The 213,623-nt window shown below is 37.3% G+C and overlaps 5 protein-coding genes across 6 annotated transcripts; 3 read left to right on the plus strand and 2 right to left on the minus strand.

The window, feature by feature from the left end:
- Window positions 1–2,593: 2,593 nt before the first annotated feature.
- LOC139134956 (apoptosis regulator BAX-like) lies at window positions 2,594–16,196 on the minus strand. Its single transcript, XM_070702074.1, has 6 exons — window positions 16,057–16,196; window positions 15,164–15,212; window positions 11,364–11,607; window positions 10,544–10,679; window positions 7,794–7,910; window positions 2,594–7,343 (listed from the first exon to the last, which is right to left on the minus strand). Exons 2-6 carry the CDS (start codon window positions 15,207–15,209, stop codon window positions 7,236–7,238), a joined length of 651 nt encoding a protein of 216 aa, XP_070558175.1. The 5' UTR covers window positions 15,210–15,212; window positions 16,057–16,196; the 3' UTR covers window positions 2,594–7,235.
- Window positions 16,197–20,616: 4,420 nt separating this feature from the next.
- LOC139134964 (uncharacterized) lies at window positions 20,617–28,166 on the minus strand. Its single transcript, XM_070702086.1, has 2 exons — window positions 27,576–28,166; window positions 20,617–22,346 (listed from the first exon to the last, which is right to left on the minus strand). Exons 1-2 carry the CDS (start codon window positions 27,884–27,886, stop codon window positions 22,115–22,117), a joined length of 543 nt encoding a protein of 180 aa, XP_070558187.1. The 5' UTR covers window positions 27,887–28,166; the 3' UTR covers window positions 20,617–22,114.
- A 12,369-nt stretch (window positions 28,167–40,535) lies between these two features.
- On the plus strand, window positions 40,536–86,574 carry LOC139134974 (polyamine-modulated factor 1-binding protein 1-like). The gene is made up of 9 exons (XM_070702097.1): window positions 40,536–40,676; window positions 42,110–43,823; window positions 54,927–55,391; window positions 55,780–55,886; window positions 56,067–56,115; window positions 58,339–58,920; window positions 60,012–60,689; window positions 66,326–66,430; window positions 82,461–86,574. Exons 1-7 carry the CDS (start codon window positions 40,674–40,676, stop codon window positions 60,317–60,319), a joined length of 3,228 nt encoding a protein of 1,075 aa, XP_070558198.1. The 5' UTR covers window positions 40,536–40,673; the 3' UTR covers window positions 60,320–60,689; window positions 66,326–66,430; window positions 82,461–86,574.
- Window positions 82,442–83,290, plus strand: LOC139143919 (tripartite motif-containing protein 2-like). The gene has a single exon (XM_070714532.1). The coding sequence runs from the start codon at window positions 82,442–82,444 to the stop codon at window positions 83,288–83,290; it is 849 nt and encodes a 282-aa protein (XP_070570633.1).
- An 8,613-nt stretch (window positions 86,575–95,187) lies between the features above and the next one.
- Window positions 95,188–207,273, plus strand: LOC139134987 (probable nuclear hormone receptor HR3). 2 transcript variants are annotated; one of them, XM_070702146.1, is made up of 10 exons: window positions 95,188–95,613; window positions 188,636–188,715; window positions 190,255–190,396; window positions 191,649–192,166; window positions 193,047–193,152; window positions 197,332–197,474; window positions 198,746–198,824; window positions 199,643–199,833; window positions 201,617–201,905; window positions 204,857–207,273. In XM_070702146.1, the coding sequence occupies exons 1-9, from the start codon at window positions 95,562–95,564 to the stop codon at window positions 201,890–201,892; spliced, it is 1,587 nt and encodes a 528-aa protein (XP_070558247.1). In that variant the 5' UTR covers window positions 95,188–95,561; the 3' UTR covers window positions 201,893–201,905; window positions 204,857–207,273. The 2 variants fall into 2 exon arrangements, with proteins under 2 accessions (XP_070558247.1, XP_070558239.1); XM_070702138.1 differs by lacking the exon at window positions 204,857–207,273 and having other exon boundaries at window positions 201,617–204,175.
- The last annotated feature ends 6,350 nt before the right edge of the window (window positions 207,274–213,623 follow it).

Raw genomic sequence — 213,623 nt, forward strand, 5'->3', positions numbered from 1 at the left:
AGAGTTCGTGAAGCACTCACGCACGCATGCTCACTATCACACATCGCACATACAAATTTATCAAGGCGAAGAAACGAATTTCATCGCTTTAACTGGGCGAACGATAGCTTACCCCATACCCCAAAGTTTACATTGAAAATTGCAGTCATAGCTAAAACCAAATTCTATTCTGTGTATTTATGTACTCTCGATTATTAATATTAATGTACTTGGTTAGACTAGGGTGGTAAGAAATTGATGTGTTCGCCAAAAAATCGGATTTTGGAATTTTACCAAAATGTAGATTCACTGTACATTGGAGTCTATGAGAAAACTATGAATAATTTTTTTACAGTGCCAGACTAAATTAATATGAGCTGTTAAAGGTGTTTGGTAATTGATACAAATATACTTGATTCAAATAGGGTATTTGAAAGTTCAGATGTTGTCAACAATTATGATATTGGAATTTCACCTAAAAGTACCGGTATAATGTCACTTGTCATGGTACTTGTAGTAGACAAAACTTGCTATATCTCTAATATGTAAGTAATAGGAATTATTCATTGCCCTCAGTGAGCTTGATTTACAATAAGACAATTAAGCCTCAGAGTTGCCAAGTCAAGATGTTCATGTGACAGATAATTATACTTTTGTTCAGATTTACAGTTGAATCAGAGAATGAAATCATGCAACGCATCATTTTTATCTCTCAGAATATTTCTGAACACTGTAACTGCTTTTTGACGGGACAGATACTTATGAAAATTGAGTGACCCCCCCCCCTGAGCTTTTTGAAAAATACATGACCCCCCCTCCCCCTTGCAGTTTTCAACTTTGAGGTGACCCCCCCCCCCCTTGATTTTGCTGGCCCAGCCTGGCCATAATAACTGAACGCTCCCTAAGCTTATTTCTCAATAGGGAAGTAGATATTCTGAGTGTTTCAACACAATTGAACACTTCTACAACTTTCATATTGAACTCGCTGCATACTGACAACTCAGATCGAACTTTAACATCGACGCAACCATGTGTTTTTTCATTGTCATAAATTTTTATACTTTCAATGCAATTTTCATTCAGTCACACGCAATGCCCATCACCTGCTGTCACGAACTAACTGCTGGCCATCACGTCGAATGCTTGCAATCAAATTAATAGTCATGGTGTACCTTGACAAAACGAAGAAATTTCAGCCAAAAACTGACCCAATTTGTGTCCGATTTGCAAAATTCAGACGTCGCATAAATGTGTTGACAGAGCTTGGAGCAGACATGTCGCAGTCTCATTCAGAAATCCCACATGCCCGCGATAACCCGACGAAGTGTAGGGCGACGCCAGCGGGGGTACTAAAGTATTTGGAATGCAGAAACATGAATTTGCTGGAATAAAAAAAAACAAAAACGGGCAAAATAGAAGCGGCGATTCCCATAAACATTTTACTTTTTTCTTTCTGGCCTTATCACCATTTCAATGTATAACCGAAGTAAATAAATTTTGTATATGCTGATCAGTGGGGACTTTGACAATGCAGTAAAATGGTAGTTTTAACTTTGACTGATATCAATTCTTAAATTATCTACTTGTTGCCTCATGCTTCGACCAAAGGGACCTCAGTCTCCGATGATAATGATGATTAAATATTTAAAAATGAAGAAACGGCGTAAACGTGTTCACAAATAACGTAACAGCATGATGGGATATATGTTTGGGACAAGAGTACATTTTTCAGATGATGACAATTTTGATGCTAAACTCATGCTGGATATACATTATTTTAATACAAAATGCAGCATATACTCAGAATAAAAAAACTCTTCAATTGAAATTTTTGTGGTTCAGATAATTGTCTATTTATGATTGCCGTAGTCAGCCAAATATCTTAAATTTAATAGAATGCGCCTCAGGGACAGACATTTGGACTCTCAAACTTTTTCAATTCTTTTCAAATCTACCACTTGTGGGGGTTCATTTCAAAGTCTTTGTAGATGAATTCTTTTCACCATCTTAGTTTTTGAGAATAAAATTTTATTTTTCTCCTCAGAGTTAACACGGAGATGGCGGCCATTTTGAATTTTAAATGTCTGTAAATCTTAGGTAATTTGTTTCTCTACTACCAAAATTTGCATATTGATCCCCAATTTTTTTCTTGATTTCGAAAATGGTTTAAATATTCTTTGGGGAAAGTTTGAGCAAATGTTAAGTCTTTCACTTTTTAGGAACATACTATCTTAAGAGTAAAATGGCAATGACTTTCAATGACATCTCATTGAATGTCAACAGATCATATTTGACCTTGATATTGTCTGGAGATCATATTTGACCTTGATATTGTCTGGAGACTGCACTAATTGAATGATATGGGACAGTGTGAGGCATGACCCTGGAAACACGATATTTCACAAGTGTTTCCTACTTTTGTTGGTGTACTTCAAGCATGTGCTATCACTCTTACTAATATGTTCCTAGGGAGTTCAAGTGCCACTACCGGTACACTACGCTATGCTGCACTCATTCAAGTTTGTAATCACATCCAAACTCCCTCACGAGACTGGCAATTACTAACACTCAATTGTTAGAACTTACCATTCAGTGAGTCGGGGAAATGCAAATGTCTTGAAAAAAAAACTTGATCTTTTATTGATTTTGTGACATCAATGCAAAACTGCAAATATTGACTGTTGGTATTAGAAGGGTAAGTTTAAAAGACTTTAAAAGAAAAAGTACGACTTTAAAGCCCTTGTAACTGTGACCCTGTATATGTGTTAAATGCAGTGACATATTTGACACTGAATTCCCTTTCAACTGACTTTTAAAGGGCCAGTAATGCTAACTTTTAATGAGTTTTTCATTATTTTCAATTTACATGTCAATTGCAAGTTCTCACTCTACTCGCAAAAGAATGATAAAATACCATTATTTAGCTGGTCAACATAGCATCTATGTGTGTAAAATGCACTGTTATTGTTTACAATTGAATTCTAGTCCAGACCAGAATTCAATTGTCGAGCATAACAACACAGTTTACACATGTACAGGCTGAGTTGACAAGCTGAATACTGTATATATCAACATACTTTGGGGAGTAGAACAAGAAATTATAGTTGACATTAAAATCAAAAATAGTGAAAAATCATAAAAAGTTAGCATTACTGGCCCTTTAACGGACAAGGTAAACGTATCTAACACATATACGCATGGAGCTGATGAGAAAAATACCAAGTATTTTCACCATTCTTTTCACCAAGATAATAGATACCAAACAGACATACAGTAAAAAATTATTCCAATTCACAGTTACTGGGGCTTGAGTGATACACGCAACAAATTCCACATAGAATTGTATCCCTTTGGATGACAAATCACCACAATTGCAAAGACATGTAAATAAACATAAACAAAACACAGATACACCGCTGTAAATTCACATTGATTTCAGTTGTATGACTGCAATATTTGCAACATGATGAAGAAACCAGATATGAACTGAAAATGCTCACGTGTTTCATTATATATTGCATTTATGTGCAAGTTTGAACCTTTGCTACATGCTTTGCTACATTTAAGTGTTATGATCAACACAATGAATTTCACCACAGATCAATTCTAAAGGTCATTAAGTATTCAAATATGTAATTAGCTGAAATAAAAATAATTAATTTCTTTGAGTACTGTCATTGTATCACAATATAGCATGTGTAATTACCTTTGGTCAAGTCCTTCAAGCTCTATATGCCAAACCGTGAAAGCTTGTTAGCTATTTATGCAAATTATGAATTAGCTGACATGAAAATGCAAAATGACTTTCAATACTGTTATAACCTGGTATAATGATCAATGTACACAGCATGTTTCGCCAAATTTTATCAAGTAAATGCCAGTATATATCCCTAATTTGGAAGGTTCATTAAATATGCGTATTGGGAATTGGCTGAAAAAAATGTCAAATGACTTTCAATAATCTTGTATCATAGTATCTTTAATGTACATAGCAAGTTTTGCCAACTTTGGTCAAGTCAAAACAGATAAATATCGCTAATAAATGCGGGATATCGGACCGCAGGCGGGCGAAGATTGCATTATAAGCGCGCCAACCCAAACTCACTGCATGGACATCACATTTACGAAATCGAAGTCCAAAGTCAACTACGTCATTGTTAGAATAAGAGAGGTTTTCCATAACACGGGAGCATACCACCACAAATTTTGCACAGATGGCGTTGCACTGGCATTGAAAAAGGGTGCATGGGAGCATGGGAACGCGGGCAGTTTCCCTCGCTATGGGTAGGAAATGCATTGAGCAAGACACACTTCCGGGTTCGCAAAAAAACGAGGATCCCATTTACGGGGCGCTCAAATATAACTATTTGCTGTGATACATAGCAGAGGCGTATATGTTTGTGATGCTGAGAATAACATCAGTAAATAATTGACGGGTTTTAAAAGTTGACGTTTTTTGCGATGAAACAGACTTCTGAAGGTAGCTCGCTTGGGGAACACGTCATCCCGGCCGCTGTCCGCTTTGACCCCAGTAATTCACACTGGTTTTGGTCGGCCCCAGGTACCCAGTCACTTCGACCCGTCACACTTTTGCCTACATGTCCACGGAGACGATTCAACATGTTCCACAACAAAGCCAAGACAAAAATTGAAAATATCAATAAAATGGCTTCACAAAGGCTGAAATACACGATACTCGATGAAGTATGAAGTTTATGAAATGAAATCAAAATTGACAACACAAGTGTTTGTCTCGGGTAATACCACTTGAAGTTGAACTATTCTACAGACTGTATTCCATACAGTGCAGTATTTGTCAGTGACAAATTAATCTTTGCAATACATTTTTTTGCGATGAGCTGGAAATTGATTAATATCGAGTTAATGTACATATATATTCCGTTATTTACTGGGACACGTTTATTTTCTCGATCCGCTATCTGCGGACTACGTGCTGAAGTACATTGACTGTTCATGTCAACGATCGTTTCTCCCTCTGCAGAGTTTCTGTATCCCGTTCAACAACGCTAGTACCTCGATCACACGATAGTGACGCTATGTAGCTGTGCAGTATTGAAACTTATCATAAAATGGCCACCTCGTCTAACAGTAACACGTATTGTCGGGATTATCGTACGGAAAAAAAGACTGCAAAAGTAAGACTTATGAATCATCATCAGAATTGAACACATCATGATTGTACACGAGTATCAACCGTGAATGCACGTTGAGCTCGGCAGTTACACAAGCATGGTACGCTACATGCATAGCCCTACGAGTATGGCGACAGTGTCCGGCTTTGGCTACGCCGGGGGCTACGCCGCCTACCGGAGGTGGGAGGCGGCGTAGCCAAAGCCGGACACTCTCGCCATACTCGTAGGGCTAGCTACATGCACTGCCGCGATGCCGATCGTATGCATTCCAAGGCCTATCCCGGAATTTGTTTCACAAACAACCTCAAAGGAGAGCAAACATACTTCTATGGACAATGACGAATACGTTTCTTGGCGAAGCAAAATCAAAACAGTGCAGAAGTACATGAAGTAGGTCATGGCCTTGGACTCTGTGCACGAACCTGATTGGACACTTCAATACCTTTGACCCAAAGTTATTATTCATCAGCACTTCCATGCCATGAGGCTAGGTAGAGAACGTATTAGCCCTGCGTACGATGCTGTGTGTTCCGCTACAGCTAACACACAGCATCGTACGCAGGGCTAAGAATGTATGTACTCATTTCTGGCGATCGAGCAGCGAGGGAAACAATCAATTACCAAGGATAAAGCTAATTTGCTAAACGATATTTTATCTTGAATAGTGAGTTGAATGAGTAATAAAATATCATATTTTTAATGTTCAATACGAGGTTGAAACACGGAGGGACCGTGGTTGAAACCAGAGCTATCCGCTGTAGCCAACCTGGACAAGCACTTTTCACAGCGCCCTCAAACAGTCGATTGTTTTCACTTGTCATACGCGGCGTAACAGAAAAATTAAAACTTTCATAACTTCATTAATATCCAAGCCACGCCCACCAAAACCTTTTCAGTTCTAGCCATTTGAATTCTGAAGATGTCTACCAAATTTGACTGAAATACGTTCAGCCGTTTTTGAGAAAATGGACCCACAGACAGACAGACACACAGACAGACAGACAGACATCGCTGCGACATATGCTCACGTGTTCACACGTGAGCAAAAAAAGACATAGTCAAAAGCAACCTCTTGGTAAAGATATAGCTCCTTAAAATGAACAGGATTGGAACTAATTTTGGACAATTGGATGGTGAAGTAATGTCTGTTTGATCTGCAAATGTAAGCTCATCTGCTTTTCTTTTTAAGTTGTACACTTGCTTTTATGAGTAATTTGTAATATTGCAACATTCAGCTATAGAGCACCTAATACTTTTGAGAAATTCGAAAAATATGAAGATCCAATTATCCCCAATCTATTCAAATCATGTTAATGAATTACACATGCATACACCCTGATAAGTATTCATCATATTTCCCCGGAAAAGCAATCAGAAATGACTGGTCGGCACACTCATGCATTATTCTTTTGTGGTCATTCCCACATTGGGCTACATGATGTTTTCCGTGCCTTTTCCTCGGTGAAAGATTGAAACTGCGACCTTGATCCAGACACTCACTTGTTCGTTTTCAAGGCACAAATCTATCTCTCAAAATAGCATTATTTAATTGTGTATTCAACATTAAAGAAACAAACGAAGTACATTACTTGACATGACCATTTGATAACATCGCTCTGAAGTAAAAAATTCAGTATTTTTAAATAAGCACAACAATAACTGTGTGAAAATAAACATCCGAAAAAAGTTATACCTGAACAGACATAATTCTGACAGAGCAAAAGTACTTAACCACTACAAAATGATCATGTAGCAAATTGCACTATTTCACATATTCTGCTCTAATGTTATGAAGGGTATGCTTACTGTATGCCATTTTACAAATTAGGATTGTCCACTCTACCACACACATTAATTATTTAAAAGTTTTCAAAAAGGGTAATATTAAAAATGGATGCACGATTTGGTCACTATGTTGAATAGTAAGCCCTGCTGTGATTGGTTCATTGTTCTTTGGCATGATTCATTGCTTGATAAGGTATCACTAGGTGCGTGTTGAATCAGAGCATCCCTGTTCTGAAAATGGACTCAACCACACCTTGCCATACTCTTGGTCCAAACCATTGAAGTGTAGGTGGATAGATGCACCTACGTAAGGGTGTGTTATTGCCACTTCATCCTAAACATTGCAGCGATGAGACACGAGACAGAAAGAGCACACAAGCCATAAAACTGCCATGTTGGTGACCCAAGGTATTCAATGATGGCCCCCTGTAGTAAGAAATACAAAACAATTAGCAAGGGTGAAAACCAGCAAATTGCTGAGGATATCAAATTCCTATCTCAATCAACTTTCATCTTTTAGGTAGATGATCTGGTTCGCTTCTTCAACTCTAACAATGACCACATGTGTATGTCCCTGGATGGCCTTGTCTCCATTCAGCAGAGGGCGCCCTCTCTGTTGATTATAACAATTTCTCTTGTTTTTTTATGATACATGGCTGCTCTGATTCCTTGCAAATATGGGGCTCATCTCTCTGCTTGTGATGGGTAAAGGCCAATGAATTCTCTTGCAAATGCTAGGTTATTTGGTGAATGATGTACATAACATACAGCAGCGATTACGAAAAAACAGATGAAAAGAAATCAGTATATTAATTATGGTCAAAACAAATCCTCTTTTTCATTCTTGCTCAGTGACATGTATCCTTCAACACTTACCCATCCCCCTCTGCTGATGATCCAGGCCGCGAACACCTCAACTAGGAACTTTACGATCTCCTTAATGAGTCGACGCACCCAATCAGGCAGGTACTCAGCCATTACATTGTCAACGGCCTGGAAGAGAACCACATTATGTTAATAAAAGTCATCGTTGATGACACAGTCCCCACTTGTTAATGGGTACTTTGATTACAGGTCCTCAGAGAGGATAGAGTCCTCTTCATTAGGTCTGTGATAAAATACTTTTGAATAAATTCGCTTGATACATGTCTGAGCTGTAGTTCAGGAGATGAAAAAATCGTAATAAATGGCCACATGGCGGCCTTATTGGATAGTATCACAGAACAAATCTATGTGCATATGTATGACAGACATCCAGCTCTATGGCTTTGCTCAGAATTAGATATACGCATAATTAATGAGGTACAGTATGAAGCATCATAAGGTGTCCCATCATATCATATATGAAGGGTGTACAACTTATGGTTACTGAGTAACGGACAAATATGTATATTTGAGGTCAAAGGTCATCGAGGTCACGTGACATTTTGTCAAAATAATTGTATTGCTAAGTTATCCCAATTTACCAAAAATCAGACCTCTAGCTCTATTGACTCGCTCAAAATTAGATATGCACATAATTAATGAGGTACAATATGTGGCGTCATAAGGTGTCCCATCATACCATATATGAAGGGTGTAGCACTTGTGGTCACTGAGTTATGGACAAATATGTATATTTGAGGTCAAAGGTCACCGAGGTCACATGACATTTTGTCAAAAAAATTGTATTGCTAAGTTATCCCTATATACCAAAAATCAGACCTCTAGCTCTATTGGCTCGCTCAAAATTAGATATGCGCATAATTGATAAGGTACAATATGTGGCATCATAAGCTGTCCCATCATACTATAAATGAAGGGTGTAGCACTTGTGGTTACTGAGTTATGGACAAATATGTATATTTGAGGTCAAAGGTCATCGAGGTCACATGACATTTGTAAAAAAAAAATTGTATAGCTAAGTTATCCCTATATACCAAAAATCAGACCTCTAGCTCTATTGGATCGCTCAAATTAGATATGTACATAATTAATAAGGTACAATATGTGGCGTCATAGAGTGTCCCATCATACCATACATGAAGGATGTAGCACTTAAGTTTACTGAGTTATGGACAAATATGTATATTTGAGGTCAAAGGTCACCAAGGTCACATGACATTTTGTAAAAAAAATTGAAGTGCTAAGTTATCCCTATATACCAAAAATCAGACCTCTAGCTCTATTGGCTCGCTCAAAATTAGATATGCGCATAATTAATGAGGTACAATATGTGGCATCATAAAGTGTCCCACCATACCATACATGAAGGGTTTAGCACTTGTGGTTACTGAGTTATGGACAAATATGTATATTTGAGGTCAAAGGTCACCGAGGTCACGTGACATTTTGAAAAAAAAATTGTATAGCTAATTTATCCCTATATACCAAAAATCAGACCTCTAGCTCTATTGGCTCCCTCAAAATTAGATATGCACATAATTAATGAGGTACAATATGTGGCATCATAAGCTGTCCCATCATACCATATATGAAGGGTGTAGCACTTGTGGTTACTGAGTTATGGACATATATATATATTTGAGGTCAAAGGTCACCAAGGTCACGCGACATTTTGTCAAAATATCTGAGATATCTGCGTGAACGGATGGACTCATGGATGGACTCATGGACGGACATGACCCCATCTATAAGCCCCTGGACTTCGTCCGTAGGGACTAAAACTGTGTCACTGCATCCTTTTTGCAATATGAATACGATGAGAAACTAAATTTTTATTTTTCTTGGCCTTATACATGGGAGTCTATGGACTGCCATATACATGGGAGTCTATGGACTGCCTTATACATGGGAGTCTATGGACTGCCTTATACATGGGAGTCTATGGAGGTGAAAACTAAAAAGTCCTCTAACACGGCCAAATTTGATCGCATTGTGAAACAAATCGACGTACATCTGTATGGGGTAGGGTACTATCCTTGTGCAAAGTTTGAAAGAAATTGACCTGAGCATGTCTGAGATATCTGCGTGAACGGACGGACGCACGCACGGACGGACGCACGCACGCACGCACGGACGCACGCACGGACATGACCAAACCTATAAGTCCCCGGACGGTGTCCGTGGGGACTAAAAAATATCTCATCATCCGTCTTGTACACGCATACACATAACAAAAAGTAGTCTCTTGTGCTCACTAACCCTTTGAATTCGGTATGTCATAGGTCCATGGGGTCAAAGTTCAAAGGGCTAAGGGGCCTTAGGAATTTGTTTCACTTCACAAAGTGTCTTTTTTTCATGAAGGTTTCTTGTATCAAAAATAGACCCTCAGAGAATTGCTTTTATTTGCCAATAATTGTTTGGTTCGATGATCTTTTTTCATTTGTTTTGTTTCGTAAGTAACAGCTTGTTCTTGTTCTTCTCTACAAAGCAAACCCTCTATGTAGCTTGTCAACACAGCTTCTATACATGTTAAGTGCAGTGTTAACTGATTGCTTACATGTGAATTCTAGAATTTACTCGTCAACCATAGCAATGTATTCTATACCTGTACAGAGTCAATTGACACGCTCAGTACTGTATATCTCAACAGACTGAAGCTGACACACAATACAAGAAGGGTGAATATAAAATCACTGAAAGTTTCGACTACTAGCCCTTTAATTGGATGAGACATGGCTTACCCTAGCTGCCATTCTGTACGCGAAATAGAAGAGGGCAACGATGCGTCCCCAGTTGATGATGCCGTCATCAAATATCACCCTGGCAACGGCGATGACGGAGTCAACTGAACTGTTTGTAGGCACTCTATCGATCATTCTGTGGAAAAAAGAGGAAAAGCAAATAATTGGACCAAATCGACATCACTTTTTATTGGCTATAATTTTTGATCAAAATTTTGGGGAAAATCTGAAAAAAATTGACTGGGCTATATTTTATAAAAGTGGCAAAAATTTACTTTGGCACTCAGAGGGTTAATGTGGAAGGCGACATTCCATTTGTTAGCTATGCTCTCATACAGTTTTGGTACTCCATCAGTTTAACACATTTTATAGTTTTAGTAAAATTTTACTGTGTAGTCCATTTGTTTGTCTATTATCGGGGAAGGGGGTAGGCTTATACACAACATAAACTGAAGGCCTAATATTATAAGATTAAATATACCATACAAGTATATTGATGGTGCAAATACAGCAATCTGATTGGTCAAGACGAGAAAAGAACCATGGTATATTCGTGATATACCATGGCTGGCACTCACGTGAGCTCTCGGCAAGAGTAAAATTAATTTTTGACGTTCCATGCCAGAATTTCGATATACTGTCATGATATAATAGCGATAAAGCACCCACAGCGACAGTATACCACTCGATTTTGACAAGTTCACTTCATATATGCACTGGCTATCGCTCGTGCATATATGTCATGAACTGGTCAAAATCTTGTGGTATACCATTGCTAGGTGTGCTTTATTGCTTAAATACATTCTAAAATTTCTTCTACCTCTGTAATTCATAATCTTGGTCCATCTCATCAGCGATGACTCGTAGAGTTGCGCCAACTTGCTGCCAATTTTCGATCATTGGTGGTTCGATACCATCGACTTCCTCCAGTTCCTCACGAGGCGGGGCATTTCCAATGCCGTCCCTGTTGAATCGTTCCACGATAAAATCCACCAACAGACGTCTGGCCTGGGCTCCAATATCATCCTCTGTACTCCGCTGCCTACCAACTCCTCCGTAAGCACCTAGATGTTTTCAAAAAAACATCACAAGCAGAAATCATGATTGATTTTGTTAATGATTTCCTTATTTATATCAAACAAAATGATTTTGGTATGTGGACAGTATTTTTGTTGAAATTAACAAACAGAAAAATGTCTTGCTGTGGGCATAATTTTGGAAGCGTGTCACTCATTGGCTGGCATTATATCTTTGATGTTAATGAATCATTTCAAAACAGCCAATCAGCTGTTCAAAGCCTTAATTTCAGACTCCTTAAGTTGCTGTGAATAATTACAATCTACAAATTGGCTACAACCCTCTGAGCCAATGCACATCAGCCTGTAAATATTTTCAAAAATTAATTAATGGTTATTCCACACCTACTGTAAAGTGGTCTTAGATTGTATCTGCGCTTGAAGGTGCCACATTTTCGTGAAATAGCATGGTTTACATGTGTCTCAATCTAATTCACAATTTGCATATCTTTGTTTTGTATAGCATTAAACATCCATTGAGTAACTGTGACTTTTGATGCATTTTTGACCATTTTTGTTTCCGCGTCCACCAAAGTTTCTCATTCTAGTCACCAAAGCATGTTGAGATACACACAGTATTCAGCTTGTCAACTCAGCCTGCACATGAGAGAACTGTATTGTTATCGTTGACAAGTGAATTCTGGTCTGGACCAGAATGCAAATGGAAACAATAATCATGCTTTTTACTCATATAGACATCATGGTGACAGTGCTTAAAGGCATGGTTCTGGCGTCAGATTGTCTTGCCAGAAAATATACTTCCTAGATTACAATTTCAATGGAAAACAAAAGACTATGACACCTTCATAATCTTCTTACAGACTAGAACAAACTCGATCCCTGGGATCGACTCCTCTACCTTTAATAGTAGGTGTTTTCAATATGCGTGGGAGAGAAGAACAAGAACTTGCGATTGACATACAAAACAAAATAAGTGGAAAAATCATCAGAGCTTACAGCTACTGGCACTTCGATATTTCTCCCTTAAAAAGTGTAGAAATAAATATTTGAGCAGATATATCTGCTCAAATAGCACATACTATGTGGCCTTTCATTTCTATTATTGTAATTTTTTTGCAGGATTTGTGTCCCAGATGAAGTTATAGTGTTTCAATAAATCTGTAAAACTTTAAAACAGTGAAGCATTTCATCATAGATTTATAACACGCCACATGCTCATTCCGTGTCGCGATTCGCCAGAATACATAACGTGACGAGAAAATAGATACGTCTAGTCCCCACCAAATCGACAAAAGTGACGTCAGAGGGTATTTTTTGAAAAGCTATTTCCCTAGGGAAATAGTTCTGACCAAATTGGAAAAGTGTTCGGTCACGTGACCGTAGTGTCGTCTGCAGCTTTGCAACAATGGCGGGTGACTAGAACGTGATGTGCGTCCGGGGATAGGTGACGACACATTCTCTAAAAAAGATTTTCCAACATTTTCAAACATTCTAACAGCTTAGGAACTTGAATAGTTCATTGACGGAAAAGATTAAGGTGCAACTAAGGATGTCGCTAGGTATGCTTAGAATATTTTTTGAAAGAAAGTGGTACCATGTACAACTGAAAGCGCTGTGCCACATCGCCCAGTATAAAACTTGTCACAATGGATTGTTGCAGTGCAAAATATCAAAACACATTAAAAACTATATAACAATACAACATGAGCGTGTGGTGTGTTATAAAACACCTATAGCCTGGTCTTTATTCGGGCTATAGCGCTCGTCTATTACCCCTCGTGGCCGTGTGTTACCAGAAACACATCGCTATACCCCTCGGCCTATGGCCTCGGGGAATAGCGATGTGTTTCTGGTAACACACGGCCCCTCGGGGTAAATAGACGGGCGCTATAGCCCTCATGACCAGGCAATAGGTGTTTAATATTCCACTCTAAACAGAAAGCCAAACCCCTATCATGTGACCCTTTCACCACCATGGTTTAGCCCACTACCCATTGTTGTCAATGGTCATTGTGGAACTTTTCACTGAGAATAGGGGTGAACTGGGTAAGCTTAGTTTTGGCTTTCCTATTATGGATCTTTCTTCCCCTCTGCTGAAATAGGAATGATGAGATGACTGTAGGAATTCTGGTAGGATTGTAAACGCATAACCTAGGTGCTAGGTTCCTTACAACTCAGCCATGTCCCGTCCCTCTGTTAAACTTAACTATGCCAAGCAAACACATCCATGAATACATTTATTCATGTGTTAAAGTGAATGACTGAATTACATCCATTCACACACAAATGGGGCGCACTACACTTCTGTCAGTATTGACCTTGAAATGAACACATTTACATTTGGTTTGATTGTTGTTTTGTTTTTAGTTCACCAGGGTCAAGATGACGTTGTGATTTCATACAACACAAGATGATTTGGTGATGAAGTTACACAGACTGACATTTAATTTCTCATTCCTCTTTTCCAAATTTCAAAGCCAAGGTACAGGCCCTTACATGAGTGCACCCTAACATTTGGATAAGTGCTAAAATAGGTTTCCTAGGGGGCTTTGGATATGGCTAGTCGATACAAATCATGGAGAACTGTTCATGTTGATAAATGAATTAACTTCAAGACAGAATTTCAATTTCAACAATAGCAATGAATCTGATAGATAGATATATAGGTCACCTTGACAAACTGCTTCAGTAGAACGTGCCACAAGGTATAAACCAGAAGTGTTGTTAGCCCTCTGAGTGTGCTTACCATAATTTTTCCCTTCAAAATTTCAGTTCAACATTTTGTAAATTGTTATGCATTTTTCTGTACATTTTTGTAGTTTTTGACTGAAATGACATGATATCCTATTGGCTTCAATATTCAATGATTCAATGATTCAATTTTATATCATAGTTCATGAAAAAAATGTGAAAAAAATTGTTTGGGCTTTATTTTACAATACAAAGGTGACAAAAATTGACTTAGGCACTCAAAGGATTAATATACGGAACAAAAGTATAGAAAACACTTTGTGAGAGTTACAATTGCTGTGGCTGTTAGCAAGCTACAGTTTCTATCATATCATAGACGGCACATAATTGATATGGTTGTCACCACAAATTTTACACAGATGAAGAATGTAGCTGTATAGAATCAGGAAGCCATGATCTTTATCGATAAAATGTTTTCCAGATGAGAGTGTACCACAACGTTTGTTGGCAGTTATGAACGCACTGCTGATAAACAGGAGCTTCAAGGTCAAGATCAGCGACACTTTCCAAAACTCAAGAAGTCCATGCGAAAATGAAAGCTAGCTGGAGAAAAAATGCCACCACTTTGTCCAATTTTGATGATACTATATAAAATACACTTCTTTTTATTGGAATTTCACAGATGTCATCACAGGACTGTTTGAAATACGTACCGTACTTCCCCCTGTGGTGATATTTTATAATTGGGCTTCCTTCTTTGGCTTCACCCTACAGTTCATTGATTTCTACATACTACATTCTCATCAGCCGTCTTCAAAAGTATGGCAGAATTGATCTACAAAAGGGGATATAGTTGATGAAGGGGTAAAAAGTTTGTGAATTCACACCGTACCTTGTTCCTCATGAGGAGGGTCATCTTGTGGCCCACCTTCTGCCATTATCTGTAAGAGGATAACAGAAAGTCAATGTAAGATGTTGATAATGTATTAATTGTACATGATTGGTGAAATAAACAGAAAGGTTTGGACAAAATTAGAGTAAATCTCTCTCTCTCTCTCTCTCTCTCTCTCTCTCTCTCTCTCTCTCTCCTCACACACACACACACACATACATATAAACACATACACTGTCACACACATTCACATCACCTTCCTACAAGCTAAGTTGAATGATCATCTGACTATGTTGGCAGTAGCAACACACAGCACTGCAGAGCTACACGCTTGCTATGGATGGAGGTTATCCCCATGCTGTAGTACAGTAACTTGAGGGTTTTGCTGGTGGTTGTGGGTTGGAAACCATGGCAAAACTTCGAACTACTGTACTGCTGGTTTTGCCGTCCGAACCACATACCCAGGCAAAAAAACCTCGAGTTACAGCACTGCGGGCTACATGCGCGGCTGTGAGACTGACAATACGCGGGTCAAGCGCAGAAAGAATGAGTTTCTCTATTCATGGATGTAATTTGTAAAAAATAGACTACTCCATCGCGCCTGTGAGTCAGGCAACAATCGATTCTCCATATGGTCTACAGGCAAAGACAAGTTCCTGGTCACTGGAGTGTAGTACAGGTAGACTGAGAAGCGGATTTTAATATCAAAATTATGGCTATCTATGAAAAAACCGGCACTGCGAATGGAATATCAAGATAATCGTTTTCCTCACGACGGAGTCACGGTAGTGAAAGTGCTGAATTGGGTGTCGTACAAAGAAACTGCACTTCGAATAAATTGTGATTCGATCGTCGCTTTATCTCGGCCGTTCTTCAGGTTAGTCAGTACTTACCAGTAACCCAAGATACGTTTGCTTACGACAGCCGACATTAACAATGTCATAAATTCATGAAATTTCGCGGAATCGGGCGGTGGAGTCCGGAGATGCAGTCGGCTTGGTTTTCCGGTACGGTTGACTAACCCAGTTCAAAGGTCATACACAGCGCCCTCTTGCATTGTGTTGAGTACTTTTGAATCGCTTCTTCCTCGATACCTCCGATCCACAGTCCCCTGTGCTCTAAAATTCCGCCCTGTGCCTATGCGCCCAATAGGCCTAAAAGGGGCACAGGTAGTGAAGTAAACCCATAGGGAACGCAGAAATCTGGTTGTTGTTGTTGTTGTTGTTGTCTGTATTGTTATTAGTGTCGTGTTGTTGTTGTTGTTGTGTTGTTGTTGTTGTTATTGTTGTTGACCAATAAAATTCAACGAAGATAACTTTTGTGTTGTGGTTCGTGTTTCAAACGTAATGTAGATGTCATAAGAAACGCTACAAGGACACTATCATTCTATATGACCCGATGTTACTCTATGCCAACGTACACTCTCTTCATGAAAAGAGTTTACGTTGGCATTGAAGTTATGATGGTGACTATATATTTCCCTTTCGTAGCGACATTTTTAACCAAAGATCCTTTCACAAAGTTACAAATTAAAGCCCCGTTACAGCTGTATCTTTTACCAACCAAAACATTCCATCCAATCTTAGATGTTGTGGATTTCCGTTATCAAGCCACAACGAGTCTCTGGAAATATCATTGTTTCAATTCTTGGTGACGGGTTTGTTCGATTATTTAAATTCAGACGCTCATATTTGAGTCACAACTCGAAACGTATATAATTGTTGTATCCTAAGCTGTGCGTTTATCGCCAATGTGTGAAAAACGCTCTGTGGTTTTTTCTGTGGTTCTGACTTCGGTTAGCATGTTTAAATCAATGTTTAAATTAATTGCATTTTATTTCAAACCATCTTATCGGAAAACAAAATCAAGAAAGACACAACTTATGGGGCTTTAAACTTTGAAGGATATCTTGCATTCAATAAAGCATGCGCCTCAGAAGTGTAAGAGTTGAATGTTAGCTCAAACTCCTAAATAAAACTTGTAACCATTCTATTACCAAATCAAAAATAAAAACAAAAACAAAACAAGTGGTCGCCGTGCAAAGATTGTACTAAAAAGTTTGAAATTCAAAATGGCCGCCATCCCTGTGTTAGTTCTATGGAAAAAATAAAATTTGTCGATAAACTAAGACACTAAAAATATTTCTTTCCCCAAGAGTTTAAAATGAGCTCCAACAAGTCGTAGATCGAGTAAAAATTAAAGTTTTAAAAATTGAGAGTCCGATGTGAATTTGTTTTAAAAAGTACTCCTTTAAAATTGCTTTACTGTAAATGAAGCGAACTTCTTTCATTGGCTTGTGTTGCAGGACATCGACTTCGAGTGTTTGTCGGCGATTTCCAGACTCGAAAAGACAAACTCTTCTGTCTGACACGAGATTTCACTTTTAAAAACAATTTGCTTATGGCCAAGAAACAAAACGCGAGCTGTAAAAAATAAGAGTATAACCATAGGGGGTTGCAGGAATGTCGGTCTCCAGTGTAGGGGTATCTTGGTTTCAGCCCAGGTCTCTCTTGCTTTGGTTTATTTTATGTGTTTTACTATGACATATATTGCTAATAAAGATTTAAACTACCAACCCTTGGTTTCTCGGTCTCATCTTAGCACTGGTTTTGTTATGAATTCTTTTTCTGCTTCGGCTGCCTAGTGTAGCTGTCATTTGACAATCTTAAGCGAAGTTTTATCACTCTGTAGTGTCTATTATCTAATGCGTTTGATTGACAAATGCGTCAAAGTAAGCAAGGGTAAGTTACTAATCTGTGGACGCTGTCACCAGATTATCGCCGTATTATAAGATTTTTTACGTCTATGGCAGTCGAACGCATCAGATAATGAAGTCAACATAGTGATAAAACCACAGACAGTAGCAGCGAAACTGTCTATGATAAAACAGCGTAATTAAGATTATCATAGGACTAATACATGATACAGTAAAGGAGAAAAAGTCGTTTTACGAAACAAGTGGTAAGATAACCCAAGACACCCAAGGTAGTATAGATCTGCATTTGGAATATCATCATCAAACGTATTGAAATAAACAATGGCAACAAGAAAACCGTACTGGGACGGACATTTTCGCTAGCCCCTGTGATCTGAGATAGTGGTTTAAGTGATGTTTACTTTGTTGCCTGTTTGAAACGCAGTACACTTTGTTTTATTGTAAGTAGTGTGTAATACTGCGATTAAAAACTTTACTATCTTGTCACCAATTTTCCCCATAGAGGGCACAGTAACACTACTTCTGAGCACTGGCAACTTTCATAATAATAACAGACTTGCCCCGGCAAAGTCTGTGGGCATAAAAATATCAAAACAGGATATAAATTGAAGGAATAAACTTCAGCAGACTGTCACGCTACGTGGTAGGCTCTTGCGTACATTGTGGGATGAATCACAGGCGTTTGTGGACCGGGTAGTTTGTAAAAGTGTAGTTTATGCTGTGAGTTTAGTGCTACGTTCCGACGTAGCCTAATGCTACATATCAGTACGTCGGAACATAGCATAAACTACACTTTTACAAACTACCTAGATCACATAACGCCTGTGAGATGAATGCCTTGGCTTGGACAGCCCGTGACTATGGTGCCACGATAAGCCTGGCGACTGGGGGCCAGTCTATGAGAACTTTGAAATATGGTTGTTGTTGTCCTTGTTTATGTTGCTATTTGCTAATATAATAAAAGTACGCTGATGTTTTGATGTCATTGTTTCAATCATATTCACAGAGTTGCAATATGACACCATTATAATGGGGCTGCAATGGCTAAAAGTAGCAGGCAATTATTGAGCACAGTGCCAAACGCTACTCTCAGTTTCTTCAGGTATTATATAAAGGAATATAACGGTCGGCATTCAATATCTGCCAGGTATAATCAACCTCCTCCTACCCAGCTATAGTCACAAGCACGTGTGATAAATATATCTACCATACATATGGGTATTCATAAAACATTGGCCACACGTCATGTCCATAGGCAACATCATCATTATTGTCACCATCGTCACCATCATCGCCACCTTCCCATCCTTCTCCATCTCATCATCATAGCGATGCATCAAACTTACAACCCTCGTGACCACCGCCACCAAAGCAATTACCAATCAACCTAATTAATTCGACATTTCTGCAAATGTTGAAGAGTTTTGGTACTTCAACTTTATATTCATTTTGATAAAAGTCCACACTGTTGTTCATGTCACGATTGCATTTTTAAAACTTTGTGACAGGACGGAGCTCACCGATTTTTAGTGCAATTTAAGGTAGAACGCGCCTCGGGGAAACATATTCGCACTCTCAAACTTACAATACTTTTATGATATACCACTAGTGGGGGTTCATTTTAAAGCTCTTGGTGTAAGAAAACTTTTTACCGGCGTAGTTTTTCGAATTCGAAAATTTTATTTTTCTCCATTGAGTTAACACAGGGATGGCGGCCATTTTGAATTTTAAATAAAATCTCAGGTTATTGGTTTTTCTCCAGTACCAAAATTTGCACGGTGATCCCTGATTTTTATTCTTAATTTTGAAAGAGAATGATTGAAAGATTACTCAAGGAAAGTTTGAGCAAAAGTTTAAGTCTTTCACTTTCCAGGCGCATACTACATTAAGTCAAACCACAGTCACGTGTGATCTATTCCGCTCTCGGACTATGCGCCCATAGACGTGTGTACATATGCCTGGGTTTTTCTCAGGCATATGTACACACGTCTATGGGCGCACAGTCCGAGAGCGGAATAGATCACACGTGACTGTGGTCAAACTGGGGCCGAGGACTCGGATCAACACGTCACTTACGTGCAAACATCATAGATAGAGAATTAGTTCCTCCCAAATGTTGGCATTGCCGTTACTTTTTATGAAAAGAGCAACCTTTTGCCAGTCACTTTAATTACGTATACAGTACACAGAGAGACACATTTCCTGTTTTCAATCTTATTTCGTGATACGTACGCCTGTTACCTTTCGACCACTACACACGATACCACGGTCACTCCACGTGACCGAGACGATACCTTTCACTACAGACCCCAGAAAACTCTAGAGTCTATGCTTTCACCTAGTGACCAAGAGGTCAAAAACTCACAAACAAAACCGTAAAATGATGATGATATTGACGTTGCAGTGAGCATGTGAGAGGGTGTGTTTACAAATGTTGTCCTAGGGTGTAAGGGATGATACAATGTTTAAATTTTAATTACACACGATTAATCCACTGGACGCTTCCAAATTTCATATAATGAGTCTTCACGAACATAAGCAAACAGGGCAGAGCACAGGAAACCTAGAAATCTGGTTGTTGTTGTTGTTTGTATTGTTTTATATGTTTATATTAGTCGAGTTGTTGTTCACCAATAAAATTCCGCCAACATACTGCAGTGTTGTTTTGTTCGAACATGTACATGTAGATGTCATAAGAAATACTACACGCACACGCACACACACAAATAAATACATATTTTTTATAAACGTATAGACATTTATTGATACAAAAACTTTATATAAACTAAAGCTACATTGTTAAATGTCACTATGTTACAATGTAAAAGTGTCCTTTATTCTACATGGAATGTCTAACATTCGTTCTAGAAGTTATCATAATCTTAAAAACGCTGACACTACAGTGTATGTCAAACATTTGTTTGGAAACTTTTTGTTTTCTCTACAAATTCTCGTAAAACTTACACCCAAAGCTGGTCCAAAATTACGTTGAACTATTCAATTTGCAGCTGGTATTTTCTCACTACCTAGCATTTATAAACTATTTTTCTTCTTCCTTTTTGAGCTCCTAAATACATTGAGGTCGAACGCACCCCAGGGGCAGAAATGCAGACTTTCAAACTTTTACAATATTCTTTTGGCCTATACTTTTCCCTCGTAAAGATAACACAGTGATGGAGGACAGTATGAATCTAAAATATCAGTAAATACTGGATATTATATCATACCACTATTGAATACAATCTGATTGGTCGAGACGCGAAAAGAACCGTGGTATATTGGCGATATACCACGGCTGGCATGTGCGCGAGCTCTCAGTTTGAGCAAAAATCAATTTATGACGTTCCACACCAGATTTTCAATATACTGCTATGATATAATAGCAATAAATCACACCCAGCGACGGTATACCAGGAGATTTTGACCAGTTCACTTCATGTATGCACTCGCTATCGCTCGTGCATATATGTCGTGAACTGGTCAAAATCTCTTGGTATACCATCGCTGGGTGTGCATTAATGCTTAACTATGTTTCTCTAGTAACAAAATTTACACAGTGACTATGGCCCCTAATTTCTATTTTTGATTTTGAAACACTGATAGAAAGTTTGCTTGAGAAAACTTTGAGCCAAAATCTTTCGTTTTAGTACTTCACTATAAACTGGAAATCAAGCAGCTATAATATTGTTAATAACCTACTGGTGGCAAGTCAGACTTAACTTTTATAAGTTATTACACATTCTTTTAACATAATTCACAGCATATCTACTGGAAATCAGAAAATTTGCACCACACTACTATTTCAGTAGCATTTTGTTACAAGCCTACAAAGTGTTGGTGCAAACAATATTATATAGACAACTACCACAGATGAATGCAAAGTAAAAAACTTTCAGGGTTGGCATGCAAACCAAAATGAAGGACAGACTAACCAGACCAATAATTCTTCATGCCTTCAACTGCCATATGTATGCGGCATGCATGATAGCTAGATATTAATATATCAAAAGTATTCATCAATGAATGTACATGAAGGATAAGAAACAATATCATTAGATTAATTTTTCCTCTTAATGAATATATGAGGTATAATTGCTTGAATCTATGGTCTTTCTTTAGCTTGTTCTCGGCAGAAAATCATTTTTTAAAAAGTCAACTTCATTGACAAAGGTATGGAAATAGCCCAATGACTAGTCTATCACAATTTCACATTATGGTATCCACATGTAAAAAGTCTAGTTCTCTCCTTCCCGATCAACAGCTGTGTCGTAACTGGGAGGAGGGGGGTCAGACTTCTCCGATTCCACAACAACTGATGATGGGGAATCGTCATCTTGTGGATTGGATTCTTGCGTAGACAACAATGGTGTCTCTGTAGGGTTTGAAGTATCCTCTGCGGTTGAGGGCGCTGCAGGGACCACATCATTGTACTTCGGCGCTGGTTCCTGAGCTGCAGTTTCTTGTTCCCTGTAACATGAAGACACAGAGTTTAACAAATAATGGTATGTTGATTAACCCTTTTGCCACCTCGGTCTGGTCTCAACCCATTTTATCAAAGGCGAGAGTGGTCCCTTTATGGGGACTTTGGGCTGGGCAGTTTAGAGGGTGCATATACCAATAATCCGTTCTCAAAAATTTTTTTCTTCATAAACGTTTTGTGACTTCTGATCAGAGTTGGCGGTAAGTCAATCTGATTTTTTGATTGATATCTGATTTTAAAGGTCCAATAGCTGTAATTTTTGATGATTTTTTCCTTTTTAGTTAGTTTTTCTGAACTCTACAACATGTGGAGGGTTCACAGTCAGAAAATGTAACAACTTAGCCCAGTTATTGAATCACTCTTTTTTGAGAGTGGGGATTTGGCCGAGCGGTTCTGTCTGTTGCTTCTCCGCTGGCTGATCGGATATGGTATATTGTGAGTTCAAACCCAAGTGAAAACACCGTATGTAGTATATCAGTCACAAAGCATTAACAATTTAGCTTGTCAACAGTGTGTGTATGTTAAATGCACAGTTACTGTTAACATTTGAATTCTAGTACAGACTAGAATTCATCTGTCAACAATATCGATGCGATTTACAAAATGTACAGGCTGAGTTGACAAACTGAGTTATGTCATATCAAAATGCTTTGGGGAGTGGAACAAGGATCTGTGGTTGACACTAAAAACATTAAAGTTACTGGCCTTTTAATCAGATTACATATCAGTAGTAATCTTAGGGAACTTGATGTCCCTGTGTACTGCCGAGAGCTTGATAATCAACTCTTTTGGCAGATGACTTAAGACAGAACAGCATTCAAAGAATTACATAAGGACTATTGAAACTGATATTCTGATGGTTTTAATTAAAAATATGAAAAAACCCAAGGAATATTTAACATGAATTTATGATAGTTTTGAAAATGAATAAAACTGGCTGAAAACTGTACAAATGCAAATGAAAGTGTAATTTTTGCATACTGTATTAAAACAAGGTTATCCATTGAGACCTACCCCAGGGCTAAAAGCTATTGGACAAGCGATTTCTGAGATGTTATGATACAAAAGTGCAAAAATTAGAGTAATACATTATGTACACACACTTCATTACTATTTGGTTATTTGGAAATATCTGTAAAGGATCACTGAACGGCATCTATCTACACATCAGCAGTTGTATGTGAGGTTCAAGTTTAGTACTTGCTTTGGCCAACAGTGTGGGAGAAAATCCTAAAAATACAAATGTGCATATCATAATCGTTTGACCACAAGTAAAAAAGTCACTCCTGGAAACCTGTAAATAGACTGCCAAAGCTCATGGAGACCTTGGTACACAGATACATGTAAGGTCTCAATGAAAAATATGCATATGCAAATATTATGCAAATTCAAACAAATCTTGAGGTGTTCCTTCAAGTATGAGTACTAATCATCAAGCAGAATAATGGGACTAGTAAGTTACTATAAATTTTGATTTATTAATTTTTTGCATGTCAACTGCAAGTTCTTTTTCTGCTCCAAAAAGCACACGAAAAATCCACCATTGAGCTTGGCAAGATATTGTGTAGATCTAGATGTGTAAAATGCATTCTAATTGCTTACATTTTAATTTGAGTGAATAGTCTGGATGAGAATTCACAAGTCAACAATTACAGTCAGGGCATATACATGTATAGCCAAAGTTGACAAGGCAAAAACTGTGTATCTCAAAATGCTTTGGGGAGTAGAATAAGAAATTTAAGCTTGCATCAAAATATCAAAATTAGTGAAAAAATCATCATAAATTCAGAGTTACTGCCTCTTTAATATTACATAATAGCAATTCTGTAATATTAACAGCCCATAAGCTTGCGCAGCTGTGTAATGGTGTATATTGAAGATAATTTCAATTGAAAGTGGCAGTTCAGGATACAAAGGGTAAATGGTCTAACAAAGGTCAAGTTACGAAGTACATGATAGACAGAGAGATATTGCAATGCAAAATCACGGTCACTCTGTAGAGTAACTGTGGTAAAATGTACAGAAGTGATTACTAGGAAATACTGTCCAAAATGATGCATTGGCAGTGGCTGCTCACAATCGTGGTATATGATATATCCAGGAGGCTGGCCATCAGTAATGCCCAAAAGCCCGTGTTCTCTCTAGGTTATCTCACAAGGAGGGGGTGTCACTAGACTTGGTTCAAGTCTGTTATTTGTGAATGTCTGAGTGGGGTGAATGCGATCATTTGTGTTGTTTTCATGTGACACGCATGAGTGGGGTTGTCGCGATAAGTCGGGTGAACGCTATACAGAGGAGTTTCTCCTGGAATCCGGCAGAAACTAACTCACTACTGCGCAGACTTAAAAGGTAATGCATTCAATCTCTACAAAAACCTGCCAAATTCCAAATAGGTTTGCATGAAATAGGTTCCACAAGAGAAACTAGTACAAATGATTGTATTTTTTAGAAATTCACAGACTTGAACCAAGTCTAGGGTGTCACCTCTCCTTGAAAAAGTAGGGAGGGGGGTATTTGGCTCTGATTAAGGGGGGCAAAATAAATAATGCAAATTAATTTAAATAATGCAAAATAAGGTTTATCAAGGTAACACATTGAAGTTCAATAGTGTACTAGGTCCAGTGTTCTCCACGGCGCCTTTTAAGTGGGCGGTGCGCCACTTTAATTTCACGGCCGCCCAGATAAAATCTACGCCGCCCAGTTTAATTTTCGGCCGCCCATGCTCTTGAAACCCACCGTCAGCCTTTGTTCTGGGGTGGCGGGTTTGGTTCACGGCAATGTTTTTATGCCGTGCTTTTGTTTGTTTCTGTATTTAATTTCAATACGGTGTTAATTTAAATCAATAAGGCACATTTTGCTGTTGTTGTATGTGTGAATTTGTCATTTTAATACCTCGTCAAGATATGTCACGACGACCATAGCGGAAGAAAGACCGCGAGAGAAGCTCGACCGACTTGTCAACCATTCACACAATCACCGTCCCGCCACCCGGACGGTGACACAATAAACTGTGCGGTCGCATCAAGATCTAAGTGTTGTCTCGATTGATTCTGCCGAATTTCCCCCCAAGAAAGTACACATTCTTTTAACACCCTCAAATTCAGGGTTCTCCCAGCCCAAAACAGCGTCGCGGCCCGCGACGCTATTGTTCAACCTTGACTCCACAACAACCCATCCAAAGAAATTGTAAAGGACAGAAAAATTGATATAAAACCATAGTCAAAAGACAGCAAAAGTCAGCGACGATTTCTGCTCTTACTTGACGAAAAATTTGAAATCAAACTGATTACACAATGCCTAGATACAGAAGTGGCAATTTGGTGAAATTCCTGTTTGACTCACATCTTGAAAAAAAGTAAACGTGGAACGAAGACATGTATGCTGCCGATCAACAGCGTAGCATAGCTTACGGAACTGTCTGTCACTGCACCGGCATGCGTTGGCTGCACGTAAAAGCAACTCAACTTTCCAAGATCGAACGGTCAGCATCTTGTGAAAACAGCAACATAGCAATGAAAATTGTTATAGTCAGCGGTAAAAACTCTTAACAGATGGAGCGTTACTTGCTTTAAACAAATGAAAATGCATGTGAAGAGAATAAAATCCCAGATCGCGTTCGTGAATGAAAATATGCCGAAAACAATGGCGGATATGACATCAGAGAGGGACTCTTCTATTTTGGTACAGGGGGTGCGCATTGTCAGAGAACCCTGATAAACATACTGAAAAACGTAGTATTTTCCTAGCGATGCTGTCACGGGAACTTCGATATCTCATTGTTTTACATCTTTTAATAGTTTCTTTGATCTGAGCAGTTTTACCAACTTTAACGGTATATTTTACTCTCCTAACCTTTCTTTATTTGAGTAAACAAGGGTAGGAGCTTATGCAACTTAGTGAGGATGTACTGAATTTTGAAAAAATCAGTGGAGGGGCTCTGCTCCATGAGTACACTGTTTTGTAATTTTTGGTGAACACAAATATATGTAAATATTATGCAAATGATTATGTTAATATTATGCAAATGATTATGCAAATTAGCCACCCACTTAATTTTTTTATTTGTGGAGAACACTGAGGTCAAATGTTAAATTAAAAACAGACTCCCCCCTTTTTTCTTGTTGTCTGTGTGGTGTTTTCACCATTATATACAAATATTAAAGGTATAACTAATCATACTTTATTTGCTGAAGTTCAGACACAGTTATGTAATCTTGAGGTACAGTCTGTGATATGTTACATCATGGGCAGTAATTGTGGTGTGGAATGTTTTACTATCAACACTGACATGTATATCAATGTCTGAAAATCTCATATTTGTGCTTTTTGATTATTCTGAGTGGGGTTTACAAATTATTAGATGAGGCGGAATCACTCCTATGTGGTGTTCAGGAGAAAACACTGAAACGCTGGGGCTATTTGTATCATGGAGGTAGAGATCTTTCTACCTCCATGTTTGTATGTAGGAGTTGGAAACTTCCATACTGTGCTACACAACTGTGGACTTTGTTCCCTGCATTCTCAGGATTGTGATTTCATTTCCGAATACTGTGATAGGGGGTCCAAACGCCAGGCCTGACCCCTAGAGATGTTTGGATTTTGAAATAGGTTATTTTGATAAATCTGTTAAGTATTCATAGTTTGCAATTCATTAAAAGAAAAAAAATACTCGGGGTCAATATGATACAATGATATTACCACACTGAAAGGCATTGTGGGATTGCAATGGAGGCGACGTTGTCTGTGGCCGTGAAGTAATTAAATTCTTATTCTTGTCTAACATGCATGCAGCATAGACGTACGTGTCTACTGAAGAATGTCCATGGCACATACTTGTTCATCATATTCTTGATTTAGTTTAGGGTTAGGACTGAGATTGAGAGTGAAGAGTTAGCGGTACACAATCCTGGAATTAACTACACCGTTAACAAAGCCTGCCAAGGCCCCAAATCAAAAGAATGGGCCAGTGACATATGATCCTGTGACATTCTTCAGTTGACACAATAGTCATGTTTTGAAATATGCGTGTCAGTGTGACCCAGTGACGCAAGGCAGTCTCCCTCTAAATAAAAGAAAGGAGTGACGTAGAGTAACGCCGACACTGACTCATAAGCTTATCCGGTAACTGACCATCTTAACTTACCTCCATCTGAGGGGGTCTTTTCGCCTCTATGTGCTATACATGTTCTATCATGGACATAAAATATAAAGCATACCTGCTCACTTGATCAGTGTTTTGCGTCTGATCCTCAACCACTTCTTCTCTATTACGCTCACGTCTACTCTTGTGAGCTGACAGCTGTCTGAGCCGAACGATGAAGTTACCGAGAGCGCCGATGAACATAAACACTGCCCCAATAATCAATAGAATAAAGTCTGGAATCACGACAGCGAGAACTACTCCAATGACTAATAAAACAAGGCCAATGATGACAAATATGCCAGGATATCGGAGGAGATAACGAATCGGGCCACCCGAGCAGTCCGTTCCAAGGCGAAGGCTAAAAAACGTAGTCGGAGTCGGCATGGTGGTGGCGAGTCAACTTTTTCGAGTAGAGAGAAGTGTGCGAAACAGTTCACGCAGAATCTTCGTACGCATAAAACAGACCCACCCACGGTCGCACCACGGGTAAATTTTAGCTGCGCGTTAGCGCTGGCGATTCTCCGGTTACGTGTATCATGTACACGACATTGCCTTTGACTCTATCCACGCTAGTTATGCCAATAGATACTACATTGCTCGTAAGAACCTCATCCTGATTGGTTAAATGGTTGACGGTGCATGAACCCAGGCCATGAACCCAGACGCTGTACAAATAATGCGCGTTAGTTCTTGGACATCGGTTCGTCCACTACAAAAATAGGGGTGGTCCTTTTTGAGCAAACAGATCCTGGTTGCCTACTAAATTAATGACATTCAAAAAAAGGAGAGTAGTCAAGTTGATAAAATTAAATAAGGTATTGTTCAAAAGCTGGTCTAATGATTCTTTTCAAACTTATTCTTTGAAGATATTTGGTACTCGGACTCCCGAATTGAATTTAGGCCTACTTGTGTCCCGCCACTGTATGGCATCAGTCTGTTCTAGCTTTAGTCTGTTCCCCCTATGGGTTTGGCTTTTCGGGGTTGCTGCTCTGAAATTTGAGTTGCTAGTCTGTGATTCAGGCCAGCAAGATTCGAGGCTGTGGTTGTTCAGTCATTTTTTTATACTCTCGTGTTGACGTGTGTAGGTCATTCCTTAGTTTTGTTTTCCGTTTGTGCTGTTGAGCAAAATATTCCACATATGTAATATTTGTACGTTTCGTCGCGAGGAATTTACTCAATGTGTGCGCCGGCGGCCGAGTAAGATTCCAGGGTCTAACGCCGTCTTTTTTTTAGCTATTAAAAAGCGTGCGCGCACGTTGAAATCACAGTTGTGCCCGAGGATGGTGACCGTTTGCCCGATGTCTAGTCTAGGATCTCGCCGTCCGTCTTTCGGCCTTCGCCCAGTGTGGACCAATAGGCGAAGGCTGCCCGACGTCGTGAGGGCAAATGGTCATCAACATTTAAGTTAAATTTACCCACAGGGTATGGCAAGCAATATTCTTATAGAATTTATAAATATGATCAATAAATGTCATGCATTAACTTTTGTTGTTCATTATACAAGCCTTATCTGTGTTTAGTGTGTGCCTTTTACTTTATGAATATGATCAATAAATGTCATGCATTAACTTTTGTTGTCTGTGTCTAGTGTGTGCCTTTTACTTTTGATTTCTATGTGTGCCTTTTACTTTACCCTAGATATATCTGTATAGTATTAAAAAAACAAAAACAAAAAAAACCAGTCCATATCTGTTAATTGCCCTCCCTAATTCCTTTCATTAATTAGTTCTGCCAATCACCCACATGGGGCTTATGAGATTTTGTCCACAGTGAAAACAACAATCCTTTCAACGTTAGCAGATCATAAGGTAGTAGATGAACTGCTAGGGAGTTATTTGGTCAGGGCGAAGAGCTATTTTGTTCAAATAAAAGCTCCTGAATAAATCTATTATTGATCTTGCTTGAGGTAGAAAGCGCCTCGGGGACAGATAGTCGGATTCTCAATTTCTACAAATCTTTTGATCTACCACTTGTAGGGGCTCATTCAAAGATCTTGGTGAAATAAAATTTTCACAGTCGTAGTTTTTCAAACATCTTAAATTCAATTTTCCCACATGGCAGCCATTTAATTTTAAACATCGCAAAATGTTGGGTTATTTGTTTCGCTAGTTCCAAATTTGCACGGTGACCCCAGATTTTTGTTGTTGATTTGGTAAGAGAATGGTTTAAAGTTTCATTTAGGAAAATTTGAAAAAAAGTTTAAGTCTTTCACTTTCAAGCCGCATACTACCTTAAATACTGATCTGATGGACAGACTACATTACTACATAATGCAACGAATTAAAATAAAAACCTAGTACGTATTAAGATTTACAAGTTTAAAACTACCTCAGAGTATGACTGAAGTCAGTTGTTTTTCATTATCTGCATTCGCCAATTCATTTGTGATGCCAGAACTGGTTGTATTCTCTATATTATATGTAACTGATCTATGTGTTTGATTCTCGTGGTGGCTCCATTGCAGTGTACTCACTCAAAATGTTGTGACAATTTTTGTAAGGTCAAAGGAACAAACAACTAAGGCAGTAACAGTACATTTCCTGACATTGTTTTAGTATTGGGCTTTTTCCATTAAAAGTTGACAATTGGAAATTTTTATTGCTTGCTTCAAGTCTCATCCAAAGATGTTTGAAACAAACACAGTAAATATATGTTGCTTTTCTATGTTGTCACTGATATTGTTTTAGTGTAACATCGATGATATTTACACTTTTCCACCGTTCCAATCATCTTCAGTCATAACAAAGCAAGACATGACATTTTGCCAAACTTGTCACTTTATTGGAAAATTAAAAAACAAATATTACATGAGTCTCCATCAAATCTGGTCAAAGAGGATGCACAAGAATTAAACTTACTGAACAAAACAACTTTTACACTTCTTAAAAGCTAATACAGCCCAATTGAAGATCATGACTTTTCAATCAATCTCTGCCCGAATAAGAAAATATGGAAGCTATAGAAAATAGAATGCTGATAGTCACCATTTTCCAATCATATTGATAATTAATTACAAAGTTCTTAATGGTAGCGTTCTTCAATCATGATAAAAATTTCCTATTTATATAATTTTATATTCTATGCCAACTCATTTTCGGTTTATGCTGAAAAATTTGTCTCCATATCTTAGTGTCATACCTTAAAGTGCATCAGAAACTCAAGCCCTGGAGTTGATATGACTCGATGTGTGAACGAAAGCATTTGTAAGAATTGAACATTGAGGGCGCTGTACACAAAATCCAGAAGCATATATAAACCGTAAATGTACCGTTCACCATCACATTTCGCCCTTCGAACGCGAATGGATACGTAAAACATGTTGTCGCTTCGTTTCTGCCACCGAAGACGATGAGGAAATCTTTACTGCACTTTAATACAACGCTGTAAGATTGAAGGAAAAAAATTGTCTGCATCACCTTAATGTTTGGACACCGGATGATTTCAATTCTCCCAGCATAAAATTCAACAGATAGCAAATGCCCTGTCAACGTCTTATTGAACGATCGGGGTATTATGAGATTTTGGTTATTGTTTGTTCGTGATTGTTACCCATGTAGGGGGTTTTCTACATATTTTTATTTGATTTAGAACTGCTGTGTGCCCACAGGGGACAGGAGTCATTCCCCTGGGGGGGGGAGGGGTGGGGTTCTTTGTGCACAGGCTTATTTTATTAATTTTGACTGTGATATTTCAAGTAAAGATTTCGACTACAAATCGTCTGACTGCTTTCTCTTTTACTACAGGTAATTTTATTAATTTTGAATGTGATATTTCAAATAAAGATTTTGACTTCAAACCGTCTGACTGCTTCTTTATTACCTACATGTCCTTATCGTTTCTCCATCCTGTGTACATACCACTTTAATTGTTCCGCAAATGTTGCCAACCTGCTCATTAATCTGCTGTCCGTATCAGCAGATTAATTGATTAATTGATTAAATCAACACCAAAGCCGTCCCGCACGCAGTGGGACGGCTGTGGTGTCCCACATGCAGTGGGACGGCAGTGGTGTTGAATAATTTTTGAATAATGAATAATTTTTTTTTCAATACAAAGGTATCTAAATCTGTGTATTTATAGACATTTGATAATTCATTTTAGAGTACTTAGATAGACTCGGATGGTTAAAGGTTGATATGTGAGCAAGAAATTGGATTTTGGAATCTCACCGAAATGCTGATTCATTCTGTGAGCCCTCGTTATGTATTTTTCACCACAATTTCACATGTCAGGGTTCAGGCTCGACTAGCTACCAGCTATATCCTGTTTCCCCTTTGCCCAGATCATTTTGACTTATTCAAACTTGTTGCTGTCTTTGATATTGTATGTAACTTTTTTTTTTCTGGGTAATAAATATTATTATTATTATTATTATTATTATTATTATTATTATTATTACTATACATCGGAGTTTATGAGAAAACTGAATATTTTTTTTTTATAATGCCAAACTAAATTAAGTTGTGCTGTTATGGGTGTTCGATAATTGATACAAATGTACTTGAGTATTATTTAATTTTTCATGGTACTAGTAGTCTACAGGTAACTGTTAAATAATTTCCGTGACAAAACTTGCTATATCTCTAATATGTAAGTAATAGGAATTGTTCATTGCCAAGGCAAGATGTTCATGTGACAGATAATTATACTTTTGTTCAAAAGGCAGTTAAATGACTTCAGAGAACGAAATCATGCAGCAAATCATTTATCTCCCAGAAAATTTCTCAACACTGAAACTGCTTTTTGACCAGATGGATACTTTTGAATATTAAGTGACCCCCCCTTTGGCTGTTTGAAAAATATATAAACCCCCTTTGAAGTTTTCAAATTTAAGGTAACCCCCTGCATTTTGCCGACCACCCACAGCCATAATAACTGAACGATCCGTAATCTACATAGGCCTCATCACAGCTGCATGTAGCTGTGCCATAGCCCTCTGCGCGGAGCTCTGTCAAAGTTCATCGCGATGGCATCAGGTCAACATCGTTTTCGCATGTACGTTAGATATAATACTACATCATGTTGGCGTAATTTTGCTTCATCGATTTGAAAACTTGAAACCATACATGACAAGAGATAACAGAGGATATGCAGGTAATTTTTTTAACATAATTTTGCACAAACAACTGTTGATTCGCCATTCTCTGCGAGTTGGGATATGACGGGATTGGTTCTGTAATCAGTAAGCTTGCATTGCAGAACACACCTCTTGACAAAATGACTCAAATATTTCAGTACAAATTCTCCAAAACAACTCACTTTTGGATATTATATCAAAGAAATGAAGTGACGGCTATGTTGAATATTCAGTTCAAAAATCTGTTAGGAAATGCAGAAATAACCCCCATATTGATTTGTTGACATGATTCATGTGTTGTAATGTTGACAAATTACCATCGATTGTCATACATTTCTTGTCAAAGTTCCTCAATTTCTTTATTGAAAGTGTTTGTGAAATTATTAAATTTCATTACATTAAACTCTAGAGAAGTAGCGACAACATCTTTGAATATTTTGTCACAGAATATCAGTTTTGATTGGAGAAATAACCGATTATTAGTTTGGTAGGTGATGTAAACAGTGCAGTCCGATTGTTTTGTCACGCTTGAGTGACGATTAAAGGGGAAGTTAATCAATGATGATTTTTACATATGTGCTAGCTTGGTGGCCACTTGCCCCAGAAAAAGCTATTTTCGCAATTTACAACTCACACAATTTTTACTTTTACTTCGGATGGGTATGGCCTTGCATTGTCCACTCACAGCAACACAGTAGTAAACAGCAACACAAAATCTGACAGCGTAAAGTTTATTATAGTGATTCATCATTTATGCAAGGATACTCAGTATAAACAAAAGTTATGTTAATACGCAGAGCCTGGTTTGAGCATGGTGAGTGCATAATACCATACCCATGGGAAGATGGTCCCTTCCTTATCACATGATGCAAGCTCCAAGCCTGGAGCTATTTTCCCATGATTCAAATTGCATGGACAACTTCTTGTACTATTTTTATTGGTTTTGTAAAAAAATTGAATAAATTTTAATATTTTGATGAAATTTAGACATTACGCATCATCTTGGTGTTTCTGTCTACTTTGAGAATACTATGATTTCATCACAGAACTCATACCATCCACTAACAACAGCAATATGCTATCACCGTCAGCGGTCACTGCCATGTACGAGGGGTAGATCCCTTCACGTTGGAAGAGATGATGTCTCCACGTTCCATCTCTACGCCGAACTGAAATCATATCATTGCGTGGATCACAAACATAAACATTGTCAGCGCCATCAACAACAATAGACAAAACACTTGATGCAGTGATTGCCATAGTCATACACCATGATGACATCTCTACTGTTGACAGCGACAAGCAGGGGTAGTGGAATTGTGTATGGTCATCTCTTTGGTGACCAAACTTTGCAATATACATTGCATCCTGGCTGTACTTCAGGACACAGTGACCTTTGACCTTTGTAACAATAATAAACCCGTTCACAAGAGCTAGACAATGGGAATCTGAGTCTGTAGGTAGGGTAATTATTCTGATAACTTTAATATTTTGATCACAAAACAACTATTTGCACATTACTCTTATCGAGGATGAAGTAGAGGTTAATATGTCCTGAGAGACAACTATGGGCTCTGGCCTGAATGGCCTGCAAACTGACCACTGAAACTACCAAACTCCTTTTCACATGTGTAATCTTGATTCAATGTGTACAATATTGTTTTCGCTGTCACACACCAAAAGTTTATCATTGTGGAATGCCAGACCTCTACATCTTTGAACTTGTGTCCTTGATGACCCTTCAGAGTTCTTCTTAACCATCGTCCTGAAAGGTCAAAGGTCAAAGCAAGATTTGAAATAGAAATACATTGACAATACTGTAGTGTAGACTCTACAGGAGCTTATATATCTTCAAAGTGAAACAGATATGCGTACAAATGAAAATGCATTACAACGTCAAATATTCAGCTAAACGTTTGGCCCATACATCATCATCATGTCTGAAATTTTCATACCTTATAACCATGACAACACGAGTGCTTGTTTTGTCAGAAATGGTCATTTCCAAATGTTATTTACCAACATCTCAGCTTCTTTGTGTGTTTTTTGGATCAAATTTGATTTTACCTCACTGGTGCAGTAAAGGGAATTTGTCCAATGTAGCTGATTGAGGGAAAGTCATGTTGCCATGGCAACATTTTGTAGATTTTGGTTCAAAAATTTATTTTGGTATATCTTCTGAGTTCTTTTGTTGAAATGAAAATTCTTCACAAAACCTTTTTTGGATTACAATAAGCATGTTGAAGTATCAGTAAGTTATGAACTCAAGAATCGTATTTAATGACAAAATGTAATTTTTTGGTAAAAAATGATATTTCTGGAATTTTGCTGGATGAAAACCATTTTAAAAGTTAGATATTAAATTTCTACCTTTTAAAATAAATTCTATCATTGAAAAATATAAATAATATCAGTGCATCTGTAAGTGTTGCACTCATTTTTGAATGATTGTTGTTGTGCAACATATTATTTGATAGATTTATGAATGGTTATGTCATCATAGCGATACTTGTGAACCAAATATCAAAATTTATAACTCAGTTATAATGTCTTTATTAGTTTTGTTGATTTAAAATTTTCTAACAATACATCTACAAACACTATAAAGTCCACTGTGTAACTACTTTTTAATAAGAGGGTCAATCCTCTTTTTACATAAATTCTTTATCCATTAAATGACAATTTTAATATTTTAAAGCATAAACTATTTCCCTTTCAATAAATGTCTTTTTGAAGAATGAACGCTGTGTTATCGAAACCCAGTACCACATATTACCCGAAAGTCTCTGTGATTTGTTCCAGTGGTCTTCAATCCTGTAAGTTCTCGTTTAGCCTAAAACTTATAATTAATTACATAATTATAATCAATTTATAAAAAATATGGCTGTTCTCAAAAACCTATGATATAAAAATCTTAATAACAAAGTTAGATATATCAAGACCTACAGACACTGTAAAATATTGTACTGTGTGTCAACTTGGAAGGACCAACCAAGTTGGTCATCAAATTCTAAATTCCCTTTGTTACATCCATTCGAAACATGACCACTCTTTGTGTTGGTCATAAAGGTGAAAGTGACGTCTCCATTTTCACGTATCTTTATCATAAAAATGTCTACAAGAAAATTTTAATCTGTCTGGCTATTGCTAACTCCTCCGCAAAAAGTGATCATTAATTTCCCTGTCATTCAAATTAAACAATGAGAATAAATCAGGGCTAAAAAGTTAATCCTCTGCAAATTGTTTCTGAATTTCTGTATGCCTGATTGCCAGAGTTTTTGATGTCATTATACACATCATGTTGAATTACTGAGAGTAATTTCAGAGGATACTTTGCAGACAACTTGATGTCTGTTGGTAGAAATGTTCTCTTTCCTCTATTGGCTATGTCAATTTACATGCAATGGAGTCATCATGCGTGTACAGTATTAGTGTGGGCTTTCTGGAACCTAGCAGTAGATTTCAATTTCAATTGTATTCTTTCAACATGAAAAATAGTATCATTACATCACTAGAAAAGTTTTTGCCCATTGTTAGTGTTATATGTAAAGCAGTTTGTGTATCAAAATGAAAGACTTAAACTTTTGCTCAAGCAAACTCTCAACCATTCTCTTTCAAAATCAAGAATAAATCGAGAGCCACTGTGCAAGTTTTGGTACTAAGTAAACCTATTGCCAAATACTAACCAAGAAATGAAATTCAAAATGGATACCATCTTATGTTATTTGTATGGCAAAAAAATAAAATTTTTCTCAAAGAAAGCCAGCAAAACCTCTACTCACTAAGAGCAACAATATAACAACCCCCCCCCCCACAATTGGTAGACTAAAAAAGAGTAGTGAAATTCTGAGAGTCAAAATATTTGTCACTAGAAGGCGCATTCTCCTTTAAAATTGAACTTACTTTCAAAATTGTATTTTAAGTGTTAATAATTGGTATATAATGGCTAGATTACACATCCAAGGAAATTATACTGCCGAATATCAAGTTGACGCACACACTTTGAAGTAATGCGGGCCAGTGACCAGAAACAAATCTTTTTTTAGTCTAAAACAGAACAAAATATCTTACCTTTCACATCTACATTGTCCTTGGAATGTTGGTATCCAAATTTTGTATCTTCCATTGTTTGTAGTTGCAATTCAGACTGCATCACTTCCAGATCTGACAGTCTTGCCTCTAGATCACTGATTATTTTTTCCTTTGCTGCCAGTTCAGATGCAAATTTCTCCCTCATAGAATGTGTTTGGCTCATAAATGATTTCTCATTACTGCCTAATTTCTGTGTTAATTTTTTAACTTGTTCTGCCAAAGTGGCTTTTTCCTGTCTAGCTTCATCTAGTTGATGAGTTAGAACTGAGCTTTGAAGATCTTTTTTAGAATCTGTCTCACTTACTGTTGCTGATAGCTCAAGTATGTACTCTGTGATTTGGACCTGGCTAATTTGACATGGAAGTAAACTTTTAGCAAGTAGACTGACATTTTCATCTTGTACTGGTGGAGTTAGAACTTTCATGCCATCTCTGGCGAGTTTTACCTCCATTTCTGTGATGAAGGAAAAGAACACATTTTTCCAGTGACAAACTAATTAGCATTATATGACTGAAGTCTGGATTTTATCAATCATTGACAGCGTGCTTTTCTTCAAATATCCCAATAATAAATTTTCCTGATACAGTGCTAAAAGGCATGTTTCACTTTTTTCTAAAATATACAATTGAAGTAATGGCTTTAAGCAAGCAACCATTTTAAACCTTGAATATGAAATAGCTTCTCTACACATAGCCACTGTTGCTATTTTCCTGTTAACGCTGTTCATCCATATGCAGATATACCAGGGTAATTTGAACACCAACAGCTTAATAATCATACTCAGCAAACTTTATAGTAGTATGTTAAAATCATGAAATGGCATTTCAATATAAATGTTATTAGTTAGTTGTGACAAACATGTAACACAAATTCTCGGCATTGATAATTAAACAAGTCATTGACAATGACATAGTCCCCACTTCTAATAGGAGTATTAGTCTTGATGGGGCAGGGAAATGTGGTCATTAAGAAGTATCACTGGAGTGTATATGTTGAGATCTATAGGCACATAGGTCTATGTCGTTGTTCCCAATTTGAAACATATGAGGCATGTCTAGGTATAGTTCTAAATCGGGAAAAAAGATCAGACCTCTAGCTGTATTGGCCAGCCAAGAAATACATATGTGCATAATAAATGAGGTACAAGATGTGACATCTTAAGGTCTAATATCCTATCAAAATTGGAGAGTATAGAACTTGTGGTTACTGAGTTATGCATATATATGTATAATCAAGGTCAAAGGTCATCGAGGTCACGTGACATTTTGAAAAAAATTGTATTGCTAATTAATCCCTATATGCCAAAAATCAGACCTCTAGCTCTATTCGCTTGCCCAGAATTAGATATGTGCATAATTAATGAGGTAAAGCGTGTGTTGTCATAAGGTCTCCCATCCTACTAAATATTAAGGACATGGCACTTGTGGTTAATTATTAGATAGGCGCATAATTAATGAGGAACAATATGTGGCATCATAAGGTGTCCCATCATACCATATATGAAGGGTGTAGCACTTGTGGTTACTGAGTTGTGGACAAATATGTATAATATGTATAAAATTGGGAACAACGACATAGACCTATTTGCCCATACATCTCAACATATATACTCCAGTGATACTTCTTAATGACCACATTTCCCTGGGCCATCAAGACTAATACTCCCCTATTACAAGTGGGGACTATGTCATTGTCAATGACTTGTTATTTAAAATTTGTCTTCAAAGTTTGAAAAAATCAAGTATAGAATTGTTTGCATGTAAACACAAACAATTAATTTGCATACATAGAGACAACAAGGTTCCATTGTAAAACCTTGGAGGGGTAACTACCGGTATATTGTACAACAAATGCACACAACTATAGGCATATATTCAACTGACTCTGTATATTTTGAACCACCATTATGTTTAGAATGAAGAGTTGAAGACAAAAACACATTTCTCTAACCTTTTCATCGATTAATTTTGGTGTTTGGACCAACTGACATTAGTTTGATTCACATACGTACAACATACGCTTTCAATAACTCTCCCTGGCTTATCGAGTCACGGACTCGTACTACCATTACTACATGTTGTCAATCCGTTCGCCAAGTTTGATGACGTATTTTGACAAGCAAGCGACGTAAAATCCGCAATAAAATGGAAGCAAACCACCAAGTATTGAGAAAAAAGTTTCACACCTAGTTTATTTCATTTAAAAAATGCTTAACATGCGGGAAATTATCAATATCTAACAAGGTCAACATGTTACGGGTACAAATGACATTGCCGTCTCGCTTCAGGACCGGTCGAGTCAAATATCACAGTTTAAAGGGGCTTTTGGCAGTCAAACGCTTGAAAATTCACAAAATACGCTTCAATTTAACCAAATCCTTACAATTTCTCAATCTGCATGATTTGGGTTTAGAAAACCTCAACCTCGGGCTCCATGTCGAGAGTTCGGCATCATACAATGACGCCATCTTGGCCGCCGATACGTACAAAGTTCACTATCACGATCGATTTGGTCAGCTGCAGCACATTGCATCATTTTTCCGTAAATTATTTTTAAAAAACTGTAAAACCTGCCATTTCTATCACTCAGAGGGCAGTAGCTTGGCATAATATAGTTGTCTTCCGTGTCTACGGCATGGTAAAGCTTTCAAAACGTACGTACGTGTTTCGTTCAATGCACTGTGGCCGTATCCGCGTAAATTACTAGAAATTTCGATTGTTAGGCTGCATGTCATTATTTCAGTCCTTATAGGTACTAAACTGGGTTCAAAGGGTCAGGAATACGCCTTCTTTTAGATGAGTTCAGCAGTGCATAGCTAAGTCGGGCATATCGCATAGAACACAACCACTGTTGGTTTACCGGTATATATCGCCGTGGCGCTCAGAGAGTGAGAATGCCATGTCATTTTATAAACAAGCGCGATGCGTCAAGGGTTAAATATGCAAATATGCAATTAATTGACATGATGCGACTTGTCTTTGCATGCTACTACAACACTTTGAGATCAACATCTGTACCAAGTTTCATAAACTTTGAGCTGAAATTTCTGGCCGTAGCATAGTAATTAGGAAAGTTCATTAAATGTGCAAATTAGCAATTAATTGACAAGATACTGCTAAATATCTTTGTTTGCTATTACAACACTTTGATATAAAAATCGGTACCAAGTTTCATCCAATTTGAGTCAGCATTTCTTGGCACAGCACCCTAATTACAAAAATTCATCAAAAAGGCAAATTAGCTATTAATTGACGTGATCCTGCTAAATGTCTTATATTCACAGTTACAATTCTGGTATAAAAACATCTGTAATAAGTTTCATCAAACTGAGTTAGTATTTCTTGACAGATTACCGGAATTATGAAAATTCATCAAATATGCAAAGTGGCAATTAATTGACACCGTAAAGACAAATGTCCTTGTGTGCTATTAGAGCTCTGTGTCATCAACATTGTACAAGGTTTCATAAAAAATTCGCTTCAGTTGAAAACCATAGCTTATTTTAAAATCACTATTAATGCAAATTAGCACTAATTATGCATGCAGCCACATCCAAAAGAGTGGACTTGCATATCTATGCCATAGTGTCTTCTCCTTATACCAAGTTTCAAAGGAATTTGGTCAGGCATGCCTGAGATATCTGCGTGGATGGACAGACGGATGGACGCACAGCGATGCATGGACGGACGGAGCCTAAAACAGTAGCCTGAGCTTTGCCCAGGGGACTTATAACTTTACAAGGTGCATTCTCAATATATGTAAACAAGTAGACAATACAATAAAAATGGACTCTGACCACATCACTTTGCTTCCGCCTGATAAGTGGGTTGGTTTGGTTCCAAATCACATGATGCACATTGCTGTGTTGCTATATGATAACCAAAAACTCTGGGAGTGGTGCTTCTTCTTCTAGTGAATTACTGGGCATTTTCAGCTCACAATACACCATTTTGGGACATCTGGATATATAGAGGTGTGAAGTAACCAGTGGTTAACAGAGCCATGGTATGTTTGAACTCTTATCCCAATTCATTACTTTTAGTAACATCAGTTCCTGTTAATCTAGCTATGCCATTTGCTTGGAGTAAGAATATTCTGTTTTTCACGACTGGGGTTCATATGACACGTCCATTACTCAATTGTAGGTTTTCCTTCGACTTCGGCACCTTCATTCAATACACAGATGTTACTTGACATTTACCAGAGACTTGTAAACTTTTAGACCAACAATACAGATGACCTCATGGGACCTTTTAAACTGGAATGACCTCTGTAACAGAAAGGGACAGAGAAAGACTGTTGATTTATAGAACTTCAGTGCAGTATTTCGACCATTCATATTCATCATGTTGTAAATGGCAATATATTATATGCAACAATCAAAAGATATATAAAAAATATCACTGAAGCATTCCACAGCATGCAGTTACAGTTGTTATGAATATAATGCCATTACATGTCTCACTACAGAAAACCATGACAGAAATCATGTACTGCAAAACAAAACCTATGAGAAACATGTTCATGCATACCCTGTGTAATTGGCATCTCTTCTCTAATTTTCTAATTCTCATGTTGCATATGGTGAAATCTGGTAGGATTACACAATATAAATAGCAGACAATTTTAGCAAGACTTCATACTAGGAACCTAAGGAATGATTCCAGTTATCTGCTAACAAGATTGAACAATATTTTTTTTTTCAGAAATATGAGGAAAAGTTATAAAAAAATATCAAAATTGCTTATTTTACATGTGTATTTGACATTCCTTAGCAAGCGCTATATACTATCAAAGTCATTGGATGGCCATATATTCATATCTGTAGAGGCATGTACATGTACCGTATCAGTACTGATTCTGTACTGTACAGTACAGTACTCTGATTGATCCCAATACAATGTACCGGTAATTTCTCATATTTTACACGGTATGTATAAGCGTGTAAGAAATAAAGATTAAAAATGTTCTAATATTTACATATGTAAGCATTTGTTTGTAAATACATGTAAGGAATAAAAATTTGGGTATTTCTGTTTATTACCTGATCATCAAATGGGGTAGGTACATGTATTTTCATTTGGCTGTGATGGTAAAATCTGGTACAACCATACATGACTTTTGAAAAGGAGAAAACAAATTTAGGGTCTGGAAGGGTTTAAAATTGGATTGATCAGGTTACTGGAAACAAAACTTTTTAATATGGCCTAGGGCAAAATCTGAAATGGGGTATTTCTAGTAATCAAATTGTAATTCATATATTAAAGCTATTGAACAAGTATGATGTATGATTTTTGAAATGTCCAAAATAATGACAAATGTTGCAGGCATACACACAACAACTGGACTGGACAGTCATCCTACTTGTACTGTTGACAGCTAATTTCATGTCACTACAATAGGTGCTGAAAACCGTGATATTTATATGTTTGTTCTAGGCTGCAAGCATGAACTCTCATGAGGGGGTGCTGTGTATCTCAACAACATGGGATAAAACAACTGGGACTTTGATTGGTGATTTCTGTGAGAAGACACTGAATAAGACGCCTAACACCATTCCTGCAGGTTACTGCACTGTCCTTGATGTTGAAGTGAGTGAAGAAACACAGAATGAAGCAGCAAGCTATGGAGTTACCTTGATTCCTGCTTCAAGAAACAAGTTGATAGATCCTCATGAAGACCCACCAGTAGTGAATTGGCTTATCAATCACAATAACTACTACCCAGAACTAAAGAGGTTAAAAACCATAATAGGGCATGTGGTTGGGCTGTCAGAAAAGACAAAGAATGCTGCAAGTGTAATACACCAAAGTCTTTTCCCTGGAGCCAAATTTCACCAAATGCCTTCCAAACCTGCAGCATTGTTTGTTGCACATGCCTGGAATAACGATGAGTTGGGTCTTACAGGATTTCACAGAAATCTTGTTCAAGATTTCTGCGCAAGGAAGGCCGAGGCAGGAGAAGATCTCAAAACCTACTCTACTGTACTTGATGTCAAAATCAGTGATGACCAGAGGAAAGATGCAGAGAGCTGTGGCGTTACCTTGATTCCAGCACAACCAATCTTTCGGGGTATCGAAGCAAAACATGAAGCCCCAAGACCTGACTGGTTGTTGAGCCAAGAAATTTACTACCCAAAACTTGACAAGATAGAAAATGTCCAATATGTGGTTGGGTATGCTCCAAAGACAGGATTTGCAGCAGCTCATATTCGAAGAAAACTTTTTCCAGGTGCAAAGTTAGTTCTCATCAACCATGCTTGCCCTGAAAAAAACTGCCTTCAAGCTGAAGAATATGGATTGGTTGAATTTGAAGAGAAGATGTTACACATGGCCAGTGAGGCAGACCTTGTGTTTTCCATAGGACCAACGATCCACCAGTATTTCCAGAATGCATATCGGGCAGAGTTGAATGGTAAACAGTTGTCAGAAATACCACATGAGGAGATTCTCCCAAGACCAAAAAGCTGTTCTTTAGGGAAAGTACCTGAAAAAGAGGAGATAGGACAACACCATATACTGACATGCGGTCAGATGGATACACAGGAGGCCATACAAAGATGTGATGTCCTAGCAGTTTCGATTGGTAATGCAGCCAATAGTTTGAAGGAAAGTCATAGCCCTATCAACTCTCCTGTCTGGAAGATACAGGGTGTGTCTCAACAAGCAGACAAGACTGTAGTGAAGTTCCTATCTGATATGATGCAGTGTCCTCATATTCAGCCCAAACTTCATCCAGGGCATTCAGCAAAATCCCTGCTGAGATCTCTACAACAGTCTCACCTGTGTCTTCCTGCACCATGGTACACTGATTACAGCTTTTATGGTATGGAAGCAATGGTATCTGGTTTACCAACTGCTGTTGAGGAATACTATCACCTAGCTCACTTCATTACAAAACACTTTGAACAACATGCCATGAACTGTATTGCATCTTCACAAATCAATGACAATAATCTGTCTAACAGAATAGTAAAGCATCTACAGAAGACCTCCTTAGATTTCAAGATGGCCAAGGCCCTGAAAAAAGACCTGAAAGGGAGTGAAGTCATTACAACAAGTTATGCCAGGTTTACAACCCTGTTAACTTCTGCCACCAAGCAACAAACTGATGATGAAAATAGACAACATGAAGTTGAGAGAGATATGGAAGGTATCCTTGTATCCTTTTAAGATTTTGTCTTCCTTTAAATTTATATAAATATATATATATATATATATATATATATATATATATATATATATATATATATATATATATATATACTGGTATATATAATGCTTTTTTTTTGCTGGATAAATGATTTTACAACAACACCTCTACAATGTTGGTTCGTGAGCTGCAAGACTCACTACTCAGGAGACTAAACCACAGAGTCCAGCAGTCAGTCCCCTGGGGTGGGGGAGGGATGGGGAGGGATGGCTTTTTGTGCAATGGTTTACTTTATTTGATTTTGTCCCCCAGACGAAGTCCAAAGGGACTTATGGTATGGGTTCTGTCCGTCTGTCCGTCCATGCAGATATCTCGGACATGTCTGAGCCAATTCCTTTCAAACTTGGTACAAGGTTAATACACTATGGCACACATATGCACCTCCATTGTTTTGGGTGTGGCACGCATAATTAGTGCTAATATGTATAATTGGTGATTTTTGAAAAAGAGCACGCAAAGACATTGATCATATCATGTCACTTATTAATTATGTTTTTGCATATTTAATGAATTTCAATAATTAGGCTGATACATCAAGAAATACTTCTTCAGATTTGTTGAAACTTGGTATAGATGTTGAGCTCATCTTGCTTTAACTGTGTAGGACATTTATCAGTATCATGTTAATTAATTGCTAATTTGCATATTTAATGAACTTTCCCAATTAGTGTGCTATGATTAAAATCAAATTGCACCAAATTTGATGAAACTGGGTACAGAAGTTGATCTCAAAGTGTTGTAGTAGCATGCAAAGACATTAATCATATCATGTCAATTAATTACACATTTGCATATTTAATGGATTTTCATAAAGGCTGATACATCCAGAAGCACTTCTTCAGCTATGATTTTTATAGATGTTGAGCTCATCGTGCTTTGTGTATAAGGACATTTATCAGTATCATGTTAATTAATTTCTAATTTGTATATTTAATGACTTTTCCTTGTTAGTGTGATACGTCCAGAAATCCTGCATCAAATTTTATGAAACATGGATCAGATATTGATCTTCCAGTAGTGTAAAACTGAACAGTGATACCTGTTGATAAATTATTTATTGACTTAATTTATGACCTTTTGTGATTAGGGAGGCACCTAGATTGGCTGAATAGGGAAACAATGTTTGTAATGAGAGATCTATATCCTGAATGACTGCACTAAATCTGATGACACTTGTTGCAGATGTTGATCATACAAAGATTTACCAGTTAAGAAAGATGTTTAATTTTAGCAGTATCAATAGCTATTTATAGGAAGTCTCTTCTTTACTGAACATGAGGACTTTTTTAGGTTCACATCTGGCTTTCTGACTTTTTTATGTGGATATATCAAGAGCCATTACTCAGACTTGCCCGGACCAGTTTCTTGCATATAATTTGAATTTTGACATTTAAAAAGCCAGGGCATGACATACCTAATTCTGTCAAACTTGGTAGAAGGACATAACCTTATGCCACTACTTATTTACAATCCAATCCAATAAGCACATCAGTCACAGACAGGGCTTTGGTACCGACATTCCTTGTTTCATGCGCATCATATCAACTTCAATTTTTAGTCACTTCCAGTGACAAAGTCCCAATTACAAGTGGGGACTATGTCATTGTCAATGACTTGTTTTATTAATTTTGACTGTGATATTTCAAATAAAGATTTCAACTCCAAACCGGCTGACTGCTTTCTTTATTACTATAAGTAATTTTTAAATTTGACTGTAAGAGTTTGACGCAACACCATCTGACTGCTTTCTTTATTACCAGCAAGTCCACTTGTCAGCTAACAGTGAGTTTGAGAATATAACCAAAACTACAGAACTGTAAATCCTGCATATTAAGAGCTTGAAGGGTGCAGTATCACGTTTCCTGCCTCTGCATACCCGTAGAAAACTGAACGACTTATCAAGTAGTTACTGTGTAGTGATTAGGTCTGTACCGACCCAAAACGACCTATTTTTGGGAAAATAAGTGGTTGGAACTTCATACATACTTATTTTGTGATCGTACATACCTAATTGTTTTACGTCCGGAGAGCATAACAACTTATTTTGTTATCTACTTGGTCAAAATAAACAATTACGTTTAATTTCCTACAGACTTATGTTGTTTTGGGCCGGTGTCGCGTATTTTAAGTCTGCACAATAAATACGCTGCATATTCGGAAATGTGTGATAGTTGATTTTGATTTTGAAGTTCAACAAATTGTGTGAAAAAAAACTACCATTTGACTTTGATCGGTACAGAAAATCAATCACTGACTTTTTATGTACGTTTTGCGAATGATCAGTTCTCATTGAAAGCGTAACTGTTTCTACAGAAACAAGACAAAAAACGATCAGACAGTTCGTGTCCGTGTCGGCTACATGGACGATCTGCCAAAAAACGCTTTGCGAAAAATGAACGTTGAGCTCGACGTAAAATATGGTTGAACTTATTTCACGTGCATATCCATGTCGCATATCTCCCTTTAAAAGCCTAGTCTTTCAAAGAACTGCAACTCAAAAATAACGTATACCTGGTTCTTTTGTGTTTTCTTACCGGGCCCTTTCAAACATGAACTACGACTCCGAGTCCGATCACAGAGTAGATTGAAAGCTTACGACTACGTATGATGCCAGGCAGCTATCCCAGCGTAATAAGCATAGTTTTAACATCGACTCACACCGGACGTGCGCGATGAAAGTCATCATCGAGCCAAGTTTGTAAGTCACGAGACTTGAACACTTCTATGTCGGAGACGTTTTTGCAGAGCGTTGTGATGATCTGGTAAAGGTTTACATGTAATGGATTTTCTGTCGTTTTAGCTTTTCAAACGCGAGCTCGCATACAGCTGTGTTCGATCACGTTGCTAGCTGGCTGAGTGCGTGGGTCACATAGGTCATCAGACTTTGAACCCAGGACTTTAGAATCACGCCTGATGATGTCATAGATCATGTGAAGACTTCTTTATGATTGGTCAGATTATTGTAGATCATGTGAAGATTTCTTTATGATTGGTCAAGTTGCCAAAAGGTCACGGGTCAAATCGTAAGCGGCAAATTAAATCTGATATGCACTGGTGGGACGTTAGGACGTTTTGAGTGAGAGAGAAAATCATCACCTCTTTCCGCTCTGATTTTGACTCAGTTTTGCGTAAAATTACCGTAGGACATAATCATTCAGGGTATGTATAGGTTAGCTATGAATTTAAAACCAACAAACAGCGTTTACGATGCGTTGATGGCCCTTGGATGACCGATTCTGAGATCGACCGCGAGGGTTCTAGTCAATTGGACCCTATGCCGATTGGACCCAAGTCAATTGGACCCCGTGATTGATCGCGAAGTTTTACCAAATCATTATCATGAACTCATACAATCTATTCGAGCATCGCTTTGATTTAGCATACATGGTTTTATGTTTGGAGTTCGCTAGCAATTCACGACCGTGAACCGGCCTTGGCTCCCAAAGCTCGCCACGCAAATGTACCGTACATAAGCACTGTACTTCACTGTTTAGCGCTGCGGGCGGGCTGGGTTGCCGTCTCCGAGTACAAGTGCTGTCGAAGTGAATTTCGTTGCACAATTATATAAAGACCTGAGATTGGAATAACAAACTACGCAATATAAGTCTTAGTCACAGTGTTTTTAATGCCGATCAGGGATACCGGACATTAGCTGACCAACAAAATGTGAAATGATTAAATAATCTCTATCTCTACCATTGGGTCTAATTGACTTGGGTCCACTCGGCGTGGGTCCAATTGACCAGTTCCCGACCGCGATATCGTCCCGTAGAACACAAACACAACCCATATGCATAGTTCGATCGAAGCACTGAGGCCGGAGTGACCGAAGAGATTGTTTAAAAATTCGGTAAGTAATTTCCAATACGCCTTATCCACGAGTTGTCTCTGTAATTTTCGCAGTTTTCACTTCTTTAGTCACGCTATATTGATGTCATTCTTGGCGAACCCTGTTCAAGTATACGAAACGAACGGACGGTGTTGGCAAAAATTAAACCATGATGGAGGTTGGTACCTCAATATAGACAGTGAAGTGTTACTCCACACTGTCACTGTCTATCTCTGTGCGTTAATTACAAGGAGAGTTGTAGTAACGAATAGAGCCAGGCCATTATCTGTTATTTTTACTCATTGATTCAAAATTTTGACCGTATTGATGATATACAACAGATACTCATATATTTTTATTATTTAAACTTTGACCTGGTTTTATAAAGGGATACTTTTTGATTTACATTTCTTCTGTTTGAGATGTGCTGAACCCCAATCACCACTGGTCAGTAGTTGTAGTTTAAAATGGCATGTCACTAATCAATGGGGAAAATGAGGCTGAAAAGCAAAGATTTGGTAATCACAACAAACAGAATTTATAGATATGTCATGAGTGTTTTTATCAGAAGGTAAATTATTTTATATCAATTATTATAATTTCATTTAAGCACGTGAATGCTCTTTCCATGAATTTTATATTAAGGATAGTCGACGAAGTACAAGCAATTTCACTCTCCACATGATGTAATGACATCCTTGTCTGTTATTTATCATTTTTATTCTCAGTGTATCTATGGGCAAAGGCCAAGAAGCTGAACAGACCAATGTGAAGTTTCAGAACAAGATCGGAAAGTATAAGGATGGCATCAAGAACAATCAAATGCAGACTTTAAGACGTGTTCTGTTGGGTTTTTCACATGAATCTCCCCTTCCACTATGAAATAAAGAGCTTGCAAACTTGACATCAGAGAACTGCTTCTTGTGTTGTCTTGTTGCTTCTTGTGCTGTCTTGTTCCCTATGTTGAGGTAAGACTAATTTTTAGTTTCTTACATGGCAAGTCTATCCACTACAGTTCATTACAAAATGATTCTGAACCGAGTAAATTTGTAATGGATGGAAGTATTGGGAAGGCTACTATGTACACTGTCCCATGAACTCTGCTGGAAGCTGCCCTCTGTCTTGGGTATCACTGTCCATTTTTCAGTTGTTGACCTGGTATATCATCAAGTTTAGAAGCATGATAATTATGATCATACATAAAATGTTGGATGTGGCTGCATCACTGTTGTCAATTCCTGGTTTTGCAATTTTTTCATGCATCGAGACTTGAATATATAGGCATCGTGTATGCTAATTTTTAAGAACATACATACTTATTGTCAAGAAGTATGTATATATGCTAATATATGTAAATTTTACATACCAATTTTACCTGCTTATATATGCTAATTAATATATGTAAATTTTACATACCAATTTTACCTGCTTATATTTACGCGCTTTAAGTATGTATTGTTAAGTGGTTATGCTAATTTTTAGGTCTGTATGGCCGATGCCTACCTAGCTAATTTACATTTTTCGGCCTATACACATACTTAGTAGTATGTACAGACCTAACTTTGGCCATAGACAAAAGGAACAAGTCTGTAACGAAACAAGTAGGTATCTGCCACAAAAACAACTTATATACAGACTTATTTACAGACTTATGGATAACTTAAATAAGTATGTGAGTTTTATAAGGGTATACACAAACCCCCGTGGTCAATCAAGGTGATAGCTTCTTCAGCCATAGACAAGGAGAATTAATTTTTTTCCTTGTAGCGAGACTGGAACACCATCAACCAATCAAACACCGCAGCAGGCAGCTTGATTATAGATTGATGTCATCGTGACTATCCGTACCGATGAATAGTTCTCACTTGGGAATACCGGTGACCAGTATTCCCAAAGAACCTCCACCATTTGTACCTCGTATTCCACAAACATCTTGAATGGACACGACTTAGAATTCCTAGTACTACCAGGCCTACGAATTTGATGATGTTTTCTTGCCTGTTCTCATTTTAAAATATTAGTGTGACTTAATTTTCCTTCCGCGTCCGCATGTCTAACATCATCACCCAAAGACAGAAATCCTCGTTTCAGTTTCTGAGATGAACAAAATCATCAACTTCGATTCATTTTTTTGTTCAAGGATATATTTGTTAAGGATATATTTGTCATTTGACATGGATATATTTGTCTAACACATTCATGAAAAAAAGGACCAGGCCTTCAGGGCTGTCATTTATAGCCGGTCACCGGCGGCAAATCGCTGTCTGACACAGGTCTTGCCGCCGCCTGTTTTCCCTATTCAAGGCCTGCAATAATGATCTTTACACACGTTATGAATTCTTTCCTGTCCCAATTCTACCGTTGGCTGCGCTGTGCTACAGAGGCGCTGTCCCTAAGGCTCGTTGGTAGCCGATTTCTGATTGGTTTCAATCGGTACTGTCAAAATGCTTTGCGTGTTGTGATTGGTTTTCGGACGTACACGATCGATATGGCTACGAAAAGAATGACAGCCACGTTGGATGTATGGGTCCAACAGACCCCGAGAGGCTTACACTAGCTTTGGAGATAAAAGTAATGTCAATATTTGTAAATCATTTTATTTTCCTGAGGAATTTCAGTGATCGGGGGTTCAATCCATCAATGGTATAGCATGCAATGCAGATTTCAGCCGCGTCTGAGCAAAATGCCATAGCATTACGTGTATTTAGCGACTGGAATTTTTGATTTGTTTCCCGTTTGCAGATCGTGAACACTCTTTACAATGAGTAAGAATCGTTTACTCAGCGCAAAAAAAAAACTTTGAGGGGATTGACTCAATTTTTAGTGAGTTTTGACTACCACTGAATTTGTTTGCACCAAGCCGCCGTTCTATGAAATGTATTCTTATGGTAGTACATGCTGTGTACTGTGGTTGTTTCGAAGGCCCGAGTATTGAAGTTTGATAAATATTTTCCGACATCCGAAATCTTTCCTCAAAAGCAAACTCCAAGCAAATATCATATTCCGATCCGTCAAAATCATTTACCAAGACCAACATTTTTTTAATGTTTAGGGCAATCAAAAATTTAGCTAGGCTTGACTATATACTTTCGCGGTATCTTGCACGTACGCATACGGCGGTAACCATGTTTTGAATATGGATATATCATGCATGTAGTGAGCCTACCCACTTGGCCGGCGTGGGTTTCGACAAAACTCTGACTACTGTGAGGGATATCAGAATAGATAGTCATCAGGAGAAAAGATTTGATCGTTAACTTTCACGCGCAAGGATTTACTACGTAACTAATCAACATATTGTCAATCTTGTCGATTGAGAGGCTGACGGACAACGATGCCACGCAATTTCATTAGCAGATGTAAACTTTCGTATGTAATTGTTTGTATGACGTAGCGTCTACTCAAATTGTCTCTGGTACTGGTCTTGTATTTACCCCGTTACATTTGTAAATTTTCACACTGGAAATTCATAGCCGGTAACTCTGTGGAGAGGTCTTGAAACAGACAAAATAAAATTACAGCAGTATCAACCAGACGCAGATCGGAATTTTTTGTCGTGACGTTAATATGGTCACATCAGTTTTGCAGAGGGGACAATAGATTTTGTTTAATTCTAATACGATTAGTACGATTAGCTGTTATTGAATGGGAACGTATTACAATTATTGAATTACTTTCTGCAGATGTTGTTTCTCAAGAAATAGTTTCTGCAGGTGTAGTTTCTAAAGCTACATCTGAAGGAATAGTTTTTGCAGATGTAGTTTCTGAAGCTACTGTTTCATCAGCCTGAGAATCACACAATATTGATCGAGGTATTGTCAGCTGGTACTGCCATACAAGCCTTGGGCTTAGATGAGTACTCCAGTGATTCTGATTATGGTTCAGATTATGATCTTTATAAGCAGGTTGTAATTCAACAGAATTTGTATGCAAATAATAATAACCTGGTGTAAAACTCTGTAATACCTCTGTTTGTCTTTCATAATTTATTTCACAAGATTCAATTTCATGTTACTTTTGATACTTCAGTTATAATAAACTTGACAGTAAATTGCCCTCAAAATGCCACCACAGGCCACCAATTGAAGATGAATAATTAGAAAAGCTTCAGCTTCAGGAGGGGGGACACCCCTCTCCTGAAGATTGCAATATTTGTTGCCTATGATTGCAATATTTAAAATAATAATTTGAATATGACATGTACAAGGCAGTTATGAAAACAAAAAAAGTCTACATAAACGTTTTCGCTCAACAAGTTTCAACGAACACGGGTCTACAATTACAGATTAGCTAACTTGCTTCTTCCGACCCCTGAATTCTGATTTAGCCCGGGGTCACTGGCCTCCAACATGGATTAGTTATATTCCCTCGCCATAAATATTACGAACGATGGTAAAATACGGACTGTCGATAGCCAGCATTTACATGATCGTCGCGGTCTTGATCATTCGATCGCGCGCGGGTGTGTTTATCTCTATGAGGGAACGTTCACGTGATGACATAACAAGTGGAATCATTGCGCACCCTGTCTTCGACAGATGACGTTCTGATTCTGAGATCGAAGTTTTTAAGTTCAAGATTCAAGATAGAAATAAAATAATTTCTAAAGCCTTTTCAAATCTAAATTATATTTTATTTATCAGTATATTACATCAAACTTTGAAAATTGTGAAATTTTAATTATGAATCTGCTTCTGAAGTTATAGGATCTGAGGTCTGAGATCTGAGGATCTGAATCTGAGGATCTGAGGATCTGAATCTGAGGATCTGAAAAGTCAACTCTGCCGATTTCATGGTACTTGCTACATACAGGTGTATTTTGTCTGTAAAAATGTCAGCGGCTGTATTTAGGTTGTTGCGCAGCACAACAGAGTGTCCACACTGATTTTTATATATTTTCGCTGTATGATTGTTATACACTTTCCACCGTTGTCATTCTTCAAACACGCAACTCAACAACAGCAGCACATAACATGATTGAGCTAAAAGCCTTGACTTAGCTTTTTAAAGTCCTTGGTTGTGAAAAATGAAGTCAGAAACTCAATCTATGTGCTGTTCTCCTACAGTCCATTCACATTTACTTTAATTTTTTCTCAGCTTTCTCTCCTCATGCAATGCCTGTTGTTGGTGACGTTTTGAGTTTAATTTTTCAACATTTTCTTTCCGAACAGATGGTAGCCTAGTTGATTTCATCACACACGAGGCTGCAATTTCTCTCCACGACCACTCTGTGGTCGTAGATTTCAAGTTTTCGATTTTTTCCCAGTATTTTTTCTCCACAACCAGTCACATGGTCGTGGCTTTAAAGTGTTGACATTTTCCCGACATTTTTCTCAACGACCGTGACTTTCAGGTATTCGACTTTATTTTCTCTCCACAACCGATCATGAGGTTGTGGCCATAAAGTGTTGAATTTTTCTACCCGACTGGTCGTGAGGTCATGGCTTTCAGGTTATAGACTTTTTTCAGTAAATTCTCTCAATGACCGGTCACCAGCGAGCCAATTTCCAGTGTATTTATGAATAATAAGTTGTGTACCTTCCTGTTTACTTAAAAATTCATGAATATTTTAAGCGTCCACTAGTTTTACGGACAACATCGTGGCACAGTGTCTGTGATCTTCACCCCTTCCCCTATTTTACTATGTGTGTGCCGGCTGTGGTGTTGACTTTATAATCAATTAATCCCCTGATTCGGACAGCTGATTAGCAAGTTGGCAATGTTTGCGGAGCAATTAGAGTGGTATGTACATAGGTTGGAGAGGAGATGAGGACTTGTTGGTAATAAAGAAACCAGTCAGACAATTTGGAGTGGAAATCTGACAGTCAAATTGATAAAATTACTTGTAGTAATAAAGATTAGCAGTCAGCCGGTTTGGAGTTGAAATCTTTGTATGAAATATCACAGTCAAAATTAACAAAATCAAATAAAGTTGACCGTTGCACAAAAACCCATCCCTAATCCCAACCCTCCCCACCCCAGGGGAGTGACTACTCGACCCTGTGACTAAACTGGTGTGAATATACATCTACATTGGGTACACATCGCTGATTACGCAGATGGTGGAATGTTTGTTGAGATTGACAGTTGTTGCATAACAATATATTGCTACTGTGATGAATATTCATTTCCAAGGATAGGAGTGATAAACACACAGTGAGATGTATTTGGAAGTTAGTTATTGCATTATGCAACATTCCACCATCTGCGTAATCAGCGATGTGTACCCCATGTAGATGTACATTCACACCAGTTTAGTCTCCCGAGGAGCGAGTCAGGTCATAGGGAATTCAGGCTCCGATGATGATGATCAGATGGTGATGATGATGATGATTAAACATTAAAAATGAAGAAAAATAAAAATATATTTGGACTCAGTAAAGTTGTTATTGTTGTTGTTATTGTTGTAGTTGATAGTATTTGCAGAAAAGAACAAATTATGCACTGCAAAATTCAATACAGCCTTACTGTAGACATGGAGGTAAGCTACCTCCATGCTATTCACATGCGCTGCAAAATTCAATACAGCCTTAGGCTGTATTGAATTTTGCAGCGCATGTGTATAGTATACTATAAAGGCTGTATTGAATTTTGCAGTGCATGTGTATAGTTTGGCTGTATTGAATTTGCAACCCATACTTTGTTCTTTTCTACAAATACTATCAACAACAACAATAACAACAACAACAACTTTACTGAGTCCGATTATATTTTTATTTTCCTTCATTTTTAATGTTTAATCATCATCATCGTCACCATCTGATCATCATCATCGGAGCCTGAATTCCCTATGGTCAGGTGAGTGAGTGGCTCATAAGAACAACATTGTAGAGATAAATCGTAAAATCATTTCTCTCTCTCTCTCTCTCTCTCTCTCTCTCTCTCTCTCTCTATGATGAGCGCTTTCAGAGATTTTTTTGACCAAAAAAGGGCAAAAAATTGCCCAAAAAATACAACCATCAAAATTTCACCACAATTTGAATAACCTAACTAAATCCACCATAAAGAACCTGTACATCAAGTTTCAACCAAATCTGGCTTGTGGTTACAGAGTTTTAGCAATTTCGCTGGATTTCCCTTGTTTTGCTCATTTGCATATATTTGGCACTGACATGTTATTTTGCTATTGGGTCTTTGACAATAAACTCACACATTGCAAAGATTTTGACAAGGACAACAAATTCAATTTCTTTTCAAAATTTCTATTTCCTCAGACTCTCTGACAGTACAAATAGGATTAGATGACACTATTTTTCAACAACATCTCAGAGACCTAGAAAAAAGACCTCCTCAAGCCCTTCCAGCACAAATGAGCTGGGAACAGGTGAAGGAAGTGGAAACTAAAGTGAAGGCTGCTCTGAAACGTCAAGTGGAAGAAAAGGTTGCTGATGAAGACAAGTTGCAAGTAATGAAGAAAGTCTGCATGAAGATACTTGGTTACGTGGTTCCAAAAAGTTGGACAGCAGAGTCCTTGGCAATCTTGCTGAGGTTTCTAACACTTTATAATCTCTACAGGTTAAAGCAGACTTGCCTATCTGGAAATCTGGCCAAAGCATTTGAACCATTGCTGATAACAGATGAAATGAGAAAGATGGCTTCACAAGTTGGAGTACAACTTAAGTTGAAGGCAACATACAATGAAAAAAAGTTTAAGGGCGTTGAACTTTTCTTCATGAACCGTAAGTAGCCATTATTAACTGATTGAATATATGAAATTTTAATTGCAGTGTTTTGTTCCAGTAGTAAATGCAGTCAAAAATCAAACTTCTGCTAAGTCATAAGGTTACGTAGTGTGCGTTGTATGAGACAATAAAGTATGAAGCCTCAATCTCATGATCAATTCATCATTGACAAGAATACCAGAAAGTAAATCAGGGAATGGTCTTAATTTGCATTAATTTGTACTAGCTGGCTGTTATACGACACAGGTGAACATCATTACTGTAATTATGTTGTTTACTTGTGAAGAGTAAAAACTTTGCCTGTCTGTTAGAGGCTTTCACTGCAATTATTTGGAATGATTAAACAGCTTTCTAGTCTCTAATCATTTAGACTGTTTATTTAAAGGGGATGGTGGAGGAATTCAACCAGTGGAAATCTATGATGATGTCGGCAAAGAAGAGAATAAAGATTGCATCGATGAAGCTGGCAGTGTTGTTTCAGAAGACACAAAGGTAAAATTCAATCTAAACATGAGCGTAAATTGTGTACAATGAGAATAAAAATGCTTTTGAATTTACCATGTGACAGCTGCTACACACTGATTAATAGTGAAATTAAGAACTGTTTGGAAAAATATTAAATATTGTATTTATCAGTAAGTGCAAGTAACACTTTCAACGTTTTACTTTAAGGTTATTGAAACTGGTCCGAGAGACATTCATCAAAGGGACTATGGGCAAAGTAAGTAATCAACTATCTGAAGTTAACAAGTTGACTTCACTTGACACAGACCTATTTATTTAGCTTAATCCTACTGTACTTAAGTCTTGGGCATCCCAGTATAGCATGTTGGTTGCAGTTGACATTTCCTGGGTAGTAACAAGATGTTAACTATCTGATATCACCTTTTCCTTAATGTCTCATATCTGTATCCTTGTTAATTATGCTGCATCACAAACTCACATTGACTTACAGTCGACACAGCAAAAAAACTTATTTTCACTAAGAGTTCATCAACTGGCAATGTTTCCACAATTTAACATTATACCACAGCATACATCTGACAGGATTGTAGGAGACACCGTGGTGGTGTGTTTAGGGTACAGGACTCACTGTCTGAGGATGGTGAGTTCAAGGCCTGGTAAGTTCAGCATGATGACACTTCTGTCAGAAAGACATTGAGTGTAAGACCGTGTAGCACAGTGTTGTACGCTTGAACAATGTACCTTACTCCTCCTTGCCTTATTGGGTAATGGGACGTGGGTTACCTCATCTTGTTATGCACTGTTCACCTGTTTGATGATGGATTTTTAAAATGGACAGTGAAAGTACCTTTGTTAGCATGATACCCATCATCAGTTAGAACATTAAGAAAATACATTGTTAAGGTGTATAATAGGGCAATTAAAACCAGAAAAACAACAAGAAATACAACCAGAATTTCGAAAAAACAACAAGAAATATTTAAACCAGAAAATTAAGAATGACAAAAGTAAATAAGGTCTGAAACTTTAGGTACTGAAGGTCAACTTTAGCAACATGCATAGCAGGAGAATCTTTCTACCATGGATGTACAAAAATAGACATCCATATGGTTTCAGCAGATCTGTTAATATGTCACAGTTCATAAACAATGACAGGAAATGACAAATTAGCTGTTTCAGTTACTGCTATCACTCCCAAACATAATAGGTACCCTGCATACAAATACGTTAAAGGTCAAAATCCTCTTATTCAGATGTGTGGGCTGATTCAGTTCACTGCCACCACTCCTGCACACTTGCAGTATTTCCCTTTTTCTTACCTCATTTGCACATTTTTCACACTGATGTGTTAATTTGAACAAATTCACATCTCAACCCCTACGTCTACCTGTACACCAAATACTGAGATGGTAGCTTTGGCGGTATGGGAGCCTTTGTGTGTGACGGACATACATCCGCACATACCCACAAATATACAGACACAGACGCCACTCAGACTCATCATATAAGCTCTTTTTGGTATTTATATAAAACCAAATATGAGCTAAAAACTTAGAATTGTTAGTACCATCAGTAAATAATTTTAAGTGAAAGAAGTCTACCATATTGTTATAATACCATTCATAAAATGATAAAAGTCAAACCATTCTGACCTTTCAATTTGTCGTTGCTAAAATGTTTCATCTTTGTTAACAACTGAAAGTTCCTGTTGTCAGCCAATGAAACCAGTGTAATTGATTCCCCCTTACACCATAATAAAAATTATATATAGCAGGATATTATAATCAATCAGATCAGATGCAATTTTAAGTTGAACAAAAATATTAGTAATGATGCGGCCTTCATGTGTTTCATCCATCTAATGACACATGCAATTGTTCCCTAAAGTTTTCTTTGCAGTGATAAATATATTAGAATAGAAACTTTTCTTGAATGTGAAATGTTTCAGCATTTTCTGTAAATGTTATGATGATTGATATAAATAATCCCTGTAGCTTATTTCTCTTCTGGTACATTATAGGGGCTTCAGCTTTAACGTTTGATAATTTTTTCAACAATTTTGCTTTTAAATGTAAACTACAGATTCTTGTTTTATTCTGAGACTGAAAGCAATTTGGCATACATGTATACAGTCTTGAGCTTCTCAACTCAGCCTGTACATGATCACACTGCATTGTTATTGTTGACAAGTGAATTCTCAGCCAGACTAGAATTCAGACATATAACAAAAGCAGTGGAATGTATGGCTACAGTGTTGACAAGCTAACACTGCAGTTGGTTTTTGACCATGCATTGCCTGGTAGAATAAGAAATTGAAGTTCTATGGTATGCGTTGCCTTGGTCCACACAGTTAAATCAACTTAATAAGAATCAATAAGGTACAAGTCATGTAATATGGCAAACTCTTAGACCACCAATACAGATTAGCTTGCTTTTCAGAGACATCAGTTGTCATACCAGTACTTGATTTTTGTTACAGAATTGGAGGAACCACTCACACAACACAATGAACCATCTCAGCCAATCACACCAGTCCATGAGACACTAAGTTTACAGGCTAGAAGTTTACTTCTACACAAACCCAGTGAAAACCAACTAACAGATTCTGAAATCAGATACTTGGAATTGGCACAGTCTAAAGTTCATTCTTCACAAAGTCAGCTTGACAAAGCAAAGTCCAAACTTCAGTCTTTACAAAGTCAACTTGACAAAGCTTTCACAGAAAAGCAAATTCTTGAAACCCAAGTGGCTGAAGCATCACATGCAAAAGCTCAACAGGAAAAGCAGTGTCAGGAGTACATACAGCGCTGTCATAGTGCTGAAAAGATGGTTGCTGCACAGCTAAGTGATATTCATAAACATGAAGATATCATGAAAAGGTTAGATCCCCAAAATGTTGAAAATTTACAAACTAAGCTAAAAGAAAAAGACAAATTAATAACTGAACTGAGGACAAGGCTATCGCAGTTATCTGATGAACAGTCTGATATTGAACTGCAGAAAAAAAAAGCAGAAAGTCTTCAACTTGGTGGAAATGTCAGCACTGAAATGGAAGACAAAGGTGAGTTAATATACCGGTATATCGTATTCATGTGTGTAAGCGCTCATGCTTTGGCAGCTCCTGTCAACAACATTCAAGGTTCTGAGCAAGGTAATGTTCTGGCAAGTGCCTATATATCCCAATTTTTTCAGTTTTTTGTTGTTTGGGTTTTTTTTGTCAATTTTGGGGAGGATTGTGAAAAGAAATTAGATAGAAATCATTGTGTTTTGAGTCTCATTCAATTAACAATTTTGTTTGTAGCATGCATATATATTTTGATGGCCCGGCCTAAAAAATAATCCTTTATTATGTGTTTGACATTAAGCAAATTTGACAACATATTTTGAACATTGTAGAATATATCGCACTTTTTTTGCACTTTTTTCGTTGACAATGAAACAGGTAGTATTTGAACATGTTGGGTCAAGTCTCAGTATTAGTGCCCTTGCCCAGTTTCTAAAGAAAATTACATGCTCCGTATCATAAATATGGTATTTGTAATAAATGCAAGCAAACATATATTAAACTACAGTGACAATTCTGATGGATTATCATTGTGTGCAAATGAATACAGCAACAGCTATAATAGTACTATGATGAGTACATTTTCAGACTGATGTAATCTCTATGTCAATTTAGGATTTTTTTGAAATTTTCATGAGTCTTTAGTAGTATATAGAACTCTAAGGTGACCAACTTTAGAAACCCCTTTGTCTATGCATACATATTATACTATTATGGCTGTACTGAGACATCAACGTAGGGTAAAGTTGACTATCCTAGGGTGCCTAATATTGCTTAGACTGGTCCCAGGTATGTCAAATGATGATATAAACACATTGTCAAGTAGATAGATAATCCAAAGGCATAAATACACACACTAACACAAAATATTTGCTCTGTTTTGTATTAAAAAAATAAAAACATTCTAAAACTATGCTTGAAAAAAGACAAGACAAGAATAAAATTTGCTAATTTTAGGAACTTTCTGTTTGATAAATTCTTGTTTCATTTTGCCTGTTTAGTTATGAATATGAGTACCTAAATATATGGTAAATCATATCATAATATTCTTTCTTTAATTGATTTGTTATTCATAATACTATTTATAGGAGTGCCTGATACTACAGTGGATAATGTACATGCCAAGACAGAAATGATGCAGACTGAGAAAGAGAAACCACGAAAACCTGAGATGACTGTAAAACATGGAAGTGAGATTGAGACACCCACATCAACACATCAACATGAGAAGACTACCAGGGATGGAAATGAGATGGAGACAGCCACACCAACACAGCCTGAGATGACTGGCAGGGATGGAAGTGAGATAGAGACAGCCACACCAACACAACCTGAGACAACTGGAAGGGAGGGATTAAGTGAGATGGAGACAACCACACCAACAAACCTGAGATGACAGGAAGGGGTGGAAGTGAGATGGAGACGCAGCCACACCAACACAACCTGAGATGAGTGTCGGGGAGGGAGGTGAGATGGCGACAGCCACAAAAACACAACCTGAGGTGACTGGCAGGGATGAAAGTGAGATGGAGACAGCCATACCAACACAACCTGAGATGACTGTCAGGGAGGAAGTGAGATGGAGACAGCCACACCAACACAACCTGAGATGAGTGTCAGGGAGGGAAGTGAGATGGAGACAGCCACACCAACACAACCTGAGATGACTGTCAGGGAGGGAAGTGAGATGGAGACAGCCACACCAACACAACCTGAGATGACTGCCGTAGATGTACGTAAGATGGAGGCACAAGAGCATCAGAAAGGTCATAGCTTTACTGTTCTTTTCAGATGATATACCATACATTAAGCAGTAAATTACCAATGATAAATGATATATATTATTAGTTTGAGATAGATTTTTACTTTTCATACTTTGTTTGCATAAAAGTATGCAGTAGTTGTCAAGAAATGCAACAACTGTAAAATTCTAGAGTGCAGGGATGTAGAAAGTAGCCAGCAGAAGGCAAAAACAACTGGCTGTCAGCTAAAATTTGCCTGCTGTGAAAATGTTGGTTTAGTAAAAAATGTGGACATTTGCACAAATTTTATGTGCACATACACTACTTATAACCACCTGTACTTTTATTTTTGACATCTGCAACCAAAATTTTCTACATCCCTGGCTCAATGTCCAGCTTTTCAGCACCAAGTCCATTTCTGTCATAAGTTTTTATGTTGTTTTGCAAACTAAATCCTCTTTCACAGTCAGCAGAATTAACTGGCAAAGTCAGTGCTATGGCAGCTATCTCAATCAGATTTGGAATCATATCCCTATGTGTCTAAACAATGGACCACAATTTTGACGTGAATTTCGGTTTCGCCAGCCAAAGCTACAAAGTTTGCTGATTGATCAAAGCGATCGAGTAACACTTCCTTCCTGGTTGAAACCAACACAATCTGGAAGCAATGCCCATCAGAGGGCGTACTGACCACTGTGTCACTTGTGGTTCCATACATGATGGCCGCTTTGTGGTATGCATTATGTATACCACATAGCAGCCGTCGTGTAATCACAAGTGACTGTAGTACTGACACATTGGATGTGTTCTTGTTGCACCATTTCCATGGAGGCTGGGGCGTCATGCGCACGATCAATATTTTCATAGACTACGACAACAATAATCTGAACTACAAAAACACAAGAATGTAACGCACGTATAAGGAATATTACATGAATAATTTTCAAAAACAACGAAATTGAAGTTGGTCACATTATACAGTGGCAAGTTTGGGTTCTGTAATAAGCATTGCAACCAGGGTATGGTTGGGCACGATGTTACAGTGTTTGCACCGTTGAGAAATAATCACGCAAGTAGGTTAAGGCATGCCCAGGCATCAAACAACACTGCCCACACATGAGATAACAACAGAAAATCTCTAAAATCACATCGCAAACAAAGTTTTTAACTGGAACATCATCATGTCAACGAAGTGACAAAGGACACACTAGTGTTCACAACAAAATATAGCCCAAAAGCACTGTGTGGAACTTTGAACACATAGAAAAGGCCAAGCATCGCATACAAACGAAATCCATATATCAGCCATACTGAGGTCAAAGTCCACAGCATGAAGAAGGAGGTGACAATGTTAATGAACAGAGTTGGACACAAACATAAGTATTCTTGCTTCCCTGCAAGAAGAATGCAGGGATCAACAACATAGATAAAATATAAAATTAAGGAAGAGATGTACTTCGTCATAGAGGTACATTAGGTACCTCCATGTTTATACCGGTATAAGCCACTGAAGAACAAACTGGTAGGAAACGTGAGGTCAAAAGGTCACGGAAGTCCGAGACATACTTCCACGTCTCACCATGGCTTTAACAACCGATTTGTTAATTTTCTCAATAACAACCTTGCGCGATAAAGACAGGATACACATTAAAACACATGCAAGACAAGAGGGATTATGTGTGCAGCCACTTTCAATTTTAAATTACAAATCGTTTCAGTATCAGGCGACGGGGCCATGATAGTTTGCGAGACGGCCCGAGCACGCGCACAAAGCGACCAGATTTCTTTCGAAAATTCCAACATGTAGATCACATTTTTCCCCTGAAATTTTGCTATCCCCAAACTTAGGGTTAAAATATCTTTACAACAATACCTTAAACATGTATGATTTGGTAAAGTTTCTATAAAAAATAGCGTCAATGACACTGTAGCTCCCATCCTGGACTATTTAGTGTTTGTTCTCTGGTCAGATATTTGAACATGTGTGAAAGGGATAAAGTGCATGAAGTGAAAATACTTAAATGAAATGTACTGGAGACAGTGAAATATGTTTAATGTAATTATTCAGAATATAAAATGGAAAAAAACAGAATTAGATATATCGAATACTGTGATACAACCATTAACTCAACAAGTCATTCACAATGACATAGTCCCCACTTGTAATAGGAGTATTAGTCTTGATGGGGCAGGAAAATGTGGTCATTAAGAAGTATCACTGGAGTGTATATGTTGAGATCTATGGGCACATAGGTCTATGTCGTTGTTCCCAATTTGAAACACATGAGGCATGTCTAAGTTATGGTTCTAAATCGGGAAAAAAGATCAGACCTCTAGCAGTATTGGCCAGCCAAGAAATACATATGCGCATTATAAATGAGGTACAAGATGTGACATCTTAAGGTCTAATATCCTATCAAAATTGGAGGGTATAGAACTTGTGGTTACTGAAATATGCATATATATGTATAATCAAGGTCAAAGGTCATCGAGGTCACATGACATTTTGAAAAAAAAAATTATATTGCTAATTAATCCCTATATGCCAAAAAATCAGATCTCTAGCTCTATTCGCTTGCCCAGAATTAGATGTGTACAAAATTAATGAGGTAAAGCGTGTGTTGTCATAAGGTCTCCCATCCTACTAAATACAAAGGACATAGCACTTGTGGTTATATTTATTGACATAAACATATATTTTAGGTAAAAGGTCATCGAGGTCACATGACATTTGGTCAAAAAATTTCTCTCCTATAGTTATCCCTATATACCAAAAATCACACATCCAGCTCTATTGGCTCGCTCAGAATGAGATATGCGCATAATTATTGAGGTACAGTATGTGGCGTCATAAGGTGTCCAATCATACCAAACATGAAGGGTGTAGCACTTGTGGTTACCGAGTTATGGAAAAATATGTATATTTGAGGTCAAAGGTCACCGAGGTCACGTGACATTTTGTCAAAAAAATTGTTTGCTAAGTTATCCCTATATACCAAAAATCAGACCTCTAGCTCTATTGGCTCTCTCAAAATTAGATATGTGCATAATTAATGAGGTACAATATGTGGCGTCATAAGCTGTCCCATCATACCATACATGAAGGCTGTAGCACTTGTGGTTACTGAGTTATGGACAAATATGTATATTTGAGGTCAAAGGTCACCGAGGTCACGTGACATTTTGTCAAAAAAATTGTATTGCTAAGTTATCCCTATATACCAAAAATCAGACCTCTAGCTCTATTGGCTCGCTCAAAATTAGATATGCGCATAATTAATGAGGTACAATATGTGGCGTCATAAGGTGTCCCATCATACCATACATGAAGGCTGTAGCACTTGTGGTTACTGAGTTATGGACAAATATGTATATTTGAGGTCAAAGGTCACCGAGGTCACGTGACATTTGTCAAAAAAATTGTATTGCTAAGTTATCCCTATATACCAAAAATCAGACCTCTAGCTCTATTGGCTCGCTCAAAATAGATATGTGCATAATTAATGAGGTACAATATGTGGCGTCATAAGGTGTCCCATCATACCATACATGAAGGGTGTAGCACTTGTGGTTACTGAGTTATGGACAAATATGTATATTTGAGGTCAAAGGTCACCGAGGTCACGTGACATTTTGTCAAAAAAATTGTATTGCTAAGTTATCCCTATTTACCAAAAATCAGACCTCTAGCTCTATTGGCTCGCTCAAAATTAGATATGTGCATAATTAATGAGGTACAAATCTGAGATATATGCGTGAACGGATGGACTCACGGATGGACGAACAGACGGACATGACCCAATCTATAAGCTCACTGGACTTCATCCGTAGGGACTAAAAATTATGTCACTGCATCCTTTTTGCAATATGAATATGATGAGAAACTAAATTTTTATTTTTCGTGGCCTTATACATGGGAGTCTATGGAGATCTGCCTTATACATGGGAGTCTATGGACGTGTAAACTAAAAATATGCAAATTTCACCACGATTTGCCCAAATTTGGGAAAGGTCACTCCTATGCACTTCCATACCAAGTTTCAAATCAATCGGACTTGTGGTTTCAGAGCAGGAGATTTTTTGACCAAAAATGGGAGAAAATTACAAAAAAATTCATGAAAAATAGCAAGTCCAAGATACTGACCCAAGATGTGCACAATCATTTCATGTCAGCCCAAAGTACTTACATGCTAATTTTTCATGTAATCTGCTCAGTGGTTATTGAGTTTTTCAATTTTGACTGTTTTTACATTTTTTCACTTAATTTGCATATTTTTGGCAATGACAACTTCATTTGAACAAATCTCATCTACAGCCCATCATCCATGTACACACCAAATATCAAGATGAAATGTACAGCGGTTTTGGAGTTTTTGATGTTGACGGACAGACATACAGACATACAGACATACAGACATACATACATACAGACATTTCCCTAGCCTATAAGAATAGCTTCCATTGCCATATATACATATGGCTATGGGAGCTAAAAATCAACGAAATTCAAACAAGAATTGACTTTCCTACAAATCGTAGGTATTTGGTGCAAATGTGAGGCAATTAACTCAGGAATTTCTCTTTGTAAGGATGTTGATCGATTGTACTGAATCCATTCTATTATCATATGCCAAAAAAATAACTGTAGTTTAAATGTGGTTTACAAGTTGGAATATGCCAAAAAATAATGTATGCGATTTTGGCGCCAAAATGCCGATATAAAAATCATGTGACACCTTTTATGCAAATTTAAATGACATAAACTGAAAGAGTTATCAAAATTACAAATGTGTACCAAATTTCATCAAAATATGACCAGTAATTTATGAGAAATGAAATTCAGCTCAAAATTCGGTCTGGACCCCTGCCTTAACTCACTTGCGCAATTTTTGTTCTTGAGAAATAACGCATTTTGTGTGAGATAAATTTCGAGGTCTCTGCTATGTTTGACAGTGTGTATGATTTTGCAGAAGGTACATGTCGTGTGAGGTCATCACACATTTGCTCCGTACACAAACACAAGCACCTTGTTCCAGCTCACGCTACCGATGACTAGAAATGATTGACAACTTGCCCATGGCACATCGATATTAATTCACAAGTAGTTCAGAAGTTTAAATGCAGAATTGTTGAGGAATACTACTCTTATTTGGGCAAAACATACTTAATTCTTTGCTTGTGCATGTGATAAGTATCAGGCTAGACATGGTCATTACATCACTCGTAATTTCCTTTAATATCTAATCATCATGTATATGAGAACTATACCAGCTGTATACAGCCGGTCAGCCGTGTGGCTAGCTCCACCAAAGTGTATATTAATTTCAAATGTCCACCACTATCGGAGTATTAGCGCACACAGCCCAGAAATCTGCGACAAAACAGAAATATACACAAGAATGTACGTCATGTTCTGAAGAGAACACTATATGATATTTGGAAAATTATCGGTAGATTGTTCCACTATCATGGTAAAAGTAGGGACAAGGATCTTTTATGATGATCTTAAGATTTCTGAAACTGTCTGAAAAATTTCTTGAGCCTGCAATATTCATCAATCTTATGAGAGCCAATGCAATGCGTCAGTTAGTTGTTGTGTGTAACGATCAAATCAAAGAAAGGTAACTTACTGTTGACAAAGACTTTCTTACCTATCACAGGGAAAAATGATTCCAGCGATATTCTCAGCAAGTTCCTCCAACGGCTTACTGGACGTAAAAAGACAAATGACGGTACAACAACAACTCTAAGTTCAAGGCTTTCTGGTCAGTATATTAACAGTAAATCACACTTAAGCAAAATGCTATCTCAGACTGGTTACAGTAGGCTGTCTTAATTTGACAATATAATATTCAGTATGGGAGAAACTTTCATGATCAACTCATGTAAAATATCGATGAAAGAACACAAAAAGGGAATAAGATTGCTGTTTCTTATAGCTAGTGTGTACTGAAAAAATTATTACTTTCTTGTGAAGAAAATGTTATGAATCAGATGTTTCTTTGAAGCCAACTTGTTTTGATTTAATACTGTAAGGAAAAAAGTGTTCTGATTCAGTAGTCTACCTAAAGAAGTTAATACCAACGCCAAAAATTGAATGATATTGCACGCATGCATGCACTGCCAATGTTTGCTAATTGGAGGATTATAGAGAGCCATTGTTAAGATTCTTTGGATAGAACATGATTATGATATTGGCAGCCATAGAATCAGAATGGGAGTTGCATTCAACATTTAGTAAAGCAACCATATGTAAACTTGCAGCCCCTCCTCAGATGCCGTGCCATGAAACTTTAAAACTTATAACAATGTAACTAATTAATCATTACTTCACCAAAAATTATTCAAAGTTGAAATTCATCTTTCATTCATTGGAATCCATATAAAAAACAGGGGCGTTAGAAAATAGAAATTACTGTAGAAATTAGCAGCAGACACTGTGATTTGAGAAATGAAATCGGGAAATCAGTCACTCTCCTTTCACAGTTGTAACATACATCAATCATGCACCTTCCACCAATTTTACAAAGCAGGGCTGCTTTCATTTTTATCCTGACAAATATGAAACGACATTCATTTACTCAGCCATGTATTAGACAAAAAGTGTATACAATGATTCCTCAATCACTTCCTTCACTTAGAGGATACTCACATACTCAAGTTGCTGGCATGCTGTCATATATGTTATTCCAAGATGCTGGTCAGATATGCTTCAAAAGAAACTGAACAAGTCATCGTTGATGACACAGTCCCCACTTGTTAATGGGTACTTTGATTACAGGTCCTCAGAGAGGATAGAGTCCTCTTCATTAGGTCTGTGATAAAAATACTTTTTGAATAAATTCGCTTGATACATGTCTGAGCTGTAGTTCAGGAGATGAAAAAATCGTAATAAAATGGCCACATGGCAGCCTTATTGGATCATATCACAGAACAAATCTATGTGCATATGTATGACAGACATCCAGCTCTATGGGTTTGCTCAGAATTAGATATATGCATAATTAATGAGGTACAGTATGAAGCATCATAAGGTCTCCCATCATACCATATATGAAGGGTGTACAACTTGTGGTTACTGAGTTATGGACAAATATGTATATTTGAGGTCAAAGGTCACCAAGGTCACATGACATTTTGTCAAAAAAATTGTATTGCTAAGTTATCCCTATATACCAAAAATCAGACATCTAGCTCTATTGGCTCGCTCAAAATTAGATATGCGCATAATTAATGAGGTACAATACGTTGCATCATAAGCTGTCCCATCGTACTATATATGAAGGGTGTAGCACTTGTGGTTACTGAGTTATGGACAAATATGTATATTTGAGGTCAAAGGTCACCGAGGTCACATGACATTTTGTCAAAAAAAAATTGTATTGCTAAGTTATCCCTATTTACCAAAAATCAGACCTCTAGCTCTATTGACTCTCTAAAAATTAGATATGCACATAATTAATGAGGTACAATATGTGGCGTCATACCATACATGAAGGATGTAGCACTTGTGGTTACTGAGTTATGGACAAATATGTATATTTGAGGTCAAAGGTCAACAGGTCACATGACATTTTGTCAAAAAAATTGTAGTGCTAAGTTATCCCTATATACCAATAATCAGACCTCTAGCTCTATTGGCTCGCTCAAAATTAGATATGCACATAATTAATGAGGTACAATATGTGGCATCATAAAGTGTCCCATCATACCATACATGAAGGTTGTAGCACTTGTGGTTTCTGAGTTATGGACAAATATGTATATTTGAGGTCAAAGGTCACCGAGGTCACGTGACATTTTGTAAAAAAAATTGTATTGCTAAGTTATCCCTATATACCAAAAATCAGACCTCTAGCTCTATTGGCTTGCTCAAAATTAGATATGTGCATAATTAATGAGGTACAATATGTGGCGTCATAAGCTGTCCCATCATACCATATATGAAGGGTGTAGCACTTGTGGTTACCGAGTTATGGACATATATATATATTTGAGGTCAAAGGTCACCAAGGTCACACGACATTTTGTCAAAATATCTGAGATATCTGCGTGAACGGATGGACTCACGGATGGACTCATGGACGGACATGACCCCATCTATAAGCCCCCTGGACTTCGTCCATGGGGACTAAAAACTCTGTCACTGCATCCTTTTTGCAATATGAATACGATGAGAAACTAAATTTTTATTTTTCTTGGCCTTATACATGGGAGTCTATGGACTGCCTTATACATGGGAGTCTATGGACTGCCTTATACATGGGAGTCTATGGAGACTGCCTTATACATGGGAGTCTATGAAGGTGAAAACTAAAAAGTCCTCTAACACGGCCAAATTTGATCGCATTGTGAACAATTGACGTGCATCTGTATGGGGTAGGGTACTATCCTTGTGCAAAGTTTGAAAGAAATTGACCTGGGCATCTCTGAGATATCTGCGTGAACGGACGCACGCACGCACGCACGCACACACGGACGGACGCACGCACGCACGCACGGACGCACGCACGGACATGACCAAACCTATAAGTCCCCCCGGACGGTGTCCGTGGGGACTAAAAACCTACTGGTAAGTTTGTTGATTGTTGTACAGTATTTTGATGTAGATATACAATAGGTATCTCAAGAGAAAAAAATATCACAATAAAGGCTGCTTATAATTGATACTACATGGTCAATCATACAGAAAAACAGAAAAAACTTTTTTAATTTTTTGAATTGCACAAAAATTGACCAAGATATGTAAATTTTATTAATTTTTATTTTTTTCGATATCGGTAAAATTGGGATTTTTTCAAAATAAGCCATATTCACATTGAAATAAATAAAAATGAAACCATCACTTGGCACTGATATTGCTTTTCACTATTCACATTTTACTTCTCTTTGACCAAATAAACTTTTCAGGGTTATTTATGCCACCAATTTTCAGAAATATTAAGTCAAAATTTGAAAAACTTCGATTTTGGTTGATTTTGGCAGTAGAAATTCGCGAATTTAGCCAAAATTCGATTTTTGTGATCCTTTAATTCTGTGAATACATAACTGAGAGACCCAAAATTCTTTCTACCACCTCAGAAGTGATTGTTTTATTGACTTAATTTTTTGCAGGTCACCTTCTGTACAAAACACAGAGTAAATGAGCTCTGAAAATCATAAAAACATCAATTTTGTCATGTGTCCGAAAACTCCAAAAAAGTGCCAAAAATGCGAAAAATGCAAAAATTGAAACGATTGTATCTTTTTAAATAATAGAGCTATCACTATGAAATTTTGAACATCAATAGATCATAAGTATGCAATTACACAGATCAAAACTCACAGTCACAAAATAATCAGTGTTCATTTTTTTATTTCTTGAAAATTCAGAATTTTTTTACATTTCTCAAAAGACGAGATTGACCTTGTGTGACCGGCAATACAGGAAGTGTAATGTGTTTCATTTCAAATTCCAGGTCTGACATTGTTTGCATAATGTAACCTTTATCAGGTCATGAAGATAAAATTAAGCTATCTTCCCATAACTTCAGGCTACATGTAGGTTGAATATTGCATGTAGGTTTATCTATACATCAGACAATAATTATACTTAACACTGCATGATGGGTGAGACTGGACAGACGGTGGGATGGGTGGATCAACAGAAACAAAAATAGGATCGGACTGTTTTTTCTGTCTGACTGTTTGTGTCTGTCTGTCTTTGTCTGTTCTGTATAACCCTGGCAGTACTTTTGACCTTCAGATCTGTAATTAACTTACATGTATAACAAGCAGAGCCGACCATGCCGGGATACTATAACAATGCCAGAGGTTTACAGATCTGAAGGATAAAAGTACTGCCAGGGTTATACAGAACAGACCAAGACAGACAGACACAGACAGTCAGACAGAAAAACAGTCAGATCCTATTTTTGTTTCTGTTGATCCACCCTTCCCATCGTCTGTGTAGACTCAACCTATCATGCATTCTGCACAGAAGAAAAAATAAAACATTTCTATGCTAAACAAGCGACCTAGAGGCCAATAGAGCTCCGCCATGTTATTTACAAACTGTATAAGGCAGCTATTTAGAATAATCATATACAGCAAATGTCAAATGCGCTGAGAAAGGTAACCCCTAGGGATCTGCATATCAAATTTGAAAATTCACAAACTTGAGGTTTTCTTTTTTTCCTAACTGTTAACAATAAACAACTTTGAAACTACTCACTGTCAAAATATTTCTTTTTGTATATAGTGTAAAGTTCTTCAATTTTCTGCAGTTTAGGAATACTAGTTTTTCTGCCTTGTACCTGTACCTCAAAATCAGCCACAAATACAAACTTACTCTCAATCTCATCGATATCTATGACTAAAGGCCACTTAAATGAGCCATTGTAACCCTTTCTCATGAACTGTACTACAGCACAAGATTCACTTTTAACATCAACAACTTGCCCTATGAAATAATCATTTTCATAGGCAACCCCGACCCAAGTACCCTGAGCTGTAAAATCAAAGGTTTCCAATTCTATTTCAAGTTTGCTTTTTTTCCTTATTTGTGTTTGTACTTCATTTTGAGAACAGCTGGTATTATCACAATTGATATCCTCATCATTAATTCTCTTTCTCTTTCTATTTTCAGATGTTACACAGATGCCACTGCTATTACTACTGTTTGACATTAATGTATTAGTAATTACAACATTTTCAGGATTTGATACTTTGGTCATATCCAAAGTGCTTAATACAGATATCAAGTCAGACTTAAGTGTATCATAGTCTTTCTTACCAAGAACTAACCTCTTAGAATTGTCTTTTAGTTTTACTCCAAGAACAACAGTAAGATACCTTATTTCATCCTTTAAAATACTGATTTTATCAGATTTTCTATTAACTTTGTTTACAACTGCTTCAACATCAGCAGGAGAGAGGCAAGGACCACCATGTTTCTGTACATTTGTCATTATTTTCATTTTGGCAGCAAGTCTACCAGCTTCCCTTTCTTGTTTTTTTCTAAAATTTTCTTCCAGTTTCTGTTGAGTTTCCATCATTACAATTTTTTCAGCTTTAACATGTTTCTCTCTCAACTGTTTACTTTTTGAACCTGCCAGCTTTAGAAGATCATTTTGATCTTCAATTGGTTTTGATGATAACCAAAGGGAAATGGTTTTGTTTCTTTTGATCATTTGTAACCCAGAATGATAATGTAGGGAAGCATTTCTCCTCTTATACATTCCAAAATCCAAGTCACCAAACTCATTTTCACTGAGCAGATTTGTTAATTTACAATGTTTCATTTTTTCTCTAATTCAGGTGTTGGTTCTTGACCATATTTGCCATTAGGAAGGAAGTCATCAAGCTGCCTTTCAGTTACTACAATAAAACATTCAACTAATTTCTCAAGGGCTTTCTTCGTGATGTCGTCATGATAATTATCAAATAAACTATTATATACATCCCCCTTAGCAAGACTGAACTCTCTGAACACCCCATCATGCTCTTTCGAGAGTAACTCTGTGGCATCAGTCGACCAAATTTTGAACTGTGCCAACATATGTTGAACAAACTTGTACTGATCCACGTACTGTGTATCCCCATTCAACATTTGCCAAAATGGACCAGTTATCTTATAGTAAACTATACCAAGAGCTTTCACTAATGCTTGCAAATCAGGTGACTTGCAATCTTCATACACACTTTGCAGTTTTAAGTTGGCATTTTCCTTGTAATCATGTAAAAATTTCAAAATATCATCTTTGTGATAATAAAGAGTTGCTGCTCCTTGAAAAAAATTATTGAAACGATTCATGCGAAAACTTGTTACATTTGATTTCTTATTAAGCCCCTCCACGCAAAAAGCCTCCCATTGGGCTCGGCATCCATTTTTCTCATCCCCCCTTGGCCCCAACACATCACAAGCTGTTCGGACATACCTTGTAGTGGCTGAAACAGACGAACTTCTAAACCTACTGAATTTATCAAAATTGTCCCGACCCAACCCATGACCAAGATTTTTTATAAGATCTGATTCAATTATTTTCAACTGCTTTTCACCTTCATTAGCTAAGCCCAAAAGGAAATGTGCATTGCAATATAGGAAGTGTAGATCAACATCAGTCCCAAGGACATCTTTTCTGTGTTCGGCAATTCGTTCATTGTACAATTTGTTAACACTTGCCCTGTCTGACATTGTTGCAAACATCTTGTTTAGTAGTTCTTTGTATGTTTGTTCTTTTTCTTTGGGATTGTAAATATCACATAACTCCTGCATCATAGCAATAGCATTATCAAGCAATGTAGCACTGTCTTCCACAGCTACAGGCACAAAACCAGCTGACATTGTATTGCCAGATGCCAAAGTTACTTGCTGGCCCAAGATTTTTTTACCATCTCTGCTAGTTCCATCGCCATGCAGATCAAATGCCTCAGATGCTAAAATTGTTTCTGCAACCTGAAATTTACTTAACACTTGGGCTTTATCCATGATGTTGACAACAGTATTTGGACATGGTAGGTCAGATTGGGGAATAGTTTTGCTGTATAACCACCTTGAGACAGCTTGTATCACCTTTGAACAATTTTTACTGGACACTTCACACTCCCCAACTAATTCCATAACACACTTTTGCATTTCAGGGGTGTATTGTTGACCCTCCCTTGTTTTACAGGTAGAACTATTAATATCATTAATTTCAGCATCGAGGAATTCACATGCTCTTTTTAAATTATTAATTTCACGCTTAAGTCTACGTTTTTCTGACAGATGCAATTTTGTTAGACGTCTTTGATTGCTGAGAGCTGTTTGATATCCATTAATTCTATTTTTAAGTTGTCGTATCAGGATTTTTTCACTACATACAGGTTGTGACACCTTTACATGTTTACTGTGTTTATGTGTACACTGTTTCGTTTTAAGATATTTTATTTTCCTGGTTAACCTTTTGTACAAAGCACCACTTTTAATTCATGGTATTTTTCTCACTATTATGTAAGCTAACAGCGCGTTTTTCAACTTCCAGTTTCAGAACACAAACTTTTCTCTCTAGATTTTCTATAATGGTTTGACTTTTGGTTAGAGCTGTTTCAAGTTTCTTAACCATACCATTTTTTTCTCTACAAAGGTCCTGAAGGGTTGACAATTTTGTTTCATTCACCAGTTTACTTTGTTCAGATGTTGATGTGAATTTCACTTTTTTACTAGTCTCATTACCTTTGATATTAGCCTGTTGAAGTGGCACTCTAGATTCACTGATGTCATCAGTGTTTCTTTCTGTATGGATGGAGTTGCTTATATCATCAAACGGGACAGGTTCTCTTTTCACTGGGTCACTAATAAGATCACATGTTTCTTTCAGGTATGAAAATGAAGCTCCACTATCTAACCTCTTATTCTTGTTGATCCTGTCTACCTCTGTTTTACAGTTTTTACATAATTTCTCAACCTCATCTTATTTGTAGTGAGGTGCGGAGATAGTGTTGATACTAGTAGCTGTAGATAGTCTGTAGTCATAGCCTCTTTCATACAAAAGTTATGCAATTCTAGTAGGAAGACCATTAGTCATAACCACAGATTTAGTCATAACAAATTCGGAAAGTTCCGTGATATCCAACAGAATGGACCTGGTCAAGTTGTTATCTTTGCAATGAGGGCCAACATATTCCAAATCAATCTCTTCATTATAGAATGCTTCACTATCTATTCCATCATTTGATGATTTAAGTCGGGAAATATTCCTCACAGTACTTTCTATCAAAGGTCACATTTTTTGGTAGGGTATTTCGGGTATAGCTGAGACATCCACCTCGACACACAATTCCAAGACCTCCCATGTCGGACTTTCAGGCAGTAAAGTTGAAGTAGAAGTTTGTTTGTGCACATAGTACTTTTCAAGTCAGGCCGCCGACCTCGTCCACCTCGCAAAAATGCGGTCTCAAGTTTTGTTAGCTGATCATCATCTGAAGTTGAAGAGAAACATGTCATCTTTTATATGTTATGAATAAACACTGCTTTGGACATGAGATAATCTCAAGATAAAACAATGTTCATAAAAGATATTTCCATGTGACAAAATGTAACACCCATGTACTTAAATAGACAAGTATCATTTACAAAATTTACTCTTTTGGCTTTTTTTGGAAATTGTAGTTGTCTTGATTCTGTACTTTTAATCAATATGACCTTTTCAATTCTGTTTATCAATTACATAAGTATAGACTTATACCTTTGGAAGAAAGAGGTTATGTTAAATGACTGTCAACAATATCCTACTTTTCACATTGATTTGATTGCAGGATAGTATCAACCGAAAATTTGAAAATATCTGTGAGAACAATATGAGATAAAAAATTTTAATCGGGTTCACAAAATACACATTTCGCTATTGACCAATCAAAATATACAATGAGTGAATGAATTTAGTTTTAATTTCTGAAACTATGTTTTTGTAAAGTTGATGTGACAAATAGATTGGGATAAAGAGAAGAATCATTAAACACGGTCCTCAAAGTCAAGCAAAGTTTTACTCCATTTTAAAGCTGAAAATTTTCATAACGGTACGAGAACGATTTTTACTCTAACGGCTTGTCAAATTTGCGTACGCACAGTAAATAGTGACGACCAGTATGTTTGACAGCTGATGGTGATGACGTCTCACAATTCCATGAAAATATTGTACTGACAGAAACATAGTTTTCACAGTATATTGATGATTTTTTAGGACCTCAATTCGACGAAATAATATATCAGTTTTCAGCACAGTTCTGTACTCTAACTCTGATCATGAGTACGCGTACGGTGACGGAAACCACAAACGTTCGATGCGTACACTGTGAGCGATGAACACTTCTATTGTTTTTTAAACGCCAACAAACTGTCAAAGTACTTTTTACTGTCCATTTTTGATGAAATTCCAATGAAATCATAAAGTTACAGCATTGATCAATTTGATTACGTACCTATTTCAGTGAAAATATCGTCGAGGGCGACATCCGGTTGATCAGCGTCATGACGCTCAACATTCTCACGATCACGTTCTGTTACCGCCGCCATTTTAGAATCTAGTAATCTTGATCATGACGTCGCACATCGGCTGAGGTCGTTGTAAAGTTTATATCGTCGGAAATTCGCCGTTTCGTGAAGTTTCATTTTCAAGTAATTAATTTTTAATAGAGAAAAAATCCTTCTTTTTGGTATCAAAATCGTTTTTTTCCGTGAAAGAAAAGATTCAATGCCAACTCTCGGAACTTTTCAAACGAGATTTACGATATCCTAATTTGGAAATTCCCTCACGTGTCATATACTATTTTGAAGGTCATGTCATGAACTCTCTAAATCTGCATATGAAAAGACTATATAACCAATGGCGTAGGACCGCCAGGCCTTCGATTAAGCTATACGTAAAACTAACGTCGCCGGCGGCAGGAACAAACGCGCCAAACTGCAGCCGAATGACCCTTTCCGTACAACTATTTGATGTATTTCACAACATAAAATCCTAATATGACCTATATCGATAGAAAGAGCGAAAATTCTTCTTTATTTCCCATTTTATTTCATATCATTTTGTTCAACCATCGTTAAGTTACAGCTAATTGAAAATTCCCGTTTTTTTCTGTTTCACTGTGGTCCGTACTGTTGCAACTTCACACTGAGATACCTATATACAATGAAAACAGTGGAAACACTAAGGTCATCCCTACTGGATTTACCGTATCAACTGACAGTGACGATGAAAGGATATATCATGAGAAAATGAATCAAAGTAAAACTTAACAAATACAAAATTTATACAAGTACAGTGGTGTCTAATAACCTTTTCTTGAAAGGTTCAAGGCTGAACAAAACAGTGCTGACAACATTAGAAATATTTAGTGGGTTCATTGGAGATTTCAATTTTTTGAGAAGATCCCCTCTGATTCCTCTGACACCCCCAGGCCATAAATAATGATGGCTCCCTTATTACAATATACATATAGATATGAGAGAAAATTGAATATCAGTTTGATATTTTTATATTTCTATAATTTTGACCTTAAATAATATGAGTATTATCAAAGTTTTTGTTGCAAAAGAGAAATAACACACCACTCTTGAAATGCTTGTACTGTAAAACATGATCTGCTAATAGAGCACACAGGCTTTACAGTTAAAAAGCAGCATTCAGTGGTCAGGTAGAATATGTCTCTGGAACAGCTACTATCTAAGACACTGAATCTGTATAATATTTTTAGCTACCCCTTGTTGGGGCTCATTTTAAAGCTCCTGCAGTAAGAAAAGTGTTCCTAGTCATAGATTTTTGAAAACTGAAAATATTATTTCCCAATAAAGTTAACACACAGATGGCTGCCATTTTTAATTTAAAATATCAGTAAATGTCAAGTAATTTGTTTCAAGCTTTGCATTGTGACACCTGGTTTTGTTCTTGTAATGCTTAAAAGTTTTCATTGAGGGAATTTTGAACAAAAGATTAACTCTTTCACTTTCAAGGCGAATACCATAGGCGCACGACGAATTTTAAAATCACTTGTCTGTAATTGAATGGTGAAACTTGCATTTTATTAACAACTGTGCAAACAGAAATCATGCGGACAGCTTTTGAGACATACTGTGAGCAGCGCCCAGAACACGGCTGTGGCCGCTCGGCTATCTTGTACACATTACTCTAAAGGTACGAAACTATTGGGAAAATAATTTAAATAAATCCGTAAAATAAAACGTTGTTGGCAACCCTGGGGATTCAAACTTCTCTGTGTTGTCGCATGCGTGGTACTAAATCGATCGACTGGGTTCTTGAAACACAAAAACTGCACCGGGCCATGTAATTGCTGGTAAGTCGCTAAATTTTACCTCCGGACAACTCCCGTGACACCGCCATTTTGAAGGCTCCCATATCAGTACGAATAACAATGACGTATTGGTTTAAAAGGAAAGTATGCGCATGCGTCAACTTCAAGCTGCACACTTTGAAAATGGCGCTGGCATGGGACTTGTCCGTAAAAAACATTGCGCTAATTATCAGCCGTAGATAGGGCCGATGTTGACTTTACAAGTTAGGAAGCCGATCGATCGATTTGTGTAAGTATTCCCTTGATTAAATTGAAGTTTGAATCTCGAGGATGGCCAATAACCGTTAATTTTGTCTAATTTAAAAATTATTTTCCAAATACTTTCGTACCTTTAGAGTAATGTGTACAAGACAGCCGAGCGGCCACAGCCGTGTTCTGGGCGCTGCTCACTGTATGTCTCAAAAGCTGCTTGCATGATTTCCGTTCGTACAGTTATCAATAAAATGCATGTTTCAACATTAAAATTGTAGACAAGTGATTTTAAAATTAGCCGTTCCCATAAAGTTAGTAACGTTAACACGGGCGTTAACAGTAGAGCTGAGCGGCCACAGCCGTGCACGGGGCACTGTTCACTGTATGTCTAATAGCTGCCCGCGCAATTTCCGTTTGCACAGATTTTAATAAAATGCATGTTTCAACATTAAAATTACAGACAAGTGATTTCAAAAGACGTCGTGCGCCTGTGGCGAATACTACCTTAGGAAGCAGTCATTATTTACAGCCTGGGGGGAGGGGGTCAGAGGAATGTGAGGGAGAGTCACTCGAAACACTGAAAGCTACAAGGGAGGGTTGCTCAAAATGTGGAGAGAAAGAATAGGAGGGTACTCAATTTTGGTGCAAAATAATTTATAAATTGAAACACCTCTCAGACTGCACCATTGCACAAATCAATTTCTCGGCATTTTCACAGGATTGAGGTGAAAACTGAACTGTTGTTAATTCATTCTTTATAATAAAAAAACATACATTTTAATTGACTTCAGTTCAATAACCATTTTGACATTTAACCATACCTTATTCAGGTTTTTCATTACAAGCTGGCAGCTGGAGAAATTACACGGCTTGTAAGGTTGCAAACAAATAATGGATGGGTTTAAAAAACTCACTCTGACTGTTGGTCCTCTAATATCATTCACAAAATTGTAGATTTTGCAAATACAAGAAAGTCGCAGATTTTCCATTCCTGCATATTCTTTGGTCTTCAATCTCTGGCAAAATGAGAACTGTTTTTTACAAAATGTATTGTCATTGCTTGGTTTTTGAGTATTGTGACTTTAACACTGATCATGCAAAAAATGTAATAAAATATGTGTGTCCAATGTCATTTTCAAACAGTTTTACAAAGTGCAAAATAAATTGAAATACCTCTCAGATTGCACCTTTACACACATCAATTTCTAAAAATTACCGTGCTTCTCCAACTTGGGGTGTTCTAACAGTTTTACTTAGTCAAAAAACAAATCAAAAACACATCTCAGATTGCACAAGACTGCACCATTGCACACATCATTTTCTCAAAATTTCCCATGTAAGATAGGGGACACTCCCCTCTGACGCTTTACCCTCAGCCTCTTGCGTGTTCTCCCCTGTACTTTCAAATTCTGCCCAGTCAGATATCCTAGTGAAAACCCTGTCATGATACCCATGCAAAGTAAACAATAATATACAGTTGGATACTGGTTATCGCGTGAGCTTTCATTTCGTCGGCTTTATCTTTTTCAACCATCATGAGATAACCAATGATAATCTCGCAGACTGGTACACCAAGATTTTAAAGGCCTTTACTATTGCTGTATTTTTGTAAATTTTACAAATAACTCTATTGATATTTAACTTTTCTAAGTAGGGGAAGGTTACTCAAATTCATCAAGGTTGGCAGGGGGTGTCTTACTTGACTCGAAATTTCAGAGTTTCAGATGAAATTCATGTGACCCCCAGGCCGTAAATAATGACAGCTCCCTTAAGAAGAACAATTTTACTAAGATTGTTTCTTTACGTAGTTGCTGAAAAACACATTTGTACCCTATCCCAAAAAACAGATAATATAATACAAGATGTGACACTTGCACATTAAAGATTTGCTTTCATAATGGTAAAAATATTTGCGTTTGGACCAGTTTCCTCAAGCTGCCCTCAATATGAAGTAGTCACCCTCAGTGTAAGCCACATTAGCAGGTGCATACATTGTCACTAAGTTGATGGAAGCAGCTGATCACACAAAAGTGGGCTAAGACTGATTCTAATAGCTTCCTAGTACCTACTGTACTGTTGTACTTCAGATGTAAAGAATAAAAGTAACAGTTATGTGCCATATAACAATTTAACAGATACTGATTATGGGTGCAATAGATGGTATTTTCTTTTCCGTATATCTAGATTCAATTTTTATACCATTCATACCGGTAATCTGTTTACTATAAAATTTGAATAACTTACTTCGTACAATTCTGCTTTCTGCAAATCCACAATACAACTCTCACGCCGCAGATGATTCCATGATATCAGTATATAAAGTTACCAGTCTGAGAAAAAGGGAACAGTTGAATGAAAAATTATTGATAGTCGTGACAGAAGCTGACTACACATGTGCAGGTTTAATATATTACTAAGCGAGTACTGCCATGTGTGCCGCCATTTTTTTGAGTTATTGTAAAGGAACTAATACCAAAACTGCATAGTATGATTTTTTCACTCGCCATCAATAAAACATATCGTTGCCATTACCCGGTAAATATTATAGTCCACCTTGTCATTGATACAAGATATCGTTACCATTCTGATTAAAAATAGAAAAGGAGAAGTCTCTCCTGCATATGAACGAGGGCTCAAGCTAAGAGTGCCGGGAAAAGCGCCCTCTGTGTCAATAACTAGATGCAAATTGCCAGTTTTCAGACAGAATGGTTTTCAGCTTGCAAAACTGGACGTTGGGCAGTACAGTTATAATATTTTGAAAAGATAATGATGGCATGAGTCCCTTGTTGAACACAATGGATTGTTATCATTATAAATGCAAAATGTTATGTGCAAAAATTGCCATTAATTTACAACTTTTTGACAAATTAAACAGAAAATCTATACCTGCCATGGTCTGACAAAGCGAACTGTGCACATCATTTGTCCTACATCAGCGAGTGACCAAGTAAATTTGTGGTTGAATTTATTGTTTACGTAATGAGTGGTGGTCTTAAGAATGTGTAAAGCAAGTACCCATAATTCTAATTTATTCTATAATGAATCATACTATTATTTACCGTGTAAGCACTGACTGTGCATCGTCTGACGGAAATTACATTTCTAATCTTAAAACCCTTGGCGCGACACCAAGGACTGAGCCCTGTATAATATTTCCTGTACAGAGAGCTAAAATTATCCTCTAAAATTAATCATTTCATTTCATCATGACATGGTAATGGTAATAGTTACCAATCCTGTTATCATTCAACTGGGTATATACACTCAATCAAAGAGAAGTAGCAAATATGGTAAAGAAATCTGAATTTGTCATTCAGTAATAACAGAATCCGAAATAATTTCGGAATTCCGAAGTCCAAAAAATAATACCACTCTTACTTGAATCCATATAATGTCATGAGTGTATGTTGGTAGGAGGTTTACAAATATGACCCTAGATTTAAATTTGTAATCCTAGAATTTGTGCCACACCGTTCCAAAAGTATGTGAATAGTGTAAAATTCAGCTGAACTTTCTGGGGATCACATTAATCTGTCAAAAAATCAGCTGTTTATTTCAGCTGATTTTCCACAGCTGAAAAATTCTGGTGAATATTTCTTTGTTAACAGAACAATCAGCTGGATTTTTAGATATTATTCGAAAAATCAGCTGCATATCTTGTTTTTAGGCAAAAGTTTGGCTGATTTTTTTAGAAATTGTTAGAAAATTCCATTCACCTAAATATTTCAGCCAATTTTCAAAAATTCAGCTGACTTTATTTCTGAACAAGTTGTTCATCCAAAAAATCAGCTGAATTTATGAATATGAATTTTAAAAAGGCGTTTTTGAGATGTGAAATATCTTATTTTAAAAGTTATGGTACAATTATATTCAGTATACTTAACATTAATATCTGGTAAGAAAATTTGAAATTGAAAGCAAATTCCATAATTTTATCGGATTTTCCAAAATTCGTTTGGATTGCGTTTTGCAATTAATATAAATATAACCATATGCAAAATTTTGCTCATTTTTAAAAAAAAATTATTGCTACTTGTCATTGGAGCATCTAAATTTGTTCATGAAAACAAATTTTCTGATGTTCCCATGACAATCACGTCAATTATTATAAAACAACTGTGAGTAAACTTTAGTCACAGCTGAAATATGAACATGTAACATTATAAACAGAAAAAATGTAGCTAAAAATATTGTGGGAAAACAATGGTATTAAGATTTGTGGTCATTACAATTTGTATAAAGTCAGCAAACATGTAATTACTTTTACAAAAACTGGTTTTTTTATCAACTTTTATTGCAAATTCATCAATTTTGTGATGAAACAATGTACTTAGCGATATTAAAATGAATTTCAAAGAATTTTAATTTTGGCTTGACTAATACAGGAGTTGTATGCAAATGAGAATTTTTAAAAAAATCGACAAAAGTGTTGCTATGGCAACATAATATATGCTAATTACCTAATTCATAGCATGAGGTACAATCTTTATACTAAAATAACATCATAAAAAAGTAAACACAAAAAGCTGTAATGTTAATGTAAACTGGCAATGAACCGCTTTATGAAAGATGATTTGTGTTGCCATGGCGAATAGACAATCAAATGAATGTAGTAATGATAATAAAAAAATGAAACAGTTAAGTCAAATAATTTTTTGTGATGCAATATGAGTTATATCAATATCTTTTATCACTTTCAAAGTACATGAGCTGCTTTGTGCAGCTTTCATGTATGTTTTATTTGCAATCACAATATGACCTTTGACCTTTCAGAGCACTGGTCAAAGAAGATCCTCTACGGCCATGAAAGTCCAAAACCTGGACAAAGGTTCAATGATGTAAGAGGTTTGGCATTCCACAATGATAAACTTTTGGTGTGTGACAGCGACAACAATATTGTACACATACTGAACCAAGATTACACTTGTGAAAAGGAGTTGGGCAGTTTCAGTGGTCAGTTTGCCAAGCCATTCAAGCCATGGTCCATAGCTGTCTCTCAGGACAACCTCTACTTCATCCTTGATAAGAGTAATGTGCAAATAGTTGTTTGTGATAAAAATAATAAAGTTATCAGAATAATTAACCTACCTGCAGACTCAAATCCCTGGTGCATAGCTCTTGTGAAGGGGTTTGTTATTGTCACAGAGGTCAACAGTCATCGCGTCCTGAAGTACAGCCTGGACGGAATGTACATTGGAGAGTTTGGTCGTCAAGGAGATGGTCATACAGAATTCAACTTCCCCTACTTTGTCGCTGTCAACAGTAGGGATGTCATCATGGTGTCTGACTGTTACAATCACTGCATCAAGTGTTTTGACACTCAGTTCAATTACCTGTACAAATACGGTCACCGCGGTACCGGCAATGCTCAGCTGTCCTACCCACACAGCATTGCCGTTGATGGCGCTGACAATGTTTATGTTTGTGATCAAGGCAATGATAGGATTTCGATTTGGAGTGAAGATACAACGTGGCTACGTCATCTTTTCCATCGTGAATTGAGTCTGCCCTGGTACATGGCAGTGACCGCCGACGGTGATAGAATTGCTGTTGTTAGTGGATTGTACCAGTCCTGCAATGAAATCGTAGTATTTTCTAAGTAGACAGAAACACCAAGATGATGTGTAAATGTCTAAATTTCATCAAAATATTGAAATTTGTTCAAAACTTTTGACGCGCTAATTTTAATCGTCACTCAAGCGTGACGAAACGATCGGCCTGCACTGTTTACATCACCCTCCAAACTAATAATCGGTTATTTCTCGCATTTAGAACCGATATTCTGGGGACAAAATATTAAAAGTTGTTGTCGCTACATCTCTAGAAGTTTGAATATAATGAAATTTAATAATTTCAGACACATTTTCATTGAAAAAATCGAGGAACTTTGACAAGAAGTGTTTGACAATCGACGGTGATTTGTAAACATCACAACACATGAGTCATGTCAACAAATCAATATGGGGTTATTTTCTGCATTTCCAAACATAATTTTGAACTGAAATATTTAGCATAGTTGTCACTTCATGTCTTTGATACAAATATGCCAAAAGTGAGTTGTTTTGGAGAATTTGTACTGAAATATTTGAGTCAATTTGTCAAGAGGTGTGTTCTGCAATGCAATCTTACTGATTACAGAACCGATCCCATCACATCTCAACTCGTAGAGAATGGCGAATCAACAGTTGTGTGTGCAAAATAGTTTAAAAGAAAATACTTGAATATTCCATGATGTCTGTTGTCAAGTAATGACTGCAAGATTTCCACATGATGGACCAAAATTACACCTATATGTAAATTACAAAATCCAGGATCATAGGATCGTGATGTTGATGTTGGCGTGAGGCCATTCTATGACGTACACTGACTGAGTTTGTATAGAGGGCGCTATCAAACAAAAATCGGCAAACAGAAATGAGGAGACACCCATGTGAACAGCTTTTTCTGGATATTTTTGTTCATTACCACACTTTTGTAAATCGTGTTGTCAAGCAAGGATGTTTTCTTCCAGTAAAATTCATCGCTTCAGTGGTGTTCACGATGGACTGTTAGCGATAAAACAGAACAAAGCAAAGCTCTCGAAGTTCCAACACCGACTTCAAGTGACAACAAGCAGAAATAAGCTTAGTAAAGTTTTTAATCGGCAAAGTCAAAGATCGATGGCGTAGAGTTTTATCAGATAATGTCATGAGGTCAAAGAAACAAGAAAGGACCAATAAACTAAATGAATCAACGTCAACATAAGCCGTGCTGATTTCAGTAGCACGACATGAATGACAGGGCTGAGGTCTCTAGTGAACATTGCCATCAACGGCCAATACTTCTAACTGCTTTCGTTCATTAATAAAAGTGTTAAATTGACTATTCTGAGTCACAGCATGATTTCTTCACTCAGTTTACACTATAATACTGAGACAGTGGGATGATTTTCAAGAAAGGTCACGTATAAGGTGAAGGTCAACATAAATGTGAAGTTATGATGAAAATTAACAAAAGTTAACAAAATTATCGTCTTAAGAATAGGGAGATCAGTTACGACATGTGCTTCCATAAATTTTCAGCATACCGTGTTATTTCACTGTCCCTCCACCACTTTAATTGTTAATATCCTGAAATTACCAAGTTTCATGCTTTATATCACTTTTTTCACTGAAGGTAGATATGTCAATTTAACATACGACAACACCATAAATGGTAACGTGCGGCACATTCTTCAGAAATTAAAATGGTATTTTCCTGAATTCAATTATATACAGAGAATCTAAACGAAACATTGGATGTTAGTAAACTTCTTGTAATTCGTAAATGACATTCAGAATTTTTTTTCATTTCTTTTATTTATTAGCAAAGTAACTACAGTCACAGAACTATAAGTTTGTATTCTATGTAGATTTCATCTATAACAATTCCCCTTTATGAATATGAATGTCTGGTAGATGTTGTACTTCCGTTTTGTTCAATTATACTGTTTAGAGACCTGTTGTTGTTTCAAAATTAGTTTTCCAGAAGAATAATTTTTTTAAGACTTTAATTTTTATTTTTCATTTTTTAACACCGGTATTAGGCAAACATTGGATGTTAATTGCATTTATCATAATCGTTTTCATCAGAACTCTACTGTATCATGATTTAAGTGCAGCGCTGCAATGTCAGATTTCAACTTTATGATATTTCCTACTTTGTGACAAATATGCAACAGAGAAAAAATACAATGCGAGCCCTGGCTGTTTAAATTTAGGGATGATACTGACAACACTCAATAGGTGTCACATGATACTTGCCAAACCGACAGGTTGCAGGTTGTCGTCATTCCGAGAAAATTCTTGTTTTCCCGGGAAATTTAAAATATTTTTTACGTCAAAAGTCGTCTAAGCAAGTTGTTCGTAGATCGGAATTGATGTTTTTAGTTAGACAATTCTCATTGGTTGCTTCTTACGACCGAAAATTGGAGAAATGTCCACACTGGGTAGAATAGCATGACAATGAGGCTACATGACATGTTGTACAGAACTAAACGCCTCCTTGCTGCCTTGTTCTTTTGTTTTTGCGAAGCAGATTTAGTGAGTCGGATCAGAGATTTTTTCTGCAGATCGTCACAATTAGCTGGAAAACTATGTATCGCCCAAGTTTCTAGTATGTAGAAAGAAGTTCTTTATCGTTTCATCTGTAGCCATCTGATCGATGTTGGCCTTCCAGTGACAGCATTTTGCAGTGGAGGTCACAGATGATAAAAGCAACGTTTATTGCACATGCATTTCATGCAATGCGATTGGGAAAGGAGGTGGACCACATGTAAATAGAATAAATGCTTTTAACTTTCCTGTCGTTTTATTTTATTTTCTCTGTTACAGTAACAAGGCCTTGTACTGAATAAAGGCCTACCCAAGTAAAATATTAAATAAAATGTCGGTAATTACATATAAAGACATCTCCATGTATATTGTAGAAGTGACAGTATACTCTTAGTATCCATTTCACAAATGTTTCGTGTACTGTTATTCTCAGTTTCATTCGAAGTGCCAGAGGTACGTACCATCTGAGAATTGTTCAGGTTTGAATCTGCCTTCCCATATGCCGTTGTAGACATTACCAATGATTTTATTATTTTGTTTTGTCTTCTGTGTATTTTGTTCAATTTCTCTGATTTGTAAGAATTTCATTTGTTGACACCACGGAGTTCGTCAACAGCTGTGATTCTTATTTCATAGATATTATTACTGGCGAGGTTGGACTTGAGATTGTTTGGGTCACAACTATTTTCCAACCTCTTGCTAACTTACCCACATACTTTGCTGTTTATTGTACTTAGTTTTAACTGTATGTATAGTGTTTTTGTCGTTGTTAATTTTCATTTATTTATTGTAGGAATAAACTAAACTAAACTAAACTTATGATGACTTTGTAATTTTCTAATTTTTCGAATTCGAATGATTGCTTTCTCACTGATTGCATGCATAACGTGTTTGTTCCTTTGCGGTGCTCTGACCTTGAATTAATGGCACAGGCACCCGTCGGCTAGGTAGTCTGCTTGATCGAGCCCGTCCACGGGTGCCTGTGATTATTTGATACTTGACCAATACAACACGTTATGGAAGGAACAAGTTCAGTACCACGTAATGTTCTACAGCAGTAATTTGCAGTGGTTCCATCGCAGAACACAACGATGAAGTTGTCTCCCATTTTATCAGAATCGCCGCGAGTGAATGGGACTCATACCGCTATATTTACGATATGTTACCTCCACACATATTAATTATCAGTATATCGAAATTATTTTCCATTTTCTATGTAATTTAAAGTGCTGAAATAATATTATGTAGTCTAGAATTAATTTTACTTGTACCTCGAATTCATTTTGTGTGGAGGCAGTTTTCTTCCTTGCCCCAGTGTGGTAGAAATTTTGGAAATCAGCAAGCAGCAAGGAAGTTATTTGAAGGCCTGTCCACTGCTTGGACGGTCAGAGTCGACCCCCTTCCTATTATTTACTGTATAGAGAGTCTGCCGAGACCCCCACGAGACGAGACAGTACAGTGCCGCGCATCAAGTTACCGAGCGATGCTGCTGCAGTGTAACTATATCATGTATATGGGACATATTTCTGAGGGTCTGTGCTACAACGGCCTAAATTTGGCTTAAATACTGATCATTATTTCGGAGTCCGGAGGCGCCAGGCCCTGCTCCATAAGGTGATCATTTTGCATTTGTCATGTAATTTCCACGCGCGCTTTACTTAAAAAGACGTGAGGAAAATCACTTTACTTTCTCCAACCATGTAATGGAGTTAGTAGAGACTGCCTCCATGCTCCAACGCACACTACGAGAAATTTTATTCGCGATGCATATTTTGCTCAATAGCACACCAACACCTCACGAAATGATCGCCCGCACACTAGGGTAATTGGCTAGGTTAACAGCTTCAAATGAAAATTCCTTGCCCGGAAAAACTTCGGCTTAAGCTTGCTAGAAATACCGTTGAGGACGCGTCACCATGACAGGGGGCTGAATCGGATTGTCAAGATGAAGTTGTGATTGTTCAACAGAGTCGGATGATACGGTGAATGGATAAGTTGCAACAGATGATTTACATTCAAAAACTAACACACCTACGTAAGAGATAAGAAATCACAAGCAAAGTTTTGTAATAAGCCTGGAAGTCAGGGAAATTAGAATCAAAATGAAACTGATTTTATAGATAATTTTCGCGTCTGGGGTGAGACTTGTATGTTGGTAAAGAATGTCCCTTGAATTTATTTTCACGAGTAAACTGTACTATTGACATAATGTTATTATCACTTTGTTATTCAAAACATTCCTTTGTACATTTTTCGTTTTCCTTACTTGTTCAAATTAGTGAAGACATGACGCTTCGAGTTGATGAGTACGCATATCTACTATCAAGGTCACTATTTGTGGTTAAAAACTATCTACTGTTGATTGACCAATCAGAGTGCTCAATTCAGGGTATTTATTTACTCATAAAGCCTTGGTCACCAAATTCCAGAAACGAATGACAGCGCGGTAGTAAAGTACTGTCCAATCAAAAGTGAACATGTCATATTCTGTAGACATCTGGTACGTTTTAATATTCAAATTTGGTAACACAGCGGAAACCAGCTGCAACACAAAATCTGCTGTGCCCTAGGGCATTTATATAATGTGCCCTAGGGCATTTATAGGATGTTCCATTACATTGGAAGGCTATTTCACAAATAAAAGTTTTAATTTATATCCTAAACATGTTACATTGACAAAGGGGACGGTTGACGTAAACACATTGAAAACGAAAATATATCAGTTAGGGGCGATAGTTTTTAAGTCGGATAAAACCCTCGTACTCGGGCTCTTCTGGTATATAAAGTCCAACCCTACGATAAAATGTCTCGGCCTGCGGCCTCGACATTTTATCGTTGGGTTGGACTTTATATACCAGAAGAGCCCGAGTACTCGGGCTTTATCCTATACATAAATTTACTTTCCTTTTTTTAAAAAAAAACATTATCTAGACCTAGCTTTTCTTCACGCTATCGCTATCTGTATGCGTGCGTATCGGTTGACTTTGCACTTACTGACTTCTACATTTTCCCTTAATGTATACGCATTGAGTGAAACAGGATTGCAGTTTGCACTATGCTACGTGCGATGGCAGTCATCGGGCTACGCTGTTTTGTTCAGAAGTTTCGATGCTGAAGTTATTTCGTATACGTATTCGTATACGTTTTCAGATTCGTATTCGTATTGAGGTCATGGACAGAATTGTTATTCATTCCCCAAGTTTCGGATGTAAAAGATAAATAATTTCGTGTACAATTCAGAAATTTAAGTGTCACTATAATATAACATAGTACCTAAAATACTTTCTAATGTTGAGATAGAAATACCGTGCTTTAATTGGAGAAGAGAATATAAAAACATACTTAATTCCGTGCATATATTCGTGTAGTTTTTTTATTTATCGGTTTCTATGTGTAGTCATTGTTTAGTTCATGTTACTTATTCTTTTTCTCTTCTGTTATTTTTTTTGTTTACTTACCTTTTACTCTGATAGTCTGTCGCCCTCATAGCTTGATCAATGTAGAAAATATTGAATTTTGATATCATTATTTGGCCTCAACAATAAACACTTTTGACATCCCCTCCCCTTAAGAAAATTACTGTCTTAGACTTGTGCTGTGTAGTTGAACTCTACAGGGATACACATATCTGTACCAATTAAGCCAATTAAGTCAGTACGAACTCTACTATCACAATACTTTAACTTCTGTAAAAATTGCATATTGCGTTTAATAGCGAAACCTAGGCTACAAATGATAATTTCTGACATTTTTTGGTTGGTTTATCCGGAGGTCCATATATCACTTGTCGTACTCGGTTCATTGTCTACGTCTGTGCTATGCTCTGTTTGTCATATACAGTAACTTCGAAATATGACTTTTGACCTATGATTTTTGGACTACGGATAATTTTCTGTCGGTGACTCCACTACGAATACGAAAACGGATACAAATGCGATAATAACTTCAGCTTCGTACCGAGACTTAGGCCGAGAAAAAAATTGTGCTGTTCCCATAACCCGACCTACCCTATTTTTTTAACCTGCAGACCCTAAACTTTTTAAAGCTACGTAAACACAGAAGTAAAAAAAGAAAAAAAAGCATAAAATCACGCATTCATTACCTGGCATTTGATTTTTGCTTGAACGAGGATGTTTTTATGCTTCTATTCCTTTTATATATATGATACGTTTTTCTGGAAATGTTGTGGCTAGTGTTAGACCGCCCTGAAACCCTGGAAAAGGCATACTTAGAAATAAAATTATTTTGGAAAAAAATCTCTGCCGACCTACGTACCCAATTTTTGAAAACCATGTTTTCGGAACAGCACATTTTTTTGCTTTATCTGATAAAGTGACTATTGTAGCACTATATATAGCACTACAAAGAGTGTAGTGACTCTAAGTCTTGCAACACGATGGATTTTTCTTAAAGTAAAATATCGGTAATGAAAACACGTGTGATTTTCCATTGGAATTCACAATATTTTGTGTCAAGAACTAGTTTGAAAGGTAGGGTGTAGATAAACAAAGATAATGTGACCAGAAATGACTCTCATCCTAGCGTATGGACGACCTAACATCTTCCCCTTCCGTGTTGTTCTCTGCGTTCTATATGTATACATTAAACGCAAACACAAACTGTGGACGCAAACGCCAAATCCCCAATCTTTTTTGAGATCGGGGATTTGGCCGAGCGGTTTATTTGTTTGTAGCTTCTCCGCTGGGTGACTATAGGTACCGTACGTTGTGAGTTAGAATCTGATTGAAACCACCGTATTATCTGTGACTTAGTTCCAAAGTTTTTTCCCCATATTGCAAAATATAGTTGCTTACTGTACAATAATTACCCCAAATCACGATTCATGTCGAAACGCCCACGGTGTTCAACTTGTCAACCAGCATGTATAAGGTATGCCTGATCACTGAATTTCAGTCCAGACTAGAAGTCACTCGTTGTTGCATTGTCGAGGATGCATTGTCACGTGTTTGTAATTCTGTTGTTTTATACATCATAATGTTTAAGGTAGAATGCGTATTGGGAACAGATATTCGGTCGGACTCTCAAAAATTTATAATTCTTTTTTGATCTACCATCCGTGGAGGTTCATTTGGAAACTCCTGGAGCGATTAACGTTTTTACGAGCAAATTTTTTGTGGAAATCGAAAATTAATATTTGCCCACAGATTGAAGACAGGGATTGCGGCCATTTTGAATTTCAAGAGTAGAGAAATATTGGGTCATTTGTTTTTCCTTCACAAGATTTTGCACAGTGACCTCATATTTTTATTTTCGATTTCGATAGAAAATGGTATATAGTTCACTTACTGAAACTTTGAGCAAACGTTTAAGTCTTCCGATTTCGAGGCGTCCACTAAATGAATAAAAGTACCTCTGTAGGAAAACAAACAAACTCCAAACAATTGTCAAACATTACAGTATCTGTACCTTTGATTGCCTTGTGGAGTTTACATTTTAAAAATAACTAACCATTATTTCCGGATTTGTATTCATATAAGTACCAACAGTCGTGGTTCGAAAATAACACGTGATAAGACATACAAAATTACTTGATCGTTGTGCTGCGGGGCCGGGTTTCAACATTAACCGAAATGGCTGTTCAGCAGATTAGTCTTGTTCCCTGCCTCCTGTCTAACGCTGCTGGCGCTACACTCATGGAAGGATAGAAATGGGGCAGGCAACTAGATTATTCAGCAACGTTGTTTTCCTGAACAACCCGAGACAATTATTGAAGTAAGATTGAGCACTATTTTTAGAATTTTTAAGTTTTTTTTTTATTGAAATAAAGGTACTTTTTCTTATTTTAGTGGGAACTTTCCCATCACCAATGTTAGTCATCAATCAATCTATCAATGTTTTATTACTCAAAACACACTGACAGAGAGTGTGGTATGGTACATTTCAGATGAAAAAACAACATGTTCAAAACTGAACACCATCAAATAGATAAATCCAAGTAAATTGGACAAACATAACTCTGACTGTAAACAGCTAACAATAGGTAGCCACTTGAGGGGTCAGCAAACACCAGGATTCCTTGAGTTATAAATTTAGCAAGGTTCAGAAATTCTGTTCCATAATCTTTTTCATGTTTTGTACATTTTCTTCAACGCACTTAGTAATAGAAAAATTTGTTCCGCTTTTCTGACACAAAATTGATGTTTCAGAAATATGACTCTACTCTTGCATGTGAATAAAAAGTGAAACGCATCATCTATTACATTACTATCACATCTCAAGCAAATTCTTTCATTTAAAGGTAAATGAGGTTTACATTTCCTACCAATTTTAACACGCAAATTATGATCACTCAATCTATATTTTGTCAAACTTTTAAGTAACCCGAAATCTGAAATATCTCTTAAATATTTTTCAAAACCAAACTTGGTCTTGAAGATTCTATAAGTGCGCAATTTGTTACCACTTCCATTCTTCCTTGAATATTAATCATTGAAAAGGGTTCTCTTCCAAGTTTCTAAGTATTGATTTCATACTCATGTTTTAACTTCTTACATAACTGAGAATAAGATTTTATTCTAAATGCACTGAAAACATGACTGTGATTGTAACTTCCAAAAACGTGATGGACAAATTTTGCCCATAGACAACTAATTTGTATATTTTCTTTCAGTGCATTTTTCAAAATATGGTCTTCTTGTGAACTATTTAATCTACACCAATATCTTATCACAGACATATTGAGCTTAATTTTACAAGGGAATCTACCTAGCTCAGATCTAATACCCACAAAAGGGGTGCGTTTACTTACTCCTAAAATAAACCTGAAATATCATGTACAACGCCTTTCAAGGCAGTTATCAATATTTTCAATATCAGTCCCCCATATTTCTGAACAATATGAAAGAATTGGGACAATCAATCAAAAAGTTTAACACAGCTTTAGATTCAGCTTTTTTCACACAATACAGATGCTTTAATGCTGAATAAAGCTTTCATTGCCTTATTTTTAATACTAATATGATTTTGTTTGAACTTCCCATTCGCTGTAAAAAACAACACCAACATAATACTGATTCACTGTTTCAATCACACTTTTCTCAATAAAAAATGCTGATTCCTTATGAAATGTTTACCCCAATTAAATATAATTTTTGGTCTTATTATTATTATTGATTGAAAGGCCCCACGTTTTCTGTAAGCATACAGTTTACCCGAACAATTTATCAGTATCAAATTATCTGAATAGATATAAAATACTATTTAACTTCTGATCTTCAATTACTACGGCAGAATCAGAAAAACCACAGAACTCGTCCGGAAGATCACTTAGGAATGTCGGTGACATATTGAAACCCTGTTTCACACCACATGACGAGAAAAAAACCTATCTGAAATATAACTAGACAGTTTCATTTTGTACTGAATATCAGATGGACTTCTACAACATTGTAAAAGCTACCAGATATAATATACCCAACCTCTGCATTTGAAAAAAGAGGCCTTTTCTCCAAATACAATCAAATGTTTTTCTAAAGTCTACAAAAACCACATAAAGATTGTTTTATAAAGTTATCAATCTTGTCGTGGAGATCATTTTATCCATAGCAGTCTTTAACAGAAAAACAGAGTCTGACGTACAAATCTTTTTTCAAAAGCCAAACTGGAAATGAGAAAAGAGATCATTATCCTCGAGATACTTATTAAGCGTGCAATTTATAACTGATGTAAAAAGTTTTGAGAAACAACCTGAAAGAGCAATTGATATATAGTTATTCAGGTTACACTTGTCCCATGAAGTTTGTGGAGTGGAACTAATAAAGTGGATTTCCAAACTGCTGGAAAATTGCCGCTTTGTAAAATGTGATTAAATAACTTCAGAATGCTACTTATACAAAGACTATTACTGACTTTAAGTTTAATCGTTTCATTTATAACTGAGTCTTTTCCTTTATGATTGTTTAATTGTTTCATAGCAATCAATAACTCATTGTGTTTGATTGGCATATTAAGATGCGTATTCAATCTCATTATTTCTTCAAGGTCATTTAGTTCGTTTGAAATAACATTTTCATCGACAGTTGTTGATGAATTGTAAAGTGACTTAAAATAGTTACCCAGTCCTTACAATGTATACACTCATCTACAGATGTCCCTAATTTGGATCGAAGATTCTTCAAAATATTCCAATACTCAGATGAGTTATTATTTTTTTTTCTAATCTGTCTATTAAAGATCTACCGTGCTGTTTTTTACGAAATTTCAGAGGTTTCCTATATTTTTCCCCAAAATGAAACAATTGCATCTCGAATGATGATCATTGGGATTCTTATCAAAAGCCTTCATAGCAATCTTTAGTTCTTTGTGAAAAATATTACAATCTCGGTCAAACCACTGATTTCTTTTCTTCTTTTTTCCAGGATTGCTGTAGGCTTTGACTGGCTCATATACGATATCCTTATTTTACTGCGTGTGGGACGGCTGTGGTGTTGACTCAATCAATTAATCCACTGATACGAACAGCGGATTAGCAAGTTGGCAATGTTTTCGGAGCAATTACAGTGATTTATACACAGATTTGAGAGGAGATATGGACTTGTAGTAATAAAGAAAGCAGTCAGACGGTTTGGAGTCGAAATCTTTATTTGAAATACCACAGTCAAAATTAATAAAATTACTTGTAGTAATAAAGAAAGCAGTCAGACGGTTGAACTCTTTATTTGAAATATCACAGTCAAAGTTAATAAAATCAAATAAAGTAAACAGTTGCACAAAAAACCTCCCTCCCCACCCCAGGGGACTGATTTCTTTCCTTTGTGGTATCATGTGTGATGTTGAATTGCCCTGCCTGTAAAGTTGCGTAACACCTTGGCAGGTGTGTCCAACACTCGCCTGTAGCTCGATACACGGCGAGGGCCTCTGTAAGCGTTAGAAAGAGCGAAAATCTGAAAACAGCATTTTTATTTTTTCACAAAAGCTGAGGTACAGTGCTGTGAGTGTGATTGGCCATCTTCTGTCAGTCCGCGATCGATCGCTTTTATTATTCGAGTACGTGAAAGTATAAATTACACGCGCCCTCGAATCACAAGAGACTGTATGGTTTGTATCCTATATATACACATGCAGGGTTTAGCAATTTCTTCCCACAACGATTGCATTCCTGCGATAAAGTTCGAAGCGTACTTTCCGACCCTGAATGCGTTCGCCTCACGGCGAAAGTCAACTTTCTCAAATCAGGTCATTTGAGGCCATACAAGCGGAAGTTAGTTGGAACAGACGATAATGTTTCACAAGTACCCCGGAAATAATTCGTGGACATCACGTGTAAGTTAGCCTTGAAATATAGCCAAATTTAATGTTATGTCGTGCCTGAGTCGTAATAACGTGTAAATAAGAGATACATTAGCACGTTTCTGGAGTTTCTCAGACTGAGAAAGCTCTACCTCCCTGCACTTAAAATTGAATAACCCATACAACTTCCGGTATAAGAGCGTCTGGGTACTCGCTGTACGTACGTAGTACATGGAAACTGCCGATGTACGCTTGAAATACCGCTATCAGGATTGACAACGCAAAATTTGCGAGGTTTTTACCATTAACTGTCGAACCTGCAACCCTTCTCTAGCAGTTAGACAAAGACGGGAAAGAGCGGACAAGCTGAAGGACAAGTTTCGCAGTGCTGACCTTGATAAACTGTTTGGAAGAGGAGTGTGATATTCGTACATGTCCGACAAATATGCCTGTTTATGTTGCTGCCAGCAGTAAACTTTTGTGATTGACTCGTGGAAACGACGTTCTATTCACCAGATCGGTCTTAAATTGTGTGTTTTGTCGTAGTTTGGATATGATGGACATACCGAGTGGTCGAGGAAAACCCAGCCGACTGGACGATACAGGTAAGAAACGTATGATTCAGTGTCAGTACAATGGTACGCCAGGCGCCACTTCTTTTACGTCAAAGCACGGCTGGAGTGTTACTGTTGCAAGCTCCAGCATATCGTAGGCGACCTAAATTTGCTCACCTTCTTCTCGTTTCCAAACAGCGTGCAGTACAACCTAGTTTAAGTTAACGAAGGTCTCGTGGTGCAAACGAAAGGGAGGGGATGGAGGGGGGCTAGACACAAAGCAGCTGTGTCCTCAATCATCGAGGGGTTCACGTGAACAAGGAAACCCGAAACTAGGTCGTGACACTGATTTTACCACAGTAGTTGCTGTGATGACCGCCGATTCAAGGTCGTCTCGGTCTACGAGGTGACACCGTCGGTGGCGGCAGCCCGACGTTTGTACAAATAGAAGGACGCAAAAGGTTATCGCTTGCGAGTACCTCGATCACTGGAATTATATAGTGGAGGACACACACGTATACTATAACGATCGGCAAGACTTTCAAAATTGCATAACCTATAGAGATGCCCCCCCCCCCCCCCCGCAAGGCAGGTTTCCAAAACTTATTGTGCCGCGCAGATGTTATTGCCATAGTCACTTGTGAATTGGTTTTGGGGCTATCAAAAAAAAAAAATCATGAATAAAGTTGTGTGCTTCAGATTTACTCGCGCTGAGAAATTCTTCACATTTCCACAATATCTTGTCCGACCCTCTGTTCGGAAATTAGGACATCACCGGATACATAACGATTATTTAATGAATATATATGATCATAGAAAAATGCAACCAAAGGACTAATTGATCAGAACAAAGGCGGACAGCCTGTTTTGGTGCCTTTGTGCTCTTGCATCATAGAAAATGCACGTGTTTTCGCCTGGTTCTCCAAGGAGAATTGGCTGATTATTATAATGAGTACAGATTTCTGGTTTCATAAGTACATCATGTAACCATGGCTCCTCTACCTCCCCTACCCTCTAGTAGCCGTGATGTAACTGAGCGACTGAGGGGTAACCCATGTTTGTCTCACCTTGTAGTTTCATGGACTCGCCGCTGGAGATTACCCCTGTAGTCTCATGTATGTTGCGTGAGACTTCAAAACTTCCTTTCATATTTCTCAGTGTGTGGCCAAAATGGTTTCAGAGAATAACAGAAGTACTTGGCCATCTCTTGTTGCTTGGCTAGCATTCTTTAACATTACTTTTCTTTGTTTTCTTAAAATAATTACTTTTGATTTGTAAACATAAACAATTAACTACCAGTAAACGAGAATGTATCATGATGGACTGGTCTGCAACCTTAACTTTTGATGCTACATGTATTTCAATTTCACTTGTATCCAGATTTGATTTTGTTTGAAATTCACAGATTTGTTGTCGTAAAAAGGTAAAATTACTGTAATGTTTTGAAGAATTTACTCAAAATTTAATAATTTTTCTTTCAATTTCTCTTCTGCTGTATTGCGAACAATTACTCTCTCTATTATGAAACACGTGTTGGGAGCAGCCTCAACATGTTACACCCAGACACAGCGCTATTGTTCATAACATCACCCGGTATTATTGTCGTTGAAGTATTCGTGTGAAACCAAGGCATTGCAGTCATTCAAAGCATTGACCTTCTCATGCACTTTTATCCCCATTCACAGGAAAAAAATTTTTGTGGAGGAATATTCAGACCAAGTTTTCCAACATTCCTACGTACATGTACCGTAGTATCTTTCTCCGATATATTTTCTCTGATCACAGCGATGCAGTTCCTTTTGTTGTGTGTGAGCACTCAGGGTGTATGTTTCTCAATATGTAAACAGCTTTCGGTATCTGTGTTTCTTTGTTTAGTATATCGTTGCAGCCAGTAGCACTGCGATATCTCTAGGCCTTGTGAATAACTTGGTCCGTAATCAGTGTAAGGAAGAATGCGCCTTGGGAACAGTTAATTTTGAGTCCAAAAGTTTTTCAAAATGTGTCTGATCTGCGCTTGTGGGGGCTCATGTTCGAACTCCTGGAGTATTTAGTTTTCACCGGCTTAGTTTTGTGAAAATCAAAAATTTAATATTTCCCCATGGAGTTAATAAGGGGATGGCAGCCATTTTGAATTCAAAATATCGGTGAATGTTGGGTACCAGTAATTTGTTTCTCTAGCACGACAGTTTGCACGCTAACCCCTTTCTTTTCTTCTTGAATTATTAAGAAAATTGTTGAAAATTTCTTAAGGAAAGCTTGAGCAAAAGTGAAAGTCTTTCAGTTTTGAGACACATACTATCTTAATATTAATGTAATCAGTATTAATAAGGCTTCAGTGCCCAAGGCACAAGCTCAGTATAGTAGATTTTGGATTTTCCCAAAGATGATTGTCTTGATAGTGAGCACAGGGAGAGCGGCCGAAGGCCGCTCGCGAAACGAGCATTAAGACTAATGCGTGTACAAGAAATTTAGAATGGAATCTCTAATATACCTACGAGTTTGAAAAGAGAGCACAGTTCCATGGAGGCCGCCATTTTGAATACTTTTACACGGATTGCGTGAAATTAAAGATATCATCTACCACAAAAACTACTCGACAATGTGTATTGCCGACAAAAGAATCTCTCTGTTCCAAAGAAAGTGTGAAATTTGTTTCAAAATGACTATTTTCGATCACTTTTGAAGGCCCGGATCGGTCATCACTAGGCGCCGCCATTTTGAAACAAGCCTACTCTCGCGAGAACGAATGGTCAACTCACGCGAGAATTAAAAATAGTGTGCTGAGAGCTAGCTACCGACGGGAATATCAAGTACGTGTTTTACATTAGACTGCCTCTGTTCCCGCCCCTGTTTAATATAATAACTGATTGGAATCATATAATTTACCAGTTTTAAATAATTTTCGTTAGTGAACTTGGCATTTCCGCGTTAAATTGCTATAAATGTTATTCTAGAAAACAATTGACAACAATTCAACCTCAACAAGTCAATGGCTAAGTTATGAATCATGCATCAAACACAGAAATTAGCATGACGATATACTACACGCTGCGCTCGCTCTCAGGTCAGACCTGTTACATATTATTTCAAAGCTAATTAATATTGTATGACAGAGAATAAAAAAGGTAGGAAGACTTGCAAACTGCTCTTTTTTATCAATGAATTATCCAGAAATTCTCGTTTGGCACAGCTAAAATATTATGTCTGTCAAATAATGCATCTCTTGAGCATTACCTGTATTGTCTAACTTTGCCCTAAAAAGGCTGTTGGTTAAGGTAGTATGTGCCTCGGGGACAGATATTTTGACTCAGATATTTTTACAAATCTTTTCTGATCTACCACCTAGGGGTATTTTTTAAATGAAAGCTCTTGGAGTGTTTAAAAATTTCACAGTCTTCAAACTCGAAAATGTTATCGTTCCCCATAGAGTTCAACACAATGATGGCGGCCATGTTGAATTTAGAATATAAGTGAATATTACACTGTAGGTAATTCGTTTCTCTAATACTAGACTTTGCACGGTGACCGCAGATTTTTATTCTTGATTTAGCAAGCAAAAGAATGGTTGAAAGTTTCATCGAGGAAAGATCAAGCAAAAGACTTTAAAGGTCTTTCACTTTTGAGGCATGTTACTACCTTAATTAATGAGAATACACGTACATCGATGACTTAGTGGGAAAAGATGAAATCTCCAATTAAGGCATCGCAGATGTAAACTGCAGCACCACATGCAAAATCCATTAACAAATTGCAAGCAAGACATGAAACAAATCTAGGCCTAAAGGAAAAACTTTTGCTTACATGTAGGCCAAATTAAAAAATGTGTGTGTTTCCGGTAACCTGATAACCCGAGACAATTTTTTCTCATTTTCAATCCCAAATTCTCTAACTTTTACTATATTTTATGAGAGTCTGCCAACAAAAAGAAATAAAAGGTTCCTCTGACCTACATACTTTTCAGAGGCATTTTACCGGAAACACATTAATATTTTATTTTTTCTTCTCATGCAGTATGACCACATACATGTATCCTGTGCATTGACACAGCAAACTACATTGACACAGAGTGAGAAAAAAGCAGATGAAAAGTAACAGATATGATACCAGCAGGAAACTACTTTTTTATGCAGATCTATAAATGGCAATCATTTCCTGTGAAAAAAATCCTGAGAGACTGTTGAAAACATATTTTATTTTGAAACTCTAATAAAAAACAAAATTAGAGTATACCCATCTGTCGATGGGAACAAGGAGGCTCATATGTTAATATTATTTTTACACAGAATTTACTGTGTTAGTTTACCAAATAGCAGGAAAAGGATAGTTTAACATTTTCCTCAACCATGGATTGGCCAGAAGCTGTCGCTGTCAGATGGCACAGTAAGTGAAGCTACCCACAATTCTCCATGATCTGTACACACGGAGATCACTCACTGAACTGAAGCAAATTTCTTCTGTACACAGAACAACTCGGTCCATATTTCAAAATTCTGGCAACATAGTTCTGATAATCATAATTTTCTGATTTCTTACCGTGAATAATGAGAAGATCAACCCCTTTTCCGCGGAGGAGATAGCAATTTTGTAATTTTGTCGACATAGATTTTTGACAGCCATACACAATATTTTCAAGGAAACTAAGGGAATAAGTTCCATCTGTGTTGGCAAAAGAAAGGGTATTGATTTTTTTTAATGTTCGTAACAAAGGAAATTTGCATGTCTGACAGGTGGTATGATGAGACCATCTTAGTTGCTGATAACTTTATCTTGACAAGTGTGCAATTTTTAGCACCTCTAACCATCGACTTCTCACTCAATTTACTCTTCAATTTTAAACATAATCAATAATGTTGGAACATAGTTTTAACAAATAATCCTGAACTTAAATTGTAAGTTAAAAATTGTTAAGAAACTGATAAAATTGAAAAAGCCTTTAGCAAAAAATGTCTTAGTGAACAAATCAAGGGGAATTGTGGGTAGCCTCATGTTCTGTGAGTGGTGAGCGTGGACCGGGTTACAAGGATTTGGGGAAACAGTACAGTAGTATGAGGATGGTTTGACCCTTTCATCACTTAGCTCTGGTTCATCAGGACAGTTTTCAATTTGAATCTACTAAACCACCAGGGAAATAGGGGGACTGGTTAGCTGGGATGCAGAAAATACAAGCCGGAAGTGGGCAAAAAACAACCGGCTGTCAGCTAAAATTTACCGGCTGTGTAAATTATCAGCTTAACAATAAAAAATCTGGATATCTCGCACAAAAGTAATAGGCTCACACAATACTCGTAACTGCCCGTACTTTTATTTTTGCCACTGTGACCAGAATATGCAACATCCCTTTGGTAGTGTTTGGATGTTGACTCTTGCTAGTGAAAGCCGGTAATGTAAAGAAAAAAGTGTGAGGCTATAAACACATGTAAGGAAAAACCCTCTTTTAGTTTGAGAAAGCTTTTAAAAAATCGATACCAACACTTACCTCAGCTTCCTTGAAACCCAATCTCAAAAATATTAAAAATGTGAGTCTTCAATTTGACACAAATTCATGGTACCACATTCAGAGTGATATGAATGTAAATCATACTGTTTCAGGTCAATTTATTCAAATCAGCATAAAAATCAATATAACTGAATCAGCAATTCATAAAGATCACTGAGATTGTCACTGATGTACCATGCACTGGTCCTGATACTGTATCATGTCAATTGTCAAGTTAGTGAAAAAAATCATAATGTTTGACACTCATACCACATTCAGAGCGGCATAAATATAAATCATACTGTTCAGGTCAAAATTTATTATAGCGTGAGGGAAATCATTTTTCTCAAAATCTTCATGAGTTTTCAAATTATCATCAAGTCCATGATGCATTACATGGAATTATGTTATGGTGTTTGTGTTTCAACCCTATTGATCTGATTACAGCTGGTTAACCTGGTAGGAAAAGGGGAATAACCCAAGTACCACCCGGATGAATCCATCATTATCAATGGCGATTTGGGGCCTGTTCATAGGTAGGGCGTTGGGGTGACCAAGTTAATAGATGATATATGGAGCGTCTGTCCCTTTATTAGTGACGTGAATGACTAGATTTGATTTGATTTGATTTAACTTTATTTACTGTCGATAACATGTTCGGCCAATAAGGCCGATCTTCCACAAGGTCGACATTAAAAATTTACAGAATGACAGAGGAAAAAAAATACAAATACTAATACAAGCAACAAACCAGTAAAAAATCAGGTCAAGAAAAAAAAACAGCAATTAGGACAATAAGACAACTAACCCTACAACATAAGGCAAGAACATATCACACCCGATCCATGAGGAATTTATACAATTGCAACTTGAAAGATCTCAGATTTGGGCTGTTTTTCAAAGATGAGGGGAGTTCATTCCAGAGTACAGCACCAGAATATGAAAGGCTTTTTCTCATTATTTCCGTTCTAATTTTTGGCAAGTACAAATTGTTTGTTGAAGTTGAGCGCAGAGACCTGGATGAATGAACGTTAGCAGGCTGGAAAAGATTACTCAAATAATTTGGACACAAGCCATTGACAATTTGGAACATCTGGACCCCTTTTTGATAAATCAAGCGACTACCAAGTGGAAGTAGGCCCAAAGTTTTAAACAATGGACCAGTTGGTTGATCCCATTTAGCCCCACAAACTAAACGAATAGCCTGTTTTTGCAACTGAAAAAGTTTGTTACAGTAGGATTGATCACAATTTCCCCAAACAACCGAACAGTAGTCGAAGGTTGATTCAATATAACATGTATAGAACAATCTCCGTGCCCGTAAGGGCAAGAGATGTCGTATTCGTCGTAACAAAGCCAATTGACTAGATAGTTTACCACGCAAGGAATTCACATGAGCGCTCCATGAGAGATTGCAATTCAGAATTACTCCTAGGAGTTTTTCGTCGCTAACATTTGACAATGGATCATTATTTAAAGATAAATCCAGGTATGATTTAGGTAAGCGTGATTGTTTCTGATGAGAAGTAATCAACATAGTTTTTGTTTTTGGATAATAGCACTGAGGCACTTGTCAAAGTCTGAGCTGTCACCTTCAGAAGTGTAGTCAGCAATTTAACACCCCCCACACTAATCCCCATTTCCATTAGTCTCCTCCGTGTTAAAAGTTCCCATACATATGTTGGTGACTTCCACAGCATGGGAATCCAAGAGTGACAGTAATTTACATAACAATGCATGGTTTGCATATTTGCTTGTTATGCAAATGTATTTTTTGTACAGGTGTTTAATAGCACATAACATTGGAATAGACTGGTGCAAAAAATATTGGTGCATCATCCATCAGATCCCCTTGTGGAGAGAACTCTACACACAGCACAATCTATTTACATAAGCAATATCAATCTATAAAGATCCATGTGTATAAAACCTAGGTCACTCCTATTTGTTCAATCTTCACAAACAGCAAAGGTCTTAATTTTAGTACATGTACATGTATGCGTACATGTACATGTACATGTACTGTACATGTATGTACACCAGGTTTCTCCACAAGATGATTTTAAAGGGACTAATAAAGTCGGCCATTTTTCATGACTTTTGTTTGATACAAGATACTACTCATATTGTTTGACATGTTCAAAGATACTGAATGAATGGGTGACCATGCATATATTCGACCCCGGTTTATACACGATACATGAAACTATCGCGAAAATGAATTAATGGTCATGACCATTAATTCATGACCATGAATTAATGGTCATGACCATTAATTCATTTTCGCGAATTAATGGTCATGACCTTTAATTCATTTTCGCGATGGTTTCATTTAATTTGTCTAAAACCGTGGTCGAATATGTGCATGAGTCACCCATTTATTCAGTATCTTTCAACATGTCAAACAACATAAGAAGTATCTTGCATCAAACAAAATTCATGAAAAATGGCCGACTTTGTCCCTGTAAGCGTTGGGATACCCCTGTTTTTGGAGCATACTGATAACAATACAAAAGAATGCATTTTCAAAACAAAATAATATGCAAATTATGTTTCTATGTAAATTAGCCTGACCCCTGTTTTTCAAAGCGTTGGAGAACAAACAAAATACAGGTTTCTGTGATATGATCATCATTATGTTGGTTTTTGTTGACTCACCTGTATGGGTCACATTTTTTCCCACATATTGACCATTCTATGCTGAAACTGTAGTCTGTCAATCATGCACACTTACTCATACTATGGTAGTAAAAAAATACAAGTACTCATCAAATATGTACTGCTTGATGCAATATTTGCAGTTCAGAGGCATTTTACATCAAAATTAAAGGAGTCGTTTGTCTTTTATGTAATTTTCAGCCATCTTGATGAAGTTGATCATTATCTCCAGAAAAGTGTGAAAGAAAAGCTATTTTCTGGCCAGTGTATTTTGTAACTCATGTAGTGAACTGCTAAACGTGCTAATCCTCACATCCATCAGAAGTTTGTATGGGTTAATTTGACACCTTTTTTGGCTCCACGGGCATTAACTATTCTAAGGGCTTTCCAGGTGGAAAATCACTCCGGTGCTTGAGGAAGCCTTGTGGATTGCAATATACCATAAAATTCTATTTGGAGTGGCGGACACACCTTCTTTGCTCACTTTGTAAGGGCGTGTGTGTCAATTGGCGAAGATTGTGTTGACTCAAGGTGACACGCAGTCAAGCAGACAGACAGAGGCTACGCATATAGGCTAGCAAAAAAATGATCATTTCGTAAGAAGCGTAATCTCTTCCAAGATTACGATAACCAGCAAACAAAAAAGTATGACAGATCACGTGTACAGTTGCTGTGAACTCAGTGTATCGTGTAAAGTATATACCGTTGAACTAAACAACATGAAATATTATGTATGTATTCATGTGGAAACCCGGACAGTATGCAGTGCACTGTAAATTTTCTTTCTACTCCAATGAAATGAGAGTCAGAGAAATCAGACCGTTCTGATAAAAATGCGTAAGTCTGGTACCAAGTGTGTATTTTGAAAAAAAAATATGTGAAGTGGAAAGTAGTTTTTGACATTCTGAAGAAATGTTTTAAGGAAGATAAAGAGCTGCAATATAAAGCGATACACATTGGCACTGGTAATACTAATAGGGACAGTGTAGCCCTGGTCATGTGCCTGAGGTCACTGTGCCCTCCAAGCCAGTATGACCCGCCACGGTGCAAACAAATTGCCTGTGACGCAAGCAAAGTAGACGGTACATGTATACATGTAAAAATGTAGGGCTGAATACAACGAAATTTCCACAATTGATCAAATTGACAATTTCCAGAAATCATGTATATTGGAGTAAGAGCTCACTCCCTTTGGTTCACATGCACATGGAAAAAATAGACGGGCAGACAATTTACATAACAATGTACAATTTGCATATATAGTTAAACATGAAATGCATTCTTATATATTTTATTTACATATTAATAGAATGCTCCAATTACTGAGGGATGGCTCACCCTTTGAAATCCCCTTGTGGTGCGAATGCTGATACATTTCTTTATCTACTGAGGTGACATATTGTACTGAACACGGTATGTTCAGGCCTATGTACAGTACACATTCAGTTCAGTCATATCTGAATGCAATTTGCTAGGCACACATGAGTGAAACAGGGTCTGAATATCATGCCTTAAGTAATCAGCACCTGAGCTCATCCGCACAAAAGGTTTTATGCCTCAAATGTTACAGAGGATTATAAAGTTTTTGCATATTGATTCACAAAACACACACAGATGGTCAACAGCTGCCATATATGTTTCAGAGTGTAAAACTTTGCAAAATACTACAATTTGCATACCTCCTATTGTACAAAGTTATATCTGTCTCTGAGGTGCTTTTGACCTTGAAATAATCACCAATATAGCTTACAGGAATACCTGTACTTTGTGTTCGACGAAAAAGTAGTACCATACATTTGAAAATTTTGTTTTCAAGTTTTATGGTAAATTTTAATAGCACAACCATGTGACAAGGGTAATGTTTATGATTGATATACCATTGACTTAACCCTTTGAATGCCAAAGTCGATTTTCATTGCATTTATACTAACCAACGCCAACAATTTCTTTAAGATCGAGGCAAATTTTTCAGATTTTTTCCAAAATTTTGGTCAAAAAATGCAGCCCATAAAAATTTATGTCCATTTGGTCCAAAATCATGGAAAAAATACAGAAAAACTCATAAAAATTGATAAAATGTTGCCTTGGGTGGGGAGGGAAGAGTGCTCAAAGGGTTATTTTTTTTGCCCTCTCATTCTTTACAGTACCTACATGTATCAGTGTGGTTTAAGGGTTCTCCTAAGAGACTCCACTGCCTCTGACATAACAATTAAACCACTGTACACATGCAAAAAAAGCACAGCAAGCTGACATATTTCCGGTCACAAATTTCCCAGTTAAATTTCACCAATATTTTGTGAAGAAAGAATGTTTTATACTTAATGTAAACGTTGTTGCGAAAATTGTGCAGATATGTTTTGGCAATTGCCCCATCAAAATTACTTTGCTGTGTACTAGCTGGTACATGTAAAGAGTATTCAAGTTCAAAGGTCCAGATATATTTGTTCGTGTTTGAAAATGTCAGTGGGTATTTCAGAGATTAAAATTTAAGTTTCATATTTTTTTCAAATACGGTCAAATAAACACCTTTATGATGTGGATAGTTTAAGGTAACAGTATTTCTGTAAACAAGCACACAGAAAATTGACAATGTTCTTTCGATTCACAATGTGATTAATTTGAAAAAGTAAATTCAGAGTCACAAATTAACTATGATGACTTTTGATAAATGGAAGTCGGACTTTGACATTCAAGTATAAAGGGTTGTTATGAAGGGTTCTCCACAACGGGACTTTGAGGGCTGGGCCACCCTTATGCTTTTGAGCAGTCTACTCATATGTTAATACCAACAGAAGAAGATATTTTCACAACAAAGAAATATGAAAATTATACACTGTTATATAACTTGGCCACCCCGTTGATTTTCAAGGATGTAGAGAACACTATTTTGATCAAGATGCTGAAACTAGAACTCGGCCAGGGAATTTGAACTATCTATATATGTATGGAATGATTGATAATAGTAATAATTTTGGTGTAATCCATAAAAACTTTTTTATTTTTTATTTTTATTTGGGTGCAGTTAAGAGCAATTAGAAAGTGGTGGCGGCCACTCTTGAATTATTGGTAAACAATAGAAACTCATTACCATAACAGTTACATTTATTGTTATGTAAATCAGCCGCAACTCTCAGTAAATCCTTGGGAGAGCACTGGGGTGTGATCCAAAAAAGCTTTCCTATTTTTTTTATTTTGGTATGACTTGTGAAAAATTGCAAAATTTGGCTAAATCTTATGTGATTTTTGAAAATTAAAAAAAAGGTATAGTGTTAAAGGTTGTGGTAGTACTACATGCATTGCAGGTCTGGTTAACGTAAACACACAAATCTTTTTACTTGGCCTAATTTAGATACGTAGTGAATTTTGTTATTCAATCTTTTATGTAGTTCTGTTTAAACCACTTATTGAAATGACTGTAATAGTATATAATGATTATAATAACCACGATAATGATCATGATCATCGTATGATTGTTATCTGTACTATAAAATCAATATGTGTAGTATAGCTTTGAGTACACGTACCGGTACATGTAGCAGACTGAGAGTATACAGCTTGATTGTAGTTTCCTTTACAAAACTGTGTATAATTTGATTATTTGAGAAGAATATTTTCATTCGCTAGAAATTAGAATCGGAAGATACAAGTACTGGTAGTTTTCAAACAGTTTAAAGGGGCAGTTCTCAATCCCTGGTTCTTGCATTTTAAGTTCCTGTTTACATTGAGTATGGACATAGTGTCAGTCGTCTGTGTTCCATTAAAATTGTTATTTTAAGTTAGTTTATTTGTTTTTAGACAAATCTGATAAAATACCTGCCCTGTTAAATCAAAGCAGAGGTTCTACAAAATAATGGTACATAATGTGGGTGGCAGTCAGACAAATTTTTTTGAAAAACAAGAGATCAATGCCAGAATGTCAGAGGGTAATCATCTGCGTACATGTATCTACAAAGATCTTCTGATACTTTATATTATGTGCACCACATTTGAAATATCCGGGCTTGTACATCAAAACAAAGAAGTGGCGAGAAATAAACAAGTAATGATATTTTCCAGAAAGTAAGATAAGGATACGGGAGCTTTTCAAGTCTCTTCTCCTAAATTTCTGTTCAAATTTGTCATCACATTTTGTGATTTATTACTCCTGTTCAATGTCTCCCTCTGGTATGTCTCCCAGGGCCCTCTCGGCTTCGTATCGTACCACACACATATCAAGTGAGCCTAAGAATGGCCACTAAACGTAGCGTAGTTGAAAATTTACAAGCAAAAAGAGACAGTATACTTCTGACCTTTACCACGTCACAAACAACGTCAAGCGTCACAAACCATTTTATCGTGATTCATTTGTGAAATTGGATCCTTCTTGGTGGTTACTCAGCCAATATAACAAACACTTTTTAGCCATTTTGAATATTCTTTGACACATCACGTACACGCCATTCAGTGCCATTCAGCTTCGCAGCAGTGTTTTTATTAAGGGCAGTGGGCTCTTAAGCATCGTCAGGGTTTTCAAGTCGTTTTACCCTAATTCTCCGTTGCATATCAAATCAACTGTCACGTCTTGGAATAAATACATGTATACAGTAAATATTATGTGTACGCAGGCTTCCAGACCTTCTGCCTAAAACCTCGTTCTGAGTACAGAGTAGCAAAAATTCTGTGAAGGGACAAAAATCATCTGGCTGGTTTTTTTTTTTATTTGTTTGTAAAAAAACTCTGATTTTATCTTTGGCATAAACCATGAGGCTGTCTGTCTTTACAGTCTTGGTATTAAAATCCTAAAATTGGTGTACACGTACTTTGCATCTGTCGGGCTGCAAGTATAATTATAGAACAGCCCATTATCAGTAAAAGTCTGTACCATTTTAAGTGTGTGTGTGTGTGTGTATATATATATATATATATATATATATATATATATATATATATATATATATATATATATATATGTTTTTTATTTGTTTATATGACGTAGCCATGGGACATGTATCAATACATACTTTGATAACTATTTCATCATGGTCCTAAACACTGAATTATGACCATCCATTCAATGAAATCAATGGTCTGTTGACGGCAACTTTCCTCCCTCAAGGCAGCATAGCGTGAGTTATAAGAAATCAATACTTCAACTTACTTCTGAGTAGGTTGTGTTGTGTTGAACCCTCTGTCGCTCATCAGCAGTGGATGACAGACCGTCTCTCCTCTGCAATTGCTCTCCTGGTGATACTGTACACCAAGAGAAATTTGTCAAAGATGGTCGAGTCGCTGATCACATCCATGTGAAATGTTGAAACAGATACGGTACCGTAGTACATGTATTTGAACAAGCTCATTCAAACCCAATCTCTTCTTGAAAACCAGACTTTACACTCAAGTATATACATTTAGAGTACATAATTTTAATACTTGCATACGTTTCTGCATTTTATAAATCTCAAAACTGTGATGTTGGCTTTTTCTCTATACCCTAACACAGCCATGAGATTTTTTTTATCATATTCCCTTTTGTCATGAATCGCTGAACTTTTGTGATTGTGATGTTGTCCTGGTTTCAGTTGGTATGGTGACAGTTCTTTTTTGAAATCTGTATTCTAAATATTTCTGTAGGATTGACCCTTGGTCAAAAAAGCAAATAAAACAGAAGAAAATGAATGTAAACGATGAGAAAAAACAATGTACAGTCCATTATGAGACAATTTAAATGGCAGCGCGTACAGGTATGAAGGACACTTTGCCATGTAATTGGGACAGATTGCAAAGCCCATGATCTTTACTAATCCCTTCCTAGGTCTTTTGAAAGGGGATTATTTTGTTGTTTCAGGGAATTCTGCAGTCTACAGATTATTGTTTGATCGTCACAATTTTCTCAACCACAAACAATCATTTTCGTATTAAACCTTTATCCAGTGTTAGTTGGATCCTTTCATTCTTTTTTTATCATATTTTATCAATATTCTCGATAGAATTCTCAATAAACTGTTTTGCGGGAAGGTACGTAAAGTTTCAATCGGTGACGAATTAAGAATTGGCACACAGTCCATGTAGCCGACAATGAGATGCAAATGATATGCGGTCAAGGTCTCCTCAACTACTTTCAGCTGCTTCTTCACTTTCTACTATTTTTTTAGTATTTTTTACAAAGGCACAGACTTATTCTACCTGCAACTTAAAACTGATAGTGATTTTGTAGCTCATTCTTTACTATTTTTCATAGTTTTTGGTAGCCGGTAACACACACTTCGTGTTCGTGTCGGCTACATGGACGATCTGCCTAAGAATTGGCTCTCCATATGTACCGCCTTGCTTCGAGAGTTCTGCTTTCATGGCCATCAGGCTTCGTACAACCATACAATGGTGCAGTCCAATGACCTTTACCCTTTGTTCATTCAAACAATATAGTAATATGTTGTATTTGGGATCTTTTTTTAAACCTTTATTAGTCCCCACGGACACCGTCCGGGGGGACTTATAGGTTTGGTCATGTCCGTGCGTCCGTCCGTGTGTGCGTGCGTGCGTGCGTGCGTGCGTGCGTCCGTTCACCCAGATATCTCAGAGACGCCTGGAGCGATTTTTTTCAAACTTGGTTCAAGGATAGTACCCTACCTCATACAGATGCACTTCGATTTGTTTTACAATGCGATCAAATTTGGCCGTGTTAGAGAACTTTTTAGTTTTCACCTCCATAGACCCCCATGTATAAGGCAGTCCATAGACTCCCATGTATAAGCACAGGCAACCCATAAAGTATTACTGAGATTTTCACACTGGCACAGGCAACCCATAAAGTATTACTGAGATTTTCACACTGTTTTCTCTATCATTTTTAGTCCCCACGGACACCGTCCGGGGGGACTTATAGGTTTGGTCATGTCCGTGCGTCCGTCCGTGCGTCCGTGCGTCCGTCCGTCCGTCCGTCCGTCCGTCCGTTCACGCAGATATCTCAGAGACGCCTGGAGCGATTTCGTTCAAACTTGGTACAAGGATAGTACCATACCTCATACAGATGCACGTCGATTTGTTTCACAATGCGATCAAATTTGGCCGTGGTAGAGGACTTTTTAGTTTTCACCTCCATAGACTCCCATGTATAAGGCAGACCATAGACTCCCATGTATAAGGCAGACCATAGACTCCATGTATAAGGCAGACCATAGACTCCCATGTATAAGGCAGACCATAGACTCCCATGTATAAGGCAGTCCATATACTCCCATGTATAAGGCAGACCATAGACTCCCATGTATAAGGAAGTCCATAGACTCCCATGTATAAGGCAGTCCATAGACTCCCATGTATAAGGAAGTCCATGACTCCCATGTATAAGGCAGTACATAGGCTCCCAAGATAAATAAAAATTTAGTTTCTCATCGTATTCATATTGCAAAAAGGATGCAGTGACACAGTTTTTAGTCCCCACAGATAAAGTCCAGGGGGCTCATAGATTGGGTCATGTCAGTCCATGAGTCCATCTGTTCACGCAGATATCTCAGACACTCTGACAAAATGTCATGTGACCTTGGTGACCTTTGACCTCGAATATACATATTTGTCCATAACTCAGTAACCACAAATGGTAAACCTTTCATATATGGTATGATGGGACACCCTATGACGCCACATATTGTACCTCATTAATTATGTGCATATCTAATTTTGAGCGAGCCAATAGAGCTAGAGGTCAGATTTTTGGTATATATGGATAACTTAGCAATACAATTTTTTTGACAAAATGTCACGTGACCTTGGTGACCTTTAACCTCAAATATACATATTTGTCCATAACTCAGTAATCACTAATGCTACACCCTTCATATTTGGTATGATGGGACACCTTATGACGCCACATATTGTACCTCATTAATTATGTGCATATCTAATTTTGAGCGAGCCAATAGAGCTAGAGGTCTGATTTTTGGTATATAGGGATAACTTAGCAATACAATTTTTTTGACAAAATGTCAAGTGATGTCAATGACCTTTGACCTCAAATATACATATTTGTGCATAACTCAGGAACCACAAGTGCTACACCCTTCATATTCGGTATGATGGGACCCCTTATGACGCCACATATTGTACAGTGTTCTCCCTGAATAAGGTAACAGGGGCGTGGCGCCCTCTTGTAAATTCCGAGCGCCCCCTTGCCAGAAATGAAAAAGATTTATCTTTTTTGAAAAATAAAACAATAAAATGTACGGGAAAAAAAGTTGACAGTGATTTACAAGCAAAATGCAAGCGTGATTGTCGATCCTGCAGGCTGCAAACGTAATTCTCATCGATCTTGCAAATCTCGCGAGTTTGTGATGTCATCTGAGATCATAAGCCCATGTGCAACTCATCGATGGCAGCCATGTTTGCATGGCTCAGGCCGTAACGTATCGTTAGCCACGGTCCCTCCATAGGGACCGTGCATTAGGTAACCGACTTTATAGCTGAGTAAACATGCCCAGGAGCTTGAGCCGAACCAAGGACAGCAGAGTACACTGAAGTTTTTTTAGGAGGTTAGAATTTCGCTTGTGTATTCCTTCCCAAAGCAAAACGACCTATTTTAGGCTCCGCCGGAGGATGAGAACACGTGAGTGCTATGGTGATAAGAATAAATGTATGTCTGTCGCTAAGCTTATGTTTTAGTTTTCAAAAAATGTAATCTTCATTGAAATCACTGAACTGGAATAAAAGTTGTGGAACACCGTCTTAGATTTCTTTTCCTTTGAGTTTTTTATACGAAAAAAATCTGAAATAAATACTCCCCAAGTGCCATCAAATAACACCATTTTAATCTCTGTTTTTCAAAAGCCCAACGGCAGGAGGGGGGACACCCCCCTCCTGACCCCCCCCCCCCCCCCGCGACCGCTTACGCGGTCGCTTGTGGTGCTTCGCACCACATCTTCGCCCTCTTGTAAAAAAATCCTAGGGAGAACACTGTTGTACCTCATTAATTATGCACATATCTAATTTTGAGTGAGCGAATAGAGCTAGAGGTCTGATTTTTGGTATATAGGGATACCTTAGCAATACAATTTTTTTGACAAAATGTCACGTGACCTTGGCTCGTTAATTATGCCCATATATAATTGTGGGCAAGCCAATAGAGCTAGAGGTCTGAATTTTGGCATATATGGATTAATTAGCAATACAATGTTTTTTTTCAAAATGTCACGTGACCTTGATGACCTTTGAATATGCATATATATGCATAACTCAGTAATCACAAGTTCTTTACGCTTCAATTTTGATAGGATAATAGACCTTAAGATGTCACATCTTGTACCTCATTTATTATGCACATATGTATTTCTTGGCTGGCCAATACAGCTAGAGGTTTGATCTTTTTTCCCGATTTAGAACCATAACTTAGACATGCCTCTTGTTTCAAATTGGGAACAATGACATAGACCTATGTGTCCATAGATCTGAACATATACACTTTAGTGATACTTCTTAATGACCTCATTTCCCTGCCCCCTCAAGACTAATACTCCTATTACAAGTGGGGACTATGTCATTGTCAATGACTTGTTTAGATGTATAATATTTCTTAATCTGTACAATTATAGCACCCAGTGGTATTCTAGGCTAACTTTCAATAAAAAATTAATGTGATGATTCCCAGTGGTTTAGTATGCAGATCAAATGATGCACCATTGTCAATCACAAACATTCAATGACCTAAAATATTGTGCATTACATTCAGTACTTCATCGAGCACGAGTGAACACACATGTCACAAACGGTACTTTTATTATATTAAACACCCATGGTAAGTCATACAGTACATATGTAGCTGTGTATCAGTTTTAACCCTTTCACCACCATGGTTTGTCCCAAATCCGTTGTTTTCTATGGTAAAGTTGGACCTGTACACAGGGAACTGGGGGTGAAAGGGTTAAACCCCTAAAGTACCCTTAAAATCCAACATTTCCAATTCATTCTACCATCCATATAATTTCTTATTGAAGTTGCACTGGCTCATATACAGGTATCCCCACCCCACCCCCAATCCTTTCCAAAAAAGTTCCGCAGCCACATACTGCTTCTATTGCATAAATATCGTGATCTAAAATAGAGCAAAGTCTAACAATGGCTGGCTATTGTTATGCAAATCATCCAAAATGACCTGTAGCAGTCTTCGCCACTTACAGTCTGACCATCAACATTGTCACACAACATATAATTTTTTTATTTCATCATTCTTTCTTTCATCTTCATTCCTCATTCTTTTTAAATTTAGAAAATTATGGCAATTCGTTAGGCTGGAAATACACAAAAACAGACAGATTCTGTATTGCTTTCCTTTGCATTCATGACTGCACTGCAACATTTCAGAGTGCAAATCTATTAATGACGCAATTTAACATGTATATGTGCAACACCCAGATACTGTAAAGCCTAAACGTATGCTTCCCACTCTCCACGGCCTAGCGAATGTCAACGCACATTGTACGCTGTGTATAAATATCGTTTCAGCGACACTCCTCTGCAATTACCAAGGGTAAATGTCAGGCTGTCATCACAGTCCCCATGGATGGACTGTGTTTACGTGCTGCTTTTGTAACATATGTACCAGAGTAGGAGATGCATCTAATTCTCTTTTGAGACTGGAGGGGCAAACAACTATATGTACCCATTGCCTTTGTTCTCGATTGAAAAAATCAGGGAGAATAGCACTGTAAAGCGTAAAAAAGTACATGCCTGGGGCTAAACACGCATGTGAGATTATCAGCTTCTTACATTATTATATCCCATTGAATCAAAATGACTGCCACCATATATAAACATGTACAAGAGCATATTTTCTCTAAATGAGAAACTCCAAGGCAAAGTTGAAGAACGAGGAAATGTTGTTGTGTATGTTCATTGGGTTCAACAGGTTGCCATCATCCATAACTAAAACATATTCATGTAGGTCGTGTCATTTCATAGTGTTAAAATGCTTCAAACCATTACTACGTGGTGTATTTTGCTTTGTTTCCGGAGAACGAGTGTGTTTTATACATGTACGTGTAGCAAGCCGGGTCAAAGTCTATCGTGACGACAGTGTTGTGAGGACACACCCACGCAATAGCTGTGTAAAACTTCGTCAAGGCCACACTGCTAGAGCTTCGGAATAAATGCCGTCATAAAAAATAGGGTGATAAAGCCGTCCAGTGAAAAACGACTATTCAGAATTTATACAGAAAGTGCAGGCAGCTGCTACACGTATACGGTAGGTTCCAACGACCAACGTCCTCACAAAGCCAGGCAACTATAAAGTTAACTGTCTTTCAGTGAAAATTGACGAAGAGGGTTAAGATTTTTATTGTGTGTGAAATAAATCACCTCCCATGTATGGATTTATGTCTTATAAAAAGTTATACAGGCACGTTAATGTGTTTAGTGAGATCTGATGAATTTGGCTTAGCTTTGCCATGTGGAAATTTTATGTCCGTGACAAATTGTATAATTGTAGCAGTGTACAACTTGGTTAGCATACCAATGATATTTATGTGTATAGTTTCACCATCCTTTTGTTTCACATTACATACTTATATTGATGATCACCGTAAATACACAAGAGATGAACACGCTGTACTGAAAAACTGGACAATCTTAGTATATTGTGATGCTAAGAATTAGCATACATTTCCGCTCACTGTTTACAAGCCTCGTAATTTACAGCGTGGGGAAAAAATTGAAAACTGCCTCAAACAATGGAGTCTGCTACATTTTGATTGAAAGCAAACATAAGGCAATGTAGACATTTGCTTACAATGGCAGTTATCCCGTGGATCCCCTTCGGAGGAACCATTGTGGATCCCCTTCGGAGGAACCGTTCTCAAAAAGAAGTAAAGAGGGAATTAATTGACCCAAGATATTTAAAGCGAGCTTATAGAACACACCAAAGATGGTCACAAATAACTTGAATTTCTATCCACTATGCAATAAAAATGTGAGAGGTTTTGCTGAAGTTTATACGTCAGATTGTACTGCTGATTTTCTAAATCATCCTCTGCCACGTTATGGGCAAATGTAATCTTACAATCTATAATGAGTACTTTACTTGATGTGCTGGGAGTTGGAAAATTTGAATTTCTCAAATGCATTCTGAAACATGTAACAAATTAATCAATGAACATCAAATGTGAGATTCTAGCTGTGACTGATAGTTTTTTTTGGACAGTTTGACCTTTGACCCCACAGCTGTTCTTGCCCAGAGCAACTAACATAACATAACAAAAACTTCATTTCTTTCAGTGCAAACACTATCATGACCATTAAAACATACGCTCCAAATGTACAGTATTAATATTCCTATAACCTTTAAAATATAAGCCAATGGTTACTTTAGTCCTTGTGGGTGCAATTTAGAAGATCTGACATTAACGTCCAGTGCAATTCACACATACACATACGATGCATATTAATTTCAAACGTGATGTGATTGCGAGAAATTGTAAACTGACATTATAGCAGGTGTCCTGGCCTGTACTGCTCTTTAATCAGGAGCATGATATTTTGTGTCCTTGAGAATGCTGTATATACCGTATTTTTCCACTTCATGCGATGTCTTCGTGTTCGCCGCATATGGAAGGAAAACCTACATGTACCGATACGACTGAAACTGTCAGAGAGAATGTGGTACTCTGTTATACAATGTTTTCAAAATTATTTCCCCTCCTTGAAAAAAACCCCAAAAGAACTGAACGATTGGTCTTTGTGGTTGAAAAATACAACCTAATTAATAATATTGATTATATTTATCAATTATGGTAATGAGATGGGTGTTTGATTGAGCATGGACACTTTGGAAATACAATGCACGCAGACGTGAAATGAAATACCAGTACTGTAGTTGTTTATCATCAGAGTGCTTGATACTGCTAAACAGCTCAATCGTAGAGTCACTGAACTTTACTACAATGTACTGAACCATGGAAAGTTGACATGTACCGGTATTAACATAGGGTAGCATGCCTCAAGCAAAATTTTCGTAAATTTCTCAGACTGACTCATAGAGTTCAGAAAACTCTACTTGTACTGGATCCACCAGATATGGTATACTAGGGAGCTGCTACAATTACTTACCTGAAATTCAAGGTCTCCGTTAGCTCAAATTTTTTGTGAAACTAATTTGTTAAAACATAATACATTGACAACTGATGCATGTTGTCCCCAAAATGTGCACAATGTCCTCGAAAATAAATGGTAGGGAGACAGAGTGTCCCCTGGTTAAAAATTCCTGGCAGCAATACTGTATACCGGTAGATAGTATGTACATATTCATTTGTTTTTTGAAGCTCAACTTTTAGCATCGAGCACTGTAATTTCCAACAACGACAAGTGCCTTTGGCACTACGCTTGCGAATTCCCTTAACCCCCCCTGTGTAAGACCACACCAATAATAGGAAAGAAAAGGTACAATCGTACAGGTTTACAATCTGTAAATATCCTGACAGGGATAAGTTTACTCTATGCATAATTTATCGGACAACATGATTACATTGAATGCTGTAGCAGTTCCACGGTCTGACGACTTTCAAACTGGATAATTGCAGGTAATTGTCAGTGAAGTTAATTCAACAGAAGGTCCAATGAAAAATTAAACAGTGAAGGGAATTCTAATATAAACTGAACACGCATCGTCTGGAGCTTCCCTACTTGAAAGTTCTTGAAACAAGTGTTTATCAGGTACTGCGTCGTCTGCTTGACCTAATGGTATGTCCCACTTTTTGCAGGAATTTACTCATACATAAATGATACGCTAAAAATATGTCAGCATGTACTTACAGAAGAACTCATGTGTATGTTAATTGCTAAAAATGTCGGCACATTTTGTAGTCAGCTAGTCTTTCTGCAAGAATCACAATGGGGGTGAGTGGATTCAACGGTTATATGTCTTGTACTTTTGCTGGTAATGTTAAACAGGGAATTCACAGTTCTATTGGTGCAGATAAGTGGAACATCAATGGACTATCATACAGAATATTATTTATGAAAAATGAAAATGTTAATATAAGGGCCAATTCACTTTGGTTGCATTATGATATTGATCAAATGACCACCAGATACTAAATCGTCATAGTCTCTCTGCAATATCAATAAAAGGTTTAGGAGGTGTTAAATACAGCCAATGGGAGAGACTGGAACGCACACAAAAATTCACATTAGGGAAGACTGCATTAACTTGCATGGTACCTGAAACCGAGTTCTTGCCTGACCAACTCGGGTGACAAACAGATGACTTTAATCCCCAAGGTGTGAATGTTCCATTGTTATGTTTATCTAATCCAGCTGGTGCCATTGTAGTGCCATTGTAGGAAAGGCAGGTCTGTGAAATTGATCCTCATAGGAAGTAGGGTATTCCTAAGTTAATTAATGGAGCCTTCCCGTAATGATTTGTTCACTTTAATATGGATATATGTACACTTTTCATGTACTCCATCCCTTTCAGCGTATGTAAGTTGATAATGCTGTTTTGTATGCCAGTGACCTGGTACGTCTGTGATAACAGCCGTGCACTCTGCTACTGTATTTTGAAATTGAAAGACCAAAGCTGGCATCATTTTAGAAGTGGTAGAGCCACAAACTGATGACATCAAATCGCCATACACAAAACACAGATGCCTTGTATTATGGCACTGTGTACATGTATAGTGTACGGTAATTTGACATCATCAGTTTGTGGCTATACCACTTGTAAAATGATGCCCCATAGCTATTGGATGCAACACAGCAAAGTGTTGACAAACATGTACAATGTAATGGGTACATGTATCACCTTTGATTATGTTTAACCCTTTGAGCGCCAAAGTCAATTTTTGTCAACTTTATAAAATATACCTAAGTAAATTTTTTCAGAGTTTTGCCAACATTTTGATGAAAATCTGTGGCCAATGAAATGTTGTGTTCATTTGGTCCAAAATTATCAGAAAAATTACAGAAAAGTTTATAAAAATTGGTAAAATGTTGCACTGAAATTTTGATGGGAAAAAATACAGCACTCAAAGGTTAATTTGTAAACTAAAGGATTAAAATATACATGTATGTCCCATGTCTATTGAACAAGTAACCTAATAGTTTGAGACAGATACACAAGCAAGTACATTACTGTGCTCTACCGTTTAATACAAGGAGTCGTGCATTCGACTGTTATATTGCAGGTACCACTCTGAGTACTTACATGTACAGTGCATATTTTATGGGTCAATAAACGCATGTGACGGCATTGTCAACTTTTTTCTGTGATACGCAGTGGTGCAGAGTATACTTTCATTCAAATGGAAAGGATATTCAACCTTACAATGAACAAACATTTCAATGTGTATTTACGTCAGCAAAGTCTTTGTACAATTGAAGGCATGTATGCATCTGTGTTGGTAGCATTATCGTACACTGTTGAGACAGTCAATGTCTCGTGGTGTCGCCTCGTATGCAAATACGTACACAAATGCATAAAATGGAATAATGCATGAGGGTGTTTGCCTAACTATATTTATAGCACCTGAAAATCAAAGAATGACGCTAAATTTTCAAAAGAAATGCCACAAAATGGAAAAGATTGTAATTGTCTTCATTTGGATAGTACCGTGAGTTCAATTTACCTAGAGCAAAGGATATTTTAATGTAGTGGCAATGCTGTTTCTTAACTAGACGTCAAATGACGCATTAATGCCACATTGGTCAAAATAATTATTATGTTTATCCAATATACGTATACATGTGTAGTACAGGCAACTAGGAAATAGGGCGGGTTAGCCTTGCAACTTGGTATTTCATTTTTAGCTCACATTTGGTACACCAATGTGAGGTTATCGTATAAGCTGGAGTCAATGGCGTCTGAATGTATGTATGTATGTATGTATGCATGTATGTATGTATGTATGCATGTATGTATGTATGTATGTAAGTACGTACAGTATGTCCGTCAACATCAAAAACACGCAAACCACTGCATGTTTCAGCCTGGTATTTGGTGTGTGGATGCATCCTGAGCTATAGATGGGATTTTGTTCAAATGAAGTCTGCATTGCTAAAATTATGCAAATGAGCTTACAAAATATGAAAATGGTCAAGAATTAATAACTCAAGAACCGCTGTTTTGATTGCTTTGAAAATTTGTGTGCAAGTACCTTAGGTGAACCTGATACAGTTTTACGAAAATGGTGAAGATATCTTTAATATTGTATGTTTGCTGAATTTTTTGGTGATTTTTTCTCATTTTCAGCAAAAAATCTTCTTCTCTGAAAGCGCCAGCCCAATTGCTCTCAAATTTGGGTTGGATGTTTGCAAGGGTGTTACTCTTCTAATTTGTTGAAATTATGACAAAATTGGGAAAATTACTATTTTGGGGCAATTTTGTCATTTTTGGTCAAAAAATCTTAAAAAGAGTTTTCTTTTTAAAGCCCCTGGACAGACAGCTTTTATGTTTGGTACACAGATGTACAGAGATGACAATATCGTCCTAAAATATATAAATTTGTATTTTAAAGACAATATTGTCATTTTTGGTCAAGAAAACTTGTTCTCAAAATTACTTGTCTGATAGCTTTGTAATTTGGTATAAAAGTCTCGAGGGATGTTATTTGATAAATTTTCTGCTCAAATAGGGTTTTTACGGTAGTGAAATACATGTAGCACAAAACTGGCTTAGAATGAGGATGGATACTCTTGTGTGCCTTTTGATAACTTACTAGGTAAAATATACCGGTATGGTTGACAATTTCAACTTACATGTGACAATGTTAATCCTATGGGGAAAAAATAATTTGCGATTTTTGAAAACCTAAGACAGTGAAGATTTTTCTCACATCAGGGACTTTAAAATGAGCCCCCAAAAGATGTAGATCAGAAAGGTAATTAAAAAAATGAGTCTACATGAATGTCTGTCCCCGAGGCGCAAATTTCTACCTGAACATTTTGTTGATTCGAGAAGTTTAATTAGTCTTTGGTACATGTTCAGATCAGGCCATGATCATACCAGTCTGTAACATTAATATTTTATTTCAAATGGCATGACACATGTACAGTAGGGCCAAGGTCATGAAAAGTACAAACTTATGGCACAACACGACATTTGACAGCTGGGTTCAATAGTAATTTTGTAATGGTACAGTGGTAGTGCTTAGTGTGTTTTTTTCACCAACCCAATTTTTGGTCGGCCGGTTGGTATTTCTCAAAATTTAACAAAGTTACACGCCTAAATGAAGGGTTATTTGATAAATTTTTTTTTGGTCACAATGGTTTGATCTAAACTAATTTGTTGTGAGTGTGGACACTTGTATACAGGGAAGATATGGATTGGATGTACAGTGGCGCTCTACAGTATGGAATCTCCATATGCTGAATGCACAGATACAGTTTATATCCAAAAGCTGTATATCTTGTGTCAAGTGTCGATTAGATTATATTCTAGCTGTTGGCGCTTGCCAATGCTCTCTCTTGATTGACACTGCTCCAGGGCAAATAATCAGTCGACACAGCACAGACTTTGCCTGCCTGAGTTTGGATATGGCTGGCCTACATAGCTGTTAAACATTCATTCCATCAAGGTTATTCTATTCATAGTATTGTCTCAAATTTCGCCCCTTGGGAATAATTTTTTTTCTTCCTTTAATTTCAAAGAAGCCAGGCATGTTTGGAGTCCCCTGTAGGTACTTTATACCATAATGCTCTGGAAGAATTGCTGATTACATGTGAAGCTTTTGGTAATTGTTTTTAAAAATCATCACGAAAACAATTTTACATCACTTTCATTTTCCTGTGAAAAACCATGAACTGCATCTCACTTCATTCCTCAGTCAGCAATTTGCTGACTTGTAATTTTATATTAAAATGTGTCTTTTCAATGAATTTACAATGTTTACGATCTGTTACGCACAATTAAGTTTAGCTGCAAAGACGTACAGTACGGTGTGTGGGTAGATTCATGAATGATATTGCATTCCAACACATACTCTCATAATAACGTTTCTATGCAATGCTACCGTCATCTTTGTTACAATGTAAACTGCTGAAACCAAGGCACTGGTATGCAGCTACTCCAGCTTGTAACTCACACCATGGTGAGTTGAGTTACATTCATGTTAGGCAGTATTACCAACTATGGCATACTACATACCGGGATACATGTATACATGTACCGGTATACCGGTATGTTACTGTAACCTACACTCTGGTGAGAGCTGTAAGTTAGGTGGTCACCAATGCACTGACATGCAGTGGTTCTACTCCGGAATTAACCCTTTGAGCGCTGTAATTTTTCCCGCCAAAAATTTTGATGCAACATTTTACCAATTTTATGAATTTTTATGTAATTTTTTTTCATAATTTTGGACCAAATGGACATTACATTTCATTGGCTACAGATTTTTCTCAAAATTTTAGCAAAAAATTAGGAAAATATTGACTAGTGTACATATGATAAAAGTGACAAAATTTGACTTTGGCGCTCAAAGGGTTAAGGACACAATCATTGTCCTGCAGTGTCTGTATAAGCCCAAGGGATCATGTGATGGCGACCATACAAAACTAACATGCATGGAAATAAGCGTTTGTTTTTTTGTGCGGTGTACCCTGGTGCGGTCAAATTCTGGGTTTAACGTATTGCAGAGTTAGGCAGACTATTCAATCGTCTTGTGATACGCAGATGACAAGGTCAATGCCTTTGTCACATTTGTCAATTCTATCTTATTTGACAAGGCAGGTACATTGTTCAGCATATGAAAAGGAAAGTACCAAGTTCAGTGCTGTTCAGCCCTCATTTGATGTATATAAACTGGGAGACCTTGGCCTTGTTAAGCAGTGGCTTCTTCACAGGTTATTGCCCTAGACATTCATCACAGTATACACCAACACTTCAGTTGATTCCACAACTGATTTCAATGTAATGTTCCAGCTTGTCAGTCTCCACATGACGCACGTGTGAAAAAACAAAAAAGTTGGGGGCCCTGTCCCCAAGTGAAACTGTATACAGTGTTTTTGTGTAATTGCAGTATACATGTAAGCAGGTACTGTATAATATTCCTCAAGTCATATGTTACTGGGTTCCCCTACTGTAATCAATGCAATTAGAGTAAGGGAAAAATGAATGCCATTTGAGTTCCCTAATCATATACAAATTTCCCCAACCTTAGCAAAAACACTGAATATATATTGTGGAAGTCTTTCAGGAAAAAAAAAAAAAAAAAAAAAAAAAAAAAAAAAAAAAATATATATATATATATATATATATATATATATATATATATATATATATATATATATATATATATATATATATATATATATATAATATATATATATATATAATATATATAATATATATATATATACAAAATGTATACAATGTGCCCTCCCGGTTATCACCATAAATGAATATAATATATAATTATATATATATATATATATATATATAATATATATATATATATTATATATATATATATATATAGATATATATATATTATATATATATATATAATATATATATATATATATATATATATATATATATATATATATATATATATATAATATATATACAAATGTATACAATGTGCCCTCCCGGTTATCACCATAAATGACTTTATGGCAACCTCTGAACTTGGGCACAGAGTGTACGGTTATATATATATATATATATATATATATTATATATATATATATATATATATATATATATATATATATATATATATATAATATATATATATATATATATATATATATATATATATATATATATAATATATATATATATATATATAATATATATACTGTATATATATATATTATATATATATATATATATATATATATATATATATATATATATATATATATATATATATATATATATATATATATGTATTCTTTGTCATTTGTCAAATTATCCTCATTGGTGATTATTCAATTAATTATTTAATTGATTTATTTTGAATTAATAAAATATTATTGGATCATACTTCACATTAATATCATGGGTGCAGTTATCATAAAATTAAGTTTCATTGAAGCAATAACCAAATGCTGCACCTGAAATTTTGTTGAAGTGACCTTGTACTGCACTAGCTGTCATGATTGAAATAAGTTTGAGATCATCAGGTAAATGCTAAAATCTCTTCAAAATGTCAGGATCATGAAGAAATATAAGCAACTTGATGCTCTGATGGAAAAGAAGCCAATGTTGACGTCATGGCCCCTGCATTTATATACAAAAAATTTGAATTGAAGTTATAATTGGCTCAATTTGTGACCATGCACATTTTGTACATCATGTGCCGGTGTTGCGGGCATGGAGTGGGTTCCATGAAAATTGGATGCCCTAACTACACAAAAGATTTGTTTTCTCTTTTTAAAATTGCACTGGATTGGCGTCTTATGTCCATCGGTGTTGAAGCATTCAGTTGTTTATAGGTCTGTGTTTGTTTGGACTGTTCTGAACATCTGTATGAAGATTGTATTTGTCTTGGTAATGCATGCATATTTCATCAAGCTGCTACCAGACCCCTAAAAAAATGTAAGCTTGAAAACATATGCAGACCACGTACACGGTACACTTTTACAGAGACTGTTTGATTTCTATGTTAAGTATTCCATTCAACACAATTTTATATATAGTAGAATGGGATCATCTTTCATGCTTTTAAACTTATATGTACATTGTAGTTCTGATTAAGATAAACAGTTTTCTGCAATGTTTTTGCAAAATTGAGCATTTCAATTTTGGGATTTGCTATCACTATAGCAACGGCAAAAAAATTCCCCCAAAAGACTGGTTTCTTGTCCTTGATTTTTGGCAAAAGTTATGAGATAGGATCTTCTAAACGTGTTCTTTCGAACTCAACCACTTTTGAATGAGATAACCTGCATGAACAGTAATTTTTTCACTGACTGCAAAGTCCCTTTTACATTTTTAACATGTTTAATGGGTACATGTATGAAGGAATTAAGATACATGTACATTGTACCTGTTTACTCACTATGATTTATGTCACTGATATTGTGAATTATGAGGTTTTGCCACGCAGCCGTTTTGCTTTGGAACAATTTGATGAGAATTCTGCCAAAAGTTGAACAGGCAAAGAGAGAAAATATAAATTTTTAAGACATTTAGAATAGGTCTTGAACTGATAGCAATGACCAGAAGCAAATCTAATTTTCATTTTGCCATAAATCAGTTTGCACATAATAGTTTTACAGGTGGTAGTGACATACCGTATTGTATGATAAAATTTACATTTTTTATCTCTTTATCTCTTGTGTACTTGTGTTACACCTGCATGCAGTGTTCCTTTTATATAAAACCGACAACACTTTTCAACTCATTGAGTGTAGACAGAAGTAGGAAGATCTCTTTTCTGCTGCCTTACGCTTTGAGTCAACAGAGAAATGTCTTGAAATTTTTTTTATCTACCGCACACCTGTACTCATAAAATTTACAAATTTTCTAGCATCAATGAGAATTGTTATTGAATCACAAAGGTGTCAATTTAGCAAGGAGGGCACGCTGTCTGCTTGTGAAAACGTAATATCAGAATTCAGTTTGACCATTCAGCCGATTAGCCCACCATCTGTTATAACACAAGGGACGTCAAGAACACTGAGTGACACGAATTCATGATTTTTCTCTCAAAACACACGTAAATGTACTGTACAATGTAATTAACTTGACGTAAAACCGGCAGTGCTATCTCATTTGAGGAAAATAATATCACAAACGTATATCGTACGTAAAGAACACTGAGTGACATGAATTCATGATTTTTGTCTCAAAAACACACATACATGTAATTTACTGGACGTAAAACCGGCATCGCTATCGCCTTTGAGGAAAAAAATATCACAAACATATATTTGCATGTAAATGTAGAAACTCCAGTTGTGATGTGTTTTATAGGGCTGTTATATGTTAGAGTGCAATGGGTAATATGTCAAGATGTTTCTGTTTGCCTGTGGTGAAAGTACCGCCATCGTAGGGCAAGGACGCATACACGTATATGGAAATGTCATTTACCGGGCAATACTGGTAGAGCAGCATTACAATAATATGATAAAGACTCTGCCGTTTCTAATTTGACATATTTCCAATGGTCATACATTTAAGGGGGCGCTGCATCCAACACAGCGTATTTAGCTCAAAAGTGACTTTTTCGCAAATATTCATTCAGTATTAATTAATATGTTAACCCAAGATTAAAATATTGGTTGGGTTCGCCTTTTAGCTTGTCAAGCAGTTGTAAGTTGCATGATACAAAAGTAAATTTATGCAAATGTATGCATATTACCCAATTTTCTGGCTTCTTTTTCCTTCCAATCTCAAATTTCCAAAGAATTTAACTCCACTCTGGCTTGGTCAAATTTTCTGAAATTTTCACATTATGTTCTTTAAATGCTACAAAATAAAACGACTATTTTCTTATTTTCTTTTGCAATAAAGTTCTTACATCTTGAATAAGAAGCATTTTAATTTTGCTAATCATGATTTTAATCACTTTTTTGAGTGTCAGTCTTTCAACCCTTGCCATTTTAGAATGAGGATAGATAATGAAAGATGAAATAGTTGTTTTTTTCTACAAATACTCTTCTTTCAAGTGCAATATTATATTTCAGAAAATAGTGTCAAATTTTTATCATTAATACCAAAGTTGAGGTTTTTTACTCCAAATATACACCCACTCCATCCTTTGAGTAAACTACTGCTACCATACTAAACTTTAGAGTCTCTGCTTTTTGACAAAAATAGTATAAAAGGGTTTCTTTGTCATCTTTGATGAAAAATTGCTTTGAAAAAACTGTGTTGGCAACATGCAGCGCCACCTTTTAAAGTATAAGACAAAACTGTGTACATATGGAATTGTGTAAATAATCAGATTTAAACCAGTGAATTTTTTCTTCATTGATAATGATTCATTATCAGCTGAATTGTGCATTCAAACGATGCTCGTAAGTATTACTTTGCATAAAACTAATTAAAGGCCCTGGTTAATACTACAGACGTTTGCAATCAAGCATATGAGATGATACTACATGTATGAGGACTTCCCCAAGCAGGAAATTATCATCAAAAGCTTTGATCATGTTATGTATTGAAGTGGTTGAGATATAGCATTACATTTGTGAAATAAAATATTGAAGATCATGTCAATGGTAGTGGGGCCAGAAAGTTCTGTGACAGTCACAGTGACTGGACACCCAAATATCTTGGTGTATCATTGTATACAGTACACAAGCTTATAATATAAGGTTATTCCCAAAATGCTGGGATTTATGTCCTCGTACATCGTGCAGCGGAGGTATAATTTGTCCGAGACGCGTAGTGTCAAGGACAATACTGAAGCATACGATGTACGAGGACATAAATCCGGTATTTAGGGAATAACCTTATTATTATGCACCTTTTTAACCCGTCTCTATAAGGAAATTTTGAAATTAAGCGTCTTTTGGGCGGGCTTTTGGATGCCCGTGGCACACTGTACTGAGTGATCGCGAGCAGACTGGGAACACATTGAGTGCGTCCGCTAAGCGCACCCCGTGCTGCGTAGAGCACATGGTAGAAATTGTACGTCAGCAGCATAATTTTACTCAAATTCACAGGTTTTGGACTGACCATGATTTACATGTAATTTGTGAAGTACTGAATGCTAAGAAGTATATATTTTTGTAAAAAATGTAAAATTTTCTCTTCTTTTCCCCATGTTGACGTAAAGGTGTTTTGAGGTCAAAGGTCACATAGCGTCCAATAACATCTACAGTTATTGTACTCCGCATCAAAGTTATTGTACTCTGCGTCTTCTGATACCGAAATTTACTGTACGACGAAACTCCATAAGTTACAGATGCAGGTGTATAATAGTGCATGATACGCGCACTCATTATCAGAAAAAAATGTGAAATGTTGCAGTTTCAACATTATACATACATCTGTGTCCCGAACAGGTGCACAGACTATAACTACCGGTATACACAGCTTTACAGTTCCGAAGAATCACTTGACTGTCAAAACAGAATGCCGATATGGTCTCCTCTAGCAGTGTAGTACTGTACACATAGAGCTAGCAGTCCATACTCTTTTCCATTTCCTTTGTACATGTTTATCACGATCACCATGATCTAAAATTAGACCGTGAACGTGCCCAGAAGGACACAATTCTAATCTGTACGGAAACTTTAAGTGGGTATAGGATTCTTGTACCATCTCTCGACTTGGCATTTAGTAACTGCCACTGTTAATGCACTTTTTTGATGTTCATTCGGCCACTCACATGTACCGTACAGTAGTGCCTATGATTTGAACTCATCAAAATCAGGTAAATTTTGTGACTGCATTTATATAAAACAAAAGTTCCTATGCTGGAAAATAAATTTGCATGTATCACAGTAGTGTTGCCGGCAAATTTATCATGAATAAAATCACAGCCTAATATCATGAATTATTTAATCAGCTCATCTTATGAATGTAAAACTATTGAATATTTGCCAATGAAAGAGAAAATTAAATAGCTGAAACAAATTAGCCAGTGGGTGAAATTTTGCTCTCATGGAGTGTATTGAATCTTGTTTGCTTTTTACAATATTACTACCAGATACTTGGGGATATATATTTTAACTTTGAAAAGTTGCTCACTATAGGTTATACTTTGGGACAGTTATTCAGACTCTAAAACTACAACATTTTCTGGTCTCCAACTTGTGGGAGGGGGGCCTCATTTGAAGCTTATGAAGTAATAAAGTTTTCACTGGCTTAGTTTTGTAAAATCATGAATTTTATTTTCCCCCATAGAGATAACACAGGAGGCAGCCATTTTGAATTTTAAATATCATTAAGTATTGAGTAATTTGCCTCAGTAGTACCAAAATTTCGCAGTGGTAGCCCTTAATTTTTATTATTGATATTCAGGAAGAGAATTGGTGAAAGTTTTCTTGAGGAAATTTTGAGCAAAAGTTTAAATCTTTCTTTTTTTAGGTGCAAACTAGCAAAATACATGCTTAGTACATGTACCTTTCTTAATAATTCTGTAGTTTATCCAGTATACACCCTATACATCAGAACCGTAATTGTCTTCAAAAGACCTCTGAACACTGAACCAAATTATTTCTTCCTGCCCATCAGGCAGGTAACTGTAAATATCATCTGCCTGGACAAAATGTAGAGAGAGCAGGGCTTGGGCATTTCTTGTGCCTCCTTTTAACATGAGATGAAAATATTGTCATTAGCCTCTGCCAATCATGTATGTTTGATCAATGATTAGTACAGTAATTGTCTAGTACTGTAATTGGTATTTTAATTGCATGGTAGATTAAGATAAAATTAGGAAACAACAAGAGAATAAACGTTAAATAAATGAATGTATGAGAGAATGAATGAATGAATGAATGTATGAGTGAGCAAATGAATGAATGAATGAATGAATGGTTGAATGAATTAATGTGTTATCAACTTCTCTCCATGTTGTCTTAGGCATAACATGCAATTTGTTATCTTAAAAGGCCATATATACACCACCCGCTTAATTTGAAAGTTACTGGGGCGTGTACATAATTACGCTTGATGAAAGCCTTTTGTAGCCACCCGTACAATAAGCACTATATACAGCATATGAATGCACTGGCTCATGGTAACAGATTGAATCTAATTGAGTAATTCCAAAGACTTGTCAACAAAGAGGGAGCAGTCAACCGTACCAACTCTAAACGCATTGTGAGGAAAGCCTCTGTCAGTTTGACCAGGCGTTTCATCAACGATTTTCTTCCCGAAATCAACAGAGTGGACACACTGAAGCTTGTTACACATACTCTAAAGCAATTTGTTTTGATTTTCCTATGTACAGTTTACATTAGCAATCGTCAAATATTTGTTTACAAAATTTAATGTCTAATGTAACATATAAGTGCTTACTTTAAAATAGTAGATCAGAGTCATCTGAGGTCATCGGTTTCAGAGATCAGTGTCATCTGAGGTCATTGCTTTCATAGGTCATAGTCTTGTGAGGTCATTGTTTGGTGAATCAGTGTCGCCTGAGGACATCATTTCGTAGATCAATGTCATTTGAGGTCATGGTTTCATTTCAATAACATATCTATTCTGAACTTTCTTAGACTTTCTCATGTCTTTCATGGTTCAATTGTTTTTAACTCTAAAAATTGTTCAGTGTTCAACTATTATTTACTGAAACTACAGTGTACATGTACGGCTAATTGTCTATTGTGTATATCTTGTCTTAAAATAGTCGCCTTTTGATTCAGACATACATTGGCGTGACATTGCGCTCTTTTCTAACATCTCTTCATAATGTTAACCTTTAGTGCACCTGCTTGAAATTGGATGTTAAATGTCATGGATGTCAGATTCTGAGATTTAGATTTTGCTGCATCATGATTTAATTCCAAAGGCCAGTAACAACTGTAGGCTAGTAGTTAAGGAATGTTACTAATGACAATGCTGCTTTGACATTTTCTGGGCAGTATGTTGAAAAAACCCCGCACATCCTATTCATGTGACCCGTTTGCCCAATATATTATCAACTACATTACCCACAGGATTTGATGTTCAGTTTGTTTTGAAGGAATTTGTGGAAGTCATCAAGGTACATGACAGAAGAAGGGTATCTTCACCATATCTGAAAGCATGATCTCAAACAGATGATGCAGAATGGGAAATGTGACTATTACAAATGCACTAGTGTCACTGACTACTGATCACCTTTTCCATATCAGATAACCGCTTGATTACTTTTTGTATCGGTATCATCTGTGTCCTAGTGTTAGGGCAACGGATCTACAGCTGCTGATGGCCCGCGTGTGTATTATTAGTAACAGCTACACGTGATCTCTGAAACACAAAATACTACAACATCCATGTATCGTTGCCATAGGCAGTGCTTGGATGGTGATACTAGTACATGTATGTCTTCCAAATATTTGCAAAAAGGTTAGCAGTGACTACAGAGGTTGTTCATATTCGCCAATCTGTTTGTACGGTATCATACATGTATGCCCTGTGGCTGCTCTGTAACTGTCTGTTTTTCATTCCCTTTTAGACAGTTGCAGAGCTTTGATAAAATAAAGCTTTATCTATAACGAGCGCAATCAATCAATTAAGTCAGTTGAACTGTCCTCATCTTCAGAGGGTTCAAGCCTGAAAATAGTACATGGAAGGAATCAATTAGTGTCTACAGGAGTGTGTGTACATTTTGTAATCAGAGAAATAACACATTTGTAAAAGGCACAGGTGCGGTGTCAGAGGTCGAAATCCAGACGTGCCATTTGTTATTGGATAGCAGAGGGAGCTGGATTCCAAAGATATTGCGTACATGTTCACTTATATATGCTTTTGAGGCCAACCTTGGCAGTGAAGATAAAATAAATCAATTTTTTTTTAGCACAGTTGTAGTTTCCTCCATTCCCAAAATAGAGGGCAATAATTTTTATGGTTTTAATTGTTTATAGCTAAATCACAGTAATTATGTAGTCATCCTCGTGAGAAAATTAACCTTTGAAACACTTTTGCTCATGAGTAAAGGGAGACATACTGATACACTATTTGACTCTTTATGTCAGCCAAAAATTTCAGAAACTTTTTATGAATCAACCCCACCAACATCAATATATAACTACCGGTACATGTATGTACATGTAAGCATAAAACACTTGTGTCTCGAAATTGAAAGGTTTAACCTTTTATCAAACTTTCCGTAAAGGGAATTTCAACCATTCCCTCTTTCAATCAAGGATAATAATACAGACGTCACCATGCAAAATTTTGTTCTGGAGAAAGAAATTACCGTGAGAAACAAATTATCCAATATTTCCTGACACTTGAGATTCAAAATGGCCATCCCCTGTGTTAACCCATCGAGGGGGAAAAAAAACAAACTTGTTTTATCTTCACAAAAATAAGGCGGTGAAAAGTTTAGTTATACCATGAGCATTGAAATGAATCCTACAAGTAGTAGACCAAAAAGTTTTGTAAAGGTTTAGAATCCAGAGATCTGTCCCTGAGGCGGTGCATTCTACCTTAAGGTAATATGGGTCTCAAAAGTGAAAGACTTCAACTTTTACTTAAACTTTCCTTAAAGCCATTCCTTGGCTATAAAAGGCAGCTTAACTTCAGTGGATTCATTGTTTTGAATGACTGACACATGGAAGCAACGCTAGCAACTGCTCCAGAAAACTGGCATAAATCTCTTCCATGCAAATAAATATAGCTCTGTGCCACCACAGTGCCTTTCTTGAATACTTCGGACATAGCATCATGAGCGAAACACTGTCTATTTTACAATTTCAAGTGAGTTATTGATGAAAAGTTCGTTTCTGTACACGGTCAGTGGCGTCGACATTTTATGGTTAATGTTATGATGGCTCATCACAGGCCCGCTGAACGATTCCCACCTGTGATCGCCATCAACATAATAAACACGGACCACGGCATGATCATGATCGATCATGACCGGTGGAACGAAACTGACTGCACTGTTCATCTCATCCACAGTACATGTACACTGTGATCCACAGGCTCTCCGAACTTTTCAAGGCAAAAGTCTCAACAGTCTTCTTTTCAAGGCAATAGTCTCAACAGTCTTACAACATTACATTAGAATCCGTTTGCGGCTAGATTTGAAATACTGCTTGGACTAAAACCTAAACGCATTGTTGAGTTGACGTCTCCAAGAGAAGCCAGCAGTGTACCCGGTTGGCCTTGGACAGCTCGGTACTGTACAAAACGATTTCTGAGTGTAACGATCATGACGGTAAAAACACCCTATCTTCTTTTAATATCGTCTGTTTTGTTACCTTGTAGTATACCGGTATATATATATTTGTATTCAAATAAAACTGTCTGGATTAGGATTTCCAGCACAAGTGAGTTCTTATCAAAGCTGATAACTGCTTCAACACGATGTCAACATTGATTTGCATTCTTTATTCATTGCCACTCCCAGACCCTAGGATCTTGATCGATGCCTTTAAGAAATATTTCAACCATTCTCTTTCAAAATCGAGAATAAAAATTGGGGGGTCACTGTGCAATTTTTTTAGCTAGAGAAACAAATAACCCAAGATTTACTGATAGTTGAAATTCAAAATGGCTGCCATCCCGTTGTTAACTCTATGGAGAAAAATAAAAATTTTCAAATCTTGAAAAACTGAGCCAAAGAAAAGTTTTCTTACACCAAGAGCTTTAAAGTGAAACCCCACAAGTGGTATATAAGAAAAAAATTGAAAAAGTTTTAGAGTCCAAATGTCTGTCCCCGAGGCACATTCAAGCAACAGTCAATAGCCTAGCATATTAATCTGGAGAGAACATCGCACTCTTTTGGATTTCTTTCCCAAATCAAATCTTTTTTCTCCACATCACATTCCCCGTTGTCTTTCCTGCCCAGCGGTGTCGTTTGATCTAACAGGCATGGACCCAGAGAATTCATACTCATTAGCTCTTCTTTTACACGGAACCTCGCATTTAATGACGCACAATATTCGCATCAGTATTCATTTTTGTCTGACCGCCCGAGTATTTATTCCGTGACCGAGTTCTAGAAAACGTGCTCTTAAGGCCATTCACCACTGCTAACATGTAGGGTTTACGCGTAAAGGTTTAATCCTAAGAGTCCAATAAAAGGAGCAGTACCATGAAACCTGAGAAGTAATTGATCAGTTTCTATGTATCCAAAGTTTTTTTATTCATTTATGTTTACTCTGTGCCAGGTCAGTTGAACCAAGGCTATGAAATTCTTTATACCGGTATATAATCAACCCAACCAAGAACACAATTTTTCACGATTTTTCCTTTCCTAGTGTTTTTTATCTGCTTCACAGTTCTAGCTCTGGCAGGCTGTTAGGACAGCCCTTTTTCCCAATCAAAAGATTTCGATTGGACAAAGCCTGCGTAGCGGTGTATATGTATAGTGACAAAAATAACTTTTACGTCACTTCTCTGTGTCAGCTTTATTAGGAATCCTGATATTTATAATATCCTGTATTTTATTTTTTGTGACAATAAAGACATAGCATTTTTTGTAGTCTATTGTTAACCCCAGTGAATTTTTGAGATATCTAAGATGTCTTTACAAATTTATATTGAACGCTGGGGTTTCCTCGTAGAAGGGTGTGAAAAGTGATCGTGGTTGACATAGCAACACGTCAATGTAAAACACATACACAGCCATTCAGGTGCCATCATTACGTCTCTCTGTTCACCGATATGAAAAGGTAATTTTATTTCAATCAATTTGCAATTGTTACGAAATCGATTTGGGAACTCAGTCGTGAGGTGTTCATTCAATGCAAGCGCCGCAATCAACTAAAATTGTGTGAGTGAACGCACTAGAACATTTTGTCATTTGAAAGGGACGCATGACCGATTGAGCAGTAAACTGTATTTTTTCCAGTTTTTGAACTCTCTCTCTAACAAGATATCTATTGCATTGAAGATGGGGATGTTGATTTGTGATGACAAACTCACAAAATTGTTGCATCATCGCATTTTTAGTCCCATGGACACCGTCCGGGGGGGACTTATAGGTTTGGTCATGTCCGTCCGTCCGTTCACGCAGATATCTCAGAGATGCCTGGAGTGATTTCATTCAAACTTGGTACAAGGATTACTTCATATGTCATACATATGCACGTTGATTTGTTTTCTGATACGATCCAATATGGCCACCGGGCGGCCATTTTGTTACGATTTTTTCATGTACAGAGCCATAACTCAGGCACATCTCAACTGATTTTATTCAAAGTTGGTACAAGGACATTGACCTATATCATATATATGCACGTCAATTTGTTTCAAGATATGATCCAACATGGCCACATGGTGGCCATTTTGTTACTATTTTTTCATGTACGTAGCCATAACTCAGGCATGTTTCAACTGATTTTATTCAAAGTTGGTACAAGGACATTGACCTATGTCATGCATATGCACATTGATTTGTTTTTGTAATACGATCCAATATGGCCGAATGGTGACCATTTTCTTACGATTTTTTCATGTACGGAGCCATAACTCAGGCACATCTCAACCGATTTTATTCAAAGTTGGTACAAGGACATTGACCTATATCATACATATGCACGTCAATTTGTTTCACGATATGATCCAATATGGCCGCATGGCGGCCATTTTTTTACAATTTTTTCATGTCCTTAGCCATAACTCAGGCACATCTCAACCGATTTTATTCAAAGTTGGTACAAGGACATTGACCTATGTCATGCATATCCACATTGATTTGTTTTGTGATACAATCCAATATGGCCGCCATGCGGCCATTTTGTTACGATTTTTTCATGTACGGAGCCATAACTCAGGCACATCTCAACCAATTTTATTAGCTCCGCTGTCAGCGACGCGGAGCTTATCAAATAGGTTGATTATCCGTCGTCGTCCGGCGTCCGGCGTCCGGCGTCCGTCGTCGTCCGTCGTCCGTCGTCGTCCGTCAACAATTGCCTTCTCCTCTGAAACCACAAGTCCAATTGCTTTGAAATTTTATATGCAGTTCACTTGGGGTGACCTCACTTCAGTTTGTTCAAATCATGGTGAAATTTGCATATTTGTATTTTTGGGGCATTTTTTGGTGTTTTTGGTAAAAAAATCTTCTTCTCTGAAAACGCTTGTCCGATTGCTTTGAAATTTGATATGCAGTTTGCTTAGGGTGACTGAAACCAGATTTGTAAAAATGGTGGTGAAATTTGCATATTTGTATTTGTAAGGCAATTTTTGTCATTTTTGGTAAAAAAATCTTTAAAAATCTTCTTCTTCAAAACTACTGGTCAAATAGCTTTTATATTTGGTACATATGTCCCTAGGGATGATCTATTTCAGATTTGTTCAAATTGTGCAGAAATATGCAAATTTGCATTTTTAAGGCAATTTTTGCCATTTTTGGTCAAAAATGTATTTCTCAAAAAGTACTGGTCTGATAGTTTTGAAATTTGGTATACAGGTTCTATAGACGAACTAAGTAATATATATTGAATTTCTGATGAAATCTGCAATTTTGTAATTTTGGGGCAATTTTTGCCATTTTTGGTCAAAAAATGTGTTTCTCAAAAAGTACTGGTCTAACAGCTTTGAAATTTGGTACACAGGTTTCTACAGATAAGCTACGTAATATATTTTGAATTTCTGATGAAATGAAATCTGTAATTTGTATTTTTTTGGCAATTTTTGCCATTTTTGGACAAAAAATGTGTTTCTCAAAAAGTACTGGTCTAACAGCTTTGAAATTTGGTACACAGGTTTCTACAGATAAGCTACGTAATATATTTTGAATTTCTGATGAAATCTGTAATTTTGTATTTTTTTGGCAATTTTTGCCATTTTGGACAAAAAATGTGTATTTCCAAAACTACTTATCTGATAGCTTTGAAATTTGGTATACAGGTTTCCATAGATGAACCTAATGATATTTATTGAAATAATATGATGACATCTGCAATTTTGAATTTTAGGGCAATTTTTCTCATTTTTGGTCAAAAAATTTTAGCCACTTTTTTCTGGCCACTGCATTGAGTTATCAAAGATTTCCACCTTCTTCATCAACATGTGTCAAAAATAGTTATTCTGTACATAAACACAGCGGAGCTATATCGGCCGCTAGGTCGCTTGTTTAAAGTTGGTACAAGGACATTGACCTATATCATACATATGCACATCAATTGTACTGCATCAAAGTTTATGAAATATGGTACCGGTGATAATTTGTCAGTGTTAGGATAGGATTCAAAAATGTTTGGCAGCATCTTGTCGATCATTAGGGAAAGACTGCATTAACTTGCATGGTACCTGAAACCCGAGTCCTTGCCTCACCGACTCAGGTAACAAACAGAAGACTTTTAATTACCCATGGTGTGAATGTTCCATTGTTATGTTTATCTTATCCAGCTGGTGCCATTGTAGTGCCATTGTAGGAAAGGCAGATCTGTGAAATTGATCCTCTGATAACTAAGTAGGGAAGTAGGGTATTCCTAAGTTAATGGAGCTTTCCGGTAATGTTAATTCATTTTAATGACCTCTTGTAATTAGTATGACTGCTTACATTGGTTTCATATTTTCACCACCATGGAACTCATTTTTGGCCATTAACCCTTTTCCTGCCGAGCGCCCCTGTCCGTTATCCTGCCAAGTCGGTCAAAACCGGCCCATCAATTGTACTGCATCAAAGTTTATGAAATATGGTACCGGTGATAATTTGTCAGTGTTAGGATAGGATTCAAAATGTTTGGCAGCATCTTGTCGATCATTAGGGAAAGACTGCATTAACTTGCATGGTACCTGAAACCCGAGTCCTTGCCTCACCGACTCAGGTAACAAACAGAAGACTTTTAATTACCCATGGTGTGAATGTTCCATTGTTATGTTTATCTTATCCAGCTGGTGCCATTGTAGTGCCATTGTAGGAAAGGCAGATCTGTGAAATTGATCCTCTGATAACTAAGTAGGGAAGTAGGGTATTCCTAAGTTAATGGAGCTTTCCGGTAATGTTAATTCATTTTAATGACCTCTTGTAATTAGTATGACTGCTTACATTGGTTTCATATTTTCACCACCATGGAACTCATTTTTGGCCATTAACCCTTTTCCTGCCGAGCGCCCCTGTCCGTTATCCTGCCAAGTCGGTCAAAACCGGCCCCCTTTTCCGTGTCTACAGAAGATTGGCTCTCCTGCACGCTTTCCTGCCAGGCATTTGGCGGGAAAATACCACATTTTCGGGGTACGATTACCGACCATATACGTGTTAGACTTCAAAAATTTTTGCATGCCCGTATAGAGGGGCAACCACTGATGAGGTTGTGTCGAGAAAATAACGAGGTCTTGGGCGTTGTTTGCCCCGGGGGACGTGCACTTTTATGCCCGTTTTCTAGCTTACTTTTGCGGAAGTAAAGCTCGTTCGCCATCACGCACTCCACACCGGGGAAACATCACCTCGCTCGTGAGTTAGTAGAAGACCCAGGGGTTAGTGCTATGGGTGCGGCAGCACCCTCAAAACCTGTCCTGTTCCCCCTGGGTTGTGTCACTTGGCCACGTACTTTGAATGACTTGGAAGAGTCGCACAGTGCAGTCTGCTTTGACGTAGTGTCAACGACATAGCTTCGCCATTGAAGGAAAGCGTGTACGTAGTTTGCCAGTTCAGTGCACACTTAGCTCGTTAGTGTTACCGTTTCCTAACAGGTTAGTTGTGCAGTTGTTACTAAGGTGCAGTTTTGTACCACCTTAGCTCTGGACAGTGCAACTGCTCTATGCACTAACCCAAACGACAGATGGTTGGTACAACGTCTACGTCGCACGAGCACAGCCTCCGTTGGGCTGTGCCCTCCCACGTGATACAACGCACGTTCATCCATTACTATAGCGTCCTTACGGATCTGCCAAAAGCGAAAGTGGGGGGTAAAAACAAAACGAACGAAAATATGCGATCATAGATAGTATTTTATTCGGGAATAATTTACATTATGCCGAACAATAAATTTCGGAGTCTGTCTTGACGTCCGAGTGCATGGTCCGTGTTTCAAAAATTACAATCGGGGTGGCAGATCCGTGTTACAAAAATTACAATCGGGGGAATTGTACAAAATAATCCGTGTAAACAAAACAAACGAAAATATGCGATCATAGATAGTATTTTATTCGGGAATAATTTACATTATGCCGAACAATAAATCTCAGAGTCTGTCTCGACGTCCGAGTGCATGGTCCGTGTTACAAAGATTACAATCGGGGGGATTGTACAAAATAATCCGTGTTTCAATTTACAATCAGCGGGATCGTAAAGCACAAACAAACGGCACAACCGTGCTCAAAATGTGATCATGGTCCATGTTAAGAATACAGTCAAGCCACTGTGAGGCGAAGCTATCCCCTGTCCGTTATTTACGTCGGGTTCTCTTGCTGATGGGTGTCGTCGGGGCTGTGTGAGTAGAGGTCTGCACGCCAACGCTCCTCTTACCTCGTAGCATCATGCGATGATGAAAAGCCGCAAAACACTCGCCCTCGTGAAGATGAACCCGCACAGACTACATCCTTTGGACGTCTCAGACAGTCGTCCACTGGCAGTGGTCTTACCCTCTCTGCTGCATACTTTACAGCATTTCTGCCGCCCCTCCAAACGGCTGACAACGTGCATCGGCTGATTTTGTGGATTTATGTAGGAGGCAAGAGAAACGGTGGCCTTGACCTCTCTCTCACACTGGGCTGCGATCGCCCACAATAACCGCCAATGAGCTGTTCCCGACACGCAGATGAAACATGTTATGGGTCAGCTTACTATCAGGGTGTACATGCTTGAAGCATATATATGCATTTACCAGGGCAACATCAATCAGGTAACATGCCAGATATGTCCACCATCTGTGATTCTTGCGCCCAGTGTGAAAGTACTTGCGCTTCTGGTTGGCTCGGTCGACACCTCCCATGTACCGGCGATAATTATACAGCGACAGAGGCACTTGTCGCTGCTCGTCTCCCTCCCCCACTGGCACGCACTCCAAGGGTGGATAGACCGTATTCAAGATCAGCACCTAAGCGTTACTATCCTGATAAGCAGTGATGTTAAGACGAGAGTCCGTTCTGGTCGTGGCTTTCATATCCCCAACAGACAGAGGAAGGCGCTTCCTCTTACCCGGCGGAATTAATTGAGGGGGCATGGTGCGACGATTACGGCGGTTAAAGCTCCCGACCATGTAGATCCCAGTCTCCATCAGCTCTCTAGCAGTAACGACCGTGCTAAACAGGCTATCACAAAATAGGCTGTGATTATATCCACAAAATGGCTGGACCAGCTCCATCGTAATTCTTTTCACCACACCTCGCTCCTGCCGTCTCCCATCAGTCCGATCCCGAAATTTAACACCTAGGTACGGTGCAAAGTTAGCGATGTATGCAGTGCTAGAGTCGCACAGCTGCCATATCTTAAAACCGTCTCGGTCAGGCTTATGCGGTAATCTCTGCTTAAATTTAGAACGGCCCTTAAATCGCACCATGCCCTCGTCGATGGAGATCTCTCTACCCATCTTATAATTATTTACGCACCTGTCAACTATGGGCTCCATCCATGGATTGATTTTATAAAGGGGATCCTCCTCGCACCGACGTCGGTGGCGTGCCTCATCGGGATCATGACGTGGATCGTTCTCTGGGTCGGCAAAATTAAAATATCGCATCAGTTGGTGAAAGCGACTGCAGGTAATCACTGTCGAGATACCCTGGTTTCTCAGAAATGGATCGCTAGACCAATAATCCTCCACTGATGATTTACGGTCGATACCCATACAGACTAAGACGCCAATGAACGCCTGCACCTCTCGGTAGTCAGCGTTACACCAGTTTTTATCGATCTTTCTAGCGATATATCGCTGGTGGAATTTGGCGTATTTATTAGTCTCGTCCTTTGCCAATCTGATCAGTGTAGCTGGAATAAACTTAAAAAAGTAATCGATCTCACGGGAGTGGCTGGCAAGGTGAAGGTCGGTCCTCTTTCATGGTCAAAATCGGTCTCCTCAAATATATTAGCATCGGTAGTTTCTGACATACGCCAGACAGGAGGGGTGTCGTCCTCCGCCAACACAGCAGCAACGTCATCATCGTCGTCAGAGCTTGCCTCACCTACATACTGCCTGTCATAAAAGTCATCGTCCTCTGCCGCATCCTCGTCAACCTCCGAGTCGGACTCAGCGGTGATATCACCGTCGTCTGGGCGACTGGGTCTGAACTCGCCCGTAGCGGCATCAAGGATCATATCTGGCTCAAAATTAGGTGGGCTGTCCTGAAAACGAACCCTCCGCACTATCTTTTTTGGCGGGGACATCGCAGCACACGAAACTATGGCAGGAGCGGGCTGGGCAGCCTCTGCTGATGACGAGGACTCAACCTCTTTCACACTGGGCACAGGAACCTCTCCTGACGCAGGATGAGGGCTCATGGTGAACGCAACAGGTGGTGTCTCTCCCGGAGCAGCCGGGGGAGAACCAATGGCATCAGCCGTCTCGTTACTAACTGTCTCACTAGCAGCAGCAGACGTAGTCTCTGCAGATGTAGTCTCTCCACCAGAGCAGATGTAGTCTCTGCAGGTGAAGTAGTCTCTCCCGGAGCAGCCGGTGAGAACCACTGGCAACCGGTGACCCATCATCATCCTCATCGGCAGAACGATCAGTCTTACGTTTACGCTTACCACTGGGTTTTTCAGCCGGAGATAGCTTCGCCTTACGGGAGCGTTTCTTCTTAGAACGTTTACTAGGGACATCACAACGATCGCTACCACTACCGCCCGGAGACTCTGCATCTTTGAGCTTCAGTCGTCTGCTCGCCTTCAGAAAACTTTTGCGGTCCGTCAAGCTCATGTCTGGAACAGTGTCGACAGACTAGCAGGTCCCACCCTTTTAAAGCCACAGGGAAACCAAGCCTGGACATGATTGGACGCAGGGGTGTTTATATATGCAGCCACCTGTTATTATAATGGACCTACGGCAATCAGTCCACCAACCGGCGCTGACATTCCTACCCGTCATGTAAATTGCCTGTCCGTACCATTTGATATGCCAATAATACTCATTTGCAATGCAAATCCCTCGAGCACTTAGCATAACATAGTCAATGTCATTAGCATCTCAACTTGACATTCCGTCCAGCTGGATACGTGGCATGCGCACCTGCCACCCAAGGACGTTGGCCCAAGCCCATGTTTAGTACGGGTGGGAAACCCGTATCTTTAACCTCATGTCCCTTCTAAGTACGCCTGCGCAGGGCGTATTGTCATCCAAGTCGGTGACAAGCCAACCCGACAGATCGCCCATTAAGCAGTAATGGACTGGCCGTCTCGTTCTTGTACGGCAACGAACAGTGCTTCAGCGGCTTGTTTAGGTCATAACCGTCGCCTGCCGAGCGGCTTACCCAACTAAGGCGGTCAAAGATGAAGGATGCCAAAATTGTCAACAGCTGTCTCGGCCTCGTCCGTTGGGCAAACATGGCTCCTTCAAATAACGTGGCCAGCACGTCTACGTCATCAGCGGTGATGACGACCCGTCATTGACGCCCGAGTGCGTAAAACTCGGAATATACCGACAGGTACCTCTACCTGAGTCGGTCATACTACGGTATAAACCAAACACAGGTCTGCCAACTCCCGTTAGACTCGGCCGTTAGCTGAACTTCACAGGGACAACATAGGCGTAACAAGTCGGTGAACAACGGTTCACGCACCTAACCGCAGCCGCCAAGTCGTGAACAATGGTATCAAATTTTGAGGCCATGTTCGTGAATGGCAAGGCTGAGGCGGTGTGTTTCGTTGCACGGCTTGAACGTCTAGAGCCAAGTGCAGCCGACAACGTCCGACATCTGAGTGGGTAGCCTTTTTGAGAAGGTAACAAGTCAGTTAAAAGCGGTGGTTACCTTTCACAAATGTCGCTCAAGTCCGTTCGGATCAGTTCCATGTCAGGGACTAATCAAGCTGAGTCCGTCAAATCCGTCCGCACTTCCCGTCAATCAGGACTTAGTCCGTGATTTTCGTCTCGCACCATTGGCAAAAAATTGCACCGCCAGCTGAGGCGGTCTTAGGCGGTTGCCTTACAGATTAGCGTTGCCGAGACGGTCAATTTCGGCCGCAATCTATGTAGTGCCTCAGAGCCAAGTTAGCCCAAACTCCGCTAGGATACGTCACCGTGCTAACCTGCCAAGTACGCTACTCGTCCCCCCAAAAAAACCCAGTCCCCCAACGGGGTAGGGGACTGGCTGGGTAGCTTCTGCAGCTTTCCCTGTCGTTGGACTCCCTATGAACCTATTTCAAGAGCAAACGCTGTTCCTCGCCCAAAACCTGTCCTCGAATGACCCCTAGCGTGAGCAAGGGTTTGCTACACGTAGTTCCGTCAACTAGGCAGGAAAGGGGGTACCAAAAAGTAGCCCGATTTCCACCGCCTTGGCAGGATAACGGCCGTGGCTGCTCAGATTCTAGCTACACCGAATTTCAAGCGGATTTTCACCGACTTGGCAGGAAAAGGGTTAAGCCCCATCTGTATCGCAGTATTTTTCATCACAGACCTAATTAATGAAGAGGATTCTTTGCTCTCAGAGGACTTGTAATTAAAGTACAAGTGGGGACTGTGTCATTGTCAATGACTTGTTGTATCTAGGTATTTCCTCCAAGATGAAGACGTCTTTTGCAATGAGTCTTAGATGGTTAAGAAGTTACCAAGATGTCGGTTGTGTCATGGTAAAACAACTGAAGGTTCAACTGTGGCATGTAACTAAACCTCGTTTTCACCTGAAGCATTTGAATGTATCCATTGAAAGGTGATTGTTGCTATGGATACTGTTTCCAAAATTTCCTATTTTGTACATTTTGGTGTGTAGCTGTCGGCGGACCTTTCTGACAAATCTTGGAGGCTCATCCACACTCATGTGTAACATTAACCCTTTAAGAACTGTAATTTTTCCCACCTTAAATTTTAGTGTAACATTTTTCAAATTTTCATGAATTTTTCTATTTTTGTTTTGGTCATTCTGGAGTAAAAGGACATAATTTTTCATTGACTACAGTTTTTTATGAAAATTTTTGGAAAAATCTGAAAAGAAATTATCTTGATCTGAAAAAAATTTGTCTACCCTATATTTATGAAGGCAACAAAAGTTGACTTTGGCACTCAAAGGGTTAATGCTCTCCAATTGGCCAGTTGTTTTTGTGTGGAAAGTGTTTCATTTCATTAACAACAAATATACTGTGTATGAAAACATGTACAACTCAAAACTGAAATTGAAACTTTTCAGAACATTCACTAGCTGCTCAGATAGCAGTTTTTGTACAAATTGCATGCCAATTCACCGGCAAAGATATCGTGTAAAGAACACTCTATTACTGGTAATAGAGAAAGCCACCTGTGTAATCAACTTGTCATATCATCTGCCATTCCGCTGGAATACGTTGAAATCTCAGGCGGTGCTCGGAATGGAAGGAACCCTGGGTGGCTTTAAGGGTACGTGTAATTTTCAACGGCAGATTGATGTCAGGCAAGGCAAGGCATTTCTGCTTTGCCAAATGACTCCACCGTGGTACAAACTCCGTACAATTCATCCCTGAATGACTTCATTCTGTGCGGCATACAAGGTGGTACAGTTTCAATAATTGCTTTTCCTGGAAAAGGTCGCCGAGGTCATCAGTCCCTGTAGGGTATATGTATACATGTATCTGACAGCAGACGGTTTAACTCTGTCATAAAAGAGGAAAAAGTGTAGTCGGTTTATTATATTTACGTCAATCAAATGGCAGAACTAGAGAAATTGCTCAAAATACTTTCATGCAGATTGGGGTTCTGCACCTACATATTGTACATGTACATAAAGCGTTATAGAAAGCCTCAGCTGATTTAAGTTTACAGATATTTTTTAGTATATTAAAAGGTTGCATAATTATTTTATAACTTAAGAATATTATTTTATGTGCTGACACTATATTTTTATGTGCACCAGGCATTACTTCATGCAAACACATTTAACATTGTGCACAAAGTATTATTTTAGGTTAATGTGCACATAAAAAATATCTGTTGGCACATAAAATTTTATTCTTTAGTCATAAATTAATCATGAAACCTCCTAATAAACTATATGTACTATCTGTAAATTTAAGTCAGCTAAGCCAAAGGCTTTCCATTAAGTATGGTGAAATAGTTTGTTTTCAATAAAATTTTTAGATTTATACTTTAGATCGCAAGGTCTTGTTCAAGGATTGTACAGTTTTTACTCATACCCTTATACTTCTACCACTACTGTAGATATGTGTAACTTTGTATGATTTTATCCCTACTTTTGTTTTGCATTTCAGTGTTAAGTTTTTATTCTACTCCCCAAATCATATTGAAAGGCATACTTTTTGTCTTGTGAACACAAAGGGTACACATGTAGATTTTGAGCTGTTATCGTATCGTATTTGAATTCTAGAGTTTGGACTGGTATTCACATGTCAACAATAACAATGCAGTCTGCACATGTACAGGCTGAGTTGACAAGCTGAATGTGTATCTCAGCATGCTTATAAACCCCTTCACCCCCATTTCACTGTCTAGAGGTCCAACTTTACCATAGAAAACAATGGGATTGGTTCAAACCACTGGTGGTGAAAGGGTTAAGGAGTAGAACATACTGTGGTTGACTTTAAAAAAATAGTGAAAAAAAATCACAGGTTACAGCTTGAATTCTTGCCCTTTAACCCTTTCACTACCATGGTTTGTCCCAAACCATTGTTTTCTATGGTAAAGTTGGACCTGTATACAGGGAACTGAGGGTGAAAGGGTTAATATTACTGCCATTACTGGGTTTCACACTTCCACATGTATGCTCTGTTTTTGTACATGTTCTGTGTACAATCAGTATGAAGTCCTCGACTTGTACCGATGTGAACAATTTCCTTGTGTTATAAATCAATGAAAGGAGGTCTTTATTGTAATAGAGAGAGCCACAGCACTGAAAGTACATGAGAACATTTGAACGGTGGAAGAGCAGGTGTTGTTTGTGCCAGCTGGGAGCCGGAAAACAAGTTAACGAAATTCCTACTCACAAAGGGGAAAAAATAAGACTGTGTTTGCCTGTGGAGACAATTTTCCATTATTTTTTGATTGAGTATACAGTTAAAGTGTGATATCTAAGACACGTTGAAGATTTTTCCATGTTGTGGGATATTCACTGCCATAGTACCGTAATATGCTTAAATACGACTGTGTATTTTATGGTTTTTTGTACTGTTGTGTCCTGTGGCAATGTATGTGTGGTTGTTTTCACCATGGAGTCTGATTAATTTCCAGTTTAATAATGTACCCTTTTTTCTCAAAATTTGTCTGCCAAAAGTGAAAATTTTGTGTTTCCAATTTTTACAGTGAAGGGCAGCAGTAAAACCAAACCCTTGTGTTTATACTGGTGCCATACAGTATACAAAGTAGGGTAGACACATAGTACTGGACTATTAAGTTGTTTTTGCCATCTGAAATGGTTGAACAACGACTACACAATCCTTTCTCTGTTGAAAGAAACATATTTGCGCATGTGTTCCATTCATATTGAAACCGAGTAATGAGTACCGTTTCTTGTTCATATAGATACATGAATCATCAAATACCGGTACATGGGGATTAATGTTAATGAGATCCTCTCTCACAGAAAGTAGGTCGCCAGCATTTCAGTCGGAAAAACAAGTTTAAGTGTTTATTCCCAGTTGCGGTTCATTTGAACTGATTTATGAGTTCCGTACATGCTCACAGAATCAAATTGCTTTTGGGTAGACGTGGATTCATTTGAACTAAAGTACAAGCAGCATGTCATCTGCCTGTGCTTACCGGGGGTATACTTGCGTCATAGCCGGTCTGTAACAAGCAGTCTGACATTTGGAATTTCCACTCTTACTATTTTTGGAAAGCGAAGCTGTTCAAAAAAAAGTTAGACGTATCATGCGTCTAAGGGACAGATATTCAGACTCTGAAAATTTTTATAACCCTTGTTTTATTTTTAAATTAGTCTACCACTTTTGAGGGCTCATTTTAAAGCTAATGGAGTACTGTAAGTATATTTTCACTGTGAAATTGAAAAATTGACTTTTCCTTTTGGAGTTAACGTACGGCAGGTGATCATTTTGAATTTCAAGTGTCAGGAAATGATGAGTAATTTGTTCTGTATTACCACATTTTGTGCAGTGATTCCTGCGTTTTATTCTTAATTTCGACAGGGAATGGTTTAACGTTTCATTATAGAAAGTCAAAGCAAAACTTTAAGTCTTTCAATTTCTAGGTACATACTACAGGTACTTTAGGAGACAGTATGTATACATGTATGTTTGCATAGATGTATTTCATGTGGTTGGCTATTTTCAAACTTGGAAGGCTGGAGGGGGGGGGGAATAAATCTGAAGCTACATAATGGCAGGGGGGGAGAGGTTGTATCATTTTTTCTGTCCTCTGTGCGTTCGTTCGTCAGCAGCTGTTCTCTGTCACCCCTGAGCCAATTTTTTTCAAACTGTGTACAAGGATAAAGTACTATGGAATACATATGCACGTCAATTACATTTCGCGATACAATCCAATATGGCCCCCAGCCGGCCATTTTGTTGCGAATTTGTCATGTCATTTTTTTCAGTGTTGGTACACAGATAAAGTACTATGGCATATATACGCACGTCAATTTATTTCATGATACGATCCAATAAGGCCGCCGGGTGGCCACTTTGTTGTTATTTTTTCATGTTTTTGAACCGTAACTCAACTATCCCTGAACTGATTTCGTTCAGTGTTGGGACACAGAGAAAGTACTATGGCATATACCGTATATATGCATGTCAATTTATTTAGTGATATGATCTAATATGGCTGCTGAGGCGGCCATTTTGTTGCAATTTATGTGATTTCCCAACATTTTACATGCATGCAAGTGAAGGCATCGTGTTGACGCCATTGATTTATCAATTTCACATGTAAGAACTTTCATTCAGAAGAGGGCAGGAGGGGTCTCAACTAAAACTTGGAATTTTGTTGGTTATCAATGTCAGCTTAATTATCAGTGGCCCTTTTAATAAACTAAACTTTTTATTTTGAACACGCTGTACTCGATGCTTGAAGCGGTGTGATTATAAGTGAAAACTTTTAATTCAGAGGCTTACATTTAGTTCAGGGGTACAGTTTTCAGTGTCTGTGAAGCAGACTCATTTGTATTCCATTGACATTTTAATCTGTTGGCGTAGTAATGCATTAATACCACATCAAAACTATCAATCTCCCAACAGCTGGAAAATGTTTGCATCTGTTCACATATACAGACATATTTGATGATTATCTTGATGTCTATTTTAGTAACACAAATACACAGGATGATTCTTGAACTGTGATCTGTGTGCTGGATGTTGCTTGCATGGTATCCGGGCACCAATGGTATTCCACCGTACCAGTGGCAAGGGACTGTCAATCATTGAAAGCCTGTTGCATGATAAACAATTTCTTTGTTTATGGAGGGGGAGGGAGGCAGGAGGGGGAGGGATGTTAGACCTAGCTCAATTCATTTTGCATGCACCAAAATCACAATAGAATATTTTCTCTAGTTGTTCTGAAACACAGCCAGTTAGGATATTTATTTCCAGGAGACTGGGTGGGTGGGTTGGGGGTAGGGGGTCAGCACTATAACGAATGAAGTACATTTCTCATGTGTCAGCATTTATGATTGACGGTCTCCAAGTGGACCCAATGTTTCCATCTGCTTCTGAATGGACAGGGTTCAAGTAAAAGTCACAATGTGTTAGCTACTGGTATTTCATCCTGACCTCTTTTGTTATCCCTCCTGTATGCACTATGAATTACCCAGAATTCTATTTATCTTGTACCAATAAAGGTTCCTTTCTTATGAATTTTTGTATTCTATTATATAATAGGCAATAATGTAAAACATCTAAATAATTGTTTAATAATAGTAAAGGTACATTTAGATATTTCAGTGAAATTAACATTTCAAAATAATCATTATGAAATACCCATAATTAAAGTGGCATCAACAGGAACTTACGGTAGTGTGCGCCTTGAAAGTGAAAGACTGAAACTTTTGCTCAAACTCTCCTGTATGAAACTTTCAACCATTCTCTTACCAAATCAAGAATGACAATCGGGGGTCACCATGCAAAATTTAGAAACTAGCGAAACAAATTACCCGACATTTTGCGATACTTGAAATTCAAAATGGCCGCCATTCCTGTGTAAACTCTGTGGGGGAAAAATTATGTCGAATTTTCGAAAAACTAAGACAGTGAAAGTTTTTCTTTTTCCAAGAGCTTTAAAATGAGCCCCCACAAGTGGTACGGTAGATCAGAAAAGGACATTTGAAGGTCTGAATACTGTCCCCCATTCGGTGCATTCTACATGTACCTTAAAATACCATACTTTTGGAAGCAAGTTACCGTTATGACAAACTGAGAAAAGTTAGCTCGTCAATTTTTTTGTTATTGCACAGTTTCATAAAACAGGTGCTACTTGTCTCCCTACTTTCCATCACATTAATCTGTATGGCTGAGGACACAATCAGTGGATAATTTTACAAAAATGCTATCTCCTCTCTCAATCAAGCAAAACTTTCTAAATCACTTAATTAATGAGGGAATGGTGAAGAACGGTGAGTTTAAAAGAAATCATATTTTCAGAATTTTTAAACCTAGTCTGTGAATTTGGAGACATGATAGACTCCACTGAGGAATCTCCAATGGTACAAATCATAATGAATCATGGGATATCTCCAGGAATGTGCAACATTTGTACCTTCTGAAGATATTTTCTTTACATCTTTTCTCAACAAGTGTATATTTTCCTTTGTCTCACTATATACCGGTACAGTACCATGTTGAAAGACCAAAATTTAGCCTTCCTTACACAACACAACATGCAATGTTATTGTGGCGGAATTAATTCCAGTTGGAACTAAATTTCATATTTTGACAATAATATTGGATGCTATGCACATTCAGGTTTTGTTCACAAGTTGAGCGCAATTTCAATCCTTGGCGATGGATTCAGTCGATAGTTGAGTTTTTGTGTACACACCCATGGCGGCCATATTTGACTTGCAAGTAAGAAATTATTTAATTATTAAAATCTAAGTTACAGATTTGTCACCACTGTTTAAAAAACATTACGTGGCCACACTTTGGTAAGCATTTTTCGATTTCAAACCATATGTAATTGGAAACAAAAACTCAATACAGCTGCAAATTGGGCTTTAAAAATGCAATGAAACTATTTGGAAGTACGTCAAAATTTACAATTCATGCAGCTTTTAACAGTTGATACAGCTGTACTTCTGCTGTTGGTTTTCACGTCATGCTGTTTCTGCCATATCAGCCCACTTTACGAATTTGTGCCACGCTGTACCTTCAAAATGATGAATTCACCTTGCGTGACAGACGTCAGTGTATCAATTTAGCAAAGAAATGATGGATCACGCTGTTGTGAGCTATTTTAAGTATCGACAATTGAATAATTTTTTATACATGATTTGTTATAAATTGCTGTGAAAATAATCCACGCAAAGACACACATATACATCGTACATTGTACACAGGTTTTGTTTACAGCAAAACTATAATAAAAAACTAAACAATACAAAATTTATCAATCAATGTAACAATTTCTATTGTGCCTAATATCAATGTATCTAACAATTTATATGCGGTAGAACATAATATCCAAAGTTAAACAATGCTCAGAGGCGCTTTGAGTGATGAGGAGAATGTAAATACTGTATGAAAATTGTTAGTGTTCGAGTGTTTTTTGAAAGTGTTGACATTTTTAGAGGTTTTTATATCCAAGGACTAGTTTCGGCCAGGAGCTGCTGAGGAGAATGAGTGCGCAAGCAGGCAGCCGTAGGAAGTCAGATTCCATCTGGGTGTGGTGCAGATGGTACAGTTATCTGATGAGTAAAGAGGCTGTGAAGGAGAGCCTGGTGTAATGAAGTTCCTGAGATTTTGTTGAGAGAGTCCATTGAGGGTCTTGTAAGTGTTGCTATGACGCACAGAAAGCACCTGAAGTTGCTTAAGAACAGGAGTAACAATTCGATTTGTCAGTTCAACCCTTTTCAGAATCAGAGTGCTGTTTCCCGCCAAAAGTTTTAGTGCAACATTTTACTAATTTTTATGATTTTTTTTTTTGCAATTTGTAAATAATTTTGGACCAAATGGACACCATGTTTCATTATCTGCTCTTCTTTTCCAAAATTTTAACAAAAATCTGAAAAAATTGACTTTGGTGTATATTTTATTTTGGCGGCAAAAATTGACTTTGGCACTCTTATGGTTTGATGACATTTCGGTAGTAAAGAGGTTGGATCGACTGACTTCTCATTTGCTTGCGCTGTACATATCCATTTTCATGATCCTGGTCAACAAACTATCATATTACTGCGTGGACCGAGGTGACCTTTTGCTCATCCAGTGAAAGGGACAAGGTGGCTGCTTTGTCTCCGCATTTGATTGTCAAGAAAAATGTCATCTTGTGACCCAACATCAACCGCCGTCTCACACAAACTACCGGTACTTGTATGGTACAAGCGTCAACTTAAAACTTGCCTGCATGATGTAACTTTACATCAAGGTTTTTCTTTGTGGGAATTAATGGCACATGTGCATAGTAGAATGTGTCCCTAGTTGATACATTGTCCCTGCCACCAATTTGTAGAATGGTTTTGCCCAAACTAATTGTTGTCAGTATTGATTGTGAACCCATAAACAGAGAATAGGATGAACAGGCTAAGTGTCATGAATTTCTGTATCTACCAGATATATGGTTTGTAGAATTAAATTTTTTTTTTAATTTTAAACCAAACCACTTGACTCAGGTTATTGAATGTATAACTGGAAACTAGTTTGTATGAAATAAGACAAAATTGACAAAAATTGTCCAGGGAGGTCATTTTTGCTCCTGTAATGCTGAATGCGTATGTTGTGTTTGACATATTGAACAAGGCTTCAGATCTTTGGTGCAAGATGACAGCAGAAATTGCTGTGCATGTGTGCCGCACAGAGGGCCCATGTAAGGGCATATCCTGCCCACCCACAGCACAAAGTGGTACATCTCCAGAGCAGACCTGCGCAGTACGCGCGCTGGTCATGGTGTATTGGTTACACAGTGACCCCATGTCATACCAGTGTACATGTACACTGCAGTGGAATTCACGATTGCGCCACTACATGTACAGGATAAGATTACCTCAGCTTTCATCATCTCAGACTAGTTTTCTAATAAAACAGGTCTTCTTCGCACATCACAGCCTGTATCTTTCCTGTAATATTATCGGTTAATTGCCAATGAATGTTGTCAGGCCATTTGCTTGCTTTTTGGTGTAAGACTCGGGTATCAAATTAACACATACTGGTACCACACACCCATACAAACTGTTCTACGGCACCATATAAACCATGTGTGAATGTTTAGTGGATGCATATATTTATTAAATTTCAATGATTAAAGATTTCATCGGTCTACATTAGGTCTGTAAACTTCCCCTTTTTTGCTAGACCTGTCCCATGTCTGTAAATACCAAAACAGAGAAATTTGAAGGAATAAAATTCAGCAATATACTGTGTTGCGGGATCAGCCAGTAAATGCTGCTGAGGAAAAGCCCAGCGAGGGATATTAGGGATATTTATTTGAATTGACTTGACCAAAATTGATGAAACTTGCTATGTATATTGAAGATACTATGATATAACATTGTTGAAAGTCATTAAGCATTTTCACTTCAGCCAAATACTTATTTGCATATTTAATAAACTTTCCTAATTAGATATATAAATCTGAATGGACTTTACCAAAATTGATGAAACTTGCTATGTACATTGAAGATACTATGATATAACATTGTTGAAAGTCATTAAGCAGTTTTACTTCAGCCAAATACTTATTTGCATATTTAATAAACTTTCCTAATTAGATATATAAATCTGAATGGACTTTACCAAAATTGATGAAACTTGCTATCTACATTGAAGATACTGTGATATAACATTGTTGAAAGTCATTAAGCAGTTTTACTTCAGCCAATTCCTTATTTCCATATTTAATGAACTTCACTAATTAGGGATATATATCTGAATTGATTCGACCGAAGTTGATGAATCTTGCAACATATATTGAAGATACTATAAAACAACATTATTAAAAGTCATGAAACTTCAGCCAATTCCTAATTTGCATATATATTTAAAATTAATCTGTGGTGAATATTATTCAGTATGTTATCATAAAACTTTAAATGAAGTTGCAAACGTGTGGCAAAGGTTCAAATTTACACATAACTGCAACATATAATTAAACACGTGAGCATTTTCAGTTCATATCTGGTTGTCAAAATGCCATGAGAGCACGGCATCGATCACGACAAATTGGTCTGTGTTGCGACATGCACGTATGAACGGTACCATTGCAGGAAAAAAGTTCCGGTTGATGACGTACAACAGGGGTAATATGGATTTCTTATCTGTGCTGGTGTACGTCACACAGGTGGAGATACGGGCCAGTTCATGTGATAATACCCAATATTGCCTGTTCCTGTGTTATATCAGCATGAGTTTCATTTGTGCTGTGTCAGACACGAGACGAAGGTGAGTGTCTGACGCAGCACAAATGACACGAATGCTGATGTGACGCAAGGAACTGGCAATATTGGGTAATAACAGACTTTATCAAATATGCCCAGAATTTTTCGAATGATGGGAAAAATCGTAAATTTCAAGGCTTTACCTTTATTCTGCCTCATGCATATATAAGGAAATGTTTGCGCAAGCAGGCTTCATTCATAAACTATACGATGTTAACGCAGAAGTCAATACCATCATGCCATGTACGACAAATCCTCCATTTGAACATCATAAGAAAAGATACCTGGACTCAAAAATAGTCACAGGAAAGACAATATGTTATTACAATTGTCACCGGTTAAAAACTGTCCACTGGTCAACGGTTAAAAACTGTCCACTGCTTTAAATCTTTGTTGATTTTGATCACACTGGATATGTAGCAGAGAGAGGCGGCAGTTGAATTCGTTTATACTGAGAGTTGACATGTCAACATGTGGCGCTCGCGACATCTCTATCACGCCACACGCTGACTACCAGTTCGGCCGGGAGATAGACCATGCTATGCTAATGGTAGAATGCTTGTTAACTAGAGCTTGAAATTTCAAGAACTTTACAGATAACATTACAAGATTCAACATACCATTACTGTTTCTTTTCTTAGCTACCTGAAATATCCTTGTTCCTTGAAGCCCTTCATATTTTCATGTGAGCAACATCGCATATCGTAGACAGCGAGCAGCAGCCATTTTGTTTGTTTACTTTGTTTACTATCAAATTGCAAAATAATGTAGTTATTGTGCATACCGTATGTTGATGTTTACCATAAAATATCATGGTTGATATTCCATGGTAAACTTGCATCACCAGGATGGAGCGACATAGACGTAGGTGTATGATAATACCGTACTACTGCATATCATACACTGGCAATGTGTGAAAGTTATACCTGGCATTTTATACCCAGCACATTCCCATGGCATAAGTGTTGAGATTGTTTCCAAAGTTGTATGAAGGCAGTATGAATAATCCAAACAGCTGTCTTCCAACTTCCACCTACAGATATTCTACACAAGCATTGAAATGAAAGCCAAATTATCAAATCAACAACTTTCTGTGGCTGAACCATACAGGCACTCCGATAGTACAGGACTGTTGTATGCTTTTTCTGAGGCCACCCATTAAAATAGAAAAATTTGGCACATTAAAAAAATGTATTTAACATTCTTCATAAAAATGGAACACTGGCATATTTAAGTCATCAAATACATTTCCAGGTAAGCCATCATGAAGTGTTTAACATTCTATATTCAAATGATATACATGTAAGGTCAAGGGTCAAACATATTTTTGTTACCTATACCCGGTATTTACAGTTAGAAGAGGAGTCTTTGCCCTTTAGGCTAAATACTTGAAAAGGGTAATGATCTGTTGTGTTTTTACTGTTGCTGAAGTTGATTTAATGGCCTGTTGAGTCACATGACCAGCTTGATAGTCAGTAACCATAGTGATAATGGATGCATTCATGTACCAGGTAAGAGCTCAACATAGAGCATTTTCATGTAATCGGATTTCTGAATGTCAGGTGTCAATTTAATAGGAGCAGAGAGAGGACTTAGGAGTGGAAAGATATACCATTACGTCAGTAATTTGAAAGCTACATGTACAGGTACCTTCAGATCAGAAAGAAAATGGCAATTCTGAGGGCAGTTTTGATTATATCATATGCTCAACGAGTTTGCAGTATATATAATACTGTAAAGTGTTATGTTATATATATATATATATATATATATATATATATATATATATATATATATATATATATAGAAGTACAGAAATATATGAACTTACACAGTATGAAATATATAATACTGTTAAATTGTTTTATATACATTATAATATATATACTATATATATATATATATATATATATATATATATTATATATATATATATATATATATATATATATATATATATATATATATATGTATATATGACTATAAAGTATACTGATAAATATATGTCTCCTACTGTAAACTACACAGAGTCACCGTAGATCTGTGACTCTCAGTTGGCTCATCAGTGTATGGTTCAATCACTATGAATGCTGCAGTAAGGCAGTACAGGAAGAATTTGAATGATAATTTTGGCATACCGTATTTTATTGTTACATCAGAAATGTCTCTGCATGCATGATACAGTTTAATAATTTCTTAGATGGGTGTTTAGTGTGTATTTATGTATTTATTTATATATAAAAGAGTGTATTGAATATCTTTTAACTTCAAATGAACACATGTATGGAATAAGTTTAATAGTTCACAGTAACATTGCTCGCTACAGTGTCCATAGAGAAGCTGAAAACTCGGTGCCATATTTCAACAAACTTCAAGAAATAGGCCATGCAAATATGGAGCGCCAGACAAATACAGTACTTCAAAAGAAATATTTGCTCGAACTACATGTACATACTTCTTCTGGTATAAGGCTATTCCTTATTTATGAGGTTTGCTTTTCAAAATGTTGACAACGCATGAATACCCTTGCTCCATAGATACATGTACAGCACATTGAAATGAGTGCAGTGAACACATACTTCAGATGGAAAAGAGATCAATTGCCATAGTTCCTGTGCAACTGACGGTCAAAGGTTGCCAATCGAACAGGGGCAATGGAAAAAAATAACAACAGCAAACTAGCATGCTTTCCATATTACATTTGAAATGCACTGTAAAATTTTAACAAAACAATTTTTGGTGCTTTTTTATTTCCAAATGGATTTACTGAGTATACAAAGTGTGTAGTACACAGTGTGTATAAAGTTCAAAAAAGTACCTGGATTTGGCTTGATTCATTAAGGTAGATCGCACATCGGGAACAGATATTCAGACTCTCAAAGTTCTACAATTTTTTTCTGATCTACCACTTGTGGGGGTTCATTCTAAAGCTATTGGTGTAAGAAAACATTTCACCATCTAAGTTTTTGGAAAATCGAAAATTTTATTTTTCCCCCATAGAGTTAACACAGGGATAGCGGCCATTTTAAATTTCAAATATCAGGAAATCATGGGCAGTTTGTATCTCAGATCTAGTACCACATTTAGCACTGTGAGTCCTGGTTTTTTTTTTTATTTTGAAAGAGCATGGTTGAAAGATTCATTGAGGAAAGTTTGAGTAAAAGTTATAGTCTTTCACTTTCAAGGAGCATTATACTGCCTTAAACTACAACAAACTTGCAAACACCAAATATACTTGACAAGTGTTGGATCCCCCTTGAGTTTCTGGCTCTGGAGCTGAGTCATAATTCATCATTGTGCATTTTCTTGCATTCAAGGTACCCAAGGCATTACAAAAGAAATACAAAAACTACCCAGGGGTGTCGACAGAATCGACAAAGTTCGTAAGGTGTCCATGGTGTGTGCCATGAGTGGATAGGCATGTTCATGTCAGTCTCCTGGCAGGACTTAAATTTCTCTTGTGGAAAATCTACTTTATTTTTAGGTTGCAGGCTAGAAATAATGATTGCAGCTCATCTATATCTGGAGTTCGATAAACTTACCATACATACCGGTACCTGTGGGAGAGTCAACATACAGTATGTACTGTACCGTATCACTGTGATGTAACAGTTGTGGATAGAGTTCTATGCATTCTCAGCTATGAGAGATTTCTGTGTGCTGATGTAGATCAGATCACTATCTTTCTATCTATCTATCTATCTGTCTGTCTGTCTATCTCTCTGTCTATCTATCTATCTATTATCTATATCTATCACCAAATATCCAATATTAAACAATACTCAGATGGAGGGTTTAAAATATTAACATTTATTAGAAATAGTATTCTTTTTTGTGACATCTGCATGCTGCACAAAGGAGAGCGCCATCCTTATATCATGTGGAGATTCTACTTTGCACAAGAGCTTAATTTATACATGTACCACCAGCGACAGACCACTCAAATATGATCTGATAGATTTACTGTTAGTGTGATACGCATAAATGTTAAGTAGACTTCAAGATGGTGTACTGGTTGAGTATGTCACCTCAACACCAATCGAACCTGACTACAAAGTTATCAGATTCACTAAATATTGATTGAAGTGATCATGAAAGATCTTGTGTAAGAGACCAACGTTACATCTTCTGTCATGATACATGAAAATAATCCATGGTGATAGTTTGACAATTGCAAGTTAGAAATACGTATTGTATGTACATCGCAAATGTTTATTGTTTGTAATGTTGATTTTTTTTGCTGTAATTTTCATATCAGATATTATTTATTGAGATATAGAAAAATTAGAAATAGTGATGGTTTCTGATCAGACGATTAAATTATTACGATTATGTTGCTCCTAAATGTGTGGAAAGCAATAAGTAAATATTATGGTAGCTGTTGTTGTATTGGACAGAAGGAGTGTGATTGTATGCTTATGTTTTGAACTCCATGAACATACCGGTATACAGTACATGTGCGCATGCATAGTGGCAGTCTGAGAATAAGGTTTACTTGCGTGTGACTTTCCAGAACATAGAACAGTTTGGAGGTCATCAAAATGCAGATATCATCAAATAAACCCAGTGTTTTTGCTAAGGTTGGGGAATATATATTGGTAAATGATTTGGGAACCCCGGTAACATAGCAGCTGTCCCCTTATTCTATTGCACTGATATACCAAGGGGAACCCCGGTAAAATGACTGGGGAACGCCGGTAACATTTACCCGCTTTCATACCGCCCTTAGCAAAAACACTGTTAAACATCATAATTTGTCAAACTGTAGTATTTATAAGACTGTAGGTGGCACTAATTAGTTGACAACCTTTTCTGCCGACGTGTCAAATTCAACAGCCTTTTCTGTCCTTTTCTGTCGCAGAAACAAGTCAAGGGTTAATGGCCTTTCCTGTCCTTTTCTGTCGCAGAAACATATCGAGGCTTATGGCCTTTCTGTCGCAGAAACATATCGTCACACAACACGCCTCTTTACGGCAACATCTTGACGCTACCCATATTGCGTAGGTCAGCGGAGTGGAAATTATGCTCTGGCTTGCGAGAATACAGAAACAAGTCAAGAGTTCACAGCGTTTTCTGTCCCTATCTATTGCAGAAGTGAGTCAAGGGTTAACAGCCTTCACTGGCCTCTTTTCTGTCACAGAAAAGAAAATGGCATTAACTTAAATTCTGTTAGGCCTTTGATCTGAACGCAAACATTTCCAATTGTGTGTGTTTTCTGTATGCTTGCCTGGAGAATGTCCTTGCCATTTGCAAAATGCCTTGTCAAATTTTTCAAATCCTGCCGTCAGGCAGCCTAGAGGAAAAAGTAAATACAATAGAGTTATGCATTATAAATTAGTTATATTAGAGTATTCTCTGCTCTGCTCTCTCAAAATGTCAGTTTATGTCTACTCTTTAGAATTTAAAAGCAATAGGCTGACTGTGATAAAATCGTTTTTATGCGGCTGAAATACGTCAAGGCTGTTATATTGAATTTTTAGCATCCTAATGCAAATTCCCAAAGAACGTTTTTCGTATTGTTTCTAATGAGTTTCCTCAAGTACTATTGGTGTAGTACTGTATTCTTGTGTGTTTTGTTTATGTGTTAATACTGTACCTTTTAGGGTTCAACGTGTCCCACTTAAACTCCTTGAATTTGGAAGCCTCGTGGATAATCATGGAAAGTCCTGGAAAATGCCATGGAAAATCCTTGAAAAATGATAATCCACCCACAGTTTTCAAAAATGATGAGATGATCAGTTGTGACATCGTTACAATGATGTGTAAAATGATATAAAATGACTTTTCTTGTGAAAACAATATTTCCAGAAAAGGTTTTGGGACCTCAAAAAACCTTGAAAATTGCTGAAAAGTCCTTGAAAATCGTTGAATATAGGTACATGTATGAACCTTGTAATATAGGGTTATTTACAAAATACAGCCCTGTATAGACGAGGGCTCAGTGAGTGACATATTGGACGAGCTGAAGGCGAGTCCAATACGTCACTCACTGAGCCCTCATCCATACAGGGCCGTATTTTGTGTATAACCCTATTATTGTACACCTCCCTCCATTAATCGTCCGTATAAACTAATTCTATGGTAAATTTTGAGGGATGCGGCACGCGGGATATTAGTGGAACGCGCGCGATTAGTGAAATAAAATTGCTACAAACCCCAAACTGGCGCGTCTCCCGTATTCGGGACTCCGCGTACTATACAAAATACGGAAAGTTATTGGACGGTCAAACTTCCATAGGTTACGGCAGTAGGTGTATAATAATATGTTTATGTAAGTAAAAGCCTCAGAGGATCATCTGTCTTCTTTTTTTCTACTTGTTGGTCTTCCTTCAGTTCACTAGACCTTTGAAGAAACTGGTTGAAATTGTCATGGAGATATCTTTTGTTTTGTTGTGGTGTTTACAAGTTCATAAGCTGTCACATGACCTCATCCCAGGTGCTGTACATGAACTGTCAGAGCTCACGTAGAGTCCACCATAATTTCATTTCCGCTCCCTGTGACCAACCACGGATATTGGCAATATTTTTGAATTCATTGTACAGGAAATGCAGCACATGTACAAAAGAGGAATTCTCGAATCACGCATTAATGTAACCAGCAGACTGAAGGACGAACTAAACCGGTTAAAACACCAAACCCCAGGTGTAATTTTCCTTTTCTACCCAATGTCTCTCTTCAAAAAGGTGATAATAGTGTGTCTCATCTCTTGCTGCTCTACCTATATTACTTGTTTGTGCAAGCCTGGCCACTTCTGGAAATTGAGGATAAAATGTTTCAGTGCTCTGGGACTCATAGATCTCATTATTGTTGGCTGTGACTGATGAATGAAAAACAGTGAAAAAAGTTGTTATACAAGTTATCATGGGTGATATTAGTCACAGCTTGCTGTACTGGCACACATACATGTCGATCTTGGTAGAAAACTGTTTTTCTCACCCTGCATGTTCTCTTTCTAACAGCATTGTGGGAAATTCCCGATGAATAATATCTGGGTCATCGAGGCAGGCAACTTTGAAAAGCTTCCGGCCAGATCAAAATATCACCTGTTCTGATAATGCATTTGAATGTTTCACATCCTGTACATGTATGTACACACCTCTAACCTCAGCAAACCAAATGAGGAAATAATTTCGCCTGTCACTGGGAATTGTTCATTGAAAATTTGACCTGTCCAGCTTTAAACTTATCTCTGTGCCTGGCAAGTGGAAAGGATCATTTTGTACTCTTCGTATGTTATAATACTTTCATGTGCATATGCAAGATACCAGTAGATGTGTACACAGGTCGATGCTATTGATCAATCGTTCCTTTGAGAGATAGTTTGAATTCTGCAGAACTACATCTACAGTAGCAGGAAGTTTTGATCTTGTTCCGTATATCAATTATATATATGCCTTCAACTCTCGAAATTGTGTTGAAATACCCAGTGAGGTTCAGCTTGTTAAGGTAGAATGCGCCTTGGGGACAGAAATTTGCACTCTCAAACTTTTACTATATTCTTTTGGCATTCCATATGTGGGGTCTCAATTTTAAGCTCATGGAGTAACTGAAGTTTTCATGGACTTAGTGAAAATTGGGAATTTTACTTTCCCCCATAGAGATAAACACAGGAACGGCGGCCATTTTGAATTTCACATATCGTAAATATTGAGTAATTTATTTCTGTAGTACCAAAATTAGCAAGGTGACTCCTGATTCTTGTTCTTGATTTTGAAAGAGAATGGTTGAAAGTTCGCTTGAGGGAAGTCTTTCAACAGTCTTTCATTTTCACGGCACAAACTACATGTACCGTAACAAAGCCTACATTATGTTCTGTACTGTCCAGTGTTGTTATTGACACCAAAATATTAGTCTGGATAAGAATTCACTTGTTGTCAGAAATATTTAAACAGTAAACCACTATTAGTGACTGTATGCCAGGATTTTGACCAGTTCACGACAGGTGTGCATAACCGATAGCAAGTGCATTTATGGCGTGAACTGGTCAAAATCATGGTGGAAAGGCAAATACAATGGACTGTACCACTTTTGTTGAGCAAAATTGATAATACAAAACTTTTAGCCATGAAGTCAGAATGAGATATTTCATTCATCTGCCACAAAATGAAAGAGCTAGAGTGCAGTCTGAACTTTTATTCCTGTGCCGAGAAGAAATTGCGCAGGTGTTGCCATTTTATGGTCCACTTAGTGCATCAGTATTAGTAGTCAAATGACATACCGGTACAATACATTGAAGTCCTGCTTTTAATGAATTGGGATTTGAGATCATCCGACTGTTACAGTTTCTTCGAGAAAATTGTGTTCTCGATAAAATCTGGGTCAAATTATTTTCAGTTTCAGTTGCACTTCATTGTGGTGTTTGAGGAGCCATCTCCCACTGTTGGGTGTTACAAATGAAATTTATTCCTTTTGAAAATTAGCATTTCTCCTTTCCCTATAAAACAAGTGTTGATGGAATTATACTCTTCACTGCCATATGTTTGTGGTGATGTAGAAAGATAAGAGGGCACGCAGTTGTTGACAAGTGAATTCTTGTCTGGATTAGAATTTAAGGTGGTATGCGCCTCGAAAGTGAGAGACTAAAACTTTTTCTCAAACTTTCCTAAATGAAACATTCAGCCATTCTCTTACCAAATCGACAATAAAAATCTGGGGTCACTGTGCAAAGTTTGGAACTAGCAAAACAAATTATCAAACATTTTGTGATATTTGAAATTCAAAATGGCCACCATCGCTGTGTTAAGTCTATGGGGAAAACTTAAATTTTGGATTTTCAAAAAACTAAAATGGTGAAAGTTTTTTCTTTTTCCAACAGCTTTAAAATGAGCTGGCACAAGTGGTAGATCAGTAAAGGAAATTTGAGAGTCTGAATATCTCTCCCCCGTGTCACGTTCTACCTTAAATGTAAACAATAACAGTGCAAGGCTACATGTATATACACTGTATAGGATAGCTATATAGACTTTTAGTGGGTGTTAAATGTACTCTGAGGAGTAGAACAAGCACTTTCAATTGACATACCCCCCTGTACAGAACCAAACAAGTAAAACAGTCATCAAAAGTTACAGCTACTGGCCCCTTAAGGTAGAATGCGCCTTGGGGACAGATATTAGAACTCTCAAACTTTTACATTTCTGTTTTGGTCTACCACTTAGTGGGGGCTCATTTTGAAGCTTACCGAGAAATAATGTTTTTCACCGGCTTATTTTTGTGAAAAACAGGAATTTTATTTTCCCCTATAGAGATAACATAGGGATGGAAGCCATTTTGAATTTCAAATATTGGTAAATGTTGGGTATTTGTTTCTCTAGCACCAAAATTTGTGCAGTGACCCCCAATTTGTATTGAAAGAAAATGGTTGAAAGTTTGCTCGAGGAAATTTTAAGCAAACGTTTTAATAAGTGTTTCACTTTCAGGGCACATACTATACCGGTACATGTACCTTAATTTCCCGATCATTCCTTCAATTTGGAGGCAAGCAAGTATTACCAAGGTCAATGAAAGTACAAGCGCGTGGTTACCCTGATGTTAAACAGTTTGAATTCAGGTCATCAGTGGATTTGCTACGTCGTAAACTCCTGTTGTGAAAGATCTCTCCAAGGTCGGATTCGGTATCCACGTTTTGATCTGCTATTAAAGTACATCTCATTCCTTGGGCAACGCTGATCATAGGGATTGCTGGTTTTGATGATATCTTCCATTGTGCATTGATAGGACAACCATTGTGCATGGATGGGACGATTTCATTTCAGTGAAATTGTGCTTTAACACAGTTCATTCTGGAACTCCATATCACCATTAAAAAAACATAGTATATTATCACTGTATTTGTACCGGTGTGCTATATTTATCCTTGGAGATAAACGAAAGTACACAGTAAAAAGTATCGTGTACTTTGATGCAAGAATGACATTACATTTCAAACACCAATGCACTGATGACGCAGTTTTTTGGCTCAGGAAATTTAGGGATTCCAAAGTGAATTGTGAAGGAATGAAATTTTTACATCAGAGAGGGAGACTGCATTTTTGTGTCAGGCACAGATCCCTGGGGCACGGCATTGATTCACTATGTGAAAGAACAGTAAATGGTGACACTGTTATACCGGTATTATGAGAACCAGTGCATTGTACATCCAGTACACTGTTACGTACACTGTACACCAGAAATCTCAGGTGTAGAAATGAGATCCCCTGGCTGATCGGCAGATGACAGAAATGATCGGTCGCGATGAAAACTATCTCAGATGGACAGATTATCTCCAAGCGGAGAGGTGTGAAAATCTCCAAGCTGAGAGCTGTGAAATCCTTCACTTTACAAGTGTCAACGGTGGTGCAAAGTTCTGTAATGCTGCTAAAACATGGAAGTCGTTCAACTATGGCTGACCTCATTCTCGAAATTGCCGTGTTACCCCAGATTCGCACTTTTCACTTTATAGCCCCTGATGCTTGCAATGTACGTACGCATGTAGTTTTGACATTATAAAGGCTGATTTTATGTCCCACGTAGGAAATCATGCGTGAAAGGTTATAAGCCACGCTGTCAGACTCAATCCAATCAGTTCTGTTTGTGGCAGACAATTTTTTTTATTCACAGTCACGAGCAGATCATGATACTCGTGTGAGTTCTTTTCCAGTTTTGGTCTTCAGCAAACCAGTGTCCATGATGTAGCATAATTTATACACTGTAGCTGCGATTGTACTGTACATGTACATACCATATGCGTACATGCACATAATATCATTTATGGTATTATATCATACCAGTATATCATGGCGCAATGCAGTGATCTGATTGGTCGAGACGCAAAAAGAACCGTGGTATATTGGCGATATACCACGGCTGGCATACGCGCGAGCTCTCAGCTTGAGCAAGAACCCGTTTTTGATGTTCTATGCCAGAATTTCAATATACTGTATGATATAATAGCAATAAATCACACCCAGCGACGGTATACCACTCGATTTTGACCAGTTCACTTCATATACAGTATGCACTGGCTATCGCTCATGCATATATGTCATGAACTGATCAAAGTCTCGTGGTATACCATCGCTGGGTGTGCTTTATTGCCTGAATATTTTATTGCCAATTTGAAATGTTGCAATCTCCATATTACAGGACTGTAATTTAATTCAACTTAATTTTATAATGAAATTTAATTCTAAAAAAATTATGTATTCACACATCTCGTAGAACAGCCATTTCAAAACAGGGGCATTACTATTAATCATGTAGTGTGGTAGTCAATATAGATGATGATTGATCTCATTGCATATTTAAAAAACTAGACATTCTACAGAACAACGACTCCATGGCCATTCTATTCCCTGCAAGAATTCATGGAAATCTGATCGTATACATGCCAAGCTTTGAGTGAATTTTGCCTGCGGTCATTTAAGATAGAACACACTTCGGGGACAGATTCGGAATCTCAAATTTCTAAAGCTCTTTTCTGATCTATCATTTGTGGGGGCTTATTTTAAAGCTCTCGGCAAAAGACAAATTTTCACCAGTGTAGTTTTTTTGAAAGTATGAAATTTAATTTTTTTCCATAGCGTTAACACAGGGATGGTGGCAATTTTGAATTTTAAATATCGTAAAATTTTGGGTAATTTGTTTCTCTAGTTCCAAAGTTTACATGGTGATCCCCTGATTTTTATTTTGATTTGATAAGAGAATAGTTGAAAGTTTCATTGAGGAAATTTTGAGCAAAAGTTGGTCTTTTACTTTGGAGGCGCATACTACTTTAAATATAGCTAACATTATGAACGTGTAATGTACAGTTTGTGCTGTCAGGGAATGCCACTGTAACATGTGTTGATAAAGCAAGGGATCATGGCCTGCTAATTAAGTAATGCAATTATTGTAAAATATCGGCGCTGTTTTAGAAAAGCTCTATGATTAATAACATTCTTAGCTGTCAACCACATCAATGTTTATATAGTACTGCGACATGGAATTGGTTTCCCGTGTGCTATAATGCGCAAAATCTCATCACTCTTTTAATATTTCCAGTATCACTGGTCTTGCATAGTAGTTTTCCTTTGAGGGGACCATCAGTGATTACATTAATTATTTTAAATGATACTATATGCTGTTGATATAGCAAATTCCATGAGAAGCTCCTATTAAAGCTGGATATTTTCAACTTAGAACATGATTGAGTGCTTCCAGTGGGGCGTATGTAGTTATTTACTGCCATATTGTACCTAGATCATCAATCTTAACAAACATGGCTGCTGGCTGGCTGCTTTTGATCACTGAGTAGTGACTCCGGTCATAATTGTGCCAGGGACCTCCTGGTAGGGATATGCACTTCATGGCTACATGTACCTACTTAACGGCTGTCAATATTATTTCAAAAACCTGGTGAACTTTAATAAAGTTAAAGAGTTGAAATCAAGGCCCTCCTTAACTCACACAGTTAGTCTAATTAAAGCCTGTAGGGAACTCCTTAACTCATACAGTTTGTCTAATATAGCCTTTAGGTACGATTGCAAAACCTGGTGAAGTGTACGGGTTATTGAAGGTTAAGTAATTTTTCCTAGCTTTCTCATTGATTTATTATAATAATCATTAAATGTGTGGTTTTTGCATGTGCTATTTCAGCTGGAACATATCATGCACATCTCACAGGTAAGGTACGTGGGATAGCTTGCTAATCACAGGAATAGTTCTGCCCTAGCTTTCCATTTTGAGAAATAGATGCAGTGTGTAGTCAAGAAAATAGGCAAGGAATTTTGTAATTGGTATGCTCCACCGGTACTTAGTTTGCCATGTAATAAGTAATACAAAGACAATACACTGTTGAAAAATTGTAATGGAAATTACGCTACATACATGTAGATATCCAAATTCACAGTTACCCTATTCAGGAGTAATATATATGTGTAACAAAATCGTTTTGATGGTACTCTTGGTATTAACTTTATTACCCCTGAGCATAACACGTGCATGCAAGACATTCTGTTACTTATCTGCTGTAGTTCATCACGTACCATCTGCTGTACCGGTAGTTCATCACGTACATCCACGTGATTCTGATATGAATCTTTAAAAAATTTTGTCCAGTCATAGAAGATGGCTAGTGCGCACTTCCCTAAATAGATAATAATTGTTGCAGGTGTTTTTGTTTCATTTTATACATTTATTACTTTTATCGTGCAATTGCTAGCGCCAAAGTAATGGATCCATCACTGAAATATTGTTTAAAAATCGTTTTGCAAACAGCTGCTTCACTTTTGATAAAACCTGTGCAATGTTTCACATTTTGTCGTACCATATTCACTCCTCTGTTTCTGCAGCTGTGAACTTGCATTGTCATTCTCTCTCAGTCTGTTGACTCCAGCGCGATGACATTTGCATCAGAAAGATCCGCTGACAATTCACTCCATGGTATTTCCATTTCAATTCCAATTTGTTGCCATCAGTTAGAGTTCAAATCGCAGGCAATGCATTCCATTCATACGGTACTGACTTGATCGTCACAGTTACAGCCTGATGTTGTTGCCATGGCAACTAATACCATAGATACTGATTTTATCGTCACGGTTGTAGGCTGATGTTACCTTGGCAACTAATGCCACACGTACATGTAGTCTAATCAGAGAAAGTTTCAACACAGGAAAATGGCCTGCAGTTAGTTTCTATTTAAGGTAGATATTTTTTTGGCAATCACAGCATTGATAGCGACTTCGCAAATCCTGACTTGGGAAAATCTTGGTGCTGTTCTGCATGTACTGCATTAGGGTGATTCGTGATGATGGAAATGGGAAATGTAGATACAGCCATCAGTTGCTAGATAACTTTGAATCATCTAACAGCGCTGTTCACGATTCCCGGTTTGTTACTAAATATAGCTGTACGCATGCGACATCAGACACGCAGCTTGAAATGCAGAAAATTTTATCAATGTTGCATGCATGGCTGTTTTTGCAGCTTGTACTCCGAGTCCCAGATCGTTTCTTGGTATTCATTGCTACACTAGCTGTCACCTACTAAGTTGTATTTTTGTCGTTCTTGCATGCGTAATTTTGAAAAGCGTAATCTAAAATTGCCGACAAATATACAGTTTTGCATATTAATGAGATAGCAATAACATCAAATGTGAACAGCCCTATTACACAGCGGATTAATTTGCCTTGTGATAGATTATTCACATAGAAAGAATTAACACTACTGGTATTTTCCCATACATGTCGTATCCTTGAACTTTGACTTTAACATTGTAATATCTCTTCCCATTGAACTCCATTTTTCTCGGTTGTCGGTCTGCATGTTGTATCATGAAGTGAGTTAAGGTCACATGTCCACAATCGTACAGTTATTTTAAGATGGATGTCTGACAATTATTTTTCAAAAATTTCCTTCACTGCATACCGGTATATCTTTTAAGGAATTGACTATCCTATCTTCCTGAGGACGTTTACTTCACTCATGAGTGTGTGGAAACTACACTGACAGGTAGTTTTAATACTTGACTGTTGAATCTCTTGGTTTGAGATCACAGCTCTCTTCGAGATCACAGATAATATGTACCAGTACCGTGTATATGGTTGCTCGTTTGTTCTTTTGGCACCGACGATCTGCTGCTGGTTCCTCGTTCAGGATTAATATTCTAAACTTCTGTTATTTGCCGTATGTACAAAATATAACATTGTTCTTATTAGGTCTTAGTTTTTCGAAATTCGAAAATTTTATTTTTCCTCAGAGTATACACAGGGATGGCGGCCATGTTGAAATTCAAATATTGGTATATCAGATAACTTATTTATCTTGTAGCAAACTGCATGGCGACCCTTGATTTTTATTGTTCATTTGGTAAAGTATGGTTTACAAATTCATTTAAGAAACTGTGAGCTAAAGTTTATGTCTTTTACTTTTGAGGTGCATACTACATTATAAGATTATGATGACACTTTCAAAAATCATGCATACATTACACATGAAACTGACATGTACCTAAATTTATTGCCAAATGTCCCTTTCAGTTGTTACATGGTGAGATACTATAGGCTTCAGCATTTACTTGCAGACCCCAAAGTCAGCCTTGACCATTTATTGTCATAGATTTAGAGACAGTCACACCTATTCTATTGTATCTTTATATCTGATACCAACACACAAAAATATTTATACAGCAAAATTTGTACAGTAAAAATATTCATTGAATATCGATGATTGATGTCAACTGCCCTGTGCTGGTACTACAAAATGTATTGTGAGGTGAAGTGCACCACCCAGTGAGGACAGTGCAGTGACCCACATCTATCACATTGAATGCGGTATTGTTTGATCAACAAACATTGAATATTTTTAGTTACAGAGGTGAAACGCATTTAATAATCTAACCACAGGATAGGTGCATCACACTTTAGGCAACAAACAAGAAAAAGTTTTTAAAAATTGTTTGAAAATTTAAAATTTTACAATTTTGATATCTCATGCGTATTGATCAGACTGTGCCAACGTTTTTTTTCATGTTTAATAATTCCCTTTTAAAAGATGAAATGGCTGAAAATGTTGATATCACACATACCGATAAACAATGTACAGTTGTGAATGTGAATTTATGTTTGTCAGCTAGTCCCACGTCAGAAAAGCGCTGATCGCAAATTACATCATTTTTTCTCTCATTAGGGACCGTTCAGTTTTTTTAAGGCCGGGGGCGGCAAAATCCAGGGGGGGGGGTTCATCATAATTTTGGAATCCAAGAAGGGGGGGTCATCACTTTTTCACTGGTAGGAAAGGGGGGGTCACCACATTTTCAAAAACATAATACCTACAATAAAGTCCACTTTATGCCATGGCCATGATTGACCCTCTTTACCGGCGGGCCGCCTTCGGCGGCCCAATACAATAAATATACTTTATGTATTACCCATGACCCTCTTAGCGGGCAGACGCCTTTGGCGGCCCACTCCAATTAGGTTTACTTCATGCAATGGCCATGATCGACCCTCTTTACCGGCGGGCCGCCTGCGGCGGCCCACTACAATAAATTGACTTTATTGTAATACCCCATGACCATCTTAACGGCCGGACGCCTTCAGCGGCCTGTTCAGTAAAGTTTACTTCATGCAATGGCCATGATCGACCCTCTTTTTACCAGTGGGCCACCTTTGGTTGCCCACTAGAATAAAGTTGACTTTACGTAATGGCCCATGACCCTCTTAACCGGAGGGCTGCCTTTGGCGAACCACTCCAATGAAGTTTACTTTATACAATGTCCATGGACATAAGTTGTCTATGGAAATGAAGTTAAAAATTGCCTTACAGTCGTCCTAATTAACAGACGTTTGCATGGATGTGGCTGAGAAGTTTGTACACTGGCATCTCTGCTACACGAATAAAGTGCGCCGCGTACCGGAGTTCAAATCCAACCGTGCGGGTAAATTGACATATGGGTTTTGGTTATTTTTCAGGGGGGGGGGGGGGGGGGGGGGGGGTCATCAAATTTTTTGTCTGACAAAGGGGGGGGTCATCATTTTTTCGCAAAAAATGCAGGGGGGTCATCATTTTTTTGAAACACCGTCACAAGATTTGCCGCCGCCCCCCCCCAGCCGTAAAACTGAACGGTCCCTTATGTGCATAATAAATATTTGTGCCGGATTTTCCACAAGAATGATGAAAATAAAAACCTGCCAGGTTGCAATGGGTACTAAGTCACACTAATTTGTATGAATTTATGGTTTAAACTAAAAGCTGGAACAACAGCCGTGCATAAAAACAAAATTTATCTGAATTTTAGGCAGCGTTGTAGTAACAGCTATAGTAACAAACCTGAAATTGCGATCGGCCCTATTACTGCTGTATGTAACCTTCAAAGTTTTCACTGTTTTTACTGGTCAGTAGTTGGATTTTGTGAGCTCAAAACATAAAAACCACCTGGCCACATCATTTTTGCATTGAAGAGGCCTACACACAAAACAAATTTACTTACAAATTGTTTTTTTCCCTCAGACTAAGTTACAGTGTTTTGAGATCTTGACATCCTTGCCGTCATGCCTCAGTGTATTTAATGTCTGCTGAAAAGGTGCACTCGCTGCATGCATGAGTTAGGGAGAACCATTTGATTTCTGGGGGGGGGGGGTATGGAGGAAGTAGGTATGGGAGCAAATTTTTTTTTCCTGTCAGAGTGACAGCAATTTTTTTTTCTACTGTCAGACCTGCATCATTTTTTTTTTCGAATGGAGTAGCAGTGCAATTTTTTTTATTGGTCATCAAGTTTGTAATGCATTGTATATAAGGGAGTCGTCATTATTTACGGCCTGAAACTCCGAAATTTCGAGTGACCCCCCCCCCCCGCCAACCATGATGAATTTGAGTAACCTCCCTCTCTAACTCTGAAATTTTGACTGATCCCCCCACTTAGAAAAGTTAAATACCAATACATGTAATTGTGAAATTTACAAAATACAGCAACAGTAAAGACCTTTCAAATCCTGATGTACCCTGCTAGACTATCATCAGTTATCTCATGATGGTTCAAAAAAGGTGAACCATCAAAATGAAATTCAAAGTCACAATAAAATAAAGATATAAAAGCTCACGCAGTATCTAACCATATAGTATATTGATTAATTTGGATGGGTATTATGACAGGGATTTCACTAGGATATCTGACCGGGCAGAATTTGTAAGTACAGAGGGGAGAACACGCGAGAGCCTAGGGGAAAGTGTCACAGGGGCTTTCCCCTATCTTGCATGGAAATTTTTAAGATATTGATGTGTGCAATGGTGCAGTCTGGTGCAATCTGAGAGGTGTTTTTTAATATTTTTACTAAGTTAAACTGTTAGAATACCCCAAGGGGGAGAGCACGAGAGGGGGTTCCCCCTCTCGTATTGGAAATTTTGAGAAATTGATGTGTTTAATGGTGCAATCTGAGAGGAGTTTCAGTTTATTTTGCACTCGGTAAAACTGTTTAAAAATGACATTGAATACTGATATTTTTTACATTTTTTGCATGATCAGTGTTTGAGTCACAATATTCAACAACCAAACAATGACAACACAATTTTGCCAGAGACTGAAGACAAATGAATATACAGGATCGGAAAATCTGTGACCTTCTTTTGTCATTTCTCCAGCTGCCAGCTTCTAATGAAAAGCCTGAATATGGTATGTTTAACTGTCAAAATGGTCATTGAACTGAGGTAAATTAAAACATGTTTCTGTGATAATAAAGGATGAATTCACAACAGTTCAGTTTTGTCCTAGATCCCGTGAAAATTTGAGAAATTGATGTGCGCCACGGTGCAGTGTAGTGCAATCCGAGAGGTATTTTCAATTTGTCTTTTACCAGTAAAACTGTTAGAAGACCCAATGGGGAGAGCACGAGAGGGGGGTGCCCCCCTCTCACATTGAAAATTTTGAGAAATGGATGCCATTGAGATATTGCAACAGAAATCCTGAAATATGATTTCTTGGGTCAGAAAAGGGAAGGAAAACATAGACCTAGTGTAGTGCATGCTTATATCATAAGTGCTGGGAAAAAAAACATAAGAATTGCTTATGGTAAAAACTTTTGCGCCGCCTATGGCGGCGCGCCGGCAGAGAATACATGAGAATAAGGTTTCCAAATTTTGCTAATTTCTGGTGCATTGTGACAATTTTTTTTTCATTTCTGTCTGTTATGACAATTTTTTTTTTCCTCAGGCCATGATAGGATCAATTTTTTTTTCTTCTCTCTCACCTTGTGACAAATTTTTTTTCTCAAAATCCTCCATACCCCCCCCCCCCCCGAAATCAAATGGTTCTCCCCTTAGCTGGCAAAGCTCCAAAGCCCAATTTACACATATCTGATCTTGTGGTCTGTGGTCTTGGATCAAATTACCTGCCGGAATTTATACCAGCTAATCTTGTGGTCTGCTGCCATTCACACTGTGTTGACCGCAACTGAGATGGTAGTTGACAAATTTATTGGCACACATACCAGTGAATTTGTTCACACTATTAAACATGCACATTCATGTAACAAATCAAAAACAACAAACAATACCACCGCAGGATAACTAGTGTTGCTGAACATTTGCTGTGGATTTGCTCATGATCTCTGCATCTTCCTTTAGAAAAATTAACTGCGGTAAACTTGAGTTGCAAAGCACTTTTTGAAGGATATCTTGAATAAAGATTCTGATCAATATTAAAAAATAGCAGCATCATGAAAAATATTCCTGTATGCACCAGTTAAATCAACCTGTTCTGTAATTGCTAATTGTAACCCCCCGGTATATACCTTTACCGAAGAAGTGGTATGATAGTGCTGGTGAGACAGTATGGTATACCCTTATTGTTTTAGAATGACCTTCCGGTTGAAATCATCATGAAAATTTAGAGTCTGCAAAATATGTTGTTATTCCATGTTGAAATGAGTACAGTATACATACTTTGTCTATTTTCCAAGTACCGGTCAAAGCCATAGTGGATAATGGATATAGATAAATCTATTGACAACACTTCAGTTTGAAATACATGTATTGCATCATACGTATTTTACAGTTAAAGGTCGAATGGCTATAACTTTGATGAATTTTTCACTATTTTTGTTTTCAATGTCAACTACAGTTTCTTGTTCCATTCCCACATGCATGTTGAAACAACAACATATTCAGCTTGTCAACACTGTGGCAGTGTCTATTCTTGTTAGACCAGAGTTCCCTTGTCAACAAACAATGTACTCAGAACTCTACTGGTATAAACCAGTAGTTTAGAGTGTGAAATAAGAAAATGCACTTAACAAATAAAATAAAAAACAATTGGTGAAAAATATCAGAACAGTAACTTGGCAGGCCCTTTAACCGTTTGATAGCCTCTCTTTGGTTTTATCACAGAAGGATAACTCAATCATCAGAATTGCCTTGTTGTGAGTAGCTGGGTTATTTCCAACTTTGGTAATGGCTTCTTGATGCCAGCCAGTCTTATTTATTGATACATTAATCACTCAGCTATTGCTGATTTTTGTTCTCAAAATGTTACGGATTATGTTGAGTGCATTATTTCAGTGTGATTTTGCAGATGTCCAATATCTATTCCATTCACAGGCTTATGTCTCTCAACTTACACTTTCGCCAAACTTTGAAATCTAGTCCCTGTGTATGATACTGTTCAATGACCTCATTCCGATTTGTTCAAATTGTGGCTAAAGCCTGCAATTTTGTATCTTTTAAGCTCTATTGTTTTATAGTTTGTCAAAATAAACCCTTCTAAGAAGTCACAAATTTAAATAAATAAATTATATAAATAAATTAAATAAATATAGGTAAAAATGTTTTGTGTTGCACGTATATATGCATTATGGATATCAGAAAATTTCTGATAAAATCTGTGCAAATCTCCATGAAATTTAACTTTCCTGGCTCAATTTATTACTTGGTACCATGGCTGCATGTACATTGAAGTGAATATGAAATGTAATTCTCGGTTGATTCCCATGAGCCCAGTACTTTCATTCAAGGTAGAATGCACCTCGGGACAGATAATTTGACTCAAAATATTTACAATACTTGCTGGTCTACTGCTTATGGGGATCATTTTAAAGCACCTTGAATGAGTAAAGTTTTCACCATCTTAGTGTTTTTATAGATCAAACATTCTCCTAAATTTTACAAAGCATTGGCAGCCATAATTAATTTCAAATTTGTTATGTGATCTAATTCTCCAGCACCAAAATCTGCACTGGTGACCCCAAATTTTTATTCTTGATTAGTACAAGTATGATTGAAAGTTTTCTAGGAGAAACTTTTAGCATAATTTTGTCTCAGTATTACCTTGTAAGTCCATGCAAAATTTAAAAGCTTCAATAGCAAATTATGAACAATAACACAGGGTGAAATTATATTTCCCCAGCTAATCAGGGGCAAAAGTGCATGACGCAGAGGTTTAAATATTTCCTGTTCTGTTTAAGTTTGGTGAACTCTCTGCAAGAACGGTTTCAATGGCTTTTCCTTCACGGTAGATTTGATCTAATCTTGCCTTTATGCTGTAAGTGTATACTCAGTTCACCTGATAAGAAAACGTCATTGCACTCTCAAGAGGACATTTGACCCTGAAAATGTGTGTAACTTCCCTGAATGTCACTTTGTCTGATGGGAACTATTTGAATGTTACAGACGTCGGAAAACTATACTTGTTTATTTTCTTATGATTGTGAAATAATCGAAGAAATTGTTTCTGTGTCATATACAAATTTATAATATTTCAAGTATCTTCAATTTAAATAGAGATCCAAAAGTACGATAATACTGATATGTGACCTCTACTGGTAATTTGAATAGGTCAAAGTTCGCAAATTTTCCCCTTTGACTACAAGTTATAATAAAGAGCAAGTTTTACCTGACTGTGGTTTCTCCAAGGAAGTTGTGATTAGATACAGTACCTGGGTGTTCATGCCCATTTCCCTGTAAAGAGATCCATATTCACCAGCAATAAGAATTGGTTTTGAACATACCATGGTAGAAAAAGGGTTAAAATTTTGGTTTTAGGCCCCCCCCAAAAAAGAATGTTTCTGGTCAGCGCGCGTCACCTGAACAACAGCGCGTCACCCTTTTTTTCCGGTTTTGTGGCCGGCGGCCGCGGCAAACTACGTACTGATTGCTATGACACCAAACCAAAACGGCTGAAGAGAAAGAGAAAATTCTTTGGGGTGCATGATCAGTGACTGCATGAACAGTATATATGTGACTATATTGATAAAACTATAAAACTGACCCTCCTCCCTCCCTTGAGGGAAAAAAAAAATAAAAAAAAAATTCGCGTCGCCGCACCATTTTGTGAAGAAAGACCTGACCAGAAACATTTTTTTTTTTGGCCTTATACAGCTGCTCTGGAAAAAAATTTTTTAAAAAGCATATATGGTACACCAGTACAACATGCCGTTCAATATACCGTACTTGTACAGTATATCACCAGACTGTATATGCACACTGACCAAGAAATGCATGAGAGACACATTAGAGTTGGTATATTCTCTGATTTCAAGATTGAGAATTTTTTTCTTTTTTTTAATACAAGATATTATCAAACTAGATGTTTCTCCCATGTCAAATTTTTTCCGCCTGTGGAGAATTCTTGGAAGGCAAACCACTTACAATGTACAGTGACTTTTCATGTAGAAGATAGCAAATCAGCAAGTCGTGACTGTGCCATTGCGGCAGTATAACTTGCAGCGTTCTTTTATAGCAGACAACTTTAACCTTTTCAGCCATGCATGATTTGAACGTAAACCTTTCAGTAAATTTAATGAGCCCTTCGAAGAGAGATAAAACCTCTGTGGATTTGCACTGGACAAATAAGCTGGAAAAAGGGTGATCCACGCTGAGGGTTACTATAGCATGCAGATTGGAAGAACTTATATTTTATGTATGATATATGGAAATTATTTTTGCAGTATAAATGTTATAATGACTCTTCAGAGTTCAATTGATTCAGTCATTTTTAGGGCATCTGCCATAAGAATGAATCAACCGCGCCAAAAAAAGTGTCGATGCATGGGATAAGTCCCCTTGATTTGAGCAGATAATTGACAATACTATTATTATTAGTATTATAGTGATTAATGGAGAATTCTTACCATAATAAAAGCAAATATCAGCTTTAGATTTAATGCTAAGACACAAAGATACATCAACTTGTCACTTATTTAGAGTTTTATGTTACTTTCCAAATGGACGGAGATTGCTTGTACATCGTTGCCTGTTAATAACAGATACCTAAGGAAAGACTAACTACATACTAACTGTATCGAGGCAAGATTTTAGAAATTATGGACTGCACAAATTTAGTTAGTAAATAGGAAAGTTATAAAACAATTTACAAGTGGTTATTTGAACTTCTTGAATAAACAAATTGCTATACCGGTAGGTATGTGCTGTTTTTGAAATTGATTGTCAGTATTTTTAAACTTCTATGGTATTTGTGTGTACCGGTATGTCATTCAGTGGGAAAGTTAACATCGTGACAGACGTTTGCTGTAAATTTGGACACCTTGACAGTCTGTTTCATAAACATTATACTTGCATATTTTCACAAATATCGCCAAACTGTCAAGGCCATTTCTCCTGGAATGTGTGAACCATAGTTTGCTTCCTATACATACAAAGAAATCCCATCAACCGTCAATGTGCCTCGCTCCGGGGCCCATAAAAATAGCGTTGATGGATTTTTCAGTGCCCTGCAAGTCTTAAAGTGTCAAACTGAGTTTAGCGAGTCGTATAGAGGTTCTCAATTGCTCTCAGAGGAAGAGATTTTTTCGTGATGTCTCACATGAATCACCGTACACTGGGTCTACATCTTCTGCATTGCAGAAATCAGGGCTTTAATACATAGTTGTCAAAAATTGCTTATCATGGTGAATAAATCAGAGTTAATTCTAGGACGTGTCAATAAATCTCGAATGACCCTCATTTCACCGTTTGATGCGCCACTAAGGGGGCAACATTATATGAAGTGGGTGATCACGCAGAGTTCACATAGTTCATACATTCACGTAGTGAAGATGGGCACCCAGAAGGTCCGCACCTCTGTCATAGTGTAATAAAACGATTCAGTTACCCATCAACATTTGTAATTCAATACCCAGTAGATGCGGCCGTGCATATGAAGCTGGACAGAAAGGACTGATGTAAGGGCAACGGTGTATTGGAGCCGTGCACATGTGGCATGGCAGATGAATGTAAACAACAGCACTGGCAAAAGGCTGGTCGCGACTCGGATTTTTAACACCAGTATAGTTGATGAACCTCTACAAAAGATGATTGGGCAGTCCCGTAAATTGAAACGTCTGTAACATCAACCGTCCATATTAACGAAACGTTGAACACTGCAAAGAAAGCATCTTTTTCTTGACTTGATAGACTATAGTATTTTCTGCAGAAAATTCAAGGACTTTACATGTGTGTTGATGATGGCCCCCCCCCCCCCCCCCCCCCCCCCCCCCCGATTTTCTTAAATGGCCCCCTTGGGACATACTTACATATACTCAGGATGGGCGATATTGCAAAAGACAACATTATTCAAATGAAAAACAAATTTATTTCACTCAAAAAAAATTCCTGGTCTTTCACTGTAAATGTAACACCAATATCAAAGTATCACAGGGTCTTGAAAAGGAGCGAAAATGCGTCATTACTACGCAATTTTTTTAAATTCTTAACCAAACCAATTTAGGATATTGTTATATAGTTTCTGTCGGATAGGAAACTTTTTTGGGTTAAAACCACCCCCTGCCCCAAAACTTAAAAGGGTTAACATCTTTATCCAACATCATTCTATCTTTTGATGTTTTCCCTAAGCATGAGTGCTACTTTCAACAATACCAGTACTCGTGATCAATTTGATCCACCATGTTTAACTTTCAGTATGAAAGTTTCAGTGACTAGTCTAAATTATGGATGAGCTAATGTTCCAGCTTTGTAAAGCTATACTGATATAGTATGTCATGTTATATGTTCTATCACCTGTCATCTGCCCAACGGTGTGGTATAAAGATCAACAAAATGAAGATAAAATTGTACATTGAAGAAAAACAAAACGGGATGGTGATCTGAGGAGCTGTTGAGAAGATCGCATATCAACACCTTCTGTTATCATGTGTACTTTTCACTGCATGCGCAACTTCTCCAAACATTAAACCAGCTGCCATAAAGAGCTGACAATGGCAGTTTGATGTCTTGCAGGATCTTTTCTTCTGATGTAGAATAAAAGCTCATTTGAATTGAAGCATAAATACATATAATACATACCTCACAGCATTATAAATTTCACTCATTTCACATGGTTGGCTGTTGACAACCATATAAAGGTCGTATGCGCCTCGAAAGTGAAAGACTTAAACTTTTGCTCAAACTTTCCTCAAGGTATACTTCAACCATTCTCTTTCAAAATCAAGCTTATAAAATCGGGGGTCACCGTGCAAATTTTGGTACCAAAGAAACAAATTACCTAACATTTACCAATGGTCTTGCAAGAGCTACCATAGTAACAGGCAGGTAAATTTATATGTTATCAATTGTTTGAGTTTTTGCTCATTTGAAAAATCTTGTTTTAAGAGTTCTTTTGATAATGTGCACCATGCTGTCCAAATGACTTAATTTGCTACATGTACATAAAAATAAATTACAACAGGAATATTACAACTCTTCATCAACAAAGTGTGACATTGCATTTAATGTCAATTTATCTACCAGTAAACTTTACAATGAAGGATTACCCTCAAGGAAAGTATTGCAGCAAATATTTAGTCACTAATGAATGAAGAAATCATCATAAAAACTCAGTTTGCAGTAGACAGACTGTTTCAACTTTGATGTGAGTTTTATAATCTCAGTTTATATTCACATCTGTGTCTGTGCAATCTGTTTATGGAAATCTTTATTAGCCAGAGAGGTATGTAACTATGTGATTAAATAAAAATTATATTCGGTAAACCATAAAGTGATACATGATTCTATCGGTAGTCTGAAGAATGTGACAATCAGTCATTTCAGGTTTCTGAGAATATTCTCTCCAAGCAGGAGATGAACTTGTGAGTTTGCCCAGAACATTCAAGCACACACAGATTTATTGATTCATACAAACATACTGGTACATTCATTTTGTACACACATTGATAAATAGATAGATAGACAGATAGATACTGTACCGGTAGATAGAAAGATACATACAGACATACACACATACACACACACATGCACGTAGTACATACATACATACATACATACATACATACATACATGCATAAATACATACATACATACATACATACATACATACATACATACATACATACATACATACATACATACATACATACATACATACATACATACATACATACATACATACATACATACATACATACATACATACATACATACATAAATACATACATACATACATACATACATACATACATACATACATACATACATACATACCGGTACTTCACAATAAAACCACACTTTAGAAATTAAACCATTTGTGTCATTTCAAATTGAAATTTAAGATACATATCAATAATTCTATCCGCAAACATGCAAAGAAATAGAATTATCATTAAAAAGAATCAGTGATACCAAGTAATCTGCCAACACGCTGTACATAAAATTCATTGCCATGGTAACTTATTTGTTTTGCATTTAGAGTGATGAAGTGTTGTTGAAGTGTTCAACATGCACATGTGCAGGTATACCATGTTTTATTGCGTATTTTTGCAATCCAAATTATTGGTAGATATTCTAAAATATTGTAGATATTGGTAGGTATTCTAAAATATGGATATTGGCAATCTGCAAACCAAAGCGCATAGGTACTTGTAAGTTGTATGCAGTGTTTGCATGTTAAAATGCCATATTGTGATGTCGTGCAGCACAAACACACTATGCATCTGTGAATGTACATGTACCGTGTGCCTTGCGTAAAGAAATGGACAAAAGGTAAAAACTTCACCAGGTAAACTAATCCCCTGTGAAGTAGAATCCCACTGGAAATATCAATGGTATTGAATTAGGAGCAACAGATGATATCAACATACAATGCTGTATTCAGCCGGATAATGTCACATTCGTTTGTAAAACGAGATTTCTCATTTCAAAATCTCATGTCCCCAGGGCTGTTGGCCAGCATATTGCACGACACAGCTCACATCTGCTTCGTAAATCAAATAGCAAAAAAAAACGGAGCAGTCGCAACAGATTGTAAAAATTGATTGGGATAGGTTCAATCAAGCCAAAACAACATGCATTGAATTTTTAAAGTACCCCAAGGCAGCTCAAAGGTTGCAGTAATGTCACGATTTTCTTCATGAAAGTACACCATTTGGCAGAGGATTTTATTTTACAAGTATGTAAATTATAATAAGATCATAATGTTTGCCAAATATTACAGTGTATATGGCTATAGTCTTGATAAGGTTCTTGAAATAATCATACCGGTGCCTAGAAACCATTGATTATTGAGACAAGTCTACTTTTGCAGATCCTACATGTGCATTAAAATGTTACTATGGCAATATGGATGACACCATATGCAGTCTGGGGGACTGTATGGACAAACATACACCCAACCTGTTGCTGAATATCTGTGGCTAATGGTTTGTCCAGATTACCCAATGGGCTTCATTAGTTTTAGCACGGCAAAGAGTGGTTTTTCAGATGGATCCTTCAATAAATCCACAAACCAGATGCTTGGTACATAATGAATGTTCATACGGTATGTGTTGGTATGGGGGAAAAACAGTACAAAACAAAGCCTGATCTTTACAGGTGAAAGCACACTGTAAATTTTTAAGAGCAAAATATCTACAAAAGTTCATCTTCACACTATGTGAGATAATACTACCGGTACAGTGTCAAGTCGTTTGAAAGTGCAGAAGCTCAGTAGCTCAGTTTATGGCAATTAAGTGTCTGCTAAATTGTATGTAAATGGCAAATGTCACAGGTCAGTTAAAAATCCAACTGCCTCACAGCATTCAGGTACTAAGGAATAACGTGAATGACAGATGCTTGAGATGGCATTTCCTTGTGAGAAGGTTCTTGAAGTAATCATAGCAGTGCCTAGAATTTATGGATTATAGAGACAAAGTGGTTGCGTTTTAATGTTCCTGTATACGTCATAAAAAACACGGAACACCACTTTTCAGATCAATGGCAAACAGAAAAAAATCAATTCCAGACACTGGTGCAGGAGTACATGTAACAATTCCTTGAAAAGTTCAACAGCTTCTAATATTACTGTAGGCAGCGGCCTACAGCTTTCTGTCAGCTTTCTAGCACACACTTCCGATAGATGTCTGACATTTCATCAGCAAGGTCCCGATCTGTTCAGCCTACTGGACAGGAGGCTAATTTTGTAAAACCCACAATTTCAAGATAATTGACTTCTCAAGCCAGCGTAAAAAAATTGACGAAAATAAAATCAAACATTGATGTATCCTTTTATTCTTCTCTTCCTGTAAGGTCAGACGAGAATTGCTAAAAACCCCCTCTACTGTGACTGACATTTAATATTGAACACTAAGCTTGAAGTCTAAGAAGTAAAGGGACAAAATGATATTTTCAGCATATTTAGTTTGAGATAAACTTGATTCGGTATTCATATCTGCAGAAAAACTTGACTATTCGTAATATCGTGACACAGTATTTTACACTATGTATGCAATATTCACAGCCATGTATTTAATTTGTTATACTTTTCTATGAATTTTGACAGTGGATGTAAAAGACAATGTCAAGAAATGCACAGTGAAAAGAAATGACGATACTGTACCGGTCCTTGAACTTTACAATTTATACAGTTCATGCTTACCTGTTCATTTTACACCATGCCAGTTTTGTTCACATAGAAATCATTGGCAATGCTCAAGTGTGGGACACCATATCATAAGTTTAGTGAGCAGTGCCATGTGAAATTAGTTGATCAATGCATCATTTTACTAAAAAAGATGTCAGCAATGGTTATCCTGTCCAGTTTGATAAAAGCCATCACAGCATACTCAGTTTTGGTAACAAATCTTTCTTGTCTTGGCAATCCTCATTGAGTGTAAAGATTTGGAGAGAGAACAAAAAAACGAGTATACCGGTACAGGGTTGTGTACCATCTGACATGATACTCCTGTATGGATTTGTTTGCAAGTGGTAGTGTCTGGACAGGAGGATTCACATGTGGCAAACAAACTTCTGGGTACTCGAGTCTGTGTTAAGATCAAACTTACACACTGTTACACTGTTTGTTTCAAGGATAACAAGAAATGAAATTACTCAAAATTTAAAAGCAACATTAAAATATCAGAGTATGTAAACTTAATACTATCTGATGTGAAAGTCCTTTGTTGCGAATTTATTTGGAAGTGGTATGGACAGGATTATTCATTTGGCAAACAAACAATATCAAACTTACACTGTACATCTGTTTGTTTCAAGGGTAACAAGAAGTGAAATTACTCAAAATTTTAAAGGAGTTTTAAAATATTAGACAATGTAAACTTGAAAAGTGACTTAATGCAGTTGGCATGTAGATTTTTCATGCAGCCGGCCAGGGTAAAATTTACCGGTATGATATTAGCTTCTTAAAGCAAGTAACACTGTTCATAATTGCTTTGAAATCCTTATAACTATTTATTTTGATAATTTTAATGAGTGTTTCACCGCAGGGCTTTCTTAAGTGGCCAAACTTATACCAATAACACACAAAAACATGCCTTGCCAAAGTGGCATTTAGATCTGTGCATGTAGCACAGCACATATTAGATTTATTGAAATTCAAACTGCAATGACAGTGTAGGTTTGCCTCGAGTTATCTCATAAATCATTCTGTAATGTGTGTACTATGGCACTGAGTGTAGTCTTCAAAAGCCAACATTGATCACCAGAGTACGGTAGTGTCAGCAAAAAGAAGTATTTGTATATTGTGTCGTGATGACACAGGGCATACTGGTACTTCGGTACATGAATTGCTTCAGGGTGCACTGTTATTTTTACCCAGTTTTTACCGTTCAGAGAGGACATTTCTAGACCATTGTGAGGAAAAACCCTGTCCAGTTCCTATCATCAAGTAACATTAAAGGTCCAGTATCTGTATACCAAATTTTATTTTTGATATTTTTACTGTTTATTATAGTGGCATATGATATATCTTGGTCTTTGGTACTACCTTCAATGTATAGAAATGCCCAGTGTCCACACAGCCCTCCTGTCAGTCATTATGTAGATTGATGATATTCTTTACGAAGTCAAATTCAAGTATCAACAGTTCTTCTTAATCATGTGTACAATATGTTGATAAGTCAAATACTAGGTTTCTGAACATGTCAAAAAGACATTTAGTATGAACGCCTTGTAGCACACATCCAAAATCTGTTGGATTCTCCAATGTACTGGTACTATTACATGAAGAATGATTTAGCAGTGAACAGTTCTGGGACTGTTACCCAGCTGGGTAATGGTTTTGACAATTGACAAGCTGAAAATGTAAACAAAGTGTTTTCTGGGACCAAGACATGTTGTAAGGTGATAATGAAGACATTGGCCAATTTCTTATTGAGAAAAATGGATGGGTGTGTCTCATAACTCATATTTACTGGCCAATTTTGGGTAACAGCTAGCAGATGTTTTTGTCCGCTATAGGCCTCAAATTCACCCTTGACAGTGTCCATCTGCTGGTCTATGGCCTTGGGAAACAGACCATCATTGACGTGGCTGTCAGTCCCTCGGGTAGCCAAACATATACTATGATCTACATTGCCAAGCTATACCAGTACATGTATATATATCCATTTATGTTAGATGGAATAAAAATGATAGACAAAGCTGTTTTAAGTTACAACTTTGCAGATTAAGAAGTTTGGCTTACTGCAAAGTTACATAGCCATGAGTTTGTGGCATCACATACTGGTAGACAAAATCTGTGAATCCATTCCACAGTGTAATACTCTCAGCAATACTGGTATGTCTGAAATGAAATGTTACAAATCAAATGAAAACATTTATTGGCCCATATTTGAAAGGATTTCATTAGATTGTAAAGGTTATTGTTACAACAGAGTTATACGAGATAACAGAATTTTTTTCATTACCATAATATACATACCGGTACAACATATATACCGTATGGTTTTCTACCAGACAAATGGGTAGCATATTACATTGTAATTGTTATTGTTCCAGTGTAGTACTAACGGTATTTTTACGACAGAAGCACAAACAAAAAATTTAACACAATATCAGAAAAAAGTCTTACTGATCTATTCATGCAACCAATGTATATGAGGCTGAGAGAAATGAGTTGATAAATTGAACATACCGGTACATGGCATAAATAAAGTACTTGGGATAAAGACTACCGACATCACTTATTTGGAGAGAGAACTAGCTATGCAAATATTTAACAATAACAGGGACATGCCATCTCCTGCTGTTAATTTGGTTGTTAGACTCATTTGTGCAACACTGACAATTAGATTTATTGTTCTATTATAGGAGGGTTAGCTATAAAATTTAATGATTTTTTCCCCACTATTTTATGTTCACATGCTGTGCTGCCAGCATCAATGAACGTTAGGATGAAATTTTGTTTCAATTAATTGTTCATTCAAGCACTTTCAAGCATGAAAATTTACCAGATTGTAATTATATTGCTTTTTGATGAGAATGAATACATGGAGTGATTAAATTTCTGTTAATACCAGAGTCAGACAATTTGATGTGAACTTTTCCCCAGTGAAGGACACTTGCAACTTGAAATGTTTCCATTACATGTAGGTGAACATTTCATCCCTTGCTGTAAGTTAGATACAGATTAACTTGGCGACTGTCTGTCCTCAGCCATATAATACTTTTTTCATAAGCTTCTTGGTAGCGGTGGGGTAGATTGTTTTGATATTATAGGTTTAGAGTTCCCTTGCCTGATCTGTTTGGATGTGGTTGTGATGAGTTCTACATACAAATGGTATTTTTTTGGAATACCATATAATACCACTACCATATATTTTGCATCAAATTGTCATATTGTGTTGCCAAAAAGATATCTTTATAGCTCAGATAGTCTGCTTATACATGAATTCTCTGTTTAAAATTCAGTCTTGTTCAGAATGTACCGTTTGTGATGGAAGTAGAAAGCACCCTGAAGGCAGTATTTTCAGACACTGAAACTCTTGCAATCCTTTTCTGATCTGCTGTTTGCATGGACTTATTTTAAAGCCAGTGAAGGAAATAACGTTTTCACCTTTTTGTTTTTTGTGAAGAAACTTCAAAATTTAGTCCCGTGGAGTTTATATTAATGTAGGGTTAGCGGTTATTCATTACAGTTAAATATGATCAATGAATTTTATACCTTTTCAAAATCCCAAACTTTGTAATGTGATCTGTGATATTTTTATTGTCGATTATTAAGAAAATGGATAAGGTGTCCTAGATTTAAATATGATCAAAATTTAAACTTTTTTGATACATGTGACCTCAAGTTATGATACGATGCTTTTTGTAGAAGACACATGCAGTCCCCATATTTAAGGTAGTATGTGCCTCGGAAGTGAAAGACTTGAAACTTTTGCTCAAACTTTCCTTAATGAATCTCTCAACCATTCTCTTTCAAAATCAAGAATAAAAATCGGGGGTCACCGTGCAAATTTTGGTACTAGAGAAACAAATTACTCAAGATTTACCGATATTCAAAATTCAAAATGGCCGCCATCCCTGTGTTATCCCTACAGGGAAAAAAAATTTTGAATTTCAAAAAAACTAAGCCAGTAAAATGTCTTCTTACACCAAGAGCTTTAAAGTGAACCTCCACAAGTGGTAATTATTAGAATAGAATTGTAAAAGTTAGAGAGTCCAAATATTTGTCCCCGAGGCACGATCTACCTTATTGTAAAAATTATCTTCTGCGACCTTTTACAGATTTGTTCAAATTGTTATGAAGTGACGTTGGTTGTGTTCTGTCAAGGTTATGGGACAACACGCAGAGGAGACAATTTTAAATACTAACATTTATTTTGAGCCCATCTAGTTACTTGGTCAAGATAACTTTTTGTTTTGGACCTGTAATTATTGTAATTTCGTTTTTTCAGAACCAATGTCTGTGTTGGAATTCCTTTCTGTAGGAAAAGTAAAAACAAAAGATTTTCAGATTATATGGTATACTATACATTCAAATTGATGGGTTATTGCAATTTTTATGCTGTCAATGATTAAGGACGTTTGCATGTTCTATAAACGTGGCAAAACAAACTACACAGATGAAATAAATTGACCCACTTGTTCTACTTAAAAGTAGTGCTCAAGATTTTGCACATGCGCTCTGTTCACGTTTCTGGTTTCTTTCCAGATGAGGTAGGACCTCATTACATTTTACACATGTAGCAATTTCCTAGCTCTCAATAAAAATGAAATGCTCATTGATAGTGTACACTCTTCTGAAGCAAAAATAAATGGTTTGACTGTAAAAAAATGAAATCCTTCTATTGAAATGTTAACCCCTTCACCCCCATTCCCATATCTAAAGGTCCAACTTTGTCATAGAAAACAATGAGATTGGTTCCAACCATGGCGGTAAAAGGGATAAGTACGTTTTTCAAGACCAAAGAAATCTTCACGATTAGAATGACAATAATGGCAAAGTTTGATTCAGTCAAAAGAATTCATAAAAACAATCTAAATTTTAAGGTTTTCTTCATTGTTTAAAAAAAATTCATTTTCTGGGTGTTAAATTTTTCTTGAAATAAACAACAGCATTATAGTGTTGCCCATGGATGTATAGTTTTTAACATGAAATTTTATTTTAAAGTTAACATGATAAAAACATCAAAAATCTGATGTATTGGTACAGGTGTCAGAAATGCTATCAACTGAGTATAATATCATACACGACATGAATGATACATGCATCAGCATTCCTGCAGTACCAGTACAAACAATTTGGTCTGATACCCATATATATATATATAGTATTCATACAGTATTATAGGCCGCCGGCCTTTTTACAAAACATAAAAAATACATAAAAGTGAATACATAGCGGCATGTGGGGCTAATACATACCGTACTTGAACCATCTCATTAAGCAAATATCTTCTGGAGTGAGGTCTCCCTCAATCTAAAACTGTAAAATAAACACTTTGACAGATTTATTAGGGTGTGAGGATTTGGGGAATTATTGAATTTTAGTGTAGGCGTTTTGTAGTAACATTCAGGTGTAACTTTTTTGCGTCAATTCCAACACGACATGACTGATACCATTCTTGCCGACAATGACTATTGCTATCTACCAGTACAATTTGGTCTGATACCCATATATAAAATTAACAATAAAAAAAAAGGATTCAAAACGGTTGGTTTTTTTAAATTTTAATATACTGGTACTGTACATATTTGCTCATACTTTTTACATTCCACAATGTCAGAAGGGTGATACCGTACACCTGGACGACACGCCAAGAATTAATAAACATGTGTCAATGATGCAAATCTGTGTGCGGGTTTTTAATTCAGCAGAGATTATAGATCAAAACGGGTCCAATAATTGGTATCATTCAGGGTAAATAAATAATTTACCAGGTACATTAGGAACAAATGGAAAATGACAATAAAAAAAGGACATCCAGATTTAAAGTTTAGTTTTGGTACCCAGGTGTCTTGAATGGGTATGAGTACCCTGCTAGTGTGGCTACACCCATCAAGATTGACCCAAATTTGACAAAGTGACTTTAATTTGTCTTGCCAAGCGTGTCTGAAAATAGGCCTAATACCGGTATACAGTACATACTGGTACTATTAGTTACAGTGGTGTTGGTAACTATGGTAGAAAGCACCTTTGGGAGACAAATATTCAGACTCTCAAACTTTTAAAATATTGGTTTTTTTGGCCTACCACTTGTGGGGACTCATTATGAAGCTTATGGAGTAACAGTGTTTCCCATAATGTTTTGAGTGGGTGTGCAACTTAGGCTTTGGTGCCCGAAGGGTACGTCGACCACAGAGGTAGCCATGTTGCGTCTTCTGTTTAAATGCTAATTTTCGAGTTAATAATTGTAATCCGGTCATGTAGTACGTCACAACGTACCTGGAATGCATACGCGCACCCTGTGTTGGTAGCAACTGCGGCGCAAACGAGCGCTAACGCTCAAAACGCAGAAGTAAATTCGGCACTGAGATCGCAAAATTTGCCCTGAATTTTGATGTCTATCTTGACCAAAACTAATACTGATCGAAATGACTGAAACTAAATTTGCACAAAACATGAAATTCCACTGTGAGGACAGTCAGAGGCACTATGCAAATAGCGCACAAATAAGCCTAAGCTGGAACACTGGAATAAATAACATTTTCATTGGCTTAGTTTCATGAAAATCAGGAATTTTATTTTATCCCCGTGAAGATAACACAGGGATGTCAGCCTTTTTGAATTTCATATATCGGTAAACATTGGGCAGTTTGTTTGTCCAGTACCAAAATTTGCACAGCGACCCCTGACACTGATTCTTGATTTTGAAAGAGAGTGGTGAAAAGTTTCCTTGAGGAAATTTTGAGCAAAAGTTTAAATCTTTCAATTTTCGAGGCGTAAACTACATGTACCTGAAAGGGTGGTGTACCAGATATTAGACTGGTAGTGTTACCAATTTACAAACTTTAGGGTTCATGAGTCTTGTTCTTAGTGTTCTGTATAATGCACTGAAATAAAGACATGAGGGGATGATGAAACTGCAGGTGATTTTAGACCAGTAACCTGTAATGTCCATATAATCTTGACAAGAAACATGTCCTATGAGTTATATACACCTTCACAATAGAATTATGTGGCTCTGCCGATGTACATCTCCATCATTACTTTGTAACTCTTTCAGTGCCAAAGTCAATAGCGCTGATCACGATTTCAGGTTTGTTACCAACTATAGCTGCACATGCGCGATATCAGACACTACTGCTTGAAATTCTGACAAATTTTATTGTTGCATATGTGGCTGTTGTTGCAGTTTGTAGTCTGAGCCATAAATTACATGACGTTTAGTACATGTATCTATTGTAACACTACCAGGTTTCATTTTCGTCATTCTTGCGGAAAATGTGGACAGTCAAATATTTTTTCTTGCATATTACTGAAAGAAAAATGATGTCATTTGTGATCAGCGATGTTTTTGTTGCCTTCCAAAAATATAAGACAGAAACTTTTTTCAGATTTTTCTCACCTTTTTGATCAAAACCTGTGGGCAATGAAAAATTATGTCCATTTTATCCAAAATTGTCAAAATAATTACAGAAAAATTCATAAAATTGGTAAAATGTTGCTCTAAAATTCTGGAGGGAAAAATGATAGCACTCAAAACGATAATCCTCAATAAAAGCCTTATCTTTTTCCATTTATTTCCAGGTATTTACATTCCATGCAAAGTGTGTGGAGACAGATCGTCAGGTGTTCACTATGGAACTAGCACATGTGAGGGCTGCAAGGTAGGTTTTGATTGTACTCCAGAAATGTTGTTTTTCGCAAAAGATATTTTATGTGTCAGATTCCCCACAGGGCATTGCAAATGTAAAGAGATCGGTTTATCTAGTATTAGAGGCATGTATTAAAAATAAATGATGTGGTATTACATATATTTAGATGGAACATACAATCTTAGAATCATAGGACAATAGTTAATATTCCTTTGTACATATCTGCTTTTTAAAATCTCCAGCCATGGTTGGGCTGGGTTGGGTTGACCAGAGCCCACAGGTAATACCGAGTTTATATCTGTCTCAAATCCAGGTACACGGAATGTAATATTCATCTTGTGCTGATGTCACAAATACTGATTTTGACAATAATTTAAAATGCATTCTGAACAAATTTCGGAATCTCCGAACAAATTTCGGTTTCTTCTAACTTCAAATTTTATCACCAGATATTAATGTTACAATAATACTGAATATAATTGTACCGTAACTTTCCAGCTTAAATATGTCATATCATATTCACTAAAAAATCCAGCTGATTTATGAGATGAACAGCATTCAGTGAAAAAGTCAGCTGAATTTTTGCAAATTGGCTGAAATGTTCAGCTTAATGGAATTTTCTAATAATTGAAAAAATCAGCTAAACTTTTGTATATGAACGAGATATGCAGCTGTTTTTTCAAATACCGGTAATATCTAAAAGTCCAGCTGATTGTTCTGTTAACCCTTTGAACCCTGCTCAGAAAAAAAGGTCTGTATGATGTCATAGGTCACCAGGGGGTCAGGGTGCAAAGGGTTAACAAAGAGATATTCACCAGATATTAACTGAAACGTTACACAGAAACATGTCAGTTGTCTGTTGATGTTAATGTGGAGTGTTGAATTCTGTAATTTACACAATCTGCAGACATACCACAGAAAGCTGGTGTTGTCGGGCAAAGCGACTGATTTATAGGGTTTGATCAAGAGAGTGTTATCATGAAAGGGTTATAGGGTACAGGAGAGTTGCCAAAGGGTACTATCATTATCATATTTTGTCAATAGACTTGCTATTTCAGTCACTTTGCTGGATTCCAATGCAGTCCTGGTCGCCATATCTCACATAAATGATGGACCAGACTATTTTTTCCCCATTCAAAGGATTAAATTGCCGTACAAAAGACATTGGCACAATATATCACCAAGGAATAATTATTAAAAGTGTATATTTCTTACAAGCTGTTTATGAAATGAGGTTTAACGAATGCCATGTCGTACATACACTGTATTCTCTGCAGTGTTTTTGCTAAGGTTAAGGTACATAGGTAAATGGTTTGGGAACCCCAGTTCTGTAGTCCCTAATCTCATTGCATTGATATTCTGAGGAAACCCTGGTAGCATGACAATTGAACCCCGGTAAAATTTACCTAGGTACCGCCCTTAACAAAACCACCGCTCTGTGTTATCATATTCAAATGGAAAAATGATATTTTAACTCACTTTGTCAGTTTCTGTATAGACCTAAGATTTAGCATTGAGAGGGAAAAGTTGCTATTTCTGATCACTTTGTAGGGTTTTTACCGTCGGAGTATTCAGAAACACGACACTTATGAATGCCTACGAACCAAGTCATGTGTCATCGACAAGTACAGCAGAAACCGCTGTGCGTACTGTCGATGGCAGAAGTGTGTACAGGTTGGAATGTCAAAGGAAGGTCAGTATACTTAATTCTATTGTAAGTCTCTGATGCTTGATAATTTTAGCCATTTCTTTACATCAGTGTGTGTGTCAAGTCCATGGGATCTTGAGGTTAATTTACAGCTTAAGGTAGTATGCGCCTCGAAAGTGAAAGACTGAAACTTTTGCTCAAACTTTCCTGAATGAAACTTCAATCATTCTCTTACCAAACCAAGACTAAAAGTCGGGGGTAACTGTGCAAAGTTTAGAACTAGCGAAACAAATTACCCAACGTTTTGCGATATTTGAAATTCAAAATGGCCATATTCCTGTGTTACCTCTACGTGGGGAAAATTAAATTTTGAATTTTCAAAAAACTAAGGAGGTGAAATATTTCTTCCCCCAAGAGCTTTAAACGAACCCCAACAATTGGTAGATCAGAAAAGAAATGTAGAAATGTGAGAGTCCGACTATCTGTCCCAGTGGTGTGTTCTGCCTTAAGCCATTTCTTTACATCAGTGTGTTTTTTCGTAACCTTGGGATCTTGAGGGTAATTTATCCTATAAGCAGTGTACCGGTATTTACATCATTGGGTTTGACGTATCAGGAGTATCAGAGGTGATCAACCAGAGCCGCACTCAAAGAGAACTTTTAAATTTGTTGTGATTGTAATATTGGAGGTGCGCCCTCACCGATGAAACCACTTTCTCCTGTGTGCATTACACTGACGATTACACAGTGCGATTAAACAGTGCAAGTAAACCTCCTCTAGCAATACCACAACTCAAACACATAATGCTGCCTTAGTGGAAATCAAAAATAGCAATCCTCATGTGTTTTTTTTCTTCTATAACTAAAACGGCAAGATATTATATTCATGTTACTCCGCCTACTCTTTTTTCCCCCTCATTTATCAGTGTTTTCAATACATTTTTATGAAGGGCAGCAGCTATTTTTTTTTTTCAGGTCTGTGTTGTTAACATTGTTTATCCCAAGTTTGTTTCCAATACTGCGTTAGTGTTTTTTTTTTTCATTGTTAAAATATCGTCTGAGAGAAAGTGATTGAAAAAAATGTTGATTGATCGATTGAATGAGAGTTCCCAGTGTTTGACAAAACCGAAAACTGACCAGTTTCCAAATTTTTAAAAATTCTCAATCCCCTGTATATACGGTACAGCCCAAGCCATTGCACTGATAATACCGGTACATGCCATAATTATGAATTTGGATTCCATAAACTTCATCAGGTTATTTTGATGTATTACACTGGTGTGAAAATCTCTTTTCAGCTGTGAAATTTGGACGAATTCCAAACAGGGAGAAAGAGCTTGCCATGGCTGCGTTTGAAGAACAAAAGGCCGAAATCCAGACGACGATACGACGGATGGAAGACGAGGAGAAACAACGTCGCATTGAACAGAATCAGGATCTGCTTTTCAATGTTAGCTCTCCGGAGAAACCGAAAAGCGACGTTTCCCCGCTTGCCATGAAAATGGATCCTGAAATGTCGGAGTTGATACAGCAAGTCCGGGAAGCCCACAACTTGGCCTCACCGTTCAGTGAAACGAACTTGAAATTGTACTCCAGGTCGGCTACAAAGCGTTTTAAACCCGACTACACGGACCAACCCTGCTTCAGCCCGGGGAGGGACTTCAGTGCTTTGTCTCCAGGCTCGGTAGGGTCACCAGGGGAAGCCACGATGTCATCCTCTTCGTCCTCAATATCATCACCTGCGTCTTTCTCTGAGGCGTCTTTTTCGCTCTCGTCTCCGGAGTCAGTCAGTGGGGAAGCCCATGAGAACTCAAAGGTAAAGACTGAATGTGTACCAGCTCTGATGGGGTCTTTTAGAATATTTTGTCTACATATTAGAATCTGTTAGAAACAGTTCACTTTGAGCTTAAGGTAGCACACGCCTTGATAGCACAGACTTAAACTTTTGCTCAAATTTTCCTCAGTGAAACTTTCAACCATTCTCTTACTAAATCAAGAAAAAATCATGGGGTCACTATGTACAGTTTGGTTAGAGAAACAAATTACCTGACATTCACCGATATTTGAAGTTCAAAATGGCCGCCATCCCTGTGTTAATGCTATGGGGAAAAATAAAATTTGTGATTTTTCAAAAAACTCAAACAACAAAAATTAATCTTACACCGGTATAGGCATATCAGTTTACTCAGTGGAGGAGCTACCTGCTGAGTTTGGCGGATTTCTTATCAGTCATCAGACAATAAAACAGACTCTTGTTTAGGTAAACGCCAGGTCGTATGGCAAACTTAGCAAACTGCTAAGCTAAAGTTGCTGGGTAATTTCATAAATTGATGGACTTAATATATCCTCATTAGCTGTAATTGATGTGCTGCTTTACAATTAATACTCAAAAAAGTTCTAACACTTGTCTAGTTTTATATTTACAATTAAAGAGCTAAATGCAAAGAAATTTTCAGAATTCCTAAGTTAAATTACTTTTACTTCTCACATGAAAAAATTCTAACAAACAATGAAGTCAAAATACATTGACTTGGGGTGATATGTTTTTCATTTGAAATTTGAAATTAGATATTTTGTGTACTGGTCCTGAAACAAGTTTCAGAGGGTGAGGGAAAAATCGTTTGCGATGTAAAAAATAAACAAACTTTAATCAGAACAAAATACGTAATGGACTAAGAAATTCTTCTTTTTTACAGGTTTCCCAAGCAATAATTGCTCTTATAAAAAGGATTGTGGTGTTCAGTAAAAAATTACCCGGTTTTAGAGATCTTTCTCAAGAGGATCAAATACTACTTCTAAAAGGTGAGTAGAGGATGTCTTCATTTGTACCGGTATATGTAGTAATTTTGAAATTTTTTTTTTTAAATGGCTGTAAATCAGCCACTATATAATATTTTTCTCAATACTGAATCAATTACAATATGACGCATTCGTTGGAAACAGCGTTTTTAGGCCAGAGTGATTTAATTCTTTGTTCTGCATCTACATAAAAGTATGAAAAGTAGGTGGGTAAGTGGTTCAAAAACACACAAAGAAAATGTTACAAATTACAAGTTTTTATTTACGCTCTTGTATCTATGTAATATGAGTGCTCATTTAAATGGGAATATCATACAGGACTGTGGGGGCACAGTTTGGGATTACTGATGACGCAGATCATTTGCATACACTTGGTGGGATTTTTTGAATTCTCCTGAAACGATGTTTAATCAGGGGGTAAACACTATCTGTTGCACACTAGGGGGATTTGGAGCATTCAATTATCACCTTCTTTCTAAATATAATGGAAATAGCCAACATCGGGTGTGTCTTCATGGGTAAAATCAGAGTCCCCGCTGAACACAATAATTACGTAGCCAGGAGAACTGCAGCAAATGCCCTCCACCATTTACACGGCAGTCAACGAGAGCAATGAGTGTGGTATGAGTGGGATACATGATCTAGCATATGAATCTTTGCATGCATGTTTCTAGGGGTAAACTTAGTTGAGTTTGTTCAAGTTGTGGTGAACTCTGCAAATTTATATCTTTGTTCTCTTTTTTCCTTTTTCATTTTTTGGTCAAAAAACTCTTCTCTGAAATGGCTGCTCCTATTGGTTTGAAATTTGATGTAAAGGTTCTTAGGGATGATTTATATCAGCTTTGTTCAAATTGTTACAAAACTTGCAATATATTATATTGGGGACAATTTTTCCCGTTTTTGTCAAAAAAAAAATGCTAAATATCTCATTTTTGAAGTCCCTGTTTCAATTGTAAAACTTGAGAACTGCTGCATAGTTAATCTTTATATTTGGTCTGTAGATACATTCAACTGTAAATGGAAATTTGTTCAAATGAAGATATTATTTACCAAAGGTATGCTAATGAGCAGCAAAAATGTGACCTTGGTGAAAATCTCAAAAGTTGTGAGCCAGAATTTTACATGTTAGACATGATTTGTACAGAAACATAAGTGCCGTTCATACACAGGCCATTAATTTTAAAACGCCTCTGTAACAGCTCTGGTCCAATACTGTCTTAAAAACTTATGTGTGGATGCTACTGAGTGGTTCTGAAACGTTTCAAATCTGAGACGGTTTAGCTTACCAGACCTTAGCCGATGTAGGGATTAACTCTATCCGCTACTCAAGATATATTATTGTTGAAGATATATTATTGTTGAAGATGAGAAAAAATTCAGTTATATCATGTTGTATTGAGCCAATAATAAGTTGCACACCATGCAGCAGCCTGGTACATCATCCATTACAAAAGGTGATAATTGAATGCTGCAAATCCCCCTAGTGTATAACAAATAGTGTTTACCCCCCTGAGAAACCATCGTTTCACAAGAATTCGAAAACTCCCACCCAGTGTATGCAAACGATCTACGTCATAAGTAATCCCAATTGTGCGCCTGCAGTCCTGTATACTCTTGTTTAAACTTTTGCTCAAATTCTTCTATGAAACTTTCGCCCATACTCTTAACAAATCAAGAGCAAAATCAGGGGTCAGTGTTCAAAGTTTTGTACTAGAGAAACGAATTACCTGACATTCACCGATATTTGAAATTCAAAATGGCCACCATCCCCGTGTTATATCTAAAGATAGAAGTAAAATTTCCAATTTTCGAAACACTATAAAGAGGATGGAAAATTTTTCTTGCTCCAAGAACTTTAAAATGAGCATCCAGAGGCGGTAGATCAGAAAAGAATTGTACAAATTTTAGAGTCTAAATAAGTGTCTCTGAGGAAGATTCTACATTTAAAATCCTTTCACCACCATGGTTTGTCCCAAATCTATTGTTTTCTATGGTAAAGTTGGACCTGTACACAGGGAACTGGGGGTGAAAGGGTTAATAATGGTAATTGTGGACCTGTTCACATTATTTTTGGTGAACAGATTAACACACTTGCCATGGACATTACATCTCCTTCTCATGCTTTCAGACGTGGTGTGTTGAAACTGGCAAAAAAAAGAGAGAGACAGGATTTGCGTAACATTTGCATCACACTTTATTCTCCTGAGGTGAAATAGCCTTTCAGAAAGCACGGGAGGCGCGTCGAGGCTTGAGAAGTGGAAATATCAGTGAAAATGAACGTACCAAAAATACATCGATTCAGCTCACATTTCTAGTTAACCAGTCGTTGTTGTTTTTATTCCCCAAGTTATGCAGAAGTCGAGATCATTTGTTTCTGTATGTATTGAAGGCAGCCAGCACATTGTAAAACCCTAGAGATACAATTTTCTTCCCCTTAATACACCCTCTGGCTTGTATTGTCGTCAGAGACAGCCACTGACGTCTTTCTCAGCCTGAAAGCCTGCTTCTAATCACTCAATCTCTGAAAGCTGAGGAGCTCACACCGCCTTGAAGGATCCAGCGAGTGTGAGATATCTGAACTGAAAATGCCTGTGTCAGTTGGCTGGTACGTGATTTGAGAATTGAGCTAAATTTGATTTTAATGGGAGGACTACAAGTTAAATAGTGGATCAGTTGGCTTTCATTCAAATGTTAACATGACACCAACATTAACTTGCCAATTTATGATGCATGTAAATATCAGAGAGAGAGGTAAATATTGGGAGTCTGAGAGAGAGAGAGAGAGAGAGAGAGAGAGAGAGAGAGAGAGAGAGAGAGAGAGAGAGAGAATGTTCTGTAGAGTGGTTCCAAAACTCGGCATGTTTACGTCTTTGTAGGAATAATAAATATGGCATTTGTGTTCAGAGCATCAGAGAGCATGTATTTACCATCTTGAACAGCCCGGCAGCGCAGTCCCATTGTGTGTTTCTTTCCCAACAGCGTCAGCAAACATTAATCACACCAAAAATTGCTTTCTGAGGTCAAAGGCTATATGAAGTATCATCTCTGGGAGACATCATCCTCGGAGAAGAGACATCCGTCCTTGCCCTGCTCCCTGGGCTTGTCAAATTCAATCGTACAGAAATGGAGCCTCATGAATACAAAATGATGTAATCGCAAATTTTTGAAACAGTATGCAACTGCCTAGCAACTGGTAGCTGCCTAGGCTGTATGTGTTGTGTGGTCCAGAAAGCTTTGTAAAATAAATCCCATCAGTTACTTGAAAACATGTTTTTCAAATTTTGTGAAAAATCACAACATCTCACCAGATCACAGACCCATTCCTTTTCAATGCCAGTAATGTGCCACTGAGGTTTTGTTTGAAATCTGTTGATTGCAGTGGCATGATGTCTTTGTCAGAATTTCAACTTTTTTACCACGCTGGTTTTGCCAAGTTATTATAGACCTTTTTACAGGGAATTGCAGCTGAACAGTTTAAGCATGTTATTTGAATACTGACTAGACCATGGTTGATTGTGCACTTGTGTCAGGATCTTGTTGAATCGATTATGGTGACAAAACTTTTGACCAGTTGCAGTATTAAAAGGTGGTGAGAAATAGTGTTGATCACAATTTCAGGTTTGTTACTAAATACTGGTACAGCTGCACACATGCGCCTTCAGACAACGCTGCCTGAAATTCCGACAAATTTTGCTGTTGTGTGGGTGGCTGTTGTTGCAGCTTGTAGTCTAAACTATAAATTCATATAAATTAGTGTGACTTTTCAGTGTTTTTGCTAAGGTTGGGGAACATTGGTAAATGATTTGGGAACCCTGGTAATATTTCTGCAGTCCCCTGATCTGATTGCATTGATATACCAAGGGGAACCCCGGTAAAATGACTGGGGAATCCCGGTAACATATACCGGGTGTCGGCCTTAACAAAAACACTGCTTTTAGTAGCCATTGTAACACCAACAGATTTTATTTTCGTCGTTTATGCGGAAAATGCAGACAATATTTATCTATGCATAGTAATGAGAGAAAAACTGATGTCATTTGTGATCAGCGCTATTGGGGTGCAGAGCGTTGCATCTTGAAACCATCAGGTTCAATATGGGCCATTTGCATCTAAATAGTTCAGGGAAAAAGTTGTGAATGAAAGGCGATAGCAGCCCTAACAGTTTCTCTGATTTCACTACAGGTGGCGTGTTCGAGGTGTGGATGTTACAGTCCTGTAATATACTCCTTGACAAAGAGAAAAATTCCCTCTTAGAAGATACACCATTCAAGATGAGTGTAATGACGCTGTTCTGCCCACAGAGCATGATACAGCGCATGCATAAGGTAAGTGAAATGTAAACTTATCCCTTCTGCCAAGATGGCTTCTGTGCATTTCTAGAACACTATTTTCCAGTGGTAGGAGATATTTTACACCCAAAATAGCTTCTGTTTATGCACCCTGAACATTTTCCAGCACTGGGGATGTAAATCTTTCCTATCAAAACATAAAGCTTCCTAGCGTTTCTAAGCACATTATGTCAGTGTTGCAGGGAAAAAGAGGGAGATGTTGTTTGATCACCAACCCTTTGAGTTACCATTGTCAGTCTGTCAACTCTATAAATTATAACCCTCAGTTAATTTTTTCAAATTTTCCCCAAAATTTTGATCAAAAACTGTAACCAATGAAAAGTGATGTCCATCTGGTCCAAAATTATCAAAAAAATTACAGAAAAAGTCATAAAACTTGATGAAATGTTGCACTAAAATTTTGGTGGGAAAACAGCACTCAAGGGTTAAAAATGTGAATATTTAAGTTGCAAATGTCGGTGATTTTTGCCATCATCAACAGGACATGAATGTATTAACCCTCTCATTATCTCACTGGAGAATATTACAGTGTTTGGCTTTTTTTGATCAAACTGGTATACATAATTGTAATCAGAATTATTAAATGATAAAGAATAAAGGTATTTGCCCCACTGAGAAATCAAAACACAAAGTACAAACATTTGGTATCTCTCAGTCATTTTGCCTAGCACCAAGTTTGAATGCGATCTTTATCGTTCTATAAATATCAAATCCAGCTATCTAGACCTTGATTTACTTGTGTGATGACAGTAATTGATGACCCATACCTTAGTGTTACCAGATAAAAAAACAAAGGTCTAACTCTAATAGCAACATTTTATAGAGGGCGCTGTTGAGTAGTGCAATTGATGTTGACTGCTGACCTTCAAAGTGGACTTACCACAACATTCCTTGATATGGCATTAGAATACACATTTTGTTTGACGCCAGCAAAATGCACACAACTCTCTCCATTTTATAAAGCAGTTGTCTAGTTGTTGAATGCAACATGAAATGAGTTATAGCAAGTTACAGCAACAGGCAACATTTCATTTTCATGCCATACACTAATGCATCAAGCTGAGAGACGCACAACACCGAAAAACAGGGTCATTTTTCCCCACAACTGTTCAATGTCAATGTTAATATCCTAGTGCCCTGACCTTTTTTCATCTTTTTAGAATACTCAACTTACCTAAATGGTATGAAGGATATGTTTAAAAGTGTTATCATGCCTTTTCATAATTTTGTGTTTCTCACTTCCATAGTTCGCTGACCACTTCAATAAATTCAGGTTGTCTGAAGCTGAAGTGGCTCTTGTCTCAGCTGTGGCACTTGTCAATCCAGGTAAGTGTTTATTTCTCTTGGTAGTCATCTCATTATTTCTGAGTATAATGGTTTATTTAATTCCACTATTGCTTGGGAAGGTGTGTAAAATGGACAAGAACTTGATGATTTGCAGATTTTTTTCTCCAATGTAACGTAGAAGATGACAAAAGAGTTGAGGGTTATTATGCAAAAAAGCATACTTTAATATAAACATCAATTTCAGGAGGTATAATTCTATTTATGTACGTGCCTGGTTTGAGTTACAAAACTGTGAAGGATCTCCAACTTTTGCCAGTAGAGGGCGCTGTGCTTTGCTCCTCGTTTGCCTTCAGAGAGGCATCCTGCAGTCAGTACGTACTCTTCAAATTATGGTCAGTCTGCTTGAAATTAGGAAAAAAAGAATGGTTTCAGTTCATAACATTACGGTGACAGAAACTGACATTTCAAGCTGGTTTTAAATTTCGTGCAGAGGCATTCTGAAGTTAAGGTAACATTCTGGTTGATACTTTCCTAGGTAGTCTACAAGAGGGCAGGCACCACTACGTTGACCAAGCAGTACATGCACTCACTAGGTTTAAGTCCTATCCATACTCCCTAGCTCCGAGAACAAGAGTGCCATTCCATTGGCTGTCAAAGTCCAAACTTCTCCCCTCCAAAAAATTAGATGAGGTTTTTTATCAAGCTTGCCAGATCCATGCAAAACTGCGAGGTTATATATTGACCAATAGTTGTAAAGTTAAATGTTCAAAAGACGTTTCAAGAACAACAGTGTACAGTGTCACATTAATTCTTCCCAGGTGTTCCATTTACAATATTACCAATTCTTTTTTTTGCAGATCGCAAGGGACTCAGTGATGTAACTCCAGTGGCCGTGATGCAGAACAGATTTCTGGAGGCACTCAGAGGTGAACTTGCTCGCTACCACGGGGTTTCCCAAGGCAGGAAACTGTTTGCTGAAATACTCTTGAAAATGTCGGATCTTGCCGTACTTAACGAGCTGCATGCGCACAATGCAAGAACTCTCAAGGTGAAACAAGTTTCTTTAAGATACATGGAAACTGCACCAACACCCTACTTTAGAAAAATAATATTTTCATTTAACTGTCTCGTACTTTCCAGTATTTTTAACCCTGTGACTACCTTGAGTGCCGGAAAATTCCCGGACCAAGATGAATTACTATATACCTTGGGTGCCAGAAAATTTTCCCGAGATTTGAGTTATCCACAGTATGTTTGGTAAACAACTTTACAGCATTGTTGGTGTCAAGGGAATAAAATTTTGGGCCAATGATACATCAGTCTTCCAAATTCAGATGACCAAAGATTAAAAGTGAACATTTTTAAAACATAAATATACCTGTTTGCAGAGAGAATGAAAAATACAGCTTTTCATAATCCCTGCATGACATCACATCCTCAGTTATTTTTTGGTGAAACTGTAAAAACCCTATTGATTCCACCACTCTATTAATTCAACCGCCCTGTTTTTTTTTCTCTAAATGTAATTTTATTTTACCCTTATCAGTTTGACCGCAGATGGAAATTGGGACTTTCTCAATCTCCAATAATTCAACAAACCAATCATGACATGCTGTTTTGAATATTGTATTTTCAATAAAATAAACAGAACAATACTGTGTATAAAACAGAATGTCTGAGTTTGGACGTCAGGAAAGTCACTTTTATATGTTTCAATCATGCAAGATGGTACGCATATCATTTATGAACTGTCAAAAAAGTTGAAATCCCTAATAATGCAACCACTAAAATTATTTTGGCTTCGTTAATCTTCTAATAATTTGACAATTTATTGTTTTCTGGTTGAATTGACAGGGTTTTTACAGTAGTTAGTACAAGATTAGTAGGCTTCTGGAAAGTCTCTGAAAGTCCTTGAATTTTAAAGCCGCCTGAATAGTCCTGGAAAAGTCCTCGGTGGTGTTTTTGACAAAATTCAGGCTCAATGTTATGATTTCTATGGGCCTTATAACTCCACATATTACCACAGAATGCTTCAGCCATTATTCACAACAGTCTGCATTTTGATTCAAGCAGAAAATTATCTTTACGAAAATAATTCAAATTAAAATTCAAACAAAACAAGCAGGTCCGCACTATCTTTCTTCCAAACTATCTTTGTGGGTAACAAAAGTGAATTAGTAGTCTTGTGCCATATAGAATAGTGAAAATGGATAATCACTGTATTCTCTCTGTGCCTGCAGTTTTAATACTCATACAGTGATTTTTTCCACTGACAGTTCAATGTTCGTTGTCAGTCCTTCAAAATAAGGAGGAAATTTAGAGACTTGGTTCTGTCGCTGAGTTTCTTAGTTTGTTTGTTGAAACTTTAACGGCTTCCTCCATGGCCACAAGATTCCTTCACTGTTTCTTCTGTAACTTTCATAGCACTCTGAGATAACGGATTTGGTGTATTTGTTATTGCCAACCGTTTAAGCGCCAAAGTCGAATGTTGTCGTCTTTATAAAAGATACCCTAGTCAATTTATTTTTCATATTTTTGCCAAAAATTTTGATGAAAAATTGCAGCTAATGAAGTGTGGTGTCCATTTGGTTCAAAATTATAAAAAAAATACAGAAAAATTCATAAAAACTTGTGAAATGTTGCACTGACATTTTGGTGGGAAAAACTACAGCACTCAAAGAGTTAAGAGGGATAAGTCGGTTTCTCAGGGAATGGGGAGCTGATACAAATGTGGCATATAGTGTGAAATTCTCTGCTTTCAAATGAGACTGAATAACTAGCAGTGAAAACTTGCACCTTTGGCTCAGAGCTGTACTCTGGAATTGTTGCAGGTTGAGAGTCCTGACGTGGAAGTGCCGGAGCTGTATGCGGAAATATACGACATTCCTGATCAGCAGCAGGACGAGCAGGAGGAGTTTCTAATTAAATACCGGGACGTGACGCTCAACACCACATTTGACAAACTTCCCGACGAGCTGAAGGAGTATCTTCGACAGAAGCAACTGAAGGCACGGAAATCATCGACAGCAACCTCCCAACAGAATTCTCACACACAATTGAAAGACTGTTTGACACACTCGCAGCATTCATATTCCGATAAAACATGACCTGGGCTGTGTGGTTAATTTGCTTTAGTGATGACAGTAGTGGTATTTTTACAGTTCTCAGGTGGATGTCAACTTCCCATGTTAAATGAATCTTGGCCTTTTTTCTGTGCAGTAACGTGTATACATTGCTTGCGGCTCTTCGTGTGGAGAAAGCGCCCTCTAGAGTTAATATGATAAGGTCTCTAAATGTGCATGCAAGACACCGTACCACCAACAGATATAGCTTGGCGGGGAAAGTACATAGGACATGCTGGCATAAAAGGCCTGTCATTGCCATGAACTGCAATCATGTCCTTGCTCTACGAGAAACTGCCTGCGTATAAATGGCATGACATGATAAGCTTTGTCGTTGACATGCAATGTATAGGGGTAGGTCACCATGCATGTCTGTCTATTGCAAATATTCTGTTGTTACATTACATGGCAAGCCTATCACTGCAATGCAGCATTAAATTTATCGTTGCTCACATGGAATTATAAGCCGACTCAAGTCTGTTTTGAAAACTTGCCCATATCGAAAAAAGAACCATGTAGCTGCAATTCAGAGTGTTGGACCAATTGTATTCATACCTGACTATATTATCCATAACAGTAATATTGCATTTATCCAGTGTATAGGCACTACAAAACCATCACCTGTACTCAACAGCAATAGCTTTGCCAATATTCTATTTTTCAGATCGCCAACATTCTATTTTTCTTTTAGTCACTCAAATTTGAAAAAAAAATTCAGCTCTTATCACACATGCAGCTGTGTTGAGGATGTGAGATTTGCCTTCCTACATGGACTCCAAGCAAGTATCTATTTTTTCGCTCTACTGTGTAGTTTTCAAGATCTTTTGAAGAAGGGAGTCTTTTTAGTGTCAAATGAGTGTCAAATAGTGTGGTAAAAATACATCTAGCTGGTTTACTTTAACAGTACATTTTCAAAAGTAGGTGGGTATTTTTTAGCATCATGAATTCCAGTGTGATTTTGGGATGGCAGCCGTCACAAAACATTTAACAATGAACTATTGTTGTTGATTCTGATGATTTCATTTGCGTGTGAGAATCTGTAGAGGGCCTCCTTCAAAAATAAAAGAGGAAAACTGTTAGTTGTTTTTCCTCATTATGAAGATTATGTGCTCATGTATTGTGTATTTTTCTAAATTAAAGAAAACTGAACTGAAATTTGTGGGAAAGGTCTGCTACAGTCCGACATGAAATTTTCACAAGTTAATTATGGTCCAAGACTGAATGTGTGTCTTTTTTCTAAAATACATATTACCTCTTTCCAAACTTGACAGTGAAGAAATTGTTCTCTCAGTACCTATTTGATCACTGAAAAGTTCCCCCTTGTTCACCATTTTTATTGAGCTGTGCATTGCATGATCTCATTGCCCTCTTCTGCTTTCACTAGGCAAAAACCAGTGATGTCACGTCCACTGTCTGTCATTTTTCAACATAAACTGATGATGTCACATGCACTGCCTTCTATTTCTCAGCAAAACTGATGATGACACTCACATTGACTGTCCATTACTTTTCTGTTGAAACTAACGATATCACATCCACTGTCTGTTATTTCTTGGTAAACACTAATGATGTCACATCCATTCTGCTATTTCTCAACATAAACTGATGATGTCACATGCACTGCCTTCTATTTCTCAGCAAAACTGATGATGACACTCACATTGACTGTCCATCACTTGCCTGCAAAAACTAGCGATATCACATGGACTATCTGCTATTTTGTCAGCAAAACCTTGTCATGTGACATCCGCTCTCTGCTATTTCACAGCAAAAACTGATGATGTCACATTCACTATCCTATCATTCAGCAACGATAGTGATGATGTCACATCTATCATTTGTAATCGCAAATAACAGTGATATTTTGACATCACATCCTGTTATGCATCACAGCACTTTTCTATTATTATTTTTCAGCTGTATACTTGATTGTTTGTACACAATTCTGTGAAAATGTGGCAAATTTTTGCATAGATTATATTGTTACCTCTTGATGATCATTTCATCTAATATAAAGGGTTATATCAAGGGACAGGGGTAGTCACAGCAGTTTTCAGTACTACAAATTTCAGCAGAACTCTGATTCTGGATAGCTGGTACACAATCTTCAACTTTCTCCATATGTTACTTTTCTTTGATGAATATTAATAGGCCAGTAGCTGTAATGTTTGACAGTTTTTTTTTTCAGAATGACACATTCAACAACATCATCTACACCCATAGCATGCAAAGATGTAGTATTTGGCGCATGAACACAGCTGAGTACATTGTACATATAAAAAAAAAATCAGGCTTTTCGAGCCGGGGTTTAAGGGTGTAGTGAAAATGAAATCCATGGCAATCACAAAAAGAGAAAACATTGTGCAATTAAGGTAGATCGCGCCTTGGGGACAGAAATTCAGACTCTCAAACTTTTACAATTCTCTTCTGATATACCACTTGTTGGGGATCATTTTAAAGCTCTTGGTACGAGAAAACTTTTTGACCGACTTAGTCTTTCGAAATTCGAAAATTTTATTTTTCTCCATAGAGTTAACACAAGGATGGCAGCCATTTTGAATTTTAGATATCTGTAAATCCTGGGTTATTTGTTTCTCTAGTACCAAAATTTGGTGACCCCTGATTTTTATTCTTGATTTTGAAAGAGAATGGTCGAAAGATTCCTTAAGGAAGGTTTTGAGCAAAAGTGTAAGTCTTTCACTTTCAAGGCGCATAATACCCTAAGAAACAATCAACTATTGAATCAGTCATAGATTTTGTAAAAATTATCTTTCACTTTTATAAAACTCATTTGCTTGCTCTTATGTCATTTGGTCGTTTGCTTCATCTTTATATGTTCATTGTTACGGTTTCTTCACTATTTTTCTCAGCATCTCAACTTTCTTTTGACTTTCAATGGTACATACCTACCACAGTTCTAGCAGTTCTTTTTCCATCTTTATTCTGCAGAGTTACTTGGATTTTCGATTGTGTATGAAATGTAGGCTTTACTCGTAGACTTCTAGAATATCAAGGATGGGATCTTTCCACCCCTGCTTCCGAATACAACAGTCCCATGTTGCCTCTGTAAACAGTAGGGAGAATCCAAAGTCCAGTGGGGGGACAGGTATGCAAATTCTACAATAGAATATGCGGTCAGAGCCGATTGTTTTGCTCAGTTGTCCTCGAAGAGTATTCATAGGAGATTATTAAAGTCATCATCGCTTTCAGAAAAGTGAAAAAACAAAACTTTACAAAGATTTTTATCTCTGCAATGTTACCATATACCTCTTGTTTTTAAAATAAAATTAAGGATTTTTTAATCATCTTTTCATGAGAAGCAATTTTCTTTTTCCTTGCTGTTCATGGGAGTAGCAGCCAGTTTGAATTTCATTTTGCTGCAGATTGCACAAAAATCTTCGCTGATACGAAAAAAATTTCAAGGGATATTTATTCTCATGGCCGTATTCAATAATTGTTAAAAGCTTTGTTGATGAGTGCATGCACGGTCCATGAGTGTCAGTAAATTTATGAAAGCCTTAAACTTTCCCATGCATGTACGACGAGCAGCTTTTACCTTGTTTTTTTTACTTTCAGATTTTTGAGAAGTTTTAGATATAGATCGACAACACTTTAAATAGCATGTCTTTTGGCCGAAATCTTGGATAAATTTGTCTTGGCTCTGACTGTTGCTCTGAAAACGCGAGGGGACAAACGGAAACTAGGCAGTCGGTGGGTTTCAAACAGACTGATTGCACACTGCTTGGTGTTAAAATAGCTTCGTTGAGTTGTTGCCTCTTGTTAGAATTAAAAAAAAAACATATGGATGTGATAACTGCTCAGTGTTCTGAACGTGAAAGAGCTCTACTCTGCAACTTTCCATGCTTGTAATGAGTCGGTAAACCGCCACGCATTATGAAAAGTACGGACATGTTCAATTGCATATGTGATTTCTTTCTTAGTCCCCTTTTTTTTGAGAACAGATCATTCACAGTCTATAACGATTGCGTTGTGATGTCTCCCGAATATTGTTAGCAAAAGAAGACAAATGTGTTGAGTAGATGAAGGAGAAACCGTTGGATATTTTTGACATACACGTGTACCGCCACCTAGTGTTTGGATAATGTGATTTAGCATATCAAATACCTCTGTTTAGCAATTTTTCTTACTAATCTATGTGGCATATTGCTCAAGATATTTTCTAACAAACTTTCAACCTCTTTTATCTTCTGTTAACTGTGGACCAAAAACAGATCGTATCTTGGTAGTATTTATCTACCAATCATTTTCTGTGGCCACAAAATGTGTGTCATATCGTTTTGTTTGTGGAGGTCCAAAGATATACCAGTTTTATATGAAAGGTGTCATGTGATAGGTGGAGAATAAATGATTGCAAGTGTTTAAGCCAATCAGAAAATACTTAACGTGATGCAGCTGAATCATAGCTGGCCTATTGACGTGCAGTTTGCAAAATGCGGCTTTGTTGATTTTATTGTGTATTCATATCTTATTTGCTTTCATCATTGCCATAGATGAATTGACGACCCAGACACTATGCCTGTTGAACAGGAAATTTCATTAGATAGGGATGCTTCCATGATTGTTTTTCTTAACATGAAACATGATTGGCTGATTGCAAATCGTCCTGCTTCAACCAACCAATCATGGAGTAGCTTTCATTCTAGTTTTGTGTGCACTGATTTATAACAATTGTAAATTTAGTGTCTTTTCCCCTTGTCGATTGTGTGGTTTTTCATATAATCGAGAAGTATAGATTTACACACCTTGTTGGTTTTTATAATGAAAGATAAGAAGATATGCCTATCAGCCAAAAAAAAGTGATAATATGAAAAACATGTATTTTACTTGGTATCTGGTAGTTTGTATGGTGTTTGCTTATAGGCCCATTGAAATAGCAGGAATGGGCTATTCCATTGCAGTTTCAAGGGGTGTGGAATTTAAATACATTGAAATGTAACATATAACATGTTGTAACTATTTATTGACTAGAATGGAAATAATTTATAGATTTCCCAACAAAGGGCTATCTACCTTGTAGATTAAAAAATTAGAGTTCAATACTACAAAGAATGTGAATATATCAGTATTTTGTGAATTTCAATCAGTTTTGCTCTTTTTTTTTTTTGCACAAGTTTTAGACTTCGTTATTTTCATTGTTGTAATTTACTTCAAGAAGCGATCAAGTTTTCCGCTGTTTTTTCTGTAGATTGCTTAAACACAAGCAAATCAAAAGTAGAAAGAGTTGAATAGCTCATGTTACGTTTTACGGCTGCGTTTTACGGTGGAGTCTGTACCATGATATGGATGCTTCCGAATCAAATAAAATATGAAAAAAAAAGGATAACAGTGGCGAATGAATACACTCTAATCAGTGGAGACTGCAGTTATTCATTCAGCGATGTGTAAGGGACTGAGTGTGTGTATGTGTGTGGTAGGGGTGTATGGTACTTATAACAAGCTTCCTTGTGAAGTAACCGCAAGAGGGCGCTGTTCAATAGTTAAACTCGCTGCGTGGACACGTCATCGTATCCGGCATGTGGGATTTTTAAGGTCAGGCATGCATGACGTCATGAGGTCCTTCATCACGACTGTTAATCCCATTGATTTGCTTTCATAATCATGCATTGTACAGCTTTTGTCAGGTGTTTTTTCTTTCGCAGCCAGATCGTTTTCTCACGTTAGCAGTGCATTCTGGGACAGTTATTTCGAAGGTTACTCGGCGTTTTGAAGGTTAAGCTTACAATACCCAACATGATACCCTAGATGATAATTTGAAAACAAAAAATATCGTAACGTAGCCGGTTGCCCTAGGGGAAATGCTCACGAAAACACGCCTTCAAAACTTTTCCGTAATTTGTTTTACATCAGCGTGAGTTCAACGTTCCATAAATACATGTAATTTCCATTTTTTAAAACAAACATTTAATTTTTTATCAGAATTCTATCAATTTAATGTAAAGCTAGTCAAAAATTATAAATGTACATCTAGTTATTGCCCGCTTTAATTATTTATCGCACTTTTGTCCTTCATATGTGTGTGTGAGAGAGAAATTGCCCGCCATGTTCTAAACGTAATAATCCGCCAAATCGTAATCACAGTCCTGTGTCGTAACAGAGACAATTTGCGATATGGGTATCACTGAAATAAATACGCTCAATGTGTGCCTTATTACCGAATGAGTTTGAGTGATAACGGATATTTTAAGTCGGTTTTACAGAGGTGTCTATAGCTCATTTTAAAAACTCTCGGGCTGAGGGAGGAATATGGAGGCAATGTTTGTCCGCTTGAAGCGGTAAAGTTCTCAAAATGTATTAATAATCTTCTACACTTATATTTATGTCGATTTTGCCTCACCACACTCCCCGAGTATGTTGTTGAGCAATTGATTGATCGATTGGTTGATTGATTGATTCACATTTTTTTTCTTCTGAAATGACCCACCATTTGCTTCGTCGCACCGATAAAGCGCTGGTAGGTTGACACTCCAGGTCTCTGTTTGTGTTGGATTTCCTCAAATTTGTGATATTATTTTGGGTAGGGGTTCAACTTCAAAACTTTGCCACACTACAGTCCTGAGGCTCGGAATCGTGCAAGCCATTTCCCATAACACAAAACACATTGTAATGTAGCGCCCAAACGCTTCCATTCGAACGCCTCTCTGAGCATCAGAAAGACACTTCTGATGCTTACAGGAGCCTTCACCGCGTATCGAACCACGAACAAACATTGTGAACATAAGCCTGATAGCTGACAGAGTTATGTTGGAAATAAAACCGGCAATAAAAATGGACAGAGGGTTCAGTTTTTTTTTTTATGTCCGCACAAAAAATCCAACACCCCTCGCTCCCCCGGGCCGAATAAAAAAATACCAATCCGGTTTAGTCCCTTAATACCGTATCGTTATTCCTACATCGCACCTTCCATCATCTTGGCGACTGCAAATGAAAATTTCTTCATGTGGTTTGGTATTTTGATTTTGAGGGTCGATATATGTGTCGCCGTCTTCATATGAGATTATACCTTACGGTCATTCTAACATCCCCCATCATCTTGGCAACGGTATAATGCAAATATAATGCAAGTATCTGGTCCCTTGGTTTTTTTGGTTCACAGTGTCGACAGAAATCGTGGGTCGAGTATCTTCTTGACGGAGCCAAGACTTCCATTTCATGAAAGGAAACATACATAATTATAATAATCGGCATTGGGACATATCACACCGTTAAAATTAAGACTCGCATGCAGCTCTCACTTCACATGCGCAGGTTAAAAACAGATTCAACATTTTCAACTAGTGAGAGCCTTAGTTTTTTCTCAACACGATTGGAACTAATTTGGGATAATTGGATGGTGAAGTAATGTCGATTTGATCTACAAATGTAATCTCATCTGCTTTTCTTCTTACATTACACACTTGTTTTATGTAATTTGCAATACTGCAACATTCAGCTGTACGGCACCTAACACTTTTGAGAAATTTGAAAAATATGTAAATCCAATTATCCCAAATTAGTTCCAATCGTGTTTCTTAGATTCCATGTATTTGAGCTCTTGCATGTTAACCTGGTGTTCTGGACCCGTATGCATTCATAAACAGCCTGTTTGAGCATTTTAGTCATTCAACCTTGATCTATCTGTGACTTTTTGACATTGTCGGTTCAATTGATCAAAAGTACCAAATATTAGCATGTCATGAAAATCTACCTCTGAAGTGTGCATCACATAGTACAAAAACTTGTGACAGTTATAGAAGTTTGTAGAAATTTAACTTGTGAATCGTTTTTAGATTTTCATTGTCCATTAGTCCGCATGTAAGCTTATATGCGGGCATTTAAGGGAAAATCGATTTGCGCCAAACTGCGATGTCCACTCTTTGAGAATTTCGGAGGACCCGTATAATATGTGCATATCTAAATATCAGTCGTGAGAATTCATGATGAAGCTTTACCGCAGATGTGTCGTAACAAACCGATCTTTGCAACACATTTTTGTAAAATTGTGAACACGCAATAGTTACTGAACTGAGAATGTCGTGACTTTGTAAGCTTACGGTGAGTCTGGTCGTTATGTTTACGTGTACTGCTACCCATCGTTAAAAAAGGCAATAAATTTCACGACGAAATTCGGTCGTTTAGTCCTTGTATCATGAGGGTAAAACCCAATTCGGGGAATCTCTCCTCAAAGAATCGTCAGCTGCAGGAGGAAATGAAAAATACAACGTTGGATCGGTCGAGGGGATGGGGGTGGGGGACCGAATCCGTGACAAATAACACTTTCTGCGCGCATGGAGCTAAAAAAAGGACCTCCATGGTGCCCGGTATCTTTATCGGCTAACTTAATGGATAAGGCTGCGTTCACAAATAACGATTGGGGGGGGGGGGGGCTGGAGGAATCTCGATTGAAATCTTATTTTTTTTCAGACCCCCCCTTAGTACCCTAAAAAAATTTCAAATGCCCCCCTCTATATGGTCACTTTTTTTCAAGTCCCCCCCCCCCCCCCCAACTATCACAGGCCCGCATATTTGTAAAGGATGTGAGCGCAGAAAAAATAAACATATCCATGTATTGCGCCGTTCTGCTCACAGGTGTTCAACACTACCTGTATTAGCACTTTGTATAGTCATATTCCCAAGGCAAGTTCTTTAAATGCATCAGTTAATTTTTAGATTTATTGGTCTAAAAGCCAACTTGGTTAATCCAACTCTGGCCAGGTCAATTGCTCCTGTTGAAGAGCACACAAAATGCAATCATGGAGAGTAGGAAAATTGTGAATTCTGGCTAATTGCCGTATTGCACAGTGACCTACCAAAAAATTGTTTCAAAACTACAAGACCTATATGAATTAGATGCTACTCAAAATTGACAATACCGGAAGGTTAAAATATTCCATCAAATAAATGTTTTAATCTCTGAAATTTTGGGTGTGATAATTGCAAATTTGGTTAAAAAATAAATAATTCCATTTGGTCACATATTTTTTCTTTTAGTCTTTACTATTCAAAGTTTTACTTCTGTATCATTTTATAATAAGAGTGTGAAAATTTAGAAAATCAAGCATGGTGACCCCATCTTTTTTCTTTAATATTTGATTGTTCTCATAAGCCAGATTTCAAACATTTCTAAGTTTTCTTCCATGTGTTGCTCTCTGGCCTGATCTTGTGTACAAGTGAGTTTCACTGTCATGAGTGTCATTTGACCAAAACTCTTCTTCAACTACCATGTACATCAGAGTCAGAGCTGTCTCTGTCACTGTTCAGGTATGCAGTGACAGTGACACTGCAGTAGCAGGGTAGTATCTGATAGTGACACTACCCGTAGGCAGTAGCTGTATTAACTTTGATAATTTTGGCAATATTTTTGTTCAGTTTTACAACTGCATTCTTGTTCTACTCTTACAGCATGTTGAATTGTCCAGTATTCAGCTTGCTATCACAGCCTATGTATGTGTACCATGCATTTGTATCACTGACAACTGACTGTCAGTCTGGACTCCAATTAAATTATCACCAAATACATATTTATATTTATATATACAGGCTTTGTCGACAAACTAAATATTGTGTGTTTGAGCATGCTGTAGGGAGATAGCAAGAAACTGTAGTTGTTATATTGCATCTATAGAAATATTGCAGAAATCATTAACAGTTGCAGCTTCTGCCCTGTTACGAGGCTCAAGTTTGCTTTTTACGACAAATCACACGTTTAGATTTTTTCGAGATAAAAGTCATGAAATGTGACAAATGGTTCTAGATTTTGTTAAATTATTACTAACATTACAACATTTTGATGACATAAAAAATGGTATTCATTTTCATTGATATACCTACAAAACTTGGAATTGGAAAATGTAAAACTCAAAAGGGACCCAAAATTTTCAAGTCCCCCCCCCATACAGGTAGAGCAAAATTTTCAAGTCCCCCTCCACTACCCAAAAATTTTCGAATCCCCCTGAATTCCTCCAGCCCCCCCCCCCCGCCCTAACCGTTTTTTTGTGAACACAGCCTAAATGTAAGTTGTGGGTATTCCTGAGAACGACACGTCAACCCCTCTCGTGCAATATAACAGCAAACTGAACAGGAAAATAAGAAATTAGTCCTACATCTTTGAAACGCAGGGAAACTCATTTTACGGGGGATGAAATAGGCCTAAGGGAGAGATTTGTGAGTTTTACTATAGCACGCGTATGGGTACGGTTCTACATGGGGGGGGGGGGGGGGGTAAATTGTGCACAAGACGGTTCGAGGTGGAGTCATATTTGTGTATAGAACTCAGCAATAATATGACAACATCAAACGAATGTTTATGACATCACCGAAACAAAACATGGTAAGCATACGTTTTACGAGTTTTCTGATAGAATAATAGTCTACGTACAATGCAATTTGCAAAGGGGTTCCTACACAACAGCGCGGGCCGCATGGTAAACAAGAAGCGAACGATACAAATGCTAGCTTTTACCATAACTATAATAGGACAATATCATTGGTGTCGATCACTGTATTGATGACCAGAAAAAAAATGATGTATACCACAATTATACTATTAAATAATAGGATCTGGGTTCAATCTTGGCAGTTCAAAAACGCTTTATAGTTTATTGATACAACTGTCATGAATTTCCATGTGACTGAAACACTGAGTAGTGGGCCATAGCGCCCACCCAACGATCTACGAGAGAGAGAGTGAGCCAAAGTATATGGCTTCGTTTTCGCTATCACCTCACTTCACTCTGTTTTTGCACAGTCGTTTGGAGAGCTATTCAGCGCTGGGACTATTCGCCCCATAGACCACAGGGGATTCAATCTCCGATGATGATGATTAAATATTTAAAATGAAGATAAATAAACATATATTTGGACTCAGTAAATTTGTTGTTATTGTTGTTGTTATTGTTGTTGTCGTTGTTGATACTATTTGCAGAAAAGAACAAAGTATGCGCTGCAAATTTCAACACAGCCTAACTATACATGTGCGTCGCAAATTCAATACAGCCTAACTATACATGTGCGTTGCAAATTCAATACAGCCTAACTATACATGTGCGTTGCTGCCTAACTATGCATGTGCGTTGCAAATTCAATACAGGGTAAAGTTAGGCTGTATTGAATTTGGAGCGCATGTGTATAGCATGGAGGTAGCTTACCTCCATGTGTACAGTGAGGCTGTATTGAATTTTGCAGCACATAATTTGTCCTTTTCTGCAAATACTATCAACTACAACAACAACAATAACAACAACAACAACAACAACAACTTTACTGAGTCCAAATATATTTTTATTTTTCTTCATTTTTAAATGTTTAATCATCATCATCGTCATCATCGGAGATCGAATCCCCTGTGCATAGACGAGTGTGCCGAAGCGAGAAATACCCAAGTCTGGAAATGAAATGGCTATTTCGTATAGGGATTGTGCCACCATGTCATCTTCGACGTTCGATTTTACCGTGAAAAAGTAGCAAGTTCATCTATCATGTAACCGTCGACCGTTCCCTAGCATTCTCAAAATTAATACTTGGTACTTGATTTGCTTCACAAACGCTCGTTTCGTGTGATTTGCGGCCGAATTCGACGGACACCTCGCTAAAACATAAGCGTGAGCAACATTCCGGTCACCTCACAGTGGACGTTGGGCACCTCCACTTTACTGACGTTAGCGCCGCGTACCCATGAGGGGTGACTGGAAGGTTGTTCATGCCTTATGTTTTGGCGACG

Source organism: Ptychodera flava, chromosome 1 (genome assembly GCF_041260155.1).
Source record: "Ptychodera flava strain L36383 chromosome 1, AS_Pfla_20210202, whole genome shotgun sequence".
NCBI lineage: Eukaryota > Metazoa > Hemichordata > Enteropneusta > Ptychoderidae > Ptychodera > Ptychodera flava.

Bases quoted from the DNA above. Each gene is read 5' to 3' on its own strand.
- LOC139134964 (XM_070702086.1), bottom strand. From the start codon at position 27,886: ATGCCGACTCCGACTACGTTTTTTAGCCTTCGCCTTGGAACGGACTGC. The intron at 22,347-27,575 runs GTATGCTTTATA...TTCATGTTACAG, and splicing joins AACACTGATCAAGTGAGCAG to GGAACAAGAAACTGCAGCTC.
- LOC139143919 (XM_070714532.1), top strand. From the start codon at position 82,442: ATGACCTTTGACCTTTCAGAGCACTGGTCAAAGAAGATCCTCTACGGC.
- LOC139134987 (XM_070702146.1), top strand. From the start codon at position 95,562: ATGATGGACATACCGAGTGGTCGAGGAAAACCCAGCCGACTGGACGAT. The intron at 192,167-193,046 runs GTAAAGACTGAA...TCTTTTTTACAG, and splicing joins AAGCCCATGAGAACTCAAAG to GTTTCCCAAGCAATAATTGC. The intron at 199,834-201,616 runs GTGAAACAAGTT...GAATTGTTGCAG, and splicing joins ACAATGCAAGAACTCTCAAG to GTTGAGAGTCCTGACGTGGA.
- LOC139134956 (XM_070702074.1), bottom strand. From the start codon at position 15,209: ATGGCAGAAGGTGGGCCACAAGATGACCCTCCTCATGAGGAACAAG. The intron at 11,608-15,163 runs GTACGGTGTGAA...GAAAACATCTAG, and splicing joins CCCTCCTCATGAGGAACAAG to GTGCTTACGGAGGAGTTGGT. The intron at 7,344-7,793 runs GTAAGTGTTGAA...TTCTTACTACAG, and splicing joins TCATCAGCAGAGGGGGATGG to GGGGCCATCATTGAATACCT.
- LOC139134974 (XM_070702097.1), top strand. The intron at 55,887-56,066 runs GTAAAATTCAAT...TTTTACTTTAAG, and splicing joins TTGTTTCAGAAGACACAAAG to GTTATTGAAACTGGTCCGAG. The intron at 58,921-60,011 runs GTGAGTTAATAT...TACTATTTATAG, and splicing joins CACTGAAATGGAAGACAAAG to GAGTGCCTGATACTACAGTG.